This window comes from Phyllobates terribilis, unplaced genomic scaffold (genome assembly GCF_046119375.1).
Source record: "Phyllobates terribilis strain yellow unplaced genomic scaffold, ASM4611937v1 Scaffold_5__5_contigs__length_657084704, whole genome shotgun sequence".
Lineage (NCBI taxonomy): Eukaryota > Metazoa > Chordata > Amphibia > Anura > Dendrobatidae > Phyllobates > Phyllobates terribilis.
Genome location: NW_027362765.1, coordinates 105,545,173 through 105,833,530, shown reverse-complemented (window position 1 = coordinate 105,833,530; position 288,358 = coordinate 105,545,173). Strand labels below are relative to the sequence as shown.

Below are 288,358 nucleotides of genomic sequence, written 5' to 3'. Positions count from 1 at the left end.
TCAGAATGCTATAGATGGACATACCATTGGTGCAACCTGTCTAGCCGCACACGGGCCCAAGAGGTAATGGGGCAACTTCTACCTCCAAAGGAGCCAGCAGCTTCTGTCACTGACACAAAAAGGGGTCCATGTACTGTTCTTGCACAGGGGTCCTCTTCAGTCTGTGTCCGACACTGGGGCAACAGGTCCTGGATCCAGAGTATATATGATACACAATACACATAGGCTCTCCAGGACAGAGCTGACAGGAGCTCTCACACGAAGAGCCTGTCCCTGCCGACATTCACAGACACACAACTGACAAGCCTTTCATTCAGGATACAGAGGAAAGATGGGTGAGATGTTGTAGTCAACCAATCTAGTGAACAGACCAAGGACATATGGACGATTTCCTTGTAACTGCTTCACATATTCTGTATTTTCCTACAATAATACTCTTTTAACACAATCCAATAAATTGCTATATTTTTTTTGCTGGTGTATCATATCTGGTAAGAAGTCCAGGAATAAATACAGTATACTGTATTTTTCAGACTATAAGACGCACCCCAAATTTTGGGGTGGAAAATAGGACAAAAATATTTTTTATAAGATGGGGGTCCGTCTTATAGTCTGAATACATACGGCATATAGGTATCTTACCTAGGGGGCGGTGGAGCGGGGGTCACAGGAGGCATGGTCCCTCAGGAAGCTGGCGGAAGTGGAGGAATGCTGTGGTCCCGGGGTGCTCCAGCAGCAGGGAGTTGCGGTGGTGGTGGAGCAGGATCGTAGGAAGCAGGGTCCTCTGTTCCCTCCCTCAGGTACCTGGTGGAGGCAGAAGAGGTGAGATGCTGTGGGGCCGGTGTCTTGCTGTCGGCAGTGAGGCAGAGCGGAGTGCGCTTCTTTGCAGTGGCCGCGGCCATCTTCCTGAAGCCGTTATCTACAGGAAAATGGCCGCCCGAGCCGGTGCATGCACAGACTGGGATCTCAGCGGCCATTCTCCTGTAGATCACAGCTGCAAGAAGATGGCCGCGGCCACCAGAAAGCAGCGCACGCCGCTCTGCCTCACCGCTGACAGCCAGACACAGGCCCCGCAGCATCTTACCTCATCTGCTGCTGCCACCGGGTACCTGAGGGAGGGAACGGAGGGTCTTGCTTCCTACTATCCTGCTCCACCACCACCTCAACTCCTGGTACATTCGGACCACAAGATGCATCCCCTATTTTCCTCCTAAATTTGGTGGAAAAAAAGTGCGTCTTGTGGTCCTAAAAAAAAAGGGTATATATATATATATATATATATATATATATATATATATACACACACGCACACACAATATATATATTTAACATATATATATATATATATATATATATATATATATGTATATTTAACCCTGCAGTAAATCTGAACCCATTAGGTAAATTAGTTTACTTGAGATTTTTTTCATTGCGTTTTTTAGTGTGTTTCTTCATGGGCTTTATTGCGTTTTTGATGCTGTTTTTGTTTCTTTTTGGTAAGTCATGTTTTAAATAAAGCTGCTTTGTTTTTGATACTTCCTGGTATTTGGCTTTGACTTCCAACCAGAAAACAGGTGTGTACAGGTGCTTACTAAGAGTAGCCATCTCCATATATAACTAACACATAAAATTGCACTCTGTAACGCTACAGCATGCAAACATGAAACATATGAAATTGGAATTGCATTACTGCTCCAGAAAATAGAAAAAAACAAAGATACTTAGAGCATAAATTGGCCAATTCATTTGTGCCCAGTAGCCACGACAAGGTGATTCTCTTTGCTGGAAGCCTAACCTAATGTGATTCTTCTCCTTGGCTGATAGCCTACATTTGTATGGGTAGGTAATATCCTGCTGTGATTAAAGCCGCCATACGCTGATGGGTGGAATGCTCGGTTAGAGAGCCTGTGTGTGCAAATATCAAAGACTGACCATCACTTCCAAACTGAGAATAGGTGTGTACAGGTGCTTACTAAGAGTAGCCATCTCCATATATAACTAACAAATAAAGTTGCATTCTGTAGCGCTAAAGCATGCAAACATGAAATATATGAAATTGGAAGAAACTAAAACATTTAGCGCATAAATTGGCCAATTTGTGTGTGCCCAGCAACCATGACAATGCGATCTTCTTTGCTGGGAACCTAATCTATGTGTGGATTACATGCGCTTTTAGCGCGTTTTTGCAGCAGAAACACACATGTGTTTTTTTATCTGCGGATTTTCCGCATCTAATGCAGATCTATGGGGAAAATCTCTACATAAATCTCAGGGTACCCGCAAGAGAAATTGACATGTCGCTGATTTGAAACTCGGACCGAAGGTCAGTTTATGCTGTATAAAAAAGAAGCACAGAGGACAGGCGATTTCTATAATTCTCATCTACTTTGCTGGAACTGTAAGACGCTGCGTTTTTCTTACAGCGAAAATACGCATTGTGAAAAACTCACCAAAAACTCATGGTGGGAACACAGCCTAACTGACGTAAAACCAGAAGATGTCGCATTTCAGAGAAAGAGGCAGCAGGGAGGGCTGTGGTGTCACGCACTGATCTGTATGCAAGCCGTGTTAGGTAATAGACCTGACTGCACACGTGTCCATGTTAGTATCTTCATAACACTGACATCATCCGCAGGATTGTGACTGATTTATAAACAAATAATAGGAATGATTGTGATATCTGCACAGCGGATGTGGGAAGCGACAGTGCGGCTACGTCAGATGGCTTCTCCACAAGGATCATAAACCTCTGAGCGTAGCATCACTCCTACAGCCTAATAATACCAGGGGTAATGAGCTCAGGATCCTTCTGATCAGACAGACACGAGAATATCCACATCTGATCTCTGTCATGACTACAATAAAGCTGGGTGAATGACGAGGACAAGGGAAGTGTCTATATGAGGAATAGCTGAAGTTGGCGTAATGGGAATTATTCCCCTATTCCCATTTTAGCAAAATGTCTCTCTGCCTAAAAAACAAAAAGCGCAGACCGGCATCCCATAAATTATAGCGATCCATGGTGTAGCTATAGAGGATTGAGTCAGTAGTCACACCCCATCCCTTGAGGGGGTCTTAGGCTTTTCTGCCACAAGACAAGTATAAAGGCCCTTTTATGCATTAAAGGTTGTCTGACACCCGCCATTTTCAGTGGATAGTCGACCATCTAATGTGTTTGGGGTCTCCTGATTCTCCCCTGACTGATGATTGGAATTTCAACGTTCTATACTTTTGTTTGGCGCTGAGATAAGCCGCCGGCAGATTAATTTGGCAACGACTCTGTGATAGAGAACACACGAGCGCTCGGCAGAACCGTTCAGACGACAGCTAACCAATGTGTATGGGGGTCTTCAGGTTAAGATAAGATGAACTTATCATCGGTTTTTCATTCGGGGGAAAAGAAGACGAGTTTTCATCCATCTTGTGTTGTATGACATCCGTTTTTTTACATTCACATAAAAAAGTGATAACATTCCTCATTTATTTTCCTTATTTTCCTTAGTAATCTCTGCAATGAATCTGTTAAAAACGGATGACATGTGGTTGGTGTCCATTTTTTTTAAACGCGCCCATTAAATTCATTAGCCGAGTCTCATCCGAAAAATGGATGAAAATAGTGCAATCTGCAATTTCTTTTTCTGTGCATTATCAGTGTGATTAACCTTGGTCTCTGTGCTGTTCAGTATTTAGACGGCCAGGACATGGACATAAAAAATGCTCATGCGACCATAACCTTATAAATAATACCCAGAAGGTGATTGGGTTTTCTCAGAATAAAAACTTATGACAGAACAATTAACTGAAAATCTTGAATGTCTAAATTATAGGACCCATATTAAAAGCCTCATACACATTAGACTAGTGTTGACCAAACCCCCAAACGTTGGCAGGATCGTCCCACAGTCGTGTATGTATGGGGGCCCCTGACTTTCCCGATTTTGGACTGCTGATCCTTCTTTTCTCACTGAAGTAAGCCCTTTCCAGACTCCTCTTCTCTCATGGAGAACACAGGAGCAGGGGAAGGTGGTAGAAATAGCTGTCAGCTGAATGTTGATCAGTCATCTGTTGTGTATGGGGGCTCCACTGCAAGAACAAGGTTACTTCTTTTCCCATTAAGGGGTCACATTCCCCTACAGCCAATATGACATATAGAAAACTGATAAACGTCTTTTGAGGTCATAAAAGTTCACATTTTTGTGGGGTGAAGGGTCTTAGAACCAAGATCTCCATATTCTAGAACCAAAAGGCTCCTTGTCTCTACCAATATATGCCGTGGCATCCTCAAGTGATTTCAGTTGGTGTAGCGTCCCATCTGGTAACCTCATTACTTTTTCTGCCTTATCTGAATATATCCCTATTGTCCCCGCATACTGCACAATTGATAATCAATATGTTTATCAGTAGATACATCATACCATCATGAAATATACAGAAAAGTACAATGTCACATCCCTATATCTCACGGCCATATTGCACAGCGCTGTAGGGCTCTTATATGGGAAGCAAATGAATCTCGCCATGTATCTGAAGGGGGCACGCACAATCCTCCTCCTCTTCTCATTCATGGAGGCATGTGGGGAATTTGACTGCTAATGTCGTGTTTTCATTATAATACTAATGTTCTGGAGCTTGGGAAACTGTGGAAGGAGGAGAGTTAGGCCGAGCGAATCCATCCCTCACCCTCCCGGGTATCTCGTACATGACATAAATCATATCTGTCCGTGTGGATGGAGTATGTAATGCGCTTTGCATGTGAGCGCTTGCTTTCCTTACTACCATAATTTAAATGTATTTATTTGATAGTGGAATTAGTAAGAGATACAGTAATAAAATGTGTCTAAATAATTCTCAATAACTGATAACAGAGAGCAAAAGAGGATGAGACAGAAACTAAATGTAACTTATTTAAAGGGAATGTGCATCTGATCAATGCTGCCCGAACCACGTCATCAGACACCAGCTGCGATATTGCAGTCATGTATGTTTTACTCTGCGGTGTATCAGAAAGCCGGCTTGGGACTATAGGTCTGGGATGACTAGTCCGAGGCTGGTCCCTGGCTGGCTTCTCCCCGCTCCGCTCCCCTTGACTGACAGCTCTCCACCTATGTGTGTACAGACCTGCATCAGCCATGAGGAGGGGGGTGAGGAGAAGCCACACAGTACTTGTCTCAGGCTAGTAAAGCATAGACTGCAGCAATCGTGATGCCCATAGTTCAGGCAGCATGAATTCAATGAGGGGTTTCCTTTAAGAATCTATAGGGGAGGAATTTACTAAGACTGGTACTTCATACGCCAGCTCTGAACAGCCGTGCGCTGGAATAAGATGTGTCAAATTTATTACATTAATTTGGCCCAACTTTATAATTTTCCCTCAAAATGAAATTTTTGTTAGCTATGTGCAAGAATAGATTTCTCTGTCGGTTAGCGAGAAGCCTGTTCTCCTAAACCTCACCCACCCTATTTTAAAAAGTGGTGAGAAGAGAAACACAAATTAGCTAAGAGTGGCAAATTACTGCCGAAATATGGCTGATAATAAATTTCCCCCTCTTTGTCCCTCTTCTGCAGAAAATTTACAGAAAGTGTATATATAGCACATGTATAGCAGCAAGGAATGCCGGAGATTTACTAATTTCTAGGACACCGACATGCAGAGCTGTGAGGGATGAAAGAAGTCTGTGATACCATTATACTACATGCAAATCTGTTACTGTGTGGGTGGCAAGCGTTAAAGGATAAGGGAAGGAAACATTTGCAAATATTACCGGCTGTGCTCTCCTGGTGGTGGAGGGAGGCTCTGGGATGATTTTATATGGTATGTACAGTGAGGTGGTTGGACACTTTAGGAGCTGTCATTCTTTGGCTGTCATTCTTTGGGGACAATTTTTTTTACTTAAATGAATGTATTTGGGACTAGAAATCATTTTTACAATTCGGTTTCATTAAAAATTTTGCAATGTTTAGTTTTTACAGGCTTTTTGCTTTTCTGCGCATTCAACTTTAGTGTAATCTGTGGCCATAAATCAGCTGAGAGGAGCTCAGAAAGTACAGAGAAAAGATTTTCAACCTCCCGTCAGACCGTAATAGCGGGCCTACTTCACATACTTTCAGTTAAAGTGGACCTTTCACCAGTTTGAACATGTTAACATATCATGGAATAGCGACTGCAAAGCTGAATAACAAGTTTTTATTTTTTAATTTCTCCTCTCCATTGCAGAAACATTAGCTTGTAAAGTTTAGTTTATAATTTATTTTGAAATTCAAGGGAGCGTTACCAGAGATTTTTTACTGGGGGTGTGTACTTCTTCCCCTGAATGAAATTGACCAATCATTAACAGGCAGAAATATACAGGGGAAAAAAGAACATGCCTCCACAATAGGTTCAGGCTTTTTCCTTGAGACTTGTAATGACAGACAGTCTTCTCTCTTCGCTGATCTCACTACAGAGCTGTGTGTGATTACAAGTGCCATGAATAAAGTAGAGATGAGTGTGATTACAAACACCTTTCAGCTTTCATCTCACAGCAGTCAGTGTAGGGGGAGAGGCAGTACAGCAGAGCTGAGCTTTGTCTCAACGTAAACACGCTCTGCAGCTACAGCTCACCTTTCACAGCGTTGTTAGCTCAGCTGTATTTTCCTCCCCTTACACCGCTTTAAAATGAAAGCTGAAAGTCTTAGTAATGTCTGCTCTACTCTGGCAGTTTGAAATCACAGCTTTGCAGTGAGACCATAGAGGAGAGAAAGACTGTATTGTAGGGGTGTTTTCTTTTCCCCCCTGTATACTGCTGCCTTCTTCTGATTAGTCAATGTCAAACAGGGGAAGGAGTACACACCCACAGAGACAAATCTCTGGTAATGCCCCTTCTGATTTAATATCTCTGTAACATAGAGGAGAAATTAGAAAAGAAAGACTACATTTTGATCATCTCTGCAGCCGCTATTCCATGATGTGGCCAGTTTAATATGCTCAACCTGGTGAAAGGTCTTTTTTAACTTATTCTGCAGCCAGCAATAGACAATGCAACACACTGGCTGTAGAGATCAAACGGTACAAAATTTTTAACAAAACCCAATTGCAAAAATTATTTTTGCAGGATTGTTTTTATACCGTCACAGAGAACTATTCTTTCATTCAGGGTAATCCTATGATGCGTTGTCACTAGTGATGGGTGAGCACTAAAATGCTTGGGTGCTCGATGCTCAGGTCGAGCAAATCGGAATGCTTGGGTGCTCAACCCAAGCAACAATCCCAATGTAAGTCTATGGGAAACTCAAGTATTTTTCAGGTGGCGCCCCCCGGCGGTCTGCAGAGGGCCTAAAAATTGCCCAAATCGATGGGACCAGTGCTCAAATGACATGGGAACAGCATAGGGAAGACCCCTGGAAGCATTTTTGACTCCCAGGTCACTGCTGTCAACAACATTGTCAGAGGCATTACGCCACTTTTACAGACACATAATAAAACATACAAAAAAGAAACCAAAATGGATTTTCCTGGGAAATATGTTAAGGAACATCCTTTCCAGGGTAATGACTTGTATATAAGGCAAAATAAATATAAAAAAAACAAAAATGCTCCTCCACACCTTGGGCTATGCTCACACATAGTGTTTTTGATGCGTTCTTGCACTTTTGCATTGCTTTCATCCAAGACAAATGCATTCACTGGGAAATGTCATTTTAACATTTTACAACCTTATATGGCCATGTGGTGTGTGACACATCATCAGACACATGCATACAGTGCTGAAAAGACATGGGAACAGCATGGGGAAGACCCCTGGAAGCATCTCTGACTCCCAGGTCACTGCCTAAAAGTGTGCCCATCATAAGTGATCCTTGGCGAATGTTAAGATGCCTCCCGCCATGCACCTGTCATTGCAGACTTGCAACAATCACCGTCCACGTCCTTATGCCAGTGCAGCGTTCAGTTGTCCCTACCTCATTCCTTGGAATGCAAGCGCAAGTATGCAGCCAGCCACCCACCCACAGGCTGCGGTTCTATACTGCTAAATTTTTGACAGCTGCTTGCACTTGAAATGTGGCCTTTTAGGCTCATGGAGGTGGAAGCTGTCCACAACCTCATGCCGACAGCAGCCGGGTGTCCATACTCGGTTCCCAGCTGCACTACTTGTCCCAGTGTCATCTCAGCCTTCCACAAGCACGGGTCCCACAACATTACCCGTGCCCTCCCCAGTGCACTCACTGGGAATGACCGCCTAACCACAAACATGTGGTCAAGTGAATGTGACCAGGGATGGTACTTAGCCAATCCACAGCTTGTCGGTGAGTTTTATTTCACCACAGCCATATTCTTTAGCTTGGTGAAAGGACTTGGGAAACCGTATCTACTCCAGCTGTCATTTCTCCCAGGAAGTCCTCTAAAGCTGCTTGCATTTGAAATGTGGCCTTTTAGGCTCGTGCAGGTGGAAGCTGTCCACAACCTCATGCCGACGGCCCCATTTTCTCCCGGTATCGTCTCCTTCTTCCACAAGCAAGGGTCCCTGAACATTACTGCTGGTACTTTTCTGTGGGAATCTGCTTGCCTCCTACCAGCCTGTAGTATTTCCAGTGAACTATGGTATGACGCCATGGTATTAGCACTGCCCCGAGTACCAGTAGCGAAGCCATCCCCAATTTCTTTCTCAGGAATTTTATTTGGTAGACTGAGTGGCTGCCCAAACACATTAGTTTCTTACAAAGGAGCTGAAGATAGAGTGGCAGTAGGTGCAAGTTTCTCCAGCCTGTTAGATATTAGAGGGTGAACGGCAGCACATTGGCTCAGTGGTTAGCACTGAAGCCTTGCAGCGCTGGGATCCCGGGTTAAAATCCCAGCAAGGACAACATCTGCAAGGATTTTGTATAATCTCCCCGTGTTTGCGTGGGTTTCCACCTCAGTAAAACAGGAGCCATAGAGTGTCCGGAAACCTTCCTACACACTTTTCTTAGGCAGGACTGCTTCTCGGCAGGGTTGGACAGTTCCACCAGAGAGTCCTCGGGTGGGCCCTGGCTTCTCCATCAGGAGAGTTCATGAAAGCGCAAACTTTGCAGCTGCTATGGGGCTCTTGAGCGGGGGAGAAAGGTGAGCCCTCAGAATCAAATCCTCTGGTGGGCTCAATGTTTTCAGTTTGAAACAGCTTCTCAGTGGGAGTTGTATTTCACCACAGCCATATTCTTTAGCTGGGTGAAAGGACTGGCATAGAGGGAAACCGTATCTACCCCGGCTGTCATTTCTCCATTACCAGGTTCCGCCCATTGTCACACACGACCATGCCTGGCTGTATGTTCAGCGGTGAGAGCCACAGATCAGGCTGCTATGTTACAGCTGTCAACAACTCTGCAGCGCTGGGCGGTTTGTCACCTAAGCATTAAGCATGTGGTCATTTCGGAGATGGAGGAGGAGGTGCAGGAGCTGAACAGTGGGATTACATTGAGGTTACATTGGTGACTCTGTTTTTTATACTAAAGAAAGATCCTACTGTATTTTTTTTTTTACGTTATTTTTTAAGACAAATGCATTCACCGGGAAATGTCATTTTAACATTTTACAACCTAATCTGGCCATGTGGTGTGTGACACATCATCAGACACATCCTGTTCCATTTATGATGGAGGGACTCTGAAAGTCACAAAGCCTATTTTTATAGGGCCATCAGGCGGCCCTTACTATTTTTAAAGGGCCAGCAGTAGGCCCTCGCTATTGTTAGAGAGCCATCAGCCAGCTATGCTTTGTTGTTCCCATTATTAACGAGTGGGTCTCCTATACTTTTATTGCGTATGCAGTGACTGCAAGGCCTGCCAAAAATTCGGACGCAACCCAATACCCCTTTGAAGAGACATAGAGGAGGGTCTCAGCAAAAAAAATGTTCCCATTATAAAGGAGCGGGTCTCCTATAGTGGTAATACCCATGCTGTGACTGCAAGGGCTGCCAAAATTTAGGAAAAACCCCACTAACAATTTAAAGACACAGAGCAGGGCCACAGTAACAACAAATTCCCATTAGAAAGGAGAGGGTCTCCCATACTGTTTGCCTATGCAGTGAAGCAACGGCTGCCAAAAATTTGGAGGAACTCCAATGCCCCTTGCAAGAGATGTAGAGGTCGGAGAGCCTCCTAAAAACAATGTTCCCATTATTAAGAAGGGGGTCTCCCATAGTGTTTGCCTATGCAGTGAATGCATAAGCTGCCAAAAATTTGGAGGCACTCCAATTCCCCTTGGAAGGGACATAGAGGTCGGAGAGCCTCCTAAAAACAATGTTTTCATTATTAGGAAGTGGGTCTACCATACTGTTTGCCTATGCAGTGAAGCAACGGCTGCCAAAAATTTGGAGGAACTCCAATGCCTCTTGCAAGAGACGTAGAAGTCGGAGAGCCTTCTAAAAACAATGTTCCCATTATTAGGAAGTGGGTCTCCCATAGTGTTTGCCTATGCAGTGAATGCATAAGCTGCCAAAAATTTGGAGGCACTCCAATTCCCTTTGGAAGAGACGTAGAGGTCGGAGAGCTTCCTAAAAACAATGTTCCCATTATTAGGAAGTGGGTCTCCCATAGTGTTGGCCTATGCAGTGAATGCAAGGGCTGCCAAAAATTGGGAGGCACTCCAATGCCCCTTGGAAGAGACGTGGAGGAGGGCCTCATAAAAAAATGTTCCCATTAGAAAGGAGCGGGTCTCCAATATGATGTGCCCCCTGGGCCATGGGGTACTCGGTGCCGGGCCGGTCGGTGCAGGGAATGTCACAGTGGCAGTGACCCGGTCCGTGACCCAGGGCGGTCAATAAAAGGGGGATTATAGTTTTTATAGTTTAATGTTCGTGACGCCACCTGTGGTATGCGGCTATATGGAGCTGCCTGTGCGGTGCAGATCCTTTTGAGCTGATGGTGACGCAGCAGAGTTGGTTGAGCTCTCCACAGGTAGAGCTAAGCTCCAGGGCGGTGCAGTGATGATTAATGAGGTAGATGTTGCTGTGCAGTGTAGTGCAGGGGATGGCGCAGATAATAACTCTAGGACACAGTGGGGTGCAGTCTTCAAGGTTTACTCACAGTTGTCAGACTCCAGGTCACCAGTACCAGGGTGACCGCCCATGCCGTCCTGCGTTCACCAAGGAAGGGGTTCAGCAATCCCTCAGGTAATTCAAGAGTACTTAACGGGACACCATTCTGTGTATCTTCCTCGGTCGTCTTCCTGCGATGGCTCTCACCCTCCTGCCCTGTGCCTCGCAACCAGTGTCCCAAGTCGGTAACCTCAGATTTTGGCGGGCAACCTGCAGTCCCCTGAATCCTATATGCTACCTTTTTAGCGATTTAGTTGCGGTTGTAAGCAACTGCACCCTGAAAGTACAGAAGCCTCCGGTCTCTAGCTGAGCCTTGTTGTTCTCCACTAGTTAGGGGCCAGTCCCCTTTGCGGCCTGATTCCTCCACGTTCCTGCAGATTTGGGCACACGGGCGGCATCCGCACTTCCTGTGCCCCTAGGATCCCTTCTGTTCCTCTTGGAGCCTTCCCTCTGCAACCGTCCTCTTCCAGCCTGTCCTCCTGGGCCTCTCCGTCTAGGTCAGCTCCTATGAGCAGAGCTCCTACAGAGCTTTTGCTCCCAACACTCTCTCCTCAGACTGATCTGACTCCTTCAAGATGGTACCCTTTTTATACTCCTACTGAAGTGCTCCCCTAAACTACTTCCTCCACCCACACCCACTACATGGTTCCACCCTCCAGCTAGGGACCAGGGACCGTGCTCTCCCTTAGGAGCAATCTTGCCCTTCCCTCTGAAGTGGAGTGTAACGGATGCAAGTGCGTGGGTCCCGGGCAGTACTCCCTCCTTACCTGAGAGTGGGGTACCACACCTCTGGGTGAGATGCAGTACCTCTGTGGCGACTGAACCCGCAGGGGTGCCACATATACTTGTAATGCCCATGCTCTAAGTGTATGGGCTGACAAACATTTATCCCTGCGGGGTATACATGAACATACTGTATAAAAATTTTTTTTAAGGGCATCATAAACACCCTTTAAAAAATTATGTGGGTGTTGCATCACGGACCACGGTCACCCTGGTGATATGGTTGTGGAGGATGAGGAGAAGGAGGCAGACAAGAGCAAATAGCCAAAATCAGGAAGCGTATACCCATGTGTGGGTGTGAAAAGGTGCATGGGAATACACCTCCCAAAAAAAAGACACTGGATTTGAGTTTATGTCACGCTGCTATCATTCGGTGGTGTTGAGAAGTCTGGCCCAATCCAGCCCTTGTTCATTTTTATAAGAGTCAGCCTGTCAGCATTTTCAGTTGACAGGTGGATGCGCTTATCAGTTATAATTCCACCAGCTACCTGAGGAAGATAGCTTCTGCTATCGAAAAGCGTCGTGGCATTAGAGAGCGTATTAAACAATAAAAGGTTTGTGTTTTATAACCTTAATTCCCTGTCTAGTTGTTCTAGCACTTCCCTAACACCGCACAATTTTTTCCTTCTTGATAATTCCACCAGCGGCACTAAAAACCAGCTCTGATATAACGCTAGCGACAGGGCAGGCCAGGACCTCCAAGGCATAGAGAGCCAGTTCATCCACGTGTCCAGCTTGGATACCAAATAATTATAAGGCACAGAGGAATCACGGAGGACGTTGGTACTGTCGGCAAGGTACTCCCTCAGCATCTTCCCAAACTTTGCACTCCTTGTGAGAGTGCCCTGCGCCTCAGGGCCTGTGTGATGGGAGGGGTGAGAAAATTCTCCCAGAACTTTGACAGTCTACCCCTGCTTCTGCAGGATTGAAGTTGTGTCTCTCTCGCCTGTAGTCCTTGGTTGTCCAACGAACTGTGACCTCTGCCGCCAGCGTTTTCAGATGGGAATTTTTTTCCAAGTTCCACAACAAGGGCTTTCTGGTACTGCACCATTTTTGTAGACCTGTCCCCCTCAGGAATAAGAGATATAAAGTTCTCCTTTTAGCATGGGTCTACAAGTGTCACCAACCAGTAATGACTGTCACCCAAAATTATGAGAAGGCGAAGGTCATGGGAAAGGCAGCGTAACATAAACTCAACCATGCGTGCCAGACTGCTAACAGGCAAGACTTCCGTGTCCTCACCAAGAGGACGAGTGACCATGCTCTCCTCCTCCTCCTCCTCTCTGTCCTCAGGCCATCCACGCTGAAAAGACAGTATGACAGTTGTGCAGGTAGTACCGTCTATAGTGCATGAAACTAGCTCCTGTTCTTTCTCCTCCTCTTCCTCATTGTCACCCAATCCACGTTGGGATGAGATGAGGCTTGGCTGTGTGTAATCAACCCTGTATGGTTCCTTGCTCCATCTCATCGCTCTCCGCCTGCAATGCATCCTCTTTGATTGTGAGCAGAGAGCGTTTCAGAAGACAGAGAAGCGGGATGGTGACGCTAATTATGGCATCATCGCCGCTCACCATCTTGGTGGAGTCCTCAAAGTTTTGGAGGATGGTACATATGTCTGACATCCATGTCCACTCCTGAGGTCTTATGTGTGGAGTCTGAACTGAATACCAATGGCCTTGTTGATGCTGGTACTCAACAACTGCCCTCTACTGCTCACAAATCCTTCCCAACATCTGCAGTGTAGAGTTCCAATGCGTGGGGACATCACACACCAGTCTGTGAGCCAGAAGCTGCAAACGCTGCTGAAACACGGCAAGGGCGGAGGACTCACAGGCGGCATACTTTAACAAGCAGATCCAGCAGCTTCGGGTCGGATTCAAGAAACTGCTGAACCACGAGGTTAAGCACATGGGCCAGGCATGGTACGTATGTGAGCTCACACACGACCATGCCTGGCTGTCGGTTCAGCGGTGTGAGCCACAGATCTGCCTGCTCTTTCAGAGCTGTCCACAACTCTTCAGCATTGTGCGGTTTGTCACCTAAGCATATTAGCTTCAGCACAGCCTGTTGCCGCATGGCCGAGGCAGTGCTGCAGTGCTTCCAGCTTGTGACTGATGTGGTCATTTTGGAGATGGAGGCTGAAGAGGGGGAGGAGGCTGAGGAGGATGAAGTGTGTTACGGATCCGGGTGGTGGAACCTCTGTGCTGCGGTGCAAGGAGGGACCCAGAGGGGCGTAACTAAGTATCAACTCGGACCGACCCAGGTCGTACGGCGGCTAACGACTCCGTGACCAGGGAGGGACCGAGCAGAGGGACCAGGTGCTACTCTGGGGACGACCTTGTAAGGGAGCAGGTGACTCCCACGGGTTAGATGGCTGAGACTGACCGATACTGCAGATGGGCACAGCAGGCAGGCTGACGAGAGATCCGGGTAGATGAACTGGCCGAGACAGCAGGCGAAAGGTGGAAGCCTCTAGGTAGGCTGTCAGGTGGTCACGGCAAGTGATGGGCAGGAGCCTCCAGGTAGGCTGACAGGTGGTCACGGCAAGTGACAGGCAGGAGCCTCTAGGTAGGCTGTCAGGTGGTCACGGCAAGTGACGGGCAGGAGCCTCCAGGTAGGCTGACAGGTAACAGGCAGGTGCTTCCAGGTAAGCAGGCGGGTGAGGCCCATAGACAGACTGGCGGGCTGAAAGGAAGACAGACTGTCGGGCTGGAGAGTAGTCAGGCTGGCGGACTGGACTGATAGTCAGGCTGTCGGGCAGGACTAGTAGTCAGGCAAGCAGCAGGACCTGAGGGCTGAAGCAGAGGTTAGAACACTGTGCATCAACTATTGCTCGGGCACCTCCATTTTGGAGGAGGTGCCTTATATATGGGAGGACCTCCGGCAATTGGCCGGGGACTCCTTAGGGCGGAGCGCACGGCCTCTTCAAGAGGGAGGGAGCGCGCGCGCCCTAAGCACAGTACCCGGGAAGCTGCGCGCGCCGGCAGCAGAAGCAGGAAGAGGAGCGCTGGAGGACGCCGGGCAGGGAGCGCGGCGGTGAGAGGGACGGAGTCTCTGCCTGGCAGGGGGCAGAGATGCCGATGCTACAAAGTGCAGGAGCAGTAGACTGTGGGGGCAAACCCTGATTGACCTAGGGCCTGCAATCCTTGGCCTCGGGAGGACGTGTTCCGTCCCAAGGTCTGACTGGGTCCCGGCTTCCACTATGTTAACCCAGTGTGCTGTCAGCGAGATGTCCCGTCCCTGCCCACAAGCACTTGTCCACGTGTCCGTGGTTAGGTGGACTTTCCTGGTAACTGCGTTGTTGAGGGCACGGCTAATGTTTTGGGACATGTGCTTGTGTAATGCGGGGACGGCACACCAGGAGAAATAGTGGCGGCTGGGGACCAAGTACCGAGGGACGGCCGCTGTCATCAGGTTGCGGAATGCTTCCATCTCCACGAGCCTAAAAGGCAACATTTCGAGCGCAAGCAGTTGCGAAATGTGGGAATTTGGTACTGTGGCCTGTGGGGCGTTGGCTGCGTATTTGCGCTTGCGTTCCGAAGACTGGGGTATTTACAACTGAACGCTGCGCTGGGACAAGGACGTGCTTCCTGATGCTGCTACTTGAGAGTGTGTAATTACAGGTGCAGGGCAGGAGGCATCTTCACATGCACCATGGACAGGGGATTGGCTTGCATGCACAACAGAGGAAGAAGCAGTGGTGCCACCCGCAGACACTGTTCCTGGACCCTGGGGTTCGGCCCACAAAGTCGGGTGCTTTGCTGCCATATGCCTGATCATGCTGGTGGTGGTCAGGCTGGTAGTTTTTTCACCCCTGCTGATGCAGGCCTGGCAGGTGGTGTAAATGGCCTTTTTGGGGTTATCGCCAGAGTCTTTAAAAAACAACCAGACTCGGGAAGACCTAACAGTTGTACGTTCTTCGTGTTGGTGTTACGAGGAACGGTTGCCTGCCTTCTGTTTACGGCCACCACACTGCTTCTTCCTGCCTGTTGGTGTGCTCTGCCTCCCTCCCCCTGTGTGCTGCTGTCCTCGCTCTGCATGTCCTCCTGCCAGGTTGGATCAGTTACTATATTATCCACCACCTTGTCTTCCACTTCCGCACCCTGGTCCTCCTCCTGACTTTGTGGCAATTGTGTCTCCTCATCATCCACCTCTTGAGACAGTTTCCCACCGTCGTCTTCGTGTGACCGTGGCTGCTCAAATATTTGGGCATCGCTACATGCGATCTCCTCTTGCTCTGCTTCAAGTGGACGGGGCGAGAGGCCCAAATCTATAAATGGAAAAGTGAACAACTCTTCGGAGTGTCCAAGTTTGGGATCAATTGTCTCTGTGCACTTGGCATGGTGGGAGGAAGGAGGTTCAGGGTGAGAAATATGCGGTCCAGATTTACGGCTGCTGAGACTTGGCTGGTGGTGGTGGCTAAGTGACTGGAAGCATTATCTGCTATCCAACCAATAACCTTTTCACACTGCTCCGTGTTCAATAGCGGTGTTCTGCGGTCCCCTATTATTTGGGACAGGAAGGTCGAGCGAGAAGATGTAGGTGTTTGTTGTGGCACAATTACAGCTTGCCCACGGCCTCGGCCTCTGCATGCATCATCACCATCACATCCAGTTCCCCGTCCCTTGCCACGTGCCTTGCCCATTTTAAATGGAGGACAATATCTTCCACGCTCACTACAAATGGCTGAATTTGGAGCAAACTTATATGTAATCGGTGTGACGGACAAACCACAGTTTTAAATAGCTGGATTTTTAGTGCTGTAATATGGAAAGGACCTGGCTGTATTCTGCAGTGCCAACAAGCAAATGGCGCAGAAAAACTGTTCTCTGGATTGCTTTTTAAGCAAATAATGAGGATTAAGATTAGTGTTGAGCGAGTATGTTTTGTCCGAGCATGCTCGGGCCGAGCTCCGAGTATTTGCAGCTGCTCGGTGATATGGTTGAATCGCTCCCGTGTGCATGATTTGCAACTGTTTGACAGTTTTATTACATGTGAGGAATGTCTATTTCTTACACATTCCTCTCATGTAATAAAACTGTCAAACAGTTGCAAATCACGCACAGGGGAGCGATTCAACCATATCACCGAGCAGCTATAAATACTCGGAGCTCGGCCCGAGCATACTCTGTGAAAGGGTTAATAGAACATACTCGCTCAACACTAATTAAGATGCAAAAAAAAAAATATTCCTGGCCCCTGAGACCTGCGCCTATGTCTAGAAATATCTAACAGCAGCAGCAGCAGACAAAACTGGAATGGAGCCTGTGGTGCTATATGCACTGCAGTCTGCTATATACACTGCTTTCCTGATATCTCTGCAGATGGATTAGTCCTCAGAAGGACTGTTTGTTGATAGATATAATATAGTCTAGTATACCTACACTAACTAGAAGCAAGCAAATCTCTCCCTAGCTCAGCAGCACCTCTCCCTACACTGTCTGATCCGGAGTGACTGTGACGAGCATGGTGGCACCCGGTCTGATATAGACCTGATGACGCTGTGCGGCCAGCCAATCACTGTAATGCCACAAACAACATGGCTGCGGCATTACAGTGCATGGCAGGCAGAGGCAGTCCCTGCATGCTCATTGGCTCTGTAAAGAGCGCCAAACATGCAGGGAGGGGACCCGAGCTCCCGCCGAGCAACCCCGGAAAACTCAGCGAGTGCCGAGTATTTCGAGCAGTGAGATGCTCCGGCAAGCACCGAGCAGTAGTGAGCATGCTCGCTAATCACTAGTCGCTAATGTTTATAATATGAGCAGCTGAATGTGGGTGGGACTACAGGGTGATTGACAGCTCTGCTCCCTTTGCTGTGAGATCAGTGCACCACCCTATAATCTGTGTTATACAGTCCTGTAAAATGACATATATGGTGAAGAAGTCTATGTATGTGTATAATAATCGCAGATGTGAGCTGCCCCATAGTTTAACATTGGGCCGAGTGTAATCTGATTTTTTATCGGATTGCACTCGTTTGATTAATTTGCAAGTGAGAGCGAGCCCTTGTGGTTGCTGCTGCCCCGTGGCTAGTGATGTACTCTACCAAGACGCTTGAAGGAAAAGACAATTCACGGTTTTGAGCTGCGCTAACTGAAATGAAGATCCTTGATCCAATAATAAAAGGAAGTTTTTATTCCACTACACGTTTTCATGCCGGACTGACGTCTTTCTCAAGTGGAAATGTGGCGCCCCTGAGGGTTCAGTCGTCACAGGGGTACTGCACCTCAGACAGAGGTGTGGTATCTCCTCTTTCAGGTAAGGATGGAGCATCTCTTGGGACCCTACTTCATCACTCAACACTACACCACTCCTGTCCTGTAGGGGGCCTAAATGCACCAGGTGCTGCCCCGGCCCGGGATAGAGGAGATGGGGGGAACCAAAGATAGGGGGAACCATGTAGTGGGTGAGGGTGGAGGACACACTTTTAGGAAGCACTTATTGATTCATATTTAATCTACGGCCATTTTAGGTTCAAGGTCTTTGATTGAGGGTCTTCTGTCAGGGTCCAGCAAGAGGATGTAGCTGACTGAAGATTCGCGGTCCTCGTGCTCTGGCCTTGAGACGAGGAGCGGGTCAGAGTTAACCACTGTCTCTACCCGGTCAAGGTCCTGACCTAAGAAGGCCTAGGAGGGGAGCAGAGGAGATAGGCTCCACAGGCAAAAGGATCCCAGGGGGATACGGACGGAGTGGCCTACGCCACTTGTATTCTTTTTTCTGGCCTAGTCAGAGGGATTCCTGCTGCAGAAGGGGTAACCGGCCCCCGATATCTGACTTTATTACTTCACGTCTCAGTCAGAAAAGCCCGGAGGCTTAGTGGATCCCAGGGGGATACGGACGGAGCGGAGTCGCCACCTGTATCTCTCACACTGCGTTTATCCAGTGGGACCCGGCCTTACACCACGTTCATTCCACACAGTCAGGAGAAGGCTCAGTGGGAGAACTTACAAAGGAGAGGAACACACCAGCGAGGTCTTGGCCGGTGCTCCTGATCTACCTGGAAGTGCTGAACCCCCTTCCCGGTGGCCGCAGTACGCCGTGTGTAGCAGAGAGAAGCTTTGCGGCTGAAAGTTCATCTAAAGTGAGTAAAGACCCAGATGACTTCATTCACCGCCTCCGCTTGGTCATTCCTGCGCGGTACTGCACCCACCATCCTTTCTCACACTGCCCTGAGGCCTGCTCCGCCTGTGGGGAGCCGTCCCATCTTAGCTGCCTGTAACACCAGCCTCAGTGGACTGAAGCAGCGCTGGTGTCCATCACCAGGAACCGCAGGTGGCGTAGTCGAATAACCACTCATCCTTGAAAGCCCAATATTTTTATGTGACAGCCCTGGGCACGGAACGGGTCGAGGCCACGACTGCATCCCCCGCAACCCCTAAACTGACCCGTTCCGAGTAACCCCACCGCTCAGGGAGGGCGAGGCGTCACAGAAACACAGTTGGTTTTTACACTTGACAAAGATGCCAGTCCGGCGTGGAAATGCATGGTGGATAAAAACTTCTTTTTATCATTGGATCAAGGATCTTCATTTCAGTTAGCGCAGCTCAAAACCGTGAATTGTCCTTTCCTTCAAATTTTTCTATTGTGGCAAATATGTGTTTACCTGTTTTTTTTCTGCTTGTTGTGGACAGGGGTTTTGTTTTTCTACATGTTTGCGGCTGATTCATCAATTGTGACTTTTTAAAAAAGTCACAACATTTTTCCTCAAAGTACTCCAGTCCCCCTACCAAAGTGATTTTTTTTTGTACAAAATACTTACGCAAATATTAGAGTTGCATATGACTTTTTACTCTGAAAAGGCGCAAAAAAAAGGTTAAAGAAAAAAATAAAGAGAATTTTTTATTAGACATAAAATTCATTAACCCGTTGCGCCATTTTGACGCATTTGGCACAAAAACCATAATCGAATAGCACAAGACAAAAAAAAGAAGATTAATTAAAAAAAAAAAACGCAAAATGATGGATCTGGCACTATATGTGCTGCTATCCTGATCAGATGCTGGAGCACACTAAATATATCCACAGAAGAAATACATTTACTGTCACTTAGAGCAGCACTTGTTGACATGGCTTCTGACTCACTGTGATCAGAGTAGATTCCATAGCTAACAAAGGTGACATTCTCTGAACTTGTCCTGCCAGATTCCATTGTGTTGTAAGGTGGGAACCTTCATGGGAGCGCCTTCTGTTAAAGCTAACCTGCCCCCTAGTGGCAGACAAATTCATTGCAGGCAGTGTTTTCTTTTGAGCAATGGTGTGAATAATTACAGAGAATTTCTAATCCCACTTCATCATACTGTCACATGATTTGGAATTAGGATGAGTGCATGTTCCTGATAAAGCCAATATGATACTGAGAAACGGTCATGGAGCTTTCAGGCCTAATTGCCATGTAATAAGCGTTAATACATACTTCCACGAGAGCCTTGTAGCACAAATACTGAACCCAGGGAATGAAGTACAAGACCATTAGACACTTGTGTCTGTAGCACAAAAAGCTGGACACCAAGTACCCCAGGGAAATTAGCACTGAACCACAAACCACTAAACAGATGAGATTGCAGCACTGAAAAAAACCTCAATACCATGTACTGCAGCACTAAAAAAATGGAAACTGGAAACCAGGGACTGCAGCACTAAACCACTGGACACCAAGGACTGCAGCACTAAACCACCGGACACCAAGGACTGCAGCACTAAACCACCGGACACCAAGGACTGCAGCACTAAACCACCGGACACTTAAAACCAGTACCGGCAATATCTGTGGCCTTGTGTCTGTGTGTACCTGTGTGGCAACCATGTGCCGCATCAGAATCACACATACCGGCGCCTGGGAATCAGCGGTACAGTTAGCGCTGTTCCCAAGCGCCAAATGCTGAAGGAATCTCTCATTATTGTCCCCTGCCGGCACTGTTATCAGGACAAGCAAGGGACAATGTTGAGAGTGATACTCTGCTGCCGATCTCTCCAAAAACTGTAAAAATAAGAATAAAATAAAAAAAATCATTATACTCACCTGGCTTGAGGTGAGCGCACTCGCTGAGGAGCAGAGGACAATGACTCGCTACAGTTAGCGGGCCCCTGACCTGCGCTGAGCTCACTGAGTGACAGGACACCGCTCACTGCAGCGAGTCATTCTCCTCTGCTCCTCAGCGTATGCGGTCGCCTCAAGCCAGGTGAGTATAATGAGTTTTTTTATTTTATTCTTATTGGAGACAGTGGCAGCAGAATACTACTCTCAACACTGTCCCTTGCTTGCTCTGATCGCAGCCCAAGCAGGGGACAATGATGAGAGATTTCTTCAGCTGTGCAAACTGTACCGCTGATTCCCAGGCACCGATGCGTGTCACGCAGATGACACACAGATGTCATCTGTGTGTCATCAGTATGCATGTGCGTGGCACGCATTCTTTCCGTGCTGCGCAAAAAAAACTGACACCGTGTGTCCGTGTGAAAAACCTGTGTGCAGACCCATTTAATACAATGGGAGTGCATATGTCCGTATTTGTGGCCCTTTAAAAACGGGCTGCATACGGACATACAAAACGGACGTGTGAAGGGGGCCTTAGATAGTGAATAGGAAGGTCGCAACCTGGGTTTACCTGACTAGTCCTGACTTGAGGCCTGAAAGTGTTTAACCTGCAGCCTGGAAAGATAGGATTTCCTCAGTGAAGTGTTTAACAATCTATTGTAATACATGGTGGACCTTTATCTATTTACCTACCAAGCAGTGCCACTAAAAAGAGGCTTCAGGGGTTTACAGGGGCTAAACCATGTGTTATCTCCGATGTATACAATCTAAGAAAACACCACAAAACCAGTGTTCTTTGGTCATGTCTGCAGCTAGCAGTATAAGATTAATAAATTGAAAGGACTTTTTGGAAATTCAAAGAATACTCAAACTCAATTTTTTCAGAAAATAAAAGGTTAATAAATATACATGTTACAAGACACAAATGATTTCCATCATTTACAAAACAGAGTTCTTTGATGTAAAATAATTACTATGTGCATCAAAAAATGCAAGAGCTAAAATAGGTCAAGAGTAAAAAAAACTACTTTGGGTCCTCAAGATCAAAGTTGGCTGTGTCTTTAATTAAAGGGGTTATCTCAACTGCCTTTCTTCTAGATACCCAGCTTACTGCTTTACCAGGGGCCGCTGAAGATTGACAGTTCAAATCAGTTGCGAAAATCGGTCCAAAATGTGTGCTCTCCAAGGCGGGTATTAGAAGCATGGAAGCTTCTGCAGTATGGGAGAAGTGCAGGGGCACGGAGGATGGTGGGATCCAGGAATCCGCCCAGCTTCAGAGTGGCGCAAGCAGGCGGCAGTAAAGCAATGCGTTCCTTACGGCCACTCTTAAGCTATGTTCACACGTTGCGTTTTTGCTGCGTTTTTTTCCACAGGCAAAACCTCCACTCTCGGCAGTAAAGAAGCAGCTTCAAAAAAATAGGTTTTGCGGAGTCTTGTGCATGCTGATAAAGTTTAGTGCCCACCCCAAAAAAAGATGATGCAACTTCCTTAAGGTTTTGGCACCAAAAACGCAGCAAAACCAGATACCAGCATTTTTTGCTGCTTTTTTTGCACTAACCCATTGATTTCTATAGGTGAAAAAACGCTTCAAAAACACTAAAAGAAGTGACATGATGCAGTTTGCAAAAGCACAGCAGTTTTCCAAATCAGTCAGGAAAAAAAAAACAATGTGTGTGCATGAGATTTCTGCTGGTACTGTCAAACGCAGCTTAAAATTTGCATAAAAAAACAGCCAAAAAGCCAGAAAAAATTCAACGTGTCAACATAGCATTAGACTGGTGGTCTGTACCCAAGACAAGAAGTGGTGCATTATAGAGTTAAAATTCCCTCCGTTCTTGAGACCATAGAGGATATTTAATAAGCACTTTGCAATTTTTACCACATAAGGATTTGAGACAACCCCTTTAAGGCTATGTGCAGACAAAGTTTTTTTGAGGTCTTCAAAAATAACGAGTTTTCATGTGGAAACCACTTCAGAAAACGCTTCTTTTTTTGGGGATATTCTCCTGCAGCGTTTCATGGAGTGGTTTTGAAGAGTTTTTGTTTCTTTTTGGAGAGTTTTCTTTGCAGCCTTTTGATTGGACAGCGCCTAGTTTGGAGCAGATTCCATTAGAATTCGCTTCACAGAAGTTACATGCACTTTTCTTTTTTTTCACCTGACAGTTTTTATTGGTCGTTTCATGAGTGGTTTTCGGAAGTTTTTTTTTCAGCCAGTGTTTTTTTTGGAGGGTTTTCCTGTGGTTTGTGTGACATCTTTTTTAGTGTAATTTTCCTGTCTTTTTTTTCACTCCATTGAATAGTTTTGTTTTTTTTTTAACATGGCGATGGCAAAATGCTCCAAAAAGTTGAGCTTTACATTGACTTATATTATAAAGTATAGAGCGACTTCCAAGCGGAAAACGCCAGAACAATGGATGTGTCGTTACTTTTAACAGATTGGTATTTTTAGAAACCTGAATTGGTTAAAAGACGATCAATATCCTGAACATATGCCGTTTTTACATAGAAATGAGAATGTTCATTCTTTTGAGCATTTTCTGTAAAAATTTTCAGGTGGTTTCTGTTGCGGAATCTGCATGAAAAGGGCTTTGTGTGCACATAACCTAAATGCTGCTAAAGCTAACACAACCATCAAAGTCCCTGACAACTCTGCCCTCTGCAGGCTATTGTGGGAAACTGCAGCTATTTCCTGACAGTCTCCAGTAATGGGAATTAGACCCTGGAATGTATTCTTTTTTTGGCAATTTCCATTTAGCTTTTCCAGAATTAATAAGTGCATAAAATGTAGCTGAAAATATTTAGCCTCCAACTGAAGGGTAAATCTGAACACAGCAAGGACTGCAGGAAATGTGGCGAATAGTAAAGTATAAAATGCTCTTTGTTTTCTTTTATATGCTCTATAACCTTCAGTTATATTTCTAAATATGTGTAGTCTCCACTCCACGGGGCCAGGTCCATGCACACAATGCAGCATTATTACAATATACTCTTTTAAAATGAATTCTTGGAATGAGAATATAGTGCCCCCAAACACAAACGTTCAGAAACTTTGATATATAATGGATTAGAAGATCCTAGCTGAAATAGTTGCTCCAATGCTCAGATCGACCAGTAGTGGTACATTATTTTGCAACCTCCATAAGTGGCGGATGTGGATGAGCAGAGAATTTAAGTATCGTCCACTTTACTAGAGTTTTGCAACTAAATCTATCTGGGGAAAATCGGATCATCACCGGGGGTCCAAGGTCCTCACCAATAGAGATGAGCGTTGTTCTACTCGAACTGTTCGCCAATCTCAAATTCGAGCTGTTTTGGGCGGTGTTCGAGCCGTTCGGCGAACACGAACAATTTGAGAAAAATTCGGCTGTTCGAGGTTATGTTCGATAACTGTTCGTGCACCAAAATCATAACTGGATTTTTTCTCAGTAATGATGAAAATTAATGTTAATACGCAGTTTGAGTGTACAGCGGGGTGGGGGGAGGGGCAGGGGATGGATCTCTGCAGGAACAATGAAGATCTCCATTTTTTTTTCTCTTTCCCGCATTTGCAGTGGGGAGGTGCAATCTGTCAGCCTATCAGCAGCGCACACACGGAGCGAAGTGCTTTTTTTCACACAAGCAAGGGCATGTGTGATTGGCAGTGTATGTCACATGTCCTTGCCCTATAAGACCAAGCCATTTTCCCCGTCGCCACCATTTTCTCACTGCTGCAGCTGCGTGTTAGACGGCACCGCTGTTGCTGTGTGCGCTATACCTTGTTAATTTCAAGCCAATTTTCGCACAAATATACAGATAGCTTGGGAGTAGGGAATAGTTGTGATTGCAGTCCTTTTAAGGACTAGGTTACAGCATTTCCTACGACTTTTATCAGGGAGGTCTGTGCTCTTAAATAGATAGATTGTGGGAGTAAAGACTAATTGTAATTGGAGTCCTTTTCAGGACTAGGTTACATCAGTTCCTATCAGTTTTTGCCAGGCAGGTCTGTGCCAGTGCTGTGCAAGTTTTTTTCACAGCATTTGGCTGAATCTAGCAAAGCTAATCCTTTTTGGCCTATTGCAGAGTGTGTTAGTCAGTGGAGTAGCCTATCTGTGTTGCAAGATATAACACCTGTGTATAGAATACCAATTTTTTTACTGCACCTAGTGAAGTAAAATCTTTTGGGCATAGCATCATTCTATTAGTCCATCTATACTGACCTCCATCAGGTTGCAAATTAAAAATAATTTTTTTCTGCATCTAGCTCTGCAAAAATATTTGGGCTTCTAGCAGTGTGTGGGACTTGGTCTATTAGTCCATCTATACTGACCTCCATCAGGTTGCAAATTAAAAATAATTTTTTCTTCATTTATCTCTGAAAAAATATTTGGGCTTCTAGCAGCGTGTGGGACTTGTTCTATTAGTCCATCTATACTGACCTCCAGCAGGTTGCAAATTAAAAATAATTTTTTTCTGCATCTAGCTCTGAAAAACTATTTGGGCTTCTAGCGGTGTGTGGGACTTGGTCTATTAGTCCATCTATACTGACCTCCATCAGGTTGCAAATTAAAAATATTTTTTTTCTTCATTTAGCTCTGAAAAAATATTTGGGCTTCTAGCGGTGTGTGGGACTTGTTCTATTAGTCCATCTATACTGACCTCCATCAGGTTGCAAATTAAAAATAATTTTTTTCTGCATCTAGCTCTGAAAAAATATTTGGGCTTCTAGCGGTGTGTGGGACTTGGTCTATTAGTCCATCTATACTGACCTCCATCAGGTTGCAAATTAAAAATAATTTTTTTCTGCATCTAGCTCTGAAAAAATATTTGGGCTTCTAGCAGTGTGTGGGACTTGGTCTATTAGTCCATCTATACTGACCTCCATCAGGTTGCAAATTAAAAATAATTTTTTTCTTCATTTAGCTCTGAAAAAATATTTGGGCTTCTAGCGGTGTGTGGGACTTGGTCTATTAGTCCATCTATACTGACCTCCATCAGGTTGCAAATTAAAAATATTTTTTTTCTGCATCTAGCTCTGAAAAAATATTTGGGCTTCTAGCAGTGTGTGGGACTTGGTCTATTAGTCCATCTATACTGACCTCCATCAGGTTGCAAATTAAAAATAATTTTTTTCTGCATCTAGCTCTGAAAAAATATTTGGGCTTCTAGCAGTGTGTGGGACTTGGTCTATTAGTCCATCTATACTGACCTCCATCAGGTTGCAAATTAAAAATAATTTTTTTCTTCATTTAGCTCTGAAAAAATATTTGGGCTTCTAGCGGTGTGTGGGACTTGGTCTATTAGTCCATCTATACTGACCTCCATCAGGTTGCAAATTAAAAATAATTTTTTTCTGCATCTAGCTCTGAAAAAATATTTGGCCTTCTAGCAGTGTGTGGGACTTGGTCTATTAGTCCATCTATACTGACCTCCATCAGGTTGCAAATTAAAAATAATTTTTTTCTTCATTTAGCTCTGAAAAAATATTTGGGCTTCTAGCAGTGTGTGGGACTTGGTCTATTAGTCCATCTATACTGACCTCCAGCAGGTTGCAAATTAAAAATAATTTTTATCTGCATCTACAGTACCTCTGAAAAAATATTTGGGCTTCTAGTAGTGTGTCGGACTTTCTCTATTAGTCCATCTATACTGACCTCCATCAGGTTGCAAATTAAAAATAATTTTTATCTGCATCTACAGTACCTCTGAAAAAATATTTGGGCTTCTAGCAGTGTGTGGGACTATTTGTATTAGTCCATCTATACTGACCTCCATCAGGTTGCAAATTAAAAATAATTTTTTTCTTCATTTAGCTCTGAAAAAATATTTGGGCTTCTAGCGGTGTGTGGGACTTGGTCTATTAGTCCATCTATACTGACCTCCATCAGGTTGCAAATTAAAAATAATTTTTTTCTGCATCTAGCTCTGAAAAAATATTTGGGCTTCTAGCAGTGTGTGGGACTTGGTCTATTAGTCCATCTATACTGACCTCCATCAGGTTGCAAATTAAAAATAATTTTTTTCTGCATCTAGCTCTGAAAAAATATTTGGGCTTCTAGCAGTGTGTGGGACTTGGTCTATTAGTCCATCTATACTGACCTCCATCAGGTTGCAAATTAAAAATAATTTTTTTCTTCATTTAGCTCTGAAAAAATATTTGGGCTTCTAGCGGTGTGTGGGACTTGGTCTATTAGTCCATCTATACTGACCTCCATCAGGTTGCAAATTAAAAATAATTTTTTTCTGCATCTAGCTCTGAAAAAATATTTGGGCTTCTAGCAGTGTGTGGGACTTGGTCTATTAGTCCATCTATACTGACCTCCATCAGGTTGTAAATTAAAAATAATTTTTTTCTTCATTTAGCTCTGAAAAAATATTTGGGCTTCTAGCGGTGTGTGGGACTTGGTCTATTAGTCCATCTATACTGACCTCCATCAGGTTGCAAATTAAAAATAATTTTTTTCTGCATCTAGCTCTGAAAAAATATTTGGCCTTCTAGCAGTGTGTGGGACTTGGTCTATTAGTCCATCTATACTGACCTCCATCAGGTTGCAAATTAAAAATAATTTTTTTCTTCATTTAGCTCTGAAAAAATATTTGGGCTTCTAGCAGTGTGTGGGACTTGTTGTATTAGTCCATCTATACTGACCTCCATCAGGTTGCAAATTCAAAATAATTTTTTTCTGCATCTAACCCAGCCAATAGTTTTGGCCTAATACCACAGTTTGGCCACTCAGCTCTGCTCGGTTACCATCCATTGTTTTTTTGTGCAAACAACTCCAGAGTTGTGAATTAGTTAACCACCAAAATGAGTGGAAAAAGGCCTGCTGCTGGTGGAAAGGGGAATAGGCGTGTTGGGAAGGGGAAAAAAGGTTGTGTCCGTGGGGTAGGTGTTAAAGCAACAGTAACATCTGCAGAAGAAAGACCATCTTCCAGCCAAACTAAAATGTCTACTTCTTTTAGCGGACAATGTGATAAGATCCCTTTCTTACGGCCACGCCAATCGCTACAAATTCCAGATGAGGCACAAAAACAGCAGGTGCTTCAACGGATATCAAGTGCTCCTTTAAGTGGGCTCTCCTCCACATCAACTTCAACATCACAAATACTCCAGTCCTCAAAGGTGTCACCCAAATCGCACTTGCTTCCTCACAGCTCCCAAATCTCCAGCTGCCCGTCTGAGTATGAGGTAGAACAGATGGTTGAGTCTGCAGAGCTGTTTACTCATACTATAGCCTGGGAATCAGAGGTCGACTCCAGCGCTTCTGTGAATCCAGACGAGGAAATGATCTGCACTGATGCCCAGAATCTTTATGAGTCGGATCCAGGACCAGACGCAGAAGGTTCTGACCATAATGTAGACCCTCATTCCCAAACTGTAACTCCTGTTGGTGGAGACAATGAGGAAGACGATGATAAGACTCAAATACCTGATTGGAGCGACAACTTTAGTTTTTTGTCAGGGCAGGAACAGGTTGGCTCTGAGGACGACGGGTGTGATAACGCACAGGGTGATGATGATGAGGTCGGAGATCCCACTTACTGTCAACCCACAGTCAGCCAAGAGATGAGGTCAGCAGAGGAGGTGGAGGAAGATGCTAGTGACGACGAGGTCAGGTTGCGCCTTCCTGGACAGAGACGTAGTACTGGAAGCACGTCAACAACTGCATCCTCAAACACAACTCTGCCTCTGACCACAAGTCGTGGTGGCTCTTCAGGTCGCATGGGTGCTAAGCCTTGCATAGCCTGGGCATTTTTTCAGATCGATAAAGATGACCCAACTCGTGTTATCTGTAACATTTGTCAGCAAAAGCTAAGTAGAGGCCAAAAAATACATAGTTTGAGTACTTCATGCATGAACCGGCACATGGACATGAAGCATAAGTTGCAGTGGGAAGCTCAGTGTGCTACAATGCGGCCTAGCCGGCCGGGCCAACCACCGTCTGCCATATCTTGTGCATCCGCGGCCTCTTCATCCTCTGTGACTGGGGGGACAGCAGTCACACCTGTTTTGGGGCGCAGACCTGCCACCTCTTTACCCGCAACAGCCAGCGTGATTGGCAGGTCATCATTTTCTTTGGAGGTGGTAACACCAGCTGGTGTTGAGCGCTGTCCGACATCGATTGCACCACCTTTGGATCAAGGCAACCTAACACGTCCGCCTGCATCTTCCTCACAGACCGGCAGTTTGCCGGGGACACCCTTATCAACCCCGTCTAAGCACAATAGCCAGCCCTCGGTCCCTCAGATGTGGACAAGTAAAAGACCATTTCCTCCTAGCCATGAGAAAGCTAAGAGGTTGAATTTCACCATCTGCAAGCTCTTGGCTACAGAAATGCTGCCTTTCCGCCTGGTGGACACAGAGGATTTTCGAGACCTTATGTCCGTCGCAGTGCCCCAGTACCAGATGCCCAGTCGGCACTACTTCTCAAAGAATGGTGTGCCTGCGCTCCACCAGCATGTCGCACACAACATCACCGCTTCTTTGAGAAACTCTGTGTGTGACAGGGTGCATTTCACCACAGACACTTGGACGAGTAGGCATGGACAGGGGCGTTACATGTCGCTGACTGGGCACTGGGTAACTATGGTGACAGCAGGACAAGGGGCTGCTGTCCAAGTCTTGCCGTCCCCACGAGTTGTGCGTCAATCCTCTTTATGTCAAAGTTCCTCCACTGCTTCTGCCTCCTCAACCTCCTCTCGGTCTTCCACCTGCACCCAAAGCCTGTCTGGTCATGCCACAAGCTTTCTAACTGCGCAGAAGGGATCCTGCACACCTCCTTACTATGCTGGCAGTAGGGCTCAATGTCATCAGGCGGTTTTTACATTGAAATGTCTGGGAAATGTGAGTCACACAGCTGAGGAGTTGTGGTCAGCTCTGGAGAACCAATTTCATGAATGGTTGTCTCCACTGGACCTGAAACCAGGGAAGGCCGTGTGCGACAATGCTGCAAACCTGGGTGCGGCCCTTCGCCGGGGCAATGTCACACACGTGCCTTGTATGGCTCACGTGTTGAACCTGGTTGTCCAGCAATTTTTAGCCCACTATCCCAGACTAGATGGCCTTCTGCAGAGGGCACGGTCGCTGTGTGCTCACTTCCGCCGTTCGCATCCCGCAGCTCAGCGACTTACATCTCTACAGAAGTCGTTGGGCCTGCCACTTCACCGGCTAAAATGCGATGTGCCTACCCGGTGGAATTCAACTCTGCACATGTTGCAGCGACTGTGGTAGCACCGACAAGCCCTGGTGCAATACGTTCTGACGTATAGCCTGGGCCAACGAGATTCAGAGGTGGGGCAAATCATGCTGGAGGAGTGGTCTCAGATCAGGGACCTATGCACCCTTCTGCACAGTTTTGAAATGGCGACGAAGATGTTTAGTGCTGACGATGCCATTATCAGCATGACTATTCCGGTGATTTACATGCTGGAGCACATGTTAAACAGAATTCGGAGTCAGGTGGTGGCACAAGAGGAGGTGGAGGAAGTAGAGGAGGAGGAGTTGTATGCGGAAGGGCTAACATCTGCAAGGTCCAGACGGTCGGCAGCACCAAGGCGGCAGGCATGTGAGGGTGGGGGAGATGGTTTTACCAGGGCGCATGGTAGCAGCCAAACTAGTGAGGAAGGTGCAGGAGCCCAGGAAGAAGTGGAGGACGAACTGATGGAAGACTCATCAGATGAGGGAGACCTTGATCACATTTCTGTTGTGCGAGGTTGGGGGGAGAGGACAGAGGAAGGAAGCATGATTGTTACCTCGCCACCAACACAACAGGGACTTGGTGCTCCTGGATGCGCAACACACATGAGTGCCTTCTTGCTGCACTACCTGCAACATGACCCTCGAATTGTGAGAATTAGAAATAATCCTGACTACTGGGTTGCCACACTGTTAGATCCCCGGTACAAAAGTAAATTTGCAGAAATTATTCCTGCCATAGAAAGGGATGCACGCATGCAGGAGTATCAGCAGAGACTGTTGCAGAATCTTACATGTGCTTTTCCACAAAATACCAGTGGTGCACGTAGTGAATCTCACAGTTCCAACTTGCCAACCGTGGGACCGTCAAGTGTTCAGCACTCAAACCGTAACAGAACCACAGTATCTGCTGGTAACATCAATTTTGCGGAATCATTTCACCACTTTTTTAGCCCATCCTTTGCAAGGCCACAGGAGACAAGAAGTCTGACACATAGTCAACGCCTAGAGACGATGGTACAGGAGTATCTCCAAGTAAACATTGAAGCCACGACTGTGTCACTGGACCCTTGCTCTTTTTGGGCTTCCAATCTGGATAAATGGCCGGAGCTAGCCACTTACGCCTTGGAGATCTTGTCATGCCCCGCAGCCAGCGTTCTGACTGAACGTGTGTTCAGCGCTGCTGGTGGTGTGCTGACAGATAAGCGCACGCGGCTCTCCACTGATAATGTAGACAGACTCACGTTCATAAAGATGAACAAATCATGGATCCGAAACGACTTTTCTACCCCTGTGTCATCCTGGGGAGAGTAAAAGCTTGATGATTGGTTAAAATCACCCTACCAACCGTTTTAAGCTTTCAAATTACTAATCATGTTTATCTGTATCTTGACTGGAAAATAATTTGGGCTTTGTAGCAGTGTGCAGCACTGATCCTATTAGGCCATCTATAATAAGCTTCACCAGATTTAAAATTAAAAATAATTTTTAGCTGCATCTAGCCCGGAAAATAATTTTGGGGCTCCGAGATGCGCAAGGCACATAAGTGCCTTCTTGCTGCACTACCTGCAGCATGACCCTCATATTGTCAGAATTCGAAGTAATCATGACTACTGGGTTGCCACACTCTTAGATCCCCCAAACTTTTCGATCAACCTTTTCATTTTAATAAAGACCAAAAAAATGGTCATTTTTGAAATTATAAGCATTAGCAGGTTGTTAGAAACTGAAATCAAACAGTTTTCAACTCAAAACTTTATTCTAGGTGATGTTACATTTTCACATAGGACCCCTTGTTCGAAAGGAGCTTCTGAACTCTCTCGTCCATTGAATTTGTCAGGTTTTGGATGGTTTCTGCTTCAATTGTTTTGCATGAGGACAGAATACCCTCCCAGAGCTGTTGCTTAGATGTGAACTGCCTCCCGCCATCATAGACACTCCTTTTAATGATGCTCCAAAGGTTCTGAATGGGGTAGAGGTCAGGGGAGCATGGGGGTCACACCATAAGTTTGTCCCCTTTTATGCCCATATCAGCCAGAGATGCAGATGTTTTATGTGCAGCATGAGATGGTGCATTATCATGCAGAAAAATGATCTTGCTGTGAAATACACGGTTCTTCTTCTTGAACCATGGCAGGAAGTGCTGTTTGAGAAAATCCACATACATTATGGAGTTCATCTTTAGCGCCTTCAGGGATCCTAAAGGGGCCGACAATCTCTCTCCCCATGATTCCAGCCCAAAACATTACTCCACCTCCTCCTTGTTGGCGCTGTAGCCGTGTTTGCGTGGGGTGTCCATCAACCAGCCATCCTCCACTCCATCCATCTGGACCATCGAGCGCTGCACGGCACTCATCCGTGAACAAAACAGTTTTGAAATCAGTCTTCATGTAATGTTTGGCCCACTGGAGCCGTTTCTGCTTGTGTGAAGTGGATAGAGGAGGTCGACAGGATGGCGCATGCAAAGCTGCAAACCTCTGAAGGACCCTGCATCTTGTTGTTCGGGGGACGTTGGAGGCACAAGCAGCTTCAAAAACTTGTCTGCTGCTATGACAAGGCTTTTTTGCCGCTGCTCTTTCAACCTGACGTAATTGCCTGTAGGAAAGAGTCCTCAATTTGCCCTTATCAGCACGCACACGTGTGTACTGTGAATCAGCTACATACTTCTTGATTGCCAAGACACTTCATCCTGATCATCGCACAATGTTGATTGTAGTCATGCCTTGACCTAAACACTCCACAATTTGTTGCTTCTCAGCAGCCGACACATCCTTTTTCTTTCCCATTTTGGCAGAAAATGTAGGCTGCTTAATAATGTGAGAGAGCCTTCTTAAGTAGTCTTGCCTTTCATTGGACACACCTGCCAAACTAATTAGCACAGGTGTCTGCAATTGCTTACAGTGATATAAAGAGCCCTGACACACATCACCATCAATGAGTTTAACTGACAAACAAACAAATTCTTCCCTTATCACTCCTAAACACTTTTTGTATAATAATTTGGAACGCAGTGTACATGTGCTTTTCCACAAAACACCAGTGGTTCACGTAGTGAATCTTACAGTTCCAACTTGCCAACCGTAGTCTGTATGGAGTTGTTCAATAAAGGGCCCAAAATTAAGATAACATAGATGGGAGAGGTCTCTATGAATAGGAATTCCTAAGTATTTGATACCCTGTGAGGGCCAGGCAAAGGGAAAGTTGGACTGGATGGAATCCTATATGGATTTGGGGAGGGAGACATCGAGGGCCTCAGACTTCGCTGCATTGATTTTAAAATTTTACCATGTAACAAAGTGATCTATTTCAGCCATAACAGCAGGGATGGATATATGTGATTGAGTGATATATACTAGGACATCATCAGCAAATAGAGAGCACTTGTACTCGGTGCCTCCCACCTCAATCCACCTAATATTGGGGTTATGGCGAATTGATGAGAGCAGGTGCTCCGTCACTAGGATGTATAAGAGAGGGGACAGAGGACATCACTGCCTTGTCCCATTGGTGATTGTGAAAGGTGATGAAAATGTTCTGACGCACCCCCTGGGCCTTGGGACACCCGGAGCCGGACCCTTTTTGGTGGATGCTGGTGGTTGTAGTCTTCGTGGCGGCGACCCAGTTCCGTGGCTCAGGGCGGTCAAACCAGTGGCGGAACTATTTATGTGGTTTTCATGTTTAAATGTCCGACTACGCCACCCGTGGATTGCGGTCAGAGTGAACCGCCGCTACAGGGCAGACCACTGAGGCTGGTGTTGTGGGTGCAGCAGAGCGTAGCATAACTCCCCACGGGAGGAGTATAGCCTCAGGGCAGTGTATGCGGAGGATGGGGGTGATGGTGCAGGGCAGCAGCAGTAACGACACGGAGTCAGTGATGCAGTTCAGGGCCTTTACTCACAGTTCTTATTATCCAGACCACGTCTGCAGGTAACGGCTGCCCACGTCGTACTTTGCTCACCAGGTGAGGGGCTCAGACAACTCCCAGATAACTTTGGAGCACTTCACAGGACCCCCTTTGTGTGTCCTTTGTCTGGCCTTTCTTACCAACACTTCTGTCCGGCTGCCTCGGGCCTCCTCTTGGTATACTTGGCGCCAGTTTCCCTGACCCTATGTGGTGCCTTCCTAGCGGGTGTAGCGAGGGGCTGCGCCACATAAAATGTCAGAGCCTCCGGTTTCTAGCTGAGGGTCGTTTCCTGCCTCCACTAGTTCGGGGACCGGTCTCCCCCTTTGGCCTGACCCCTCCACGCAGGTGGATTCGGGCGTGCGGTGGCGACTCGCCCGTCCGCACCCCTGGGATCCCTTCATTCCTCGTTCCTGGAGCCTTCTCCGCTCCTCTTCCTTCCTTCTCCCTCTTCCAGGCCTGGGCCTCTGTTACTAGGCCCGCCTCCGGAGCAGAGCTCATGCAGAGCCCCTGCTCCCTGCCACTTCTGCTCAGACTTCTCTGCACTGAACTAAGATGGTGCCCATCTTTTATACTCCCTTCTCAATGCACCCAGGAACTGCTTCCTCCCTGCTCCTGCACTACAGGGTTCCCCTTCCTCAGTGTTCCCTCCCCCCACTCCAGCCAGGGACAGGGACTGTCGTGCCCATCTCAGGGGCATATTGGTCGCCCTGCCCCACGGCAATGTGGTGTAATGCATGCAGGTGTCGGGTCCTGATCCACACTGCATCCTTACCTGAGAGTGAGATATCACACCTCTGGGTGAGGTGCAATACGTCTGTAGCAACCGAGCCCTCAGGGTGCTACAGTTCCATTTATCTTCAGCCTAGGTGACGTATTGCGATACAGGGCCGTGATTTTGGCTATAAAAGGGTCCCCTAGACCCCTACCCCAAGCTTTTTAAGAGAATCATATATGGCGTGCCAGGAGACTCTATGGAATGCTTTCTCAGCATCCAACGAGAGTATCTAATTACAAATTTTTAACTGCATCTAGCCCAGGAAATACTTTGTGCCTAGTAGCAGTGTCTGCTAGTGAGCGGATTATCCCGGCTGTTAAGCAAGCTGCACCACCTGTAGTTTAGACACTTAATTTTTTCAAAGGAAATGCTTCGGGACCATGGGATACTTAGTGAAGAGCATCAGGAGGCACCCCAAGGCATAGGGGCTGGGACTGGCAGTAGGATGCCTTGCGGTGGACAGCCGAGCTCGATCCTTATAAAAGCTTTTTAACTGCAGCAGCTTTAGTGGACGCTACTGGAGCTGGAATTACCGCGGCTGCTGGCATGAGACTTGCCCTCCAATAGATCCTTGTAAATGGATTTAAAGTGTATTCATTCAAATTAGAGGGACAATTTAAATTAAAAAGCTTAGAGCTGCCTCCACCACAGGGGGGCTCGCTCGACCCACCAGCGGACAGGCACCAGTATTGGGAGAGGGGGGCTGGCCGTCAGGGTTCACCGCGGCTCTGGCACAAACCCGGCGACACGGAGGTGGCACGGGCAGGAGCGGACTGGCCGTGTCGGCTTCTCACTTTTTGGATTTTAGAAGGGCATGACATGCCTATATCTGTGTCTCCCCCTCCTTTTACTCCTCCACCTCTTTTATTTTCGCATGACTATATGTACTTGTCACTTTTCCATGTGTTAGTTATGTCTTCTGAGCAGTTTGTCAGCTTTTGGACACCTTTGAAGGTGTTTTCTATGTGTTTCTATGTGTTTTTGTTTGCCTGCCATTGGTTTTAACGGTGTTCGACGAACAGTTCGGCGAACACACGGGTGTTCGACGAACCGAACCGAACTCGAACACTACGGGGGTGGCTCAACACTACTCACCAATTAAGAGACCAAGGGTTCCAGTGTCCTGTGTGTCATTGAAGCAGTAGTGAGCTTGTGTAACCACTGCTTCATTCACTTCTATGGGATTGTCCAGTTTTATTCCAAAATACTGCAGTCACTATGTGCATACTTATGGCCACCTTCCGACTAGACGTGAGGAGCCTCACTCAATACAAATGAAACGAGTGAGGTTGCACACGTCTAGTCGGAATGTGGCCGAGATTACGCATATTGCATACTTGAGGTTTCATTATCAGATAATCCTCACTGTGCACGATATGAAGATTCACAAGTCTGCAGTCACAGAGTGACTGCAGACTTTCGTGATAAAGCTGGACAACCCCTTTAATGGCCATCTCCCTCAGTACTATAGTTCTACTATAGTAGCGACTTGTAGTAGGGCTTAAACATGCGCTTTATTTACATAGGAAATGTTGGGATCCCTGTTTTTTAGATCTGTGGGGGTTCTAGCCGTCTGATTCCCATCAATCATACATTTACCATCTATCCTGTGGATAGGTAATGAATGGATTTAATTGAATGACCCCCTTTTAGTTTTAGTTACATTGAACCACAAACTCCCTCTTGCTTGATTCTGTATGCTGCCTTAGGCCACGGCCCCACTATCAGTATTTGGTCAGTATTCGGTCAGTATTTTTCTCAGGAGTGGGAGCTAAAACCAGGAGTAGGTGATAAATGCAGAATTAATGACTTGTTTCTATTATACCTTTTCTCTGATTGTTCCTCACCTGTTTTTTTCTCCCACTCCTGAGAAAAAATACTGACCGAATACTGACCAAATACTGAAAGTGGTGCCGTGGCCTAAAGGCTCATTCAAACGTCAGTTTTTCATGAATAAAACTCATACCTATTATTTATTTTTATATGTATGTTTATTTATATATTTAAACATAACAATTGGATACATAAACACACAAAAAGATAATAAAATGATACAATTATCATCCCTCCCTTTCTGGTGCTCCTACCCATTATAGTCTGGTGCTGTTCACGTGTCCATTTATTTTTGCGGATTGAGTGGTCCGCACCACAACATGGTGACACCTCCTCTTTTGATCTGTTTTATATATGAGGGGCAGCTACTAGGACTGACCCCAGGAATTAGTAGTCGTCTCTTGTGCCCAGTCCGGACATTTCTCCCCGGGGTAATGCAGCCCTGGAATTTCCTGCTCATCCCAAAAAAATATAGGAAACAAGTAACTGCATGGTTCCCCAGCGGGGTCTGCCTGTGTTCTTCCCACACGATCTCTAGAAAGACACAAATAACAAGGGCGACTGATATCTTCTTCTAATCACATGGGCCAAAATCGACATTGTTCTAATCTTTGCTCAGTGATAAGCATCGGCCTTCATGTTCAAGACACAATGCAGATATTATATATGAAAACATCTTAGATAACTGGATGACTAAGGCTATGTGCCCACGTTGCATTTATGAAGCAGAAAATTTCTGCAAGTCCTCTCCCGGAAAAACGCATGCGGAATTCCGCACGCGTTTATCGCGCATTTTTCGCGCGTTTATCACGCGTTTTCCACATGCGGAATTGCCTTGCGTTTTTTATGCATTGGACAAAGCTAATTCTGCTTGCGGAAACGCAAAATTAAATGACATGCTGCGGATTTTTGAACGCAGCATAAACGCTGCGGAAAAATCCGCAGCATGGGCATTGACATTGCGGAATGCCATTGGGGACCATGGGGTGCGGATATACATGCGTTTTTCAAGCGTTTACGCTGCGGAAATTCCGCAGCATATACGCTTGAAAAACGCTACGTGGGCACACAGCCTAAGTGTTACATCAACTAAAAATAATCACCATTGTTATGTAACCTGAGAAACTTCTAAATTCTGGAGCATCCCGTTCATCGCCAGGGACAGAGTCAGACTAGCAGAATTTACAGACTACTGGAAGTGGGATGAAAATACATTAAAAACTGTAACCTCCCTAAGGGCTTATTCACACTTCTGTTTTTCACGTACGAGTGCTATCCGGGTTTTTTTCACTACTATCACTCATACCTATGACAGTCTATGGGGCTGTTCACGTCAGATTTTTTTCTGCGGACCAAGTGGTCCGTGCAAAATGTGTATTCAGATGCTTTTTCACGGATATGACGCGCCCCTGGGCCTGTGTCGCGCTGCGTTGCGCATGCGGGAGCCTACCCGGAGCCGGATCAGTGGAGGGTTGTAGTCTCGTGGCGGTGACCCGGTCCGTGCCCAGGGAGTCAAACTAGACGGCAGTCTATTAGTAGTAAATAGTTGATGACTACGCCACCCGTTGAGTGCAGCCAGGGAGCTGCTGCTGCAGGGCAGACCGCTGAGGCCGGTGGTAGGATTGTGCAGCGTGATAGTATAACCCCCAACGGGAGGGGTATGGCCTCAGGGCAGCCGACGTGGATGATGGGGGTAGCAGGAACCACTCAGAGACGGTACGGTGTAGTTCAGGGTCTTTACTGGTAACAACGATAGACCCTCCCGGAGTACTTGCTAGCAAACGGGGCCTGGTCAGTCTTTGAGCAGATGGGATCTCCCCTGGCCAGGCGTAGTTGTAGGCCTCACAAACTGACTGTACTCTTCTGGCTACCTTGCTAGAAGCTGATGTAAGTAGCCCACGTCCCTGAGTGTACCGTGTGGTGCTCACCCGTATGGCCGGTGACTCGGGGCCTTCTAATGGCTTCCGCTCCACGATGGCGGTGCTGGTCCCACGCGTGTGACCGTGCCTTCGGGCTTCTGGGCCAGAGGACCTGAAATCCCCTGCCTGACGGATTCTGCTGCTGGGTAGAAGTTAGTCCCCACAGCCTCGGACTCCGGGTCCGGTAAAGAATCTTCTTAGTCAGGGCGAGCGCTGCAGCTGCCAGCCCCTGACTCCTTGGAACTCTCCTGTTTCCTATGCTGCTTCTTGTCTCCACTCTCCTTGTCTGACTCACCCTGCCTCAGCCCCGGGTTTATACAGGGGAAGTTCTTCCCCTCCCAAGACTGGGCAGGAGGTGTGGCATGCACAGGATCCCTGACCAAAGGACCTCCCACCTGCTCTCAGACATAACATTACATTACTGTGGAAAACCAGACCCCTGGGGTGCCACATTCCCCCCTAGTGAAATTTAGTACTCCGGGACTAAACACATTTAGAAAAACATAACAAAGTATAACAATAGCAACACAATAAGAAAAACACATAAGATGGTTGCGGCGTGTCCGCAACCGGGTGCAGTCTTTGAAGAAAAGCAAAGGTGTCCATTTCACCAACACAGGGAGACGTAACCAGGTAGGGGTCTGTCCTACCCCGAGTCCTTAACAGTCTCTAGTCCATCCTGGGTTACGCTCCAACTATATACAAGGATTCCCGGTAAATCCACCAAGGTTTCCTAAAAACAACTGGAAACACAAAATTATTCACAAGCAACAATACACAGAAAAACATAAATAAAACAATTTATACACTTTAAATTCTCCAGCGTGCGGGTAACTGGCCTCTAGTGGCCCGAGTGGACCTACGGAGCTGACTGTCTGGCCCTGAACTACAGGGTGTAGGAGCTGTCAAGGGTAAACTGGGCAGCTGTCTACCGGCTCTTTGTCTCACTAGGGGTACGGCAGGCTCACTATAAGCAGAGGGTTGATTCTCCTGTTCTGCTTATGTGGAGTCTTCTGCCTCCTGGACCGGCTGTTCTTCCAGCTCTACCCGTTGCTCCGTAGGTTCTTGGGATGATGGTTGGAGGAAGGTGAGTACGGGTACCACAACTGCACCATTGACTTGAGTCCAAGACTGAGGGAAGTCCCCGAGCACGGTACTAACCATATCTTCCCTTTCTTCCACGGGTCGATGGTCTTCTTGTTCCTCTTCAGGGTTCCTCAGTTGTTCGGGACACTTCTTCAGGTGGTCCCGGGATACAATGGCTGTGGTTTCCCCTCCGTCTTTACTGATGGTACAGACCTTCGGGTTCTCGTGGCTTGAGGGCAGTACGGTGTACGGGTCCTCCTCCCACTGGTCATCCAACTTGTGGAGCCGTCTTTTCCTCTTCAAGACCTGCTCTCCGGGTACCAGGGGAACAGCGGGAGCATACTGGTTGTAAGTCTTCTCTTGTCTTTCCCTAGCCTGACAGAGACTTCGCTCCACGCTCTCTTGTACTCTCCGGTACTGCTGCTGCCTCTCTGTGTCCCAGTCTGTTTCTGGTGAAGTGTCCTCAGGTGTCAGGACTCCCATTTCCAGGTCAACAGGTAACTTACCAGGTCTCGCCCTCATTAGGTAAGCCGGGGTACAGTTGGTGGAACCTACCGGGATGTGGTTGTATAGGTCCACCAGATCGGGCAACTTCTCAGGCCACAAACTGCGTTCTTCCAGGGGCAATGTTTTTAGCAGATCCATTACCACCTGGTTCATTTTTTTCACAAAGTCCATTAGTTTGCGGATGGTAGGGTGTCGTCCTTATCTTCCGGCAGCCATACAGATTGCAGAATTCCTGGAAGACCTCCGCTTCAAAGGCAGGTCCCTGGTCCGTCAGCACTTGGTCCGGGTACCCGTGTGGACGGCAGAAGTGCTGCTGGAAGGCTCTAGCTGCTGTTTGAGCCGTTAAGTCCTTGACGGGGACGACAACCAAGAACCGGGAGTAATGATCCACGATGGTTAACGCGTAGACGTAGCCACTTCTGCTTGGGGTCAGTTTTACATGATCCAAGGCTACCAGTTCCAACGGTTGCCGGGTGACGATGGACTGCAGGGGAGTCTTCTGGCTGGCCCGGTCCTTCCTTCTCAGATTGCACGGGCCACAGTCTCTGCACCACTTCTCGATGGTTCCCCTCATGCCTACCCAGTGGAACCGCTCGCGCAGCAGGAACTCCAGCTTTTTCCACCCGAAGTGTCCAGCTCCGTCGTGGTATGCCTCCATCACCATGGCTGCGTCTCTTCGTGGCACCACTACTTGCCAGAGTAGTTCATGCGTCCGGGAGTTGACCATTCTGCGGCACAACTTCCCCTTGTAAAGGAATAGTCGACTCTTCTCCGCCCATAGTTGTTTGGCTTCCTCCGGAGCGTCTGGTTCAAGTCGAGCCTCCGGCCGAGTCAGCATCTCCTTCACCAGTCGGACGGCAGGGTCGCTGTCTTGCGTTTCCGCCCAGTTGTAGTGGGGTAAGGGGTTCAACGTAGCAGCCTGTTTACCCCTTACCCGGTGGGAATACTGGATAGTCCCATGACGGTGGAACGCAGGGAGTTCAACTTCTTCCAGTCCCTCCGGATCTTCTCCTTCGTCCGGCAGGTTGGGCATCCTGGACAGGGCATCCGCGTTAGTATTGGAGCGTCCTGCCCGGTATTTGATTGTGAACTCGTAGTTGGACAGACGGGCCATCCACCTCTGCTCCAGGGCACCGAGTCTTGCCGTGTCCAGGTGTATCAACGGGTTGTTATCCGTGTATACGGTGAACCGGGAAGAAGCGAGGTAATGCCTAAAGCGCTCGGTGACTGCCCATACCACGGCCAGGAACTCTAGCTTAAATGAGCTGTAATTCTCGGGGTTCCTTTCGGTGGGTCGCAGTTTTCGGCTGGCATAGGAGATCACTCGTTCTCTCCCCTGCTGAATCTGGGACAGTACGGCTCCTAGCCCGATGTTACTGGCGTCGGTGTAGAGGATGAAGGGCTGGCTATAGTCTGGGTACGCCAAGATTTCATCCCCCGTGAGGGCCATCTTCAGCTGGCGGAAGGACTCTTCTTCTAGCTCTTCCCATTTGAAGGGCGGCTTCTGGTTCTTGGCCTTCCGGGACTGGCCTATCAGGAGGTCCTGCATAGGCGCTGCCTTTTTGGTGAAACCGGGAATAAACCTTCGGTAGTAGCCTACCAACCCTAGGAACTGCCGCACTTCTTTTACGCTGGAGGGGCTTGGCCATCCCTTAATTGCGGTGATCTTATCGGGGTCGGGAGCCACTCCGTCAGCGCTCACCACGTGTCCCAGGTATTGCACCTTTGGTTTCAGGAGGTGACACTTGGAGGGTTTCACCTTTAGGCCGTAACTCGCCAGAGCTTCGAACACCTCCGCCAGGTGTTTCAGGTGGTCCTCATAAGTTTTGGAGTATACGATGACATCGTCCAGGTACAAAAGGACCGTCTCGAAGTTTCTGTGGCCCAGACAGCACTCCATTAATCGTTGGAAGGTTCCTGGGGCGTTGCAGAGTCCGAACGGCATGCAGGTGAACTCACTAAGTCCCATCGGGGTGGTGAATGCGGTCTTCTCCCGGTCCGCCTCTGCTACAGGAACCTGTCAGTACCCGCTAGTGAGATCCAAGGTAGAGAAGAAGTTAGCAGATCTTAAAGCAGCCAATGACTCCTCTATCCTTGGTAAGGGGTACGCATCCTTGTGTGTGATACGGTTGATTTTCCGGTAATCTACACACATCCTCATGGTGTTGTCTTTCTTTTTGACTAAAACTAGTGGGGCTGCCCAGGGGCTACAGCTATCCCGGATTACCCCAGCCTCCTTCATGTCTCTAAGCATCCCCTTGGCGTGTTGGTAATGTGCAGGGGGTACGGGTCGATACCTCTCTTTTATGGGAGGATGATCTCCCGTGGGGATGCGGTGTTCTACCCCCTTGACTCGCCCGAAGTCTAACGGGTGTTTACTAAACACTCTCTCATACTCTTGAACCACCCGATAGACTCCTTGTTTCTGATGTGAGGGAGTGGAATCAGTACCCAAATGTAGTTGCTGACACCAGTCCTCCATGTCTTTCTTAGAGCCGTTACCTTCCTCCGGGTGAGATGGAGGCAAGGGTTCCACAGATTGTATAGAATTTTGATTAGTGGTATATAATTTGGCTAGCGTGGCATACCGGGGCAGGTACACTTCCCTCTCCCCGATATTTATTATGCGAATGGGCACCCTCCCATGGCGTACATTGACCACCCCCCGTGCTGTCAAACTGGTGGGCCTACTGTCTGAGTAAACTGGTTCTACCATTGCCTGGTAATCTCTTCCTCTCAGACCAATAGCTGCCCGGCACCAAATCATCATTTCACTTTTTGGGGAAATGGCAATAGGAAAAGGGTCACACATTCTTACGCTACCAATCTCACCGCCGGAGAGTTCCACTTGTTGCCGTTGCATCAGTGCCCGGATCTCTTTCTGGAGCACCCGCTGCTCGCCGGAGCTGGCGTTCTTGGCAACCTGCTGTAAAAGGAAAATCACCTCTGCAAGACAATTTTCAATTACGTTAGTTCCTAGAGTTATTTTTGGGTGACTCTCATGTTTATCAATATCTACAATGATCAGTCCCTGTGCGGCCAGTTCGACTCTACCGATTTTGAGGGCCACCTCCTTAAATCCGATCTGTGGCACGGGCTGGCCATTGCTGGCGATGATACTCAAGTCGTCGTCAGGGTAGTGGGTAATATCCGAGTCATTCCAGTACTGCTTGAAGAGCACGTACGGGATGGTGGTGACCTGTGACCCGGTATCCAGTAGGGCACTCATGGGAATGCCATCCAGTACCACAGGCAAGACTGGACGTCCTCCCACATATCTGTCGCGCCAGTTCGATGGGCCTGGTGATCTTTTTCCTGGGGGTTGGCCCTCTACCCCAGGTTGTGCCCGTTTAAAGAACAGTACCTTTCCATATGTCCGGGTTGATTGCAGCGGCGGCAGATGGGTCGTCCGTCCTCGCTGTATCGGTCACTGGGTCTTCCTCTGGCCGGTGGGGTCCTCCTTGGTCGACGCCACGGGATGTCCTCCGGTCCGGATGCCAGCTGGATCTTCCCTGGGGTGGAAACCTGTAAAGACTGCACAGTTCGGGTTAGCGCAGCAACGCTCTTAGCTAGCTCTTGGACCTGATGGTGTAGGTCTGGAGCCGGGTCATTGTCCAAAGCCTGCGCATCAGCTCCCACAGGCCCTGCTGACAAGGGCGCCGCCTCCTGGTAGTAAGTGGTAGTGGGGCGTCTGTGGGTCACAACGCCACCTGGTGCCGGTTCTCGGAGCACCCGGATGGCTCTGTCCTTGAACTGTGCAAAGTCCAGATGGGGATCCTGTAAGGCCATTGCCCGCAACTGGGTTCGGTGGGCATTGCAATATAAACCCTCTATAAATTGTTCAGTCAACAGCCTGTCCTCGTTTCCCACCCCATCAGGGTCGGTCTGCTTTATGGCCCTCAGGGCCTCTTGTAGGTTTAGTGCATAGTCCCTTATACTCTCATGCGCTCGCTGCTTGCACCCGTAGAATCTAAGCTTAATCTCGGCTGAGGTGCGGGTATCAAAGGTGTCCTTCAGCCGGGTTAGTATCCCTGCGACAGTCTTCCTCCCAGGTGGCCAGGATTTTACTTCCCTTTTGGCTGCCCCGGTTAGTTGGGCCACCAGGATGCTCACTTTTTGCTCTTCTGTGAGGGGGTACACCTGGAAGAGGCTATCCAGCTTTTCTCTAAAGTCATGCAGGGTATGTGACTCCCCTGAGTACTGGGATAGCCAAGCTGCTCCCGGGATATAGGGCATGGTGAAGGGCATAACTGCAGCAGCGGTAGCGCTGGCGGGGGTTGGGGCAGTGAAGCTCTCCTCCGTATCCGACATCTTCCTCCCCCCTAGTGGACCGTGGCCTACCTTGCGATGATCCTCTTCCGTAGGCCGCGGCTCCGCAGTGGATCGTCAGGGTTGAGGACCTTCCGTCGCGCTCCTGTGACGTCGGCGTCTGCTGGGCTCCTTCCAGGACCTTACGCAACATCCGGACGTGAGGCGGGGCTTCAGTTCTCGCGCGCTTTCGGAGTCCACGCCCCTCTTCTTCCCGCGCGGCGTCCTCAAGATGGCGTCCAATGGCGGGAAAACTCCACGGATGGCGGGAAGAAGGCAGAAGATGGCGCCGGATGGCGGGAAACCTCCACGGATAGCGGGAATCTTCACCACTGGTAAGTTTGAACAGTCTTTGCTTTTCAGGCACGCAGTACCCGGTGGTTGCGGGCACGAAATCCTGCCGACTACGCCAAAGTTGACGCGCCCCTGGGCCTGTGTCGCGCTGCGTTGCGCATGCGGGAGCCTACCCGGAGCCGGATCAGTGGAGGGTTGTAGTCTCGTGGCGGTGACCCGGTCCGTGCCCAGGGAGTCAAACTAGACGGCAGTCTATTAGTAGTAAATAGTTGATGACTACGCCACCCGTTGAGTGCAGCCAGGGAGCTGCTGCTGCAGGGCAGACCGCTGAGGCCGGTGGTAGGATTGTGCAGCGTGATAGTATAACCCCCAACGGGAGGGGTATGGCCTCAGGGCAGCCGACGTGGATGATGGGGGTAGCAGGAACCACTCAGAGACGGTACGGTGTAGTTCAGGGTCTTTACTGGTAACAACGATAGACCCTCCCGGAGTACTTGCTAGCAAACGGGGCCTGGTCAGTCTTTGAGCAGATGGGATCTCCCCTGGCCAGGCGTAGTTGTAGGCCTCACAAACTGACTGTACTCTTCTGGCTACCTTGCTAGAAGCTGATGTAAGTAGCCCACGTCCCTGAGTGTACCGTGTGGTGCTCACCCGTATGGCCGGTGACTCGGGGCCTTCTAATGGCTTCCGCTCCACGATGGCGGTGCTGGTCCCACGCGTGTGACCGTGCCTTCGGGCTTCTGGGCCAGAGGACCTGAAATCCCCTGCCTGACGGATTCTGCTGCTGGGTAGAAGTTAGTCCCCACAGCCTCGGACTCCGGGTCCGGTAAAGAATCTTCTTAGTCAGGGCGAGCGCTGCAGCTGCCAGCCCCTGACTCCTTGGAACTCTCCTGTTTCCTATGCTGCTTCTTGTCTCCACTCTCCTTGTCTGACTCACCCTGCCTCAGCCCTGGGTTTATACAGGGGAAGTTCTTCCCCTCCCAAGACTGGGCAGGAGGTGTGGCATGCACAGGATCCCTGACCAAAGGACCTCCCACCTGCTCTCAGACATAACATTACATTACTGTGGAAAACCAGACCCCTGGGGTGCCACAGATAGATAGGAGAAGGTAGAGAAACATTTTTTTTTTCTTTTCTTGTCGCATCAGTGAAAAAAAAAACTCTGATCAAACGCTGATAAATATAACTGTGACACCCCAGGGGTCTGGTTGTCACAGTGATAGAGATATTACGTCTGAGAGCAGGTGGGAGGTCCTTTGGTCAGGGATCCTGTGCATGCCACACCTCCTGCCCAGCCTTGGGAGGGGAAGAACTTCCCCTGTATAAACCCGGGGCTGAGGCAGGGTTAGTGAGTCCAGGAAGAGTAGAGACAAGAGCAGCATAGGAAGCAGCAGAGTCACAAGGAGTCAGGGGCTGGCAGCTAAAGAGCTCGCCCTGACTAAGAAGATTCTTTACCGGACCCGGAGTCCGAGGCTGTGGGGACTAACTTCTACCCAGCAGCAGAATCCGTCAGGCAGGGGATTTCAGGTCCCCTGGCCCAGAAGCCCGAAGGCCCGGTCACACGCGTGGGACCAGCACCGCCATCGTGGAGCGGAAGCCATTAGAAGGCCCCGAGTCACCGGCCATACGGGTGAGCACCACACGGTACACTCAGGGACGTGGGCTACTTACATCAGCTTCTAGCAAGGTAGCCAGAAGAGTACAGTCAGCTTGGGAGGCCTACAACTACGCCTGGCCAGGGGAGATCCCATCTGCTCAAGGACTGACCAGGCCCCGTTCGCTAGCAAGTACTCCGGGAGGGTCTATCGTTGTTACCAGTAAAGACCCTGAACGCTACCATACCGTCTCTGAGTGGTTCCTGCTACCCCCATCATCCACGTCGGCTGCCCTGAGGCCATACCCCTCCCGTTGGGGGTTATACTATCACGCTGCACCATCCTTCCACCGGCCTCAGCGGTCTGCCCTGCAGCAGCAGCCCCCTGGCTGCATTCAACGGGTGGCGTAGTCATCAACCATTTTCTACCGCTAACAGACTGCCGTCCAGTTTGACTCCCTGGGCACGGACCGGGTCACCGCCACGAGACTACAACCCTAAACAGATCCGGCTCCGGGTAAGCTCCCGCGTGCGCAACGCAGCGCGACACAGGCCCAGGGGCGCGTCAACTTTGGCGTAGTCGGCAGGATCACGTGCCCGCAACCACCGGGTACTGCGTGCCTGAAAAGCAAAGACTGTTCAAACTTACCAGTGGTGAAGATTCCCGCCATCGGTGAAGATTCCCGCCATCCGGCGCCATCTTCAGCCTTCTTCCCGCCATCGGTGAAGTTTCCCGCCATCCGGCGCCATCTTCAGCCTTCTTCCCGCCATCCGTGGAGTTTTCCCGCCAATGGACGCCATCTTGAGGACGCCGCGCGGGAAGAAGAGGGGCGTGGACTCCGAAAGCGCGCGAGAACTGAAGCCCCGCCTCACGTCCGGAAGTTGCGTAAGGTCCTGGAAGGAGCCCAGCAGACGCCGACGTCACAGGAGCGCGACGGAAGGTCCTCAACCCTGACGATCCACTGCGGAGCCGCGGCCTACGGAACAGGATCATCGCAAGGTAGGCCACGGTCCACTAGGGGGGAGGAAGATGTCGGATACGGAGGAGAGCTCCACTGCCTCAACCCCCGCCAGCGCTACCGCTGTTGCAGTTATGCCCTTCACCATGCCCTATATCCCGGGAGCAGCTTGGCTACCCCAGTACTCAGGGGAGTCACATACCCTGCATGACTTTAGAGAAAAGCTGGATAGCCTCTTCCAGGTGTACCCCCTCACAGAAGAGCAAAAAGTGAGCATCCTGGTGGCCCAACTAACTGGGGCAGCCAAAAGGGAAGTAAAATCCTGGCCACCTGGGAGGAAGACTGTCGCAGGGATACTAACCCGGCTGAAGGACACCTTTGATACCCGCACCTCAGCCGAGATTAAGCTTAGATTCTACGGGTGCAAGCAGCGAGCGCATGAGAGTATAAGGGACTATGCACTCAACCTACAAGAGGCCCTGAGGGCCATTAAGCAGACCGACCCTAATGGAGTGGGAAACGAGGACAGGCTGTTGACCGAACAATTTATAGAGGGTTTATATTGCAATGCCCACCGCACCCAGTTGTGGGCAATGGCCTTACAGGACCCTCATCTAGAATTTGCACAGTTCAAGGACAGAGCCATCCGGGTGCTCCGAGAACCGGCACCAGGTGGCGTTGTGACCCACAGACGCCCCACTACCACTTACTACCAGGAGGCGGCGCCCTTGTCAGCAGGGCCTGTGGGAGCTGATGCGTAGGCTTTGGACAATGACCCGGCTCCAGACCTACACCATCAGGTCCAAGAGCTAGCTAAAAGCGTTGCTGCGCTAACCCGAACTGTGCAGTCTTTACAGGTTTCCACTCCAGGGAAGATCCAGCTGGCATCCGGACCGGAGGACATCCCGTGGCGTCGACCAAGGAGGACCCCACCGGCCAGAGGAAGACCCAGTGACCGATACAGCGAGGACGGACGACCCATCTGCCGCCGCTGCAATCAACCCGGACATATGGAAAGGTACTGTTCTTTAAACGGGCACAACCTGGGGTAGAGGGCCAACCCCCAGGAAAAAGATCACCAGGCCCATCGAACTGGCGCGACAGATATGTGGGAGGACGTCCAGTCTTGCCTGTGGTACTGGATGGCATTCCCATGAGTGCCCTACTGGACACCGGGTCACAGGTCACCACCATCCCGTACGTGCTCTTCAAGCAGTACTGGAATGACTCGGATATTACCCGCTACCCTGACGACGACTTGAGTATCATCGCCAGCAATGGTCAGCCCGTGCCACAGATCGGATTTAAAGAGGTGACCATCAAAATTGGTAGAGTCGAACTGGCCGCACAGGGACTGATCATTGTAGATATTGACAAACATGAGAGTCACCCAAAAATAACTCTAGGAACTAATGTAATTGAAAATTGTCTTGCAGAGGTGATTTTCCTTTTACAGCAGGTTGCCAAGAATGCCAGCTCCGGCGAGCAGCGGGTGCTCCAGAAAGAGATCCGGGCACTGATGCAACGGCAACAAGTGGAACTCTCCGGCGGTGAGATTGGTAGCGTAAGAATGTGTGACCCTTTTCCTATTGCCATGCCCCCAAAAAGTGAAATGATGATTTGGTGCCGGGCAGCTATTGGTCTGAGAGGTAGAGATTACCAGGCAATGGTAGAACCAGTTTACTCAGACAGTAGGCCCACCATTTTGACAGCACGGGGGGTGGTCAATGTACGCCATGGGAGGGTGCCCGTTCGCATAATAAATATCGGGGAGAGGGAAGTGTACCTGCCCCGGTATGCCACGCTAGCCAAATTATATACCACTAATCAAAATTCTATACAATCTGTGGAACCCTTGCCTCCATCTCACCCGGAGGAAGGTAACGGCTCTAAGAAAGACATGGAGGACTGGTGTCAGCAACTACATCTGGGTACTGACTTCACTCCCTCACACCAGAAACAAGGAGTCTATCGGGTGGTTCAAGAGTATGAGAGAGTGTTTAGTAAACACCCGTTAGACTTCGGGCGAGTCAAGGGGGTAGAACACCGCATCCCCACGGGAGATCATCCTCCCATAAAAGAGAGGTATCGACCCGTACCCCCTGCACATTACCAACACGCCAAGGGGATGCTTAGAGACATGAAGGAGGCTGGGGTAATCCGGGATAGCTGTAGCCCCTGGGCAGCCTCACTAGTTTTAGTCAAAAAGAAAGACAACACCATGAGGATGTGTGTAGATTACCGGAAAATCAACCGTATCACACACAAGGATGCGTACCCCTTACCAAGGATAGAGGAGTCATTGGCTGCTTTAAGATCTGCTAACTTCTTCTCTACCTTGGATCTCACTAGCGGGTACTGGCAGGTTCCTGTAGCAGAGGCGGACCGGGAGAAGACCGCATTCACCACCCCGATGGGACTTAGCGAGTTCACCTGCATGCCGTTCGGACTCTGCAACGCCCCAGGAACCTTCCAACGATTAATGGAGTGCTGTCTGGGCCACAGAAACTTCGAGACGGTCCTGTTGTACCTGGACGATGTCATCGTATACTCCAAAACTTATGAGGACCACCTGAAACACCTGGCGGAGGTGTTCGAAGCTCTGGCGAGTTACGGCCTAAAGGTGAAACCCTCCAAGTGTCACCTCCTGAAACCAAAGGTGCAATACCTGGGACACGTGGTGAGCGCTGACGGAGTGGCTCCCGACCCCGATAAGATCACCGCAATCAAAGGATGGCCAAGCCCTTCCAGCGTAAAAGAAGTGCGGCAGTTCCTAGGGTTGGTAGGCTACTACCGAAGGTTTATTCCCGGTTTCACCAAAAAGGCGGCGCCTATGCAGGACCTCCTGATAGGCCAGTCCCGGAAGGCCAAGAACCAGAAGCCGCCCTTCAAATGGGAAGAGCTAGAGGAAGAGTCCTTCCGCCAGCTGAAGATGGCCCTCACGGGGGATGAAATCTTGGCGTATCCGGACTATAGCCAGCCCTTCATCCTCTACACCGACGCCAGTAGCGTCGGGCTAGGAGCCGTACTGTCCCAGATTCAGCAGGGGAAAGAGCGAGTAATCGCCTATGCCAGCCGAAAACTGCGACCCACCGAAAGGAATCCCGAGAATTATAGCTCATTTAAGCTAGAGTTCCTGGCCGTGGTATGGGCAGTCACTGAGCGCTTTAAGCATTACCTCGCTTCTTCCCGGTTCACCGTATACACGGATAACAACCCGCTGACACACCTGGACACGGCAAGACTCGGTGCCCTGGAGCAGAGGTGGATGGCCCGTCTGTCCAACTACGAGTTCACAATTAAATACCGGGCAGGGCGCTCCAATACCAACGCGGACGCCCTGTCCAGGATGCCCAACCTGCCGGACGGAGGAGAAGATCCGGAGGGACTGGAAGAAGTTGAACTCCCTGCGTTCCACCGTCATGGGACTATCCAGTATTCCCACCGGGTAAGGAGTAAGCAGGCTGCTACGTTGAACCCCTTACCTCACTACAACTGGGCGGAAACGCAAGACAGCGACCCTGCCGTCCGACTGGTGAAGGAGATGCTGACTCGCCCGGAGGCTAGCCTGGAATCAGACGCTCCAGAGGAAGCCAAACAACTATGGGCAGAGAAGAGTCGACTGTTCCTTTACAAGGGGAAGTTGTGCCGCAGAATGGTTAACTCCAGGACGCATGAACTACTCTGGCAAGTAGTGGTGCCACGAAGAGACGCAGCCATGGTGATGGAGGCATACCACGACGGAGCTGGACACTTCGGGTGGAAAAAGCTGGAGTTCCTGCTGCGCGAGCGGTTCCACTGGGTAGGCATGAGGGGAACCATCGAGAAGTGGTGCAGAGACTGTGGCCCGTGCAATCTGAGAAGGAAGGACCGGGCCAGCCAGAAGACTCCCCTGCAGTCCATCGTCACCCGGCAACCGTTGGAACTGGTAGCCTTGGATCATGTAAAACTGACCCCCAGCAGAAGTGGCTACGTCTACGCGTTAACCATCGTGGATCATTACTCCCGGTTTCTGGTTGTCGTCCCCGTCAAGGACTTAACGGCTCGAACAGCAGCTAGAGCCTTCCAGCAGCACTTTTGCCGTCCACACGGGTACCCGGACCAAGTGCTGACGGACCCTGGACCTACCTTTGAAGCGGAGGTCTTCCAGGAATTCTGCAATCTGTATGGCTGCCGGAAGATAAGGACGACACCCTACCATCCGCAAACTAATGGACTTTGTGAGAAAATGAACCAGGTGGTAATGGATCTTCTAAAAACGTTGCCCCTGGAAGAACGCAGTCTGTGGCCTGAGAAGTTGCCCGATCTGGTGGACCTATACAACCACATCCCGGTAGGTTCCACCAACTGTACCCCGGCTTACCTAATGAGGGCAAGACCTGGTAAGTTACCTGTTGACCTGGAAATGGGAGTCCTGACGCCCGAGGACACTTCACCAGAAACAGACTGGGACACAGAGAGGCAGCAGCAGTACCGGAAAGTACAGGAGAGCGTGGAGCGAAGTCTCTGTCAGGCTAGGGAAAGACAAGAGAAGACTTACAACCAGTATGCTCCCGCTGTTCCCCTGGTACCCGGAGAGCAGGTCTTGAAGAGGAAGAGACGGCTCCACAAGTTGGACGACCAGTGGGAGAAGGACCCGTACACCGTACTGCCCTCAAGCCACGAGAACCCGAAGGTCTGTACCATCAGTAAAGACGGAGGGGAAACCACAGCCATTGTATCCCGGGACCACCTGAAGAAGTGCCCCGAACAACTGAGGAACCCTGAGGAGGAACAGGAAGACCATCGACCCGTGGAAGAAAGGGAAGATATGGTTAGTACCGTGCTCGGGGACTTCCCTCGGTCTTGGACTCAAGTCAATGGTGCAGTTGTGGTACCCGTACTCACCTTCCTCCAACCATCATCCCAAGAACCTACGGAGCAACGGGTAGAGCTGGAAGAGCAGCCGGTCCAGGAGGCAGAAGACTCCACCCAAGCGGAACAGGAGAATCCACCCTCTGCTTATAGTGAGCCTGCCGTACCCCTAGTGAGACAAAGAGCCGGTAGACAGCTGCCCAGTTTACCCTTGACAGCTCCTACACCCTGTAGTTCAGGGCCAGACAGTCAGCTCCGTAGGTCCACTAGGGCCACTAGAGGCCAGTTACCCGCACGTTGGAGGATCTAAATGTTTAAGTTGTTTTACAATGTTTACCTGTTTATTGTTGCTTGTGTGTAATTTTGTGTTTCCAGTTGTTTTTAGGAAACCTTGGTGGATTTACCGGGAATCCTTGTATATAGTTGGAGCGTAACCCAGGATGGACTAGAGACTGTTAAGGACTCGGGGTAGGACAGACCCCTACCTGGTTACGTCTCCCTGTGTTGGTGAAATGGACACCTTTGCTTTTCTTCAAAGACTGCACCCGGTTGCGGACATCCGTGACCATCTTATTGTGTTTCCTTATTGTATTTTATTGTTCTTTGATATACCTTGTTATATTTTTCTAAAAAGTGTTTAGTCCCGGAGTACTAAATTTCACTAGGGGGGAGTGTGACACCCCAGGGGTCTGGTTGTCACAGTGATAGAGATATTACGTCTGAGAGCAGGTGGGAGGTCCTTTGGTCAGGGATCCTGTGCATGCCACACCTCCTGCCCAGCCTTGGGAGGGGAAGAACTTCCCCTGTATAAACCCGGGGCTGAGGCAGGGTTAGTGAGTCCAGGAAGAGTAGAGACAAGAGCAGCATAGGAAGCAGCAGAGTCACAAGGAGTCAGGGGCTGGCAGCTAAAGAGCTCGCCCTGACTAAGAAGATTCTTTACCGGACCCGGAGTCCGAGGCTGTGGGGACTAACTTCTACCCAGCAGCAGAATCCGTCAGGCAGGGGATTTCAGGTCCCCTGGCCCAGAAGCCCGAAGGCCCGGTCACACGCGTGGGACCAGCACCGCCATCGTGGAGCGGAAGCCATTAGAAGGCCCCGAGTCACCGGCCATACGGGTGAGCACCACACGGTACACTCAGGGACGTGGGCTACTTACATCAGCTTCTAGCAAGGTAGCCAGAAGAGTACAGTCAGCTTGGGAGGCCTACAACTACGCCTGGCCAGGGGAGATCCCATCTGCTCAAGGACTGACCAGGCCCCGTTCGCTAGCAAGTACTCCGGGAGGGTCTATCGTTGTTACCAGTAAAGACCCTGAACGCTACCATACCGTCTCTGAGTGGTTCCTGCTACCCCCATCATCCACGTCGGCTGCCCTGAGGCCATACCCCTCCCGTTGGGGGTTATACTATCACGCTGCACCATCCTTCCACCGGCCTCAGCGGTCTGCCCTGCAGCAGCAGACCCCTGGCTGCATTCAACGGGTGGCGTAGTCATCAACCATTTTCTACCGCTAACAGACTGCCGTCCAGTTTGACTCCCTGGGCACGGACCGGGTCACCGCCACGAGACTACAACCCTAAACAGATCCGGCTCCGGGTAAGCTCCCGCGTGCGCAACGCAGCGCGACACAGGCCCAGGGGCGCGTCATAACTGATGAAACTCGGACCGTTTTTCTCTTATATTAAAAAAACTAATGTCTGAATGAGGCCCGAATCTGCTCCAGAGACTTTTTACTTCCTTCACTACAACTTTATAAAACACTTTCGATTGATTTATCATTTGCGCTTTTTTTTTTTAAAGTCACTTTTCAGTTTTTTTGCCTTGTGGTATTCTTTGATCTTTTTTGCGCCAAATTCTTCAGAAAAGCATATGCGGTTCATGAATTTTGTGCAAAAACAAAAATGCTCTTTATTTTTGTCTTTTACCTTTATTGCCACATTTTAGAACAAACAATAAAATGTCACAAAATTAGCACAAAAAAAATTCAGGCGTACATAGGAGGGGACTAGAGTGCATCTGTGCAAAAATTTTGCAACATTCTTAAGAATTGACGAATCGGCTTCAAACATTTGGAAAGCAGAAGGCGTGCTCACATTGGCGAACATAAAAAAAGGCAAACACATAAAACAGACTTGAAAAAATTGCGCAAGTTTAAAGGAGAATAAGGAGCTAATCAGAGACAGGATAAAAATACCCAAAACTAAGCAAGGAAAAGGCGCAAATGCAATAATGAATCGGACTCTTTGTTTTCTTATTTCTCAGCATTTTTAAGATCACATTTGTAAGTTCATTAAAACATTCTCACAAATATACTGTGGCTAAAAATACAAATCCAATACTTGTCACTGCTGAGTGTTTTGCATCCAGTCTAGATATTCTGAGCTAAATACAGCACAATTCTCTCCTTGGCCTTGACGGTTTGTTACAATAAAAAATTGGAGGCTGATTGTAGCAGTTATACAAGCCAAAAATCAGGAATGAGTGAACAAAACACTTATTAGATCAGACAATTTGACTCCCTTTGCGAGAGCTGATATACTACGGTATATGACGCGCCCCCTGGGCCGTGGGGGGTACTCGGCAGCCGGGCCTATGGATGCTGGGGGGGGGGGGGGGGATATCACGGTGGCTGGCCCGGTCCGTGACCCAGGGCGGTCAATAAAAAGTGGGTTTTCTATTTATAAGGGTTTTAAAAAGTTCGTGACGCCACCTGTGGATTGCGGCTAAAGGGAGCCGCCGCTGCGGAGCAGTCCTCTGGAGCTGGTGTTACGGCAGCAGGAATGGTGTGGCTCTCCACAGGAAGAGCTAGCTCCAGGGCAGTGTAGATATTGTTGGTTGCGCTGGGCGTTGTAGTGCAGGGGGAAAGATGGGTCAGCTGAAATAATGGACGGAGGCAGTGCGGTGCAGTCATCCGAGTCTTCACTCACAGTTCTCATGTACGTTCCACTGATACACTGCGCGGGTGCCAGCCTCCCACGTCGTGCTGCGTTTACCAGACCGGGGGTTCAGCTCTTCCTCAGGTAGGTTAGGAGCACCTGACAGAACCCCGCTTTCTTATGTTCATCTCTAGACCGACTTCACGCTGGGTCTTCTCCCTCCTGCCCTGCGCTTCCCCACTCACAGTCCCGCTCGGGTGCTCTGAAGTCCTTCCTGTCTATCTGGAGTTCCCGGACCTGCTTGACCCTCACGGTGACTAGAATGAGGCTTTGGCAACTGAACTATAAAAGCCAGAAACCTCCGGTTTTTCCAGCCGAGACCTGAAGTAACCGGTCCCCTTCTTGCGGCCTGATCCCTCTGTCTTCTGACAGATTCGGGGCGTACGCGTGCTGCCTGCACTTGCCGTACCCCCTGGGATCCCTTCAACAGAACGGAGCTTTCCTCCTCTGCTCCTCTCCTGGGCCTCTAGCACTAGGCCCCAACTTGTGGGGCAGAGCTCCTACTGAGACTCTGCTCCCGGACTGTCCTCACTCTCTCCTCTCACTGGCTGAACTCTCCTGCCACCCTAAGATGGCTTCCCTTTATATACCTCCTTCTATGGTGCTCCCCTAAACTGCTTCCTCCACCCAGGGCCGGCTCCAGGTTTTTCTGGGCCCCTGGCGAAAGAGTCTCAGTGGACCCTTTTAACACATACACGATTCATGATGCACAGATACGGCGGAGAAATATATATATATATATATATATATATATATAGTACACAGGGCCCAGCCTGCCACCTCATCCTTCACATATGCAGACACATGCACGCACACACGGTACGCAGACATGCACACACGGTACGCAGACACGCGCACGCACACGGTACGCAGACACGCGCACGCACACGGTACGCAGACACGCGCACGCACACGGTACGCAGACATGCGCACGCACACGGTACGCAGACATGTACACATACAGACAAACACATTTTTACACAAATTCTTAAAGACATATATAAAACAGACAAATATGTATACACAGTCATACACACTGACATTCACATACATGCACTCACACAGACCCATTACAAGTATTTTTAATATGGGGATTGGGGAAGCCCCACTCACCTGTCCCCGGTCCAGTGTCCTGTCCAGCAGCTCCTCAGGTATGGGGCAGTGCAGGGCCCCGGCGTGTCACAGACTTCATGGCCCTGGACCATCAGAGGGGCCCACTTGCGGTCGGGTCCGGGCCGCTCCCGCCCCCATCTGTTCAGGACCTCCGCTCCGACGGTGTTTGATGGCACTCCCCCAGACATGGCTGCGCGCTGTGCGACTGAGTCTGCTAGTAATGACGCGGCAGGGGCGACACACAAGCAAAATTAAAGGTGCAGTGCCGTCGACCCTTCCGTGTCATTACTAGCAGACACAGCCTGACAGCGCGCGGCCATTTCTGGGACTGGGGGAGTGCCGGCAATCAAGCAGCGCCTGCGTCACTGAACAGGTGCCGAAGATGCGGCCATGGCCCCGACAGTGAGTGGGCGGGTGGGTGTGTGGGCCCGGCCCCGACAGTGAGTGGGCGGGTGGGTGTGTGGGCCCGGCCCCGACAGTGAGTGAGTGGGCGGGTGTGTGGGCCCGGCCCCGACAGTGAGTGAGTGGGCGGGCGGGCGGGTGTTTGGGCCGGGCCCCGATAGTGAGTGAGTGGGCGGCTGGGCCCCTCTGATTTTCCAGGGCCCCGGCACTTGCCCGGGTACACCGGGTGCTGACGCCGGCCCTGGGTGACGTGAATAATCCAGAAATTCTGATTAGCCACAACTGGTTGCCAATGCAAAACTGCAATATAATGTGGGATTTCACCCAGGAGCGCAATTATGGTGGGTCAGGGGTTGAAGTTGCCCCCAGGGCTTTGGTCCCTTTGGCCCACAGGAGAAGATAGTTGGTGGCCCTGTTGGAGATTTTTCAGTAAATGTGAAATGGGGCTAACACAGTATACAACAAAAATATTTGCAATAGTGGATTAGCCAGAAGCTGTATGATCATCTGGTTCTGGACTTTTTTTTAAATCAACAGCTGCTGACTAAGCATGGAGTGTACACTGCCTATGCTAACATTTCCAATCAAATAGCATCACAGCAACCATGAAATGTGTTAGATGATCCGAAATTCAGTATTTTAGGCATTATTTTGATGATTGCTCCAGTGCTTCATTCAGAAAACTTTTGGCTGTACAGTATCTAGTTACCAGTAGAGGGCAACATCTCCCCATATTCAATTAGTTTTTGCCTAATTGCTGGAATTGCAGAATTTTGGCACAATTTCCTGACAATTGGGGTATGATTGTAACGTAACCTTACTGTTTTCAGGAATGTGAAAAGATCATGTAGAATTTATGCAAAGGTAAAATTACCTCATGTGGGATTACTTGTTTCCTTGAGTCTGTTGAAAGGACCCGTGTGTACTCTGCAGAAATATACATCCTCCATTACTCTGTAGCTGGAGGCTGACCATCCAGATGGACATCAACAGCATTTACCCCCTTAAATAAGAACTGTCAGTCCTGTGGTCGTCTTCTCCTGTGAAATCTTTTTTTCTATATCTTGGAAAAACCATTATTGTCTCCACTGCTATTCACACAACTTTCCCAGACACCTGAATTATATATTGAGGACAGGATATCTATGTCGAATTAGGGGACAACCCCTTTAATACCACATTTGTGCTATATAGTTATCACCTGACTATTTCTACTTTAGGGCAACGCAAGGGGATATATAATGGGTACATTTATTAAATGACAACACAATCTTTAAAGGGAACCTGTCACATGCAAAAATGCTATTAACCTGAAGATATGGGGTTAATCTGCAGGTTAATAGCTTTCTGAACCTGCCCGGCACCTGCACTGCCTGAAGGAAATATAATTTATTCAGGTTCTTTGTTTGGGTCTCAGTCCCGGGGGCAACACAAGCGTGGGTTCTCCCAGCAACTTTTGTGGAGCTGGGCGAAAATGGTGTGAGAATGCCAAAAGTCGCATAATTTTAGTGCAGCCTCCAGTTGCGTCAAAGTTATACAACTTTTCAAAGCTTATTATGCCAGAATACTAACGTAAAAGCTTTGATAAATTGGGCCCTATGTTTTTTTGTAGGAGTTCAAAATTCATGAGTTTTTAAGCAAAAAACACTTCAGGAAACTCTCCCTATTCTTTTTAGTAGGGTAAAGAGTTTTTCTCTTCCTGAAGCAGTTTGGCTATGCACACTTGGAGTATTTTGCTGTGTTTTTGGAGCAGAAACTGATCAGAAACACACAATATGATGTTCCCACAGTACATCCCCCCACACACAGTATGATGTCGCCCACAAATGACATTCCCCCACACAGTATGATGCCTGTCATACACCACATTTCCCCACAAGCTATGATGTTTCCACCCTTCCCCGCACACTATGATGCCCCATCAGTACATTCCCCCATACAGTGTGATGCCCCCACAGCGCTCATACGTAGTATGATGCCCCCACACGTAGTATGATGCCCCCACAGCCCTCACACAGTATGATGCCCCCACAGCCCTCACACACAGTATGATGCCCCATCAGTACATTCCCTCATACACAGTATGACGTGTCTTGAGCGGGACAAGGAGTGGCCACACCTGTCCTTCAAGTTCATTATAAGTTACGGTGATAAATTGGCAAAACTTACTCCAAAAATGAACCCTAGCCCCGGCTGGCATACATTACTGGCGACGGCGCATGCTGGGTACCAGAAGCGCATGATTCATTAAGCGGCGTATGCTGCTCAATGAATTAGGTCAGTGTACTCCAGCGAGCACTTCATTAAGACTGACATGCGCTACGCCAAGCTTAATGATTCACTCCCAAAGTCTTCAAAAGAATGAAGATATGCATTTCTATGTAAACACGACTCGCTGCTCATATGTTCAAGCTTGTGAACGTCTATTAACCACTTCAGGTTTCTAAAAACGCCAAGCAGTTAAAAAAAGTACATGTCCATTCTTCTGGCATTTTCCACTCGGAAGCCGCTCTGTACTTTGCAATACAAGTCAATGGGAAGGCTCGTCTTTTGGAGCATTTTGCCACAATTTTTACTTTTATAAACTGCTAGCGGTTTCTTCATTATACAATGGAGTGATAAAAAACGACTGGAAAATAGACCTCACATATACTATGGGAAAGCCCTCCAAGAAAAAGCATGCGGTCAAAGCCTTCAAAAAAAACGCTCAGGAAACAACTCAAAAGACACGTCAGGAAAAAAAAAATCCTGCGTTTTCTGAAGCGTCTACTGCTTGAAAAAACTCAGCGGGTTCACTTGGGCTTAAAAGATGTCATGTCCATATAGCCTTTCGGAGGAGTTTTTTCCTGCAGCATTCTTTGCAGTCTTCTGGTTGGACACTGCCAAGTTTAGAGAGGTTTCCTTAGAGGGGTGGTTTAGAACAAAAGTCTGCAGTCAATCTATGTGACTACAGACTTGTGAATCCTCACATCACACACAGGATTCTCAGGTGCTGACGGCGAGACCGGACGGTCTTGTGACCGCAAGTATGCGATATGCGTATTTCCAGCCACATTCCTGTTAGATGTGCGCAGTCTCAGTCAGTTCACTTGCATTGATAGAGGCTGAGCATGTCTAGTTGGGATGTGGCCTGGAGTATACTTGCGGTTACATGACCGCCCGCTCCCGGCGCCGGCACCGGATAATCCTGACAGAGTGCACTGTGCACGATGTGAGGATTCGCAAGTCTAATCACATAGAGTGATTGCAGACTTTCGTGTCAAACCTGGACAACCCCTTTAAGGATCAAAGGAGCTTCAAAGAAGTGACATGTGCTTTTTTTCCCCAGGAGTTTTTCAAAACCTCTTCAGAAAAAAACCCTCACATGCACAGAAAAGTGTCTTTCCCATAGAAATGCATTGGAATTATGAGGAACAACGGAAAATGACTGCCGGAGTCTTCGCCTGGGGAAATATGTGTTTAAGGCCACTGCCCCACTATCAGTATTTGGTCAGTATTCGGTCAGTATTTTTCTCAGGAGTGGGAGCCAAAACCAGGAGTGGGTGATAAATGCAGAATTGGTGACTTGTTTCTATTATACCTTTTCTCTGATTGTTCCTCACCTGGTTTTGGCTCCCACTCCTGAGAAATAATACTGACCAAATACTGACTAAATACTGATAGTGGGGCCGTGGCTTTAAATGGAGGATCTGAAAAAGCAGCATCCATTACCCGTAGACATCAATATTAAAAATAAAACGTATCTGTGTAACTAATTTTGTGATATGCTAACGTTAGACTTTTTTTAGTCTCTGTTTAGCAGCACAGCCCTGTGTGGACATGTTAACGTTTTGGAGTTTTCTTGGCATACAATGTAAACATAGGGCAAAACCATTGATGTAAGTACGCTGCTTGGGTAATTGGCATCCAGCTGATACACAGAACTGGGAACAATTCAGCTCTGCTGCTCTGTGCTTCCTCTACTGCCATTTTGAGAGTGTGTGCAAAGTCAGCTCTGCTACACCAGATCCTCATTGCTGAATGAACTCTGCTACATCTCTGTGCCAGATGTGGTACATTGAGCCTCTCTGCAAACTCAGCTCTTATACTCCGGTTCCTCTTTGCAGGCCCTCATAACACCCTTCACTCTGCCACCATCTTGGCCCTAGGGTCTTGTCAGATCTTCACACGTTTCCTCACAAGCTCCCTGAGGAGACTGCAGAGCCGCCATTACAGCCTTCAAGAGTCCACACCCAAACCCACTTTTACATGTGTTTCAGCAGGATGACGCAGAGACCGATAAAACTGTGACGACACCGTGGGCCAGGTCTTGTTGGTAATGGCTGCCAGAGAGGCAATGTACAGGGGAAGCTGGACACTGGTATTGGCGGTGGTGAGGGGCACCGCTGGGTGATTGGGCTATTGATATATTTAGGACCAATATTTTTCTCATTTCATTTGCATCTATACAGGGGCCACAGTCAGTGAGGTCGGGCCCGGCTCTAGATCTATGCAGGCCCTTGGGCGATAGTCACAGTGGTCACATCTCCGATTTTTTCCTCCTCATCTGCCGAGAGCCATAATTTTTCTAGTTTCATTCTATAGAATTGTATGAGGCCATGTTTTTTGTGATATGAGCTGTTATTACCATTTAGCAAGGAGGTGACGCAAGAATGGTGGTCCCCGAAGAGCCGATCTAAAAATGGTGGCCATGCAGTGACAGCTTAAATGTGTCCGTCTCTAAATACAAGAACTTTCCCTGGGGGACAGGTCATGTTGAAAGGAAAAAAAATGAGAAACATTAAAGGGTTATTTCCATCTTATGAAGTGATAACATATCGCTAGGATAAGCCATTAACTGTAAAAATCAGGGGAAGATCTGACCTCTTGGACCCCTATGATCCTAAAACTGAAGGCTTTGAAAAAGCTCTGCTTCTACATTTTTCCTGCATAGTGGCGCTACAGACCGTGCAGGGATCGGCGGCGCTGTGTTCACTTGAATGGGGCAAAGCTTCATTTCAGCTCCTAACCTTGCGGAAGACCGGGAGCACTGCTCTGCAGTGAGAAATAGTAAGGCTACATTCCCACAACGAGCTTTTGGTAAGTTTTTGATGCTGCATATTTTTGAGAAAATGCAAGGAACCTATTTTACTTAATGGGTGCAGAAAATCTGCAAAATCAAACACGCACCAAAAGCTCATTGTGGGACATAGTCTAAGGGTGCGTTCCTATGTTCAGGATTTGCTGCGGTTTTGACGTTGCTTGTTTATGCAGCATAAAAACCGCAGCAGCCAGATGTTACAGCATAGTGGATGGAATATCTAGAAATCCCATGTCCACTATGCGTCTCTGTACACCTGCGGATCACCTGCGGAAATTGACATGCGATGTGTCTTTCCATTAGTATTTGGTACTATTGCCCTTAAACTGAATGACTTGGGTGAAACGTTTGGAATATCCTTCCACAAGCTTCTCACAATAGTTGGTTGGAATTTGGGCTCATTCCTCCTTACAAAACTGGTGTAACTGATCCAGGTTTGTAGGTCGCCTTGCTCGCACCTGCCTTTTCAGCTTTACCCATAAGTTTTCAATAGGATTGAGATCAGGGCTTTGTGATGGCCACTCCAAAACATTGACTTTGTTATCCTTAAGCCACTTTGTTACCATTTTGATAGTATGCTTCGGGTCATTATCCATTTGGAAGACCCATTTCCGCCCAAGCTTTAACTTTCTGGCTGATGTCTTGAGATGTTGCTTCAGTATTGCCACATAATCTTCTTTTCTCATGGTGCCATCTATTTTGTGAAGTGCACCAGTCCCTCCTGCATCAAAACAACCCCACAACATGATGCTGTCACCCCCCGTGTTTCACAGTTGGGATGGTGTTCTCAGGCTTCCAAGCTTCTCCCTTTTCCTCCAAACGTAACGATGGTCATTATGCCCAAAAAGTTAAATTTTAGTTTCATCAGACCACAGGACGTGTCTCCAAATATTAAGGTCTTTGTTCTTGTGTGCATTTGCAAACATTAATCTGCCTTTTTTATGTTTCTTTTGGAGTAATGACTTCTTCCTGGCAGAGTGGCCTTTCAGCCCATGCTGATACAGTACTCATTTCACTGTGGTTATTGACACAATCTTGCCAGCTTCTGCCATCATCTGCACAAGGTATTTTGCTTTTGTCCTTGGGTTGATATGCACATATTAGACCAAAGCACGTTCATCTCTGGAACACAGAACCCGTCACCTTCCTGAGCGGCATGATGGCTGGACATTCCCATCTTGTTTGTACTTGCGTATAATTGTTTGTACAGATAAACGAGGCACCTTCAGGTATCTTGAAATTGTACCCAAGGATGAGCCAGTCGTGTGCAAGTCCACAATTCTCTTCCTGCTATCTTGAATGATTTATTTAGACTTTCCCATGATGCTACACAAAGAAGCAGTGTGTTTCAGGTGTGCATTAAAATACATCTACAGGTGTGTCTCTAATGAACTCAAATGAACTCAGATGTTGCCAAAAAACAGAAGCTTCTAAACACATGACATCATCATATGGGCAGTCCAGAATTGTTTAAAGGCATAGTAATCTTAGTGTATGTACATTTTTGACTTTACAGTAAGTAATAAAAATGCCTTAAAACATTCTCTCTCTCATTATTCTGGCATTTGGCAAATATTAATAATTATGGTAATCCTAACTGACTTAAAACGGGAAAGGTTTTATTATGATTTTAAGTCAGATATTGAGAAAAACATGCATATGTGTCTTTTTATATAGTGCATGTAAACTTCTGGTTTCAACTGTATATATAAGTATTTTTTTCTGCTTAGATCTGAATCTAAAAAAAACCCATTTTATTTACAAAGGATTGGAAAACCCCTTTATGATTGTCATCCTGCAACCTAGGGGAATCCCTGGAATAATTGATACTCGTTACCTCTGTCTTATTCTCTCTTTTTCCCCCTACAGATCACTTAATTATCATGTACGGCTGCAGGCGAGCACCTCCGCCGCCCCCCCGTTGGCCTTTGAGGTGAGCTCCATTATGGTCTGTGCAGAATTAATACTGGTGAATGACCGGCTTCCTGGACAGCCCCTGGTAAGTAGTTGCACTTGCATTATGAATGTGACCCTGGCAATGAAAGGGTTTACTAGTGCAGAATAAAATTCTTTATAAGGATCCGGTTAGGAGAAGGAGGGGGCTTGTGTATTTTTTACAATTTTTTTCCCCCTAGCTCGTCTGTTTGTGATTAAGCATTGTGCAAAACCCAAGTAAATAAAGAAAAAAAAATAATCATCGTCTGCCGTCTACTCGCCAGCGAACACCATAGGCAAAAGCCGGCCTCATATGGTGCGTGATTGATAGCAGAGGGCTGCTGACATGGTTACAAGTTCTGCATGTCCTTCCAATTAGCTGCACTTTCCCAGTCGCCATGCCAGGTTTAGGGGGGTAGTGACGGGGAGGGATCCACAGAGGGGGTGCCTGTTACTCCCATCAGTGTGACAGAGGTACAGAGTGAGCACCCTCCTCCCTCCTCCTCTTCCATCCTCCTCTCCCCCTCCTAGTTTTTCCCTACACTATGTACATTTTCATAGAAGTGCTGCCTGCTTTTGACATGTGCTGAGCTGGCTTTCATGATAAGGCTGTTATCTGCGCATTGCATGTATGACAACGCCAAATAAGCAGCGCTCCGCTGGAGGCCAAATACTGCCCAAATCGGACACGCGTACAGGCTGAAGCCCAGGAGATCGATCGGTAAGTGCCACACACTGTCCTTCTATCCCCGAGAGTTGTATGGGATAAGACGTAAGAGACTTAGTTCTGGGGGTCCTAAATTAGTATGATCAGTGAGTAACACTGGGCGCTCATGACCCAATTAATCACAGATGCACTCGTGGTGGAGGAGGACGCAGAACTGAAAAGCGTAGCCGAAAAGTTTTAACACTTGGAAGGCAATGATCCTGTATTTGCTTGAAGAAGTTGAAAAGTTCTGAAACTTTTATTCTACTTTTGTCTTGGTCGCTTTCCATTTCCAGTATAGTCAGCAAATGGAACATTGTTTACAACAAAAAGTTAATTAAAGAGGTTCTGCAGCGTTTCTCATTGGGCGTTGAGAGACCTCCAACGTAGACTGTAGGATGGATTTTTTAGACTAGAACACATGCACGATTTGTGCCGGGCGTCTGACAGTTGCTTTGGCACGTGAGGTTGCACAAACCCTTTAAGGCTAGAGCTATATATGTTGTGTTACATTGAGCTCGTGATGTTACATTGCATCTAGTGATTTCCTTTGGTGTCGCAGTGTGACCTGTGAGCTATCATGGCCATGACACAGAATCGCAAATTATTCCAGCCGTATAGGATTTTCTGTCCCTGATCGCAAGTCACACACAACTCACTTGCCATAGACTTCAGAGCATGTCACATATGACTGCGATTTGCATGCAACTTGTCCATTTTTTTAAAAGCAAAATTGCAGCTCTAAAATAGTTGTTTAAAAAGGTGTGGTCGCACATAGCGGTTGCCGCGAGGCCACTTCATCACACCTGCTTTCCAATGGATTATAAGAAATTGATTGTAAATTGATTGATTATTGTTAATGGCCATGCAGTTGAGAAAATTGCCGAGACTCTTAGGTCGTATTCACACAATGGATTTTGTTGTTTTTTTTGCTGTGATTTTCCAAAAATATGATAAAAATGACCTGATTTTTACCACAGTTTCGGACAATCGCTGCAAAAAAAGCCCGCATTATGTGAATACAGCCCCAGGGTACAGTCAGATGGTGCACTGAAACAGAACTGTGCGCCAATTGGCTATCGTTATGGGCTCAATCTCAAACGCAAGAGGGCAACAACATAATCTAGCTATACCCATGAGTGGCAACTGCTACGCGGGACCCGACCTGTACACGGTGAGGAACCATACACCTGTGTGAGGAGGCAGTCTCTGAATGCAGTCAATCATTTCACTGATACATTGTAGCAAACTATCAGGACATTAGAAGTATTTGGTCTATTGACAGTGGCGTAACTTGAAGCTCGTGGTTCCCAATGCAAAAGCTCCAACGAGGCCCTCAATTATTGCAAATATTTAATTGTGGTCTTTTAATATGGGCCAAACTTTTGGGCCCCCTAGGCTTCAGGGCCCAGGTGCAGTTGCAACCCCTGCACCTATTATAGTTACGCCTCTGTTTATTGAGCATTGTCCAGACTTGATACCATTGTAGCAAACCCTGATCTGTGAGAAGTCTTCTTCTGTTGCTCCCCTTCGTTTTCCACCAGCAGAGATGACAAAAATGTTAAGTAATTGAAGTATGAAAAATCTGGAAAACCCCTGGAATGTTTTACTTTGCTACTGAGGACGATGCCAAATGCACAAACGTTAGAAAAATTAAGTTGTGCAATAGGAATTTTGGTCACATTGTGTGTTTGAGACAAAGTCTTGAAGTTTGTGAATGCAGCGATTGCCCCCTTATAACGAGGGTGGTGGTTGTGAACACGTCGGGGCAGCATGGGCAGTGGGAGGACCCGTTATTATGTGCTAGTACGGAGGAGGAGCTGGGGATGACGTAGGTGTCACAGGTGCTCGGATTTACGCTGGATATCAGGCGAGGGCGCCAAGAACCCGTCTATTGCTACATGTGTTTTACCGATCACCAATTTCTTAAAGGAGCATTTCTAGGAAATTTTCTTGATAACGAAAATGTCGTACTTTATGTAAAAACTGTGCAAAGTGAAGTCAATGGGCAAAGACTACAAGGGGTGGGAAAAGATAAAGAGAAGGGGGTTTGGGCGCATTCATAAGGGAACGAGCTCATGATCCGGAGTAGCAGAGGTTTGGACACAGCTCACCTGTGCAGCGTCTAATCCGCTGGGTTGTACAGTAGAAGCACAGTGGATAGGATTTATGGAAATCTCACGCCCATTGTGCTTCTATTTGACGCCGCGTGCAGTCACCGGCAGCGCGGCTTTAGGAGCCGCAGCATGTCAATTTCTGTTGTAGCCTTATGCATTTGTATTGGTGTATTCTCTGCAGATTTGTCTGTAGCCGTAGTGTTGTTACACTCAGTTGCTACAAGTTACTGAGGTTTTGCAATGGACAGTGTAGTGTCCATGGGTGTACAGATACATAAGAGTATACACCGCGTGCAGAATTATTAGGCAAATGAGTATTTTGATCACATGATACTTTTTATAGATGTTGTCCTACTCCAAGCTGCATAGGCTTGAGAGCCAACTACCAATTAAGTAAATCTGGTGATGTGCATCTCTGTAATGAGGAGGGGTGTTGACTAATGACATCAACACCCTATATAAGGTGTGCTTACTTATTAGGCAACTTCCTTTCCTTTGGCAAAATGGGTCAGAAGAGAGATTTGACGGGCTCTGAAAAGTCCAAAATTGTGAGATGTCTTGCAGAGGGTTGCAGCAGTCTTGAAATTTCCAAACTTTTGAAGCGTGATCACCGAACAATCAAGCGTTTCATGGCAAATAGACAACAGGGTCGCAAGAAGCTTGTTGGCCAAAAAAGGCGCAAAATAACTGCCCATGAATTGAGGAAAATCACGCGTGAAGCTGCCAAGATGCCATTCGCCACCAGTTTTGCCATATTTCAGAGCTGCAACATTACTGGAGTATCAAAAAGCACAAGGTGTGCAATACTCAGGGACATGGCCAAGGTAAGGAAGGCTGAAAAACGACCACCTTTGAATAAGAAACATAAGATAAAACGTCAAGAATGGGCCAAGAAATATCTTAAGACTGACTTTTCAAAGGTTTTATGGACTGATGAAATGAGAGTGACTCTTGATGGGCCAGCAGGATGGGCCAGAGGCTGGATCAGTAAAGGGCAGAGAGCTCCACTCCGACTCAGACGCCAGCAAGGTGGAGGTGGGGTACTGGTATGGTCTGGTATCATCAAAGATGAACTTGTGGGACCTTTTCGGGTTGAGGATGGACTGAAGCTCAACTCCCAGACCTACTGCCAGTTTCTGGAAGACAACTTCTTCAAGCAGTGGTACAGGAAGAAGTCGGTATCATTCAAGAAAAACATGATTTTCATGCAGGACAATGCTCCATCACATGCCTACTACTCCACAGCGTGGCTGGCCAGTAAAGGTCTTAAAGAAGAAAAAATAATGACGTGGCCCTCTTGTTCACCTGATCTGAACCCCATAGAGAACCTGTGGTCCATCATAAAATGTGAGCTCTACAGGGAGGGAAAACAGTACACCTGTCGGAACAGTGTCTGGGAGGCTGTGGTGACTGCTGCACGCAATGTTGGTCGAAAACAGATCAAGCAACTGACAGAATCTATGGATGGAAGGCTGTTGAGTGTCATCGTAAAGAAAGGTGGCTATATTCATCACTAATTTTTTTTGTTTTTGTTTTTGCATGTCAGAAATGTTTATTTCTAAATTTTGTGCGCTGACATTGGTTTACCTGGTGAAAATAAACAAGTGAGATGGGATTATATTTGGTTTTTATTAAGTTGCCTAATAATTCTGCACAGTAATAGTTACCTGCACAAACAGATATCCTCCTAAGATAGCCAAATCTAAAAAAAAAACCACTCCAACCTCCAAAAATATTAAGCTTGGATATTTATGAGTCTTTTCGGTTGATTGAGAACATAGTTGTTGATCAATAATAAAAATAATCCTCTAAAATACAACTTGCCTAATAATTCTGCACACAGTGTATAGACTTGGGAGTTTATCTGTTGGAACAGCATTAACAAAACAGACACAGTACTATTGTATCGGTTTCACAGTCTTAATAAGGTTCACCTATATTTGCTGCAAAACCGCATATAGTGTGACAAGAACCGTAGCTTAACTGCAAAGCGGTGATATTCCCTTAAAGGCCTCGCTCACACTGGCTTATATTCTCTCATACAAGAAAATTGGGCCGATTATGCGTTTGATCCGAGTGTCATCTGAGTGTGATCCCATCGCATAAGAGAATCGCAGCACAGGTGCGGAGAAGACGGAGAACGTAATTTCTCCATCGACTTTGTGCAAGTGAAACATCGGACTGCACTCGGATGACATCTCTCGGACTGCATTCGGATGGCATCCAAGTGCAGTCTGATGTTTCACTCGCACCCATAGACATGAATGAGTGAGGGGGATCCAATTATCAGAGCCACTTGCAGCATGTTGTGACTATCTTCCCATGCTGAATCGGCATGAAAAAACAATTGCAGATCTTCTATAGTATAACATTGGACCGAGTGCTATCCAATACAACAATGGATAGCACTTGGCCGTGTTATACAGCAGTGTGAGCATACCCTAATATTGCTTGGCTTAGGATAGGTCATCAATATTAGATGGGGGGGGGGGTGTTGCAATCAGCTCACTCACGGCTGGATGTGCTTTAGTTGCAAAGCAGAACAGCACAGCTCCGTCAACTGCATAGTGGCCGCAGTGGGATACTGCAGATCCACCACTATTTATTCAAATTGGAGCGAATTTGCAATATTCAGCCGCTGCCGCTATGCAGGTGATGGAGCTGTGCTGTGCAGCTCCGCAGCTGATAACATTATCCCTGCATCCGGAACATCTGATCGGTAGAGGTGCTAGGTATTGCACCCCCAACAATCTGGTATTAATGATCTATCCTATCCAGGGATTCGCCAACCGTCCAAAATTGCTTTATCCTTAAAAAACATTTAAGGTGTCTGTGACTATTTTGAAGCTGAAGAAACTTATACAAATTATTTTGACTGTAATTATCATCATTTTACAGGATGCAGCAAATGTCTTTCTACCAGAATTATGGGCTGTAGACATGGATCACTTATAATCATAGCGATTTATTATGGTTTTACAATGTGTCCGTAAAAAATATTGTCTGTCCGTGATTTTTTGGGAAGCTGTCCCAAAAAAATAAAAGGTCAAGTTGCCAATCCTGATCTTATCCAGCTATATTAAAGTACCAGACAACCCCTTTAATGTTGTAATCTTGGTAAGTGCATTAGATGGTCCAGTTTTCCCCCCAAAAAACAACCCCCATAAATGTTGTAATTTCTCAAACCTAAGCTGACACTTTTGACATTTAAGGTGCAAGTACGGATAATGATATCCAGACCGGCCATTGGTCTCCTGAATTGAACTCAACAGCCTCATATATGCCTTCTCCACCTGTGCAGACATCGTGGTCCATGCACGGACCGTGACTGTCGGTCGGACATGTGAAACAAGCCTAAGGCCACGGCCCCACTATCAGTATTTGGTCATTATTTTTTCTCAGGAGTGGGAGCCAAAACCAGGTGAGGAACAATCAGAGAAAAGGTAGAATAGAAACAAGTCACCAATTCTGCATTTATCACCCACTCCTGGTTTTGGCTCCCACTCCTGAGAAAAAATACTGACCAAATACTGATAGAGGGGCTGTGGCCCAAGACCTCATTCAGACCTTAGTGTTTTTTCTTGTACACAAAAAAATAACAGATTTTCATCAGTCTTTTGGATCCGCTTTTGACAGTTTGATTTGCATGTTTGAATGAGCCCTAAGGGCTGTTGGAATCGTGAGGTCTGAGAAAGTGATGTTCTCCTGGATCCTCAGCACAATCCCACAGTCTCTACTTCTTACATGCTACAGCACTGTCCCCTTCCTGTAGAACTTCCTAATCTTGAACATTGCATCCCTATGGAAATATGCTAATGGTTGGAGATTACCAAGTCTGGAGAGTGTTCAAGTGTTCAAAGGATGTGTAACCTGCTAGGCAATTTGGTGTATTTTCAATACATTCAGTGTTTTATGAGCAGGAGATTATCACTACAGGACTAGGTGTCATGTGCCAGTCAGTCCAGCTAATCTATGTAACCCCGCCCCCACCAATGATTGGCAGCTTGCAGACAGTACACAGGAAGCAGCCAATCAGTGGTGTGGGCGGGGTTATACACGGCTCAGCATTCTGAGCACTGCTCCATCTACAGCAGAGAAAACAGGGATATTAGAAAAACTGCACCAAGCAGTCCAGTAAGTGATACTGCCCTGGAATCAGGCTCTCAGCCCCTACATCATGCTGCCCTCAGATTTTACAGCAAAAACCTGCTGATGATTCCCTTTAAACTGAAATCTGCCTCCCTGATGCAAATGTAAAATACATTGCGGATATCGATAATCTAGTTTCTGGGTGCCCACTCTATGATGTGATCACTGGTTGCTTCCGCGCTACTTTTGCACAATTAGAAAACTTCCGTACCCCTGTAATGGACAATGGTAAATGTTACAGGATAATTACTATTAATTTCTGCCGCAGCACATCTGATGGTGGTCAAAGCTGCACAATCTTCAGCGCAGTGGTGGTAACGGCCTCTCTTGGTTACATATTCTTCTTAGAATAGATTATGTGACAGACTGTCAGTGACACCTCATTTATTATAGTAACATAGTAACATAGTTTGTAAAGCCGAATAAAGACTTGCGTCCATCAAGTTCGACCTGTTAGTTCTGTAATTGCTAAAGTTGATCCAGAGGAGGGCAAAAACCCCAAATGATTTGGCCAATCTTCACCTGAGGAAAAATTCCCTCCCGACTCTGAAACCAGCAGTCAGAATAAATCCCTGTATCAACCTACTATTTTATTTTATTTTTAAGTATATGCTGAAATCTGCCTGGTATCTAGAAATGCATCCAGTCCCCGCTTGAACTGGTGTAGTGAATCCGACATTACCGTCTCCTCACTCAGTGAATTCCATATTCTCACTGCTCTTACCGTAAAGAACCCCTTCCTATGCTGGTGCTGAAACCTTTTCTCTTCCAGTCTTAGTGAATGCCCTCTTGTTACCGTAATATCCCTCCTTTTGAACAAATCCCGGGCAAGATCTCTATACTGTCCCCTAACATATTTGTACACATTTATTATGTCCCCCCTCAACCTTCTCTTTTCCAGGCTGAATAGTCCTAGTTTTGCCAACCTCTCTGGGTATTGCAGTCCCTCCATTCCCTTTATTAATTTTGTTGCCCTCCTTTGTACCTTTTCAAGCTCATTTATATCCTTTCTATATATTGGGGCCCATAACTGAGCACAGTATTCCAAGTGTGGTCTGACCAGTGCTTTGTATAGTGGAAGAACAATGTTCTCATCCTTTGCAGCTATACCTCTTCTGATACATCCCATTACCCTGTTTGCCCTTACAGCAGCGGCCTGACTTTGGGCACTCCAATTTAGTTTGCTATCAATCAAGATGCCCAAGTCCTTCTCCATCTCTGAATTCCCCAATGATTTCCCATTCAGTGAGTACTGGTGACTTCCATTTTTCCTTCCCATATGTATGACCTTACATTTCTCCTCATTAAACCTCATTTGCCATTTAATGCTCCACCTACCCAGCTTATCCAAATCCCTCTGTAGGTCTTCACTGTCCTCTTTTGTATTAATTGTTTTACATAACTTTATGTCATCTGCAAATATAGATATTTTACTATTTATCCCGTTGACTATGTCGTTAATAAAGATATTAAATAACATTGGGCCTAGTACAGACCCCTGTGGTACCCCACTAGTGACGCTTACCCAATCTGAGTATATTCCATTTATAACCACCCTCTGCCTTCTATCCTTTAGCCAGTTAGCTACCCACTTGCAGACATTTTCCCCCAGCCCCATCATTCTCATTTTGTATACCAACCTATTATGTGGCACGCTATCGAACGCTTTTGAGAAGTCGAGATACACGACATCCACTGGTTCCCCCTGATCTACTCGAGAGCTAACCTCCTCGTAGAAGTCAATCAGGTTTGTTTGGCAGGAGCGATTCCTCATGAATCCATGTTGGTTCGGGATTAAAAGATTATTAGCATCAAGATGCTCCGTAATTGCCTCTTTAATGAAGCTTTCAAAAATTTTGCCCACAACGGACGTCAGACTCACCGGCCGATAGTTTCCGGCGTTACTTTTTGCTCCCTTTTTGAATATTGGCACTACATTCGCCTGTCGCCAATCAAGTGGCACAGACCCAGTCTCAACAGAGTCCTTAAATATAAGATATAACGGTCTGTCTATCACATTACTTAGTTCCCTTAGTACCCGTGGGTGTATGCCATCAGGTCCTGGTGATTTGTTTATTTTAATGTTACTGAGGCGTTTCTGTACCCCAGCTTGGGTTAGATTAGTCATACTTAGTGGAGGATTAAGTTTGTCACTTCTCATTTCTCCTGTTAGTTCGATTTCCTTTGTGAAAGTTGTCGAAAAAAAATGATTTAATAGATTAGCTTTATCCTCATCTTTCTCTATGATTTTGCCTTCCTCACTTTTTATCGGTCCAATATTATCCGATTTAATCCTTTTACTATTTATATACGTAAAGAACAGTTTGGGATTTGATCTACTTTCCCTAGCAATACGTCTCTCTATTTCCTCCTTCGCTATTTTTATTTGTTTTTTACAGGTTCTCGTTTTTTCCTTGTAACACATTAGTGCCTCCTTACTGTTTTCCTGTTTTAATCTCTTGAATGCCTCTTTTTTGCTATTTAACGTCCCTTTTACGTTCTTGTTCAGCCATATTGGTTTCCTCTTATTTCTGGCCCTTTTATTCCCATACGGTATATACCTCTCGCACTGAGTATTCAGAATTCTTTTGAAGGTTTCCCATTTACTATTCGTATTCCTTTGATTAAGTACTTTGTCCCAGTCAATAAGTTGAAGGTTTTCTATCAGCTGACTTGTTTGCTTGAGGAATCTCACTGAAATGATGAAGTTTAAGCAATTTAGGAAACAGAGTGAGCGTCTGTCACTAGAACTGGTCCTGTGGGCGAAAAAGATTGTTTTGCTAATAGGTATAAACTATCTATATATTTTTAAGTTGTGTTCAAGCCGACTTGATGAGTGCCGTCCTGGTGTCCGTATTTTTGATAGGAAAAATAATGCTGTATACAGTGCTGTTCTTCAATTCCCAACAGAACTTCTAATACATATGTGAACAGAGCCCTAGTATTTATATCAGAGGGACAGGCTTCATTTAGGAATGATATGACCTGTGCTTTATCGCATTATATGGAGAGTGCAGTCTGATCGTGATACATATATTTCTATATTATTGTGTATAAGGAGCAGTATTAAAGTGCCTATATTCTTCTATACATGGAGCAGTATTGTAATAGGTATATTCTTGTACATAGGAGGTAATATTATAGTAGTTATATTCTTGTACATAGGGGGCAGTATTATAGTAGTTATAAACTTGTACATAGGGACAGTATTATAGTAGTAATATTCTTGTACATAGGGGACAGTATTATAGTAGTTATATTCTTGTATATAGGGGCAGTATTATAGTAGTTATATTCTTGTACATAGGGGGGCAGTTTTTTAGTAGTTATATCCTTTTACATAGGGGGCAGTTATTAATATTTGTGGATTTTAATGGACTTTAAATAACGAAGAATATTTTATTGGACCCTTTGCTGAATTTACATGTTTTCTTCATGGTGGAACCTTGCAATACTACAAGATTGTCCGTGCAATAGGGATACATTTATCCATGGGTGAGCTGATTTTCTGTGGACCCTGACAGGTCTCACTCTACTTTCGCAGTATTATAGTAGTTATATTCTTGTACATAGGGGGCAGTATTATAGTAGTTATAGTCTTGTACATAGGGGGCAGTATTATAGTAGTTATATTCTTGTACATAGGGGGCAGAATTATAGTAGTTATATTCTTGTACATAGGGGACAGTACTATAGTCGTTATAGTTTTGTACATAGGGGCAGTATTATAGTAATTCTATTCTTATACATGGGGGGAGTATTATAGTAGTTATATTCTTGTACATAGGGACAGTATTATAGTAGTAATATTGTACATAAGGAACAGTATTATAGTAGTAATATTCTTGTACATAAGGGACAGTATTATAGCAGTTATATTGGACATAGGGACAGTATTATAGTAGTAATATTCTTGTACATAGGGGACAGTATTATAGTAGTTATATTGTTGTACAGTACAGACCAAAAGTTTGGACACACCTTCTCATTTAAAGATTTTTCTGTATTTTCATGACTTTGAAACTCGTACATTCACACTGAAGGCATCAAAACTATGAATTAACACATGTGGAATCATATACTTAACAAAAAAGTGTGAAACAACTGAAAATATGTCTTATATTCTAGGTTCTTCAAAGTAGCCACCTTTTGCTTTGATGACTGCTTTGCACACTCTTTGCATTCTCTTGATGAGCTTCAAGACGTAGTCACCGAAAATGGTCTTCCAACAATCTTGAAGGAGTTCCCAGAGATGCTTAGCACTTGTTGGCCCTTTTGCCTTTACTCTGCGGTCCAGCTCACCCCAAACCATCTCGATTGGGTTCAGGTCTGGTGACTGTGGAGGCCAGGTCACCCCATCACTTTCCTTCTTGGTCAAATAGCCCTTACACAGCCTGAAGGTGTGTTTGGGGTCATTGTCAATAAATGATGGTCCAACTAAACGCAAACCAGATGGAATAGCATGCCGCTGCAAGATGCTGTGGTAGCCATGCTGGTTCAGTATGCCTTCAATTTTGAATAAATCCCCAACAGTGTCACCAGCAAAGCACCCCCACACTATCACACCTCCTCCTCCATGCTTCACGATGGGAACCAGGCATGTAGAGTCCATCCGGTTACCTTTTCTGCGTCGCACAAAGACACGGTGGTTGGAACCAAAGATCTCAAATTTGGACTCATCAGACCAAAGCACAGATTTCCACTGGTCTAATGTCCATTCCTTGTGTTCTTTAGCCCAAACAAGTCTCTTCTGCTTGTTGCCTGTCCTTAGCAGTGGTTTCCTAGTAGCTATTTTACCATGAAGGCCTGCTGCACAAAGTCTCCTCTTAACAGTTGTTGTAGAGATGTGTCTGCTGCTAGAACTCTGTGTGGCATTGACCTGGTCTCTAATCTGAGCTGTTGTTAACCTGCGATTTCTGAGGCAGGTGACTCGGATAAACTTATCCTCGGAAGCAGAGGTGACTCTTGGTCTTCCTTTCCTGGGGCGGTCCTCATGTGAGCCAGTTTCTTTGTAGCGCTTGATGGTTTTTGCAACTGCACTTGGGGACACATTCAAAGTTTGCCCAATTTTTCAGACTGACTGACCTTCATTTCTTAAAGTAATGATGGCCACTCGTTTTTCTTTACTTAGCTGCTTTTTTCTTGCCATACTACAAATTCTAACAGTCAATTCAGTAGGACTATCAGCTGTGTATCCACCTGACTTCTGTACTGCACAACTGATGGTCCCAACCTCATTTATAAGGCAAGAAATCCCAGTTATTAAACCTGACAGGGCACACCTGTGAAGTGAAAACCATTTCCGGTGACTACCTCTTGACGCTCATCAAGAGAATGCCAAGAGTGTGCAAAGCAGTCATCAAAGCAAAAGGTGGCTACTTTGAAGAACCTAGAATATAAGACATATTTTCAGTTGTTTCACACTTTTTTGTTAAGTGTATAATTCCACATGTGTTAATTCATAGTTTTGATGCCTTCAGTGTGAATGTACAATTTTCAAAGTCATGAAAATACAGAAAAATCTTTAAATGAGGTGTGTCCAAACTTTTGGTCTGTACTGTACATAGGGAGAGTATTATACTAGTAATATTCTTGTACATAGGGGACAATTTACATAGGGAGAGTATTATAGTAGTTATATTCTTGTACATAGGGACAGTATTATAGTAGTAATATTCTTGTACATAGGGGACAGTATTATAGTAGTTATATTCTTGCATACAGGGGGGCAGTATTATAGTAGTTATACTCCTGTACATAGAGGGCAGTATTATAGTGGTTATATTCTTGTACATAGGGGGCAGTAAAATAGTAGTTATATTCTTGCACATAGGGGGGTAGTATTATAGTAGTTATATTCTTGTACATAGGAAGACAGTATTATACTGGTTATACTCTTATACATAGGGAGCAGTATTATAGTAGGTATATCCTTGTACATGGGGGCAGTATTATAGTAGTTATATTCTTGTTAATAGGGGTGCAGTATTATAGTAGTTATACTCTTGTACATTAGGGGGGCAGTATTATAGTAGTTATACTCTTGCTCATAGGGAGGCAGTATTATAGTAGTTATATTCTTGTACATAGGGGGGCAGTATTATAGTAGTTATATTCTTGTACATAGGGGTGCAGTATTATAGTAGTTATACTCTTGTACATTAGGGGGACAGTATTATAATAGTTATATTCTTGTACATAGGGGTAGTATTATAGTAGTTATATTTTTGTACAAAGTGGGGAGTATTCTAGTACTGTGCAGAGAAAAGTAGACGAAGAAGAAAATACTAGTTTGCTTACTATATATTGTATGTTTGTAACATGAATTACATTGAGTACTGTATCAGTAATGCTCACAAATAATGGTGTTTGGTCTTTAATCTCCAATTACCTGACCCCTCTGTGTAGCACACTTTTGGCTTCTTAGAAACCCAATAATAAGGGCGCTCTATAGGCTTCTCCTTCACTTTATAAAGTAAACTGTACAACACAATGCTGTTGAGGATATATTTGTCTGTTTTGGGTTAGCGAATCTTGTTTGTTACATCCTCCCCCTGGAGCATTCATGATTAATGAGAGCTGAATACAGAGATTGGCATTATTTATCCTATTCAAGTTAACACAGTGCTTGCCAATGAGCTCAGTAAATGCTAGTATTGGATAAATCCAACCTGATTTGTTTGCAAAAATTAGAGCCAGGAAAAGTTTTTGCTGGCTGGAAGCTGCCCACCAAGTGTCACTTATCCGCCACAGCTTTCTGCAATGTGTGCCAGACCTCCCGGACCTTCTCTAGACTTTCTGTGCTGTTCTCCACTTTTCAACATAAGGCATTCGAAGACAAGTGAATCCCGAGGGTACAGGAACAATGCATTCTTTTTTGCACTCACCCTGCCTGCATTCAGCAGTTGTATCCATGTCATCTATATTAAGAAATGGATTTCCTTAGGCAAACAGAAGTACTGCAGGATGGGACCATGTAAAACCTTTCCAGAGTTACTTGTTTCTTCAGGATCTGGTGCTCCCTAGCTCTGAAATTCATGTTTTATTCATATGCAAATTAGCCCCGCAAGTGCACGGGAGGGATTACCCGTGCACTTGCAGTCCTCGGTTCTTCTTCTCTTCTCCATTCTGTTACTGGCTTTGCTTAATGACAGTGGAGACAGAGGCTCTGCTGCATATTGTCACCTCTGCTCTATGCTATCAATCAAGAAGTGGTGCTACTAAACTAAGTTCCCTGAGCCTAGTCTTACACTTACCAGCCACCATCTTCAACTCTTCCCGGTGCCACTGCGGTCCAGCGGCACCATCTTGTGATCATATCTTCCGACTGACTGTAAGTCAGAGGTAATGGTCACAAGGTCTCTCTATATAAGTCTATGAGAGCCTCGTTCTGGCCTCGTTCGGGCTCTCATAGACTTACATGAGTTGTGACGTCCAGATCGCTCAGCAAACACCTGAGCGATCCGGCGGGTCATAAACTGCTGGAGACAGACTGGAGTGGCGCTAATAACCACCAGCACCACTTGATGTTGATGTTGCAGTATACATTGCCTTAGGGTATGTTCACACATGGAGGTTTAGCAGTGTTTTATTGCTGCATTTTTTTTCTGCAGCAAAAATGCTGTGTTTTACAGTATCAGCAAAGTGAATGAGTTTTTTTTTAAATCTCATGCACACACTTGTTTTCTTCCTTGTGTTTTTTGATCTGCTGGACAGTATTTGAAATCTGCCGCATGTCAATTCTTTCAGCATTTGTGCAGCGTTTTTACCCATTCTAATTAAGTAAAAACGCATTCAAAAACATGCCAATATGTGCGTATTGTACACAGCGTTTTTCAAGCCAACACTCCGAAAAAAACGCTCTAAAAACACCTCTGTGTGAACATACCCTTAAAGATGGGTATTCAGGGGAGCAGTGGGAATAAAATTAGTGCAAAAAGTTGTCCACTTTTTGGTGACAGCTCAATGTTAAGACTACAACTCCAGTCATCGCCTTTACAAGTGATTTCAGAGTCAGGTTTTATAATCATTTATGCGGCAAGCTGCAAATTATTTACTCCGAAGATGCTTGGTTTTGCAAAATAGTGAAATGTAAGCCCACATTATTTGGATATTTGGAGCCAAGTGCAATGTGTTTCCTTTTCTGACATGTAATCACACACCGGGCAGAGACCACTGTATACGTTATGCTGCACACATGAGACAAAACACACAGCGGACTGGAGTTTATTTGTGGGTGCTGGTGTTGTATACTTTTACTTGATTTTGTTTCTGTCATATGTTATTCCCTTCACATTCTTTGTGTGCCTATATACAGTGCTGCTCTGCCAGACTTACCAGTCAGCCTATCTGTGGACCACACATGACATCCGTACATATCACAATGATATTGCTCCAGGGTCACAAATATATATTCCTCAATAAAATATGATATCACCGCATCTGTCTACATCTGTTTTTTCAGACCAGATCAGGTCTCCAGTCTTCCGGCATAGAGTTCCTAGAGTGCACTACATTTGTATATGCTGAAGATACAAAAGTTCCTCTGAGCCTGGGTGCTGTTCTTCTTGCCGATCCTTCAGGGTGCAGTGATTGACAAACGTTGGCATACGATATCATCAAATATGCTTCTCCTCTCCGTAGAGGATGTCTAGGTCTAAGATTAACACCAGAAGGTATAATCATGTAAGTTTTCAGACTGGCACTTCCCTTAGCTCTCATGGGGTAATTGGTAGTCACACACCTAGCCAACATTTCCTACTACTATTATTGAGGTATGTTTATTTCATTCTCTTGGACATACGGGCTGAGATACAGCTGATGATCCCCTAACATTTTAAAAAAGTAACCCACCAACTGGAGAGTTGGTACACTTCCATCCAGAAGTGACCCGAGGAAACGCAAGAATACATCAGTAAGGCAGGAAGTAGCTAACTTCTCTACCTACATGGATATCAATGGAAAACAGTACAACTGCAACCTTGGACATACAGTGACTGTAGAAAGTCTGTCTATATACTTTATACCTGTGGTTCGACTGTTACACACCTGTCTCCGATTCGGGCTTTGCTTCCCTGACCCCGGTCAGCTAAACTCTGTTGTACTCCATGACAGGCTTTGCAGATGGCATGGCGTGATCCCATATGATCATCTGCCTGGCCCTATTTAAGGCTCACCAAGACACACACCTGTGTCTTGGTATTAAGACTTTTGTGTTAATGTCTCCTGTCTGCCTGGGCCTTCAGTATCTCTGCAAAGTGTCTGCTGTCTCCAAGAAGTCTGCTTGCTGCCTGCGGCTTCCAGTCCCTCAGTCTCCTGTCCACCTGCGGTCTCCAGTACCTCTGCTATCTGTCTCCCGCGTGCCTCACCTGCCTGCTGCACCGACGCCAGTGGCCTATGTGCCAACCCGAACCTTGAGCTTGGAGGATATCCACTTCACCAGGTGAGCCTAACATCGACAGCTCTTTCTCCCAACTTCCCCATACCCATGACCATTCTGCTTGGTCAAGTGTTTGTGTTTTCAGTCAGATGAGGGGGGAAAACACAGATACCAGATACCTCTGACAACTACTTACTGTATCTCTCGTGAGACCAAAAGGGTCATGCCTTTGAATTCAAGCTGCCAGATCCTTCTCTCTTCTGATACCATTTGTCCGAGGAGAGTTGGGAGGCCCACATAAACGTCAGATCAGGAGTCAGCAACTCTTCAGGGCATGTTGGGAGTTAGGCTGACTTCACAAGTCAAACTTTTAGGGTTTATGCATAGACAGCAGTTTCCATACCATCTGCAGGTCTCCTGACCCAAGCTGAACAGCTCCATGTGCATTCATCAGGCTGAAGAGCTGGGGTCAAGAGACTTGGGGCTGGTCTGGAAATTGCAGTGTATACACATCATGAAACTGCCTCTGATGTCAGGCGCCTCTGTATTCACCCTGCGAGTCTTGCTGGGGATAGAGGAGACATCAAGTTATATATTATTGGGTGTTGCAGGACACTGGTGTGGTTGGGACCTGTGGTGCAGTCCAGATAGGCAGAATGGGTATATGTGCTGTCCAGCAGCTCAGCAACAGTAATCGGCTCCCTACTGTGGCCAATGGGACAATACCACATCGGTCCTGTCAAAATATATTGACAGCTCCTATTCATATGATCTGTTCTGCAGTACCCAGGAGCAGCCACTAAACATTGAATAGAGCTCTGTGCATCGCTGCTCCATTTCATATGTTTAGTTTACATCTGTCCGCCACGGGCGCTTGTAACAGCTGATCGCCGGGGGGTATCGACTATCAGACCCCCACTGATCTAATACTGATTACTTATTGTTTGGATAGGCTATCAATATATTTAGACAAGACAACCCATTTAAACTTCCTAAACACGGCTTGGGGTTCCCAGTTATTGTACTTGGATTTATCCCTGTACTGGGGTGCTGTTACCTATTGCGTTTATCCTTATTTTGATCCAGTTTGTATCGTAATGACATCGGTCTCTGTAATCTCTCCTGACTTTTTACCCGAGCTTGGCTAACTTTTTGATCTCCTGATATCAGACCGCGACCATTCTTTTGATTGTGGTATTGTTTTCTAATTCTGTTGCTAGTTCCGTCCCACCTGATTCTGACCCGGTTTGTTTGACCATCCTTGCCACCAACTCCCTCCTTTGGCCAGCTGCCACTCCATGGATGCAACCCAGGGGGCCCAGTTGTAAATCAAGGTCTCTGTGTAGTGGCTAAAGGGTGAAGACCAGAGTTTCTCTGGGACTTGCTTGACAGAGTGGCTAGTGCCAAGTCTGCCCAAATAGCCTTTTTGAGCTGATGCCCGCTGACAGACTTAACACCAGCCTAACCATTTCACAACAGCTGGTTTTTGATCCTTGAATTAGATGATCAGCAAAATTGGTGAGTTCATTCAGTTTTATTCTAATGTGTATGGGATTGGTTGCAAACACCCAGAGACACAGACATTGATATTTTTCCCCCAAAATAGCGCCTGTCTTTCCCATGGGCTCTGTCTGGTTTTGCAAATCTTCCTTATTCACGTGAGAGAGACCAAGTAGCGATACCAAGCCTATTGAAAAGAATGGCACAAATTCAGGAGGAAAAAAGCAGATCCGTTTTTTTTTTTTTTCAAATTCTATCCAACTTTAACATTTAAAGGGGTCTCCCACCTTATACATTACTGCCATGTCACATGCCATCAACCCTAAATTCCTTCTAAAATTATTAACGTGTGAAAATAGAAAATGAGATCTTTTCCCGTTGCTGTAATCTTCTAGAGACTTTTTTTGGCTGGATCTAAAAGCTACCCTGTGCATGGGTGACTGGTGTGAGAGATGACGCCTGTGGATTATATATAATTCTGTAATTTATTCTCTGGCAGGGACAGGCGTCTGAGTCCCTGTACACTTCTGCTGCTCCCGTCTACAGTCCCAGCATTGCTCTGTGCCTGTTAGTCTCAGTCACTTTGTTGATTGAGCTGATTTTCTCATTGTTTATTGTTGTAATGGGAGACTTGTGGACCTGAAGGTTTGTTTTCTCTGGGGACATGGAACATATTTCTTGTGGCAATTACTTGTCTAGATTAATAATGACATGATGAACTTTGTGTTTAGGAATTTGCAGACGCGCTGTTTTTTTTTTTTGCAAAATTGGGATGCACAAGTATGAACCCTTAAAAGGGGAACTGCTGCAGCCTGGCACACGTGTCTGTAATTGGTCCCACTTGGGGCACATTTGCTTTTAACGTTTTTCACATTTGCTTGAAAAGGAACCATTCATACCGGACCATGGATAACAACCAACGTGTTCTCCATTTTTCTCAAATGTATTGATCAGAAACCTTTCGTCTAGTGAAAGTTGCCGCAGTGTGTGTAGAGATTTGAATATGAGATTTTAGGGACAATACATGGTATAGAGCAAATTGTAATTTGATCATAAGATTAGATCGTGAGCTCCTGGGGTCAGTGATGATAGGAATGATACATTGTAAAGGAGATTAGATTGTAAGATTGCGGGGCCTACGTAGATCTTCTGCTGTTGGAGGCAAAAACTGAAGTGGCGCTCCCACCCCCGACTCCTTCCCATTCAAAAAAAAGCATCAAGCAATTTATACCGTACACAGGTGTCATTTATCGGCATGAAGAAACCATATACATAAGTATATACCACCATCCAGCAATTTATATGCCATACACACTAATATACAGTCATGGCCAAAAGTGTTGGCATCCTTGAAATTGTTCCAGAAAATGAAGTATTTCTCCCAGAAAATTATTACAATTACACATATTTTGTTATACACATGTTTATTTCCTTTATGTGTACTGGAACAACACAAAAAAACTGAGGGGAAAAAAGGCAAATTGGACATCATTTCTCTCAAAGCCCTAAAAATGGGCCAGACACCCATACAGTAATAATGTCTCCCCTTCTGATCCGCATAGAGTAATCATTAAACAAGAAGAAAAACCAGCTCACCCACGGAATCCACAGGACCAGGTGTGAATGCAATGAAGAAAAAATGTAGTGATCCAGTTTCTTGGAACTTGCAAAATGTATTAGAAAAATTAATAAAAATATGGACTGATAAAGAACGCTACGTGCATTTGAAACGCTTTGCTGCTATGCTGTCCTTAAAAATAGCATGTCCATATTTTTATTAATTTTTCAATAAATTTTGCAAAGTTCAAAGAAGCTAGATCGCTACATTTTTTCTTCATAGAGTAATAATATCCCCCATTCTGGTTCTCATACGCTATTAATGTCCCCCATTCTGGTCCTCACAAAATGATAATGTCTCCCATTCTGGCCCCCATACACTGATAATGTCCCACTCTGTGGCCCCCCAACAGTATAATGTCCCCCATTCTGGCCCCATACACTGATTTATTCCCCATTCTGGCCCCATACACTAATAATGTCTCCTCTGTGGCCTCGTTCAGTATAATGTCCCCTTCTGTGCCACTCTTTTCATAACATGTGAAAAAAACAACCGTACCTCTCACCTATCCCTGCTCCCAAGCTGAGCAGCTCCTTCTTCCTCCTCCATCGCCCAGCACAGGCAGCGCACTGCAGTGATGTCATTGTGCTACCTGCAGCGGGATGGGTGATGTCACCTATTGGTGCTGTCCTCTGATAGCCTGGTGGCATACATTGGTATTGCAGGGCCGTTTGCCAGTGGCTCTCTGATAAGCAATAGTTTTCAATTGGATGTGCCCCCGAGGACACACATACAGCTGAAAATAGCACTGGCACTGGCAGGTCTTCCTCCACCCCAGACCTGCCAGGGTGATACCCGAGTCTGAGACACACCGTATTTGGTGTTAAGTGCATGGACCTGGGATATTTTTTTCCTTATTTTGGGACCAATTTATGATGTAAACCTTTAATTTCCCAGAGATTTACCAATTCCTGCCTAAGTGATGATTCTATTTTCTGGTAGCTGCAATACTTTACCTGGAGCGCTAAAACTTAAAATGACATCAGCAGAATAAAATCTGTAGAAACACGACAAAGCCGCCTTGTCTCCATAGTTGCCATAGACTGCTATAGGGAAAGTCTGGAAAAGAGAGGTCGACTGTAAAAAATCTGTAATAATGGAGAAGTGGGTAGTCTGCCGAGCGAAGAGATATAATACTGTAATGACTTGGAAAAACATCTGCACGTAGCAAAGTCCTGTTCTCGCTGCTGCCAAGTCTGGACTTCCATGGCTGGAGGTGCGTGAATAACACAGCTGAAAATGAACGTGTCGGGGGAGGCACTGATGACTGGTGACGGGCAGTAATGATACAGAAGGCTTTATGAAAAAGCTGTCAAATCCCTTTAAATGTTTCCCAGTTACACTTCCTCCATTAACTCCAGTTCCTCCATTTACTTGTACATATTTATTGACCGGCTGCCTTGACTTTTGCGTAGTTGTCGTTTTTTACTAATCCAGAAAATGATCATTTTTGCTTCAGTTTTCGAGGATAAATTCCTTTTTTAATCTTCAGGAGGTCGCTCTGCGGGTGCTTGTTCTGTCGGCTGTGAGCTCGTTGCAGGAATTTGGGCTTTAATTGAATGCGACTTGTCACCAGCAGAGCAGGATGTGACCGCTCGGCCGCCGGGCCCTACTTTATTTGGGTTATTCTTCCTGGTGTTTATGTTCTCTGCTGTACAGCACCGGTTATAAATGACAGTTTTGAGATGCGGCAGACTCGGCAGAAGTTCCTGATGGTTATCGTGCTCTGTATATAGAACCCTCCATAGATTTGTTCACAATCCCGGGACTTTTTAATAGTTCTGGGAGGGGGTAAGATATGTAGACATGCATGGCAAAAGTTATTATAGGACTGGTTTCCATTCTGTGTGCAGAAGAGAAATGGAAAGAACTTCTGTAGAAGTTTATTACTGCTTATTTTACCCCCCCACCCCTTTAGTTACATAATAAATGGGCCTGGGAAAGCTTGACACTGAATTGTAATAGGATATTAAAGCCAAAGCCAGTGTTGACCTCTGTTGGAATAATAGAGGTACTTCACGCAGAATATGCTATAAATGTGTAAGATGGGAAAACCCCTTTAAGAGGGTCAGCTCCACACCTGTCTACTGGTGGCATCTGGTATTGCAGTTCAGTTCCATTGAAATGAATGGAAACCCTTTAATTGAAGAGATATTCCCATATTGTACATTTATGGAATATCCAAAGGAGCCGTGCCCAGGAATGGAGAGGAGACAGTGCTCACTATTCTCTATTCTTTATTCTCTAGTGATTTGTATCCAAATCACTTTGTGATGTTCCAAAAATTTTCGAGTGAGCATGCTTATCAAACATAATTAAAGAGAGTGTTCCTCTCTGACAGCCATGCATGACGAGGCCCCGTTCTCCAACAGTGGGAGCTACGGTATATCTATCGTGTATTTATGGCTGATAAAATGCCATAAATATTCTGGATTGGAATAATTCCTGAAATTCTGTACAGGCTCTGGGAAAACAAGAGATCTTAGCTTTTAATATGAAAAATTGTAAAGCCATCTATTGCTCCGATTATAAAGGTGACTGTAAGTCAGGATCAGTAATGTAATGTATGTACACAGTGACTGCACCAGCAGAATAGTGAGTGCAGCTCTGGAGTATATTACAGGATGTAACTCAGGATCAGTACAGGATAAGTAATGTAATGTATGTACACAGTGACTGCACCAGCACAATAGTGAGTCCAGCTCTGGAGTATAATACAGGATGTAACTCAGGATCAGTGCAGGATAAGTAATGTAATGGATGTACACAGTGACTACACCAGCAGAATAGTGAGTGCAGCTCTGGAGTATAATACAGGATGTAACTCAGGATCAGTACAGGATAAGTAATGTATATACACAGTGACTCCACCAGCAGAATAGTGAGTGCAGCTCTGGAGTATTATACAGGATGTAACTCAGGATCAGTACAGGATAAGTAATGTAATGTATGTACACAGTGACTCCACCAGCAGAATAGTGAGTGCAGCTCTGGAGTATAATACAGGATGTAACTCAGGATCAGTACAGGATAAGTAATGTAATGTATGTACACAGTGACTCCACCAGCAGAATAGTGAGTGCAGCTGTGGAGTATAATACAGGATGTAACTCAGGATCAGTACAGGATAAGTAATGTAATGTATGTACACAGTGACTCAGGGTTGGTGCCATCAACCGGCGCATCAGGGCAAATGGAGGGACCCACTTGCTGTCAGGGACACCTGCACCCTATTGGGCCTGTGAGTGGGGCTCCCCCCCGCATTGTACTTTAAACTGTTAGAAATACTTACCTCTTCCTGTTCCCCCGCAGCTTCTGTCTCCTCAGCGTCTTCTAACCCTCTGTGATGTCTCAATGCAGAGGGCGCGATGACGTCACTACAGCGCGCCTTCAGTGTAGAGCAGGGCAGAGAGTCAAATAATCAAATATACATCTCTTCCTGTTTCTCCGGAGCAGCGGAGAAACAGGAAGAGATGTATATTTGATTATTTATTTTTTATGTATGAAGCATTATATGCGGCCCATTATTCTGTATGGAGAAATATATGGGGCCCATTATTCTGTATGGAGCATTATACGGGGTCCATTATACTATATGGACCACTATTTGGGGCCCATAATACTGAATGGAGCAATATATGGGGCCCATAATACTGTATGGAGGACTATGTGGTTCTCATAATACTGTATGGAGGACTATATGGGGCCCATAATACTTTATGGAGGACTAATAGGGCCCACTAAGACTCTTTCGCCTAGGGCGCACGAAAACCTGGAGCCGGCCCTGCAGTGACTGCACCAGCAGAATAGTGAGTGCAGCTCTGGAGTATAATACAGAATGTAATTCAGGATTGGTACAAGATAGGTTCAGGATATGCACAGAGTGAATGGATTACAATAAAGATCCCATTTTAGCCATTGGAGTCACCCAACAGTAACTTTGCAGTGAATTTTACTCCCATTGAATTCTTTCTTATCAATAGTTGGCTCACAGGCTGCTTTACAAAAGTGTGCGGTTTGGAGGTTAACCATGTACAACAGATGTAAGTTACTTATGGATCTTCTGGTGAAGATTATGGGAGTTGCAATCAGTCAATAATGGAATACTCCAACATTTCGGAACTCACCTGTTTGGAGTACCAGTAAGTAGTGGGCACCACTCTCTAGAGAATACATTTCTTCTAGTATCAGAATGATACATAGTATGTGTCCATGTATTAATTAGTAATGAATACCTTGGATCGGAGTGACAACCCATCCCCCCACCCCTTTTACCTATTTCTAATCTGGGGCTGAATAATAAAGCAGAAAGCTTACAACATTTATAATAAGGATTTCTGTTCGTGTAAATCACTCCGCTTTTTTGATAAACGGGCCAGATGCCAGGACAATGCATGCCGAGCTGGACAGAGGACTGCGCTGTACAAGATCCAGATGACTCGCCTTCTCCGCGAGCTCTAAATCACTGCACATTTTCTCTTCTAATAAACATACAAACACTCCAGGCCATTGTTCAAAATGTAAATCTTTTGTTATTCCTGGTGTTTTCTATTATAATAGCCTGCAATGCATTCACATATGTTTCCACAGTCCGTGCTCATCAAATGGACTGAATTCTTTAGGGGGAGGAAAGAGACTGTTTATCTCTATGGGATGTTGTTGCCGTTTTGATCCTGCAGAACTCCAGTGTGACAGAGTGGTGTCATATTAAGTTTTGGTGAGACATATGACCCCATACATACATCGATTGTGTGCCCAGTTCTATCTTGGATATAACTATGAACTAGGGTGTGGAGGGTTAATAATCCTATAGTATTGAGCGTCGCTGTATGTTCTATATGAAGTAATATATTTCTTCTGCTCCTAACAGCAGGGGTGGACATAACATTGGTCTGATCTGTGCAGTCGCACAGGGGCCCAATAAGTAAGGGGGCCACTTCTACCTCCAAAGCAAGTGGCATTGTGCATTATGATGAGCTATTGGACTAGAAAGGGCCCATATATTGTTCTTGCACGGGGGCCCTCTTCTGTCTGTGTCCGCCACTGCTTAAGGCTGCGTGCACACGATGCGTTTTTCATGCGTTTCCGCTGCGGAATTTCCGCAGCGGAAACGCATCAAAAACGCATGGTAATCCGCACCCCATGGTCCCCAATGGCATTCCACAATGTCAATGCACATGCTGTGGATTTTTCCGCAGCGTTTCTGCAGCGCAAATAAATCCGCAGCATGTTCATTAATTTTGCGGAAGCGCCGCCATTGACTTGCATTGAGACACATAGAATCCGTGTCTGTACATTTGTACAAGCGGATAATATGCGTTTCAATGTGCGGATGGTACCCAGTTCTGGAGGAGAGGAGACTCTTATCCAGACCTCGGTACCATTGTACCTGTAAAAAAAGAATAAAATAATAAATAAAGTTTATATTCACCTGTCCGGCGGCCCCTGCAGCGCTTCTCCTTCCAGGACCTGAGATGACGTCGAGGTGTTAATGATGGCTTATGTTTAGCTTTTCTGTATGTAAATCCCATTTCCTTTAGGCGGTTTCTTACAGTTCGGTCACAGACATTGACTCCAGTTTCCTCCCATTCGTTCCTCATTTGTTTTGTTGTGCATTTCCTGTTTTGGAGACATATTGCTTTAAGTTTCCGGTCTGGACGCTTTGATGTCTTCCTTGGTCTACCAGTATGTTTGCCTTTAACAACCTTCCCATGTTGTTTGTATTTGGTTCAGATTTTAGACACAGCTGACTGTGAACAACCAACATCTTTTGTAACATTGCGTGATGATTTACCTTCTTTTAAGAGTTAGATAATCCTCTCCTTTGTTTCAATTGACATCTCTCGTGTTGGAGCCATGATTCATGTCAGTCCACTTGGTGCAACAGTTCTCCAAGGAGTGATCACTCCTTTTTAGATGCAGACTAACGAGCAGATCTAATTTGATGCAGGTGTTAGTTTTGGAAATTAAAATTTACAGGGTGATTCCATAATTTTTTCCTCAGAATTGAGTGATTCCATAATTTTTTCCCTCTGCTTGGTCTGAAAAAAATTACCCTTACTGAGTACCACATTTTTAATCTTGATTTCTTTTAGTGTTTCTTAAAGCCCTAAAGTTGCCATTTGAAATGACTTTAGTTTTGTGCTATGTCTGTGATCTGCTTTTTTTCAACAACATTAAACAACTGAATGAACATCGTCCGAGCCCGGTGATTCCATAATTTTTGCCAGGGGTTGTACATGCGCAATGGACCGTCATGGGTTGGGTCTAATGACAAGAGCAAGAACGCATGCGCTAAAGTACTGATCATCATTGGCTGTCTCCCCCCATTTCATTTAATGACATGAGTCTTTTACAATGTATGGAGCCATTGGCCAATATTTGAGAGAAAGCTGGCGGGAGGGGGGGACAAAAAAGTGCAATAGGGCACCATCCAGACACCAGTATTATATGGTGATGCTTCAGTGCTCACCTGGTGTTGTTGAGAGAAAGCACGACACTTTATAAGCTCGATATATAAATCCAGCTGCAGTTCCACAGGTTGGGGGGTCCAACATCATGTGTAGATGTGGGTGTACTGTGCTGCTGGTCGGTATAAATATAAAAGATATCCAAAGATTCCAGGGTATAATTAGATGATAGTGGTTTTATTCTCAACACCTTTCGAAGCATCTATAAGTTCTTCATCAGGATTACCAAAGAAACCAATAATTACTTTAATGCATGGATAACAACTGTTCTCCAAAGTTTTCTGTGGTTTCTCCTGATTGAAGAAGTTATAGATGCTTTGAAATGTGCATCTATAATAAAAAAGGTCCAAAAACGCTTCATCTACTTTATGCACTATGTGCTCCGCTTGTGTGGGCATCCTTTCAGATTTTGCTGTCTTCCTATTATAGACTGCAAAAGGTGGCTGCTACAATAAAAAGCATATTATCAGGTGAAGGTCAAAAACATAAATGCCAGCCCCCTCCAGCTGTGCAAGTCGTTTGGATGGACCGCTGCACGTGTCACCGTTCAGGCTGCTGCGCCAGCAGGGGTCACAACCTCACAAAGGACCCCTGCTATATCTGCCTACCAGGGGGCAGCCTTGACAATCAGTTACACTGACCATTCAAGTACTCAGCTCTGCATAGAAGCTAAGCCATTCATCGTAGGATGGTAAGGAAGGACGTGCGTCGGCATGGCAGGAGGTGCACGGATGCATGCCCAAAGAGGTGGACTTTTAAGGATGGCAGGAGAGCCACCGTTGATGTCAGTAGATCTTACTGTCTGTGCCTTGGCTTTCTGGATTAGGCCAGCTAATTCTTTCTGCCATTGGCATTTCCAACCCTGTTGCTTCAACTGCACCCAGCACCACTCGCCAGCCACTGGAGGAGTGTGACAAGATCTGAACTCCATCCTCTTCTAGTCCTTCCCCCAAAGTTCTCCCTGAAGCGGTTTCCCAGCTCTCAGCTCTTTCTCTGTCCTACACAAGTTCTGTGTCTGTAAGTACAATGACGAAAGGGTGAAATATCACAAAAATGATTAAATGTGGCTTCCAACGTACTTTTTGTTTAGCCTGATTTTACTTCACAATTTGCCAAGTTTATTTTTTTCTGAACTATTGGACATCAATTTCAAATAGAGAACTGGTGAGCAAAGGAACAAGTGAAAAAAAAAAGAAAATCGAAAAACTACTAAAATATTTATTTTGTGGACTTTTCTAAAGAACAAAAGTGATCGCCTTTAAAGGCCACAGACTGGATGACATCAAAGATACATCATTCCCAGCACGAGCCTTCAGAGACAACAGGACCTTCTGCTCACCAGGGGGATCTTTGGCTTTTTGTCAAGATCTTTGGTCAATAACCTTATTCCATCTGAACTAACACTATAAAATAATAAGATGGTGGGAAGCGTCGTGCTCACCCTCTTGGCTGTCCTTTTCACAAACTCTCCTCACACTGACTCTTGGATATGTTGTTTCCTGATTCCCTCCATGTTGTTCCAGTAATAGGAATCGTACTCGTGGTTACACCGGCTCCGCCAGAAGCCCTGCAATATGTTCAAGGGCTTACTGACAGAGTGGAGTGGTTTAATCTCCGTATTAAGCATCTGTCAACACAAGTGCCACTGCGGTCTGATACTGCGGGCTGGGTGGATCTTGAGTCCTAAAAAACCAACATTCTCTTATAACGACTCATAACTCAGTGTCTGAACGTCATGAATCCTGACCCGTCAGGGATCTGTTCCCGGTATTTACATTTTTCAAATATTATTATTTAATAGTATGAAATAAAATATGCAATGGAATATGACCAGCTACAAATGATGCTTCTATTTCCCTTTTACAAAGAATCAATCCACCCTTAAAAAGCAGGTTCACACAGTGCAGATTTTAATGATTTTTTTCCCCTAAAGTCAAGCATGTATTTGGCTACCTCCATCAATCCCACAGACCTTTAATAGAGCGGCAGCACCCATGCTTGACCGCCACTTGATTTCAGCTCCTTCTCACTATGGTCATACTATGGGGAGGAACAGTGGACAAAGTACCCTAGTTTTTATGATCTGTGGTGGTCCCAGTTGTGAGGCCATCGGCAATTTAGACATTTTTCAAGGAAAAATGCCTTTAATGCATGAATCATGCCTGTTCTCCAGTTATTTCTTGAAGAAACATGATTTAGAACCCCTCCCCAATGTAACGTCCACCACTAGAAAGCTAACATAGGACACATCAAGGGTTGTTGTTGACCAGGGACAGATGGTCCAATCAGAGGAGTTGTCCAAGATGAGTTGTGTCTGCTATGGCAGCTCAACTCCTTTTGTAGTGAGTGGGACTGAGCTGCAATACCATACGCAGCCTCTGGACATATATGGCGCTGTTCTTAGAAGAAATCACTCATGTTTTTCTAATTCTGCCCAACCCTTTTAAGTCCATTTCCACCAGCCTCTCAGTGATTAACTACCTGCAGATTCTTCACATATCTAAATATTTGTTTATTGGCATAAAGACCCGACTTCCCACTAAGATCAATAACCGCATTGTAATGCACACGCCCGGGCTGAGCGGCGTGTGCGTGTGATTCCACTGGACCGTGCCGGAGAGTGAATGCCTGGAGGGGCGTAACTAGATATTCACCCGATCCGACCAGGGTCGCACGACGGCATACGATGCCAGTGCACCAAGGAGGAACCGAGCAGAGGGACCAGGTGCTACTCCAGGACAGACCCCGGACACGGCTGTTGACCCACACAGGGGAATACAGGAACAGGCTGGTTAGGCTGGCGCACAGACTGGTGGGTATAGGCAGGCACGACTGGTATGCAGGCAGGCGGGTATGCAGGCAGGGGGGTACAGGCAAGCACAGCTAGAGTGCAGACAGGGAGGCACTAGCAGGTAGGAACACAGGCGGGATAGGACCCAGTACACACTGGGACTCAGGAACAATACAGGCAGAGGGGTACAGGCAAGCACAGCTAGAGTGCAGACAGGGAGGCACTAGCAGGTAGGAACACTGGCGGGATAGGACCCAGTACACACTGGGACTCAGGAACAGAACCACAGATGTGGCGGACAAACACAGCAGAGTGAGGCCGCCCAGAGAGGTGAGCGAGAACAGGGCAGGACAAGACCGCCTGGAGCGGTGAGCAAGAGTAGAGCAGGACAAGGCCGCCAGGAGCGGTGAGCAAAGGGTAAGAGCTGAGCGAGACTGCCGGAGCAGCGAGCAAAGGAGTCAGAGCAGGCTAGAACCGCCGGAGCGGTAAGCAAAGGAGTCAGAGCAGGCTAGAACCGCCGGAGCAGCGAGCAAAGGAGTCAGAGCAGGCTAGAACCGCCGGAGCAGCGAGCAAAGGAGTCAGAGCAGGCTAGAACCGCCGGAGCGGTGAGCAAAGGAGTCAGAGCAGGCTAGAACCGCCGGAGCGGTGAGCAAAGGAGTCAGAGCAGGCTAGAACCGCCGGAGCGGTGAGCAAAGGAGTCAGAGCAGGCTAGAACCGCCGGAGCGGTGAGCAAAGGAGTCAGAGCAGGCTAGAACCGCCGGAGCGGTGAGCAAAGGAGTCAGAGCAGGCTAGAACCGCCGGAGCGGTGAGCAAAGGAGTCAGAGCAGGCTAGAACCGCCGGAGCGGTGAGCAAGGCAGAGCAGGGGGGACAGGGCTCTGTTCACACGGAACAGACAGGAAGAGAAAGGCAGAGCCAGATACCCACAGGGTACTTGCAGTGAAGTAGCGAGTGGACCACAAACTTACAAATGGGAGTACAGAGACAACAAGCAGGAGTTAGGTGCGAGTTCAGACTCTGCAGAAAAAGGAAGGGAACGGACATAGAGGCAAAACAGGTAAAAGATAGGAGAGAGTTCAGACTGGAACTGAGTGTACGGAGGAGACCGACACTGCAGAGGGATACAGGAGCGGGTCTGGGAATACGGCCCCCAGAGAGGCGGGACGAACAGGCAAGGAGCGTGTTCAGACAGGACAGACAAGATACAGGAGCGGGTCTAGGTAATCGGCCCCTAGAAGGCGGGAGGAACAGGCTAGGAGCGTGTTCAGACAGGACAGACAAGATACAGGAGCGGGTCTAGGTAATCGGCCCCTAGAAGGCGAGAGGAACAGGCTAGGAGCGTGTTCAGACAGGCCTGGAAAAACAGCCTCCAGGATAGGCAGACAAGAGAACACAGAACGGGACCTGGCACCTTCAGAGTGCAAGCACACACTGAATGAAACACTATGCTCAGGCAGGGATTGATTGGAGCAGCTGAGCTATATACCAGGTGACAGACAGCAATAGGCTGAGGACGCACAAGGGGTGTGACCCACAGCAGGTACAAAAAGCAGGAAGTGATCGGGCGCCGCCCTTAAGCAGCAGAAACAAACACAGACAGACAGCATGGGGGGAAGCCAGAGAGACATTCTGGACTGGAGATCAAGTGCGCGCTCTTGCACAGTGGGAGATGGACCACTATGCAAGGACGCCGCCAGGTATGTTACACGCATCCACAGACTCGGAGGAGCCGGCGTTCTATATGGACAGTATGGAAAGCAGCTCCGTCTGTCAGATCTCTGAAGACCAACCAAAGTTTTCGCATCTTACAAGCTTGTGTATAGGCATTGTATTCAAATGAGAAAAATCTGTCTGGAAGGTATATTACTATGGAGTTACAAGAGCAGAGATTTCTTACAGACAGAAAAAAAAAATCTTTCCACAAGGACACAATTTATGTGTTTTTTTTTTTCCAGCGCACAAGCCAAAATAATTAAAGAGCACTAACTAATATTGCAATGCCAAATCTCCTTCCATCAGCTACAAACGCCATTGACTCCCCACCAACACCTTTATAAGGCGTCCTCTCGGCTTTTTATTGGCAACTAATCAATTAGAGGAAAGTGAAAAAAAACCCTTTAAAGGTATCTGCACTTCATTTAATGGGTTTGGCAGGAGGTAGGCTCCATACCAGACGGCCATTTGTAAGGGTGAGAGAAAGTTTGGGGGAGGGGGGTTTCGTTTTGCCTTGAAGATGTTTTTTGATATGTTTTCAAACTGGCAAAGTGGCTGCAGTCTAAAGCCTCAACAAAGCGGCAGTCAGACCTGTTCTCTTGAGCCGGCTCCAGCAACGTCCCTTGATTTGTGATGCCGTGTAACATGCAGCCGGATACAGTTACAAGTTGGGATCGGTTATATGTGCGATGAAATACTTGCTTTAGGAGTGGTGATTCCGCTCGGTTTTCTGATAGAATGCTATAAGATTTCTAACCATCAGACAGCGTCTCCACCACAGTTATTACTAACAGCACTTTTTAAAATAAAAGGAAAGTCTATGGTAAACTGTTTTCAGATCTGAGGGACTCTGAAAGCAAATATTGCCAGGATAAATGCCCCAATACTAATGTCGGGTGAACACCCCTATTTCAAAGAGTTCGTCCATTGCGCTAATGTGTATGGAGACGCCAGCCGACTGATCGTCAGGACAGATGTCGATTGTGCATGTCCAATCTTGGACTGCCGATCACATTGTTGTCCCTGACATAAGCCGCCGGTCGACATGTCTGCCAGTGGCTTTCTCATACAGAACACAGCAGCCAGCGCTCCTTTGTATAAGAGTTTCGGCTGAGAAGGCCGTCAGCCGAACGATTGGCTGAGGCATCGTTGGTCACCAGCCATTTAATGTGGAAGCCCAGTTTAAGCCATTTATATGAATGATCATCAATGAAATACAAGTAGAAAGTCTGGAGAAAAAATAGCGCAATAGGGTCTTATCCGACAGACATTAAAATTAAAAATAGCAGATTTTGCTAACCTGATCCTTAGAATTATGCGTTATGTAATGTTGTTCAGCTGCTGCAGATCCATGGGTCGTCAGACCGATTGCAATTAAGACCAGGAAAATTTGTGGAATTGTTCGCGCTGCTGAGTATTGAAGACGCCAATTTCCAGAAAATTAATAGAAATGCGTTTTTATTTGACGCTTTTCGAAGTATAATACACTTCTTCCTCAGGAAAAACCATACATGAACAAAAGACATATGGACTAATTTAATTCTTATAGCTGATTAAGTTTTATCCGGATTATTGAATCTAATATATATTGTTAATTATATTGTTAATTGTGGTTCTTCGTATGTGTTGTATTTAGCAGATAATGTGTTATAAATTTTATATGTGACGGATGAAGCTATTAGATTCAATAATCCTGATAAAACTTAATCTGCTATAAGAATTAAATTCATCCGTAAATCATGAACATGAGTTCATGTATGGTTTTTCCCGAGGAAGAAGTGTATTATACTTCGAAACGCGTAGAAAAAAAGTGAATGTGTATTCATTTTCTGGAAATTGGCATCTTCAACAATCGGCAGCATGAACAATTCCACAAATTTTCCTTGTCATAACTGTAATACAGGGACAGATTGAGTCTAAGACCATGTTCACATTAAAGGGAATCTGTCACCACTTTGGAGTTATCAGACATCTACTATGGGCATGCAGGGTATAGAAAAGTAAATCTATACATACCTGTATGGCCCATGGTAGAGGTCTGAATGCAGAGAAATGTAGTTTTATCTCCTTGGTTTTTCACAGGCTTGGTGTCCCCAGGACGCCAAGCTATCCCTGCCCATCTGCTTATTATTCCACAAATTCCCCACCTATGTCCACGTTTACCATAGTTCCCCCCCTCCCCGCACATCACAGGTCCCTGTGACGTGCGCATTCTTCCCTCACCTCCCGGCGCATGCGCAAAGCGTGGTTCACAGGGAGCGCGCTTTGTTTCCTCCCGGGCTCATTTGGCTGAGCACAGTGCTCTACTGCGCAGGCGCCGGGGAGTCCACAGTGACTCCCCGGCGCCTGCGCAATAGAGCACTGTGGCACTGTGCTCAGCCATACAGGCCCAGGAGGAAACAAAGCGAGCTCCCTGTGAGCCGCGCTTTGCGCATGCGCCGGGAGGTGAGGGAAAAAAGCGCACGTCACAGGGACCTGTGATGTGCGGGGAGGGCGGGGAATATGGTAAACGTGGACATAGGAAACGTGGACATTGGTGGAATAATAAGCAGATGGATGGGGATAGTTTGGCATCCGGGGGACGCCAAGCCTGTGAAAAACCAAGGAGATAAATCTACATTTCTCTGCAATCAGACCTCTACCATGGGCCATACAGGTATGTATAGATTTACTTTTCTATACCCTGTATGCCCATAGTAAAGGTTTGATAACTCCGAAGTGGTGACAGATTCCCTTTAAGTTTTTTAGCGATTTTTTTTTTTTTTTTTTTTATACTTTTGAATTCCTGTTCCTATTCATTTCTATGGAAAATCTACTTTGCTGTTTTTTTTCTTGAAGAAGTTTTGAAAAATGCTGTTAGAAAAAAAAAGTACATGTCTATTCTTTGAAGCGGATTCTGTGATACTCACCTATCCCAGCTCCATTGCTGGGCTTTGCTTCCTTTCCCTATTTCCAGCTCCTTTTTTGTTATTCTGCACCTTGTTTTCACCCTAGGACTTTTAGGGCCAGCTCAGGCAGCATTGCACTGCCTGAGTATTGAGGTAATCTAGTACTCTGCCAACACATGTTTGTTAGGAGTTTACAATAATAATAATCTTTTTATTTATATAGCGCCAACATATTCTGCAGCGCTTTACAATTCAGACAATTTACAGACATTATGGGCACTGTCCCCATTGGGGCTCAGAGTCTACATTTTTTAGCTTTACCTTCTACTTGGCTTAGCCCCAGCCAGGTGTCTATCTTCTCGACTTCTCCTGATTTCTATACAGCTACCAGCATGTTCTACCAAGCTCAGACAGTTTCTGTGTTTTCCACACCCCTGCTGCAAAATGCCAATTTGCCTATATGACGTGCCCCCTGGGCCGTGGGGTGCTCGGTAGCCGGGCCGGTCGGTGCTGGGGGATGTCACAGTGGCAGTGACCCGGTCCGTGACCCAGGGCGGTCAAGAAAAGGAGATTATAGTTTTTATATGTTTAATGTTCGTGACGCCACCTGTGGTATGCGGCTATATGGAGCCGCCACTGCGGTGCAGATCCTCTGGAGCTGATGGTGACACAGCAAAGTTTGTTCAGCTCTCCACAGGTAGAGCTAAGCTCCAGGGCGGTGCAGTGATGATTAATGAGGTAGATGTTGCTTGCAGTGTAGTGCAGGAGATGGCACAGATAATAATGCTAGGACACAGTGGGGTGCAGCCTTCAAGGTTTACTCACAGTTGTTGAATTCCAGGCTACCAGGACCAGGGTAACCTCCCACGCCGTCCTGTGTTCACCAAGGAAGGGGTTCAGCAATCTCTCAAGTAACTTAGGAGTACTTAAACGGGACCCCATTCTGTGTGTCTTCCTCGGTCGTCTTCCTGCACTGGCTCTCACCCTCCTGCCCTGCGCCTCACAATCAGTGTCCCAAACCTGTAGCCTCGGATCTTGTCGGGCGACCTGCAGTCCCCTGGACTCTCTGTGGCCACCTTTTCGGCGATATAATTATGGTGGTTGGCAGCTGCACCCTGAAAGTACAGAAGCCTCCGGTTTCTAGCTGAGCCTTGTAGTTCTTCACTAGTTTAGGGGCCGGTCCCCTCTGCGGCCTGATCCCTCCAAGCTCCTGCAGATTCGGGCGCACAGGTGGCATCCGCACTTCCCGTGCCCCTGGGATCCCCTCACTCCTGGAGCCTTCCTCTGCTCCCTTTCTCGTCCTGCCAGTCCTCCTGGGCCTCTCAATCTAGGCCCACTCCTCTGAGCAGAGCTCCTACAGAGCTCCTGCTCCCACTCCTTCTCCTCAGACTGTCTTCTCTGACTCTCTCCCAAGATGGTTCCCTCTTTATATACTCCTACTGAAGTGCTCCCCTGTACTTCTTCCTCCACCCACACCCACTACATGGTTCCACCCTCCAGCTAGGGACCAGGGACTGTGCTCTCCCTTAGGAGCAATCTCGCCCTGCTCTCTGAAGTGGAGTGTAATGGATGCAAGTGTGTGGGTCCCGGGCAGTACTCCATCCTTACCTGAGAGTGGGGTACCACACCTCTGGGTGAGATACAGTACCTCCGTGGCGACTGAACCCGCAGGGGCGCCACATATACATCTCTGTTATTCCTGTGTGTAACCACACTCATGCTGCAAGATGCCAGTTTGCCTATACATCTTTGTTATTCCTGTGTGTAACCACACTCATGCTGTAAGATGCCTGTTTACCTATACATCTGTTATTCCAGTGTGTAACCACACTCATGCTGTAAGATGCCAGTTTGCCTATACATCTTTGTTATTCCTGTGTGTAACCACACTCATGCTGTAAGATGCCAGTTTGCCTATACATCTGTTATTCCTGTGTAACCACTCTCATGCTGCAAGATGCCAGTTTGCCTATACATCTTTGTTATTCCTGTGTGTAACTGACGCGCCCCCTGGGCCTGTGCTGTGCAGGGGGATACCCGGAGCCGGATCGCTGGGAGGATGCTGGGGGTTGTAGTCTCCATGTGGCGGCGACCCGGTCCGTGCCCAGGGTGGTCAAACCAGTGGCCGTCTTAAGGTAATAGCAAATGTCCGACTACGCCACCCGTGGATTGCGGTCAGTGGGGACCGCCGCTGCGCTGCCGACCGCTGAGGCTGATGTTGTTTGTGCAGCTGAGTATGGGATAACTCCCCACGGGAGAAGTATTGCCTCAGGGCAGCTAGTGTGGATGTTGGGAGTGATGGTGTGAGTGTCCCAGTACTGATGGTGCTGGTGCGGCGATGAAACACAGAGACTTGTGATTGCAGTTTCCAAAGCTTTACTCACGGTTGTTATTCTGGTCACTTGTGCACATGAGGGACCGCCTGAGCCGTGCTGCGTTCACCAGGCAAGGGACTCGACCAACTCCCAGGCAATTCCAGAGCGTGGCACAGGGCTCCCTTCCTTTCCTTTCTCTGGCCGTCCCCACCAGTGACCCACCTTTGTCCAGCTCCCTCGGGCCTTCTCTGGGCACGCTGATCTCTGCGTCCCTGACCCTATATGGTATGCCTTCCTGGTGGATGTAGTGAGGGGTCGCACCAAGATGTGGTAACAACCTCCGGTCTTTGGCTGAGGAATCTGTTGCCTCCACCAATTTGGGTTCCGGTACCCTGTTCTGCCAACCCTTCACCCTGTATCTCCTGGGCATATGGGGTTCCTTCTGTCCTCGTGTCTCTGGGCCTTTCTCTGTGTTCCTTGCTTCCTTTCTCCTCTGTTCCAGTTCCTTTCTTACTTTCCTTTCCGTTCCTTCTCCTCTCTCCTTCTGCTGTTTCTGGCCTCCACTCCAGGCCTGCCTCTGGAGCTGGGACCAGACTGAGCCACAGCTCCCTGTCAGCCCTCTCTGGCTGAACTCCTGTCTTCTTCTCCTCCTCCCTGAACTGGCTCCTGTCCTAAGATGGTGCCCACCTTTTATACCTCCTTCTAACATCCGAGCCCAGGTGACTAGCAACCAATGGGCTCCTGCCTATGCCCAGAGACCCACCCCTATCTGCTCCTACACCACTGGGTATACTTTCCCCTCCCCACTCCAGTCAGGGACAGAAGCTGTCGTGCCTGCACTTCTATCTTGTGGGAGCACCGTTGAGCTGTCCCTCGGAAATGGGGTGTGTGTGGTGCATGCAGCTACCGAGTCCTGGTCCACACTCCATCCTTACCCGGGAGTGGAATATCACACCTCTGGTTTGAGGTGCAATACCCCTGTAGCAGCCGAGTCCTCGGGGTGCTACATAACCACACTCATGCTGTAAGATGCCTGTTTACCTATACATCTTTGTTATTCCTGTGTGTAACCACTCTCATGCTGTAAGATGTCTGTTTACCTATACATCTGTTATTCCTGTGTGTAACCACACTCATGCTGCAAGATCCCAGTTTACCTATACATCTTTGTTATTCCTGTGTGTAACCACTCTCATGCTGCAAGATGCCAGTTTGCCTATACATCTGTTATTCCTGTGTGTAACCACACTCATGCTGCAAGATCCCAGTTTGCCTATACATCTTTGTTATTCCTGTGTGTAACCACACTCATGCTGTAAGATGTCTGTTTACCTATACATCTGTTATTCCTGTGTGTAACCACTCTCATGCTGCAAGATCCCAGTTTACCTATACATCTTTGTTATTCCTGTGTGTAACCACACTCATGCTGTAAGATGTCTGTTTACCTATACATCTGTTATTCCTGTGTGTAACCACTCTCATGCTGCAAGATCCCAGTTTACCTATACATCTTTGTTATTCCTGTGTGTAACCACACTCATGCTGTAAGATGTCTGTTTACCTATACATCTGTTATTCCTGTGTGTAACCACTCTCATGCTGCAAGATGCCAGTTTGCCTATACATCTGTTATTCCTGTGTGTAACCACTCTCATTCTGTAAGATGCCAGTTTGCCTATAAATCTCGGTTGTACCTGTATAATTCGCTGCACAACTAACTCAGCTGCATCTAGTGCTTACAACTTTGCTTACCCATCTGCGGTCCTGCATACTCTGCTGTCCTGATCCTCACTGATCGACCATGTCATCTGGCAAGTCCAGCTCAACTGCGTCATCTGCTGAGGTCTGTGCTGCTCACCCTGACCTATGGCTTATGTGATCCACCTCACCAGGTGAGTCCTTAACACTCTGATAGAATCCACTCCAACGCAAGCACTGTCCAATCATAAGGCTGCAACAAATGTTTTGGGTAAAGAAAAAAACTCACCAAAATAGGAGCATTTCCCAAAGTGGTTTTCATTTGAACTCCTCAAAAACTTTGTGCAAACATAGCCTCACACTCTTGCTGTCGATCCATTCTTGCTAATAGCAGGGGATTGAGCAGGGAATCCCATGTATGACATATGCATGCATACCCTCATAGAGTATATGGTCACATGCTATCACTATTAATACTCCCTTCAAAACTCCAAAGCAGCCATTTCTCAAAAATATTGGTTTCTGGGGAAGTTGACTTTTCAACCCAGTGCCATGATTTAGAGGCAACACCAGTGGCCTACCACCAATGTCGGCAGGCCACGTGGCTGCTATGGGGCCTGTGAGCTGGGAGGGCCCAGTGCCAGTGCCCGTCATTGCAGGTTCAACTGTATCAGCATCCTGGATGCCGATACAGTTGAAAGTAATGATGAGAGAGGGAGTGTCAGATGACGCTTCCTCCTTCATTATTCTTCCTTGGTGTCTGATGTCTCAACTCAATGGGCACGATTACATCACTACATGGCACCTGCTGCGTTCCTGGAGAGTGAGGAGGAGAGGTGAGTATTGTATTTTTTATTTTAAAATCAGTTAGTACAGTGTGGTGGCCATAATACTGTATGGAGGACTATGGGGAGTGCGTTATATTATATGGAGGACTATGGGGTGCATTATATTGTATGGAGGACTATGTGGTGCATTATATTGTATGGAGGACTATGCGGTGCATTATACTGTATGGAGGACTATAGGGTGCATTATACTGTATGGAGAACTATGGGGAGTGTATTTTTACTGTATGGAGGACTATGGGGAGTGCATTATACAGTATCAAGGACTATGAGAGTGCAGTATACTGTATGGAGGACTATAAGGTGCATTATACTATATGGAGGACTATGGGGAGTGTATTATACTATATGGAGATATGGAGGACTATGGGGTGCACAATACTATATGGAAGATTATTGGGTGCAGTATAGTATATGGAGGACTATGAGGCCCATTATAATTGGAGGGCTATTTAGGAGCCTTTATACCTTATAGAGGGCTATTTGGGTGCCATTATACTGTATGCAAGCAATTATACAGTGTGAAGGTTTGTGTGGGGTTCATCATACTGTGTGGAGGCTGTATGGGGCCCTTATACAGTGTGGTGAGGTGTAGGCCCATTATACTGCATGGATGGCTGTGTTGGGGTCACCATACTTTGCCTGGGGATTTGAGGTGGGGTACAGTAGAGTCATCATACTGTGTGGAGGGTACTGTGGAGGAATCCACTGTGTGGTACTTTTGTTGCCATCTGTGCAATGAAAATACATTTTTGTGAAAATTACTTTGTAAAGGCTGCAAAGTTGTGAAATATGCCGAATATATAGATATTTTGGGGGGGGCAATTAAAACTTGTGCTATGGGGCCCCATGATTTCTATGTATGCCCCTGGGCCATACTCTACATGTTTTAAAAAATGTATATAACTGGAATACCCTTTTAAGTAGATAGATTTAGCACTGAAGGTGCCTATTAAGTTTTATATAGACCTGCTACTATTTTCTAAAGTCTTTAAATGGATTATCCAGCACCTCTAATTTTCTCATCCAGTCTAAAATGTAGCCAGTATAAATGTAGGTGTGCTAAATTTATCACAGTGGCTCAAGAAGTTCTCATGGCAATTCAAGGCTGGCTTACTTTACACCATTATTTTGCTTCCAAAATTGGCCATTAGTACTTTAGTATTTAGCCCCAGATTTTGGAGCAATTTGAACTAGAATTCTGCCTCATTTGAATGAGTAATTAGATGATTAAATCATCTGCCCTTATTTCTGCAATGTGTGATGTTTTCTCTGGACCATGGTGTGTGAGCCGTCATGCACAAGACAGAACTTTGGCTCACCTTAGACCTTGCAGTGTGTTGTTTGTCCACTTGTAGCCATCTTGGCTCAGAAATTGACTATTGAACTTTACAGAGAAGCAATCCTGAGGTTATCAAAATGTTCAGTGTTAGTTACATAAGTCTCTGAAAAGTCAAAGTAACAGATGTTCAATAACATTGTATATATGTACAGACCGGCTGAGAACTGCTTTGTTATTAAAGGGGTTGTCCAGGACTTTTACATTAATGGCCTATCCTAAGAATAGGTCATCAATATCTGATCGGTGGGGGTGCGACTCCCAGCACCCCTGCTGTTCCCAGTGCTGGTGGCGAGCAGAAGTGCTCAGTTGCGGAGCTGCACAGCGCAGCTCTGTTAGCTGTATGGTGGCTGCAGTTGGGTACTGCATATGGACCCCCTTTTCGAATCAACAGCTGATTGGCAAGGGTGATGGGTGTTGCAACCCCATCAATCAGATATTGATGACCTACCCTAAGGATAAAAGATCAATGTAAAAGGCCTGTACAACCCCTTAAAGTAGGACCTGTCTCCAGATCAAAAGTGGCCAGTTTGCTTATTTTATTCCCGCTACTCCCTTGAGTATTCCATTTTTTTTCTTTTTTTAAATCCGTCATATGGTTCCAGAGATATGGCCTCTTTATTTAGTGCTAATTTTTATGTTTTTTTACCAAGGGGGCGGTGTGTCTTCAGGCTGCTCTGCATTGTTACCCTTTAGGCACCGCCAACTGGAAAATGACCATGAAAATTAGCACTAAAAAAGACCCATATCTCTGCAACCATTTGGCGGATTTAAAAAAACAAAAAGTGTATTAGTCAGGGGAGCACAAGGAAAAAACAAGAGCAAACATTGACACCTTTTGACCTGGTGACAGGTCCTCTTTGAAAAGTTTTTTTATTCCATTTATCTTTCCCGATGGTATATCCTGTCCATCCATTTGTTAATTTTATCTCTCCAAGGAAAGCAGGATGATAAAGTGAATTTTTACAACTCCTACAGGTGGTTATACCCAGTTTTCCTTAACCTCACATTCAGGGTTGCCAACAATCCAGAAATTCCAGGACAGTCCGTAAAAATCGGGCACTTTTTTACACTGTTCTTAAAAATAATTTAAGGCGTCCGTGATTTATTTTAAGCTAAAGCAACTTATACAGATTATTATGACTTAATTATCATCATTGCACAGTTTACAGTGAATGTAGATGATGACGTCATATCAAAATTATGGGCTGTAGACATGGATCACATATAATCATAATGGTTTATTATGGTTCTCCCATGTGTCCGTAAAAAATATTGTCTGTCTGTGATTTTTTGATAAGCTGTCCAGAAAAGAATAAAAAGTCAAAATGGAACCCTGCTCATATTGGCATATCTGTATATGGTGTGTAAAGAATAAAAGAATAACATAAGCCATAATTGACCTGGTTGTATACTTTAATGCCAGATATCCTATTGTACGTAGGGTAAGACACCGTAGGATCCTTGCTCTTTGACAGCCCTAGAGGATAAATATTAGAAAGGGTTGTCCCATACACATCACCTATTCACGTGATAAATGGTACCCCCAAGGTCTCCTGTGTAAATGGAGCAGTAGTGAGCATGTCCGACCACTACTCCTATAGACAACAAGGGTTGCACATGTTCAGTGCTGCTCTACTCATACAGGGGACTTTAACTTTGCAACCCCTGCTCTTGGTGGTCCCAATGGTAGGACGTCCAGTGATCATATTAGTAGATAGAGCAATGCAAATCCATACACACATGTGATTGCTCCTTGCTTTACTAATAGTTGTCCTAATTGTGGGACCGCCCTCTACTACTGTACTTTGCAATGCAAAAGGTATATCTACTATCTTCTATAAGGGCTCTTTCACATGTTAGTATCTCCGGTACGTGTGGTTACAGTTTCCACATGTACTGGAGGCACTGACACATGCAGACCCATTCAAATCTATGGGTCTGCGCACATGTCAGTGTGTTTCCACGGACCGTGTGTCCATCTGCTCCACATGTAGACATGTCCGTTTTTTACACGCTGAACACACACAGATGACATCCGTGTGTCATCAGTGTGACATTTACCGGCGCCTGGGAATCAGCAGTATAGTTGGCATTGTTCCCAAGAGGGCAGCATTCCCAAGCTAAACACTGCCCTCATCATTGTTCCTTGCTTGCCTTGCTTGTGCTGTGATCAGCACGAGCAAGCGACAATGTTGGAAGTAGTATTCTGCTCCCGCAGTGTCCATCTGTAAAAATAAGAATAAGATTTAAAAAATCCTTATACTCGCCTGTCCGGAGATGTCCCCCGCTGTAATCCTCTGACCGCTGACGCCGGGGAGAATGAGCCGCTCCAGCGAGCAGGGCCCTGCACTGAGCAGAGCTTATTGAGTGACAGGACACCGCTCCTGAGCTCAGCACAGCTCCGAGGCCTGCTTGCTGCAGCGAGTCATTCTCCCCGGCTCCTCAGCATCAGCGGTCAGAGGATTACAGCTGGGGACATCTCTGGACAGTATAAGGATTTTATTATTTGATTCTTATTTTTACACAACATTGTCCCTGCTGGTGCTGATCACAGCGCAAGCAAGGAGCAATGATGAGGGCAGCATTCAGCACCCGGCGTTTGGGAACAGCGCTAACTGTACCGCTGATTCCCAAACACCGGTACGTGTGCTTCTGATGTGGCACATGGGTGGCACACGTGTGCCACACAGGTGCACACGGACACGGATATCTCCGGTACGGATATTTCCATTTTGGTACTTTTTTTTGACCATACTTAGTTTTATTTATGTATGTGTAGGTTTTGCAATAAGCCGCTATGTGCTATCAATTAAATCAGGATTGTAGCCGTAATTAACCTTCAAGAAAATATTTATTTTTTTAATCTTTGGGATTTTCCAAAGCATTTGTCCATGGCTTGCACAACATACTTAGCAATCACTGCTGACTCCTAAACTGCTTGTATTTTTTTTTAATAGTTCCCAAGGAATGCGCACAGGGAACAATCCATCTGCTTCAGATAAAACATTAATTTGCTGTAAAGCTATGAAATGCCATCACATTGCGCTCTGACATATCTGTGCAGAGACGGAACCCCAAGCCAAAAATCTGCGCCCTTTTTGTATTGCACATAGACAGGCTCGAGCCAGTCAGAGCGGCAACCGGTCTGCATCTTACAAGCATCGCGCACCTCGCCATTATTACTAGCAAAAAGTCATGGTGACATTACGCAATGCTTTTTGAGTAGACTTGAAGGTTATTGAGCAGAAGTTGAAACCTGTCTTTTATAGAGTGGAGAAGAAAATATTTGTGTGATTTTATAATTATATATATATATATATATATATATATATATATAATATATAAAATATATATATACACATACATCATGTCACGTTGCACCACAGACTGTCCTGGAGTTGGCGAAAGCTTTAGTCCAGGTCTGGGAGGAGATCCCACAGGAGACCATCCGCAACCTCATCAGGAGCATGCCCAGGCGTTGTAGGGAGGTCATACAGGCACGTGGAGGCCACACACCATACTGAGCCTCATTTTGACTTGTTTTAAGGACATTACATCAAAGTTGGATCAGCCTGTAGTGTGTTTTTCCACTTTAATTTTGGGGGTGACTCCAAATCCAGGCCTCCATTGGTTAATAAATTTGATTTCCATTGATGATTTTTGTGTGATTTTGTTGCCAGCACATTCAACTTTGTACAGAACAAAGGATTCAATGAGAATATTTCATTCATTCAGATCTAGGATGTGTTATTTGAGTGTTCCCTTTATTTTTTTGAGCAGTATATACAATACAGACCAAAAGTTTGGACACACCTTCTAATTTAAAGATTTTTCTGTATTTTCATGACTTTGAAAATTGTACATTCACACTGAAGGCATCAAAACTATGATTTAACACATGTGGAATTATATACTTAACAAAAAAGTGTGAAACAACTGAAAATGTGTCTTATATTCTAGGTTCTTCAAAGTAGCCACCTTTTGCTTTGATGACTGCTTTGCACACTCTTGGCATTCTCTTGATGAGCTTCAAGAGGTAGTCACCGAAAATGGTTTTCACTTCACAGGTGTGCCCTGTCAGGTTTAATAAGTGGGATTTCTTGCCTTATAAATGGGGTTGGGACCATCAGTTGTGTTGTGCAGAAGACAGGTGGATACACAGCTGATAATCCTGCTGAATAGACTGTTAGAATTTGTATTATGGCAAGAAAAAAGCAGCTAAGTAAAGAAAAACGAGTGGCCATCATTACTTTAAGAAATGAAGGTCAGTCAGTCCGAAAAATTGGGCAAACTTTGAATGTGTCCCCAAGTGCAGTTGCAAAAACCATCAAGCGCTACAAAGAAACTGGCTTACATGAGGACCACCCCAGGAAAGGAAGACCAAGAGTCACCTCTGCTTCTGAGGATAAGTTTATCCGAGTCACCAGCCTCAGAAATCGCAGGTTAACAGCAGCTCAGATTAGAGACCAGGTCAATGCCACACAGAGTTCTAGCAGCAGACACATCTCTACAACAACTGTTAAGAGGAGACTTTGTGCAGCAGGCCTTCATGGTAAAATAGCTGCTAGGAAACCACTGCTAAGGACAGGCAACAAGCAGAAGAGATTTGTTTGGGCTAAAGAACACAAGGAATGGACATTAGACCAGTGGAAATCTGTGCTTTGGTCTGATGAGTCCAAATTTGAGATCTTTGGTTCCAACCACCGTGTCTTTGTGCGACGCAGAAAAGGTGAACGGATGGACTCTACATGCCTGGTTCCCACCGTGAAGCATGGAGGAGGAGGTGTGATGGTGTGGGGGTACTTTGCTGGTGACACTGTTGGGGATTTATTCAAAATTGAAGGCATACTGAACCAGCATGGCTACCACAGCATCTTACAGCGGCATGCTATTTCATCCGGTTTGCGTTTAGTTGGACCATCATTTATTTTTCAAAAGGACAATGACCCCAAACACACCTCCAGGCTGTATAAGGGCTATTTGACCAAGAGGGAGAGTGATGGGGTGCTACGCCAGATGACCTGGCCTCCACAGTCACCAGACCTTAACCCAATCGAGATGGTTTGGGGTGAGCTGGACCGCAGAGTGAAGGCAAAAGGGCCAACAAGTGCTAAGCATCTCTGGGAACTCCTTCAAGATTGTTGGAAGAACATTTCCGGTGACTACGTCTTGAAGCTCATCAAGAGAATGCCAAGAGTGTATAAAGCAGTCATCAAAGCAAAAGGTGGCTACTTTGAAGAACCTAGAATATAAGACATATTTTCAGTTGTTTCACACTTTTTTGTTAAGTATATAATTCCACATGTGTTAATCCATAGTTTTGATGCCTTCAGTGTGAATGTACAATTTTCAAAGTCATGAAAATACAGACAAATCTTTAAATGAGAAGGTGTGTCCAAACTTTTGGTCTGTACTGTGTATATATATATATATATATATATATATATATATATATATATATATATATATATATATATATATATAAAATATTACATACAATTGTGTAGCTATGAAACCATGATAAAAAACGCCATTTTTTATACTACAGGCCGAGAGACCTGGAAAATACAACAAATCAAAGTTTATATTTCAACATGACTGTATATTTGTAAAAAATAGAAAAAGCGTCAATTCATCTCACCACTCTTGTGTTAGGGTTGGTGGACATGACCGTTTACTCTCCACCTCCAAGAAAAAAGGTCCGATTATTCTCATCAGACCCTGATCAGAGCAGCATCAGTTTTTCTCAGAGGTGAAGAGAAAAATAAAAACAACCTCCCTCAGCCATCTCCATTCTCCGTGAAAATCGGACATCCGAGAGTTGTCCGATATTTTATTTATTTATTTTTTTCTTCACAGACCCATACACTTGCATTGCTAATTTTGATTTGACACTCGGATTAAAATCAGACATGTCTCAGATTTTTTCCGACGACCAATCGGTATGAAAGAAATATCTGACATGTGCACGACCCCATAGAATATCATAGATACAAGTGCAATCTGTGAAAACCACGCATAGAACTTGTATGAGAAAATTGGTAAAGTGCACCAGACCTTAGAGATAAGTATCCCAATTAAACTTCCAGGGTAGACAGTCTGTGGTCTGGGTGTGGTGCACAGGGTATGCTGTGGTCTGGGTGTAGTGCACGGGGCATGCTTTGGTCTGGGTGTAGTGCACGGGGCATGCTTTGGTCTGGGTGTGGTGCACGGGGCATGCTGTGGTCTGGGTGTAGTGCACGGGGCTTGCTGTGGTCTGGGTGTGGTGCACGGGGCTTGCTGTGGTCTGGGTGTGCTGCACGGGGGAATACTGTGGTCTGGGTGTGGTGCACGGGGGAATACTGTGGTCTGGGTGTGCTGCACGGGGGAATACTGTGGTCTGGGTGTGGTGCACGGGCATGCTGTGGTCTGGGTGTGGTGCACGGGGTATGCTGTGGTCTGGGTGTGGTGCACGGGGTATGCTGTGGTCTGGGTGTAGTGCACGGGGGTGTGGTCTGGGTGTGGTGCACGGGGTATGCTGTGGTCTGGGTGTGGTGCACGGTGTATGCTGTGGTCTGGGTGTGGTGCACGGGGGTGTGGTCTGTGTGTGGTGCACGGGGTATGCTGTGGTCTGGCATCCATGCCAAATGGCTCTCAATGGTCCAAAAGGCCATGGTCTCCAGTATCTAAGGAAAGTAGTTAAAAATTAGCCTTTAATCATATAGGGTAAAAAAATTGCAGAATGTGAACATCTTAAAAAAAACAAAACTAAATGCTTACGTGTTTTGGGTAGAAAAACCCTTAATCATAGTGCTGAACAACATCACCTTTTCAGACCATTGAGTGTATATATTTGTGATGGAGGCTCCATACCAGAAATAATATCGACATTCATCTCATAAAATGACGGACACTATGATGGAGTGGAAAAGTGAGCCCAGCTCACCCGCATGCACTGTTTGAAGATCCGGAGCAGAGGAAGCATCCTTGCCTTGGATGTGAATGATTGCAAAGAAAGAAAAATCCAGCTCCACTAAAATCTGAAATGCCATGGTAACAGATAAAACAATTAGTTTCAGGAACATGATTAAGGGTTTCACTACCTGAAATTCGTTGTTTTATCTACTACCAAGGCATTTTAAATTCATTGACTGGAGTGTTTTCCATTCACACCAATAAAGAAAAGTTTTTTTGATTTTCGTGGACCTGGAATTTTCTTTCTTTACTATGATGGAATCCCAAATGATCTCATTATTGTCAATGGAGTCCGTCAGGTGTAGCTGGTTTCCGTCAAGTGACAGATCTGGCACTGCTATTAATTTTGTTAGTTTGCAGATATGACACAGCAACTATTGTACGTAGGGTGAGACACCATAGGATTCTAATTCTTTGATGGCCCCATAGTCTAAATATTAAAAAGGGTTGGCTCCTAAACATCAGCTATCCACAGTTTAAATGGTGGGAGTGGGGCAAATTCTCTTGTGTAAATGGAGCAGTAGCACATCCAACCACTACTCTCATAGACAGTAGTTGGTGCAATGGTCGCACATGCTCAGTATTACTCTACTCACACTGGGGATTTTGGAAACCCCACCCTCGAGATCAGTGGCAGTGCCAGTGGTAGGACCTCCACTGATCATATTAATAGACAGTGCAATGCTAATCCATGCAGAGATGTGATTGCTCCTTGCTTTCCTAATCGTTGTCCTAATTGGGGGACCCCTCTCCATTTCTATTATTTGCAGTAGGGCAAATGCAAAGGGTATATCATATATAATATAACAGAATTAAGAAAAGCAGAGGCGACCTGAACCTTATATATGAAAAGGTTTGGTTTTTTTTTTGCTTAAATGCATTTATTTGCAGCTAAAAATCATATTTGCAATAGTGTTTCAATGCAAATTTTGCACCATTTGCATTTGCCCTTAATATCCTTTGTTTTGCTGTCTGCAGAATGGGTTAAATGAGAATCCATCAGTTGGTTCACTTGTCTGTGTTATTTTTCTGAGCTCCTCTCAGCTGATTTATGACCACAGACCACATCAGAGTTGAATGTACAGGGAAACAAAAAGCCTGTAAAAGCCAAACGGTGCAAAATTTTTACTGAAATTGGATAGCAAAAATTAATTTTAGCCCCAAATACATTCATTTAAGTAAAAAAAATGTTCCAACCCCTTTAAGACTCCCTCTTTATTATTGCTTTTCCAAAAGTGGGGAGCACAAAATGGTTTGAAAGTTGTCTGTGCGCAGCAGATAATTATTATGTGGCTTCATCCTCTTATCGCTAAATAAACTGCATTTGTTGTAACTGGTCTGTAACTTTCACTGTTGTCCTTGATTATCTCCGTTTGGCGAAACTTCCTGCAGGGAACGTCATGTAACCACTTGAGAGATGTGGGATTATTATTAGCTTTTATATTCCTGTGTCATTTCCTATCTGTCACAGTAAGGAAAATACGTTCTTCGTAAAATGTTGGCAGGAACAGCTTTATGCACTCGATGAGAATACTAAACCTAATCTTTTGTGCCAAATGTGTGACTCTGCTTTGTAAGCCATAGGAGGGTCTATAAAGGTAAGAGTGTAATGGATGTGAGTTGACAAAGGGTGTGGTGTGGATATAGGCAGATAGATAAATCAGGGTGCGACTTAGGCTGTGTGCCCACGATGCATTTTTTAAGCATTTCCGCAGCGGCAAAAACGCTGCAGAAATGCTTAAATAACGCATGGTAGAAGGTCTGCCATGTTCCCCAATGATAATCTGCATGTGCTGTGCACATGCTGCGGAAATTTCCGCTGCGGATTATCATTGCGGAAAAAACGCAGCACTACCAATTATTTTGCGGAAGCGCTGCGTTTTCGCCGCCATTGACTTGCATTAGAACGCATGTGACGCGCCCCCTGGGCCGTGTGTGTAGGGGAAATACCCGGAGCCGGGTCTCTGTATAATGCTGAGGGTTGTAGTCTCCGTGGCGGTGACCCGATCCCGTGGCTCAGGGTGGTCAAACCAGTGGCAGTCTATTTATGTGGTTTTTATGATTAAATGTCCGACTGTGCCACCCGTGGATTGCGGTCACTGAGAACCGCCGCTGCGGGGAAGACCGCTGAGGCTGATATTGTGTGCGCAGCAGAGGGTAGTATAACTCCCCATAGGAGGAGTATAGCCTCAGGGCAGCGTCTGTAGATGGTGAGGGTTGTGGTGCATAGGCGCAGCAGAAATGACTGAGTCCGTGCAGTGCAGTTCAGGGTCTTTACTGTTGGTAATGAAGAAGGCCCTGCCGGGAGTACTGGCTAACATTAGAGGCCTGGTCAGTCTGTGAGCGAACAAGAGTCCCCCTGGCCAAGTGGAGGTGTAGGCCTTCCCGTCTGACTGCACTCTTCCTGACTACCCTGCTGTAGTCATGTAGTAGCCCACGTCCCTGAGTGTACCGTGTGGTGCTCACCCGTATGGCTGGTGACTTGGGGCCTTTGGTGCCTTCCGCTCCTCGATGGCGGTGCCGGTCCCTTGCGTGTGACTGAGTCTCCGGGCTTTCTATGGCCAGAGGACCTGAAATCCCCTGCCAGGTGGTTTCTGCTGCTGGATATAGATATCCCCACAGCCTCGGACTCCGGTGTCCGGTTCTCTGCGTCTTCGGCCAGGACGAGCTCTGCTCCAGTCCCTGGTCTTCAGCTCTTGGCTCCTACAGAGCTCCTTGCTGCTGCTCTGTCCCTTTTCCTGGAACTAGACTTCTCAGCTAACCCCGCCCCAGATCCAGTTTATAAAGGGCAGGTTCCTCCCCTCCCTGGACGGGGGCAGGAGGTGTGGCATGCAATAATGCTCCTGACCAGGAAAACCCATGCTCGCTCTCAGACATGGTATTTCTACCACTGTGGCAACCAGACCCCTGGGGTGCCACACATGGATTTCGCATCACTGGATCTGCACATGCGGAATCCAAGCGTTCCAATGTACAGATGGTACCCGGGTCTGGAGAAGAGAAGACTGTCCTCCGGACCCGGGTACCATAGAACCTGTGAAAAAAAGAATAAAATAAAAAATAAATATTATACTTACCTTCTGATGGCCCGCGGTGCGTTCGCCTTCGCTTGCTGGCAGCTCGCGGTGGACTGAAGGACCTGCGCTGACGTCATTTAGTCATGTGACGGCAGGTCCTTCAGTGTAGTGTACCGCGAGCTGCCGGCAAGCCTGGACGGAGCGAAGCAAGACTCCGGGGACCATCGGAAGGTAAGTATAGATTTATTTTTTTATTTTTTGACATTCTTTGGGGTCACACTATAGAAATCCATGCCGTTTGCATGGATTTATATAGTGTGACCAAGCTGACAAGCACTTTCCAAGTGATGCTAAAATTGCTTGGAAAGCGCTTGTCAACCCGCTTGCGGAAATGCATGTGAAGAACGCTTCACATCCGCATGTCCCTGGCAGGAAAAACACATGTACAATCCGCATGCGTTTTTTCTGCCAGGGAGATGCAGAAATGCTCAGGAAAAAATCCGGAGCATTTCTGCATCGTGGGCACATAGCCTAAAGACTGCTAGAGGTTACCATCTGGACCAGAGGCATACTTAGGGTTTTAGTTCAGGGTGGGCAAAACTTCTCAGAGGGCCCCTAACCAGCTTACCCTGATTACAACTATGGTGGCGCACCCAGATAGTGGATATAGGAGAACCTCAGCAGATGACAGCGCTGTTACTGAATATAATCTCTATACAAAGACCAGCACTGATATTACCGCCATATGGTGACATATATTGATAGATGCCAGTACTGCAGAACATATAAGAGATCACAGCACAGTTATATATATATATATAGTGACTTACAGCTGACATTCTTTCTGATTAAATTGTTCACTTTTCCCGTTTTTTCCATCTGGCCCAGACCGACATGACAACTTCTCCAGTCAGGACTCATCTACAGAGATCACAACATAGACACATTTGACTCCTTACATTTCAGGCACCGTCCCCATCTATTCCCAACTTGCACAAACCCCTCATCCTGCTGATGCCCCAATACTGAACCTCTGCTGCTGCTCTGTGCAAAGACCCCACATTATCTCCCACACTGTATGACCACAACTGTAATCCCCACACTGTATATATAGCCTACATATAGTATAATGCACCAGATAGGCATCGATATAGTATAATGCACCCCCATAGGCTTCCATATAGTATAATGTACCTCCATATAGCATAATGCACACCATAGGCAGTCTATAGTATAATGTACCCCTATAGGCAGTCTGTAGTATAATGCACCCCTATAGGCAGTCTATAGTATAATTCACCCCATAGGCAGACTATTGTATAATGCACCCCTATAGGCAGTCTATATAGTATAATGCACCCCATAGACAGTCTATAGTATAATGCATCCCATAGGCAACTATAGTATAATGAACTCCATAGGCAGACTATAGTACAATGCACCCCATAGGCAGACTATAGTATAATGCACCCCATAGGCAGACTATTGTATAATGCACCCCATAGGCAGTTTATAGTATAATGCACCCCATAGGCAGACTATAGTATAATGCACCTCATAGGCAGACTATTGTATAATGCACCCCTATAGGCAGTCTATATAGTATAATGCACCCCATAGGCAGTCTATAGTATAATGCACCCCATAGGCAGACTATAGTATAATGCACCCCATAGGCAGACTATAGTATAATGCACCCCATAGGCAGACTATAGTATAATGCACCCCATAGACAGACTATAGTATAATGCACCACATAGGCAGTCTATAGTATAATGCACCCCATAGGCAGTCTATAGTATAATGCACCCCATAGGCAGTCTATAGTATAATGCACCCCATAGGCAGACTATAGTATAATGTACCCCATAGGCAGACTATAGTATAATGCACCCCATAGGCAGACTATAGTATAATGCACCCCATAGGTAGTCTATAGTATAATGCACCCCATAGGCAGTCTCTAGTATAATGCACCCCATAGGCAGACTATAGTATAATGCATCCCATAGGCAGACTATAGTGTAATGCTTCCCATAGGCAGACTATAGTGTAATGCACCCCCATAAACAATCTATAGTATGAAGCACCATTCTGAACATTAGGAGTCCAATCCCCTGGGATACCTATAAGTCCTGAGAAGGTAAGGTCTTATCCTGTACTGATCATGAGTTCCATCCTGTATTATACTCCAGAGCTGCACTCACTATTCTGCTGGTACAGTCATTGTGTACATACATTACATAACTTATCCTGTACTGATCCTGAGTTACATCCTGTATTACACTCCAGAGCTGCACTCACTATTCTGCTGGTGGAGTCACTGTGTACATACATTACATTACTTATCGTGTACTGATCCTGAGTTACATCCTGTATTATACTCCAGAGCTGCACTCACTATCCTGCTGCTGCAGTCACTGTGTACATACATTACATTACTTATCCTGTACTGATCCTGAGTTACATCCTGTATTATACTCCAGAGCTGCACTCGCTATTCTGCTGGTGCAGTCACTGTGTACATACATTACATTACTTATCCTGTACTGATCCTGAGTTACATCCTGTATTATACTCCAGAGCTGCAGTCACGATTCTGCTGGTGCAGTCACTGTGTACATACATTACATTACTTATCCTGTACTGATCCTGAGTTACATCCTGTATTATACTCCAGAGCTGTGCTCACTATTCTGCTGGTGGAGTCACTGTGTACATACATTACATTACTTATCCTGTACTGACCCTGAGTTACATCCTGTATTATACTCCAGAGCTGCACTCACTATTCTGCTGGTGGAGTCACTGTGTACATACATTACATTACTTATCCTGTACTGATCCTGAGTTACATCCTGTATTATACTCCAGAGCTGCACTCGCTATTCTGCTGGTGGAGTCACTGTGTACATACATTATATTACTTATCCTGTACTGATCTTGAGTTACATCCTGTATTATACTCCAGAGCTGCACTCACTATTCTGCTAGTGGAGTCACTGTGTACATACATTACATTACTTATCCTGTACTGACCCTGAGTTACATCCTGTATTATACCCCAGAGCTGCACTCACTATTCTGCTGGTGCAGTCACTGTGTACATACATTACATGACTTATCCTTCATTATATTCATTTGCTGGTGAAGTCACCAATTGCAGCAGCTGCCACAAAATATGTTCAGAGAGGGAGAATCTGGTTTGTTTATGACTATTTTTCTGTTTTTGTCATTTTGTGGAAATAAATCCTCCAATACTAGCAGGAATTAGCTTGTGTAATGCTCTGTGGATTTTGCAACCTGCGCTTCAGTATCTTATTGTGCAACCGCTAACAATTTTGACTGATTTTGTTTTGTTGTTTTGACTTCTTTTTATTGAACCAGTTTGTTTTCTTGGATAAACATGTGCACTTCATTCTCAGGTCCCATCGCTCCTTCTTGTACTATCTATTACTCCAGGGTGTTTTTTCTCTGACCTCTTTAAGCATCTGAAGTGCCAAGTTGGGCATGGCCTGTAATCACTCAGTAGTGGCAGCTGACATGTTTGTACCTGGGTGGCAAGTTTCATCACTTCACCCATGATATATAGAGCAGCTGTACAGAGTTCTGCTCTGCAGTACACCAGGCAGTCGAATACATTGAGCTTACATTGGGTTAAATAACAACATCCAATAAAAATGTTTTGTTTTTTTAATCCTTTAATAGGGTTGTCCACTTTTGGGGACATTTTTTTTTTATTTACGTGCATGTATTGTAGGCAAAATTTGCAATTAAGTTCATTAAAAGTTTTGCATTGTTTGCCTTTTATAGCCTTTGTGTTGCACTGCCTATATTGCCAGTATGTCACTCAGCCCGATATGATGGTGAAGGAGAATGCCAGCAGAATAGTGAGTGCAGCTCTGGAGTATAATACAGGATGTAGTTCAGGATCAGTACAGGATAAGTAATGTAATGTATGTACACAGTGACTCCACTAGCAGAATAGTGAGTGCAGCTCTTGAGTATAATACAGGATGTAACTCGGGACCAGTACAGGATAAGTAATGTAATGTATGTACACAGTGACTGCACCAGCAGAATAGTGAAATAGTGAGTGCAGCTCTGGAATATAATACAGGATGTAACTCAGGATCAGTAAAGGATAAGTAATGTACACAGTGACTCCACCAGCAGAATAGTGAGTGCAGCTCTGGAGTATAATACAGGATGTAACTCAGGATCAGTACAGGATAAGTAATGTAATGTATGTACACAGTGACTGCACCAGCAGAATAGTGAGTGCAGTTCTGGAGTATAATACAGGATGTAACTCAGGATCAGTACAGGATAAGTAATGTAATGTATGTACACAGTGACTGCACCAGCATAATAGTGAGTGCAGCTCTGGAGTATAATACAGGATGTAACTCAGGATCAGTACAGGATAAGTAATGTAATATATGTACACAATGACTGCACCAGCAGAATAGTGAGTGCAGCTCTGGAGTATAATACAGGATGTAACTCAGGATCAGTACAGGATAAGTAATGAGTAAAAAAGTGAGTACATCTCTGGAGTATAATACAGGATGTAGTTCAGGATCAGTACAGGTAGATAATGTAATGTATGTACACAGTGACTGCACAAGCAGAATAGTGAGTGCAGCTCTGGAGTATAATACAGGATGTAACTCAGGATCAGTACAGGATAAGTAATGTATGTGCACAGTGACTGCAGCAGCAGAATAGTGAGTGCAGCTCTGGAATATAATACAGGATGTAGTTCAGGATCAGTACAGGTAGATAATGTAATGTATGTACACAGTGACTGCACCAGCAGAATAGTGAGTGCAGCTCTGGAGTATAATACAGGGTGTAACTCAGGATCAGTACAGGATAAGTAATATAATGTATGTACACAGTGACTCCACCAGCAGAATAGTGAGTGCAGCTGTGGAGTATAATGCAGGATAAACTCGGAATCCATATACGGATCTCAGATGATGGCAAGGCCACATGAATACAACCCTACTTAAAGGAAATTACATTTATGGTTCTTACATGAAAACCATAGTGTTATATGGCTCCTTAAACCACTTATTGTATAGGTTATCTGCTGGTTAGTGGTTAGCTGATCTCACACCCAGTACTTTTTCATACTCTTGAGTTGACCCTCGCTTCTTGAGACCTTATCCGTCTGTAGGATTTATTAATCATCTTTCATTCATTGTTTGACATCATTGTACTGGGAATGAAGGATTTATGATTTTTCCTTGGAAGTATAAGTTTCTGTATTGAAAAATGTGCAGGATTGAGAAACATTTGAGCTGATGGATGATAACTTTCAAAATGTCACATATTTCTCATTGCTTATTGTGATTTTCCATCTTTTATGAGATTGGGATGAGACACGCAGTATTCCCAGGTCACCAGTTCCTGGAGGAATGCCCTTACTTAGCGGCTGAAGTATGCAGATGGATTGTGCTGCATGCAGGACCAGCTCATGTCCTACATACCTTCTCCAGGCCCAATAAATAAAGCACAGACCTGGACAGGACCATACACAGCATGTGACCTCTGTTTCCCACATATGCCGCAGAGAACAGATGTGTAGGGTCAGCTTCTGCCATCATCTGCTGCCTGGTATAGCAAACCAAGACAGATGTGATACAGGGGTGACAGTGCGGCGCTGATCCCATTATTGCCATCAGGTTCTGCACGTCCTCTGTACAACTAGGATCGAATTGGCTTTATTGTCATTCTGTAAAATGAGAACTTGACTATTAAAACGTGCCCACTCTATATTATTTATTGTTTGGCATCCCTTCATTCATAAGTTGTTCGCAATTAGTCACCAAGATAATTGACAATCATTATTTAAAGGGGTTGTCCACCTTTCAGGATTTTTTTTTGTACCTAAATCTATGGATTTGTGGCTAAAAATCATGTTTGCAATTGGATTTCATTAAAACTTTTGCACCTTTTGCCTTCTGTAGCCTCAGGGTTACCCTTTCTGTTGCTGGCTGCAGAATGAGTTGACTGAAAATCCATCAGTTAGCTTGTTTTTACAGTAAGATGGGAGAATTTGAAACTCTTTTTTTTTTTAATTTTTTTAGTTCTTTTAAGCTGATTTATGACCACAAACCACATATAAGCTCTACCGTCAGACCATACAAATTAGTTCACTGAAGGGTTCTCAGTTAACTCATGCTACAGCCTAGTAATAGGCAGTGCAACACAGAGGCTATACAGTTCTGGTCAAAGGTTTGAGACAGACACAAAATTTGGTTTTCACAAAGTTTGCTTCTTCAGTTTTTATAGTTGCAATTTGCATTCTCTCTAGATTATTATGAAGAATAATCAGATAAAATGTATAAAATTGCAAAGTCATTCCTTGCCATGGAAATTAACTTAATCACAAAAACTCAAATTCCACTTCATTTCAGCCCATGACACAAAATGATCTACTTATATACACTGTTCAAAAAAATAAAGGGAACACTTAAACAACAGAATATAACTCCAAGTAAATCAAACTGCTGTGAAATCAAACTGTCCACTTAGGAAGCAACACTGATTGACAATCAATTTCACATGCTGTTGTGCAAATGGAATAGACAATAGATGGAAATTATTGGCAATTATCAAGACACCTTCGATAAAGGAGTGGTTCTGCAGGTGGGGCCACAGACCACATCTCAGTACCAATGCTTTCTGGCTGATGTTTTGGTCACTTTTGAATGTTGGTTGTGCTTTCACACTCGTGGTAGCATGAGACGGACTCTACAACCCACAGAAGTTGCTCAGGTAGTGCAGCTCATCCAGGATGGTACATCAATGCGAGCTGTGGCAAGAAGGTTTGCTGTGTCTGTCAGCGTAGTGTCCAGAGGCTGGAGGCGCTACCAGGAGACAGACCAGTACACCAGGAGACGTGGAGGGGGCCGTAGAAGGGCAACTCCCCAGCAGCAGGACCGCTACCTCCGCCTTTGTGCAAGGAGGAACAGGAGGAGCACTGCTAGAGGCCTGAAAAATGACCTCCAGCAGGCCACAAATGTGCATGTGTCCTGCAGAAACGGTTAGAAACCGACTCCATGAGGATGGTATGAGGGCCTGATGTCCACAGATGGGGGTTGTGCTCACAGCCCAACACCGTGCAGGACGTTTGGCATTTGCCACAGAACACCAGGATTGGCAAAGTCGCTACTGGTGCCCTGTGCTCTTCACAAATGAAAGCAGGTTCACACTGAGCACATGTGACAGACGTGACAGAGTCTGGAGACGCCGTGGAGAGCGATCTACTGCCTGCAACATCCTTCAACATGACCGATTTGGCAGTTGGTCAGTAATGGTGTGGGGTGGCATTTCTTTGGAGGGCCGCACAACCCTCCATGTGCTCGCCAGAGGTAGCCTGACTGCCATTGGGTACCGAGATGAGATCCTCAGACCCCTTGTGAGACCATATGCTGGTGTGGTTGGCCCTGGGTTCCTCCTAATGCAATGTCTCGCTCCATCCACCAACGTTCGTTACACCACAGACTGTACAGGAGTTGGCGGATGCTTTAGTCCAGGTCTGTGAGGAGATCCCACACGAGACCATCCACAACCTCATCAGGAGCATGCCCAGGCGTTGTAGGGAGGTCATACAGGCCCGTGGAGGCCACACACAATACTGAGCCTCATTTTGACTTGTTTTAAGGACATTACATCAAAGTTGGATCAGCCTGTAGTGTGTTTTTCCACTTTAATTTTGGGGGTGACTCCAAATCCAGGCCTCCATTGGTTAATAAATTTGATTTCCATTGATGATTTTTGTGTGATTTTGTTGTCAGCACATTCAACTTTGTACAGAACAAAGTATTCAATGAGAATATTTCATTCATTCAGATCTAGGATGTGTTATTTGAGTGTTCCCTTTATTTTTTTGAGCAGTGTAATTTCAGTGATCTTCTCGTTGGCTCAGGAGAAAGTGTTAACGAGGACAAATTTTTTAATGGATATGCAATAAATGTCAAGTTTTACTTTCATAATCAACGTTGGAGAATTTTCTTCCATATTTTGGCAACAGGTTCCCTTTAAACAAAGCTCCAGACCCTAGAATGTTTTCTTCTTGAAAAATAAGACACATAATTTTAAATATTGAGTCTTTGCAGAAACTTGATGTATTTGTCAATAAAAGTATCAAACCTTATGAAATGCAGATACATGTACTTCAGTAACCAGATAAACATCCAACTAAAAGATCTAAATACACTGAATTAATAAACTTTGTGAAAATTAAAATTTGTGACAGTCTCGAAACTTTAGGCCACGACTATAAAAGGCACATGGTGCAAATTTTTTAATAAAAAAAATTGCAAAAAAATGTGCTTAGTTCTAAATACATTCATTTAAGTAAAAAGAATGCCCCCAAAGGTGGAGATTGCCTTAAATAGACTGTTATTTAGCAGTACAGTCTTTGCCCCTCTACCTTCCAGTCTTTGTCTCTCAAATGTCTTCTCATCATCTTATGTCCAGTCAGCATCTGTTAGCCATCTTACCAAGGCTTGGGATCTCTCCATCTGCCTGCTGTTTCTTCCTTTTACCAGTCATTATCGCCATACCCTCTGTACACCTCGTGTCATGTTTCCTTCATCGTATGCCTCTTGCCCCCCAACCCACACATTCCCTTCATACCTCAAAAACATCTGTCTCCTTTATGATATCCAATAACATAGCGTTACACTTGTACACAGGAAAGCATAAGTTGGAATATAAATGCGAAGATGAGCCACGTCAATAGAAATGGGGTCTTCTGTTCAGGATCCTCATTTCGTGGCCATAGCGGAGAGCTGTTGCAAGGAACGTCTCCCACTCTGGAGGACCTATCTTGCCCTACAATAGGGAACCCATTGATTGGAATGGGCATAGTGCATTCTTCTTATTTATTTAGCTTACATATATAGTGCCATTAATCCCACAGCGCTGTACAGACACCAACATCATCATCATCATCCCCATTGGGGCTCACAATCTCCATTCCCTATCAGTATGTCTTTGGAATGAGGGAGGAAACCAGAGAACTCGGAGGAAACCCAGGCAAACACAGAGATAACATACAAACTCCTTTCAGATGTTGTCCTTGGTGGGATTTGAAAAAAAGACCCCAGTGCTGCAAGACTGCAGTACTAACCACTGAGCTACTGTGCTGGATCCATAATCGTGTACAAAAAAATAAAATAAAAATAAATTAATGAAAAAGAATATTTATCAATATCTGGTTCTGATTAGTGAAAAAAAATATATAGGTGACATTAAGTCTGATTGATGTCACATTGATTTTCTTCTGTAAGTGGACTGGAATCTCATCTGAAAACTTTACTATTGTTGAATGAAGGGGGAAGCGTTTAAGCCCCCTCCCTGCTTGTAAATAAACACTGGTGAAATGCGTAGTGTCAGGTTGTGAAATGCAGAGGTTGTCTGTGACATATGCGAAACATGGACAGATAGCTGGCACCAGAAGAAGCCAATGACTAGGGCTGGCTATACTATCTACGATAGTAGGTAAACCAATTTATACGTCAGTACAATAGAATATTTGTTATTTCTTACATCAAATTCGTTCTTCCTCTTTTTCATATGAGTCTAAGTTACATAGCACCTCTTCATGCTGCATCCTTAAAGAATCTCTCCAATCAAAGTTTTTATCCTCTTAATATATTGAGTCACCACGTTATATAACAATGTGTACTTACAATTGCTCATTTTGCCTTTCTACCCAGTTATTTCTTCTCTTTTCCATTAGGTCTATGACATGACGTGATTAAAAACAGAGTAGCTGAATCCTTCTAAGCTCTAAGTAGGAGGTCAATTTTCTCTGCATAAGTCATGGATCGCTGCAAAAGTCCCTGGCAAGGGGGAGGAGGAGCAGTTGGGTCAGGAGTTGAAGAGGGGGATGATTTATACAATGACAAGAAACTTCCTATTTCTACATAGAGCAGAGAAAAGAGAAGAATTTACTAGAAGGGCAAAAATGAAAAGGGTAAAATAAAATGAGCAATTGTAAGTACACAGTGCCATATAATATGATGACTGTAATATATTAAGAGGATAAAAACTTTGATGGGAGTGCTTCTTTAACTCCCTCAACACACTAGACTTTTGTCTCAACCCGTAGATATTGGCATATTCTGCCAATGTTAGTCTAATGTATATGTGGGCCTATAGGTCACTAACAGTACGTAGCGCACCCTTAGATTAGTAAACAAAGATGAGGGAAGACGGTGCAGCAGTGTGGAGAGCTTCGAAGATGTCTTTCAAGTAAATGGGCATCCAGTGTAGTGATTGTCACCATATAGTGCCATCGATATAGCTGTAATTCAGGAGGAAAAAGGAAAAAGAAGGGGGCGGATATGTTCCAGGCGCTGCGATGGGGAAACCAGCCTATTCACAAGATTAGACATTAATGTCATTACGCGTTTCAGGGACAGTCCGTAACCCTTCACCAGATGTAAAAGTATTCTCGGAGTGATACCTTTATTGGCTAACCAGAAAAAAAAACAAAAAAAAAACATATATATATATATATATATATATATATATATATATTAAGCTTTCAGAGCACAGAGGCTCCTTCCAGAGGCTCCTTCTTCAGGCATGTGCCTGAAGAAGGAGCCTCTGTGCTCTGAAAGCTGGCATATATATATTTTTTTTCTGGTTAGCCAATAAAGGTATCACTCCGAGAATACTTTTGTCATTTTTTGGCATAAAAGTATTTACATTGATTTTTTTTGGCTAACACAGTTCCACGATATAACTTTGTATTGTACAGCATAAGAATTTGGGAAAGTTAGGAAATGTTCTATTCCTGATCTAAGGATTTAGGCTTTTAGCTGAGATGAATCTGTGCTGCACTTTATGTACATACTCAGCAGTAAGGCAGTGCTGTGGAGTCGGAGTTATGGAGTCGGAGTTGGAGTCAGAAGTCAGGGAAATTGAGGAGTCGGAGTCAGAATCGGTGGTTTGCCTTACCGACTCCACAGCCCTGCTTAACCGACTTTGCACTGTCCACAAGTAGAAATATTAGTCCTTAGATCCCAGTCAGTAGCCTATCACCCAGCCAAACCAGTCCTCATGCTTTGCACTGATGAAGGGCAAACACACTGAAACATATGTCTGTAAATGGAGTGTCTGGTTTGTTGTCTTAATCTAAGTCATGTGGCAAAGGGTCAAAATAGACTTTTAGGATTGCTGTACAGTTTTTCCATTTTTCTGTCATGGGCTGATATATCAGACACATTCTTTGTACAACACAAAGGAATGTAATGGGGACTGGGAAAATGCTTTTTCTTCTATGGGACCTATTAGCCCAAATTCAGCTGTGTCTCCTCCTTGCTAACAGCTTTGTGGAAGGGAAGGATGAGAGAAACATTTTAATGCTGTTCTTACCCGTTGCTATATTTAGGTCTTTCTTTCATGAGGAACAAAATCGCACGTTACACCCTCATAATGGCGTTACACTAGTGAGCCAATTCTCGTTGGCCTCGGCCAGAGCACCAAGAGTAGCCCGACCCTGGTAGAAAAGGAAGAGTGTATTGTTAGAGCGGGATTACTGGACAGGCCCTGGATGGCTATGAAAGAGCGGCCTGCGAATATGTCAGACGAGAGATTTTCTTCTCACTTTTACGGTCTATTTTGATTAGTCTCTGCTGTATTCTATAATTCACCGCAGACTAGAAATGTGCGAGAGATTAATTCAGCAGTGTGATACTATACAGACCTACTGGAAGGCTGAATTGCATTTACATAATACTTAACTCTATCAATGCTGGACATAATCTGGTCTCTTTATCTTACCAAATTTTTGTTTCCCAGGAGAAGTAGAGGGGAGCGGGTGTTTCAGGCTGTAAAATTTTCATATCACCCGAATGAGCAGAGACTTTTCTCGGAAATCAGAAAGTGTTCCCTTCCATGATACATTTTTAGATTCTTCCGTTGCCCTGGAGGTTAACGCCTTTTAATAATCTGTCATTATCATAAACTCTTTATATGCCCAGAGAATAAACAAAATTCCGAGCCTAATTCCGTATGTGCTTTAGTGGAGAAAAACCTTTGGCCCCAAGTGCTGAACTGCATAGACAAACAAGGAGAGATAGCACAGAAGAAGCGTGGGAACCTCAGGAATTCAAGAAACTGTTACTTTTGGAAATCTCCAGAATAGAGCAATAAAGGAAGCTGTTACTTTGTTTCTTTTATCACGACATTACATGTCCTGAAATGTGTGAGCACAGAAATGGATCTTCCACTTCTGGAATGTGACGTCTTCAGATAACCACTGATCTCTTCTGGTGTAAGAATTTGTGATGTTACCATTACTTCTGTAGGTAATCTTTACATTTGTACTAACCTAGGGCAGGATATAGATGTGCGGGTATTATAATCCACCCCTAAAACGTCATAGGCGACAAGGTAGATCAACTATGCAAATTGGACCTAAAGAAATGCTAGGACATTTTTGGCACATGGTTCAAAACACTAAAATTAATTTTAATGCTACATACAGTTGCTTCTGACAAAATTAGAATATCATCAAAAAGTTAATTTATTTCAGTTCTTCAATACAAAAAGTGAAACTCATATATTACATAGTCATTACAAACAGAGTGATCTATTTCAAGTGTTTATTTCTGTTAATCTTGATGATTATGGCTTACAGCCAATGAAAACATAAAAGTCATTATCTCAGTAAATTAGAATACTTTATAACAACAGCTTGAAAAATTATTTTAAAATCTGAAATGTTGGCCTACTGAAATGTATATTCAGTAAATGCACTCAGTACTTGGTCGGGGCTCCTTTTGCATCAATTACTGCATCAATGCGGCGTGGCATGGAGGCGATCAGCCTGTGGCACTGCTGAGGTGTTATGGAAGCCCAGGTTGCTTTGATAGCAGCCTTCAGCTCATCTGCATTGTTGGGTCTGGTGTCTCTCATCTTCCTCTTGACAATACCCCATAGATTCTCTATGGGGTTAAGGTCAGGTGAGTTTGCTGGCCAATCAAGCACAGTGATACTGTTGTTTGTAAACCAGGTATTGGTACTTTTGGCAGTGTGGACAGGGGCCAAGTCCTGCTGGAGAATGAAATTTCCATCTCCAAAAAGCTTGTCGGCAGAGGGAAGCATGAAGTGCTCTAAAATTTCCTGGTAGACATCTGCGCTGACTTTGGTCTTGATATAACACAGTGGACCTACAGATGTCATCCGAGTGCAGTCTAATGTTTTCCACAAACTCATTGACTTCCATGGCTGAGTGCAATCTGATAATTGGATCCAACTCGCGCATGTTGCGATTTTTTTCTTCAGACCAGTTCGGTCCAAGGAAAAAATCGGACCTGTGCACGGCCCCATAGAATAATATTGGTCCAAATGCGATCCTATGTTTTGTCGGATCACACTCAGACCAAAAATACGGTGATGTCCATGAGTCCTTACAGTGATTAATGACAGGAACAAGAAATGATGATTTTTATGTCTTTCATGGTCAGGGGAAAGCTGGGTGACCACCACTCTATGCGTTTGCAGCTATTTGAAGCCATTTTAGGATATTGGTTCCCTGTTCAGTCCATAAATCATCATTAGTGCTAATATTTAGTGATCTGCTTATGCACTTCCACTATACAAATAGCAGAAAATAGGAGAAAATAAAGGCAGGAATGTTTCCTAGATGTCACGCAGAGCAATGATTGGGTCGTATTTGCAGGGTCTTCTAGAGGCCAGCACCACAGGCATAAATAGGAGGCCCGGCCATTAGCACAGCTATGGAGAATGCTCTGGACACAGCTGCAGATGCGTGACATTTGCGCTTTTCCTGTTGTTCATACGCCTGATAATATAAACGATCAGTAGCGCTCGATGATGCATCGGTTTACAGCTCAGATTCTCAACACTGCAAATATTTATATGGTTTCTGACCGATTTACAACTTATCACATGGAAGTGTCTGCAAGAAAAACCAGGAGAACACGTCATGGTCATCTGCGGGAGCTTTTCCCTAATTAACTCCCAACATAGTGAATGGGGTCAGTCTGCTTTTCATTGAAGCAAAAGGAGATTCTTTTTTCTCACAAACAGCGCCACTTTTGTTGATGGACTTTGCCTGGTATTGCAGCTTATCTTTATTCCAAGTCAGGAGTGGCGCAGTTTCTGGACGAAATGCTGATCTTTTTTTGGGGACATAGGTCTACCTATTGGATGACATTTTTTATATACAATACATAATCTAGTTACATAAAAAGTTGAGCCACTTTGTACAGATCTTGCTACGGTGACTGCATTCACAATTCTGCAAGCTTAGGAGTCAAAATACCCTGCTTGTTCATTCACTGTTTTTGCTCAGGAGACCCTCATAAACAACATCCAATGAAAGAAAAACAATTTTTTTAAGTGCATAAAAACTGCATCTCGGCTACACAGTCTGGTTTTACCCAAAGTAATGTATGTGCACAGTGACACCACCAGCAGAATAGTGAGTGCAGCTCTGGAGTATAATACAGGATATAACTCAGGATCAGTACAGGATAAATAATGTAATGTATGTACACAGTGACTGCACCAGCAGAATAGTGAGTGCAGCTCTAGAGTATAATACAGGATGTAACTCAGGATCAGTACAGGATAAGTAATGTAATGTATGTACACAGTGACTGCACCAGCAGAATAGTGAGTGCAGCTCTAGAGTATAATACAGGATGTAACTCAGGATCAGTACAGGATAAGTAATGTAATGTATGTACACAGTGACTGCACCAGCAGAATAGTGAGTGCAGCTCTGGAGTATAATACAGGATATAACTCAGGATCAGTACAGGATAAGTAATGTAATGTATGTACACAGTGACTGCACCAGCAGAATAGTGAGTGCAGCTCTGGAGTATAATACAGGATGTAACTCAGGATCAGTACAGGATAAGTAATGTAATGTATATACACAGTGACTCCACCAGCAGAATAGTGAGTGCAGCTCTGGAGTATAATACAGGATGTAACTCAGGATCAGTACAGGATAAGTAATGTAATGTATGTACACAGTGACTGCACCAGCAGAATAGCGAGTGCAGCTCTGGAGTACAATACAGGATATAACTCAGGATCAGTACAGGATAAGTAATGTATTGTATGTACACAGTGACTCCTCCAGCAGAATAGCGAGTGCAGCTCTGGAGTACAATACAGGATATAACTCAGGATCAGTACAGGATAAGTAATGTATTGTATGTACACAGTGACTCCACCAGCAGAATAGCGAGTGCAGCTCTGGAGTACAATACAGGATATAACTCAGGATCAGTACAGGATAAGTAATGTATTGTATGTACACAGTGACTCCTCCAGCAGAATAGTGAGTGCAGCTCTGGAGTATAATACAGGATGTAACTCAGGATCAGTACAGGATAAGTAATGTAATGTATGTACACAGTGACTGCACCAGCAGAATAGTGAGTGCAGCTCTGGAGTATAATACAGGATGTAACTCAGGATCAGTACAGGATAAGTAATGTAATATATGTACACAGTGACTGCACCAGCAGAATAGTGAGTGCAGCTCTGGAGTATAATACAGGATGTAACTCAGGATCAGTACAGGATAAGTAATGTAATGTATGTACACACTGACTCCACCAGCAGAATAGTGAGTGCAGCTCTGGAGTATAATACAGGATGTAACTCAGGATCAGTACAGGATCAGTAATGTAATGTATATACACAGTGACTCCACCAGTAGAATAGTGAGTGCAGCTCTGGAGTATAATACAGGATATAACTCAGGATCAGTACAGGATAAGTAATGTAATGTATGTACACAGTGACTGCACCAGCAGAATAGTGAGTGCAGCTCTGGAGTATAATACTGGATGTAACTCAGGATAAGTACAGGATAAGTAATGTAATGTATGTACACAGTGACTCCACCAGCAGAATAGTGAGTGCAGCTCTGGAGTATAATACTGGATGTAACTCAGGATAAGTAATGTAATGTATGTACATGGCTTTTAAATGTTTACAATGCAGGAAAAGAAGTGTTGCCACGTGACCCATTGGTCCATCCATCTGGCGTTTAGTTTCCATCTCACGTCTGTTATTCATTATAGACATAAAAAATGATGGGTCAAGTAGAGACACATAGCTGTACTCTCCAGTTCTGCTCGGTGAGGCATGGTAATGGAGGCAGGGAAATGTCCAGCTGCCAGGCACCTCTGCTGTCACTTATGTCAAAGTGAGAATATAGCCTGTGAGTTGTGGTCTCTGGAAGATCTGAGCCCCCATGGTCACTGCATTGTCAGTGGATCCACCAGCAGTTATATAACGTGCGGCTTTAGTTTGTGTCAGGTTCTGTATAATGCACACCTTCCCGTGTCCAGAGAAGTATCCAGTCACCTGTCACTGTGTGGATTTATGCTGCATTTATTACTGAGGAGGAGAGTTAAGTGGTAATAAGTTTGCAGATAGACACCAATAAGGGAAACCGTCCATGGAAAGTGAGAGCTTCTGCCAGGTCTTTTGCAACATCCAAGTCTTTGCTTCATCTGAAATGAATGTGGGTTTTATCCAAACTTCATAATAGTGGACAGTTCCAGTTGTCTGCCCGACTGATTCTTCATAAATATACCTGGGGCCAGCCAAGACCTGCTAACCTAGTGTTCCCTAAAATATTAACCCTTCCTGCTGTATGATTGATTGAATTAATATAACATTCCTTATCTGGTGCTGATCCCACGGTTCTCGTATCTGAGGCCGGGTCATTACTTTCCATATACCTTTTCACAGCATAGTTGACAGCTCACATCGGTCTTTATCTTGTGGCTCCATCTTGATAGATGGTGACCCTTCTTTCTTCATTCGGATGTCCCTTCCAGCTCTTGTATCTACCCATTAAGATTATGTTTACAATGATTTTTTAAGGCGTTTTTCTTTCAGTAGAAACATTTTTGAGGAGGATTTGGAAAGTTTCTGCTCCAACAACTGTTAAAAAAAATCAGTGAACAAGAGGTTTTCTAGGATTTTACAAAAAATTTTAAGACGTTGACGTTTGCATTCATGGCATGTGACCACATGGTACATGATCGGTGCAGAACCAATGAAAGCCACGTGAACAATGCAGCAGTCAATAGGTGAATGATGGGGTCTTTAAATTTATTTTATAACATGCCGTGCTCTAAATTATCAAAATCCTGGAAACCCTCGTAAATGTAATAATCCTAAACCAGTTTCACAAGTCCAACATTTACTGTCTATATAAAATGGCTTGGCAATCGGATCACCGGACTTGAACTCCGCAGTAAAGATGAGCGAACCTGAACTTAAAAGTTTGGGGTTCATACCGGACAGTCAGGGTCCGGTGCTAAACGCCGAGCATGGACTTCTGCCAGAAGTCCGTTTCAATGTTCGGAGTTCCGGGGATAGTCCGTTGCAGAGAGTTTTTTTTTCCAGATCTAAAGTTCAGGTCTCCATTGTTTTCAATGGGGTTCTGGTTCAAGTTTGGCTACAGTTCTGGTACCCAAGTTTCGGGTCGGATACCAGAACCTGAACTTCTACGGGTCCACTCATCCCTACTTAGCAGCATTGAATTCAGGTCAGGACACCCGCGGCCGGTCCATACTCATACTGTGAGTGTCAGACACATGAAAGCTGCTTTATAGAATCACTCTTCTGTACTTCTAGCCTATATACACAAATCATAAGTCAACTGCCCCACTATCAGTATTTGGTCAGTATTCGGTCAGTATTTTTTCTCAGGAGTGGGAGCCAAAACCAGGAGTGGGTGATAAATGCAGAATTGGTGACTTGTTTCCATTATACCTTTTCTCTGATTGTTCCTCACCTGGTTTTGGCTCCCACTCCTGAGAAAAAATACTGACCAAATACTGATAGTGGGGCCGTGGCCTATACTGCGGCAGCATTCTAGTTTGCACTTTTAATGAAGTGCAAAAGTGGTCTTTGGAACGTAAACCTTCTGTTCTTCAGAGAATGTCATTGCAATAAAAGATTTCTAGTAACACTAAATTCAATTGCACCCTATAAATTAAGTCTTGTTCAGACATACAGGGTTCTTTTCATATGAAAAAACAGACTATTTTTCAGAAGTACGCTGGATCCGATTTTCATCCAGTTTTGGTCCGGGGTACATTTTTTATGTTTTTACTATCTTTTTTTTTTTCTCAAATGCAAAATATAAAAATAATGTTTCCAAGGTGCTCCCACCATTTAAAAAATAGCCACAAAGTGTGATAAGAATACATGGTTCACTCTATTCCACACCATTCAAGGGGAGATGACTAGATGGATAATTTCTCTTGTCATTTCTCCGAGGTCTACATGTAAGTTGAGTTGTACCTCATATCTGCATCAGCTTTATAGCAAAAAAATTGCACCTTTTTCAGCCCTCCAGCAAGAGGGATGTTCATCCTCTAGTTACCAACAGTGAATTCACTGACAACAATCAGTGATAAGGAAAGGTTTTTAAAGAATTAATATAAAAAGTTCATTTATAAAGTTGAAGAAGTTTTCACTATAAAATTATTAAGGTTTATTTAAATTAAAGAGGTATTCCATTGTGTACAAGTTATCTTTTAGTCACTGGATAGGTGATAACTGTTATATCGGTGCGAGTCCTATTATTGGGACCCCTGACGATCACAACCAGGTGGAGTTGAATAAAGCAAAGGTCAGACATGTATCCTTCCATATCATTCAAAGACTATAGCACTAAGTTAGCTGAGTATAGTAGATTGGAATACCCCTTTAAATTGAATCTGTCAGCAGGTTTTGTTATGCAATTTGAGAGCAGCATTATGTAGTTGAAGAGACCCTGATTCCAGAGATGTGTCACTTACTAAGCTGTGGTTTGCTGTTTCAATACAATCAGTGTTTTATCAGCAACAGATTATCACTACAGGACTAGGAATCTCGTGTTTTCAGATCCAGCCACGCCCCCAGCACTGATTAGCAGCTTTTTGTAAATATACAGTATACACAGAACCTGACAATCAGTGGTGTGGGCGGGGTTATACACAGCTCAGCATTCTGAGCTCTGCTAGATCTGCAGCAGTGAAAACTGTGCTTCTATCACAACTGCTGCATCCAGGAAGCTAAGTGATACATCGCTGGAATCACTTCTTCACTACTTCAGGCTGCTGTCAGATTACATAACAAAACCTGCTGACAGATTCCCTTTAAACCAAAGTGAGCGGCTATAGTCGCAGCTTCCATTTTTTGCATTTGTGTGCAAAGTAACTGATTTTACCATATATATTCCTTATATAACTTGAAAAAAAAAGTTACATTTTAGGAAAACTTCGAATTTGGCCCCCGACAATGTTGTTCAGTTTGCATTTTCTTAAATCAAAAACAAATGTCCTCCTGGCCGTGTCGCAGCAACCTGTCCAATGTAGAGCAGCCAAGAGTCGCCCCGCGCTTCACGTCTCCCCTGCTTAATAATGCAGCAACGTCTATACAGCACTTGGCATGGAGACCCGTCTCTCCAAATCTTTCATCTCTTCTGGATGTCTTTACAAGCTGTGCACTTGCGGGAGAGTTAAAGCCCTGGCAGCCTGACAGCAGCAACAAGCCCGGACATCAAACTGTAAAATAATTGTTACTGCGATAGGACAAATGGTTTAATCACTGGGGTCCTTTCCTGCGTCCTGGGGGAAGTAAGTGGGATGAATGTCTGTGCAGAAAAAAAGGTACAAAACCAGACAAAACTGTAGACGTTGGACGGAAGCAAATTTTTTTATATTATTTTCATTGTCTTTTATTTTCAACTTTGTAGCAAAAAGTTCTGTTGCCAGATATAGAAAAAATAAATAAATTAATTTTGTGCATCTGCTTCTTTCTTGTCCTCCATAGAAACCCTTCTGTGGGGTACACCTGGCTGGATCTGTAATTGGCTGGCATATAGTGATTAGGCACATTTATTTAGGCTAAGTTCCCACAATCAGTTTTTGATAGTGTATTTTGGATGAACAAAAAAAGCAGCATCTTACAGAAGCTGCACAGTGGATAGGATTTATAGAAATCTCATGCTTGCGGTGCGTTTTTGAAATCCGCAACACATGTAAATATGTGTTTATGGGGAAAATTTGCACATAACACTTGAATGAGATAAGGAAAATTAACATGCATGCATGCATGCTCATGTACAGTCATGGCCAAAAGTATTGAGAATGAGACAAATAGTAATTTTTCCAAAGTTTACTGCTTAATTTTTTGTAATGGCAATTTGCATATACTCCTGAATGTCAAAGAGTGATCAGCTTAACAGCAATTACTGTACTTGCAAAGTCAATATTTGCCCAGAAAATGAACTTTAACCCCCAAAACACATTTCAACATCATTGCAGTCCTGCCTTAAAAGGAGCAGCTAACATCGTTTTAGTGATTGATCCATTAACACAGGTGTGGGTGTTGATGAGGACAGGGCTGGCGATCAATCAGTCATGATTAAGTAAGAATGACATCACTGGACACTTTAAAAGGAGGCTGGTTCTTGGTATCATTGTTTCTCTTCAGTTAACCATGGTTATCTCTAAAGAAACACGTGCAGCCATCATTGCACTGCACAAAAATGGCCTAACAGGGAAGAGTATCGCAGCTACAAAGATTGCACCTCAGTCAACAATCTATTGCATCATCAAGAACTTCAAGGAGAGAGCTTCCATTGTTGTCAAAAAGGCTCCAGGGTGCCCAAGAAAGACCAGCAAGCGCCAGGACCGTATCTTAAAACTGTTTCAGCTGCGGGATCGGACAACCAGCAGTGCCGAGCTTGCTCAGGAATGGCAGCAGGCTGGTGTGAGTGCTTCTGCACGCACTGTGAGGCGGAGACTCTTTGAGCAAGGGCCGGTTTCAAGGAGGGCAGCAAAGAAGCCACTTCTCTCCAGAAAAAACATCAGGGACCGACTGATATTCTGCAAAAGGTACAGGGAGTGGACTGCTGAGGACTGGGGCAAAGTCATTTTCTCTGATGAATTCCCTTTTCGATTGTTTGGGACATCTGGAAAACAGCTTATTCGGAGAAGAAGAGGTGAGCGCTACCACCAGTCTTGTCTCATGCCAACTGTAAAGCATCCTGAAACCATTCATGTGTGGGGTTGCTTCTCAGCCAAGGGAATCGGCTCACTCACAGTCTTGCCTAAAAACACAGCCATGAATAAAGAATGGTACCAGAATGTCCTCCAAGAGCAACTTCTCCCAACCGTCCAAGAGCAGTTTGGCGCCCAACAATGCCTTTTCCAGCATGATGGAGCACCTTGCCATAAAGCAAAGGTGATAACTAAATGGCTCATGGAACAAAACATAGAGATTTTGGCTCCATGGCCTGGAAACTCCCCAGATCTTAATCCCATTGAGAACTTGTGGTCAATCATCAAGAGACGAGTGGACAAACAAAAACCAACAAATTCTGGCAAAATGCAAGCATTGATTATGCAAGAATGGACTGCTATCAGTCAGGATTTGGTCCAAAAGTTGATTGAGAGCATGCCAGGGAGAATTACAGAGGTCTTGAAGAAGAAGGGGCAACACTGCAAATATTGACTTGCTGCATTAGCTCATTCTAACTGTCAATATAACCTATTGGTACTCATAATATGATTGCAATTATATTTCTGTATGTGATATAAACATCAGACAAACACTAATAAAAACCAGAGGCCAGCAGATCATGTGAAAATATAATTTTGGTGTCATTCTCAAAACTTTTGGCCATGACTGTACAACCGGCATGGATTTATATAGTGTGACCAAGTAATAGTTAAAAAAAAAGAATAAGAATGGTTAAAAATAAAAATTATACTTACCTTCAGATGTCCCCCGGTATTTTCTCTGCTGCGTCCGGTCTGTTGTATCGGTCACGGTGGTGTGAAGGACCTGCGATTACGTCATTGACTCATGTGACAGGTCACGCGACCGCCGACGTCAGCGGTCGCGTGACCTGTCACATGACTAAATGACGTCATGGCAGGTCCTCACACCACCGCAAGCTGTACAAAAGACCAGACGCATCGCTGAGGAGACTGGGGGCCATCGGAAGTTAAGTATAATCTTTAATTTTTATTTTAAATTCTTTTTTTTTTTAACAGGTTCTATGGTACCCGGGCCTGGAGGAGAGTCTCCTCTTCTCCAGACCCGGGTACCATCTGCACATAGAAACGCATATTATCCGTGTGTGCAAATGTACTGACACGGATAATATGCGTTTCAATGCAAGTCAATGGCGGCAATTACGTTGCGTGTCCGCAAAATTAATGGACATGCTGCATATTTTTCCGCAATGATAATCCGCAGCGGAAATTTCCACAGCATGTGCACAGCACATGCAGATTATCATTGGGGACCATGGGGCACGTATTACCAAGCATTTTTCAAGCGTTTTCGCTGTGGAAATTCCGCGGCAAAAACGCTTGAAAAACGCATAGTGGGCACGCAGCCTAATTAATCAGAAAATCTGCAACATCAAAAACTCACCAAAAGCTCTTGTGACATAGAATAGGAGGTTAAAACCCTGTCCTTCTTAAATACTATAGTCCCCCTTGTAAAATAAACATAACCTGTACTCAACTCCTGCATTGTCGCTGTTCCAGCAATGTCGGTGCTTGGTTTCCCAAGGTTCGACGGACATTGTCTGTGCTGTCACTTCCTTCGGACGAATTTCAGACATCCGGGGGAGGTGTGGGCACTGCAGCCAATTGGTGTCTGCTGAATGGTTTCAGGGCTCACGTGGCATAACAATGTCACACAAGCCTCGGGCGATCCAGCACCAACATCGCTAGAACAGCGCCGATGCGGGAGGAGAGTATAGGGTATTTATACTTTACATTAGGGAATACAGTATTTAAGAAAGAAGGTGTTGTATGAGTAGTGGACAGCCCCTTTAAGAATGTTTAAATTCACTGTCAGCAGACAGCGATCTTGAAAATTATGAAGAGGTGCAGTGCTAAGTATATAAGAAAGCAGTACTTTGTTAAAATTGTTAAGATTTTAGTTACACAAAACAAGAAAATACTATTTAAAATAGGTAATTGACGGAGTTGGGAGCTTCTGGAAAATGTACACTTTGGCATCATTAGTATCATTCAGTAAGCAAATAGCCGCTTTATAAGGGAAGAGGATGAGGTCGCTAGTGCCACCTACAGTTTAACCGCGACTAGTATTGCCAGTGTTAGTTTTATAGTGTCTGGTTCTGGAGTTGGAGATGTTGGTTGTTTGAGGAGGCTTTTGGAGTGTTGTTCTAAAGACTGTTGCTTGGTGTTTATAATATACCACAAAAAGAACCAGACTTTGATATAAATCATGCTAACTCCATTATAAAGCATTTTACTTAGAAAAACAGACTAATCACACATTCAGCAATTTTTGTGAAAAAGTATAAATCCATTTATTTTACATATATGCTGACAAACAATTAAAAACAGTTATTTAGCAGACAGTAAGCCATAGTAAATGATGAACCGATCAATTGGGGTGGTTTGCAAGTATATATCCTGAGTGGCATTAACATCAATCAAATCACATTGCAGTAAACAGTTTAACACCAGTCTTTTTAGTAATCAGAAGGGCTTTATCTTCCCCTCTCCACGGGAGGTAGCAAACAGCAGGCAGAGAAAACACAAGCCACAGTTTAACAGCACACCATTATATATATATCTCAGTCTATGCCTCAAGTGCAATCATAAATGCAGGCTGCAAACTATCAGTGCTCATGTACCCAGTGCACAGTTACCCTGTGCTGAAATCTCAAACCCCAGTTAGTGTCACCTCACTGAGGGGAAGATAAAGCCCTTCTGATTACTAAAAAGACTGGTGTTAAACTGTTTACTGCAATGTGATTTGATTGATGTTAATGCCACTCAGGATATATACTTGTAAACCTGCAAACCACCCCAATTGATCGGTTCATCATTTACTATGGCTTACTGTCTGCTAAATAACTGTTTTTAATTGTTTGTCAGCATATATGTAAAATAAATGGATTTATACTTTTTCACAAAAATTGCCGCATGTGTAATTACTCTGTTTTTCTAAGTAAAATGTTGCTTAGTGTTTGTCTGTGTGCATATCCTCATTCTCTCCTAATTGTTTTTTCCTCCCATTTACTTCCTGGTGTTCCACTCTGTTGTTTGTATGTGCAGATTTGTATGATTGGCATTTTAATTTATCCCTGTACTCCTTCCCTTGTTTGTCTGGTTTGTGTATTCTTATACATGACTACTTCCCACTTCCCTGAGTGGAGGAGGGGACAGATATGGGCTGACTTAGGAGCTCAGCAAAGCACGTGCCCCCGGCGTCTTCACCAATAGAAGTAATCTGGGGAGCAGGGATAGCTAGGGCACCCCTAGCTTTAGGGATAGGGAAGGAGCCCCGAGCCCCAGGATATCAGACAACAGTCTTGTGACAGTAGGTAGCTATTCTAGAAGTCACATATAAGAAAATAGAAAAGCGGCACTCACCAAATAAAAAATTAGCACCTGGACCCGTAGAAGTGTTGTTTCATTCCCCCCCCTCCCTCCTGCATTCCTCTGCCTCCCTGCATACCCAGACCATGTTCCGAAGAATAGAATAAAGGACTTTTAATTTTTTTACAGAATTGGTGAATGCCGCTTTTCTTTTTTCTTATGTATGATTCCATACTGTTCAGCAGAGCACCAAAACCAATTGCGATACCACATAGCTCGTAGGACTACGAAGCGAATGGCATGATTTTGAATGTTGTGCAGAAATACTCCTCTGAATAGCCATTCTAGAAGTCAATATGAACCCCTTACAAATCTTTGCAAAATGACTCAGGCTATGTTCATATTGTGCTTTATCATATGTTCAGTGGCTCAGTCAGGGCTTATGCCTGAAGACCTGGAAAAATGGATTTGGACATATGCGCTGATGGGGCCATTGACTGTAATGACGGAGTCACTGTGTGCTCTGTTGAACATCAGTTTCTGCCTTATATGCCTAGTTGAGCTGGGCACCATCACGTAGTCGACTATGTTTTGGAGCCCACTTCAGGTAGACATATACAACCGAAAATAATGTCCGACAGAGCACACAGTGACTCAGTCATTACAGTCAATAGCCCCGTAAGCGCATATGTCCAAATCCATTTTTCCAGGGTTTCAGACATAAGCCCCAATAGAGCCACTGGACATGGGATAAAACGGGATGAAAACAAAGCCTAAAGGTATAAAGCCATGCCACAATCTTCTCCAAAAAGATCTTCATGTGCATATAGCTGTTTTGGGGTTGCTGTAAGTCATCAGTGCAAAATAGGAGAATGGTTGGCTGGTTGAGAGACCTTCAATGGATGATCAAAGGAGTAACAATTCTCCTTAGAGGGGTTGTAAAAAGTTTGGAACTTATCACCTATCAATAGGATAGGGGATAACCTCCCAACTGCTGGGACCACCACCAAACCCTAGAACTGGGGTTCAGAATAGGTGGGGGTCTCAGTGGAGGGAAACGATTAGGAAAGTTATCCCCTGTTAACCCCTTCAAGGTGACCACCAAGTAGAATGCAGTTCAGTTTTGCTACCTTTGCCCCCATTGGCACATCAGATTTGAATGGGTAGGGGGTGTTGGGCAGTTTGGCATTCACTAGATAGATCATTTAGGTTGCCTAATGTTCAGGGATCTACATTGGGAAGCAGGACTTATGAATTGTTACCAATGATTATTTTGTTTCTTCTCTTTATTTTTTTTAGCCAATATGTCGGTGAAATTGAAGTTCAGTTCTCCCAGTGATGGTCTCGCCGCGGTCGGTAGGAGCCGATCCTTTGCTGGATTTAGTACATTACAAGTCCGAAAGACCTCGTAAGTAATGAAATGTGAATTGCAGCCTAGGAAGCCTTCCTCTGTAATAGTAATGTCAATACAACAGTCTGGAACCCATTAGAGCTCGTGTAATGGGTTTATGGGGCCAGTAGACCTGATCTTCCTATAACTTGCCCTGATTGATGAAGCTTCAGCCCTGTAAAGTCTCCTTTTGCAGATTGTTTTCCTAGTTCCAGACACTTCTGATTGACACGGAGATCACCTTTTACAAGGTATTTTAAATCCCCTCTCTGCCCAGGTGTTCGCAGGAGACCTCAGCGCAGTATTATCCCAGGCCACCTGGGGATACAGTGCAGCAGTATTATGGCTACGGCTCTCGCAGAAATCAGTGCCGATATATCCTCTAATTTAGTGTAAGTGCAATAGATACTGAAATATGGCATCGGACTCCGTGCAGGAAGCCTGTAAAATCAATACGTCTGCCGTCTAGCAAACGTTTAGGAAATGATGTACGAGAAGGTCCCTGGAAGCTGCAGTAAGGAATAATGTAACTGAATCTTCAGGCTGGATAACAGATGTCATTGCAAACTTCAGGTGACTGTGAGTGAGATAGAAACCAGATCACCTTCCACATAGTCTGCGAGGCTACCGGGAGACGGCTGATGGATTCATGTGCGGAAAATATACATTTTGTTTTTTTGGAATTCACTTTACTTAACACATTAAAAAGATTTTCCCTATAATAGAAAGATCTTCCTCTTCTGTCTAGATGCCTTGATGCCATTAATATCGGCTTCAGGCTCACAAACATTGTCCAATTTTCATCCATATAAAACATTTTTTCGTCCATATGGCATCTGTTTTTATACATCAGCAGAGAATAAAATTTATAAGATCAAAAACAGTTTCCTAAAAATCAGATGTTGTTATACGGTTGATCCGTATGGGATCCGCTTTTTTTTGCGCATCCATAGACATGAATAGTGGAGTCTAATCAAAAATACGGAAAATAATACTGCACGCTGCAATTTTTTTCACGCAGACATTGGGTCCATGTAATGAAAACGGCCATCTGTATAGCCCCTTTGAATAACATTGCTCCAAGCAGGGCCGGCTCCAGGTTTTCGTGGGCCCCGGTCGACAAAGTTTCAGTGGGCCCCTTTAACACATACCACGATTCATGATGGCCATATAGTGCTCCATACAGTATAATGGCTTCCATATATTCCTCCATTCAGTATACTGGGCCACATATATTTCTCCATTCAGTATAATGGCCCCCATATATTTCTCCATTCAATATAATGGGCCCCATATATTACTCCATACAGTATAATGGCTCCCATATATTCCTCCATTCAGCATAATGGGCCCCATATATTACTCCATACAGTATAATGACCCTCATATATTCCTCCATACAATATAATTAGCCCCATATATTGCTCCATTCAGCATAATGGGCCCCATATATTACTCCATACTGTATAATGGCCCTCATATATTCCCCCATTCAGTATAATGGGCCCCATATATTGCTCCATTCAGTATAATGGCCCCCATATATTGCTCCATTGAGTATAATGGCCCCCATATATTACTCCATACAGTATAATGGCCCCCATATATTGCTCCATTCAGTATAATGGGCCTAATATATTACTCCATACAGTATAGTGGCCCCCATATATTGCTCCATTCAGTATAATGGCCCCCATACATTACACCATACAGTATAAAGGCCCCCATATATTCCTCCATTCAGTATAATAGGCCCCATATATTCCTCCATTCAGTATAATGGGCCCCATATATTGCTCCATTCAGTATAATGGGCCCCCTATATTGCTCCATTCAGTATAATGGGCCCCATATATTGCTCCATTTAGTATAATGGGTCGTATTTAGTGCTCCATACTGTATAATGGGCCCCATATATTGCTCCATTCAGTATAATGAGCCCCCATATATTGCTCCATTCAGTATAACGAGCCCCCATATATTGCTCCATTCAGTATAACGAGCCCCATATATTCCTCCATTCAGTATAATGGGCCCCCTATATTGCTCCATTCAGTATAATGGGCCCCCTATATTGCTCCATTCAGTATAATGGGCCCCCTATATTGCTCCATTCAGTATAATGGGCCCCATATATTGCTCCATTCAGTATTACGGGCCCCATATATTCCTCCATTCAGTATAATGGGCCCCATATAGTGTTCCATACATTAGAAATAAATAAAAATACGGAAAATAATACTGCACGCTGCAATTTTTTTCACACAGACATTGGGTCCATGTAATGAAAGCGACCATCTGTATAGCCCCTTTGAATAACATTGCTCCAAGCAGGGCCGGCTCCAGGTTTTCGTGGGCCCCGGTCGACAAAGTTTCAGTGGGCCCCTTTAACACATACCACGATTCATGATGGCCATATAGTGCTCCATACAGTATAATGGCTCCCATATATTCCTCCATTCAGTATACTGGGCCACATATATTTCTCCATTCAGTATAATGGCCCCCATATATTTCTCCATTCAATATAATGGGCCCCATATATTACTCCATACAGTATAATGGCCCCCATATATTCCTCTGTTCAGTATACTGGGCCCCATATATTGCTCCATTCAGCATAATGGGCCCCATATATTCCTCCATTCAGCATAATGGGCCCCATATATTACTCCATACAGTATAATGACCCTCATATATTCCTCCATACAATATAATTAGCCCCATATATTGCTCCATTCAGCATAATGGGCCCCATATATTACTCCATACTGTATAATGGCCCTCATATATTCCTCCATTCAGTATAATGGGCCCCATATATTGCTCCATTCAGTATAATGGCCCCCATATATTGCTCCATTGAGTATAATGGACCCCATATATTACTCCATACAGTATAATGGCCCCCATATATTACTCCATACTGTATAATGGCCATTATATATTCCTCCATTCAGTATAATGGGCCCCATATATTGCTCTATACTGTATAATGGGCCCCATATATTACTCCATACAGTATAATGGCCCCCATATATTACTCCATACAGTATAATGGCCCCCATATATTGCTCCATTCAGTATAATGGGCCCCATATATTACTCCATACAGTATAGTGGCCCCCATATATTGCTCCATTCAGTATAACGGGCCCCATATATTCCTCCATTCAGTATAATAGGCCCCATATATTCCTCCATTCAGTATAATGGGCCCCATATATTGCTCCATTCAGTATAATGGGCCCCCTATATTGCTCCATTCAGTATAATGGGCCCCATATATTGCTCCATTCAGTATAATGGGTCGTATTTAGTGCTCCATACTGTATAATGGGCCCCATATATTGCTCCATTCAGTATAATGAGCCCCCATATATTGCTCCATTCAGTATAACGAGCCTCATATATTACTCCATACAGTATAATGGGCCCCATATAGTGTTCCATACATTAGAAATAAATAAACAGATAATCACCTCTCCCCGTTCCCCCACTGCTCCAGTCTCTGTAGTCTCCGGTCTTCTGACTCTCTGTATTTCTCGGTACAGAGGGCGCCCTGTAGTGCCGTCATCGCACCGTCTGCACTGAGCCATCACAGAGCTCAGATGCAGAGGGGGAATGATGGTAGAGGGAGCATCAGTGGATGCTTCCTCTCCCATCATTGTTTTCAACTGTATCGGCATCCAGGATGATGAAACAGTTGAAAGTACTATGGGGGTGGGGGGACTTGGTGCAGGCACCAGGCCCCTTGGACACATAGTATGTGGTCTGCCAACATTGGCGGTACGCCACTGAGTGGGCTCCCCCATTTGTCCAGGGCTCTGACACTTGCCCGGGTGCGCCGAGTGGTGACACCGGCCCTGGTGCTGTCCAAAAATACTGTCATGGGAAGATATAAAAAAAATTTGTCACCCAACTTTTTTGAGGCTATCATACTGATTAGAAAAAGAAGTGGGGCTGCTGGAAAACCTAGCAGCCCCAAAGTACCACAATACATTCTTTTTACTAAATCGGGAATACAGAAAAAGACAAGGGTGTTTAAATTTTGATTTCTATGTCTTCCACAGAGGCATAACTACAATAGGTGCAGGGGTTGCTATCGCACCCGGGCCCTGAAGCCTAGGGGGCCCCAAAAGCCCCTTTTGTTTATATAAAAAGACCAATACTTTTAAAGAATTGCAATAACTGGGGGCCCCATTGGAGCTTTTGCATTAGGGCCCACGAGCTTGAAGTTACGCCACTGTTCTACCACATACTTTAATGAAGAGTGATCACCCCGTTGTTTGGACTGATGGGGTTCTAGTGGTTGAACCTTCACTTATGACTTTTATCTAAATGTGGTTGACAATCTCTGTACTATAATGTCAACTATATTGGTTGTCACCTAACTATTCCAGAAAAAAAATTGAAGGGCCTGAATTATCAATTGCTGTTTTTTTTAAGTCACTTTTCTTTTTTTGTCTCGTATTCGTTGACGTTTCTTTTTTTCTCCAAAATGGTGCACACAGTTAACGAACTTTGCGCAAAAACAAAAATGATCTTTATTTTTGTCTTCAAACCTGTTTTGAGACTATTTAGCGCAAAAAGTTCCCATGTTCTGCTAAAATATGGCAAAATTTGTGATTCTGTGTATGGAAATTCAGGTATACATAAAACCACTTGGGGCTGGAGTATATTTCTACAATATGAAGCTACATTATAAAAAGTTGCAATACATGAATCAGCCGAAAACCTCTGAAAACCCCAAAACCCGTCCGCAATGACAAACATAAAAAAACCCCAGCTGAACACATTTAAAATATACAATAAAAAGGGCACAAATAAAAAGAAGAATAAGGCACAAATGAAAGACAGGCGAAAAACACAAAAAATAGAAAAACTGAAAAAATCAATAATGAATCAGGCCCAAAATATGCAAAATAAAATATTTCAGGTAGATGAGGATATTTATAGTGGTGGAGCAGGCCTGCTTTACTCAACTCTTCTGGTGTTGTCTTTTCTGCATTTTCCAGGCAGTCCCTTCGGAAAAACTCTGTAAAATCGAAGATGTCTCTACGATCTGAGAAATTATACCCATCACTGAGGAAAGGATCTATCAGGTTGGACCCTCATCCTCACCAAGTCAAGAAGATATTTGAAGCTTTAAGGAAAGGATTAAAGTATGTATGTGATATCACTATATATTGCCTTTTGTCGTGAAGTAAATTCTTCTTTAAAAGCTGATTTACATAAAATGTAAATCTTCATAAAATGTTAGGGCAATATCTGCGCACATTACAGTACATTACTTATATTGTACTGATCCTGAGTTACATCCTGTATTATACTCCAGAGCTGCACTCACTATTCTGCTGGTGGAGTCACTGTGTACATACATTACATTACTTATCCTGTACTGATCCTGAGTTACATCCTGTATTATACTCCAGAGCTGCACTCACTATTCTGCTGGTGGAGTCACTGTGTACGTACATTACATTACTTATCCTGTACTGATCCTGAGTTACATCCTGTATTATACTCCAGAGCTGCACTCACTATTCTGCTGGTGGAGTCACTGTGTACATACATTACATTACTTATCCTGTACTGATCCTGAGTTACATCCTGTATTATACTCCAGAGCTGCACTCACTATTCTGCTGGTGGAGTCACTGTGTACATACATTACATTACTTATCCTGTACTGATCCTGAGTTACATCCTGTATTATACTCCAGAGCTGCACTTACTATTCTGCTGGTGGAGTCACTGAGTACATACATTACATTCCTTATCCTGTACTGATCCTGGGTTACATCCTGTATTATACTCCAGAGCTGTGCTCACTATTCTGCTGGTGGAGTCACTGTGTACATACATTACATTACTTATCCTGTACTGATCCTGAGTTACATCCTGTATTATACTCCAGAGCTGCACTCACTATTCTGCTGGTGGTAATGTATGTACAGTGACTGCACCAGCAGAATAGTGAGTGCAGCTCTGGAGTATAATACAGGATGTAACTCAGGATCAGTACAGGATAAGTAATGTAATGTATGTGTACAGTGACTCCACCAGCACAATACTGAGCGCAGCTCTGGGGTATAATACAGGATGTAACCCAGGATCAGTACAGGATAAGGAATGTAATGTATGTACTCAGTGACTCCACCAGCAGAATACTGAGCGCAGCTCTGGGGTATAATACAGGATGTAACCCAGGATCAGTACAGGATAAGTAATGTAATGTATGTACACAGTGACTCCACCAGCAGAATAGTGAGTGCAGCTCTAGAGTATAATACAGGATGTAACTCAGGATCAGTACAGGATAAGTAATGTAATGTAATGTATGTACACAGTGACTCCACCAGCAGAATAGTGAGTGCAGCTCTGGAGTATAATACAAGATGTAACTCAGGATCAGTACAGGATAAGTAATGTAATGTATGTACACAGTGAGTGCAGCTCTGGAGTACATTTCTTCCAGTACATATCTTTGGTTTCCTCCAGTGGGTGTAAATGCTGGGTACCCTTTGAGTGGCTGCGTTCTGTAACCTATAAACACCTGGGTGTTAGGTGTCGCCATATTATTGCTTTTTACATATGTTGACCTCCCAGGTCCGCTTCCACATGGCGCTGATCTGCAAGGTCACACAGGAAATGATCAGGCCTCTGATTTTAGGCGTTCTAGGACTCGGAGGTTCGAGCTGTTCTCCATGTGGCTTAAAGAAGAAATGTTCTCAGAGATTACAATCTGAAAACATGTTCATTAAGCTCAGCTGTTTCCTTAAAGAGAGCTGTGACCTGTGTTGTGGTTTGCATAAAAATAATTGGCATACCCTTGGCTAATTTTGCAGCGAGTACCTTGAAGAACATCAAACGCAGCTGGATTTCCTGGCCGGCCAACAGAAAGACATAAAAAGAAACTCCAGACTGGTAAGGACTCTCAGCAGCACATTTATCCAGAGCGCTGCCTCCATCCAAAGCCTTTACACCATTATTACCTGTTATTTTGTCCTTGCTGCAGCTCAGATGTGATTACCTGAGAACTAAGAGTCTTCCGTCTATCGCACAAGTTTCCTACCGCACATTACACTCCAGTCATCTATGTTAGGTGCCCCTTAGATCTCCAAAATAACAGTACCACACTATGCCCTCTAAATCCCACCATAGCATGCACATATATTACCGCCATGTGGTTCCCAAATAATACCACCGTAAAATGGCCACATTATATAAGTGGTACAAGACTTGGAAAAATGGTCTGCCTTTTTTTTAGGAACAGTACCACTCTTGTTCTTGGGCTGGGTCTAGTTTTTATGAGGATGAGCTGCAAAAGCAGAATCAGGCCACAAACAGGACAATTTGTTTCTCGTTTTAGTCAGTCTTTTGGTGCTTGAATGATACTGCTATAAAGTGACCAAATAATACTAGACAGTATCTAAATAATACTACTGCAAAGTATCCAAAGAATGCCATCCCATAGTTGCTAAATAACAGTGGCAAGGATGTGAATACGTCTGAGAGGAGACCCCTAAATGACGTTGGCGTAATTGGCATTATACCCTTTTTGGCCAATCTATATTCTAGATATGGATGTATTTAGCTGGCAAAATAAATACCCCTCCACCCAATGTTTCTGTGATCGTTCGCCTGGCAGCTATCTCGCCCAACTCTCCAACACAGGAACGCTCGTTCAGCCGAACGCTCTTGTGTTATCTATGAGAAAGCCACCATCAGACATCTCTGGCAGTGGTGTATCTCTTAGAGCAGGGTTCCCCAACTCCAGTCCTCAAGGCCCACCAACAGGTCATGTTTTCAGGATTTCCTTAGTATTGCACAGGTGATGGAATTATTGCCTGTGCAGGTGATGCAATTATCACCTGTGTAATACTAAGGAAATCCTGAAAACATGACCTGTTGGTGGGCCTTGAGGACTGGAGTTGGGGAACCCTGTCTTAGAGCATAGAAGGATCGGCAGTCCGAAATCAGACAAGACAATTCCTTAACTCCCTCTACGATCATCTATCGGGGGAATTCATACCCATTAGACCATCAGCCGATCCCGTCGATATCATTGGGTTTGGCCACCATTAGTCTAATGTGTATGGAGGCCTTTAGCATGTCCTACCATGTTATCCATAAAGCTACGTATCTTCTATGGTTACATGAGGATTATTCAGTAACTATCTATTAGACCACCTACATGAGTAAAGGAGCTGGTCCACCATAAGACCTTATCTTAGATCCATACTGAAAGTTTGGACCACCACCCATCCTAAGAACTCGGCTCCGAAGTCCCGTTTAAGCTATGATTGAGCATGTGTACCACCACTCCATTTACTGCCTAAAAAACTGATGATCATGCTCGACTATCTCTGTCAGTCCCACTGGCAATCAGTGAATAGGTGGTCCCCATATTTAGCCATCGCGCCATTCGAAGGGAACTCCAGATCGGTGTTCTCGTTATCGATATGGGTCCCATCATTCGGCAACTTATTAGTTCTTATGGTGGGCCTACCACTTTAACTTGTGCATTGCCATTGAAAGAGACTACACGGAGACTTATTTTACTGTTATATGATTAATATTTCATTATTTTTTCAACTGCTTGTTATTTTTTTGGCTTTTTTTAAACTCTTTACATGCACAGATTTTTGTTTTTGCCACTTATGTGTCAAATCTTGGTCACAATGTAAAAAAACATTTTACATGCAGTATCACAAGCTTTCCAGGTATTTTGTAGAACTAGACTCAAAAATGTTGTAGAAATATGTGAAGAAAACCTAATAATTGTATAATAAAAGCTTCTGCTACTCTCTAATAAACAGAAGTCAGAACCCATGTGAACTGCAAGCTTTTAGGACAAGTTTTTCATCCTCCCATTGTGAGCAAAACTATTTTCATTCTCAAGCAGGAACTTGAGACTTGTGAGGAATTGAGACACAAAACTTCTTCTGATACAATGATTAACTATGCAAAAAGTGTTAAATGTCATTAAAAACAATATGTTAAACAAGTGAAATGAAGATACTCACTGCCCGTCCTTTATTACAGGGTTACATCTATGACCTGGACAAGGTAAGTTCTAACTAGCTACAATGAGTCCCGTGAAGCTTTGTTCACACACTGTTTTTTCTTTACAGCATGTTTTTCCACATGAAAAAAAGCTGAATTTTATCAGGAAAAAAAGCTGTGTACAATATGCCCAATTTTTGATGCGCTTTTCATGCACTTAATTGAAAGGGTAAAAAAAAATCAGGCAAAACGCTGAAAGAATTGACATGCTGCGGATCTAAAAAAAAAAACTGCGACGCATCTCAAAACACGAAGGAAAAAATTGCACCATGTGAATGAGATTTTAGAAATCTCATTTATTTTGTTTATACTGCCACACAGAAAAAATACATCAAAGTCGTTATTTGTGATCTTGGTCTTATAACTAATAACTTGTATGGTTGCGGTGTCCTTATCACCTTATTATCTCCATCCTCTTTCTTTGCTTCCAGTTTCTGCATATTACCATAAGACTAGGGATGAGCGGACCCATGGAAGTTTGGGTTCTGATTCCCTACCCAAACTTAATTCCAAAGTTCAGTTCTGAACTGTACCCGAACTTGAACCAGAACCTGAACCCCATTGAAAATAATGGGGACCCAAACTTTTGAGCTGGGAAATTCTCTCTCTGCAACAGACTTCCCCCGGAACTCAGAACATTGCAGCGGACTCCCGGGAGAAGTCCTTGTCCGGCGTTAAGCACCAGACACTAACTTTCCGGTATGAACCCCGAACTTTTAAGTTGGGTTCGCTCATCTCTACATAAGACATCAAGGGTCAGTGAACCCGTATATTCCTTAGTTTCATCATTCATATACTGTATGAGGAATGCTCAATAAAATCATTAGGCCATGTTCCCACAATGAGTTTTTTGGTGAGTTTTTGATGTTGCAGCATTTCTTCAATTGTGTATTTTTTCAAAAATATGTAGCATCAAAAACTCAACAAAAACTCATCGTGGGAACGTAGCCTAATACTCTGCATCTTCGATACAGCAAAAATACTCAGCGTCAAAAACTCACTAAAAACTCATTGTGGGAACGTAGCCTTATAAACAGACATACAACCATCCTGCAGATACAACTTGGGCTTTTTCTGTCCTATTCGTGATTTAGTGTTCTCATTGTTCATGCCATGTTCAGTAGAAATACATCAAGTTCACACTACCACGTTGTGGAGAATATCTCCCCTTTAATGACCTTTGATGAATATTTTTGTCACAGGTAGGATCCAAGTGTATGGAACAGGCTCAGGAGGCCAAGGGCTGGGCTTCATAGGAGATTGTTATTTTTAGGATATTATGCCGTATTACAGTATATATAATACAAGTGATCCAACAATTGCAAATGCAAATTCCCTGGGGAGACTAAAAAATAAGTCTAATGTAATAAAAAAATAAAAATAAAAAATAAATAAATAAGAAAGTTTGAATTAACCACTTTTTTATTCAAAAATAAAGTTTGTTTATAGAAAAAATATTATATAAACCATTTAAAACCTAAACTTATCTGGATTATAGGTATAAGGCCACAGCCCCACTATCAGTATTCGGTCAGTATTTTTTCTTAGGAGTGGGAGCCAAAACCAGGAGTGGGTGATAAATGCAGAATTGGTGACTTGTTTCTATTATACCTTTTCTCTGATTGTTCCTCACCTGGTTTTGGCTCCCACTCCTGAGAAAAAATACTGACCGAATACTGACCAAATACTGATAGTGGGACCATGGCCTAATTGTACTGACCTGGAGAATCATGTCTCCAAGTAATTTTTACGGCACAATAAATGTTGTTAAAACTAAACCCAATAAACAACAATGGAATTGCATTTTTTTTGCACATTTTCAGATACATTTTCTTTTCAGTACTTTATATGGTAAAGTGGTGAATGGTGTCAACCAAAGCTACAACTCGTCCCCCAAGCTCTCATACTTTAACATTGACAGAAAAAAAACAAAAATAAAAGTTATGACTCTTGGCAGAAGGGGAGGAAAAAAATCTAAGCATTAAAATGAAAAAAAAAAAATGTCCGGGTCCTTAATATGGAAAACCATCCATAGGGTGCTTTATCACAGGACAACTCCTTTAATACAGAATCTGGGACTTGGCAATTTTTTCACTTTACAGCAAATCTTGGATTATTGGATGATTATAGTAAGGGCTCATTCACACTTCCAATTTTCACCTATGTGTGCTATCCGTAGTTTTCACGGATATTCTATCAGAGTGTCGGATCAAAATCAGCAATGCAAGTCAATGGGTCCGTGAAAAAAATCGGACTGCACTCAGATGACATCCGAGTGCAGTTTGATTTTCACAGACTACCAGAATGGAGAAGATGGTGATTTTTTTTTTCTCCACCTTCGAGAAAAACGGATGACACTCGGATTGGACCACACTCTGAAAAAACTCTAATCAAAGTCTGATCTAGATAATCAGAACTCTTTTTTTCTCGTACGTGTGAATGAGACATAAATTACAATTAGAAATCTTTGGCGGGATCAACGTTTTCTAGTCTAACTTCTAAAAATCTGACACATATCACATCTGCCAGGACTTACTTAATCGAGTTGTATCTGTGCAAACTGATTGAGCTAATCTTCCGTTCTTCACTTTTTAAGGAAATTCGGTTAATTGAAAGACACATTAGGAAGTTGGAGTTTCACATTAGTAAGGTAAGTGTTTTTATTATTTTACATATTTTTAGGTGACGGGGCTCAGCCTCATCGCGCATGATCCGGCGTCATAATTTTTCCACATCTGGGGGACACATGTCATCGCCGCCGCTGCACACATTCTTCAGATACACGTCCTATTATGACACATAGATTCCTGCCACATTGTCTTCTATTTTTGCAGTTCTTACTCAGTTTGCTGAGAGGCTGCAGACTGTAAGCTGGTGAAACTCTGAACCCCAAGGGCCCAGTAGTCATCATTTGTGATTTATTAAAGTCACTTTATCTTTTTTTTGCCTTATGGTATTTGCTGATGGTTTTTGCAGCACTTTCTTCAACATGGTTCATGAATTTGGCGCAAAATCAAAATTTGTTTTTTTTTTTTTTTTTTGCTTCAACCAATTTTTGTGACTTTTTAGCACCAAAAATTGCAAATCCTTTAAAAAAAATTGCAGATATGCACCAAATTGAAAACTCCTCTAGAAACCTTACTCCAGCATGGACTGGAGTGAGATGAGCCTCAAAAATGTGACATTTGGCATTTTGAATTTTTTCGCATTTCATGAATCTGTCTTAAAAGATGTAGATAAGCAAAGTTGTCGAGGAAAACTAAAAAAAAGACTTAAAAAAGAATGACCATTAAAAAGTGGCGCAAAACTGATAGAGAATAAGGTGCAAATGCTAAAGCCACTGAAAAAGGAGCAAATTTATTCCAGAAAAGTGGAGAAACAGCAATTGTTCATAAATGTCCTAGATCCCATTTTCATTCACTTTTGGTCTGTGTGTCCGTTTTTACCATCAGTGTGATATCCGTTTTTTCCCAAGCCACCTTGAGACAGCACAAATGACACGCAGGTGGCATTCGTGTGCTGTCCTTTTTTTATCACGAACCCATTTATTGAAGAGGTGATATTACATCAAAATCAAACGTCTTTGTTTTTTTTTTTTATGAGGATATTGGTCCACAATAAAACTGTCATGTGAACATGTCCATAGACTGTAATGGATACGTGATCCATTCAAGAAAAACACAGATGGAACACATACTTCAAAGACGAACATCTAAATGAGGCTGAAAGACAAGAGGTTCATTGAACGCATCAATATTTTAGCATCAGTTTTTACCACTATAAAAGTGATAGTAAGGGCATGTTCACATGTTGCGTTTTTGCCTCGGAATAATGCAGCGTTTTACAATACCAGCAAAGTGAAAGATCTCTGAAATATCATACATGTCTTATTTCCTTGAACCGTAAGGCTGTGTGCCCACGATGAGTTTTTGACGCTGCATATTTTCCTGTCTATTACCGACCCAGCAAAGTGGATGGATTTATAGCAATCTCCTGCCCTCTGTGCTTCTTTTTTACTCAGTGTAAACTGACCTGCGGTGCGAGTTTCAAATCTGCAACCAGTGTCAGACTGAAGAACATTGGGCCCCCCCAGAGGATTTGATTCTGAGGGACCACCTTTCTCCCCCACTCAAGAGCCCCATAGCAGCTGCAAGGTTTGCACTATGAACTCTCCTGAAGGAGAAGCCAGGGCCCACCTGAGGATTCTCCAGTTCTCTGGTGGGCCAGTCCAACCCTGTCTGCAACCTGTCAATTTCTCTTGCGGGTACAATGTAAATTCCATCCACTTTGATAGAAATGTAAGACGCTGCGTTTTTTTTCCGCTGCAAAAACTCGTGTGAACAAGCCCTAATAGTCATAAAATGTTTGCAGTTTTTCCTCTTACAAACCGGAGCCTATGGGGATTAGAGAAGGCTTCTGAATTAGTCATTTCCAATTCTCCTTCGGAAAGTCCGGCGCTGTGACCTTGATTGACAGTAGCTCTTTTATCTCGGTCATTTGTTGCAGCCCTATCTGCTGGCTTTCCTCTCCAGTAAACTGTCATTTAGGAAAGTCCTTGTCACCCGATGGCCGGTGTGGAATGTGCAACATTTTGCAGGAAATAGCTCTGCGTTACCCTGTAATTTGGAGGTCGCCAGTATAGATAATATTCTCTCCGCTGCCGGATTCCGGAACACGACCATTATAAAATACATTGTTCTGGATGATACGTTCCAGGACTCTGCTGCGGTGCTACAGTCGATCATGTTACATAATGAGGATTATGTCCTTTCTCATGCGGTGCTGGCCTCACCTATGGAGCTGACTCTGTGCAGAGCTTGTCATCTCTAGGTGTACTGATGAGAACCAGACATGGGAGACCAGCTCTGTTTACTCCGTACCTGCTGAAAATCAGCTTCATGTCATTATTTTTTTATTTATTTTATTTTTGCTTTTTTTTTTAAGATGGTTTATTGGTGAATGCAGCTTAACAACTGGCCGCACCTGATAGAGCGTTATTCTGTAAAGAAAAGCTTCCCCAGTCATGGAAGCTCCTGTATTCTCCAGAGGAGTAGCTTAGCGTGCTCTCCCTGGATGACCCAGAGCATTCATCATTTAGTGACCTGATGTACTTGTAAGGGTATGTACATACAGAGGTTTTTTTTTCCAGGATGTATAGATATGTCATAGATTGTTTCTCTCCCTTTCATGCGGGCTCGGGCGCTGAGCCTGCATCTTTCCTGGCACATGACAGCTGGTGTCGTTCAAAAGTACAACTCGTCCTGCAAAAAACAAACCCTCACATAGCCATAATGACGGAATAATAAAAAAAAGTTAAGGTTCAGGGAAGAAGGGGAGAAAAAAAGCGAAAACGCAAAAACATAAAATTGCAAGGTTGTGAAGGGGTTAAGTGAATCCTCTCCAAAACCCTCCTCAAAAACTGCTTCAAAAACGCTTGGAAAATTTTTTCAATTTATTTCTATGGCAAATCCACTTTGTTGTTCATATGAGAAGTTTTTTTAGCTTTTTTTCTGAAAACTCTTGGGGAAAAAAAAGAAAGTGCTGTCACTTCTTTCAAGCGGCTCTTGAAGGAATTCACTCCATACTAGGCACTGTCAAACCAAAAGGCTGCAAAAAACTCTTCACAACCGCTGCAGGGAATCAAAAACTCCACAAAAACTCCTCAAAGAAGGAAAAACACTAAGATATTGGTTTCTACTAGAAAGTTTGTTGTTTTTGACCACCTAAAAAAAAAACCTTAGTGTGTACATAGCCTAAGGGTATGGTCACATCACATATATTTAGGGCAGATCTGAAGCGGGTCTGCTCCAAAAACCTCGTGAAAATGTGCCCAGAAAACGATCAAAAGAATGAACATATGAACTTCTAGGTAACCACGACTCTCTGTGCACGTGTTCGGTCTTTTGAGATTCTTCTAACCTTTTGACACTCTGCTTCACAGCAGCAGCTAGAAAAAAAATAGTACATTCATTTTATGTGTGAAGTAACGAGAATCTGGACTAATATAATGAATAAGTTAATTTTTCCCAGATTGAAGAGCTGTATGAAACCTACTGCATACAATGGCGGCTACGAGTTGGGACGTGCAACATGAAACATGCATTTTCCTTATCTCCATCGACAAAAGCATCCAGGGAAAGTCTCATAGAGCTGAGCAAGAACTTCCAGGAGTGCACTGAGGTGGGATATGTTTTGATGTTGTGACACCATTCAGAAAGCACTTATTTCCTGAAATACTCTGTACTGCTAAAATACCCTGTTCCTTGTTACCTGTTACCTGATCTCACATGCAGTCCTGTCCTCACCAACGTCATGACCCTATGGGGTTTATACAGTTTTCCTTTCCTGCTTTCTTTGCTATGTAATTTGGTGTAACCTGTGCGGTTGGGGGCCCACTTCGACCTCCAAAGCAGCTTTTGTCACAGATATTGCTATATTTTCCCAAAATAATGGCAAAAACTGCAATGTGTGAACACAACCCAAGAGGACAAACACACAGGTTTGTGCACAATATGATTGACTTTATCTTTTTCTCCTCCCTGTACACTCCAGCATTAGGTACATGTTGGATATGGCTTCTTAAAGGTGTTGTCCGGTCTTAGGCTTCATGTCTGTAGTCACTCTATGTGACTGCAGACTTGTGAATCCTCACATTGCGCACACTGCTTGCCATGAAGATTCTCAAGTGCTGACACCAGTAGCGGGCGGTCATGTGACCGCATACTTCCAGCCACATTCTGACTAGACGTGTCCATCCACGCACGTCTAGTCGGCACATGACCGCATGTATGCAAATCACGTGTCGGCACCGGAGAATCCTCACAGCACGCAGTATGTGCGATGTGAGGATTTACAAGTCTGTAGCCTAAGGCCGGACAACCCCTTTAAGCCTAATACCCTTGGTTTCATTTATTTTTAGAAAGCCCCTTCCATGGGACCTGCTTGTATACAGCTTTATAAATGGGTTTTGTCACATTTACTGTTTATTACAATTTTCAGCTGTTTTTGACATATTAACATTTTTCTTCCCCTTTGTTTACAGCTCGTTACCTTAGAGACCGACCGCCGCTGCTAGACAGCAGAACATGACCATTACTTACAAGCTTTTTCTGTTATTTTCTGTTTCTGTCCTTCTTTTGAAGCTGGCCCTGGATTGCAGGAATACGCCGTTACCTCCTATGCCTGGCCAGTTTCAGCTGTGTTCACAAGCTAGTTAACAGTAGTGGTCGGTCTCCTAGTAAACGAGCTGTAACCATAAGAAAAGTATTAATATTTCAAAAGCCGCTGCAAATTTTAATAAACAGTAAATTGCAAAAGTGCTTGTTTTTACAAGTCTTTGTGATTTTTTGTTTCCACGCTACGTTTCCTAACTTCCGCATTACCCATCTTATATGGTAATTTAGTTCTGTTTCATTAGGAACCAAACCTAGAATTAAAGGCGCCTCAATATATTCCGAAGCCGTATCTGCAGGGGACAAGGAGCCTGGGCTGATAATGATGACAATGTCTTCACTACTCAATAATATATCTGTATGTAAAGAGGCTCGGCTGACATTCATGAGTCCCTTATATATCTTGTCTTACCCAGGAGTGCAGCAGACATCTGCCTTACATTAGTGCAACAGGCTGAAAATGTCCATAAACAGTCAGGACATGCCAGATACACGTGTGCAGAGTGAGGGAGGACAGATGTTATTTGTCTCTATATGTACGGCCGATTCTGATGGAAATGAGCCGAGAGACCCCAGCAGCTGGGATATTAATAGGATCGGCCGTCTGGCCTTTTTCATTCCCAATGTGGTGACATCTCTGCATAAACCTTGTGACTTCACTGTACTAAACACGACCTCTGTATCTTTCTATTAAAGGGCAGAAATTTTTTTTAAAAAAACCTTTTATATAAAATAACCAAATATTAGAATAATATGGACAAAGTTTACTTGGATCTACAAACCTGCAATAATTTCCAATATATTACTGATGACTTGGGAAGTATTTTTCGGGTCCACCGGAAAATCCTTGGTTGTCTTATGTATTATAAACGTTTTCATTAAAGGGAACCTATCAGCAAAACTGCTGATGAGAGTAGACACAGGTTAAAGGGTTATTCCCGTCTTCATAAATTGGGATAGTCGGATAGAGCTTGTAAATAAAAGCAAATTTGCAATTTACTGCTTCTTAAAATTTTCAGCCGTTCTGGATATATTAACACTTTTCTTTTGTTTCTAGCTTGTTGCCTAGGAGACCGACCACCGCTGCTAAACAGCAGAACATGAACAGTGCTTTTAAGGTCTTTGCTAATTATTTTGAAGCTATCCAGGATCGCTGGAGCGTGGTGCTGCCTCCTAATCCCGGCTAGTTTCTGAGCAGTGCTTACAAGCTAGACAGCAGCAGTGGTCGGTCTCCCAGGCAACAAGCTGTAAATAAAAGAAAAGTGTTAATATCTCAAGGATGGCTGAACATTTTAATCAAAACTTGTTTTTCTCGGTTATGCAAGTGGCATGACAATCACCCCTGGTATGTGTAAACTGCGCCATCCCACGCGTTTTCTCCTGTGTATCCTTCTTTAACGGGAGATTGACAGTTCATTTTCTCCTTCTGCTTAGGTAAAGGGGCCATCTAGTGTAGAAAACTAATTTTCTTTTGTTACTGGAAGGTACTGTAATTATGAGTTAATAGAGGGGATCATGTATTTTCAGTTTACAAAGAGCGTCTCATGTTTTGGAGGTTTGGTCCCATTCCACATTATACAGGCATCACAATGATTTAAAAGGACATTGTGTAATGCTTCATTTCCCCTGTGGTGGTGCTGAAGGGAAATTGAACACTTGCTGGCAGATTTCATTCCAGATTATCACTGATTTCTGGATAATCTGATTTCTGGATAATCTGATTTCTAGAGTCCCACTTTTAGTTGTTTTTACGGTCCTCCTGGCATTTATTAAAAGTGACAAAGAAAGTGGGCAGTGTTTAGAAGAGGAGGCCAGGAGTCTGCGGACGAATTGATGTGCTAAATTTTGTGCAAAATCAGACCAGGTAGAGATTTAAATTTTTTAGCTCAGACAGCCCAAGAAGCTCCAAAATTCCAAAGGAGTATGCATTTGGTGTCTCTTAAGCCAAGTTTAAGACTGAGGTATGAAACACCAGTCCTATTAAATTCCCCTACATCTGATAGAAAGTTACTTCTCCATCTGTGTTTGTGACCTGAAAGCTTTGGATAATAAATTCTTGAGGCTGAGTAATATTGAGCGCGCAGTCAGGATGTCACAGCACCGGCTCCAGACAAATGTGACCTTATATTTCTTCTATCTCATTGTAGGATATGTGTATGATTGAGGGAGCGCTGGAAGTCCATCTGGGAGAATTCCTCATTAAGATGAAAGGTAAATCCCATATATGAGGGTAAAACATAAAGTGGTACCATCTCTATAGAAATGTGACGTTAAAGAGTAACTACACTTTAAGCATGCTTTTCATATTTGACAGGTACTTTTATTGTTTGCAATTTGGATGGGGGGCCAGGTCCTGATATCCCCCCGAACACTGCGCAGCTCCGCTGAGCGAAGCATGGATTCAATAGATAGCTTTATTCTCTGATGCCCCCAACCGATCTGCTAATTTTGGAAAAAAACATGTGCAAAGCTTAAATATTCTTTAAAGGGGTTGTTGACCACTGAACAACCCTCTGCGTAATAAATTCAGGACCCCAATTAAAATGAAAACAATCTATAATCCCCTCCTGCACCAGCGTTCCGGCGATATCAGCGCAGCTGTTCCCAAAGAGTGACATGACTTGTTGTGTCACGTGTAGGCTGCAACCAACGAGCTCATCAGTTTTCCATCAGGACAGATGTCTGCTGTGATGAAGGAATAAAGGCTGCAGCTGATGAGCGGCCGCTGATTGGCTGCAGCCTGCATGTGACACAAGCCGCATCACTCTCCGAAAACAGCGGTGCTGACATCACTGGAACAGAAATGCTGCAGAAGTATAGATTGTTTCTATTTTAATTAGGGTCCTGAATTAATTAAGCTGCAGAGAACTACTTTAAAGAGTAATTAAATGTTGTATTTGTTTATATATATACTCCGTTTTCAGTAATAAAATGTGTATTCAGTAAAGACATATTTCCTGTTAATGAGATAGGAGATGACAGTTTGTGCTTATAAAGCTCTATGAAGAGGGGAGGAACTAGAGGCAGAGACTGACATTCTGCTGCAAGTTCTCCTGAAACAACAGTTATACTTTGAACTTTTTTTTTAAATGTAACTGTCAGGAGAACTTGCAGCAGAATGTCTGTGTCTGCATATAGCTCCTCCCCCCTCTTCAAAGAACCTTATAAACACTAACTGTCATCTCCTATCTCATTAATGTTAAAATCTATGTTGACTTAAGACAGATTATACAGGTTTTACCCTTGAATTGAGAGTGAAAGATCAGTCCAGGAAGAGAAATAAGCAGATTTCTCTGATAAGATATATTACAAAATTCCTTATTTTCATGTGTGATATAGATTTATGAAATTAAAATAAAAATTAAAACCACAGTCAGTCTTTAAGAGATTTTACACCGTCAAGACTATCTTGAAAATGAACCAAATTGTACAAAAATATTTGCTAGATATCCTGATTATTTCTTTGGTAAGGATGGTCACCCCAACTCTACCGTGTTTATGGGGTATCATCGTGGGTGGACATACTCTTATGAAGAGGTTATGAAGAGGCCTTTTGACCTCTATTAGGGCCATAAATCTCATGTATCTCATCAAATTTGTAAATAATGATCTTTTATTGTCTGATAAACAATACAATATTCTAATATATCATGGGGTTTCATCAAAGGTTTTACTGCAGTTTTCTAACTTAAAAAAAGATGCATCTTTTGCGCACCCAACAGTTATGTAAAAATAAATGAATCTTTTTGCGATTTTCAGCTGACTCTGTTTGGCGTCTTTAAAACGGCAGGTGAGGCTTAGGGTGAGGGATGGGGCCAACCACAGTGTATAGCGCACCAGAAGACATCTGTAAGAAGATGGAAGTGTTGCCCACGTTTCCCCTGAAAGACACGTTGTTGCAATGTATTTTATGTGCGATATGGTTTTATGTGCGATATGTTCAGAAATGTGTATTGTGACATGCGTTATTAGTGACAGTGTTGTATTTTGCCCAACAGTAAGGAACCTTAGGATTAATGATTGGGACTAGCCCAGAGTGGGAGGGGATAAAAAGGGAAGGGATAGAGACAGTTTCCTGTCAGGAGGTCAGATATGGCCCAGCCTGCAGCAGAAGCAGACCTATGGTCTGATAAGTAAGCAGAGTCGCATGACGTGAGTGCCCCTTAAGTGAGTGGAGACCCAGGAAACGGATAACGAGATCCAAGAACGAGGAAAGAGAAAGTGACAGAAGGTATGACCGTGTGAGTGATTCTCTGGAGACAGGATCTGGGGCAGAAGACCTAGCAATACATTACTGAACTTGAAAGTCCAGAAGGTAACGGCACGGATCAGACCAGGGAGCGTGAGACGAGAGAAAACGTTTTCTTAAACCAAAACATCACTTTGTGCTCACCCAAAGAGCACCATTAACTTATCATTGCTGTGCACTGTCTTCAATAAACTGTTTTACTTGCATCAGCTGAGTGTGCAGTGGATATTCCTCTTAGTACTTGACTAACTACACAGATGGTTTGAGAATGGTCACTTTCTCCAAAAGTTTGAGTATTTGTGACATTTCCCTTGTCCTGCCTTAGGTCTGGTGGGTTACGCTCGGCTCTGCCCTGGGGACCATTATGAGGTACAGTAACTATTCAGAGAAAATATTGTTTTTAAACTGCTATTGTTGGTAAAACAGAACGAGGTCATAGTCCATAAAAGTGAGAATTACGACCCAACCATCAGCTCACTTTCAGTGACCATGGACGGGGGAACAGTGAGTTCTCTTCATTGCTGCTACATGCTTTATGAGCACATGTTATGGGAACTGCACATAGCTGTGGGATCATAGACAATGTGTCAATTTTTGCTGTCTGTCAAAAAATAAACCTGAACTTGGACTAAGGCTACATGGAGACTTTTTGCATCGTCTCGTGTAAACAGGGCTCACACTGCCGAAAAACATGGCAACCTATACGCACTGAGCGATCTGGTATTTTTCTTATTCATTGGGTGATCTGTGCCTGTTTAATTCCACAATTATTGGAAAATAAGCCTTCCTAGTTCATGACAATCCGTCAGTGTAAATGCACTCTGATTGACTTTTATGGTCGTCATTATGGATGTTGAATTACCTTAGAAATCCACTGGATGAATTTGGCAAAGAATTTGCACCTATTTTATACCAGTATTATGTCTATACAGCATTGGTGATGTTGGTATTGGTAACTTCTTTGCAATTTCTTTTACCAACAAAAACTGTTGGTTTAACTACTCATTCTCATAGATGATTATCATCCGGGTGGTCCGCTTTCTACTCTGCAGTGATGTTCTGCACAACTGTGCAGCTGTGGAAATGGGGAGCTGGCTGTCAAACACAGTCGAGCTCCCCATAAAAAGGCAAACATTTTATTACCTAAATAGTTTATTATACTTGTCTTCCCCATAGTTGTATATACAATTCTGAACAAGTGATTGTTGTGTCTAGTGAGAGAACTAGGAGAACCAGTCAGCTCTGCTATGCAGCCAGGAGGATACATTTCCTCTGTAACTGGGGCTAATAAGCCAGCCACATTTACAGGGGAAATCAACTTGGAAAAAAAGTATATCAGTTTTGAAAATGCCCCCCAAACGTTTTATGACCTTATGGAGGGCACAATAAGTGAGATAAATGAAAAATAAACAAATAAAAGTAAGTAAAAAATAAATGAAAAAAGTCGCTGCCAATCCAAATCATTGTTACTAGCCACACCACCGTAAAAATAAAAAACGCGTCCAACATATAAAAATTATTGTTATAGAAGGATAAATACATTTTAAAATGTATTTAAGTAGTACTTGGTGGTAAAAAAAAAGTGAAAAACAGACACATATTTCCTTTATTTTCCCATCAATTTGGCTTGATATTGGCAAAAAAAAAGCATTGTATGAAAATAACATATAAATTAAGCCCCATGTATCATGAAAAAAGATGCAAAAATTATTTGAACATCCAAATGAGAAAAACTTTGCAGCTCTTTTACATATGTATGAAAATACAAGAAAATGTACCTGGTCAAAAACAAGGGTAAATTGCCAGGTCGTGAACTGGTTAATATTTGTACTCTCTTATTGTCTCTTAAAAAGGTTTCCCACTAAATAATTTTATTACCTCTAAACGAGATTGGCGGGACTACCACCAATCCCAAAGATAAGGTCCAAAAGTTGCCTTTGCGAATAGAGCAGTAGTGTGCATGTGTGCACACTGCTCTATTGACTTCTATGGGACGGACATAATGGCTATCTTCTGGATATAATGGCAAAAATGGAAGCTGTTATGTTTAGGCGGGCTGCGCTGCGTGAGTGAAGAGCCTTGGGATTCCGGAACGTTTTTTTTTTTAATACCAACGCGTTTTTGTGCGGGACTAGCGCCTTTCTCAAGGTACAAAAACCAAGTCAATCTCTCCTGGATATCGGGCGTTTTTCGAGTTTTCACACTACCACTCCATTGACACAGGAGACTTTGGGACCCCAGTTCTCAGGATCAATTCAACCCCCCCCAGGTTGAACCTTCAGCAATGCTTTACAGTTATGGCCTTTCCTATGGATAGGTGATAATGTATTTAGTGGGAAAATTCCTTTAAGTCTTCATTATGTCATAGAAATTGATTGCAATAACTTAGTGCTCAATTTAGGTTTCATCCTTATTTATGTGTTATTTGTACTCGCAAAGTCCTAAGCAGCAAAGCGAGTTCCCATAGTTTTACTGCACAGTTTTACCAATAAAAGTTCCTGGTCACTGACGGGAGAAGGTCACAAGTCACCATCCCGCAGGGACATTTAACCTCACAAGCCCACAGTCTTCAGCCCTCTCAGTCCACACATGGGGGAGCGATTTTCTGCCATAGTCCGGCTGTAAATACCCAGATCCCTCATACTATCTGTATCCCCCCCCCTTGTTCATCTTATTCCGTGCTGTTCTCTAGGTGTTGATACGTTTGGGCCGCCAGAGGTGGAGGTTAAAAGGCAAGATCGAAACTGATGACAGCCAAATGTGGGACGAGGAGGAGAGAATATTTATACCGAATCTCTGCGAGAATTTTGAAATCAAGGTAAAGGATTTTTAGTCATTGGACCTGGTCATTGAATTCCCTTTTATTTGTGTGCTTATGATAGTCATTGCGACGATGAGAAGACTATAGAGTTGTGGTCTTATACTGGTTGCAAAAAAAAACAGGTTAAAAACTACTGCTCTTTAGGGATCTAAGGGGTAACATCTTTCCTTGTGGAGAGTGACATGCCCGACATGCCAGTGTAAGGATGGAGAGTAACATGCCCGACATGCCAGTGTAAGGAGACTTATAGGCCATGCAACTGTTTGGGATATTAAATTTGCAAATTGTCTCTTCAGAGAGGAAGAGGACTTGAACTCTAGCTCCACCTATTGGACGTAGCAATCCTATAAGTCAATATCTACCCTTTTTACAAGCATTATTGACATTGCAATGTACTATTAACTTTTTGTAGCGATTGTCCTTGGTATTGAGCCGTGGCACTTGAATAAAACTTTTTTTTAAGTTTGTTATAGACACAAAGGTTACCCTTCGATCGGACAGGCACTCCATGCAAATTGAATCAAATGATCCAAACATTTTTAACCATTGAGCTTCCACACAGCATTTCACAAAGCATTAAGGCAGACACGATGGGCAGCAAGGGTTAATAAGAGTAGCAGTATAATAGGGGTTTAGCTTAGGTGGTGTGGGATTATATTAAATTTCAGGTTTTAGCCACAGGTAATGTTCCCATGACTGCTCTTTTCCTGAATCCTTCTTGCTGGCATCTGTATCAGTCTGTAGCAATCTGCTCTGATTGTTGCTTTTTTTTTGGGACCTTTTGACTTTTGACATATTGTGTATGTTTGACATAGCTTTTTCATGCATTTTTTTGTGCAATTCCACACATAAAACCACCAAAGCGATTTAACACCCATTCTTTCAGACCTCTCATAAAAGTCTGAAGATATATTGAAACACTGTATTTTTTTTTTTTTGCAGGAAAAACTCATTCAGTTGATAGGAGACAATAGATTGCCAATCCTGCATTAAAATTTGCATGTTTTTTGTGTGTTTTTATGCAATTTGCTGCTTAGCTTCATTGATCTCAATAGGAAAAAAAAATGCTGAAATACTTGACATGTTGTTTTTGAAAAACTGAACACAGTCTTCTCCTGGAAGTCATTTTTACAGTTTGGGAGTCTGGGGAGGAGAGAGAGTGTCAGAATCCCTGTTGTCCTTTTACAGTTTGACCACTAGTGGTTGCTATTGTTCACCTTAATAATTGTGCTGCAATCCCACTCCTTACCAATGGAGTCTGCTGTTGTGTTCTGCAGTTGCCCTTGACTAAGATGGCAGATTCTGAACCTGTGGTATCCATATTGTTTCCTGTTTGGGCCTACTTAAAGCCGCATGGATCTCTCACTCATTGCTTGAGTATTGTGTCTAGCTGTTAGCCTAGTTCCAGTCTCCAGCTCCTGAACATTCTTACCCAGACTGTTCTCTCCTATATACGGATTGTTTCCTACAACTCCTTTGCTAACTCCAAGAACTTCTACTATCGCTTGCTGTTCCTGCTCATTCTCCTTTGGCCACTGGTTTCCAACAGTACTACGCCAGTATTGTGACAGAGAGAGAGAGTCAGTTTAACAGTTTGGGAGTCCAGGGAAGAGAAGGAGGGAAAGAGAGAGAGATATTTTTTTTCTTAGCTTTAAAGTCCAGCTCCACATTGATTTCAATGGGGTTCAGGTTCAAGTTCGGGGAAAGTTCTGGTACCCAAACCGAACTTTGGACTAAAGTTTGGTCGGGTACCAGAACCTGAACTTCCATGGGTTCCCTCATCCCTAGTCAGGGACCTCAGATTAGAAGCAGCATTCCAGCGCTGAAATAAAAAAAACACTGGAGTGGTGCTTGAAATGCAGCATATTTCTGCCAAAAAAATTGCAACGGGAAAAGCAGTGTTTGCACTACGTGGGATCATGACCATAGGGGTTATATCTGTTCCATCAGATAAGCCATTTGCCATCAGTCGATATGGAATTTAATTGAAATTGACCGTCATAGTTTACACTCAAATCGTTAGTAATTGTCCTGTATTTCTACTGTACAGTCACACAACAGCAGCCGAGTAGTTACACTAATAATTCCCATATGTCCAGAAACATATGGAACCTTTAAAGAGAATTTATGACATCTGGCTGCCCTCCAAGACACCCCTCAGTGTTAAAGGTCTGTAGGGTAAAAAGGTATGCATACCTTACATTATATATGTGCACTCGATGCATAGACGGCTTAGCATGGCGCACAGTGGCTGTCCGAGTGTAACCAGCAGCACTCGAATAAATCTGCACGGGAAGCCCGGACAGATGTGCAGCCGTCAGAGACTTTACTGTAATTCCTGGAATGAATCAGGGACTTTATTTAGATTCCTCTTCATGGGCCACAAATCAGGTGGCTTGTAAATTGCCCCGAACTAATATCTCCTCCAGTAAATGGATCATCCGGCTGACATGAGTATTGCAGTTCATGCAACCCATAGAGGAAACCATCAATAGGGCAGTGATCCTGCAGCCCCCTGGTATTTATAGGCTCTTATTAAAGAGAATCTTTCTTTGGATTTTTTAAATGAAACTGAGCACCTCTTACAATTGGCACTGCTCCACTGATTCTGGAACAGTTTTTTTCTTTTTTTTCTGTGCCCCTCCATTCCACAGGTATGCCCCCCGGAAAAGGATGCACATTTTCCCTTCAACCAACTGGGCGTATACAACAGAACTTCTCTTTGGGCGTTTACGTGTTCTCCTCTGACACTGGCCAATCAAAACATGGCCGCGCCCACAGAGAAGTTCTGTTGTATACACCCAGTTGGTTGAAGGGAATATTTGCACCATTATTACCGGGGAGCATAACTTTGGAACAGAGGGTCACAGAAGAAAAAGAAAAGCTGTTCCAGAATCACTGGATGAGGTATTACTCAGTTTAAATGAAAAAAAAAATGCAGTGAAAGATCTCCTTTAAGAATCCATTCTCTTTATTTTCTGCATTTTTCAGGTCGTAGAGCTACGGGGCTTGACCACTATCTCCGTCGGGGTTGTGACTTGTGACAGCGCTGACTTTTTTACCACTCGGCCGAGAATCATCATTGTGGACATCACCGAGCTGGGCACCATTAAGCTGCAGCTGGAGGTTACATGGAAGTAAGTGGATTTTATTGGGTACAGCCCTGCTGGGATATCATAGTATTACCAAATAAAACAGGGCTGACGTTGTCAATGCCATTCACTCAATTTTGGCAGGAGGATCTCCAGGTTCCCCCATTAAAATATAATGTTTATATACAGAAGCCAAGCTCAGGAAGCAAAGCTGCGGTGTAAAGTATCAAAGCACCACAAGCCAGCAGGCTGGGAACCTGATGAGTCTGTAAATCGATTTCAGGAGTCAGTTATCATAATTGTCCCCTGGGGCAGAACAGTAAGACGTTTGTTGGAAACAGGATCCTTGCAGTACATCCATGGCTGTCACAGGGGGCATATCTACTGCAGGAAAGTTCCATACATGAATGGGGCAAGTAGAACTTCTTGTTCATACTGTATAGACAACCCCATCCAGGTGTATGGAATGGATATTCATTTGCTCATTTTTAATTTCGGATTTGTTGTATTATTGTACACTCATTGAGGGGCATTTATCAAAATTGTCTAAAGGAAAAATTGTCTTAGTTGCCCATAGCAGCCAATCACAGTACACCGTTCATGTCAAATTCTGTTCTTGAGAAATAAAAGCTGCGCTGTGATTGGTTGCTCTGGGCAACAAAGGCAATTGTTCTTTTAGACTGTTTTGATAAATCTGCTTTAATACATGCATGTATTAAAAAAGACACATATACAGTTTTATAGATTTCCAAGGCCATCCAGTCCAGAGGTCAACAACCCTTGTCATGTGTACCAGAGCCAACACATTGGTCATGTTTGCCTGGCACATTGGGTTGAAGGTATACAAATTGTGCACCCATTGATGCAACTGCAGGCAGGCAGGGATATAGCTACTAGTACAGCCAGAATTTCCTAACTTTAAATGGGCCATTTTTAATTTTTGTGTTCTTTTTGTTTCTTCCTTACCTTCTTCCAAGAGCCATAACTTTTTCTTAATTTCCTGTACATATAGCCATGTGCGAGGTTGATTTTTTTTTTGTGTGTGAAACGAGTTGTAGTTTTGACTTTTTTCACTTTTCCATATAATGTGCTGAAAAACGGGAAAAAGATTCCAAGTGCAGTGAATTGATGTAAAAAAAAAAACAACATTTCCGCCATTGAGTTTTTGGCTTCCTTTTTATGACGTTTACCGTGCAGAAAAATGACCTGTGACCACATGATTCTTTAGGACAATAACATACTTACATAGTGTTTTATTATTTTAGTGTTTTAATAAACCTTGATTTGTGTGGCCATTTTCTGAGAGCCATAACTTTTATTTTCCCGTTGATGGACATTGTCGTTTTTTCCTGTGCCGAGCTGTAGTTTTTTTTAATGTAATTTAGGAGTATTTATGATGTTTTGATCAATTTTTGTTTCTTTTTAGAATGGACTTTTTCTTTTATATTGGGAAAAGTGGGGGATTTTTAACTTTTTTTATTTTATATTTTGTCTCCCTATGGGGACTTGAACCTCTGGTCACTTTTAGTTCCGCTCAGGGGCTTGAACCTACTAGAGAATAGAAGTATGTAGTGAAATTTACGATCTCATACGAAGCTCAGTTATAGGATAGGCTTCGTAGGAAAACCAAGATGAATGCAATGGGAGCCATGAGCAGACCTCTGCCTGCCGTCGGCACCCCACAATCATGTCACATAGAGGCTGATGGGTACCAGTACATGCAAGTACTAGTGAGTGAATTATTTCATTGCCACTGTCAGTGATTGACAGCAGCATTTAAATGGTTAGACAGCCGCAGAGGGTGTCTAACACTAAAGAGTTAAAAAACAACACAGTCCAGCTGTCATTGTGGCCAAAATCCTACCCCATATGCAGACAGTGCACAAGGATGACAACCTGTATCGATAAGATAACCAGGTGGGTATAATATCAGGGTGGCACAGTGCATAATGCTCATGCTCGGCTGGTAGAGCATGCACAGCTGTGACAACCACTATTAGGGTGGTAATAGCTCTCTAAAATTAGGACTCAAGGACTTAGGTTTATTTTTGTTTTTGCTCTTTAATACAAGCTGGTACTTGGTGCTGCCATTTATAACGTTCCCGGATATATCATACATGTCACATTTTCCCAACCTTGGCAGAAATGGAGATCTGTCACCGTGAATTAATCTTTGCTGTGCCGCTAAGTATAGTCTATTGTTATGTTATCAGACCCTTCCAGCTGGTGAGAACGGCAACTTTGATGGGTCATTTTGTCACACAGGAAAATCGCGATCGTACACGCTTGTTTTTCTGCAATATTTTAGAATCTTTTTTTGCAAAAAAATAACTGTTGCCCTTTTTACGTGGATTCTGGAAGTCTTCACAATAGGGCTATTGTGTTTATCTGGTCCATCATTGATACTAAGGTGATGAAGCGTATGTGACGCGCCCCCTGGGACATATTCCTTTTTGAGGGGAATACCCGGCACCGGATCAGATGGGGGGGGTTGTAGTCTCCGAGCGGCTGTGACCCGGTCCCGTGCCCAGGGCGTCAAGCTCAGTGTGATGTGGCAGTTCTACAGATGTTACTAAAGTTCTTTTGTGTCGACTACGCCACCCGTTGTGATGCGGTCACTGTGGCCGCCGCTGCAGCAGGGTCCGCTGAGGCTGATGGTGGGTGCGCAGCTTGGTGAGATAACCCCCAACGGGAGGGGTATAGCCTCAGAGGGGACAGGCGCAGAGGATGGGGGTCGTGGTGGTGTAGTGCAGACGGCAGTGAAGACAGAGTCGGGTTGTGCAGTTAAGGGTGTTTACTTACTGCAGATGTTGTACTGGTCACTCCAGCTGCTAGTGACCACCCGAGCCGTGCTGCGTCCACCAGGTCCTGGATCCAGCCAACCCCCAAACAAGTCCGGAGCGTGGCCCTGAGCTCTCCCTCTGTCCTTTCTTCAGCCGTCCCCACCAGTGATCCACCTAGGTCCAGCTCCCTCGGGCCTTCTGTTGGGACACCCTTGGCCCTGGGTTCCCTGACCCTTCATGTGGTGTGCCTTCGGGGTGAATGTGGTGGGTGACCGTGACAGACACTGCCCACGGTCTCCGGTCTCTGGCTGGGGATTGTTTTTACCCCCACCAGCTTGGGTTCCGGTACCCTGTGCCGACTCCTCACCCGGTGCTTTAATTTGGGTTCTTGGGTCCTCTCTGTTTTCCCCTCTGGGTACTCCTTCTCTGCTCCTCTCTCACTCACTCCAGGGCTGCTGTTTTCTTCTCTCTGTATCTGACTTGTTCTCTGCATCAGACAGGCTCCTCTCCAACTGACTGACTCTCTGCATCTGACTCTCTGCGTCTGACCCTGATCCTAGTTGGTGCCCACCTTATATAACCCTCTATGTGTGAGCTCAGGTGACCAGCACCCAATGAGCTCCTATCACTACCCAGACTGCTCCCCCTATCTGCCCCTACACTACATGGGATGTTCCACCCCCCTCCCACTCCAGCCAGGAACAGACTCGGTCGTACCTGCACATTTCTAAGTGGGAGTACCGTCGGTCTGCTCCTCGGAAATGGGATGTATGTAGTGCATGCAGCTAACCGAGCTCAGTTCCACACTCCATCCTTACCCGGGAGTGGAATACCACACCTCTGGGTTGAGGTGCAATACTCCTGTAGCAGCCGAATCCTCAGGGTGCTACATTTGCATCATGGCTGCCGATTCACTGTAATATGCTGCTTTCTGTTGTACATGTGTCTAGGGGTTGTCTATCTTTGGAGACCATTTTTTATTATTTTTTTTACTTTAATGCATGCATTTCGGACAGAAAATCATTTTTGCAACTGGATTTCATTAAAAATGTTGCATTTTTTGGCTTTTACAGACACTTTGTTTTTTTTTCTGTACATTTAACTTTGATGTCATCTGTAGTCATAAATCAGCAGAGAGTAGCTCAGAAATGGATGGATAAAAGAGTTATAATCTCTCCTGTCGGAGCTCACTGACAGATTCGTCGGCGCTCACTGACAGATTCTCAGTTAACTTCATTCTGCAACCAGTAGTGCAACACAGAGACCATAGGAAAAAAAAGAACAAAATTTGTAAAGAAACCCAATTGAAAAGTATTTTTTAGCTTTTAGCCCCAAATACATCCATTTCTTAAAAGAAAAAAAAATTGACCTCAAAGTCCAGGTGTAAAAATGACATCCTTATGATGCAAGACTACGGATCTCACCCTGTATACATGTATTTAGTATATAAACCCATCACCTGTAAGCAGGACCAGATCTGTGCTGGTTTTCAGTTTCTGGATGTAAGCAAATTGTCTCTTCCAAGGAGAAACGTTACCCCTTGGATGTTAAGCATGTCAAGGTGAGGAGACACACTTTGCAATGACGAGGGGCAGTACCCCGAAACACAGTGTCTGCAAATTGAGATTTTGGTTTTGGCTATTATCCTAAGTCATATGACAAGGCTCGTTAAAGGGTTGATATTGGCTTTTAGTACTGCTATAGGTGGCACTAGAGTCCTAGTTCTCTTCCTCTCTGAAGAGACAATTTGCATACTTCCCGGAGGAGCATTGCGGCTTAAAAGTCTTCTCACCTTGACATGCTTAACATGTCACTCTTCACAAGGAGAAACGTTACCCCTTGAATGCAAGTAGGAATGTTTCCATGCATTGAAGGCAAGCAGAGATCTTGAAAACAATGAGGAATTTTAGCTCACACTCTGGTATAAAGTTGTAAATCTTAGAAATTTGAAAAATATTTTACTGTCGAATTATTAAGTAGCAGGATTTGATTTTCTCCATAACAGTAATTAATCATGAAAGTATTATCATAGAACAGAAGGTGGGCAGCGCACAAGAAGTGGCGGGTGTTTGTCTTGGGACGTATCGACATGATGACATTTGCATCTCTCTTTTCGTCATGCTCTGGCACTGTAATATAATTAACGGCTCAGTCAGCACCAGCATTAGGGAATTGTCCTGGCAGGGTGCGCCCGACTTACCGTACAGTGCCCTCATCATTTCCCAGCACTGGTGTTGTTGGAAGGATTTAGGTTTTTTTTTTTAAATTTTTTCTGTACTAATCGTTGGGAACGTTCAGCCCAATTCTCTGCAGGTGGAACACAGAGAAAAACTTTTTTGTAGACCCTGCCCGTGGAGAGATGATAAATTATACATTCTGTGCGATGCATGCCGCTGACATAAAATCCAATGCAAACAGTGCAATGTGTCCTGCAGCGTCAGGAAACAACATTTGCAGATCCAACATGCTACCTGCTGGCTTTAACTCTGCCATGTCACAGACAGATGCCTTCTTGGTAAGAGGTAATGTCCTTACTCCAATAAAGTCCTCTAGGATCTGCAATAGCCCACTGTATTTTATGTTGGGCATTTGACATTTATTGTTTTTTATTTATAAATAGAGTAACTTTTTAAATACATTGCTTGTGTTATCTTAGGGTATGTTCACACTGTGCCTTTTTCCGGCGGTCAAAAACATCCGGTTTACCAGCGGAAGACGCTTCAGGAAATTCTACTTTTTTTTCTGGTAGAACACTTTTTGTTAGTGTTTTTTCCTGAAGCGCTTTATTGACTTTTTTTTCCCACTGGATATTTTTTGTGCACTTTTTTTTAGCATATTTATTTACTTATTTTACTTGATTATTCCTTGGTGGGATTTGAACTCAAGACCCCAGGGTTGCAAAACAACAGAGGTAACCACTGAGCCACTGTGCTGTTTTTCGGACATATAAAGCAATAAAAAATAACACTAGCAGAAATACTCTGAAAAAAACCTGCAAAAAAACCCTGAGTATCTTCGGGTGTTTTTTTTTAGCCATTCCATTGACTGGTATTGTAAAGAATGGAGCATCTTCCTAGCAGAACCCACCTGCGGAATGGAGGTTACTTCTTCTAAACGCTTGGTGGTTTTAAAATATGCTGAAAAGTCTGAACATTTGAATAGAAAGTAATTTTTGCACACAAATCAATTGAAACATTCTTACCAGTGTTTTTTTCCTGCGTTTTTATGATCAGATCTGATCCGAAAATCAGGCAATGTGAACATATCCTTATGCTCCGGTCACATCCAGAGCTGCACGGATACTTCTGATGCCTTTGCTGTATTCTGTGACTAAACTGTGCCATGTGATTAATTTTCTGCATTTCATAATCTTGTGTGTAAAGGGATCTGGGGAAGCTAATTCCTCTATAAATTAAGCATGCAGTTTAGGGTGTAGTTCACTGGAAGGAGATAAATGCTACTAATTATTTGTACTCTCTCATTAGCCCCGTCTGGCATTTCCTTCCAATGATTCAGTTCTCCCATACTCCATCCTTCTTGCTTCTGTTGTCAGATTGGTGTCGCTGCTGGTAATTTTTCTGTACTCTTATCCTTTTATAGTAGAATTTTTTATGCATCGTTTCAGATATTCTGGACCATGATTAAGGTATGTTCACACTGCGTCTACTCAAAAAAATGGCAGAAAACACAAACAAAATTATCAAAAGAATAATCCTATTAATATGTATGAGAAAACAACATTCCTTTCCATATATTCAGGCATTTGAACGTCTTTTAACCACTTAACGACAGCCGGCGTTCATCCGGAGCAGAAGCCTGGAGCAGGCTCAGGAGTCAAAATCAAGCCCTCATATAGCTATGTGGGTGAAAAAATAAGAAAGTTATGGCTTTTGGAAGAAGGGGTGGAAAAAAATTAGAACTCAAAAATGAAAAATCACCCTTTCTTAACAGGTTAAGCACTTCACACTTTCAAAATTACCAAGTGTTTAAAAGAAGTGACATTCTTGAGGCCGTTTCCACTCAGTATTTTACAATATGGTCACGGCCCCATTATCGGTATTTGGTCAGTATTCGGTCAATATTTTTTTTCTCAGGAGTGGGAGCCAAAACCAGGAGTGGGTGATAAATGAAGAATTGATGACTTGTTTCTATTATACCTTTTCTCTGATTGTTTCTCACCTGGTTTTGGCTCCCACTCCAGAGAAAAAATACTGACCGAATACTGACCAAATACTGATAGTGGGGCCATGGCCTATAAGTCAATGTAGGTGTTTTTGCTACAAAAGATGGTAGCATGTTCTTCATTGTTTAATGGCATGAAAATAAAAATGACCAGAAAACAGCAGTAAAAAGAGCCCCAAAATACCACTGAAATAATACTCAAAGGACAAGTTCCACTTTGGTTCCACCAAAGAAGCATGAACACAGGTCACCAATGCAAGACATATGTGAAACCATATTAACCAGAATTTCAAATGTATAGTGGGGGAGGTGAATTGTTCAGGAATAGTTTACCTAAGACACTGGCAGTACATTGAGTTTGTATGACACTATTTACTTTCACACTATGGGGTCTGCCATTGAGTTGCTCAGTCATTGTTCAATTTCACACCTGTCTGGATCGCAGGCATTGTTCAATTTCACAAGTAGCTCAGCCAATGTTTAAACTGTACACATCACTAATTTAATTACACTGTACTGATACAAACTACCATCTCAGTGACCAAGACAAGATGGTAAAATCACAAAAATAAAAGCATTTCACATACTGCTGTACTTGCATGTTTTCACTAAAAACGCAGCAAAACCTGTTAGCTATGTTCACAATAGGCATTTTTTCATTACCCATTATTTCTAATGGGTGAAAAACACTGAAAAAACGCTGAAAGAAGTGACATGCTCTATTTTGCAAAAAAAACATGCAAGGCACAAAATCCTGAACAAAAAAAAAACATGATGTGTGAACAGAGAATTCTGGAATCTCATAGACTTTGCTGGTACTCCAAAAAGCAACTGAAAATTTGCATAAAAAAAGCATAAAAAAACGCTGAAAAAACCATGATGTGTGAACATAGCCTAAAAAGAAAAAGCGCACAGAAACAGTAAAAAAAAAAGCCCGCTTGAAAAAGCACAAAAGAAACGCAAGAAAGAATGATCATCTTCTATGCAATGTAATAACTTTGTAATTTAATTCTTTCTTTATCCATACAGGAAAAAACATTGATGACACTGATGGCAAAAACAGATACACAGACAACACACTGATGAAAAACACTGATGGCACCACATATACATGTGTAAACATGGACAAGTGAACAAGGCCTTACCATAAGGGCTCTTTCACACGTCCCTGTTTCCAGTACGTGTGGTGACAGTTTCCACACGTACCGGAGACACTGACACATGCAGGCCCATTCAAATCTGTGGGTCTGCGCACACGTCAGTGTGTTTCCACAGACCATGCGTCCGTGTGCTCCACGCGCTGACATGTCTGTTTTTTTTGCTGATTCACGGTCTGCAAAAGTGTCTCACGCTGAACACACACGGATGACATCCGTTTGTCATCAGTGTGACACATACCGGCGCCTGGAAATCATTTTACAGTTAGCGCTGTTCCCAAGTGCCGGGAGATGAACACTACCCTCTTCATGGTTCCCTGCCGGCGCCGTGATCAGCACCAGCAGGGACAATGATGAGGGTAGTAGTGTCTGCTCCCGCAGTGTCCACCTGTAAAAATAAGAATAAAATGAAAAATTTCCCGCTGTAATCCATGCAACCGATCAGAAGAGGAGCCGGGAAAAATCATCTGCTGCAGCGAGAGGCCCCAGAGCTGCACCCAGTGAGTGACAGGACACCGTTTCTGAGCTCAGCAGAGATCCCAGCGCCCGGTCGCTGCAGCGGCTCATTCTCCACGGCTCCTCTGCTGATCGCATGGGTTACAGCGGGGAACACAGGTGAGTATATGGATTTTTTTTTATTCTTATTTTTACAGGTGGACACTGCGGAAGAAGACTACTACTACCCTCATAATTGTCCCTGCTGGTGCTGATCACAGCGCCGGCAAGGAACCATGATGAGGGCAGCGTTCAGCACCCGGCGCTTAGGAACAGCGCTAACTGTAGCGCTGATTCCCAAGCGACGGTACATGTGATCCTGATGCGGCACACGGGCCACCCACGGTTGCCACACGTGTGACATACATGGACACACGGGACATGGATATTTCCGGTACCGGAAATATACGGACGTGTGAAACCGGCCTAAAGTGAATAATGGTGCAATAGTCCACGAGTGCATACGGTAACATGATGATTGCGTTGATGCATTTTAACATTAATTAATTCAAATTCAACCTTTTGTCCTGTAGACATCAATGTAGATCACAGGCAACTTGCGTCTTGTATACAAACTGTTTCCAATTTGATAGAAACAAGTCACATAAATATTTTTAGTTGTTGTTTGACAGCTAGTGTCACATTGTATCCCTAGCCTTAGAATCTTCAGTGGGATCGGAGGAGTTAACATCTTCCTCGCATTGTGGTCTGGATGTCATCTCGTCGGTGTTCTCATGATTGGGCTTGTAGTTGTTTATTTATGATGTGTGCGTGCTGGAGGGTCAGGCGTTAATACACTGTCTTGTATGTTTGTGTTATCGTACGGTCCATGTGGAATGTAATCCGTTTCCATGTGTACGGCATAGCGCCCTTGCTTCTTAAGGAATCGCTACATCTTATGCAATTGAGCAAATGGAGTAGATCTGCAAGTCCTAACAAAATGAAGTACAGGTGCAGGTTATTGTGCCTGTTATGCGAAAGCAAACACAAAAATATGGAGCAGCACTCTGAGCCTGCTAACATATATGCAAACATTGAATATTTGATCAAATTGTGTAAGCCCATCTGCCAACCACAAAGCAGAGTGGACCCTTTAGTTATAGCCATTTGGAGAGATCGATAGGCAAGAAACAAGCGACCATAGGATTGCTCATTACTGATTATCCATGAGTCTAAGGCTATGTGCCCACGTTGCGGAAATGAAGCAGAAAATTTCTGCTTCATTTCCGCATGTCCTCTCCCGGAAAAACGCATGCGGAATTCCGCACGCGTTTATTGCTCGTTTATCGCGCGTTTTCCACATGCGGAATTGCCTTGCGTTTTTAATGCATTGCACAAGGCAATTCCGCATGCGGAAACGCAAAATTAATGGACATGCTGCGGATTTTTGAAAGCAGCATAAGGCTATGTGCCCACGTTGCGGAAATGAAGCAGAAAATTTCTGCTTCATTTCCGCATGTCCTCTCCCGGAAAAACGCATGCGGAATTCCGCACGCGTTTATTGCGCGCTTATCGCGCGTTTACCACATGCGGAATTGACTTGCGTTTTTAATGTATTGCACAAGGCAATTCCGCTTGCGGAAACGCAAAATTAATGAACATGCTGCGGATTTTTGTACGCAGCATAAACGCTGCGGAAAAATCCGCAGCGTGGGCATAGAACTTGCGGAATCCCCTTGGGGACCATGGGGAGCGGATTACCTAGCGTTTAACAAGCGTTTACGCTGCGGAAATTCCGCAGCGTAAACGCTTGAAAAACGCTACGTGGGCACGCAGCCTAAACGCTGCGGAAAAATCCGCAGCATGGGCATAGAACTTGCGGATTCTCATTGGGGACAATGGGATGCGGATTACCAAGCGTTTTACAAGCGTTTCCGCTGCGGAAAATCCGCAGCAAAAACGCTTGTAATCCGCAACGTGGGCACGCAGCCTAAACAGGCTAGCAAACAGCTGACAAATGAGCAAAATGCTCTTTTAGAAACATAGAATGTTAGAGTTGGAATGGACCTCCATGGTTATCGTATCCAACCCCCTGCTCAATGCAGGATTCACTAAACCCTCTCAGACAGATGTCTGTCCAGTCTGTTTGAAGACTTCTATTGAAGGAGAACTCAGTCACCACCTCTCGTGGCCGCCTGTTCCACTCATTGATCACCCCCAAAAAGTTTTTTCTAATATCTAATCTGTATCTTCTCCCTTTCAGTTTCCTTCCATTGCTTCTCCTGTTTCCATATGCAAATGAGAATAAGAATGATCCCTCTATACTGTGACATCCCTTCAGATATTTGTAGACAGCTATTAAGGCTATGTGCCCACGATGCTGAAATGCTGCATATTTTTTACGCTTCTCCCTGGCAGGAAAAACGCATGCGGATTTTACATGCGTTTTTCCCGCCAGGTAGAAGCGTTTGTCAAGCGTTTTTGCATGCATTTCTGCATGCGGGTTATCAAGCGCTTTTCCAAGCGATTTTTGCATCACTTGGAAAAGTGCTTGACAACTTGTTCACACTATATAAATCCATGCAACCAGCATGGATTTATAGTAGTGTGACCAAGTTAGTTAAAAAAAAAGAATAAGAATGGTAAAAAATAAAAAATAAAGATTATACTTACCTTCCGATGTCCTCCCGGTGTTTTTTCCGCTGCGTCCGGTGTCTTGGGCGGCTCGTGGTGTTGTGAAGGACCTGCGGTGACGACATTGAGTCATGTCGTTCACAACACCGCGACCCATACAGCAGACCAGACGGAGCGGAGAAAACACCGGGAGGACATCAGAAGGTAAGTATAATCTTTATTTTTTATTTTAAATTCTTTTTTTAACAGGTTCTATGGTACCTGGGTCTGGAGGAGAGTCTCATCTTCTCCAAACCCGGGTACCATCCGCACATTGAATCGCATAATATCCGTGTGTACAAATGTGCTGACAGATATTAAGCATTTCAATGCAAGTCAATGGCGGCAATTACGCTGCTTGTCCGCAAAATTAATGGACATGCTGCGTATTTTTCCGCAATGATAATCTGCAGCGGAAATTTCCACAGCATGTGCACATGCGGATTATCATTGGGGACCATGGGGCACGTATTACCAAGCGTTTTTTAAGCGTTTTCGCTGCGGAAATTCCGCGGCAAAAACGCTTGAAAAACGCATAGTGGGCACACAGCCTCAGTCTCCTCTTAGCCTTCTTTTTTGCAAGCTAAACATTCCCAGATCCTTTAACCGTTCCTTGTATGACATAGTTTGCAGTCCGCTCACCATCCTAGTAGCTCTTCTCTGAACTTGTGTCAGTTTTTTTATGTCTTTTTTAAAATGTGGTGCCCAGAACTGGACACATTATTCCAGATGAGGTCTGACCAAGGAGGAGTAGAAGAGGATAATTACTTCACATGATCTACACTCTATGCTTCTCTTAATACATCCCAGAACTGTGTTTGCCTTTTTTGCTGCTGCATCACACTGCTGACTCATGTGCAATCTGTGATCTATTAGTATACCCAAGTCTTTTTCACACGTGCTGTTGCTTAGTTCTAATCCTCCCATTCTGTAGATGTAATTTTCGTTTTTCTTGGCCAGATGTAGAATCTTGCATTTCTCCCTATTAAATACCTTTCTATTAGTCTATGCCCATTGTTCAAGCTTATCTAGATCCTTTTGAATCCTTTCTCTGTCTTCTTTAGTTCTAGCTATCCCTCCTAGCTTTTCATCATCTGCAAATTTGATTAATTTTTACTTTTGTTTGGTGTGATAATTTTATTCAAGTGTTCTCGGCCAGTCTAAACAGGTCACTTGGCTTGCAGTTAGCTGCAATCGTGCCTTGTAAAACTGGCATTACTTACAGCTTTAACTGCCATTAAAGAAACCTGCGTGGTGCTCTATGGCGTTAACATTCTTTAGGTTTCACAGCCTTTAATTTACTTTGTAATGGGGTAGCCACGTTATGCAACTTTCATATAAAAAAAACAAAACTATCAAATGTTCAAAAAAATGAACTTATGCGCTTCTATGGAAAAACAAATTGCTGTTCATATATTCAGGCTTTTGAATATCTTTTAAAAGCACTACTCTAGCAATTTTGTTATTTAAGCACTGGAGTGGTGCTACTAACGTAACCTCCCTACACCTAATATCATACTCACCACCCGCTGTCTAGAGCTCTTCCCGGTGCCCCTCTGGTCCCTTGCCACTGTGAGGGCTGAGGGTCACTTCCGAGTCTGTGGACACTACAGAAAAATGGGGATCCTGGATGGGTGTGCTGTTACCTTTAAAATAAACTGCTGCAGAAGGAGGAATTTCATGGGGACACTTGGAGGTTCATTTCTAGTGTTGCATGTGCACTAAACAAGCAAACTCTCATGGGAGCCTCCATCTTCCCTTATAAGGCCCACTCTGGTCAAGGTGGGTCACCACTGCTCCTCTCAGCTTTTCTCAGCTTCAAATTTATATAGGCCACAGTCTATGCCCCTTGGTGTGCCACATGAGCTTCATACCTATTCACATTTGTTGTAGGAGAGCATGTGTCCAGCCTGGCTAATCTTCTCTATGACTCTCAGGTCTGGCTACACATTCACATCTTATTAGTATAGATGACGCTTACTGTAGGCCCCCACTTCCCTTAGATAAAGAATCCTTCAGCCTCTTGATACTTGTTTATTTCAGAACGGGCTACCTGAGTGTGGTGTCTCGTCTTCACACACAACACCCTTCTCAATGCAGGTCTGCTGACCATAGGTCCTTCTCCTTTCTGTACTTTCCACTAACTGCCTGACAAACAGGAACTCTTCCCACCTTTGTCTGGCCCCAATAGTTAACCCTGTCCACTGGTTAATTAAGTGCTGCAGGCCACAAAATAGATAAAACAACTTATGGTGACCTATTGCATTGCCATGTTTTAGAAGTTCTTCAGGAGGGGTGTCGACAGCTTCTCCACTCCTTTACACCACCATGCTGTGCCCTCAACTTCTGACTGACCAAACGCTCAATGCAAATCTATGAGAGCCAGAACAAGGCCGGTCACAAACTGCTGGAGGTGGACCGGAGCGGAGCGGATAAAAGATGAAGACAGCGGCTGGTAAGTATGAGAATAGGGGCAGATCATTTACATTACTAGCACCACTCCAGTGTTGCAATAAAAAAAATGTTGGAGTGGTGCTTTCATAGCTTTAGGTTTCTAATAAAACCAAGAGGTTAAAATGAGTGACCTGTCCATTCTTCTGGTGCTGTCTGCTCTGAAGATGCTCTGTACTTTACAATACAAGTCAATTTGAAAGCTCAAAAGACAACCGGACATTTTTTGGAGTGTTTTTCCATCGTTTTCATTTAAAGAAAAAAGGCTAGCGTTTTTTTCGTTATTCAATGGAGTGAAAAAAAATGACCAGAAAACAATAGTAAAAAGACTTCACAAAAACCACGACAAAACCCTAAAAAAACCTGCATCAGAAAAAAACTCCAAAAATCGCCCAGGAAAACATCTGAAGATAAAATACACAAGACGCTTCAGTAAAAAGTTTCCCCAAGAGTCTTCTGCTTGAAAAGCTCGTCGGGTTCCCCTGAGTTTAAAGACATTATGTGGACATAGACACTTTCTGCTCTAAAAACTCCTAAAAAAAACTCTTTGTGAACGTTATCCTTTATGCTGGAATCACACAGGAAGCCAAAACAAGTTGTGGATTTAGAAATAATTGTTAAATATGAAGGAAGGACTTATACTTCTTCCTCCTGGTGGATCCATTTCTAGCTTTGGTTCAGAAACTTGAATCAAAAACTTCATGTGTGTTTCCAGTTTGAGAGCAGGACATTTTCCTCTTGCCCTTTATTTTCAGTGACCTGCACAGAGGTGGACAGCCCACTCTCACAGTGATCGGTGACCCAGGCCCCTCAGCTGGTGGACGGAGCAGGACTTCAGCGATCTTGAGCAGTTGTTTGTTACACGCTCAGCTCGCTCACAGCTGTGCAGGAAACCTGATGATGAAAGCGTTTGGAAAGATCCAACTTTGTTGTATAATTCTTTAAGAAAGCTCATAGGCCAGATGGATTAGGGACCAGACACTTGGATACTGGCTCTGGAGTATGTAACACCATAGTCTGTGTAATCTCTGAGATATGAGACATTTGACAGGAAAGATGCAATGTATCATGGCCTACCTAACAACTTCATGGGGATTATCACTTCGCTTTCCACACATCTAGAGTGGCATCTAAATGTGTTGACATCCTCTTCTCTTACAGCCCAGCCAATGTAAGGCTACGTTCACCTTATTGTATGTTCGATCCGAGTGCTGTAATAACCTGCACATGATCCGTTTTTTGTTTTGCACCCACTGATTTATAACAGGCAAGACTAAACCAAAATACTGATCAAAGTAGTACATGCTGCGGTTTGTTACACCTGGACCATCGGTCTGTGTGTAAAAATGTTCATGTGAATGGCCACATTGACTTGCTGTGGTCATTATGCTGTCTGTATGCGATCAGTTTTGCTTATGGACAGCACACGAATGTTTTAAAATATTCATCTGAATGAGCCCTAAATCTGATATTCCATTCATGAAGTCCACGATGACTGTGGTTACAAATATCAAAGACTAACCGTCACTTCCAAGAGAACAGGTGTGAACAGGTGCATGCTAAGAGTAGCCATCTCCATATATAACTATCAAATAAAGCTGCACTCTGTAACGCTATAGCATGCAAACATGAAATATATGAAACTGGAATTGCATTACTGCTCTAGAAAAGAGGAAAAAACAAAGATACTTAGCACATAAATTGGCCAATTCATGAGTGACTAGCAGCCAAAGTCAAGACGATCCTCTATGCTGGGAACGTAACTTAATGTCAGAATTCCTGTTGTCCTTCTACAGTTTGACCGCTAGTGGCTGCTATTGTTCACCTTAATAATTGTGCTGCTATCCCACTCCTTGCCACTGGAGGCTGCTGTTGAGTTCTGCAATTGCCCTTTACTAAGATGGCAGATTCTGAACCTGTGGGATCCATCTTGTTTCCTGTTTGGGCCTACTTAAAGCCGCATGGATCTCTCACTCATTGCTTGAGTATTGTGTCTAGCTGTTAGCCTAGTTTCAGTCTCCAGCCCCTGAACATTCTTACCCAGACTATTCTCACCTATCTACAGATTGTTTCCTACAACTCCTTTTGCTAACTCCAAGAACTTCTACTATCGCTTGCTGTTCCTGCTCATGCTTCTTCGGCCACTGGTTTGCAGCAGTACTACACCAGAATCGTAACAGCTAATGTGATTCCTCTCCTGGGCTTATAGCCTACATGTATAGACACCTGTTCTCTGTTTGGAAGTAACGTTCAATCTTTGATATTTGTATACATAGGCTTTCTGACCGAGCACTCCACTCATCAGCTGATGGCGGTTTTAATCACAGCTGGATCCGACCTACCCATATAAATGTAGGCTATCAACTCAGGAGAGGAATCACATTAGGTTAGGTTCCCAGCAAAGAGGATCGCCTTTATGTTGTCTGCTGGACATGCATAAATTGGCCAATTTATGCGCTAAGTATCTTCGTTTTTTCCTATTTTCTAGAACAGTAATGCTGTTCCATATTTCATGTTTGTGTGCTATAGCATTACAAAGTGCAGCTTTACTTGTTAGACTGTGGTTACAGTCCCCAATGCCAAAATAACTGTATAGAGCAAGAAGTTGGATCACTAGATGCCCTTTTTTCATTGGGCACAATCATAAATTCCCTTTTTGGTCAGTTTTATGTGTAGATGAACCTCTGCCTCCCTCTTCTTCTTTTTTTACTTTTTTGTGTATTTTCATATGCAGCTTTTTGTTCCTTTATTCAGTTTTGTGCTGTTTTTACTTAGGCTGTTGTGCGCCTGCTGCTGCTGCTGTGTCTTTCGGTGACTTCAAACAATAGATCAGATATCAACACAGATCTGGACTGGATTTCACGGTTCTCACATATTTTGTCTGAAAAAAAGGTTGAATGAATGAAACATAAGCGGGGGAAAGGGTTTATAAACCAAGACCAGACATGGGTGATCTGTGGCACTCCGGACATCCGTGCTGCAGATTTTAGAACAATATAAGGAGGAGAGGCTTTAGGTTTCGAATTCTGGAGGCAAAAGGCCCGCAAAGATGCAAAACGGAGAGCGAGTCCCTTTACACAGGCCAAAAATTGGGAATAAGCGTTCTTACGAATGCTAGTTTGGGCTGATCATTGACTTGTGTAAAGATGGCCATGATCAGCCAGTGAACCAAGGAAACCCTCCCCATTCACAGGAAAGCTCAGTTCGTCCGAGCTCTCATTTGTTTTCAATAGGAAGCATCTAGCTGCGTCAGATCCACAAGGAAAACAAAAGGATCAGGCGATTAAATTCAACAGGTCCGATCCTTCTCAGATCACACATTATGTCAGGGCAGACATAACGTTTTGTAATGTGTTTGGATCCCTTATTCCTACCGAGTTTATCACTGATATATTGCATTTCATAATTATAAATCTGTTTATACAGGTATGTTCACACGATACAATCACGCTATGTTTTGATGCTATGATTTTCCGGATTTTTTTTAGTGATATTTCGGAAAATCGCACAAAAAAAAAAGAATCACACCCCCAAGGGTATGTTTACATTGACATATTTTTCCTGAAAAATCCACATAAAGAACTCCATGCATTTATCAGATTTGATGCAATTTTAAAGAGATTTTTCAAGTGTTTTTATTTCCGTATCATTTTTTTTACAGCCTTTGGACTTAACAGTGTCAGGTTTGGTACGGATTCACAAAGAATCAACAACAAAGAAGTGACGTGTCACTTCATTTGTTCTCTGCAGGGAGGTTTTCAAAACGTCATTGGGAAAAAAACTTGCAAAAATTCACGGTATGAACAGCAATGTGGATTTCTTAATTAAATCAATAGGAAGCGTATTTAAAGGGGACCTTTCCCTGGATTTTTTCATTTAAACGGAGATCCTCCTGCAATTGGTGCTGCTCCAGTGATCCCAGAACAGTTTTTCTTTTTCTTCTGTGCCCCTCCATTCCAAAGTTATGCCCCCCTGTAATGAAGGTGCAAAACTTCCTTTCAACCAACTGGGCGTATACCACAGAACATCTCTGTGGGTGTTTGCTTTCCTCTTCTGATACTGGCCAATCAAAACATGGCCACGTCCACAGAGAAGTTGTGTGGTACATGCCCAGTTCGTTGAAGAGAAAATTTGCACCAATATTAAGATAGGCATAACTTGGGAACGGAGAGGCACAGAAGAAAAAGAAAAACTGTTCCAGAATCAGTGGATCAGTGGCAATTGGAGGAGCTATTCATTTTAAATTTAAAAAATCCAGAGAAAGTCCACTTTAAAACAGTTTTCATGTAGATACTGAATTGAATCTTTTAAAGCCATGTCAAAAACTCAGTGTGAGCGTGCCATTAGACCAGCAGCTTTCAGGATTTCAGTTCTTGTTTTGGTGCCAGTGCATTTGTTGATCTCGAAGTGTATGCACATGAATGTTGTTTCACTGTTGGATATAAAGCCTATAATTTATTATTTTCCCTCTGCTTGCAGTCAATGAGTGAAGTCTCACATCAGAGACTGAAATCTGCTCCAGTCCTACATTACGGTGCATTATCGGTCAATCCTTTCTTGTGCGCTCATTGGATCATCACTAGCGGCTTCTTGGAATAGGTCCAAGTACCTCTCTGATGGCATGTGCAGATTAGTGAGGACCTGGGGCTTTGTGCTCAGGGGTGGTGGTGCTGACCGTTGTCCTGGATCCGATTTCCTCATCACATATTCATAGCGGCTCATTGTAATTCTAACAAGCCCAGAATATTAATACAGTGAGCGATGGCATGCTCTCCTGCACCTTTGATGTCAGATCCCCTTGGAATCTGACATGACAAGATCTATTTTATTCCCAACTGCTGGGAGACCTTGGTTTATTAGAGCAACTCAATATATTGTTAAAGCCAAGAATAACAGCAGCATGACCAGAGAGGAGTTGAGACATCCTCCTCCCTGGTCATCGGCAGCATATTGTGTGACTATGTATAGATGCAATGTTATGTAAAATCTACTGAAAAATAATAGGGCCAATATGTAGCTCCATTAAAGAGCCAGACTTACCACTTAAAGAATAACTGTCCAGCATGGATAGTTATGAAACTTTGCAAATCACTTTATTAGAGGATTTGTCTTCATTTCTGTAAAAAAAATGCATTTAAGTGACTTGTGAACCTCTGTTTATCCCCAGTCTATTTGCCAGACTTCTGCTGCATTGATATCAGAACGTACTCATTTGGAGTACAGATGATGGCAGTGATGGGTCAGCCCCTGTGTCTCTCTGACTCTGGGGTAAGCTGCTGCAGGAGATTGTTCTGAGAAGTAGAACACCCAGAGGAGACAGGAGCTGACCCATCACTACCATCATCTGTACTCCAAATGAGTACATGAAATTTTTATCTTAGGAATGAAGACAAATCCCACAATAAAATGATTTGTAAAGTTTCATAACTTTCCTGGCTGGACAATATTTAGAAAAAATAAATGAAAAATTAAAGTTTAGATACTCAATGAACTTTAATTTTCTGATACAGTTTATCTTTTAATTCTTCATTTTTAAGATGTCTGCTTACTGCCACTGAATGGAAAATGATGGTCATGAAATAATCTGGCTAAAATAAAGTCAAGGCTCAGGCTTAACATGAGCGTCAATGTAATCTTTGTAAATGTTAGTGTAGTGTCAGTGCGCTAATGTACTCACCTACCGCCGACTTCTCCGGTGTCCAGCACTGTACCGCTCCTTTTATGAGTCACGTGATGGTGATGCCATCCGAGTGCTGTACGTGATTTACCCGGAGCCATAGACTTGTACTGGTCCTTGTCATCCGTTCTGCTGGAAAATAACCGTCATGTCTCTGTGGTTTACACAGACACAAGGAGTTTTCCCACTGAAGATATTTATTACTGATCCGCAGAATAGGTGGCAAATGTGATCAACAGTAGTCCAACTGGTGGGACCCCACTGACCTCGAGAATGGGGGGCAAAGTCTCCTGTGTGAATGGAGTCGTGCTGCTCATGCTTGACCACTCCTCTGTTTACTTCTGTTCACACTTTGCTGACACTGTAAAAATACTACAGATTGCAAATTTGATGGGGATTCGCCCCGCACATTTTCCTAAGTGGATAAGTTTTAACTTAACGTCATCCACATGCCCCTTATTTTTCTGGTGTAGTATCCACACTAAAATTGGCTTTGTTTTTTTTTTAGAAATCTGCATGTGAAATTCTCTTGCTGAAATTAACCTTTCTGGGGTGACTTTTACCCATTCATTTCCCTGGGGACCCTAAATCTGCAGGTTAAACGGCTGGCCTGGCATTGTTTTGTTGCACTTTTTTAAATTTTTGTTTCCACAATAAGAAAAATGCACAAAAAATACATGAATAAGTGCGGAAAATACGAGCAGATTTTTGATGCAGAAATGCTGCGGATTTCACTTTAAAAAATCTGCGCTCAAAATCCGCGACGTGTGAACCTGATCTTAATGAGCGGCGCACTTGTATATGCACTCAGAGCTGGATGAGGATTTATTTTTTAGCCCCGGACATAAAGCAGACAGACATAAAATGGATTTAATGTAACTGTGACCCCATTAAATTGCAGAACGTACACAAGGATAGAGATTGGTTTCTATAAAAACGGACAATTCTGCAGATTTCTGCCTAGAGCTGGTGCATTCAGTGGAGATTTTTGCACTTCACCCCTTGGAAATGTTCATTTGTGAAGGGTGAACATGTAAATTCTGGACTTTGTATATTAATTAGAGGGAGGGTAATGCAGACGTACCAATGTAACAGTAAGACGGATGCGCTCTGCGTGTGGCACGCTTGTCACGATCTGCCACAGGATGCAGCAAAGCTGAGAGTGTCCGCAGGGAGTCCTTGTTTTCCTACTTGGCTCGAGCATTTAGATGGAATGATGCGATAGTCTGTACCAAGAACACATATTTCCGCGCTGAGATAATCCCTACAGAAAGCTTAATCTGCCACAAGCATTTCTCGCAGGTTTTTCCCATTTGTCATCTAATGTTTGAGGTATGTTATTATAGTAGCGGGAGAATACAGACCCCGGACAGTGACAGCGTGCAGCCACCAAAGCAAAACTTTGTTGCGGAGCTCAGCAATTTGACTTGTACCCCCCACCCCTACATCGGAGGATGCAAAAATACATGTCTCAGCATGGAGAATACACATAGTGGCTCTCACTCTCTCTTTTTTTTTTTTAATGAGGGTATGTGCACAGTTTTTTAAGGAGTTAAAAAAAAAGTTTCAAGCAGAAATGGCTTTAGAGAACTCTGCTTTTTTACTTTTTGGAGGAGTTTTTCTTTTCCTCCAGCAGTATTGAACATTTTTCGGAAGAGTTTTTCTTTCTTGAAGTTTTTTTCAGCCTTCTTTGTTTGGAGAGGTTTCCTTCAAGATCCTTTTCAGAAAAGTGACATGCACTTTCTTTTTTTCCATTTAGGCGTTTTTCAAAACCTTTTCAGGGAAAAAAAAAGCTAAAAAAACAAAAACCCTCTTCATATAAACAATAAAATGAATTACCCACTGGACTATGTGCACACGACGTCTTTTAAAATCAGGAGAACCCAACAAGTTTTTCAAAGAGAAGACGCTTCTGGAGTTTTTTTTCCTGAAGCGTCTTTTTTTTTTGGGGTGTTTTTAGATTGTTTCCTGTGCTTTTTTCTGACGATTTTAACCGTTGAAGGCTTTTTGGAGGGTTTTCCCATTGTTTTTGTGACGTGTTTTTTTTAGTTGCTTTACAGTCATTTTTTTTCACTTAAAAAATGCTAGCATTTTCTTAAAGCACAAACAATGGTAAAACACTCCAAAAAACATCCAGTCGTCTTCTTTTGAGCTTTCCCTTTGTCCTTTATTGTAAAGTGCAGAGCATCTTCCGAGCAGAAAACGCCAGAAGGATGGACATGTCAATCCTTTTAACTTTTGGTGTTTTTAGAAACATGAAGTGGTTTAAAAGTCTGAATATATCCAGTGAGTCATTTTTACAAAGAAACGCTTATGTTCATTTTTTTTGAACGTTTTGGAGAGAATCCTCTACAAAAAAAACTAGAAAAACTCAGTGAACATACCCTTAGGCCACAACTGAATATCCGGTGAGTATTTTTCCTCAGTATTTGTAAGCTAAAACCAGGAGTGGGTGATAAATACAGAAGTGGTGACGTGTTTCTATTATACTTTTCCTCTGATTGTTCCACTCCTGGTTTTGGCTTCTAAATACTGATGTAAAATACTGAACGTGTGCATGTGGCCTTAGGGTATGTGCACAGAACATTTTTTTTCAGATGTTTGAACCCGCCAAGTTTTTCAAGAGAAAGACACTTCAGGAAATAGTGTTTTTTTTTTCCTGAAGCATCTTTCTTAGGCTATGTTCCCACGATGAGTTTCTGTGAGCTGAATATTTTAACCCCTTTATGTTGGGGGTCGCCTTCCCCTGTTTGACACGGGCTCTGGCGATGATCTTTTTCGGCACATGACAGCTGATATTTAGCCCAGAGTATTACCTATAAAAATGTACTTTAGCTTCTGGAGACTAAGGGGCAACATTTCTTCTTGTGAAGAGTGACATGGCTGACTTACCAGTGTAAGGAGACTTATAGGCCATGCAATTCTGCTCTGGCCAATTAAATATGCAAAGGTAGAGGCAATTTGAATTCTAGTGCCACCTATTGGAAGTCGTAATCCTAAAAGTCAATATTAACCCTTTAATGAACCTTGCCATATGACTTAGGTTAAAAGCCAAACCAGAATCTTAATTTGCAGACACATGTTTCGGGGTGTTGCCCCTACTCAGTGCAAAGCAAGAGATCTGATTTGGCTGTATGAGAGACCTCTTACTGGCATCTAAGAGGTAACGTCTCTTCTTGTGGAGAGTGACATATCTGACATGTCTGTGTAAAGAGACTTATAGGCCATGCAATGCTCCTCTGGAAAATTAAATATGCAAATTGCCTCTTCAGAAAGGAAGAGGCAATTTGAATTCTAGTGCCACCTATTGGAAGTAGCAATCTTAAAAGTCACTATCAACCTTTAAATGAACCTTGTCATATGACTTAGGGTAAAAGCCAAACCAGAATCTCAATTTGCAGACACATGTTTCGGGGTGTTGACCCTCATCAGTGCAAAGCAAGAGATCTGATTTGGCTAGGTGAGAGGCGTCTGACTGGGGTCTAAGGGGAAACATCTCTTCTTGTGTAGAGTGACACACCTGAAAAGCCAATGTAAAGAGACTTCTAGGCATCTTCTGGAGATCAAGAGTAAATATTCTCATTCACTGACAGCAAGCAGAAACATTTTACATGCACAGTGATGAGGTTTTCATATAATTAGTATCCTTATGGGCTCTTTTTTGTACCGTGAAGTTATTTGTAGTGCTAGTCTTGCATTAGCCACGAGCCACATTACACCATCACACGTAGCCAAAGCCTGATATGTTTTGATTTATAACATGAGTGAAGCAAAAAAATATGACCTTGTTCCCCGTCCGTCATACTAATTTATTTAGTTATTTGGATGACATTAGGGGCCGGTTATGAATGAAGAGCCGGGGTGATGAAGCGCAGGTTCTGTTTCTAATCTTGTATGACCGTGTTCAGCAAGGGACAACTTCCAGCTGTTCGCTCTTGTGATCGATTGGCTCGAGCTGCCGGAATATTGTAATAATTGTGTCGCCTGCCTCATTCCAAGGTCGGGTAAAAAACCTCTATGGAAGGGATTTGCAATATTATTGGATTGTCTGTATCAATTATTATTGACGTTGCTGTAACAGAAGTAGGGGTATGTTCACACACCGCTTTTTTTCTGCATGGGAAAAACTCAGGCAATGGACAGAAAACCGCAGCCTTAATTATGCATTTTTTCACATGTTTTTAGATGTTAAGCCATTTTTATCCCAATGAGAAAAAACTGCAATTAAAATTCTGAAACAATTGACATGTTGCATTTTTTAAAAAAAAAACTAACTACAGGTCAAAAAAATGCAAAAAAAATAAAAAAGTATTTAAAAATCTCTTTAATTTTGTTGTTACTGTAAAAGGCTGCATTTTTCTTGCATGAATAGCGAAGAAAGATGCATCTGAAATGCTACATGTGAACAAGCACTTACATGAATCTCAGTATTCGGGAACAGATGTGACATTCCTGTATGCTTGTGGCAATTTGCCTTATAGATCAGTCCCCACACATACAATGATATTTTTTTTGCTGTCTGCCTCTTCCTTCACAGCCCGTTCGATAACAGCAAGATTTTGTGTACACCTGGAATTACCAACAAGTTTTCATCAAGTGTCCGGAAAATGTCCTTATATCATTGGACACCCCCCAACACCCCGAGCTTCCGGGACAAGTTTTACCTGGTGAGTATAACTAGTTGCACTCCATAGTAGTGGGGAACCGTTGTGAGTGCTCAAACAACCATAGATGACTATGTCAGTAACTCTTAAATGGGTTGTGCAGGCTTGCGGTGTAAGTCTGCAGTCACTGGGCGCGCTGTCAGAATTTGCCAGCGCCGGACGCAGGGGATCATGTGACCACAAGTATGAGATTTTCATACGTTTGGCCACATTCCGACTAGACGTGCGAGTGTATTGAGCGAGGCTGTGCACGTCTAGTCGGTATGTGACTGCATGTATGCAAATCGCCAGAGAATCCTGACAGTGCACACTGTGAGGATTCCCAAGTCTGCAGTCACATAGAGTGACTGAAGACTTGTACCCCAAGTCTGGACAACCCCTTTAAATATTGTAGAATAAAAACTTCTAAAAACGTTCTAATTATATTTCATTTCGGTTCCTCGTCTTTTAAAAATGTCTTATTGCGTGTCTGTGAGCAAAAACATGATTGAGACTGATAGCGAGTCATGTCAGCAGATTTGGTCCTCAGGAGATTTAGGCTATGTGCCCACGTTGCATTTATGAAGCAGAAAATTTCTGCTGCATAAATGCAAGTCCTCTCCCGGAAAAACGCATGCGGAATTCCGCACGTGTTTATCGCGCATTTTTCGCGCGTTTATCACGCGTTTTCCACATGCGGAATTGCCTTGCGTTTTTTATGCATTGGACAAAGGCAATTCCGCTTGCGGAAACGCAAAATTAAATGACATGCTGCGGATTTTTGAACGCGGCATAAACGCTGTGGAAAAATCCGCAGCATGTGCATAGAACTTGCGGAATCCCATTGGGGACCATGGGGTGCGGATATACATGCGTTTTTCAAGCGTTTACGCTGCGGAAATTCCGCAGCATATACGCTTGAAAAATGCTACGTGGGCACACAGCCTTAGGGTATGTGCACTCTGTGTCTTTTTGTTGAGTTTTTGGAGCAGAAACTCCAAGGGCTCAATTCATCTAAGCTTTTACGCCAGTATTCTGTTACAAAAAGCTTTGAAAAGTTGCAAAATTTTGGCAACTTTTGGCTTTATCATACCATTTTCGACCAGCTCTGAAAAAAATGAGCAGAGCTGGGGTGAGATGGGGTGTGGTGACCACCACTTGTTGAATTCTTGTAGGGACTGGAGTAGGATTTGTGGCACACGCAGAGGTGTACGCCACTCATTTGATGCTCCTGATTCATTAAGAGGAGTACGCCTCTTCGTGAAGGAGGAGCATCTGACTCCAGACCATCTTTTCATCAAGGCTGGAGTAAGCAACACCGATCTCGATGTAACAGGTTTGAAGTTTTTGAGGAGTTTTGAGTTGTTGGAAAAGATTTGAAGACTTTCCAGCCAGTTTCTACTCTAAAAACTCCTAAAAAAAAACCCACTGATTGCTAAAATAAAGGGCAGAAACTTTCATTTGAGCACGCTTTCCTTGCTAGCCAAAATCTCCAAGGAGAGCAGCACTCGGCTGTCAGTGAGAGTCATACAACCGACTCCCTCATACACAGGAATGATTAACTTGGATGAGTATTTTTGTGTTCTCCCTGGGGGAGTTGGAGGCCTGCAAGAATTAACATATATGCCGGCAGAAAAAAAACCATAAGGTGATTGAATTCTAACAGCCTGATCCTTATTCCCCCTGACATATCCTAGGAAAGTCGGAAGACCATCAGATGGTTGGGTGATCCCACTGAAATTGGTGGTTTCAGATGACTTTTATCTAATGTGTATGGGGCCCTTTAGGCTGTGTGCCCACTATGCGTTTTTCAAGCGTTTTTGCTGCGGAATTTCCGTAGCATAAACGCATGCAAAATGCTTGGTAATCCGTGCCCCATGATCCCCAATGAAAATCTGCATGTTCTGTGCCCATGTTGCGGAATTTTCCCCAGCGGATTTTCCTTGCGGAAAAATCCGCAGCATGTCCATTATTTGTGCATTTCCGCATGCGGATTTGAGGTCCCAATGCATTTGAAAAACACAAGTCAAATCCGCATGTAAAAACGCTGCAAAAATGCGTGTAAAATCCGCAAGCATTTTTATTGCCAAGAACATGCAGAAACGCTGCAGAAATTTTCTGCTTCATTTCTGCATCGTGGGCACATACCCTTAAACTGTAGTGTATGTACATTGTATTATTATCATTATTATTATTTTGTTTTTTATTTTATACTTTCCTTTTTTTGCTGCAGAATGATCTAGACAGCACATATCCATCCTTGGAAAAAGACATCCAGACCCCATATATCCTGAGCTACCTGGCCAACAGCGGCTTTGTTAGAGACCGCCGGAGTCTAGCACATAGCCTGGAACTGAACAGCATAGACAGTCTGAGAAATCTGGAAGAGATCGGAGATGAAGCTGCTCCCAGTCCGCCATCCTCCTGTGGGGAGACCCTACCCTATTCTTCACAAGAGCTGACCAAAGACGAGCAGCCCCCAAGTCATGAAACTCTGGATATTCTCAGAGAGACACCCAACAACTACAACTCCCAGAACAACCTGAAACCATCCAGGCTGGATTTTGACAATAAAACAAGCATCGAGCTCACTGAGGAGGGCAGGACCCCCACCTTAACTCTGGAGGAAAGCACCAAAGGCAATGATACCACTGGAGAGAGACGATCACTACCGCGGCAGCTGGATGACGTTCTGGACCTGCTGAGGTCAGAGGATGCTACAAGGTGGAAGATGACGGAGATGGAGCAGTCAGTGCTAAACTTCAGAGAGAGAGTCTTGGTACGTGGTGGGTGTGATTGAAGAGGTCGTCCACCTTTTGGGGCCATTTATTCCTTTTTTTTTTTTTACTTAAATGCATGTAAGTTGGGCTTATAAATAATTTTTGCTTTTTTTTTTAATTTTACACCATTTTCCTTCTATAACCTTTGTGCTTCATTGTATAATGCTGGCTACAGAATGCGTTAACTGGAAATCTGTCAGTGAGCTTTTTCTGACAGTCCAATGGGAGAATCTGTGACTCTGTTATCTGTCATTTTCTGAGCTCCTCTCAGTTGATTTATGACCACAGACCACATCAAAGTTGAATGTGCAAAGAAATAGAGTTTTTAATAAACAAATGATGCTAAATATTTAATGAAACCCAATTGCAAAGATGATTTTTTTGCCCCAAGGACATACATTTAAATGAAAAAGTCCCCAAAGGTGGGAAACCCCTGTCACGGGGGAATTCTAGTGTAGCTTGAATATGAGTACATGTGATTTATTGTAGGGGGATCAGTGTACACACATGCACTGAATATTGTGGGGTGTTCATTATAAACCTTTTCCACCATTATTTCTTCACCTGGTAAAGTCTAGCTCATGGGTGCTCTAATCTGGGGATTGTACAAACCCTAAAATTCAGCACCCCCCACCCTACCCGCTGATTGCGTGATCAGGCGTCTCCAGTAATTGTTGACATTACCGCATAGGCCGCTGCTTTCATTACATTAGAATGAATTCCAGCCCGGAGTATGCAAGTCTATGTTCAATTAGGAATGATGAGAGCCATTTAACCCCATCTCTGCCATCAGACATTGTTAGAATGTAAAGATAATAATGGGTGGAGGTGCAGCTTGCTGGGATTTGTGGTGCTTCTGGCTATTTTATCACTGAACTGTCAGCCATCATTTTTTTCATTTCTCCTCTGCAGAGGTCAAGTGATCCCGTGCCGGAGCTTCCCTCCATGGACAGCCTGATGGTGGAGACGGCACTGGAAAGTTTCGACTTTCTGAACACAGATTTCAGCACAGATGACATGTCTCTGTTTGGCAGCGTCCGCACTCACAGCAAGAGGTAAAATACACATCGTCTCCAACTATTCCCAGCATTTCCTGTGTGATGTGCTGGGAACAAGTCAGCGCACTTATGTGAATGGAAATTAAGAGGTCTGCAACCTTTCCTGCTAGCAGGAGACTACAACTCCCAGCATGCTGGAGGGGACGCTGGGAGTTGGGGTTTGCTACCAGCTGGGTATCCACAGATTGTAAACTTTCTTTGTAGCTTGACGCAGCCTGAAAAATCACTTTTGATGTGTTCAAAGACACCTTGTTGGATGACTTCATAAAACGGCATGAACATTCGACCCTAAAATCATGAAATTCGCAGTAAACAATCATCCTATGGGCACATTCAGGTGACTGTACAAATCAGTCCGATATCGGACTGCAGCGCACGGACTGGCCATGGGTCTCCCGACCCAAGCGTGACAGCTTCATAGAAATATAGACTCACGCTCGGGTCAGAAGATCTGCGGCCAGTTCCTGCATTGCAGTCCCATCTCAGACCGATTTTCAGGGACATCTGAATGCGCCCTATTGCTGGAGTTACATGGCCACTTTGGCTGCAACATGGGTCGCTCTGCTAAAGATTGATATATGCCTCTGCTACATCATAGCATAGTGCAGGTCAATGGGGGTCTCTTTGCATCTCGCAAGGTGCCATGCTTACAGTAAGCAAATTACAAAAAATTCAAGTAGTTCCCACTTTTTGCAATTTGCTTGTTTTGGTCGCGGTTCACAATGCGACCCTATTCACTTGTACTAGGCTGCAATGTAGCAGCGACATACACTAACCTTTGGCTGTAAATCTTGTGTCATGGTCAAAGTCACTGTGTAGTCCAAGCCGTAAAGGGAATCTGTCACCAGGTTTTCGCCACCTAATCTGAGAGCAGAATAATGTATGCAAGGGTAGAGATCCTGATTCCAGTGAAGTGTCACTTACTGGGCTGCTTGGTTTAGTTTTGGTAAAATCACTGTTTTAACAAGAGATTATCACTAGCGGACTAGTAAACCTGCTGCCGTGTAATCCTCCATATTCATTAGCCCTGTATAACCCTGCTCCCACCACTGTTTAGCATCTTTCTGCCTATGCACAGTGTACACAGAAAAGATTATACAGAGCTCAGCATTCAGAGAACTGGTGAATTTGCTGCAGATTAAACACTGATTTTATCAAAACTTCAGTAAGCAGCCCAGTAGGTAACATTGATGGAATCAGGATCTCTGCCCCCACATCATGATCCTATAATGAGAATAAAAAAGCCGGGCGCCCCACAGTGCAGAAATCCTTAGTAAAGTGGAGAGGCTGAGGGCTGACAGAGCATATGGTAGTGCACTTTTTTGTCCATTTAAACCCTGTCTGCTGTACTGTTAACATACATGCCTGGTGCTGAGGAAGACATCTGTCCGATGTTGAAATGCGCAGCTATTATTCTTTTAATAAATTCTTACCAGCCCGTCTGTCGCACTCAGCAGCGCTTTGATCACTCCCTTTTTTACTACATTATGATGGGGTAGCAAAAAACTGGTGATAGATTCCCTTTAAATGTTATTTCAGCAGCCTATTCTAATGGATTTTTTAGATCTAAAATTGTTCAAAAGCCTGTCATTACTGTATAGATACACCAGCCTCTGCTCCTGTAGGACTGCTGCTCTCCCCATGTGTCGTCATTGCAGTGTTAGGTATATTAGTGGACACGTAGGCACAGTGTTACATACAGGGGTGATGTATGACTGGGTAGATATAAGTGCAGGCGTTATATTATAACCGCAACTGATTAGTAGGTGGAATGTTTGTGTTTCAGTAATGGGACGATCACCCCGTCAGTCGCGCAGACAATCAGCTGTCATAGTGAATTGGAGCAGGATGGACTAAGCACTGGACATGAAGATCTGGACACGCTCCTGTCCGTCCATCTGGATATCTGTAAAGCACTGTTAAAGGTGAGGCACAGCTGCCTGGTACCCTTGGAGAAAATCATGTCGGCTGTCGATGTGTTGAGCTGACCGCTATCCTGTATTTTCATGCACTTTTAGCTCAGCCTAAAGATATATTCATACATGGCGTTGTGCAGCCTTTTTTCTGCAACAAAAACCAGTGTTGGCAGTGTTGGAGCTCAAAAAATGCCCAGGAGCTCAAAAAACACAAGGAAAAAACTAAGCGTGTGCTTGAGAGAATTGAAGTCATTCATTTGCTGGTACTGTAAAATGCTGCATTTTGGACGCAGAAAAAATTGCTGCTACAAGCTTGATATTTCCATAGACTAAAGAATAAATTGCTGTCAGACATGTTTGTTGCAACTTATCTCCAGAAGATACAAGTTCTAGGCAGTTTGGATACTTGGAAGTAGCAGGAGATGCAGATGTTGATCCTATCTGTATTAGGCTGTCGGCTCCATAAAACTGAGATATACTAACCGACTCAGAACATTATATTACAGAAACTGACCTCCCCGAACACGGCCAGGATTATACAGCATCATCTCCTGGAGGAATTGTCCTGGCAGAGGGAGGTTCTGGAGGATCTGTCCATTATTTATATCCAAAAAGCACAAGAAAAGGCCACCATTGAGGACAGTACGTATTCGCCTGCTTTATTCATTGATTCATGGTAGGTCTCATGCAGATGACTGTAAACATCAGACGAATGTTATCTATTGTTTTGACTGGTAGCACTCAGACCAATGTTCTTCTATGGGGTTGTGCACATATCTGATTTCCTCCTCGGACCGAGTCGGTCCAAGAAAAAAATTGCAGCATGCCCAAGTTGCATCCAATTGATCGCACTCAGCCATTCAGGTCTATGGGTCAGTGGAAAAAATCGGATCGCACTTGGATGACATCAGCGTGCAGTCCAATTTTCACGGACTGACAGGATGGAGACATATTTTTTTTCCTTCTCCACATCTGAGAAAATCGGTTCACACTATTAGCACACTCTCATCAGAGTGGGATTAGCATAATCATGAGAGAAAATCGGTCTTGTGACCCTAGGTTGACCCTGGAATGCCCTGCTGAGGATGGATAGATAGATAGATAGATTGAAAATAAACGATTAAGACTTTCTAAAAGCCCACATTTGCCTAAAATTTTTGCACAGTATTTTCTAAGTGCAAAGTGAGTGAACAAATGATAAATCTTTGCCTTCATCACTTCTAGATATTTGTACACAGTTTTTGAAGGAACTCGGCAGGGAGGTTTTTCCAAACATCTTGGAGAATTAACCACAGATCTTCACAGATCTGTGAAAGTCACTTGTGCAAATCTTTCTATCTCTTCATATATCGTATTTTTCGAACTATAAGACACACTTTTTTCCTCCAAAATTTTGGAGGAAATTGGTGGGTGCGTCTTATAGTCCGATATACATAAATACTGTGGCTGTGGGTGGTGGGGGATGTGGGGGAAGCGACAGTGGCGGAGTAGCGGAGCACAGGAGGCAGCAGCCGCCTGCTGCAGCCTACACTGTGCCCGCTACTAAAGAAAATGAATATTCACTGCTCCCCCCACCCATGGGCGTGGGGAGCAGTGAATATTAATTTTCCTTAATAACCGGCACACTGTGCCTGCAGCGCGGTTCCTGGTATGTATGACACCCTTCATCCCTATATGTATGGCCCCCTCATCCTGGTATGCTTCCCACCCCCTGATGCCCGTCATTCTGCACAGAAAAAAAAGAAACAATCATACTCACCTCCTCTCTCCTCCAGCGCTGTGTTCCGCTCTGTGCTGGAATAGTCACTGCTCCCCACGCTGGGACTGCGTGCGTGGGGAGCAGTGACCATTCATTCTCCCTAATAGCGCGCACGCTGTAGCCGCAGCGCGGCTCCTGCTGCGCTCGGCTGTCAGTGTGCCCACTATTAAAGGCCATGAATATTCACCACTTCCATGGGTGTGGTGAATATTCATGGCCTTTAATAGTGGACACGCTGACCACCGAGCGCAGCAGGAGCCGCGCTGAAGCTAAAATATGCACGCTATTAGGGAGAATGAAAGGTCACTGCTCCCCACACACACAGTCCCGGCGTGGGGAGCAGTGACTATTCCGGCACAGAGCGGAACACAGCGCTGGAGGAGAGAGGAGGTGAGTATGATTGTTTATTTTTTTTTCTGTGCAGCCTGACTGGGATCAGGGGGTGCCAAGCATACCAGGATGAGGGGGGGCCATACATACAAGGATGAGGGGGGCCATACATACAGGGATGAGGCATGAGGGGGGCCATACATACAGAGATTAATGAGGCTATACATACAGGGATGAAGGGGGCCATACATACAGGGATGAAGAGTGCCATACATACCAGGAAGAGGAATGAAGGTACCATGCATACCAGGATGGGTGTGAGGGGGGCCATACATAGCAGGATGAAGGGTGTCATACATACCAGGAAGAGGGATGAGGGGGCCATGCATACCAAGATGGGGGATTGGGGTGCCATGCATATGAGGATGGGAATGAGGGCCACGTATAACAGGAAGGAGGGGGCCATAGATACCAGGATGGGGGATATTAACAGAATTGGGGGATATTACCCCTATAACAGTGTCAGCAGCAGACCCCCTCCCCCTTAACCGGGAATCATGACCACATTTTTTGCTTACATTTTTTTCCTATTTTCCTCCTCTAAAAGGTGCGTCTTATGGTCCGAAAATATGGTAATCCCAGAAGAACTCAGTGATATTGAAATCAGGACTTTTATTTCTGGAAGCATTTTTTGCCAGCACTCTTTCCACATCTGTCTAAATCTTTTTCACAGTAGTTATACAGTCATTGTTACATTATTTCTTATTTGTTTTTCTATACAGTTTTCCCAAAGACCAAAAAGATCCGACATTTCCTTAAGTTGTGGGAAAGCTGCATCCAGCCGGAGTGTCCATGGTTCTGCACTTCAGATGTTTTCTTCAATCAGCTCAAGAAAATGTTTGTGCTGAAGATCAAAGCCAAATACCCAGGACAGCTGGAGGCAGGTGAGGAGAGAGTCTATAGCCTGTGGTCTGCACCTGTAAATTGTTATACCTCCTCCATTTGTCGCTGCTCCACTGATTCTGGAACACACTTTCTTTTTCTTCTGTGCCCCTCCATTCCAAAGTTATGTCCCCGGTAAAAAACGTACAAATTTTCCCTGCAACCAACTGGGTGTATACCACAGAACTTCTCTGTAGGCGTTTGCTTTTTCTCTTGTTATGCTGGCCAATCAAAATGCAGCCACACCCAGAGAGAAGCTCTGTGGTTCACGCCCCATTGATTGAAGGGAAAATTTCCACCTTTATTACCGGGGACATAACTTTGGAACGGAGGGGCACAGAAGAAAAAGAAAGTGTGTTCCAGAATCAGTGGAGCAGCACCAAGTGGAGGAGGTTCTCAGCTTAAATTAAAAAATCCAGTGACAGGTCCCCTTTAAGACATGTCTATAGAACACGAGTCGTCCTTAGAGGGTGTAAGAGGTTTTCTTTTTCTAAAGCAGTTTTGGCTGGGATATTAATGAGGTCTGCAGACAAAACAGGAGCTACATGTGATGGGAGACCACAAGAGGAAATGACACGTCCTGCAGCCTCCTCCATGCACCAGGGATCATGTTACCCCTGTGTATGTACCTGTCTCCGTCTATTCCTCTGACACAGGAAATCTGGAGGAATAACTTGTGGCTACCCCCGCTGTGAGCGACCTCCGCAGGGGATGTGGGACGTGCACCTGTCAGGACACCATGAGGAGTCTGCAGGACACATTAGGAACCTTCCTCATATTCATTGGGTTTCTTGGTGCCCTTCCCCCACAAGTGCTAAACCCATTACCCTCGGTTAGACCATGGAGCAGGATGTTGTGCTAGAAGGTAAATGAAATCTGCTCTGGAAATCACGTTTATCCACTGCGGGATCAAATCAATCATGGAGAGAATAAATCCGCCACAGATGCGAGGACGCAATGTACAGACCCGCACTGCGACTTCAGTACGGGGGCATTAGGGCAGCGCTGGGGTTTCAATATGTCATTAAATGATAAGGAAGGGGCAATGGAAAACCTCATATACTAATAGTTACATTGATGGTTTATAAAACATGGCTGTACAGTCAGCTCCTGTGTGAGAAGACTTCCTGATCATATTTAGATGGAATTTGTCATGTGAGCTGACGATCTACTTTGTTCCTCACAGTGTTTAGAAGAACACTAGAGCAGATATTTGGATTTGGTGGGGTAATGGCAGCGAATGAGATCCCCGGATCCATTATCTCCATCTTCCTATTTTATGGCTACCTGCGGAGATACCATGTGGTCGATCTGGAAAAACACTTTGCAGCACTTACCAGAGAAGGTGAGTAATGTGATGGGGAAGATCAGAGGGAGTGACTGCTCCTTGGCGCTTGCAGCACTGTCCTCCATAATAGATAAATTATATGTATAGTACAGACCAAAAGTTTGGACACACCTTCTCATTTAAAGATTTTTCTGTTTTTCAATACTATGAAAATTGTACATTCACACTGAAGGCATCAAAACTATGAATTAACACATGTGGAATTATATACTTAACAAAAAAGAGTGAAACAACTGAAAATATGTCTTATATTCTAGGTTCTTCAAAGTAGCCACCTTTTGCTTTGATGACTGCTTTGCACACTCTTGGCATTCTCTTGATGACCTTCAAGAGGTAGTCACCGGAAATGGTTTTCACTTCACAGGTGTGCCCTGTCAGGTTTAATAAGTGGGATTTCTTGCCTTATAAATGGGGTTGGGACCATCAGTTGTGTTGTGCAGAAGACAGGTGGATACACAGCTGATAGTCCTACTGAATAGACTGTTAGAATTTGTATTATGGCAAGAAAAAAGCAGCTAAGTAAAGAAAACCGAGTGGCCATCATTACTTTAAGAAATGAAGGTCAGTCAGTCCAAAAAATTGGGAAAATTTGAATGTTTCCCCAAGTGCAGTTGCAAAAACCATGAAGCGCTACAAAGAAACTGGCTCACATGAGGACCGCCCCAGGAAAGGAAGACCAAGAGTCACCTCTACTTCTGAGGATAAGTTTATCCGAGTCACCAGCCTCAGAAATTGCAGGTTAACAGCAGCTCAGATTAGAGACCAGGTCAATGCCACACAGAGTTCTAGCAGCAGACACATCTCTACAACAACTGTTAAGAGGAGACTTTGTGCAGCAGGCCTTCATGGTAAAATAGCTGCTAGGAAACCACTGCTAAGGACAGGCAACAAGCAGAAGAGACTTGTTTGGGATAAAGAACACAAGGAATGGACATTAGACCAGTGGAAATCTGTGCTTTGGTCTGCGGAGTCCAAATTTGAGATCTTTGGTTCCAACCACCGTGTCTTTGTGCGACGCAGAAAAGGTGAACGGATGGACTCTACGAGCCTGGTTCCCACCGTGAAGCATGGAGGAGGAGGTGTGATGGTGTGGGGGTGCTTTGCTGGTGACACTGTTGGGGATTTTTTCAAAATTGAAGGCATACTGAACCAGCGTGGCTACCACAGCATCTTCCAGCGGCATGCTATTCCATCCGGTTTGCGTTTAGTTGGACCATCATTTATTTTTCAACAGGACAATGACCCCAAACACACCTCCAGGCTGTGTAAGGGATATTTGACCAAGAAGGAGAGTGATGGGGTGCTACGCCAGATGACCTGGCCTCCACAGTCACCAGACCTGAACCCAATCGAGATGGTTTGGGGTGAGCTGGACCGCAGAGTGAAGGCAAAGGGGCCAACAAGTGCTAAGCATCTCTGGGAACTCCTTCAAGATTGTTGGAAGACCATTTCCGGCGACTACCTCTTGAAGCTCATCAAGAGAATGCCAAGAGTGTGCAAAGCAATCATCAAAGCCAAAGGTGGCTACTTTGAAGAACCTAGAATATAAGACATATTTTCAGTTGTTTCACACTTTTTTGTTAGTATATAATTCCACATGTGTTAATTCATAGTTTTGATGCCTTCAGTGTGAATGTACAATTTTCATAGTCAAGAAAATGCAGAAAAATCTTTAAATGAGAAGGTGTGTCCAAACTTTTGGTCTATACTGTGTGTGTATATATTTATAATATACAGGGTGGTCCAAAAGTAGGTGGACAGAAAATAATAACATTTATTTTGATTTATATATAAAATTATATTTACTAACACAAGCATAACATTGACAATTAAATTTTATTCTGAACAATAATACAAAAGCCCTTAAATTTTATCAACGCAGGTGCTCAAACTGTTTTCCATTACAATTTGCACAGCTTTGAAGTCTGCCTCTTATGCTTCGACAAACTTTTTTGCACAAGTCTCTTTGGGTATTAATTTCTTGAAATGCATCTCTTATGTAGTTTTTCAAATCACTGACACTTTTTGGTTTTCAACTATAAACTTTGTCCTTGAGTACTCCCCAAAAGAAAAAATCCATTGGGGTCAAGTCTAGTGAACGTGCCGGCCAATCAAGTGGGCCTCTACGGCCAATCCACTTATTAGGAAATGTTTCATCAAGATACTCGCGGACTACTCTTGAATAATGTGGAGTTCCATAACCTTCATAACCTTATTACACTTTTGGACCACCCTGTGTATATATGTGTATGTAGTGTATGTATGTATATATGTATGTGTGTATATATATACAGTACAGACCAAAAGTTTGGACACACCTTCTCACTTAAAGATTTTTCTGTATTTTCATGACTTTGAAAATTGTACATTCACACTGAAGACATCAAAACTATGAATTAACACATGTGGAATTATATACTTAACAAAAAAGTGTGAAACAACTGAAAATATGTTTTATATTCTAGGTTCTTCAAAGTAGCCACCTTTTGCTTTGATGACTGCTTTGCACACTCTTGGCATTCTCTTGATGAGCTTCAAGAGGTAGTCACCGGAAATGGTTTTCACTTCACAGGTGTGCCCTGTCAGGTTTAAAAAGTGGGATTTCTTGCCTTATAAATGGGGTTGAGACCATCAGTTGTGTTGTGCAGAAGTCAGGTGGATACACAACTGATAGTCCTACTGAATAGACTGTTAGAATTTGTATTATGGCAAGAGAAAATCAGCTAAGTAAAGAAAAACGAATGGCCATCATTACTTTAAGAAATGAAGGTCAGTCAGTCCGAAAAATTGGGCAAACTTTGAAAGTGTCCCCAAGTGCAGTTGCAAAAACCATCAAGCGCTACAAAGAAACTGATTCACATGAGGACCGCTCCAGGAAAGGAAGACCAAGAGTCACCTCTGCTTCTGAGGATAAGTTTATCCGAGTCACCAGCCTCAGAAATCACAAGTTAACTGCAGCTCAGATTAGAGACCAGGTCAATGCCACACAGAGTTCTAGCAGCAGACACAACTCTTCAACAACTGTTAAGAGGAGACTTTGTGCAGCAGGCCTTCATGGTAAAATATCTGCTAGGAAACCACTGCTAAGGACAGGCAACAAGCAGAAGAGACTTGTTTGGGCTAAAGAACACAAGGAATGGACATTAGACCAGTGGAAATCAGTGCTTTGGTCTGATGAGTCCAAATTTGAGATCTTTGGTTTCAACCACCGTGTCTTTGTGCGACGCAGAAAAGGTGAAAGGATGGACTCTACATTCCTGTTTCCCACCGTGAAGCATGGAGGAGGAGGTGTGATGGTGTGGGGGTGCTTTGCTGGTGACACTGTTGGGGATTTATTCAAAATTGAAGGCATACTGAACCAGCATGGTTACCACAGCATCTTGCAGCAGCATGCTATTCCATCCGGTTTGCGTTTAGTTGGACCATCATTTATTTTTCAACAGGACAATGACCCCAAACACACTTCCAGGCTATGTAAGGGCTATTTGACCAAGGCGGAGAGTAATGGGGTGCTACGCCAGATGACCTGGCCTCCGCAGTCACCAGACCTGAACCAAGTCGAGATGGTTTGGGGTGAGCTGGACCGCAGAGTGAAGGCAAAAGGGCCAACAAGTGCTAAACATCTCTGGGAACTCCTTCAAGATTGTTGGAAGACCATTTCCGGTGACTACCTCTTGAAGCTCATCAAGAGAATGCCAAGAGTGTGCAAAGCAGTCATCAAAGCAAAAGGTGGCTACTTTGAAGAACCTAGAATATAAGACATATTTTCAGTTGTTTCACACTTTTTTGTTAAGTATATAATTCCACATGTGTTAATTCATAGTTTTGATGCCTTCAGTGTGAATGTACAATTTTCAAAGTCATGAAAATACAGAAAAATCTTTAAATGAGAAGGTGTGTCCAAACTTTTGGTCTGTACTGTATATATATATATATATATGTATGTATGAATGTGTGTATATATATATATATATATATATATATATATATATATACAGTACAGACCAAAAGTTTGGACACACCTTCTCATTTAAAGATTTTTCTGTATTTTCATGACTATGAAAATTGTACATTCACACTGAAGGCATCAAAACTATGAATTAACACATGTGGAATTATATACTTAACAAAAAAGTGTGAAACAGCTGAAAATATGTCTTATATTCTAGGTTCATCAAAGTAGCCACCTTTTGCTTTGATGACTGCTTTGCACACTCTTGGCATTCTCTTGATGAGCTTCAAGAGGTAGTCACCAGAAATGGTCTTCCAACAATCTTGAAGGAGTTCCCAGAGATGCTTAGTGCTTTTTGGCCCTTTTGCCTCCACTCTGCGGTCCAGCTCACTCCAAATCATCTCCATTGGGTTCAGGTCTGGTGACTGTGGAGGCCAGGTCATCTGGCGTAGCACCCCATCACTCTCCTTCTTAGTCAAATAGCCCTTACACAGCCTGGAGGTGTGTTTGGGGTCATTGTCCTGTTGAAAAATAAATGATGGTCCAACTAAACGCAAACCGGATGGAATAGCATGCCGCTGCAAGATGCTGTGGTAGCCATGCTGGTTCAGTATGCCTTCAATTTTTAATAAATCCCCAACAGTGTCACCAGCAAAGCACCCCCACACCATCACACCTCCTCCTCCATGCTTCACGGTGGGAGCCAGGCATGTAGAGTCCATCCGTTCACTTTTTCTGCGTCGCACAAAGACACGGTGGTTGGAACCCAAGATCTCAAATTTGGACTCATCAGACCAAAGCACAGATTTCCACTGGTCTAATGTCCATTCCTTGTGTTCTTTAGCCCAAACAAGTCTCTTCTGCTTGTTGCCAATCCTTAGCAGTGGTTTCCTAGCAGCTATTTTACCATGAAGGCCTGCTGCACAAAGTCTCCTCTTAACAGTTGTTGAAGAGATGTGTCTGCTGCTAGAACTCTGTGTGGCATTGACCTGGTCTCTAATCTGAGCTGCTGTTAACCTGCGATTTCTGAGGCTGGTGACTCGGATAAACTTATCCTCAGAAGCAGAGGTGACTCTTGGTCTTCCTTCCCTGGAGTAGTTCTCTTGTGAACCAGTTTCTTTATAGCGCTTGATGGTTTTTGCAACTGCACTTGGGGACACTTTCAAAGTTTTCCCAATTTTTCAGACTGACTGACCTTCATTTCTTAAAGTAATGATGGCCACTCATTTTTCTTTACTTAGCTGCTTTTTTCTTGCCATAATACAAATTCTAACAGTCTATTCAGTAGGACTATCAGCTGTGTATCCACCTGACTTCTGCACAAAACAACTGATGGTCCCAACCCCATTTATAAGGCAAGAAATCCCACTTATTAAACCTGACAGGGCACACCTGTGAAGTGAAAACCATTTCCGGTGACTACCTCTTGACGCTCATCAAGAGAATGCCAAGAGTGTGCAAAGCAGTCATCAAAGCAAAAGGTGGCTACTTTGAAGAACCTAAAATATAAGACATATTTTCAGTTGTTTCACACTTTTTTGTTAAGTATATAATTCCACATGTGTTAATTCATAGTTTTGATGCCTTCAGTGTGAATGTACAATTTTCATAGTCATGAAAATACAGAAAAATCTTTAAATGAGAAGGTGTGTCCAAACTTTTGATCTGTACTGTGTGTGTATATGTATATATATATATATATATATATATAAATTTTTATTTTCTTTTTCATTTTGCTATTTTTTTGCGTCAAATTCTTCAAAATGGCGCATACAGTTCATGAATTTTGCACAAAGTCAAAAATGATCTTTATTTTTGTTTTTAAAGGGATTGTGCACTGCCTGGCCAATACCTTTTTCAGTGAAGTAGTGCCCCTTGTACAATAAAAATAGCAGATACTAACCTCTCGCACCTGCGCCATTCCAGCAATGTTGGCACCGGGTCTGCCGGGATTCGCGCAGCATTATTCGCAATTGGGCTGCTGCGCTCTCACTTCTTCCATTTATCCGACATTCACCTAAGGAAATTAAGAGTTCAGCAGCCCAATAGCACCCACTGATTACCTGCAGCGCTCACACGGCATGACAATGGCACATGAACCCCAATGGACCCAGTGCTGACATTGCTGGAACGGTGCTGGTGTGAGAAGTATCTGTTATTTTTATTTTACAAATGAGACTATTAAATTTTAAAAGAAGTTGTCCAAATGGTGGGTGAGCCCTTTGATCTTTTTCTGTGGTCGAGTGATCCACAAAATGTCATAAAATTTGTGCAAAATTTTCAAGCATGCAAAATTCACAGCAGGGGAGACTGGAGTACATTTAGTCCGATTCATCAAATGCCACTTTTTAAAAAGTTTCAAAATTTTTGCACAAAACTTTTGGAAAATCCACATTGCTGTAAAGAAGGCACAAATCCTTTAATGAATTTGTCGCAAAATCAAAAAGTCACTAATTGAGAGTAATTCATGCCAAAATCTTTCAGAAAGGCAATGATGAATCGATCCCTATGTACATGTACTATACTTTGGCTGCGGCTCCCATCGCTGCTACATCGCAGCACTATGCAAGTGAATGGGTTCACATTAAGACCCCAAGGGCACTGCAAGCGCAACAAGCAATTTGGAAGAAGTCCAACCATGTTGGATTTTTGAGACTTGCTTGGCGCGGTGTCCTTGGGGTTGCAATGTGACCCCATTCACTTGTACTATGCTGCGATGTAGCAGTGATACTTCACTAAAGTCGCTAAAGCCGCTGTGTAGCCGCAGGCTAAGTCACTCCACCGACTAAAATGGCTGCACAACACGAGACTATGCAGAGCCGGTATAGTATCTCTTATTATCACTGCAGTATTACCAACATTTTGGGTGAATGACTCTCCTAAAAATTTGGTTCTGCACTTCTCACAAACATGCCGGAGACCACCGAGCATTGTACAAGTGACATCAGAATCACGTGTCTCTCTCCCACCGTGCAGTCACTCTCATTGGAGACCTGCAGCTTCCCGGACGCCTGAAGAAGATCAAAAAGCTGAAAGCAAAGCGAATCTCACGGCTCCAGCCCCTGCCACAGTTCCTGAAGCTCGTGGCCACGTTCCAGATAGATCAGAACATGAAACTCTGCAAAGCAGCCGCGTGCTTCCTCAGTAGAGCATCTGTGAACAAGCACTTCAAGCAGAAGGTGGGTAGCACTGCCCAGATGAGCAGAACATCCATGACCCCTGGCTGAGGCCGGTATTGGTCCTGAAAAGAAGAGAAAAAAAAAATTCATGTTTAATCCCGGTGTCTGGATGAGATATTTTAGTCCAGTTTCTACATACAGTAATTTGTATGCATCAGATCAAACTTTGCAAATGCTGAAAGTGAGATCAAAATTCATCTACATTGTTCACATGCAGCTGTCATTCTGCGGCTTTTGACCTTGCTGTGGTCCTTTTATGGTTTTCCCAGCAAAATCACATAATTTTTGCAGGCTGTTTCAGCTGCAAGACAGCACAGCCGATCGTACCGGCCACATGGTTTTGCAGGTGAAATGACTTTCACTGCAATATTAAAGGGAACCTGTCTCCTTGGAAAATTTTATTTACTATTTTCCTATAGATATAGGGTTAATCTGCAGGTAAATAGTGGTAAAATGTTGCCCGGTTACCATACTGGGAGAAAATTAACTTATTTCCTCCAGGGAGCCACCGGCTTTCAGTCATAGGGGCGGTGCAGGGAGTGATAACAATCAGCACTCAGTATACTGTCAGCAGCAGCTCTAGTCACGCCCTGGCACCTGGATTGACAGCCAGCTTTGCACAGAAGCGCTGCAGAATGAGCTGTCAATCAAAATGCCATGGAGTGCATATAGTGAACAGTGACTGTATCTACGCCTTTAATGCAACCATGACTGAAAGCCGGCGGCTCCTGGGAGGAAATGGGTTAATTTTCTCCCAGTAGCCGCACTTTTTGTAAGACCCTATATCTGCAGATAAATAGTATTTTCCAAGGTTACCTGTTTCCTTTAAGTGATTTATTGAGGGACACAGTAAGGGTGCTTTCACATTGCGTCTGGGTATCCATCTACAGAAGGCGTATACGCCCGAAAATGATGCACGGCAGAGCGCACAGTCCCTCTGCCACCATTATAGTCTATGGCCCCGTTGGCATATACATCCGAATCCCGTTTTGTGGGGGGTGTTTGGACCAAGCATGTAACTAAACGCAATGTGAAGGCACCTTTTAAAAGACTGCGGGGACACAGGAAGGCTACGGCTAAAAGCCTTATATTCCTTGGGAGGCAAAGACACGGACAAGCACTCATTTACTTTATGTACCTATTAGGCCATGTTCACTCACACTAGAGAAATTCTCTTTATAACCAAAAACAGGATTTTGATGTCCCTCCCCCCTTATGAATTATCTATTTATATAATTGAATTAAACAGAGTCCAGAGGTTGAACATCTGGTTTCCATTAGAATTCCTTTCGATCATCCTTTACACTTTTGTGTCCTGATTAATTCGTTTTTGTTACATTGTTAGGATACATTAACCTTGTGTCCACTAGATGGCAGCACAGTCTGCCCAGTTACTACACTGTGTGCAGAATTATTAGGCAAATGAGTATTTTGATCACATGATACTTTTTGTACATGTTGTCCTACTCCAAGCTGCATAGGCTTGAGAGCCAACTACCAATTAAGTAAATCTGGTGATGTGCATCTCTGTAATGAGGAGGGGTGTTGACTAATGACATCAACACCCTATATAAGGTGTGCTTAATTATTAGGCAACTTCCTTTCCTTTGGCAAAATGGGTCAGAAGAGAGATTTGACGGGCTCTTTAAAGTCCAAAATTGTGAGATGTCTTGCAGAGGGTTGCAGCAGTCTTGAAATTTCCAAACTTTTGAAGCGTGATCACCGAACAATCAAGCGTTTCATGGCAAATAGCCAACAGGGTCGCAAGAAGCGTGTTGGCCAAAAAAGGCACAAAATAACTGCCCATGAATTGAGGAAAATCACGCGTGAAGCTGCCAAGATGCCATTCGCCACCAGTTTTGCCATATTTCAGAGCTGCAACGTTACTGGAGTATCAAAAAGCACAAGGTGTGCGATACTCAGGGACCTTTGAACAGGAAACCTAAGATAAAACGTCAAGAATGGGCCAAGAAATATCTAAGACTGATTTTTCAAAGGTTTTATGGACTGATGAAATGAGAGTGGCTCTTGATGGGCCAGATGGATGGGCCAGAGGCTGGATCAGTAAAGGGCAGAGAGCGCCACTCCGACTCAGACGCCAGCAAGGTGGAGGTGGGGTACTGGTATGGGCTGGTATCATCAAAGATGAACTTGTGGGACCTTTTAGGGTTGAGGATGGAGTGAAGCTCAACTCCAAGACCTACTGCCAGTTTCTGGAAGACAACTTCTTCAAGCAGTGGTACAGGAAGAAGTCGGTATCGTTCAAGAAAAACATGATTTTCATGCAGGACAATGCTCCATCACATGCATCCAACTACTCCACAGCTTGGCTGGCCAGTAAAGGTCTAAAAGAAGAAAAAATAATGACATGGCCCCCTTGTTCACCTGATCTGAACCCCATAGAGAACCTGTGGCCCATCATAAAATGTGAGATCTACAGGGAGGGAAAACAGTACACCTCTCGGAACAGTGTCTGGGAGGCTGTGGTGGCTGCTGCACGCAATGTTGATCGAAAACAGATCAAGCAACTGACAGAATCTATGGATGGAAGGCTGTTGAGTGTCATCGTAAAGAAAGGTGGCTATATTCATCACTAATTTTTTTTTGTTTTTGCATGTCAGAAATGTTTATTTCTAAATTTTGTGCACTGATATTGGTTTACCTGGTGAAAATCAACAAGTGAGATGGGATAATATTTGGTTTTTATTAAGTTTCCTAATAATTCTGCACAGTAATAGTTACCTGCATAAACAGATATCCTCCTAAGATAGCCAAATCTAAAAAAAAACCACTCCAACTTCCAAAAATATTAAGCTTGGATATTTATGAGTCTTTTGGGTTGATTGAGAACATAGATGTTGATCAATAATAAAAATAATCCTCTAAAATACAACTTGCCTAATAATTCTGCACACAGTGTAATACACTGAGCTCATTGACATTTTCTAGCCCCTGGAACCGATTTGTACAAATCAGAAATCATTGAATTGTTCCCATGAACAAAGCCTCATTACTGATTCCATCGGATTTTTCAGTGTCTATAGCTGCAGTATCTGTGAATACGTGATATAAGACGTTAATGCATTACATAAAATGAGCAACATAAGATATCTGATACCCCGACAAGCAGCAAACTGGAGGGGTCCAGTGTCTGTGCTCCGCCAGTCGTGGACGTTCCTGCCGTTGTGCATTAGTTTAGGGCTCGGGTGACGCAGCTATTTGTTCCCACGTTCTTTTCTTTATCTTTTTCTGGGATATTTATTTTCTTTTTATGCTCCATTTAGTTGACCGCAGACTGGAGACTGGTAAGCAGAATCCATGTGGGGCAAATCAGGATTCCCACGGGACCGGCTGAGGAATGTTTAGACGGAAAGCAGGACAATGTCTGAAATTTCCCTGTTTTTGATTCGCAGTCTCCAGTATCAAAATTACAGAGAAAGCTCATATTCCTCCGATCTTCAGCCAAGTGTAGCACTCTTTCTGGAAAAAAGTAGATTTTTTTCCCTCTCAATTCCAGCCCACCCCTTTAATTCTCATTATCAGTGCAGTCACTAAAAGCTATACAGTAGACAGCTGTCTGCCAGGCATTCACCAGCAGACTGCGATTTCTCGTAATTCCCCCCACATACATAATCCTGAATTACATCCTGTATTATACTCCAGAGCTGCACTCACTATTCTGCTGGTGGAGTCACTGTGTACATGCATTACATTACTTATCCTGTACTGATCCTGAGTTACATCCTGTATTATACTCCAGAGCTGCACTTACTATTCTGCTTGTGCAGTCACTGTGTACATACATTACATTACTTATCCTGTACTGATCCTGAATTACATCCTGTATTATACTCTAGAGCTGCACTCACTATTCTGCCGGTGGAGTCCATGTGTACATACATTACATTACTTATCCTGTACTGATCCTGAGTTACATCCTGTATTATACTCCAGAGCTGCATTCACTATTCTGCTGGTGGAGTCACTGTGTAGATACATTAATACTGGATGTAACTCAGGATCAGTACAGGATAAGTAATGTAATGTATGTACACAGTGACTCCACCAGCAGAATAGTGAGTGCAGCTCTAGAGTATAATACAGGATGTAATTCAGGATCAGTACAGGATAAGTAATGTAATGTATGTACACAGTGACTCCTCCAGCAGAATAGTGAGTGCAGCTCTGGAGTATAATACAGGATGTAACTCAGGATCAGTACAGGATAAGTAATGTAATGCATGTACACAGTGACTCCACCAGCAGAATAGTGAGTGCAGCTCTAGAGTATAATACAGGATGTAATTCAGGATCAGTACAGGATAAGTAATGTAATGTATGTACACAGTGACTCCACCAGCAGAATAGTGAGTGCAGCTCTGGAGTATAATACAGGATGTAATTCAGGATCAGTACAGGATAAGTAATGTATACTCCAGAGCTGCACTCACTATTCTGCTGGTGGAGACACTGTGTACATACAGTTAGGTCCATATATATTTGGACAGAGACAACATTTTTCTAATTTTGGTTCTAGACATTACCACAATGAATTTTAAACAAAACAATTCAGATGCAGTTGAAGTTCAGACTTTCAGCTTTCATTTGAGGGTATCTACATTAAAATTGGATGAAGGGTTTAGGAGTTTCAGCTCCTTAACTTGTGCCACCCTGTTTTTAAAGGAACCAAAAGTAATTGGACAATTGACTCCAAGGCTATTTCATGGACAGGTGTGGACAATCCCTTGGTAATGTCATTCTCAATTAAGCAGATAAAAGGCCTGGAGTTGATTTGAGGTATGGTGCTTGCATTTGTAAGGTTTTGCTGTGAATTAAACATGCGGTCAAAGGAGCTCTCCATGCAGGTGAAACAAGCCATCCTTAAACTGCGAAAACAGAAAAAAAACATCTGAAAAATTGCTACAATATTAGGAGTGGCAAAATCTACAATTTGGTACATCCTGAGAAAGAAAGAAAGCACTGGTGAACTCATCAATGCAAAAAGACCTGGGCGCCCACGGAAGACAACAGTGGTGGATGATCGCAGAATAATCTCCATGGTGAAGAGAAACCCCTTCACAACAGCCAACCAAGTGAACAACACTCTCCAGGAGGTAGGCGTATCAATATCCAAATCTACCATAAAGAGAAGACTGCATGAAAGTAAATACAGAGGGTTCACTGCACGGTGCAAGCCACTCATAAGCATCAAGAATAAAAAGCCTAGACTGGACTTAGCTAAAAAACATCTAAAAAAGTCAGCACAGTTCTGGAAGAACATTCTTTGGACAGATGAAACCAAGATCAACCTCTATCAGAATGATGGAAAGAGAAAAGTATGGCGAAGGCGTGGTACAGCTCATGATCCAAAGCATACCACATCTTCTGTAAAACACGGCGGAGGCAGTGTGATGGCTTGGGCATGCATGGCTGCCAGTGGCACTGGGTCACTAGTGTTTATTGATGATGTGACACAGGACAGAAGCAGCCAAATGACTTCTGATGTATTCAGAGCCATACTGTGTGCCCAGATCCAGCCAAATGCAGCCAAACGGATTGTCCATCTGTAGTATGAAACGACGACCAATGACCCAAAACATAAAACCAAAGCAACCCAGGAGTTTATTAAAGCAAAGAAGTGGAATATTCTTGAATGGCCAAGTCAGTCACCTGATCTCAACCCAATTGAGCACGCATTTCACTTGTTAAAGACTAAACTTCAGACAGAAAGGCCCACAAACAAACAGAAACTGAAAACCACCGCAGTGAAGGCCTGGCAGAGCATCAAAAAGGAGGAAACACAGCGTCTGGTGATGTCCATGAGTTCAAGACTTCAGGCAGTCATTGCCAACAAAGGGTTTTCAACCAAGTACTAGAAATGAACATTTTATTTACTATTATTTAATCTGTCCTATTACTTTTGGTCCCTTTAAAAACAGGGTGGCACAAGTTAAGGAGCTGAAACTCCTAAACCCTTCATCCAATTTTAATGTAGATACCCTCAAATGAAAGCTGAAAGTCTGAACTTCAACTGCATCTGAATTGTTTTGTTTAAAATTCATTGTGGTAATGTCTAGAACCAAAATTACAAAAATGTTGTCTGTGTCCAAATATATATGGACCTAACTGTACATTACATTACTTATCCTGTACTGATCCTGAGTTACATCCTGTATTATACTCCAGAGCTGCACTCACTATTCTGCTGGTGCAGTCACTGTGTACATACATTACTTATCCTGTACTGATCCTGAGTTACATCCTGTATTTTACTGCAGAGCTGCACTCACTATTCTGCTGGTGCAGTCACTGTGTACATACATTACTTATCCTGTACTGATCCTGAGTTACATCCTGTATTATACTCCAGAGCTGCACTCACTATTCTGCTGGTGGAGTCACTGTGTACATACATTACATTACTTATCCTGTACTGATCCTGAGTTACATCCTGTATTTTACTGCAGAGCTGCACTCACTATTCTGCTGGTGGAGACACTGTGTACATACATTACATTACTTATCCTGTACTGATCCTGAGTTACATCCTGTATTTTACTGCAGAGCTGCACTCACTATTCTGCTGGTGGAGACACTGTGTACATACATTACATTACTTATCATGTACTGATCCTGAGTTATATCCTGTATTATATTCCAGAGCTGCCCTCACTATTCTGCTGGTGGAGTCACTGTGTACATACATTACATTACTTATCATGTACTGATCCTGAGTTACATCCTGTATTATATTCCAGAGCTGCCCTCACTATTCTGCTGGTGGAGTCACTGTGTACATACATTACATTACTTATCATGTACTGATCCTGAGTTACATCCTGTATTATACTGCAGAGCTGCACTCACTATTCTGCTGGTGGAGTCACTGTTTACATATATTACTTATCCTAAGCTATATCCTAGCGCAGCACTCTCTGTTCTACAGGTTTCAGAGCTGAAATCTCCCAGCATTCCCTGCTTGTTCCGGCGCTGTGCAGAGCAATTTACACTACAGCTGTATGTATGTACTCTAGCGCTCATTGATCTCCTTTCTCTACAGGCAGTGCTCTATTACACTGAGCTCCTCTCCGATCAGGATGTGAAACTGCAGCGATCTGCGTGCTTAGCCCTGAAACATCTAAAAGTAAGTGCACCCCTGCCAGGAACACGTGTAATGCTCTTTGCAATATGGAAAAGTGCTCACCATACAGGTTATAAATCTGTACAGAAAACTTTTCATTTTATATTGAAAAGTTCTGCAAGTAGAAGCAGGCCATCATTATGACGTAGCAACTGGGGACAGGGAGCTGGTTTAGTCCTGTGTCTTTTTGTAACAGGACCTGGGTGGGCCTCTCCGGGAAAGATTGGAGGGCTCCGGCCCAGGTATGAGGAGTGGTGGTGGTGGTGGATGCCAGCGCCAGAAAGGAGGCTCCATATTTTGTCTGGCTATGGAGCGCCCTCCCATTCTCCGCTCTCGTCTTAGACGGTCCTGTAATACGTCACACATTTACATTACATTGTTTTATGCAACAAGTGCCAGCATTGTACAAGAAGAAATTCTGCAACTTTGTTACCAGTGGCGAGGAACTAAAATACCAGGTAAGATCTCTGCTTGCTATTAGAAAATACTATATATTATGTGTCCAGACTGATACATTGTAAACAGAACGGAGATTTGGGCTGTTGATGTATTTAGACATGGAGGATTGTGTAGACTTGATACTACTGTAACAAACCCCCAGCTCTGAGAAATATTACTATGTAAAGTGTTACTGGCAGCAAGCAGAGATCTTACATTCTGACAAACTCTGCTAGAACATTTCATTATGGGATAGTGTTTCATTGACCCTGTATCCACGTGCACTGGTTGTGTGAATGAGTAACCGGCGTCTTCTCCTACCAACAGGGCACTGCCAGCATTGACCAGATAGCAGGACTGTGCCAGTCAGAGGTGGAGGACATGAGGATCACAGCCAGGGAGACTATTGTGTCGTTCGGTGAGTATACAGGGAATCGTGTGTATATCCACAATGAATACAGGCTAGAGCGGACTTAACGTCCGTGTGGTGGGACTATGTAAAACGGACAGGGCGCTCGCCAATGGGGTCGTTCACAGGAGCGTTACTCCTTTTTGGAGGATTTAGTAACCAGGTATCAAATATTTTAAAGAGGATTTTCTATGTTAGGTCAGAAAGGTCGACACACGTTTGGAAAGACGGACAAGATCTGCAGGGAGCTCCAGGAAACGCTGACGCTGGACGGCGAGATCGAGATCACCGTATTCTGATGTGAAACGATAAAGCCGCTTATCAGCAACCGGTGTCCACATACCAAAGAGTCCCAATTCTTACTGATCAGAAAATCAGTGACCAAAATGTAATATATCCTCCTCGCTCGGTGCCCATTAGAGGAGAGACCCTCTAAGGAGGTCCTGCCATCACTCTGTGACCCCTCAGAATGACTCATTATAACATAGCCACGAGGAGATGGATCCTATGTATAATATGGAAGGCGTAGGGTAAGGGGGGGTGGTTGTAAAGCACTGATTAGGGTCTGAAAGGGTTAAAGAAATGTACATATATCTGTATAATAAATCCTAATACATTTTGTTTTGTATATTTAACTGGAGTTCACAAATATGCAATAAAGTTGGTTTAATGAAACCAGAGTCCCTGTGATCGGCATCCATAGTGGGGGCGGGGGAGCAAAATGGCACACGGTCACCAAATAAAACCACATAGGTGAGGATGAAAAAGTGTGTGCAGCATCAGGTTTCACCACAAGGTGGCAGCACAACCTCTAAGAACCAATTGCTGGAAATGAAAATACATAAACATTTAACCCCGGGAGAAGACAGCGCTAAAGAAGAAAGGATAAAGATGGCAGCTGAAGGCAGAACAGATAATAAATCACAGGAAGGACGTGACAGAGTACAAGGCACAATATAATGAGATTTACAAAGCAAAAACTGCGCGATTATAGATCTCTGAAACACGAATACATTGGACACATGCAGAATTCTGCTTCACTTGGGTATTGAAAATAGAAGTTATTTTTGGAACAAAAAAAGTGGCCAAGAGTCATAAGAAAAGGAAATGTTCCACCTGCCTAGCAAGGTGACCACTTTGGTGCAGTTTCGGCCCTCGTGGTCCATCTCAGGGCTCATTCAGACATTAGTTGTTCTGTCCGATCTTTATCTCAGACTGGTTCACACAAAATAACGAAGACAAGTCCGATTTTTATTCAAGTGTTGGATCAAACTTGCTAATGCAAATCTATGGGTCTGTGAAAAAAACCGTAGCAAAGTTCATATTTCCATTTGTCCGTTCTAGGGGGGCGCTATTGATTGTTATAGGGTCCGTCTAGGTTGGGTTGTGCGTAACTTTTTAGAACAGAAGAAACTGTTTTGCACGATGAGCCTTTTCTAAAAACTGAAAACAAAAAAGCTCAGATGGATCCCATAATTCTTCCAGGGGGCCCCCACTGATTGACAGACTGTGCAAAGGGGAATGTGAACTAAGCCTTAGATGGAGCAGGCAGGAATTAACTCTGCAAGCTGAAATGTGAACTTTGGTGTCATTTGTTTGTTCCAGAGGGTCTTGCATTTATGATTTGGGGTCCATCAGGGTTCCGTTTTGTGTCCGCTTTTAGAATGAAAGTTCTGCATGCTGCGCTTTTTCTTCCGTTCTAAAATCCAACAAAAAGGAAGCCAGGAGGACCCTGTAATAAGCAGCGCGTTCCCTCCATTTCTGTTAGCATCAATAATGCAACGGAGCCACCATATTCCACATGAATGCCGTTTTGTCTGTTCCTGAAATTAGGACAGTGATTATAAGTCTCCTGCGCTGTGATTACAGGTCAAGTAAATGATTTACAAAGCGACATGGAAGCGGAAAAAGGTGCAACTTAAAAAAGGTGCTAGTTACGGGCAAATATTCTTAGTATTTTACCTACCGTACATTCAGATCAGACACAAAGCGCCATGTGGATCTACATTCATGACACTGTACCCCAGGAATAGACGCTACTCATCAGTATACAGACCGCTCAGGGGCAACACGGTACACGGGTGGACACAATGCAGATCTGCACGCACAGCCCATAGTCTCTGCTCCATATTACACCCTACTCTATACACACTGCGCGGATATGCTGGGAGTTGTGGTTTATCCAGATCACTGCTACAGGGGGGGAGATCGACCCATCAGCCCTCCAGACAAGGCACCACTGAACATACAAGACAGAGGGCAGGATTGTTGCTTCATGTACCAAAGGAAAATAATTTAGGAATTCTTATTAATATATTATGAGCCATTAGTAAACTACTCCCCTTCTCCCAAACCTCCCCCCTGACTCCCCCCCCAAAAAACCAAACCCCCATACCATCCGAGCTGCCTGTAGATTGCGGGAGTGTACAGGAGACTGGACTACTGCTTTATTAATCATCGCTCAGTGAGCTCCCCCTAGTGGTAACTGCAGGAAGTTAAAAATAGAAAGCTATATTACAGAAGCTGAAGACCTTCGTACTTCGTAATCTCTCCGCCACACTATTCAGCAGATTGGTTGTTCTAATGTATCAGTAGCCGCTAATATGGACTCAGGTGCTCAGTTCACAGTGGTATTGCCTCTGTATTGACAAAAGGAGCAGTCACCCCAGACCAGTTCTCATATCAAACTGCTTTTTTAGGGCTTTTTCACACTGCGTCTTTTTACGTTGTTTTTTGTGCTGAAAACATTGTAAAAAACCCTGAAATAAATATTATATAAAATATTCATTTTTATGCCAAAATGACTGTTTACATATATCCGGCTCTTCAGCTTTTTAGGGTCTAAGCGTTAACGTTTTTCCTTGTGGAGAGTGACATGCCAGTGTAAGGAGACTTATAGGCCATGCAATGCTCCTCTAGGAAATTAAATATGCAAATTGCCTCTTCAGAGAGGAAGAGGACTTGAACTCTAGTGTCACCTATTAGTCAAATCAGATTTCACGCATTGCACTAAGGAGGGGCAACACCCCAAAACATGTGTCTGCAAATTATGATTCTAGTTGGGCTTTTATCCTAAGTCATGTGGCAAGGCTCATTAAAGGATCAATACTGACTTATAGGATTGCTACTTCCAATAGGTAGCTCTAGTCCTCTTTGTCTCTGAAGAAGCAATTTTCTGTTTTTTTTTTTTTTAAAACATTCAGGCTTTCAAAACAGACCTGACCGTTTTCCTTTTCCTTTTTGTGTATTTTTTTTTTTTTAAACGTTTCTGCCACATATCAGTACATTGTAATAGCGAATACATGATAAAGACCCAGGAAGGGTGGAAACATCAAAAATTATTTGTCAACATCACTATATACAAACACTGCCTATTTTTGTATCTTTCCTCAATAAATAATTTGCATTCTATAACCAGGAGAGTGTGGTACATTTTTCTATGGTTAACATTGCGGGGACATCACCCCGATCAACCAGAACCGCCCGCTCCTTTATTACTGAGTGCACCCCACTCTTCTCCACTCGCTTAATGGAGTTCAAAAAAGCAAAAAAAAAATTGGTGTAAGTAGGCTCAAAAGTGGGAAAGAAAAAACTTTTCAAAGTTTACAAAACTCCAGAGAATAGTTTTTTGAATGGTGGGCTTCAAAAACAGTAGTGTTTAAATGTCAGAAAAAGGCACAGTATGAACACACTCCTAAGCTAGGGGTCATCCAAGCATGTGAAAAACTAGATTTTCATTTAAAAAACTATGGACAATTTTGATCAGTGTGTCCATATTTTACATCCGTGCGACATCCGCTACGATTTTCTGTTTTACACTGAAGCTTGGTGTCGCCTGAGCACATTGGTCCTTGCGTTATCGATTTTTTTTCTGATACGCTCGTTTGAACAAACCTTTGATCAGATTGATCTACATTAGGAGCACAAATACTGCAACAGATCAGCCACAAACCACACGGGGGGCACGGACAGATGGAAAGGGGGGATATAACTTTATTGAATCAGCACATAAATCCATAACACATTCGAGTGTCACAAGTGCATTTCTGTATTGCGTTAGGTCTAAACAGTATTGTAAAGTTCACTAAACATCAACCCCCCCATCTCCCATCTCCTCCCCTTCCAAATGGTGTTGGTTACACAACCCAACACATTGTACTGTGTATAAATGTAAAAGGCAAGGGAAAAAAAAAAAAGAAGCTTATACAGATGAATGACAACAGCCAAAGAGCGGACCGACAGACCTTCGGACACTACTGTGGTGACAAGTGAAGCTCCGTGCACACGGCTCAGTCCCAGCAAAGTGGTTTATTACTCCCCGAGCACCGATGGTGAGATCTAAGAACAGTCATGACCCGAAAGTCGGCTCTGCCGGCGTAGAGACATTCTTTATCGTCAGCCGGTGAAACGCGTGGGAGGGCGGGGGGGTAAAGAGACGGACTAGCACTCCGGTTCTGAGGCACCGTACGGTTGAAATGCTGGTATATCTATCGTGTTGTAAGAGGAACGTGTGCATCAGTCAGGCCGACCGGAGAGTGTGACCAATGTAAGTCCAACGTGATACAAAAGGGGGCAAGAAAAAAAAAAAAAAAAAAAAAGAAAAAAAATTTTGGCCTACCCTGAGCAAAAAAAAAAAAAAAAGAAGAACAAAGTTGCTTCTCCTACAAAAGCAAAACATGGAAATGACATTGAAGCTTTTTGTAACAGATACATCGAGGATAAGTGTCAGGCACAGCCCACAACAATATAACAAAAAAAGAAAGAAGACAGTCTATACAATGTCTTAGCTTCCCCCCCTCCCCCCCAGATAGTCAAAATTCCTATTAAATACAAATGACGACTTCCCCTTCGAAAGAAAATAAAAAAAAGTACATTCCTCCGACGTGTTCTTCTTTTCAGATTGCAGGGGGGAGACTGGGGAAGGGGCTTTTTGAGGGACGTTGAATATAAAGAAATCAACTGGTTCCAAACACAAAAAAAATATTAGAAGCTGTATCCAAATTGCTTGTGGTTCCGGTAAAATGGTGCAGAAAAAAAATAAAATACGTAACTCCTTAAAAAAAAAAAAAAAAAAAAAAAAACACGGGAAAGAGAAAAAGAAAAAAAACCTGGCCAAAAAGAAACAACAATGTGTTGTCATGATTTTATTTCAAAAAGAAAAAAAATATATAATATATATATAGAGATATATTTGGCATTATCTGTGTTTACTCCTGAATAGATGTAGAAATGCCCTGAGATGTGAGGAATCTCTCCGTGGGGCGTCAGGGCTCGGAGACACCATTAGTGCATTGTGACTGCAGCTGTAAAAGCTTCGCTCAGCTCCTCGTCCTCCTCATTTGGTTCCAAATACGTCTCACTTGCACCTGGGTGATGAAGTCGGATGCGGCCCGGGCAGAGCGTTCGTTAATGGTACCACACCCTGTAGCAAAGGATCGCCCCCACGGTCAGCACTGTGAATACGCACATGTTTATTGCCCACGACTTCCATTCCTGGCTGCCGTTTCTGTCGTCTGTGTTGTCTGGTTTGGTCGTCTCATCGGGGTTGGATGAAGAAGGGATGGTGTCGCCCAAGTTTCTCCTTCTTAGCTCAGTGTTGTGACTAAGGCTGCAAGAGACAGACCAGAGAAAAATATGAGTAAAATGATTAACCCCTTCACCCCCCCAAGGTGGTTTGCACGTTAATGACCGGGCCAATTTTTACAACTCTGACCACTGTCACTTTATGAGGTAATAACTCTGGAACGCTTCAACGGATCCCACTGATTCTGAGAATGTTTTTTCGTGACATATTGTACTTCATGATTGTGGTAAAATTTCTTCGATATCACTTGCGTTTATTTGTGAAAAAAAATAAAAATTTGGCGAAAATTTAGCAATTTTCAAAATTGGAATTTTTATGCCCTTAAATCAGAGAGATATGTCACACAAAATATTAATAAATAACATTTCCCACATGTCTGCGTTACATCAGCACAATTTTAGAATTTTTTTTTTTTGCTAGGAAGTTAAGGGTTAAAAGATGACCAGCGATTTCTTATTTTTGCAACAAAATATATACATTTTTTTTATTTTTTAGGGACCACATCACATTTGAAGCGACTTTGCGGGGTCTAGATGACAAAAAATACTCAAAAGTGACTCCATTCTAAAAACTGCACCCCTCAAGATGCTAAAAAACACATTAACCCTTCAGGCGCTTCACAGTAATTTTTGGAATGTGGAAAAAAAAAATGAACATTTAACTTTTTTTCACAAAAATTTTACTTTAGACCCATTTTTTTTTTTTACTTTTGCAAGGGTAACAGGAAAAAATTGACCCCAAAATTTGTTGTGCAATTTCTCCTGAGCATGAAGATACAACCATATGTGGGGGAAAACCACTGTTTGGGCGCACGGCAGGGCTCGGAAAGGAAGGAGTGACGTTTTCTAATGCAGACTCTGATGGATTGGTCTCCAGATGTCATGTTGCGTTTGAAGGTCCCCTGATTTGCCTAAACAGTGGAAAACCTAGACAAGTGACCCCATTTTGGAAACTAGACCCCTCAAGGAATTTATCTAGACAAGTTGGGTGCAGTTTGAACCCCCCAGGTGCTTCCCAGAACTTTACAACTTTGATCTATGAAAATGAAAAAAATATATATTTTTCCCACAAAAATGTTGTTTTAGCCCCAAATTTTTTCAATTTTCAATTTCACAGTGATAGCAATTTCACAACAAATTTTGGTGTCCTTTTTCTCCTCCTGAGTACCTGAGCATTAACACCCCCCATATGTGGTAGAAAAATTCTTTTGAGGCAAAGTGCAAAGCTCAGAAGAGAAGAAGTGCTATATTGGAAGTCAGATTTTGCTGGAATGATTTGAAGGGCCATGTCACATTGGCAGTGCCCCTGAGTTGCGAGAACAACAGAAGCCAACCCATATGTGACCTCATTTTACAAACTACACCCCCAATGAATTCATCTAGGGGAGCAGTGGTCATATTGACACCACAAGTGCCTCAGAATTTTATACCATTGGGCGGTGAAGAAAGAATAAATTACATTTTTACCACCAAAATGTTGTTTTAGCCTTACGTTTTTAATTTTTCTAAGGGCTAATAGGAGAATTTTTTTCATTTTTTCCCCTGAGTGAAAATACTTTTCAGGCACAGTGCAAAGCTCAGAAGGGAAAGAGTGCCATATTATAGTGCAGATTTTACTGTTATGGTTTGCGGGTGCCATGACCCACTGTGAGATCCCCTGAGGTGCCAGAACAGCAGAATCCACCATAAGTGACCCCATTTTACAAATTACACCTCTCAAAGAATTCATCTAGGGGTACAGTGATAATATTGCCACTACGGGTGTGTCACAGAATTTTATACCATTGGGCAGTGAAGAAAAAATAATTACATTTTTACTGCCAAAATTTAGTTTTAACCCCAGATTTTACATTTTCACACTAGGAAATGGGTAAAAATGGCACCAAAATTTGTCCCACAATTTCTGCTGAATGTAGAAATACCCCATATGTGGCTGTACAGTACTGCTTAGCCACACGGCGAGCCTAGAGAGGGACGGAGTGCCATTTGCCTCTCGGAGCGCAGATTTTTCTAGAATAATTTGCAGACTCCATATATAGATATATAGAGCCCTGAAGTGCTTGAAAAGCAGAATTCCCCTTCAAGTGACCCTATTTTGGAAATTATACCCCTTTGGGAATTTATCTACAGGTGTAGTGATGATTCTGACTCCATGGGTGTTTTCCAGAAAAAAGCAGCAGTGGATGTTGCCGAGTGAAAATTTCAAACTGCCGTTGTGGTCACCAGTACGTTGTAGTGACCAGTACGTTATGCCCAGCTCGTGCTTCTGGAGGCATGCACACGTAAATTAGGCTGGCTCTCATCCCTACAGAAATGGCAAACATGTGGACGCTAACTGCGGTGTAGGCACACTGGGGCTCATGAGGAAGGGGGGCATGTGGATTTGGGAGTGCAGAATTAACTGAATTTCTTTTGGAGTGCAAGGAGCCATAGCGCTTTTCCAGAGCCTTTGTACTACCAGAAACATGGAAGCCCCCTATATTTCCATTGACAGATGACGGACCCGAGTGAGACCCGTTTATGCACGTCTAAAAATACAGACACCGCCGGATCATAGGCCAGACGACGTCCAAAGTGCCTCCATCTGCCTCATTACAGGGAATCTTCTGCCAGGGCTTAAGTCTGAATCACGTATTTCAGAGATTTGTACGGAAACCCCGCTATAAGAACTCAGCGTAAAGCGCAGGATAAATGGGAGCAGAGCCTTACTGTGATCTTTGGTAGGCAAAATTAACAATTCAACAGCAGGTGAAGAATTGGTTTTATTTCTATTTTACGCCGTTCCTCATGCGGTGTAAGTGATTAGACTACTTTATTCTTCGGGTCGGTGCGATTACAGAGATATAAGATTTATAGCGGATTTTTATGATTGCCATATTTTGAGAGCTATAATTATTCCATGACATCCGACAGAATCATGAGGGCTTGTTTTTTTGCGGGACGAGTTGATGTTTTTATTGGTACCATTTTCAGGCACGTGACATTTTTTTGATAGTTTTACATTCCAATTTTTGTGAGGCAGAATAAACAAAAACCAACAATTCAGGAATTATTTTTTTGTTTATGCCGTTCCGCGTGTGGTAAAATGAATAAGGAAGCTTTATTCTTCAGGTCGGTGCGATTACAGCGATACTACATTTATATAGTTTTTTTATGTTTTGTCACTTTTACACAAAAACTATTTTATAGAAAAAATAAACTATTTCTGCATTGCTTTATTCTGAGAGCTGTAACTTTTTTATTTTTCAGCTGATGGAGCTGTATGGCAGCTTTGAGGGACAAGATGACGTTTTCAGTTGTACCATTTTTATTTACATTCGTCTTTTTGATTACATTTTATTCCACTTTTTGTCCGGCGGTATGATGATATAGCATAGTTTTTTAACTCGTTTTTTTTTTTACGGTGTTCACTAAGGGGGTTAACTAGCGCGATAGTTTTATAGGTCGGGTCATTCCGGACACGGCAATACCAAATATGTGTACTGTTTTTGTGTGTGTATATTATATATATATATATATATATATATACATATATACACACATTTTTTTTTTTTTATAAAAATATTTAATTTATGGGTACAATATATTTTTATTATTTTTTTAAATATTTTTACACATTTTTTTTTTCACTTGCCTTTTTACTTTGTCCCACTGTGGGACTTTCACTTTTATCAGGCTGATCGCTTGTATAGTATAGGAATGCAGCAGCTGTCAGCGCTGCACTGAAAGGCAAACTTGTTAGATCATGCACGGCGCATGATATACCAAGTTTGCTAGCTCTGGTGACCAGTGGTAAAAAACTCCACAGAGACCCATGCATTCACTTTGAGGGTTACTGACCCTTTAAGACTATCCACAGCTTAGGAATAGAAAACCGTACTGCACTTTTCTGATTTGGCTCATTGATTCAATTTTCAGGTGCAGGTCAGGAGATCGTGAGCCAAAAATCCACCTTAAAAAGGTCGTCGCATTGTGTCTGATTGTTACCCACTTATTGGACAGTCACCAACCTATCTGCGGGGGACTGAGAGCTCAGATGAGCTCTGTCATTGGGAATGCTCTCCTCCACCGCGCTCACTGCTCGTTTTATAACCTCTTCCACAACCTGCTGGGAGAAGAACTCTTGCTGGTCATGCATCCGTCCATTCAGGGTCTCAGACGTGCGTTTGGGGGGTCTGGGTGGAGGTGGGGTGTGCTCTGGAGGAGGGTCCATGTCTTCATTAGACAATTCTTTCCATTGTTCCTGCAGCAGAAACAGAAGCCATTACCAACAGGAATGACACAAAATTAGCCACCATTTACATAACACCCCACTATACCTAGGTATGGAAACAATAAGACAGCAGTTGCTGAGATCCTGGGTTACATCCTGTATCATACTTCAGAGCTGCACTCACTATTCTGCTGGTGGAGTCACTGTGTACATACATTACATTACTTATCCTGTACTGATCCTAATTTACATCCAGTATTATACACCAGAGCTGCACTCACTATTCTGCTGGTGGAGTCACTGTGTACATACATTACATTACTTATCCTGTACTGATCCTGAGTTACATCCAGTATTATACACCAGAGCTGCACTCACTATTCTGCTGGTGGAGTCACTGTGTACATACATTACATTACTTATCCTGTACTGATCCTGAGTTACATCCTGTATTATACTCCAGAGCTGCACTCACTATTCTGCTGGTGGAGTCACTGTGTACATACATTACATTACTTATCCTGTACTGATCCTGATTTACATCCAGTATTATACTCGAGAGCTGCACTCACTATTCTGCTGGTGGAGTCACTGTGTACATACATTACATTACTTATCCTGTACTGATCCTGAGTTACATCCTGTATTATATTCCAGAGCTGCACTCACTATTCTGCTGGTGCAGTCACTGTGTACATACATTACATTACTTATCCTGTACTGATCCTGAGTTACATCCTGTATTATACTCCAGAGCTGCACTCACTATTCTGCTGGTGGAGTCAAGTGTATACACATTACATTACTTATCCTGTACTGATCCTGAGTTACATCCTGTATTATACTCCAGAGCTGCACTTACTATTATGCTGGTGCAGTCACTGTGTACATACATTACATTACTTATCCTGTACTGATCCTGAGTTACATCCTGTATTATACTCTAGAGCTGCACTCACTTTTCTGCTGGTAGTTTCAAAACAGTCAGCAAGCTTGTGGGATGAGCACTTAGAAAGCAAGGAGAGGGGATGTTGCAGTTCAATTTTTTAGAGCAATGTTTCTGGTGTGAAGAGGACACTTTCTAGATTGTGAATGGCTAGAGTAAGTGAAGTGCAGATAATGATCAAGCAGCAATCGCAGGGTTACTCCAGCTCTGCTCACTCCTGCTCCAGAGAGGAAAGCGGTGCCGATGACTTCACGTCTACCTATAGATGCTGTGTGTACAATCAGTGGGTATCTTGCGTCTATTATAATGAACAGGTGCTTGATACCTGATGATCGCACACAGGTCCTGGGTGGACCGGTCACACTTGCCTCACACAACAGCAGCAATCAGAGCTGGAATCACCCTGCGAGGTGGTGTGCAGCACAGGAATGGGGGCAGCGCTGGATTCCATCATCTCCATCCTACAGAGAATGAATGGCACAGAGGTTCACCATACACACTGCCACTACATGCATACAGGGGACAGCAGCCCCTCTTTTTGGCGATCGGTGGGGTCTCAGCAGTGATCACCTATACTGTGGATCAGTGATAACGTAGTATTGCAGTAGGGGGAGGTAATTGCATGTATTTAAGGGATGTACAAGTTACATATAGATGCAATCTCATATCTATACAGAAGTGTGCGGTAATCAGCTGCCCCAATTATTATCCGTATTCACAGCGACTCCTGACCTGCACAGACGAGTCCCCCATGATGAACTTGGCCCCCTCAATCACCGCCAGGTAGGAGAACCGCAGCTGATCAGCCGTTTGGATGAGACCCATCCTGTACTTTCTCATTTCCAGTAAGACCTGTTTAATGTCCACCGAGGACGGATCTTTCCTCTTGTCCATCTACGAGTTAAGAAAACAATAAGTCAGATAGTTCGGGGTCTGTCCCTCCAGCAGACATTATATCATAATAGGCCACGATGGGTGCCCCCGATACCAGAGCAGAAATAAGTGGGGTCATCCATTACCAATCACGGCTCAGAAATCCCTGGGGTGTTACCTTCTTAAACTCGGACTTCTTGTCTCATCTTTCATGTTCCTTTTAGATCACGTTTTTACTCACCAGCAGCAAACAGGTGTCCGCCAGACAGAAAGTGCCGGAGCGTCCGATGCCAGCGCTGCAGTGCACCACAATGGGCCCGTGCTCGGGGTTCAGGGATCCTGACTCCCGCACTTTAAACAAGAAGTTGAGGAATGACGCTGGAGACTCTGGGACCCCGAAGTCCGGCCACGTGGTATAATGAAAGTGCAGGATCTCCCTGGTCTCCTGTGTCTGCAAAACAAAAAAAAGTGTCATGGGTGAGCGGAGTGGAACAGGAGTCTAGAAGGCGGAGACAGCAGAGGGCAACCTATCAGATCACAGCTGTCAGAAAAGCAGACGCCTGATTGGCTGCAATTTGCATTCTGCACCAGGGGTTCTACATGAGGAAACATTCTGTACGTTTAGGGTTCAATCCGTCACAATTTCCAAGATCTCTGGACTGGACAAACCCTTTAAATGCATGCAAGAGTTGGTGGACAGCTCCTGCATACATAATACAGGACGATTTTGCAGGCTCTGACTTCGTCCACTCAGTAAGGGGGAAGGGAAACAACTCGATCATTGTCATTTTTGGCCTTGATCCTGCTTTCCATAGAACTCCGAATACAAAAACCTGGAAAGCGGGTAGTACTTGTGCCCTCTACTTACACCGAGGTTCTCCAGCTGTAGCACTCGGATTGTGTAATAGGATTTGATGTCTTCGGAAAGTAGGGTTAATTTCAAGTTTGTGTCATCAAATAACATAGGGCTGTCCTCCTTCTTCGGCCAGTACTGCGCACACTTTATCTGAGGGGAGAAGGGAAAAAAGCAATACAGACGCCTGCAGAGCAGATGAAGACCCCCACTGGTAAACATATCATAACTCTTATTCCATCTCTGCATGGAACAAAATATATTAGGAAAATGTTGGCTAAACGTAATGATTTTGGTGAGACCAGAAGAACATCAAATGTGAATGGGGCCCTATAGACCCTGCCTTACAGATGTTGGGTGGGGTTTTGGGGGTGTGTGGAAATTAGGCACGATGAATTTATACGCCAGGTCCTTTTATTTGTCCTGGAGGTTGGAGGTATCTGTTGGCAGCTTACTCCCCTCTCCCATTTGACTCCAGGTCCACCTGGGCGTGCATATGTATAGGGAGGGGGTCTTTAGAGATAGTGTCCGAAAGAGAGCTGTCTAAAGTGTATGGGAGCTGTCACTGCCACTCTGGTTTGGCACAAGTCTAGTCTAACGTTGGTGGGTAGTTGGCTGGGGGTGGTGGGGGCAGCTCTGCATGGTGTAAGAGGTGTAATGGCGGCCAAATTGGTTGTCATCTAGTTTCCCCAGAGAGTTGGTCACATCATTAGGGAAGATTCCTGCACTTCCATTTGCCAGGATTCCCCCTTTGAGAAGCTCGGATGGGTGTAATATCTACAGCTGTCTTATGACCATGGACTGCAGTCATCATACCCTCTGGTCAATGCGCCCCCTGTAACACCTCTGCATTTATAAGGGCTTAGATCCAGACTTGGTATTAGACTGGGGCTGAGCTGCACCTATAGACCTGGGGCGTGGAGTGTAGTGACGCTCACCGAACCCTTCTCGATCACTCGGTTCAGCATGACGACCCCGCTGCTCTTCTGCTCCCAAACCATCTCCCAGAAATGTCCGCAGGTGTTGGGTAAAGGTCCCTAAAAAAGACAAGCAGGCGTTAATAGTTAATATTCCGCATGGAGCAAACAGTCGCAGTACTGAAGTTGGGGCAGAACCAGTGACCTGTATGGGGCGATCATCATGTAGCGCCCGTTATGGCCCATGCAGAGGATAGGGCTCACGTCCACTTTTGCTTTGTGACTCTCCTCCACCATCGCACACATAAGATGCAGGTATAGTGGCCGCAGGCAGCGCTCACCTGAGTGAGGATGTAGCTCCTCTGTGCCTCCTCCATCTTGATTAGACTGGCGTTAATATAATCATTGTCTTCTCGGTGCAGCTTTATCCGGCTATGATCAACTGCAAGAGAAATCCGTAAGTAAGAATATGTCTGAGAATCTCACCAATGGCGTCTTGCCGGGCACGTGCAGCCCCTCGGGAGCCAAATAAAGGGAGATTACTTCTATGGGAAACGTTATCTAACTCTGCTAAGATACATTCTGCAAGGTAAGACGTCTATGTATCCAAGTCTGCTGAATATCTGTAAATGTCAAAATACAAAGCTGTAAAAGGTATGTCGCTAAAAAGCTTAGATACATATTGCAGAGTTGGATACAGAGTCAAACTCAGATACATTTTCATAGTTAGATACAGACTCAATAAATGTATCAGATCAGACTCAGAAAGCTGGAAAAGACAATTTAGAAGAAAAGTTGGACATCCCGGATACACTCATATGGTTAGACACAGACTATTTTGATGTGCAAGTTGGTTTGGATACCGGTCTGCAGAAAGTATCTAAACAGATCCACACAGAGTAGAGCATAAAAAACATATATACTGTCAGTATACAACCATGCAAATGTATCCAAGATGTCTCACTCTATTCCCCAAGTACAACATTAGATTCTGTAACAGGTACCTAAGCCGTCAAGAGTCAGATTCAATAATTGTATCTGTTTCCATCTGTATCCAACCATGGAAACGTATCTAACATTTTTGACTCTTCTGTATCCAATTCTGCAACTTGTATCAAAGCTGGATACAACTTTCTGCAGAAAGCATCTAACTTCCATCCTGCATCTGGGCTGAGTACTTTGTATGTGAATTGTCTGAAAAATGTATTCAAGTCGAATGTTCTGGGTTAGATACAGACTAGATACCTTCTGCAGATCAAGATTACATTAAAGCAATGGGTTACAATATAAAATGTGTATTTTCCGCAGCAGAAATTGTAGGCGCCCTGAGGATTTCCGGTTTGCGCCATCACGGGTCAGTACAAGCTAAAAAACAGGGCAGGATCCACAGGAAATATTTCCACAGCGGCACCAAAAGTCTGCGCTAAAACTCTCCAATGCGCATTGAACGGGGTTTCAATCCGTGGTGGAATCTGCCCCAAAATAACATCTTTCGGGATCGGATACAAGTTGCAGAACTAAACACAAATGCATTTAAATAAAGAGTCCGAGATCTTGGATACAGTCACGCAATTAAATACGGAGCTTATAAATGTATCTAAGCCTGGGGGCTTTCATTTCACTCCATTATATATATTTTGCCAGGACTTGCAGAAGTTGTCAGTTTTTAATCTTAATTATTTTCATCGCTGCACATAACCGAAGCCAGGAAATCTGCAGAATGTGGTTAATAACATTTCCACAGAAATCTCCACTGGTAAATGTCACCACAGCCCTGGTGTGAAGCAATAATCAGCCCGAGATCAGCGGATCTGCTGCTCCGGGGGCACCGAGCAAATCACTGGTTTACTTACAGGGGCAGAATTATTTACCGGATTATGTAAAAACTCATTGTACCAGTGCAGCTGTGGGACTACAACTGCCAACATGTCCAAAATGAGAGATTATTCAACACAGATCAGTGCGGAGAAGACTCCGCGTCATCTCCGGTAATCTCACACTTGGGGCAGTCACTAATCGCCTCTCCATGTCTTTATAACTTCACCCCAGCCCTGTTTTCACAGCTGAGGCTTTGTTACAATGCATCTGTGCAGGTGAGAATCATCCAGAATAGAAGAGGTGTATTGTCTACGCTGATAACAAGTAAGGAGTCTTAACAAGACAAGGCCAGGAAGAAGGAAGGTTTCCATTCAATGACTGCAAGCAGAGAAGAAAAAGTGAAACTTTGCAGAACTTTTCTATAGTGTTATCGGTCATCTACAACCCTGCCGCCTTTTCTGTAAGGTACAGAATCCCGATCATGCCAATCAAGAGGCTGCGCACCCCACAAATCAAGAGGCTGCGCACCCCACAAATCAAGAGGCAGCGCACCCCACAAATCAAGAGGCAGCGCACCCCACAAATCAAGAGACTGCGCACCCCACAAATCAAGAGACTGCGCACCCCACAAATCAAGAGGCTGCGCACCCCACAAATCAAGAGGCTGCACACCCCACAAATCAGAGGCTGCACACCCCACAAATCAGAGGCTGCGCACCCCACAAATCAAGAGGCTGCGCACCCCACAAATCAAGAGGCTGCGCACGCCACAAATCAAGAGGCTGCGCACGCCACAAATCAAGAGGCTGCGTACAACATGCAGGGTCGTGTCAGTCTGGTCAGATGTGTTGGATTATATGGTCAGTGGGTGTTAATGGCTGACACTAGATGGACCCTGTGGTGGGCAGAGCAGTGTTGAGTGGAAGAAGAACTGCGATTCACCATTAATAGACTGGAGCGGACGGTTGTCAGGACAAGGAAGGAGTGATGTGAGGAGTACATCCGCATGGGATGTAAACTGAGCAACCGCTGAAAAATCTTAATGAGTAACAGCAAATTCTTCATGGTTTCTGCTGCAGATCTAAGTGATAATATCCACACCAAAAGTCATATTTCCTGCGGATTTCATGCAATGTGTCATAATTTTTGCTAGAAAGTAATACAATAAGGAAAAATCAACAAATGGTAAATTAGCTGCTTTTCTGCCTGGTGTGAACTTTGTCCAAAGCTCCGGCTCAGCTCGGACATCCTCTAGCACCGCCGCAGAGACAGGTTTACACTTTGCCCCCGATTCATCAAGACTGGCATTTTCCATAAAGGTTGCGCTAGAGTAAGATGCGCCTAGTCGTTATGTGCGCCACTGCAAGAAATATACCCCAGCTGGGGAAAGGAGTACACTTCTGTTGTCATTTTTTTGTGGCGTAAAAAGCCAGCAAAGATGGCCAGGATTGGAGTAAAAACTACGCGTTACACAAAACAATAGTGACATTTCAAACAGTTTTTGCACCAAAACTCTGGCAAAAGCTGTTTGATGAATCTCGGCCTATTTCTTCTTGTTTTGGAACTGATCAAGTATGTTATGAAAGGCTCATCCGTTATTAATAAAGCTCTATCTTTGGATAATGAACATTTCCCATCAATTTTTGCTTAATGTTGATGGATAGAAACTTTTACTGCTTACATCCAGGGGCTGCAGAACCCTTATAGACCAGAGTTGGATTTATGTTGGCCGACTATGGTTCCTAGGAACACTTAGGTCCCGCAGTGTAAACAGGCTAGTGATCACTCAAAAAACATTTTAAAAATCATTGCTCTCAGCAGTATATCAAGTCATGTGCTGCCGAAACAATAGAAGCCTATGGGCACAGAACACTATCACTGATGTTCTCTGCAAATAGGAAATGTGATCTGCCGGTCGAAACAGAAATGACCACCGATCAGCAAGTATTCCTGCGAGTCATCTGGTGTGGAGAGGCTCTTGGTCCTGGTCACTGTACAATGTATTCAGACTGGGCAATCACCCGAAGTAGACACACTGCACTCCACACTCATACATTTAGACGGAAGTGATGTAAGGCTGCGTTCAAATGTCCAGTAGTAATTTATGCTTTTTTTGCATCCACTAGTGGCTTACAACAATGGAAATAAAATGATACCGTACTGGATCCATCTACTGTTTGATTAAAATCCAGCAGCAATCCTTATTTTGTTTTTAGCTGGAATGAAAAGTATAGCAACTTTTCATCTGGCTAAAAAAAACAAACAGATAGTAACAGTTAAAGGATCCGTTTTCTATTTCCACTGCGCATATCCAGAACAGTGCACTTGTGCAGCTGGACCTATATTCTGCACACAACAGTCAGTTAAAAAATATTATTAAATTTGATTCGTTAAATTTGTACTTGCAACAAAAATTTTCATTTGGTTAGCATGGGAGTAAGCCTGCACTTAAATCTATACATGTAAATGCAAGGTATATATGAAAAATGCATGCACTATGTATATGTAGTTTGCAGTGCATTGTGACAGTATTTGGCCCCCTTGAACTTTTCTACCTTTTGCCACATTTCTGGCTTCAAACATAAAGATATAAAATTCTAATTTTTTTGGGAAGAATCAACAACAAGTGGGACACAATCGTGAAGTGGAACGAAATTTATTGGATATTTTAAACTTTTTTAACTAATTAAAAACTGAAAAGTGGGGCGTGCAATATTATTCGGCCCCTTTACTTTCAATGCAGAAGTTCAGTGAGGATCTCTGAATGATCCAATGTTGTCCTAAATGACTGGTAATGAGAAATAGAATCCACTTGTGTGTAATCAAGTCTCTGTATAAATGCACCTGCTCTGTGATAGTCTCAGGGTTCTGTTTCAAGTGCAGAGAGCATCATGAAGACCAAGGAACACACCAGGCAGGTCCGAGATACTATTGTGGTGAAGTTTAAAGCTGGATTTGGATACAAAAAGATTTCCCAAGTTTTAAACATCTCAAGGAGCACTGTGCAAGCGATCATATTGAAATGGAAGGAGTATCAGACCTCTGCAAATCTACCAAGACCCGGCCGTCCCTCTAAACTTTCATCTTGAAAAAGGAGGAGACTGATCAGAGATGCAGCCAAAAGGCCCCTGATCACTCTGGATGAACTGCAGAGATCTACATCTGAGGTGGGAGAGTCTGTCCATAGGACAACAATCAGTCGTACACTGCACAAATCTGGTCTTTATGGAAGAGTGGCAAGAAGAAAGCCATTTCTCAAAGATATCCATAAAAAGTCTCGTTTGAAGTTTGACACAAGCCACCTGAGAGACACACCAAACATGTGGAATAAGGTGCTCTGGTCAGATGAAACCAAAATCTAACTTTTTGGCCACAATCCAAAACAATATGTTTGTCGTAAATGCAACACAGCTCATCACCCTCAAAACACCATCCCACCTGTCAAACATGGTGGTGGCAGCATCATGGTTTGGGCCTGCTTTTCTTCAGCAGGGACAGGGAAGATGGTTAAAATTGATGGGAATTGATGGGAAGATGGACGGAGCCAAATACAGGACCATTCTGGAAGAAAACCTGTTGGAGTCTGCAAAAAGACCTGAGACTGGGACGGAGATTTATCTTCCAACAAGACAATGATCCCAAACATAAAGCAAAATCTACAAAGGAATGGTTCAAAAATAAAAGTATCCAGGTGTTAGAATGGCCAAGTCAAAGTTCAGACCTGAATCCAATCGAGAATCTGTTGAAAGAGCTGAAAACTGCTGTTCACAAACGCCCTCCATCCAACCTCAATGAGCTTGAGCTGTTTTGCAAGGAAGAATGGGCAAGAATTTCCGCCTCTTGATGTGCAAAACTGATAGAGACATACCCCAAGCGACTTGCAGCTGTAATCTCAGCAAAAGGTGGCGCTACAAAGTATTAACTCAAGCCGGCCGAATAATATTGCATGCCCCACTTTTCAGTTTTTAATTTGTTAAAAAAGTTTAATATCTCCATTAAATTTCGTTGCACTTCACGATTGTGTCCCACTTGTTGATTCTTCCCCAAAAAAATAGAATTTTATATCTTCATGTTTGAAGCCAGAAATCTGGCAAAAGGTAGAAAAGTTCAAGAGGACCAAATACTTTCACAATGCACTGTATATTACACACACATATGTATGTAGATAGAATATGTGTGCGGGTGTATAGAGAGTGTGTGCAATAAATATGTCCACTTTGATGAAAAGATTGGTTTGCTTTTTGTGTATAGAATATTTGTCTGTAGAGTGGATGTGTGTATATAGAAAGTGTGTATATAAAGAGTGTATGAGTGTGTGTGTGTAACATGTACTTTGATATAAACGTTGGTTTGCCTTTTGTGTAAAGAGTGTGCGTGTTTGTACATTGACAAAAAGGTAGGTGTGCTTTTAGTTTACAGAATATGTGCGTGTTTATATAAAGTGTATGAGCGTGTGTGTAACTTGTGTATTGATGATGTTGGTGTGCTTTTACGGTATAGAAAAAATAAATATATCTATACATACTGTACATACAGATTGTGTACGGAATATGTGATATGTGTGAGTGTATGCATTTATGACAAGATTGGTGTACTTTTAGCGTAAAGAGATAGAGAAGAAAATAAATAAATATATAGATTTATATATGCTCAAAAAAATAAAGGGAACACTTAAAGAACACAATGTAACTCCAAGTCAATAACACTTCTGTGAAATCTACCTGTTCAGTTATGAAGCAACACTGATTGTGAATCAATTTCTCCTGCTGTTGTGGAACAGACAACTGGTAGAAATGATCGGCAATTAGCAAGATAGCCCCTATAAAGGAGCGGTTCTGCAGGTGGTGACCACAGTCCATTTCTCTGTTCTCATCCTTTTTGGCTGTTGTTTTGGTCACTTTTTCATTTTGCCATTGCTCTCACCCCTAGAGGTACAGTAGCATGAGGCGGTGTCTACAGTACAACCCACAGAAGTTGCTCAGGTAGTTCAGTTCATCCAGGATGGCACATCAGTGCGAGCTGTGGCAAGAAGGGTAGCTTGGAGAAGATACCAGGAGATGTGGAGGGAGCTATAGGAGGGCAACAACCCAACAGCAGGAATGTTACCTCCTCCTTTGTGCAAGGAGGAACAGGAGGAGCACTGCCAGAGCCCTGCAAAATGATCTCCAGCAGGCCACAAATGTGCATGTGTCTGCAGAAATGGTTAGAAACCAACTCCATGAGGGTGGTATGAGGGTCCGACGTTCACAGATGGGGGTTGTGCTCACAGCCCAACACCGTGCAGGACGCTTGGCATTTGCCACAGAACACCAGGATTGGCAAAGTCACCACTGGCGCCCTGTGCTCTTCACAGATGAAAGCAGGTTCACACGGAGCACATGTGACAGACGTGACAGAGTCTGGAGACACCGTGGAGAGCGATCTGCTGCCTGCAACATCCTTCAGAATGACCAGTTTGGCAGTGGGTCAGTAATGGTGTGGGGTGGCATTTCTTTGGAGGGCCACACAGCCCTCCATCTGCTCGCCAGAGGTAGCCTGACTGCCATTAGGTACCGAGATGAGATCCTCAGACCCCTTGTGAGACCATAAGCTGGTGCGGTTGGCACTGAGTTCATCCTAATGCAGGACAATGCCAGACCTCATGTGGCTGCAGTGTGTCAGCAGTTCCTGCAAGATGAAGGCATTGAAGTTATGGACTGGCCCGCCCGTTCCTCAGACCTGAATCCAATTGAGCACATCTTGGACATCATGTCTCGCTTCATCCACCAACGTCACGTTGCACCACAGACTGTCCAGGAGTTGGCGGATGCTTTAGTTCAGGTCTGGGAGGAGATCCCACAGGAGACCATCCGCAACCTCATCAGGAGCATGCCCAGGCGTTGTAGGGAGGTCAAACAGGCACGTGGAGGCCACACACAATACTGAGCCTCATTTTGACTTGTTTAAGGCTATGTGCCCACGATGCAGAAATGCTCTGGATTTTTTTTGAGCATTTCTGCATCTACCTGGCAGAAAAAACGCATGCTGATTTTATATGCGTTTTTCCTGCCAGGGACAAGCGGATGTGAAGTGTTCTTCACTTGCATTTCGGCATGCGGGTTGTCAAGCGCTTTCCAAGCGATTTTAGCATCACTTGGAAAGTGCTTGACAACTTGGTCACACTATATAAATCCATGCAAACGGCATGGATTTATATAGTGTGACCATAAAACAATGGTAAAAAATAAAAAATAAATATTATACTTACCTTCTGATGGGCCCCGGTCTCCTTATCCGATCCCTCCTGGCTTGCCGGCAGCTCGCGATAGTCTAAAAGGACCTGCCATGATGTCATTTAGTCATGTGACAGGTCACGCGACTGCTGCTGTCAGCGGTCATGTGATCCGTCACATGACTAAATGACGTCATGGCAGGTTCTTTTAGACTATCGCGAGCTGCCGGCAAGCCGAGACAAGGACAACGGGGGCCATCAGAAGGCAAGTATAATATTTATTTTTTATTTTATTCTTGTTTTTTTTACAGGTACTATGGTACCCGGGTCCGGAGGAGAATCTCCTCTTCTCCAAACCCGTGTACCATCCGCACATTGAACCGTATGTGCATATCTAGTGATGCGGATGTCATGCGGTCCAATGCAAGTCAATGGTGGCGAAAACGCCGCGATTCCGCAAAAATAATTGGTAGTGCTGCGTATTTTTCCGCAATGATAATCCGCAGCTGAAATTTCCGCAGCATGTGCACAGCACATGCGGATCATCATTGGGGAACATGGCAGACCTTCTACCAAGCGTTTTTTAAGCGTTTCTGCAGCGGAATTGCCGCTGCGGAAACGCTTAAAAAACGCATCGTGGGCACACAGCCTTAAGGACATTACATCAAAGTTGGGTCATCCTGTGGTGTGTTTTTCCACTTTAATTTTGAGGGTGACTCCAAATCCAGGCCTCCATTGAATGTTAATAAATTTGATTTCCATTGATGATTTTTGTGTGATTTTGTTGTCAGCACATTCAACTTTGTACAGAACAAAGTATTCAATGAGAATAGCGCACTAACCTTTTCATCAATGTGCACTCTCTGTATACTAACATGCTCTCACATTATATACACATATACAGTACAGACCAAAAGTTTGGACACACCTTCTCATTTAAAGATTTTTCTGTATTTTCATGACTATGAAAATTGTACATTCACACTGAAGGCATCAAAACTATGAATTAACACATGTGGAATTATATACTTAACAAAAAAGTGTGAAACAACTGAAAATATGTCTTATATTCTAGGTTCTTCAAAGTAGCCATCTTTTGCTTTGATCACTGTTTTGCACACTCTTGGCATTCTCTTGATGAGTTTCAAGAGGTAGTCACCGGAAATGTTTTTCTCTTCACAGGTGTGCCCTGTCAGCTTTAATAAGTGGGATTTCTTGCCTTATTAATGGGGTTGGGACCATCAGTTGTGTTGTGCAGAAGTCTGGTGGATACACAGCTGATAGTCCTACTGAATAGACTGTTAGAATTTGTATTATGGCAAGAAAAAAGCAGCTAAGTAAAGAAAAACGAGTGGCCATCATTACTTTAAAAAAATGATGGTCAGTCAGTGCGAAAAATTGGGAAAACTTTGAAAGTGTCCCCAAATGCAGTTGCAAAAACCATCAAGCGCTACAAAGAAACTGGCTCACATGAGGATCGCCCCAGGAAAGGAAGACCAAGAGTCACCTCTGCTTCTGAGGATAAGTTTATCCGAGTCACCAGCCTCAGAAATCGCAGGTTAACAGCAGCTCAGATTAGAGACCAAGTCAATGCCACACAGAGTTCTAGCAGCATACACATCTCTTCAACAACTGTTAAGAGGAGACTTTGTGCAGCAGGCCTTCATGGTAAAATAGCTGCTAGGAAACCACTGCTAAGGACAGGCAACAAGCAGAAGAGACTTGTTTGGGCTAAAGAACACAAGGAATGGACATTAGACCAGTGGAAATCTGTGCTTTGGTCTGATGAGTCCAAATTTGAGATCTTTGGTTCCAACCACCGTGTCTTTGTGCGACGCAGAAAAGGTGAACGGATGGACTCTACATGCCTGGTTCCCACCGTGAAGCATGGAGGAGGAGGTGTGATGGTGTGGGGGTGCTTTGCTGGAGACACTGTTGGGGATTTATTCAAAATTGAAGGCATACTGAACCAGCATGGCTACCACAGCATCTTGCAGCGGCATGCTATTCCATCCGGTTTGCGTTTAGTTGGACCATCATTTATTTTTCAACAGGACAATGACCCTAAACACACCTCCAGGCTGTGTAAGGGCTATTTGACCAAGAAGGAGAGTGATGGGGTGCTACGCCAGATGACCTGGCCTCCACAGTCACCAGACCTGAACCCAATCGAGATGGTTTGGGGTGAGCTGGACCACAGAGTGAAGGCAAAAGGGCCAACAAGTGCTAAGCATCTCTGGGAACTCCTTCAAGATTGTTGGAAGACCATTTCCGGTGACTACCTCTTGAAGCTCATCAAGACAATGCCGAGAGTGTGCAAAGCAGTGATCATAGCAAAAGGTGGCTACTTTCAAGAACCTAGAATATAAGACATATTTTCAGTTGTTTCACACTTTTTTGTTAATTATATAATTCCACATGTGTTAATTCATAGTTTTGATGCCTTCAGTGTGAATGTACAATTTTCATAGTCAAGAAAATACAGAAAAATCTTTAAATGAGAAGGTGTGTCCAAACTTTTGGTCTGTACTGTACATATATAACAGACTGTGTATATATATATAATATGTGAGAGTATGTTTACTTATAGAGAGCTCACATTGATGAAAAGGTTGGTGGGCTTTTTGTTTCTTCATATTATTAAGAGAAAAGAAAAAACATAAAAGTGTCTGTTTTAAAATGGATATGTATTAAAATGAAGAAAAAAAAGGGTTCCGCTCTTAAAGGGTGTCCATTTTTCTACCGTTTTACAAGAATTCTTTTCAATCAGATGCCGCCTGGCCGTGTGAGCACAGATCACAAAGCATTGTAGCATTGTGCAGAATGATGAGAGCGGTCAGGGGATGCTGAGAGTTATAGTTTTCCAACAACCACAGATTACTGGTGTAAGCAGGTTGCGACTGAAGCAAACCCTCAGCTGTGGGAAGTATTCGGACATGCTTTTTCTTAGTAACCAGGTGTAAACAATGAAGGTTTCCATTCACTATGCTGGTCAGGGAGAGCAAACACAGACTCATCCTACTGGACAGTTGCAGAACTTATTAGACAGTGACAATGTGACGGTCTCCGGAGAGGAGCTCCGCAGTGCCGGCATTGGTGCGCTCTGCCTTTATGCCATTTTATCTGTCCATCTTCTGATGAGGAGGTGATGATACAAAATGTCTATTGTTAGGACACTTGTGTGCACAGCCGGGGCGCAGATACCGCAGACAACAGCAAATATCTGACGTTTCCAGATTATTTCCATAGATATTTGGCCTTGGGCTCCGACAGACATCCGCAGACTGACTTACGCTCTCAGAAGAGACATGCGCGGTGCTGTTGGCACTTACATGGGCTGACGTCTCTGTAGCGGTTGCGGGTCTTGTTATCGGGCAGTCGGGCCACCTTACAGGGAAAGTCGCTGGCTTCATTTCGGATTTCCTGCAAGGGAGAAGAGAAATGTTTTAGGTGAACGATGTTGGAGAATCTTTTGGTAAATCGTTACGTACTATGCGGGGTCAAAAATAATCACAGCCTGTAAATACTGTCATCCACAGATCAATGGCCCAGAAAGTACAATAATAGGGTAAGGGTCTGACCCACGGCAAGAGGGCATATGTTCTCCTAAAGGTCTCCAGCTGTTACTAAACTACAACTCCCATCAGACTGGCTGTAGCTCCTCCATATCACCAGTACGAGATGACGTGACCGGACCGGTAAGCTTAGTGCTGCAGGCTCCCGATTTCTTGCATTGCCCTAATGCATCTAAAATGATAAAAATAAGGCAACTTTACAAAAAAATTTGCATAAAAGCCTTTTCCCGTTTTGGATATACAGCACCTGTGCAGAGTTACCAGGATTAACATAATAGAAATAAACCAACCCTGTGCAGGTGAATTTTCAGTCACTCTCCCATTCAAGCATCTCTACATGCAAGACATGGGGTTAAAGATGGTGCGGGAGAAAACAACGTGATGGACCCAACTCCTGCAGCTCAGTTATAAATGCTGCCTGGTGCCCTATAGAAGATGCTGCAAAGAGTGTCACAAGAGTTAATTTGGATGATTTATAGAGGAAGTGTTCGATGCAGCGATCTTCCTCCTCTGGGGCACTAAATGCGTCACTCATGCAAATGACAACATGTATGGGAAATGTAACAGCGATAGATGAACGAAGAGCAGGAAGATTGAGCAAACCGGCATATTCCGCAAAGTGTGGCACGTCCTCCTGTACCAGATCAGAAAGAAAAAGTCCAATCCAAGGAGCCCTGCTGCACAATGAAGATGGTAACCTCTGACAGCGCCCTCATCAGTCACACTGACAACGCCCAGAGTCTATCAGATGAGCTCCGCTGCAAGGGTTGACTGGTGGTCTCTACACCAGAGTTGTGCACGGGCCAGGTATACAGAGGGCACTTTAAAGAGGGAGAACAGTGATGACACTGAAGAAGCAGGAAAAGCTGGGAGATTTCACCTCTGAAGCTGCAGAATAGTGAGTGCAGCTCTGAAGTATAATACAGGATGTAACTCAGGATCAGCACAGGATAAATAATCTAATGTACACAGTGACTCCACCAGCAGAACAGTGAGTGCAGCTCTGAAGTATAATACAGGATGCACTCAGGATCAGTACAGGATAAGTAATGTAATGTATGTACACGGTGACTGCACCAGCAGAATAGTGAGTGCAGCTCTGGAGTATAATACAGGATGTAACTCAGGATCAGTACAGGATAAGTAATGTATGTACACAGTGACTCCACCAGCAGAATAGTGAGTGCAGCTCTGGAGTATAATACAGGATGTAACTCAGGATCAGTACAGGATAAGTAATGTATGTACACAGTGACTCCACCAGCAGAATAGTGAGTGCAGCTCTGGAGTATAATACAGGATGTAACTCAGGATCTGTACAGGATAAGTAATGTATGTACACAGTGACTCCACCAGCAGAATAGTGAGTGCAGCTCTGGAATATAATACAGGACGGAACTCAGGATCAGTACAGGATAAGTAATGTAATGTGTGTACACAGTGACTCCACCAGCAGAATGGTGAGTGCAGCTCTGGAGTATAATACAGGATAAATAATCTAATGTATGTATACAGTGACTGCACCAGCAGAATAGTGAGTGCAGCTCTCGGGTATAATACAGGATGTAACTCAGGATCAGTACAATATAAGTAATGTAACTATGTACACAGTGACTCCACCAGCATAATAGTGAGTGCAGCTCTGGAGTATAATACCGGATGTAACTCAGGATCAGTACAGGATAAGTAATGTAATGTGTGTACACAGTGACTGCACCAGCAGAATAGTGAGTGCAGCTCTGGAATATAATACAGGATGTAATTCAGGATCAGTACAGGATAAGTAATGTAATGTATGTACACAGTGACTCCACCAGCAGAATAGTGAGTGCAGCTCTGGAGTATAATACAGGATGTAACTCAGGATCAGTACAGGATAAGTAATGTAACTATGTACACAGTGACTCCACCAGCAGAATAGTGAGTGCAGCTCTGGAGTATAATACAGGATGTAACTCAGGATCTGTACAGGATAAGTAATGTATGTACACAGTGACTCCACCAGCAGAATAGTGAGTGCAGCTCTGGAATATAATACAGGACGGAACTCAGGATCAGTACAGGATAAGTAATGTAATGTGTGTACACAGTGACTCCACCAGCAGAATGGTGAGTGCAGCTCTGGAGTATAATACAGGATAAATAATCTAATGTATGTATACAGTGACTGCACCAGCAGAATAGTGAGTGCAGCTCTCGGGTATAATACAGGATGTAACTCAGGATCAGTACAATATAAGTAATGTAACTATGTACACAGTGACTCCACCAGCATAATAGTGAGTGCAGCTCTGGAGTATAATACCGGATGTAACTCAGGATCAGTACAGGATAAGTAATGTAATGTGTGTACACAGTGACTGCACCAGCAGAATAGTGAGTGCAGCTCTGGAATATAATACAGGATGTAATTCAGGATCAGTACAGGATAAGTAATGTAATGTATGTACACAGTGACTCCACCAGCAGAATAGTGAGTGCAGCTCTGGAGTATAATACAGGATGTAACTCAGGATCAGTACAGGATAAGTAATGTAACTATGTACACAGGGACTCCACCAGCAGAATAGTGAGTGCAGCTCTGGAGAATAATACAGGCTGCAGATGACTTACAGGATCCCATTACATCTTTGTGACGGAGGAATTTAGAAACGTCTGAGCTTGCATGTACACCTTGTGCATTTTTTTCTTTTTCCACTGAAGTTAAAGAGGAAACAAAATGTCTAAAAAAAAAAAAAAAAAACAGCCAACATGAGGTGAGGAGGGATCAGCAGGGGTTGCATAAGTCAGTGCATGGCGTGAACGAACATACTCTATTCAGTATTGAGGGCGCCTCAATTCAGGGCATTGTTCATTAGAGTCAGAATAACATCACTACAAAGTAGATATAATCCCATCCCCCGTCAGGGTTACTGGCCCTTTAAAAAAGTGAAAATAAAACTAATAGCAGCAGAATCTTGAGAATAAAGGTCGGTTTCCCTTTAAGACTTTCGAGCAGCGAAGTTACTGGAACTTGCTGTAAAACCACAATAAGTCGACTTCTCAGTAGAACATAAAGAAGATCACATTTCTATTCCTGGAAAGTAGATCGGTCAATAAGATTATCATCTATTAAGACCTGTCTCATGACAGCAGGCGTCTTAAGAGGCGTGAACCGGGCACCCGGGCTGTGCACCAAGCACGGCTGCAGAACTTTCCAGAAGACGAAAAATGCTGAAATTATTAATAAACTGCAGTGAGGAAATGCAAAAAGATGTAAAAAAGTGTGCTGTCCGTGTGGGCGGCATAAATGGCAGTGCAGAATGGCGCCATACGCTGCGCATGGGGGCTGTAATGTCCTAAATGGGGGCAAGTTAGAGGCAAAGTTCCCAAGAACAGCTGATTTTGCGGTGATTATGCACATGTGGAAAATTTGCTACATTTTAAAGTGCCTGAGATTTTTTCAGGACATATTGGTCCCCGAGCGCAGATTGGTATGAATAAAAAGAACCGCGCTGTAGTCGCCTCCTCCGGATCCACTGGTGAGTTTCCGCCGCTGCTCTCAGTGTCTGCCAGTATAGAGGGAACATCCAGCTCAGAACCGCTGAGCTCACTGACAGGCTGCTGCACTCTGAACAAGGCAGACACTAGGAGCAGCAGTGGAGACTCATAAGTGGACCTGGGAAGGGTGAGTGAACCCCTTTTGCTTTTTATACCAAACAGAACCAGAGGACCAATAATTATTAAATGAGGACAATCCCTTTTAGAAATCTCATGCACGTACATCAATATAAAATTAGAGGAGTTGCATTTTTTACATCCATGCAAGGGAGCGATGTGTGGCTTCACCGAAGTGGTATAGCGGTATATACCGCTGGGAGTAAGGCTATGTGCCCACGATGCAGACATGCTCCGGATTTTTCCTGAGCGTTTCTGCATCTCCCTGGCAGAAAAAACGCATGCGGATTGTACATGTGTTTTTCCTGCCAGGGACATGCGGAAATGGAGCGAAATTCACATGCATTTCCGCATGCGGGTTGACAAGCGCTTTCCAAGCGATTTTAGCATCACTTGGAAAGTGCTTGACAACTTGGTCACACTATATAAATGCACGCAAACGGCAAACAGCATGGATTTATATACTGTGACCTTAAAAAATGGTTAAAAATAAAAAATAAATATTATACTTACCTTCTGATGGCCCCCCAGAGTCCTTGTCTCGGCTTGCCGGCAGCTCGCGGTAGATTTTTAAGGACTTGCCGACGTCAGCGGTTGCATGACCCGTCACATGACTAAATGACGTCAGCGCAGGTCCTTCAGTCCACCGCGAGCTGCCGGCAAGCCGAGACAAGGACACCGGGGGCCATCAGAACGTAAGTATAATATTTATTTTTTATTTTCTTCTTCTTTTTTTTTTTTTTTTTCACAGGTACTATGGTACCCGGGTCCGGAGGAGAGTCTCCTCTTCTCCAAACCCAGGTACCATCCGCACATTGAAATGCATGGAATCCGCATGTACAGATGCAGTGATGCGTTCCAATGCAAGTCAATGGCGGCAAAAACGCAGTGCTTCAGCAAAATAATTGTTAGTGCTGTGGATTTTTCCGCAATGATAATCCGCAGCGGAAACTTCCGCAGCATGTGCACAGCACATGCGGATTATCATTGGGGAACATGGCAGGTTTTCTACCAAGCGTTTTGTAAGCGTTTCTGCAGCGGAATTACCGCTGCAGAAACGCTTAAAAAACGCATAGCGGGCACACAGCCTAACACTGTAGGACCTCCGATTCTAGAGGTCCGCAGCACATACAGTGGGTACGGAAAGTATTCAGACCCCTTTAAATTTTTCACTCTTTGTTTCATTGCAGCCATTTGGTAAATTCTAAAAAGTTCATTTTTTTTCTCATTAAAGTACACTCTGCACCCCATCTTGACTGAAAAAAACAGAAATGTAGAAATTTTTGCAAATTTATTAAAAAAGAAAAACTGAAATATCACATGGTCCTAAGTATTCAGACCCTTTGCTCAGACACTCATATTTAAGTCACATGCTGTCCATTTCCTTGTGATCCTCCTTGAGATGATTCTATTCCTTCATTGGAGTCCAGCTGTGTTTAATTAAACTGATATGATTTGATTTGGAAAGGCACACACCTGTCTATATAAGACCTTACAGCTCACAGTGCATGTCAGACCAATTGAGAATCATGAGCTCAAAGGAACTGCCCAAGGAGCTCAGAGACAGAATTGTGGCAAGGCACAGATCCGGCCAAGGTTACAAAAGAATTTCTGCATTACTCAAGGTTCCTAAGAGAACAGTGGCCTCCATAATCCTTAAATGGAAGAAGTTTGGGACCACCAGAAGTCTTCCTAGACCTGGCCGTCCAGCCAAACTGAGCAATCGTGGGGAAAAAGCCTTGGTGAGAGAGGTAAAGAAGAACCCCAAGATCACTGTGGCTGAGCTCCAGAGATGCAGTAGGGAGATGGGAGAAAGTTCCACAAAGTCAACTATCACTGCAGCCCTCCACCTGTCGCGCCTTTATGGCAGAGTGGCCCGATGGAAGCCTCTCCTCAGTGCAAGACAAATGAAAGCTCGCATAGAGTTTGCTCAAAAACACATGTAGGACTCCCAGACTATGAGAAATAAGATTCTCTGGTCTGATGAGACGAAGATAGAACTTTTTGGTGATAATTCTAAGATGTATGTGTGGAGAAAACCAGGCACTGCTCATCACCTGCCCAATACAATACCAACAGTGAAACATGGTGGTGGAAGCATCATGCTATGGAGATGTTTTTCATCTGCAAGGACAGGACGACTGGTTGCAATTGAAGGAAACATGAATGCGGCCAAGTACAGAGATATCCTGGATGAAAACCTCTTCCAGAGTGCTCTGGACCTTACACTTGGCCGAAGGTTCACCTTCCAATAAGACAATGACCCCAAGTACACAGCTAAAATAACAAAGGAGTGGCTTCAGAACAACTCTGTGACCATTCTTGACTGGCCCAGCCAGAGCCCTGACCTAAACCAAATTGAGCATCTCTGGAGAGACCCGAAAATGGCTGTTCACCAATGTTCACCATCCAACCTGACAGAACTGGAGAGGATCTGCAAGGAAGAATGGCAGAGGATCCCCAAATCCAGGTGTGAAAAACTTGTTGCATCATTCCCAAGAAGACTCATGGCTGCATTAGCTCAAAAGGGGGCTTCTACTCAATACTGAGCAAAGGGTCTGAATACTTATGACCATGTGATATTTCAGTTTTTCTTTTTTAATAATTTGCAAAAATGTCTACATTTCTGTGTTTTTCAGTCAAGATGGGGTGCAGAGTGTACTTTAATGAGAAAAAAAAAATGAACCTTTCAGAATTTACCAAATGGCTGCAATGAAACAAAGAGTGAAAAATTGAAAGGGGTCTGAATACTTTCTGTACCCACTGTATGTTCTGTGAGAATGTAGCCTATGGGTAGGATTATGGTGCGGTCAGAAACCACATCTCTCCTGTGTCCAAAATCTCGTTGCAGAACCTCAGGAAGTTATCCAAAGTGTGCGCAGTGGGTTTTTTTGCCTGTCACATGAAAGTTCACCCATTCTGATCAGAATGTCAACGTATCATAAAGATTATGAAATCCTGACCTAATACTTGATGCAGCTGAGGGTTTGTTACAGCCAATCCTTAGAGTTTGCTCCAACGTCTCAAGCTGTTTCGGTCACAGACTGTAGTGTGGACTGGATACATTTCGCTCATCCTGCACTTTGTGAGAAGGATAAGGTCAGGAGACGCTTTTCTACCTTTGAAAGAGAACTAAAAAAAAAATAAAAGTTTCTGCTCATTGACCAGAAACAGAGACCTTGAAATGGATGAGTAATTGATGCAAAATGAATGAGTGACAAGAAGAATGACGGGATATGTAGTCATCTGCAGCTTCCAAATAGCTGTATGACCAGTCTGACGTGCCTTTCAGGAGTCTGGGAAAGCTGGGTCATAACACAGAAGCTAAAACTGCAACCATACTGATGACCATCAAGGTCTTATGGAGAGGTCTCAGGAGAAACAAAAGATTTTGGAAGGATGTGTGTCCTAGGATGGCACAAAAAATGAGTCAGAAAATAAGCGGGCACTGTGACTACTTGGCACCAGGAACGTTTCCTGGAGAAAGCAGAGGCCATCACACCACATAGGAGTTCATAGTAATGCCAACTGTCTGTGGACATCTACAGTTAATCACAGAAAACATAAATCATTTATATTCAGTGTCAATGGCAGCTGGACGTCTGGTGACGGATCCTGATATTTTCTGATGAATCTCCCAATAATCTACTATCCGCTACATGTCTACTGCTGTGGGAAACTACATCTAATAAGTGATTCACCTGAACTCTGCGAGATAAGCGGTGCCACGTGTCCGTATCTAACCACTACATCTGCGGAAAACATTGGCATTTAGGAGAGCGAAACGCGTTAATAGGGTGTCAGCACATTTGGCTAGTGTCTGCAGGATCTGTAGACAGTCCGGGGCATTACGAAGCAGGACTTAGAATGATAGGTGGGAGTCAGGACCTTTTTGGGTCAATCACAGGACCACCGACTGCAGTGGCTGCCAACCAGAGGGACAGGGGGAGATCTGTTCTCTGTCCATTGGCTTAGATAGAATGGTAGATCTGCTAGGATTGGAGAAAGCTCTGATCCCGGCTGTGACAGCTGACATCCTCTAGAGAGCCTGCACCACCCCAGCACCGTACGTGTACGCCACTTCATGTTATGGCCCACAAGCCCGTGTCATACATGTATGCTGCGCGATGGGCTTTTAGCACTTGGGTTCAGGCAAAATTGTTCCCATTCATTGACAGCAAGGAGAGCTGCTGAAATGGTGAAGATCTGAAACAACTTATTTCCAGAAGGCAGAACCCGTCCTGTCATGCCGCTTCCTCCATTTACATGTACAGTACAGAACCCATGAATAGCATGAGACACCCAGGCAGTGACAGCCCCTCCTGTCAGATCAAGACCGAATCCGGAAAAAACAGAAGTACTTGTGGTCAGCTGCTGATAACAAGATGGTAACCAGGGAAGTCGCTGCCTGTGCTGTTACGAGGGCGGAAGGAGAAGAATGCTCTATACACCGACTGTCAATCAACTGATCTATAAGGAAGAAGTGCAGGACCTGGTGCCACTCCTTTACTGACATCCTTAAACCATAGCTTAGTCCTATCAGACCATGGGAAAGTTTGGTGAAGACCAGTATGGCTTTCATTACTGGACCAAAACAATGTATTGCCATTCAGGGTTGTGGGAAAGCTGGGTGATATTACTAAGCAATGGCTAACCAAGTATCCGATAGCCCCGGGCCTGCCCGATGTATGAGCCACCTTCTCCTGCTCCCTGCCGAGCCTATGCGATATGCACGGTGCATTCCAGACATGGAGAGGAGCGCGGCACGAATCTGACGGCGCAGGCTGAGACTTGCTTCGCTATGGAAGGAGATCTTGGACTTCTTCCAGTGTTTGTACAAATAAGCAGCACGGAGCAAGAACCTCATCATCTCCAAGGCGAGAACATTCACAAAGAGCTGTCTCTGATGATGGCAATAGCCATAGGAGAGCAATATATATCGGCTAAGAGGGGTCCCGACACATTTCACCACACCAGCCCAGCCACTTAGATAATATCTTTTTACATTAGATGAATCAGGAATGATTGTGGGCAGCCAGAGAGACACTGAACAGGAGACCTGGACATGGGAGGTCATCAATATATCCCCAGGAAATGGGTGGAGGTGAATGGTACCAAGGAGGAAGGGTGGAGCGTCTGGGAAACAGAAGAGGTCGGAGGAGGACGATTAATGGGGAGAGAAAATGATAAATATCAGAATGTAAGGAGTCAGGTCAGGACAGAGAAGCAGCGGCCATCACCCTGCGCTCACTGCAGACAATCGATAAAGCTGCATACATTACATTACACTGCAGGTCAGTCCTGGGGAGGGGACAAAAACAGCAATAAGCAATCAGCCCCTACAGCAATGGTGGAGATAACAATACCGCAGTGCTTCTCTATGGGGTGGGAGGTCACAGGAAATTACAGGCATACAAACATGCTACGTGGACTGTGTGACCTCACTGCATTCACCGTGCGACATTATCATTCATTTACAAACTGACCTGATACTAGACTGTGACCTCACTGTATTCATCAGGTGACATCAAAATCCAATTGCATAATGTCATGCAACACACACTTACATGACCTAGCTTCCCTTATCAGTGACATCACCGTCCAATCACGAACTGGCCTGCAATAAAAACTGCGTGACATTGCATTGTCATCCAATTACAAAGTGACTTTACATTAGACTTTGCGATCTCAATGCACTCTCCTGTGATGTCATCCAATTAGACTGTCCGGCTAAGTAAACTATGAAACCTCATTGCACTGCCCCAGTGACCTCATCATCCAATTACAGACTGACCTCATTGCACTACAGCTGTGACATCATCCAATTACAGACTGACCTCACTGCACTACAGCTGTGACATCATCCAATTACAGACTGACCTCATTGCACTACAGCTGTGACATCATCCAATTACAGACTGATCTCATTGCACTACAGCTGTGACATCATCCAATTACAGACTGATCTCATTGCACTACAGCTGTGACATCAACATTTAATTACAGAGTATCCTCCTACATGAGTAGATGATGTCCCAGGTATAGTGCAATGAGGTCAATCTGTAATTGGATGATTAGTTATCTAGCAGACAGTTACAGGGAGGTCATACAATGTAGCATCAAGTCAAGTCAGTCTGTAATTTGATGATGATGTCACAGAGGTAAAGTATAATGAGGTAAAAAAAATTATAGATTAACCAGATACTAGACTGTGTGACGTCATCCAATCACAGACAAACCGCTACATAATGTGACCCCCACAGCTCTCATCCAGTGACATCACTGTCCAGTCGTGGACTTGACCAGCTGTGTTAGACTTATCCCTTTAAATTGGCTCTTCCAGGAAACCTGCCGTTGCACTAGATCCCTCAGTCTATAAACCAGATCCCATTACACGCAGAGGCATGCCTTCCCTAGCAGAAGCTGTCTGTGACATGTAAAAGGGTGAGGGGACAACGCGATTCATTAGCAGTTAATCTCTTGAGTCCTTGAGACAACCAACATTTACGGAGAACCTCGAAACGTCGGCTTTAACCTTCAGCTGTTCGGGGAAATCAATGATCTTCTCCAAAAAATATGGATTTCACTACAGCAGGGACATAATCAGCAATTGTAGCAGAGGTGGGCGAGCAAAATCCTGGACAAAGCGCTGTCTAATATTATCCCAGCATTTAGGCATCAGATCCTATCAAACGTAAGCAGATGCACAGTGTGGGAATGACACGACCCCGCTGAAGGATTTAAAGGGACACTAACCCCAGGACGCATCATTACCGAGAGGAGCTGGAGATTCTCAACACTGCAGATAAGTGACAAGGGGATTTCTAGCCTCTCTGTCACTCATCCAATTGAAGAATATTACAGTCTGTGGAAAATGGCTGATAACAGGGAACAATAGATTATATTTACTTGTTCCAAAATCTGCAACTTGTTAACGGGGTAAAAGACTATTCACACATCCTACAGTTAGTGTATACCCAGCCATTACAGGGTAGAGGGAGGCTGACTGTACAAAAGGTGAATATGAACTATTGCTGCCTGTTATCAGCTTTTCCAGGCTGTGGAGAGGCTGAGTGGGAGTCTGTAAATAATAGGAGAGCACCCCCCACCATGATCATTACTTTAAGTCACCAGGGCAGAGAACCCATAGGAACCTTTATATCCAGATCTGACTTAATCAGCGGCTCGTTATCATTTTAGGTGTACTGCTCCTTTAAGAAGCTCGGATGTAATGTTTCCGTTCGGATCTTTATAACCACACAATGATGATCAGCAGTAAGCTCAGACAATCTGCTGGTTCAGGGCTCTCTGCTTTAATCTCCATCACAATTCGTAAGAAATTTTTTGGGGAAATCAAAAAATAAGTTTATATTTGTTAAACTATAAAAAAAACACAACAAACAAAGAAACATAGTAATGGGAAATACGAAAATAGATTCAAAACACGCCGAGCTGGAAACATTAGAAGTTTCCGTGTTAGGAAATGAAGGCGAAAATTCCAGGAACTTTCTTGGCCTTACACTTCATCTTCTAGTCAGAATATTGTGGGAATGTTCAGGGGCCCGACCCTGCCAATCTAGGGCCCCGACCCTGCCAATCTAGGGCCCCCCCTTCATGCTCATCAAGTTAAAAGCAGCAAAACAAATTTAAAGGGGTAGTCTCTATTTGGCTCCTAACAACGAGGTTCACATCGAATACTCATGCCCAGTTTAAAGGAGCATTCAAGTTTCAATGCTATCCCCTATAAATGAGATAAGAGATAACATTCCCATTGAGGGGGTCTCACAGAAATCCGGAGAACCAGGACTCTTCATGCGGAGGTCGATCATTCATTCAGCTGAGCGCAGCGAGATCAATGGTAACCCAAGCAGTCAGATCCCATGGATAGGGTATACCGTTCAAACTTATAAATACCCCTTTAAGACAAATAGTAGATTGTGAGCCCCTCTGGGCAAGGTATCTGAGGAGACCCTGGAGCCGCTGAGAAGTTATAATGTATGCACTGTGTGTGACTGCAGAGGTCACCGCTTATCTTAGCTTCTCTTTTACTTTATCCGTCTACATATCTTCTTGTTCTGGGCTTAGGAGTCCAGTGGGAGGTCCTAATCACTGACTGACAGCTCTATGCTCATAAGGAAGGCAGTCAATGACTTGATGGGGCAGCCCACTGGACTCCTAAGCTCAGAACGAGCAATGATCTCAATGGCTAAGTTACACGGAGATCCTCCTGCTTTTTGACATGCTGCCAGGAGAAAATGGATATTTCTTTTATGACAGATTTTCTATAACCCCTTAAAGACTTATAATGTACATTTTCATCACAAATCACGTGCGGAGTGTATAAAGCTGAGCTCCAATCACAGCTGATTAATGGCCCGATTACCAGTACACTGGCTCCAGTCGAACCCACATGGAACGCAATTCTAGGTAGCAGATGGGTTACCATAGCAGTTGGGGGGGGGGGGGGGGTTGCAGAAGGCCCCCATAGCAGCCCTCTTAGGGTTTGTTCACATGTTGCGTTTTGCCACTTTTTATTCCCGAGCATTTTTTTCCGCCGAAAAATGCGGCGTTTTACAGCACTAGAAAAGTGAATGCGATTTTTTTTTTCCCTGCACATGCTGCTTCTTTTTCCCTTGAGGATTTGAACCATTAAAAATGCATGCATTTTAAGCAGCGTTTTTTCTGCCAACACTCTGCAGCAGACCTTTCGGTAGTAAAAAAACAAAATACTCAACGTGTGAACACAACCTTAGTTTTCCTGTGAAGTGCTAGGCTCTATAGAACATCTGTGACATTATACACTGCGATAGTGTAGTATTGCACTATATAGTATATGCGATGAAACGATCGCATGTTCAAGTCTCCTAAGGGACTAAAGCAAAAGTTAGAAGAAAAAAAAATTATCGTAAAAAAGATCTAAAAAGGTTTAAGTGTAAAATAACATTAAAATTCTCTGATAGTAAGCAGAGATTTTAAAAATGGTGACTGCAAAGCTACAGACCTCATCAATACAAGTTTTAATTACAGAAGACCAGAACAGCTCCTGAATAAAAAATATTCAGCATTCATCAATACTTCCAAGTTCATCAACATGACCCACAGTGGAAACAGAAGACTGCTATATAAAGGGTTAATTCCCTTCTACATAGATGGATGTAGTCAGGTAGCGCTTGTAAAAATGAGAATTTTTGCAATTTACAACGGTATTTACAATTTTCTTCTGTTTACAGCTGGTTGCCCTGGAGACCGACCACCACTGCTGTCTAGCTTGAGAGCACATGATTGAAGCTGGCGGGGATCACGCAGCTGCAGCAATTCTAAATGAAAAAGTGCTTATAAAGGTGCTAGAAAACAGCTTGTAAACACGGTGCATGTTCTGTTGTCTAGTAGGTGGTCGGTCTCCAAGGCAATGAGCTGTAAACAAAAGAAAAGTTGCAAGAACTGTAAAAATAAAAACAAACATTACTCACTTGTCAAATTTGTTAGAGGTCAAATGTCGCAGCTCTTTTGGACTCCGCTAGGACAAAGTTATAGATCCCACTTGTCCTACAGTGAGGGCGTCACATAGATCAATCACGACTGCTGCAGCCAATCACGGGCCTCATTAGCCCTGTGCCTGAATATAGGCATCAGTGATTGGCTGCAGTGGTCATAATAACTTTGGACATGACATTGTGACTGCAGGACTGGCAGGGACCACGAGAGTTGTGGAGTATTTTTTTTATTCAATGCTATTTCTTTCCTGGTCTTAGGTAACCTTAAAATTCCGGACAATCAAGGCGTCTACTATCTCACTCCTGTGCCGGCTTAGTTACAAGCTCCCTTGATCCTTTGCCACTCATCTCTTCAAGGCGAATTTGCGTGATCTGCGTTTTTGCCCTTTTGCTCTGCCGCCATCTCTGAGCAGTGAAAGTGCAAGTACCTGGCGGCAGCAGCTTCCTTCCAAACTCACTGGTGACCCCTGCACCAGCAAAGGTCAGAGACTTCTCCGAAGTGCGCTGCAGAACATCCTCTCCCACACACAGCAGATGTACAACTTCTTCCCTTCCTTTCCGGATTTGGCTGCTTCACACGGTCAAACTAAATCAGTTTTGCAGAAATGTAAAAGTGCACAAGTCAAATATTAACCCAAGAGAGAAGAGAGGAGAAGAACCAGCTCCTGCCGCAGGAAGGGGACGACTGTACTGCCAGGGGTCAATGGAGAAGCGCAGACCTAGGCAGCTCCTGCACCACCTCTCAATAGTGAGCTGCTCCACAGTATCACCATGTGCATCAGGCATGCTGAGAGACTCCAAAACCAAACAGTATTATGAATGCTGCACTGGAGTATAAAAGACTGTATATTAGAAATAGTACAGGATAAGTAATGTATGTACAGTACAGACAAAAAGTTTGGACACCTTCTCATTTAAAGATTTTTTTTTTGTATTTTCTTGACTATGAAAATTGTACATTCACACTGAAGGCATCAAAACTATGAATTAACACATGTGGAATTATATACTTAACAAAAAAGTATGAAACCACTGAAAATATGTCTCATATTCTAGGTTCTTCAAAGTAGCCACCTTTTGCTTTGATGACTGCTTTGCACACTCTTGGCATTCTCTTGATGAGCTTCAAGAGGTAGTCACCGGAAATGGTCTTCCAACAATCTTGAAGGAATCCACCAGCAGAATAGTGAGTGCAGCTCTAGGGTATAATACAGGATGTAACTCAGGATCAGTACAAGATAAGTAATGTAATGTATGTACACAGTGACTCCACCAGCAGAATAGTGAGAGCAGCTCTGGAGTATAATACAGGATGTAACTCAGGATCAGTGCAGGATAAGTAATGTAATGTATGTACACAGTGACTCCACCAGCAGAATAGTGAGAGCAGCTCTGGAGTATAAATACGGGATTTAATTTAGGAGAGGTACAAGGTAAATTATTTAATGTATTTATAAAAGAAAACGTACTGCCCCCTCATTAGAATTCCTCTTTTCCTCCGGTCAGTAGGCAGCCATGTTGATTCGTCTCCGGATGCAGTTGTGGTGCACCCCTCTACACTGCTTATGTCAGTTCTATTCATGTATCAGGAGGCTCAGGATGAATCAGCTTTGGGCATTTCCACCGTATGGGAGCACAGACATGAATAGACTTGTGAAAAGATCCAAGTGGTCGTAGAAGGGTCCTCTATTATTATTTGGCAATCCAGCTATCACACCTTTGGGTACATCGAGATCTGGACGCCGTGGATACGAGGCAACACTTAGGACAGGGATGGTGGTGGAAACTGAGGCCGATGGGTCTGGACTTGCTGTGTGCGTAGAGCTGTGCAGGATGGCAGGTCCGGACACAGGCTCCTCACAATACACAATGAATCATGCAGGATGAAAGATTTTAAGGAGCGTCTGCGCACTGTACAACCTCACACACTGTGTAAGGCACTGATGTGGGGCATAGGGGATTTTGGGATGGAACACAAGGAGATGTACGGGAGCTGAGGGCGCAGGAGGACGGAGCACGGGTCCACATGTTACATGGGGCAGAGGGCGCAGGAGGACGGAGCACGGGTCCACATGTTACATGGGGCAGAGGGCGCAGGAGGACAGAGCACGGGTCCACATGTTACATGGGGCAGAGGGCGCAGGAGGACGGAGCACGGGTCCACATGTTACATGGGGCAGAGGGCGCAGGAGGACGGAGCACGGGTCCACATGTTACATGGGGCAGAGGGCGCAGGAGGACGGAGCACGGGTCCACATGTTACATGGGGCAGAGGGCGCAGGAGGACGGAGCACGGGTCCACATGTTACATGGGGCAGAGGGCGCAGGAGGACAGAGCACGGGTCCACATGTTACATGGGGCAGAGGGCGCAGGAGGACAGAGCACGGGTCCACATGTTACATGGGGCAGAGGGCGCAGGAGGACGGAGCACGGGTCCACATGTTACATGGGGCAGAGGGCGCAGGAGGACGGAGCACGGGTCCACATGTTACATGGGGCAGAGGGCGCAGGAGGACGGAGCACGGGTCCACATGTTACATGGGGCAGAGGGCGCAGGAGGACGGAGCACGGGTCCACATGTTACATGGGGCAGAGGGCGCAGGAGGACGGAGCACGGGTCCACATGTTACATGGGGCAGAGGGCGCAGGAGGACGGAGCACGGGTCCACATGTTACATGGGGCAGAGGGCGCAGGAGGACGGAGCACGGGTCCACATGTTACATGGGGCAGAGGGCGCAGGAGGACGGAGCACGGGTCCACATGTTACATGGGGCAGAGGGCGCAGGAGGACGGAGCACGGGTCCACATGTTACATGGGGTAGAGGTTGTAGTAGGACAGAGCACGGGTCCACATGTTACATGGGGTAGAGGTTGTAGTAGGACGGAGCACGGGTCCACATGTTACATGGGGTAGAGGTTGTAGTAGGACGGAGCACGGGTCCACATGTTACATGGAGCAGAGGATGTAGTAGGACAGAGCACGGGTCCACATGTTACATGGAGCAGAGGATGCAGGGAGGATGAGCACGGGTCCACATGTTACATGGGGTAGAGGTTGTAGTAGGACGGAGCACGGGTCCACATGTTACATGGAGCAGAGGATGGAGCACGAGTCCACATGTTAGATGGAGCAGAGGATGCAGGACGACGGAGCACGGGACTACATGTTATATGGGGTAGAGGGTGCAGAGAGGATGAGCACGGGTCCACATGTTACATGGGGTAGAGGTTGTAGTAGGACAGAGCACGGGTCCACATGTTACATGGGGTAGAGGTTGTAGTAGGACGGAGCACGGGTCCACATGTTACATGGGGTAGAGGTTGTAGTAGGACGGAGCACGGGTCCACATGTTACATGGGGTAGAAGTTGTAGTAGGACGGAGCACGGGTCCACATGTTACATGGAGCAGAGGATGTAGTAGGACAGAGCACGGGTCCACATGTTACATGGAGCAGAGGATGTAGTAGGACAGAGCACGGGTCCACATGTTACATGGAGCAGAGGATGTAGTAGGACAGAGCACGGGTCCACATGTTACATGGAGCAGAGGATGCAGGGAGGATGGAGCACGGGTCCACATGTTATATGGGGTAGAGGGTGCAGGGAGGATGAGCACGGGTCCACATGTTACATGGGGTAGAGGTTGTAGTAGGACGGAGCACGGGTCCACATGTTACATGGAGCAGAGGATGCAGGGAGGATGGAGCACGGGTCCACATGTTATATGGGATAGAGGGTGCAGGGAGGATGAGCACGGGTCCACATGTTACATGGGGTAGAGGTTGTAGTAGGACGGAGCATGGGTCCACATGTTACATGGGGTAGAGGTTGTAGTAGGACGGAGCACGGGTCCACATGTTACATGGGGCAGAGGTTGTAGTAGGATGGAGCACGAGTCCACATGTTAGATGGAGCAGAGGATGCAGGACGACGGAGCACGGGACTACATGTTATATGGGGTAGAGGGTGCAGAGAGGATGAGCACGGGTCCACATGTTACATGGGGTAGAGGTTGTAGTAGGACGGAGCACGGGTCCACATGTTACATGGGGTAGAGGTTGTAGCAGGACGGAGCACGGGTCAAATGTTACATGGGGTAGAGGTTTTAGTAGGACGGAGCATGGGTCCACATGTTACATGGAGTAGAGGTTTCAGGACGACGGAGCACGGGTCCACATGTTACATGGAGCAGAGGATGCAGGAGGACGGAGCACGGGTCCACATGTTACATGGAGCAGAGGATGCAGGAGGATGGAGCACGGGTCCACATGTTACATGGGGCAGAGGATTTTGGGATGCACCTCACAGATAATACATAGATTGTAATGATGACACCTGCACAGAATACATCAAAATATTACACCCTGGGGAAACAATCAGAAAGTAGTGATCATAAAATATAGTGACCTGCAACCCACAAAGTGACCACAACCTGAAACACCCCTCTTCCTTCATCTCAGTGGCAGCAGGAGGGGTGACACATGGGAAGCGTTGTGCCATCAGCAGCCATTAGAGTTGCAGGTGATGACAGGCGGCAATGTCTCAGCCTCCTAATGACCCCACAGCGGAGACTGCTGACACCATCACATCCGCGCCTCCTGAAAGCTCAGGCTGAGTGATTTACCAGCACAGCGGGATCATATTGGGAATAGAGGAGGAGAGGATGCAGCTCCGCACCAACCACACCACCTTCATATGAGGCCAAACCAAATGCATGAGGAGGCTGCACTCACATTTAAAGGGACAAACACATACAGATCACAGCAGCTGCTGAGCAACAGCTATTCTTCTTTGTTGTCTGCAGCCTTCTGCAATGCAAAACTGAACTGAAATTTGACATCTATTCAAATGCTTAAAAGGTTGTTTTTTTTTATTTCAGAAAAACTTACTTTCTCCGGGCTGCAGTTTGATAGAAAAAAACAAAAACTTTGCTTTGCTCACATAGGCCTCCAGAATTTAGTCTCTGCCACTGTTCTCAGTGCCCGTTGCTATCTGCAGCGTTGACGACAGCGCTGCAGGCTATATCAGAGCTCAGCAGCTCTGCCCGTGTTGCCAAGCTAAACGATTGGCAGCAGTGCTGACAACTTGACAGTAAGAGTGCAGAGAAAAGAGAAACAAGGAGAGTAGCAGGCAAGACTAGGCTCTGGACCCGGGGAGGATGAGTAAAGCCCGTTTTTTTTTTGTTTGTTTTTAACAGAAAGCTGTACCTGGGGACAGAGGTTCTCCAGAAAAAAAGACAAAAAGAAACTTTAAGCCGTTGAATGGAATAAAAAAAATAATTTGTGATTTTCATTTGCATCGTTTGCCTTATTTTTAATAGTTTTCCTAAAGAGGAACCGTCATTTTTGTTTTTCTATAAGTCAATAGTACACATGAAAATAAAAAAACAAAACACTTTGTAATATATAATTTTACAGAAATCTGCTTCTTTCTCCCCTTGGGCTGATCTTTATCTCATTCATTGGTAAATTGAGTCTTTATTCAATAGAGATTTTCCCATTAGTATGATAGGAGATGACAGTTGGTGCAGTTCTATGGAGAACTGTGTAGTTTCCGCAGAATGTATCTCTGCCTCTAGCCCCTTCATAGAATTTAAAGAGCACCAACTGCCATCTCCTATCTCAGTAATGTAACATGCGGTCTCCACTGAAGATAGATTTTACCCATGAACTGAGAATAGATGATCAGATATATTACAAAGTTGCTTATGTTTACCTGTACTATTGATTTAGGAAATAAAAAAAGAAAACGATGGTTAACATTATGGACACTAGAATATGTGCACTCTGAGGGTTATAGGATAAGATACCATCCTGTGGTGCAGAATTAGGCTGGAGCTACACAGCGACTGAGGCAGCAGCACCTGTCGTGCGTCCAAAGTTTGCTTCGGTGTCACTGCACAATACAGGTGAATGGGATTGCATTGCGACCCCAAGAGTACTGCGACACGATCACGTTGCCCCAGATGTCACACCGGCGACCCCATTCACATGTATTGCGCTGCAATCATAAAGAGTCTGCTTCCTGAACTATCGTCACCATGCGAGGTCCGGAGAGGAACATTGCATCATTAGAAATGTCGAAAACCTGGAACGACGCAGGTTGCAACATTACTAGGTAAGACTGGCGTCAGGGACCATCACTAGTATGTGGATACCGACAGCCTGTCCCATGTAAAAGGGGAAGTCTACAAGTCACGGTCAGGCAGAACTACCCAACGCTCAGTGACAGGATATGGGGCTGCCTGTAAATAAAAGGAGAAATCGTGAATATCAACTTCCTCCTATGACTACTCAAAAACTCCAAATTAAAAAAAATTGGGGAAAAAAAGATTATATATATGTATACACAGTACAGACCAAAAGTTTGGACACACCTTCTCATTTACAGATTTTTCTGTATTTTCATGACTATGAAAATTGTACATTCACACTGAAGGCATCAAAACTATGAATTAACACATGTGGAATTATATACTTAACAAAAAAGTGTGGAACAACTGAAAATATGTCTTATATTCTAGGTTCTTCAAAGTAGCCACCTTTTGCTTTGATGACTGCTTTGCACACTCTTGGCATTCTCTTGATGAGCTTCAAGAGGTAGTCACCAGAAATGGTCTTCCAACAATCTTGAAGGCGTTCCCAGAGATGCTTAGCACTTGTTGGCCCTTTTGCCTTCACTCTGCGGTCCAGCTCACCCCAAACCATCTCGATTGGGTTCAGGTCTGGTGACTGTGGAGGCCAGGTCATCTGGCGTAGCCCCCCATCACTCCCCTTCTTGGTCAAATAGCCCTTACACAGCCTGGAGGTGTGTTTGGGGTCATTGTCCTGTTGAAAAATAAATGATGGTCCAACTAAACGCAAACCGGATGGAATAGCATGCCGCTGCAAGATGCTGTGGTAGCCATGCTGGTTCAGTATGCCTTCAATTTTGAATAAGTCCCCAACAGTGTCACCAGCAAAGCACCCCCACACCATCACACCTCCTCCTCCATGCTCCACGGTGGGAACCAGGCATGTAGAGTCCATCCGTTCACCTTTTCTGCGTCGCACAAAGACACAGTGGTTGGAACCAAAGATCTCAAATTTGGACTCATCAGACCAAAGCACAGATTTCCACTGGTCTAATGTCCATTCCTTGTGTTCTTTAGCCCAAACAAGTCTCTTCTGCTTGTTGCCTGTCCTTAGCAGTGGTTTCCTAGCAGCTATTTTACCATGAAGGCCTGCTGCACAAAGTCTCCTCTTAACAGTTGTTGTAGACATGTGTCTGCTGCTAGAACTCTGTGTGGCATTGACCTGGTCTCTAATCTGAGCTGCTGTTAACCTGCGATTTCTGAGGCTGGTGACTCGGATAAACTTATCCTCAGAAGCAGAGGTGACTCTTGGTCTTCCTTTTCTGGGGCGGTCTTCATGTGAGCCAGTTTCTTTGTAGCGCTTGATGGTTTTTGCAACTGCACTTGGGGACACTTTCAAAGTTTTCCCAATTTTTCGCACTGACTGACCTTAATTTCTTAAAGTAATGATGGCCACTCGTTTTTCTTTACTTAGCTGCTTCTTTCTTGTCATAATACAAATTCTAACCGTCTATTCAGTAGGACTATCAGCTGTGTTTCCACCAGACTTCTGCACAACACAACTGATGGTCCCAACCCCATTTATAAGGCAAGAAACCCCACTTATTAAACCTGACAGGGCACACCTGTGAAGTGAAAACCATTTCTGGTGACTACCTCTTGAAGCTCATCAAGAGAATGCCAAGAGTGTGCAAAGCAGTCATCAAAGCAAAAGGTGGCTACTTTGAAGAACCTAGAATATAAGACATATTTTCAGTTGTTTCACACTTTTTTGTTAAGTATATAATTCCACATGTGTTAATTCATAGTTTTGATGCCTTCAGTGTGAATGTACAATTTTCATAGTCATGAAAATACAGAAAAATCTTTAAATGAGAAGGTGTGTCCAAACTTTTGGTCTGTACTGTGTGTGTATATATATATATATATCTTCTTTTTATTTATTTATTTTTTAATTCCGAGGCTGCTGGTTCTTAAATGGAATTCCAGAAGTAAAGTGACTACCGACACACACAGTAGGATGGTGTAATCTATAGCAATGCAGATTTAGCCATCATTCAGGCTCTGGGCAGCTGTGCCCTGTGGTCACTATAATGGCAGTATAGTCATTATCACCTAGATAACGAAGGAATAAATGAATGCAACATAAATCAGGGGAATTAGTCATTGAAGCACAATCACCAGGAGACCTAAATAGTCTGAGGGAGCAATACTGCGCCTGTTAGCCCCATGACAACATTTCCTGGTACATGAGGGTTATCATAGGGACTCTGGAGCTAATAGCAACACTTCTGAATCCAGCAGAAGGAGAGATCTGCCTGACTGCTGTGGGCATAGAGACGCTATGATAACACTGGTGCAGGAAGTGTTGTCATATACAGTGGTGGCCAAAAGTATTGGCACCATTGCAATTCTGTCAGATAATACTCAGCTTCTTCCTGAAAATGATTGCAATCACAAATTCTTTGGTATTATTATCTTCATTTAATTTGCTTGCAAGGAAAAAACACAAGAGAATGAAGCAAAAATCAAATCATTGATCATTTCACACAAAACTCCAAAAATGGGCCAGACAAAAGTATTGGCACCCTCAGCCTAATACTTGGTTGCACAACCTTTAGCCAAAATAACTGCGAACAACCGCTTCCGGTAACCATCAATGAGTTTCTTACAATGCTCTGCTGGAATTGTAGACCATTCTTCTTTGGCAAACTGCTCCAGGTCCCTGATATTTGAAGGGTGCCTTCTCTAAACTGTCATTTTGAGATCTCTCCACAGGTGTTCTATGGGATTCAGGTCTGGACTCATTGCTGGCCACCTTAGAAGTCTCCAGTGCTTTCTCTCAAACCATGTTATAGTGCTTTTGGAAGTGTGTTTTGGGTCATTGTTCTGCTGGAAGACCCATGACCTCTGAGGGAGACCCAGCTTTCTCACACTGGGCCCTACATTATGCTGCAAAATTTGTTGGTAGTCTTCAGACTTCATAATGCCATGCACACGGTCAAGCAGTCCAGTGCCAGAGGCAGCAAAGCAACCCCAAAATATCAGGGAACCTCCGCCATGTTTGACTGTAGGGACCGTGTTCTTTTCTTTGAATGCTTCTTTTTTTTTCCTGTACACTCTATGTTGATGTTTTTTCCCAAAAAGCTCTACTTTTGTCTCATCTGACCAGAGAACATTCTTCCAAAACGTTTTTGGCTTTCTCAGGTAAGTTTTGGCAAACTCCAGCCTGGCTTTTTTATGTCTCGGGGTAAGAAGTGGGGTCTTCCTGGGTATCCTACCATACAGCCCCTTTCCATTCAGACGCCGACGGATAGTACGGGTTGACACTGTTGTACCCTCGGACTGCAGGGCAGCTTGAACTTGTTTGGATGTTAGTCGAGGTTCTTTATCCACCATCCGCACAATCTTGCGTTGAAATCTCTCGGCAATTTTTCTTTTCCGTCCACATCTAGGGAGGTTAGCCACAGTGCCATGGGCTTTAAACTTCTTGATGACACTGCGCACGGAAGACACAGGAACATTCAGGTCTTTGGAGATGGACTTGTAGCCTTGAGATTGCTCATGCTTCCTCACAATTTGGTTTCTCAAGCCCTCAGACAGTTCTTTGGGCTTCTTTCTTTTCTCCATGCTCAATGTGGTACACACAAGGACACAGGACAGAGGTTGAGTCAACTTTAATCCATGTTAACTGGCTGCAAGTGTGATTTAGTTATTGCCAACACCTGTTAGGTGCCACAGGTAAGTTACAGGTGCTGTTAATTACACGAATTAGAGAAGCATCACATGATTTTTCAAACAGTGCCAATACTTTTGTCCACCCCCTTTTTTAGGTTTGGTGTGGAATTATATCCAATTTGGCTTTAGGACAATTCTTTTTGTGTTTTTTCATTGAAGACAAATTAAATGAAGATAATAATACCAAAGAATTTGTGATTGCAATCATTTTCAGGAAGAAACTGAGTATTATCTGACAGAATTGCAGGGGTGCCAATACTTTTGGCCACCACTGTAGATATAGGGACAAAGCAGCTCATCATGGCGTCCCCTTCTAAGAGCCCCTATAAATATAAGACGCCGGGGATAAGGCTGCAGTGCCGAGGCAGCTGACCATGGCCAAATCCGCCATTGATTGCTCACGTCACGGTACAGGACTTGGCACTATCTCAGCTGAACATCCCCAGCAGAAGAGAGGGAAGACCTCAATGAAAGCGGCTGTAACTCAGTCGACCGGAATCGCTGTCACAGCCACGGCCAAAACGCTGCGCCCCGTCCATTAAAGAAAATCAATGTCACAGAAATAAGGGGGGGAAAGCGCCAGCACAGGACACGAGGGCGATCAATGAGCGTCTCATCAGTGACTGATCCCACCCCACGTACAATGACTGTGAGATCCCTGACATGAGACAACATTCCCCCACAGCGAAACACTGCGGTTGCACGATATTTTAGGGTGAGCCAAGCAAGTCACACGCCAGGTGGTCATGAGTGGGGGATAAGGCGACAGCAGAAGGCCCCATATCTAATCTGCACCCCTACTATTAGCAGACTGAGAACGTGCCACCCCAAGGCTGTCACCAATTAAAAAAATGGCACCAAGATAAATTTGGTGCAATCGCTGTAAGCCCTTTAACCTATAGACATGATGACGAGGTCTCCACAGACACTACAACTCCCAGCACATCCTGACTGCCTCTAACTAATTTTAGGATGTGTGCCTGTACTAGGGTCTGCTGGTCACGGGTTTATGTACTGGTCACCTGTCATTACACAATACATGGAGTCGGCCGGATGCTTTTCATTGGTGGCAACAAGATCTGCGTCATGAACAGACAGTCAGGTGAGACGATGAACGGAGCAACTGATGACGGACACCCAGAAACATCACAGGCCGGCGCTCCCATCCTACAATACACAGATAGGAGCAATGGATTACCCAGAGCACACACACTGCTATGCGGCCTTTACTGGAGCCTAATAAAGTAAGGTATAAAACCAGAATTCATACATGAAGAAAGAAAAGGTGGCACACCGATGTAATAAAATCTTCTTTTATTCCATTTCCATTAAAAATGCAGGGAAGCGGCACCTTTTGCGGACTGTATAAAACCGCTCTGTGCCACAATAAATCCACAACATGTCTCTATAATGATGAGAGTAACATTACTGACCACTCACAGAGAGGGACTTGGCAAAACTATGAGACGCTCAGCCTAGGTGGGATGGTGGGTAGGGAGGGGGAAAATAATACACTTTCAGCAGGGCTGTGTGTAATGTAATAGGACTATTATATAGTCAGGACGAGTTGTCATAACATTATTAAATCTGCAGGACTAGGTGAGAAAGTTATTCTACACCGTGGACAGCGCGACGGAACGACAGCACTCAGGGCTGTGGAGTCGGAGTAAAATGGACCGACTCCGAAAATATATAATAAGTTGTGTACAGCAGTTCAATGCAGTTTGTGGGGAATATTTTTTCATAAGAATTTGGGAAAGTTATGAAATGTCCTATAAATGTCTGTCTTATTCTGATCTAAGGGTCTAGACTTTTAGCTGAGATGAATCTGTGCTACAGTAAATTTATCACTTAAACATGAGCCATGTATGAGGGAGTCGGAGTCGAACGTTTGGCTTACCAACTGCACAACCCTGGGCACTATATATACTGTGGACAGTGCGACGGAATGACGGCACTAAACAGCGAGGACAGTGCGATGGAATAATAGTATTATGCACCCAGGACAGTATGACGGAATAACGGTACTATACACCGAAGACAGAGTAATGGAATAATGTTATTATACACCGAGGACAGTGTGACGTAATAACATTATACTCTCAGCACAGTGTGACGTAATAACAGTATTATACACCCAGGACCGTGACGCAGTAACGATATACTGTACACTCAGGACAGAGTGACGCAATAATATAATACACTTGTGTGACGCAATCGTTCTCTATTCTCCATCAGATTCTGCTATGAAGAATTTGTGGGGATCCAATTATTTTCCTCTGTTCCCGCAGAGCCCCTTATTTGCCCACACATTCGCCACCATTCAGGCGGGACATAGACACTGATGGGATGGGAGACATATTCCAGGACAACGGGGGCGACCTCTAAATATATATATTTTTTCCTAAAATACAAAGGGAATGTGTCATCTTTAGGCCTGTTAGAAATCATTTAATCTTTAACTTGCTTAACTGTTCACAATAATAGTAATTTTGACCAGAGGTGCCCAAACTTTTACATGCCGCTGTAACAGTCACGTCGGTACATGTGATATTACAGTATAGTGTGTGATTATGATGTGCAATATTACGGTACAGAGTGTTATGATACAAAGTGTGATGTTGCAGTAGTGTGCAATATAATGGTACAGTGTGTGATATAACAGTACAGAGTGCGATGTTACAGTAGTGCACGATATTACTGTACAGGGTGTGATATTACAGTAGTGTGCAATATAACGGTACAGTGTGTTATTGTATAGTATGTGATATTACGGCAAAGTACGGTATTACGGTACAGTGTGATGTATTATTACGGTACAGCGTGATATTACAGCACACGGTGTGATATATTATTACGGTACAGTGTGATATATTATTACGGCACAGCGTGATATTACAGCACACGATGTGATATATTATTACGGTACAGTGTGATATATTATTACGGCACAGCGTGATATTACAGCACACGGTGTGATATATTATTACGGTACAATGTGATATATTATTTCGGTACAGCGTGATATTACAGCACACGGTGTGATATATTATTACGGTACAGAGTGATATATTATTACGGCACAGCGTGATATTACAGCACACGGTGTGATATATTATTACGGTACAGTGTGATATATTATTACGGCACAGCGTGATATTACAGCACACGATGTGATATATTATTACGGTACAGTGTGATATATTATTACGGCACAGCGTGATATTACAGCACACGGTGTGATATATTATTACGGTACAGTGTGATATATTATTTCGGTACAGCGTGATATTACAGCACACGGTGTGATATATTATTACGGTACAGTGTGATATATTGTTACGGTACAGCGTGATATTACAGCACACGGTGTGATATATTATTACGGTACAGTGTGATATATTATTACGGTACAGCGTGATATTACAGCACACGGTGTGATATTATTACGGTACAGCGTGATATATTGTTACGGTACAGCGTGATATTACAGCACAGGGTGTGATATATTATTACGGTACAGCGTGATATTATAGCACAGGGTGTGATATATTAATACGTTACAGCGTGATATATGGTTACGGTACAGCGTGATATATGGTTACGGTACAGCGTGATATATGGTTACGGTACAGCATGATATATTATTACGGTACAGCGTGATATTACAGCACACGATGTGATATATTATTACGGTACATTGTGATATATTATTACGGTACAGCGTGATATTACAGCACACGGTTTGATATATTATTACGGTACAGCATGATATATTATTACGGTACAGTGTGATATTACAGCACACGATGTGATATATTATTACGGTACAGTGTGATACATTATTACGGTACAGAATGATATTACAGCACAGGGTGTGATATATTATTACGGTACAGCGTGAAATTACAGCACAGGGTGTGATATATTATTACGGTACAGCGTGTGATATATGGTTACGGCACAGCGTGATATTACAGCACAGGGTGTGATATATTATTACGGTACAGCGTGAAATTACAGCACAGGGTGTGATATATTATTACGGTGCAGCGTGATATATGGTTAAGGCACAGTGTGATATTACAGTACAGGGTTTGATATATTATTACGGTACAGCGTGATATATGGTTACGGTACAGCGTGATATTACAGCACAAGGTTTGATATATTATTACGGTACAGTGTGATATATGGTTACGGTACAGTGTGATATATTATTACGGTACAGTGTGATATATTATTACGGTACAGTGTGATATATTATTACGGTACAGTGTGATATATTATTACGGTACAGCGTGATATTACAGCACACGGTGTGATATATTATTACGGTACAGCGTGATATATTATTACGGTACAGCGTGATATATTATTACGGTACAGCGTGATATATTATTACGGTACAGCGTGATATATTATTACGGTACAGCGTGATATATTATTACGGTACAGCGTGATATATTATTACGGTACAGCGTGATATATTATTACGGTACAGCGTGATATATTATTACGGTACAGCGTGATATATTATTACGGTACAGCGTGATATTACAGCACACGGTGAGATATATTATTACGGTACAGTGTGATATATTATTACGGCACAGCGTGATATTACAGCACACGATGTGATATATTATTACGGTACAGTGTGATATATTATTACGGCACAGCGTGATATTACAGCACACGGTGTGATATATTATTACGGTACAGCGTATGATATATGGTTACGGTACAGCGTGATATTACAGCACACGGTTTGATATATTATTACGGTACAGCATGATATATTATTACGGTACAGCGTGATATTACAGCACAGGGTGTGATATATTATTACGGTACAGCGTGATATATGGTTACGGTACAGCGTGATATTACAGCACAGGGTGTGATATATTATTACGGTACCGTGTGATATATGGTTACGGTACAGCGTGATATTACAGCACAGGGTGTGATATATTATTACGGTACAGTGTGATATATGGTTACGGTACAGCGTGATATTACAGCACACGGTGTGATATATTATTACGGTACAGTGTGATATTACAGCACACGGTGTGATATATTATTACGGTACAGCGTGATATTACAGCACACGATGTGATATATTATTACGGTACAGCGTGATATTACAGCACACGATGTGATATATTATTACGGTACAGCGTGATATATGGTTACGGTACAGCGTGATATTACAGCACAGGGTGTGATATATTATTACGGTACAGTGTGATATATGGTTACGGTACAGCGTGATATTACAGCACACGGTGTGATATATTATTACGGTACAGCGTGATATTACAGCACAGGGTGTGATATATTATTACGGTACAGCGTGTGATATATGGTTATGGTACAGCGTGATATTACAGCACAGGGTGTGATATATTATTACGGTACAGCGTGTGATATGGTTACGGTACAGCGTGATATTACAGCACACGGTGTGATATATTATTACGGTACAGTGTGATATTACAGCACAGGGTGTGATATCTTATTACGGTACAGCGTGATATTACAGCACACGGTGTGATATATTATTACGGTACAGTGTGATATTACAGCACAGCGTGTGATATATGGTTACGGTACAGCGTGTGATATATGGCTACGGTACAGCGTGTGATATATGGCTACGGTACAGCGTGTGATATATGGTTACGGTACAGTGTGATATTACAGCACAGGGTGTGATATCTTATTACGGTACAGCGTGTGATATATGGTTACGGTACAGCGTGATATTACAGCACTGGGTGTGATATAACATGATATGAATGAGCCGGTCTTCCACACAGTCACCTGTATGTAGCGGGGCCGAAGTGTAACTATACTGGGCAGATACACATGTACCGGGGACCCCAGGATGCGACACGGGGGCCGGGAAGTGCAGACTCTGCAGCAGCCGGGTGATTGACAGCTGTCAGTCATTAACCCTTTCCCGTCAGCGCAGGAATGTGTGAGGTCGCGGGCGCAGTGTGACGTCACGGGCGCTGCCGCCTCCTCACCTGGTAGATGGAGTTCCAGCTGTTGTTCCTGTCCGCCTCCCGGAACTCCCGCTCTATGTCCATGTCTGGCCGCTGTGTGTCCGCTCCGGCCGCCGCCTGACACCACTGCACGCAGCCGGAAGCGTGCACTCCCACCTCCCCGGTCCCTTCTACGTCACTTCCGGTCCGGGAAAGACCAATCAGAGCGCACCGCGGGGGGCGCTACGTACCCGGATGTGAGAGCACCGTGATGGCTGCTCGGTAACTGCCCGGAGGAGGCCAATAGTAGTGATAATCCAACATGTGTGTACTGGAGCACAAGCTCTGCGACACATTGCCCTGCAGGGGCGTTTATCACCTCTCATTCTACCGCCATAGAATTTAAAGGGGCTGTCCTGGCAGAAAGTGAAGATGAAGACCCTCACTGATAAATACCGGCTGGGTGGTCTGCGCTGACACAGGAAGAGACGTCACTTTACTACCAGCAGCAGGACTGCTGACGCCTGTGTTTGGCTGCAGCGGTCTGGTGTGACCTTAGCAGGATGCTTGCTGATGATTGGCTGCTCAAGTCACCTGACCACTGCAGCCTATCACAGGTGTCAGTAGTCCAGCTCCTGAGGAACCTCTTGAATATGGAGTACCTTTAGGTCATGGGTCTCAAACGCTGCTGGGTATATGGGCCCCACACGGGAAAAAAATTCAATTTGGGGGGCCGCATTCTTAGCAGGACAAAGTGACATTTTTAGTGATACCATTTTATTTTCTACACAGCTTTTCAACATTTTCCCGTGTTTATTTTATTTTTTATAGCTTGGGTCGTTCTGGATGTGCCGATAACAAATGTGCACTTTTTATTTACATTTGTTTATATATAAAACAGCAGTTTTAGTGGCAAAATATTTTTTCATGCTTTATTTTGAATTTTTATTCACATACAGTAATATTGTCTGACAATTAGCACCATATACAGGTGCATCTCACAAAATTAGAATATCATCAAAAAGTTATTTTCAGTTCTTCAATACAAAAAGTGAAACTCATATATTATATAGAGTCATTACAAACAGAGTGATCTATTTCAAGTGTTTATTTCTGTTAATGTTGATGATTATGGCTTACAGCCAATGAAAACACAAAAGTCATTATCTCAGTAAATTAGAATACTTTATAACAACAGCTTGAAAAATGATTTTAAAATCTGAAATGTTGGCCTACTGAAATGTATATTCAGTAAATGCACTCAATACTTGGTCGCGGCTCCTTTTGCATCAATTACTGCATCAATGCGGCGTGGCATGGAGGCGATCAGCCTGTGCACTGCTGAGGTGTTATGGAAGCCCAGGTTGCTTTGATAGCAGCCTTCAGCTCGTCTGCATTGTTGGGTCTGGTGTCTCTCATCTTCCTCTTGACAAGATCCCATAGATTCTCTATGGGGTTAAGGTCAGGTGAGTTTGCTGGCCAATCAAGCACAGTGATACTGTTGTTTTTAACCCCTTACTGGCCTGGGGTGTATTAGTACGCCCCAGGCCATCACCCCCAGTTCTGTGAGGGCTCCGGCGCTGAGCCGCACTGCATTGGGCACATGTCAGCTGATTCTTACAGCTGACATGTGCCCACAACGGCCGCAGGTGAAATCGCTATCCACCTGCGGCTGTTAATCAGTTAAATGCCGCTGTCGATCTCTGACAGCGTCATTTAACATCGCCGCATCGGAAGCACGGCATTAGCCCTGCCCATCGGTGACCGGGATCGCGGGTCACCGATGCGTGGGCATGACAACCTGGGGTCTGCAGTAGACCCCTGTGGTTTGCATGTTTCGCTTGCTATGACCGCCACCTAGTGGTCGGCGCTCATAGCACGTGAGCATTTCTGCTACACAGAGGCGATCAGCTCGTCGCCTCTGTGTAACAGAACCCGATCAGATAACTGCGGCTTCCAGTCTCCTTTGGAGACTATTGAAGCATGCAGAAAGTGAAAAAAAAAACGTTTTTAAAAATATGAAAAAAATTAAAAATATATAAAAGTTTAAATCACCCCCCTTTCGCCCCATTCAAAATAAAATGATAAAAAAAACAACCCACATACACATATTTGGTATTGCCGCGTTCAGAATTGCCAGATCTATCAATATAAAAAAAGAATTAATCCGATCGGTAAACGGCGTAACGAGAAAAAAATTCTAAACACCAGAATGCCGTTTTTTTTGGTTATAGCAACATTGAAATAAAATGCAATAACGAGCGATCAAAACATCAGATCTACGCCAAAATGGTGTCAATAAAAACGTCAGCTCGGCACGCAAAAAATAAGCCCTTACTTGGCCCCAGATCCTGAAAAATGGAGACGCTACGGGTCTCGGAAAATGGCGCCATTTTTTTTTTTTTAAGCAAACTTTGGAATTTTTTTCACCACTTAAAAAAGAACCTATACATGTTTGGTGTCTACGAACTCGTAATGACCTGGAGCATAATAATGGCAGGTCAGTTTTAGCATTCAGTGAACGTGGTAAACAAAAAACAACTGTGGAATTGCATTTTTTTTGCAATTTCACCACACTTGGAATTTTTTCCCGTTTTCCAGTACATGATATGGTAAAACCAGTGATGGCGTTTAAAAGTACAACTTGTCCTGCAAAAAATAAGCCCTCACATGGCCATATTGACCAAAAAATAAAAAGGCTATGGCTCTGGGAAGAAGGGGAGCAAAAAATGAAAACGCAAAAACTGAAAATGCTCCCGTCATTAAGGGGTTAAACCAGGTATTGGTACTTTTGGTAGTGTGGACAGGTGCCAAGTCCTGCTGTGTAATGAAATTTCCGTCTCCAAAAACCTTGTTGGCAGAGGGAAGCATGAAATGCTCTATAATTTCCTGGTAGACGGCTGCGCTGACTTTGGTCTTGATAAAACACAGTGGACCTACACCAGCTGATGACATGGCTCCCCAAACCATCACTGATTGTGGAAACTTCACACTAGACCTCAAGCAGCTTGGATTGTGTGCCTCTCCACTCTTCCTCCAGACTCTGGGACCTTGATTTCCAAATGAAAATTGGAACTCTTTAACCTTGTGGAGTGTGTCAATGACTGCCTTCTGGACATCTGTCAAGTCATCAGTCTTCCCCATGATTGTGGAGCCTACTGAAACAGACTAAGGGACCTTTTTAAACGCTTAGGAAGCCTTTGCAGGTGTTTTTTGTTAATTATTTTAATTTACTAAGATAATGACTTTTGTGTTTTCATTGGCTGTAAGCCATAATCATCAACATTAACAGAAATAAACACTTGAAATAGATCACTCTGTTTGTAATGACTCTATATAATATATGAGTTTCACTTTTTGTATTGAAGAACTGAAATAAATTAACTTTTTGATGTTATTCTAATTTAGTGAGATGCATCTGTAGTAATTCTGGATAACATCTTGTAGTAATGCCCCATCCTGGTCCTCATCTTGTAGTAATGTCCCCCATGCTGGTCCCCATCTTGTAGTAATGCCTCATCCTGGTCCCCATCTTGTAGTAATAAGCCCATCCTGATCCTCATCTTGTAGTAATGCCCCATCCTGGTCCCCATCTTGTAGTAATGCCCCATCCTGGTCCTCATCTTGTAGTAATGTCCCCCATCCTGGTCCCCATGTTGTAGTAATGCCCCATCCTGGTCCTCATCTTGTAGTAATGTCCCTCATCCTGGTCCCCATCTTGTAATAATGTCCCATCCTGATCCTCATCTTGTAGTAATGCCCCATTCGGGTCCTCATCTTGTAGTAATGTCCCCATCCTGGCCTCCATCTTGTAGTAATGCCCCATCCTGATCCTCATCTTGTAGTAATGTCACATCCTGACCCTTATCTTGTAGCAATGTCACATCCTGATCCTTATCTTGTAATAATGCCCCATACTGATCCTCATCTAGTAGTAATGCCCCATCCTAGTCCTCATCTTGTAGTAATGTCACATCCTGACCCTCATCTTGTAGTATTGTCACATCCTGATCCTCATCTTGTAATAATGCCCCATACTGATCCTCATCTAGTAGTAATGTCCCATCCTGGTCCCCATCTTGTAGTATTGCCCCATCCTGATCCTCATCTTGTAGTAATGCCCCAACCTGGTCCTCATCTTGCAGTAATGTCCCATTCTGATCCTCATCTTGTAGTAATGCTCTATCCTGGTCTCCATCTTGTAGCAATGCCCCATCCTGGTCCTCATCTTGTAGTAATGCCCCATCCTGGTCCCCATCTTGTAGTAATGTCACATTCTGACCCTCATCTTGTAGTAATGTCCCATACTGATCCTCATCTTGTAGTAATGTCCCATCCTGATCCTCATCTTGTAGTAATGCCCCATCCTGGTCCCCATCTTGTAGTAATGTCCCATCCTGGTCCTCATCTTGTAGTAATGCCACATCCTGGTCCCCATCTTGTAGTAATGTCCCATCTTGGTCCTCATCTTGTAGTAATGCCCCATCCTGGTCCCCATCTTGTAGTAATGTCCCATCCTGGTCCTCATCTTGTAGTAATGTCCCATCCTTGTCCTCATCTTGTATTAATGTCCCATTCTGGTCGCCATCTTGTAGTAATGTTCCCCATCCTGGTCCTCATCTTGTAGTAATGTCCCATCCTGATCCTTATCTTCTAGTAATGCCCCATCCTGGTCCCCATCTTCTAGTAATGCCCCATCCCCAATCTTACCTACTGTATCCTCACCCATCCCTTGTAGATTGTGAACCCTTGCGGGCAGCTGAGTAGATGTCTCCCAGGAATGTAGGCTGGATGTGAGCTGAGTGGATCTCTCCCAGGAATGTAGGCTGGATGTGAGCTGAGTGGATCTCTCCCTGGAATGTAGGGCTGGATGTGAGCTGAGTGGATCTCTCCCAGGAATGTAGGGCTGGATGTGAGTTGAGTGGATCTCTCCCTGGAATGTAGACTGGATGCGAGCTGAGTGGATCTCTCCCAGGAATGTAGGCTGGATGTGAGCTGAGTAGATCTCTCCCAGGAATGTAGGCTCAATGTGTGCACGTGGCCTTAGGTAAATTAGGTTATGTGCATTTTTTCATTGTGTTTTTGAATGTGTTTTTTTACATGTGTTTTTATCACTGCGTTTTTGTCTCTTGTTGGTCTCTCATGTTATAAGTAAGGTTGCTTTATTTTTGATACTTCCTGGTATTTGGCTTTGACAAAACGTTATTGATGCAGTCATGTGCAGATCACATGTACTCTTGACACTTTCCACCGTGGAAACATTCTAAAAACACGTGCGTTTTTTACCTGTGGATTTTCCGCATATAATGTAAGCCTATTGGGAACGTCCGCACATAACACTCAGCGTACCCGCAAGAGAGATTGACATGTTGCAGATTTGAAACTCGCACCGCAGGTCAGTTTACACTGAGTAAAAAAGAAGCACAGAGGGCAGGAGATTGCTATAAATCCATCCACTTTGTTAGAATTGTAAAACGTTGCATTTTTGACACAGCAAAAAAATGGAGCATCATAAACCCACCAAAAACTCATTGTGGGCACACAGTCTTTGGCCTCATTTACACGTCCCTGTTTAACCTTTTAAGGACCAAGCTACTTTGTACGTTAATGATCAAGCTTTCATTTTTAAATCTGACCAGTGTCACTTTATCAGGTAATTACTCTGGAACGCTTCAATGGATCCCAGTGATTCTGAGACTGTTTTTTCGTGACATTGTACTTCATGATAGTGCTAAAATTTGTTCAATATAACTTGCATTTATTTGTGAAATTATCAGAAATTTGGCAAAAATTTTGAACATTTCACAATTTTCAAACTTTTAATTTTCATGCCCTTTTTGTGTGTTAGGTCACACAAAATAATTAATAAATAAATTTACCACATGTCTACTTTACATCAGCACAATTTTTGAACCATAATTTTTTTTGTTAGGAGGTTAGAAGGGTTAAAAGTTGACAAGCGATTTTTCATTTTTCCAACAAAATTTAGAAAATCATTTTTTTAGGGACCACACTACATTGGAAATGACTTTGGAGACCCTATATGACAGAAAATATCCAGAAGTGACAACATTCTAAAACGTTCTAAAAACTGCACCCCTCAAAGTCCTCAAAACCACATTCAAGAAGTTTATTAACCCTTCAGGTGTTTCACAGGTTTTAATGCAATGTGGAAAGAAAAATTAACATTTTACTTTTCACAAAAATTTTGATTTAGCCCCAATTTTTTTATTTTCACAAGGGTAACAGAAGAAAATGAACCTCAAAATTTGTTGATTTTTGAACCCAAAAATGGCTGCAATCTAGAGCGGACGCCATGTCACGTTTAGAGATCCCCTGATGTGCCTAAACAGTGGAAACCCTCCACAAGTGACCCCATTTTGGAAACTAGACCCCACAAGGAATGTATTTAGATGTGTGGTGTGCACCTTGGACCCCCAGGTGCTTCATAGAAGTTTATAACGTAGAGCAGTGAAAATAAAAAATCACATTTTTCCCACAAAAAATGTTCTTTTAGCCACAAATTTTTTATTTTCACAGGGGTAACAGGAGAAAATGAAACCATCACATTTTTTTGTGCAATTTCTCCTGAGTACACTGATACCCCATATGTGATGAAAACTACTTTTGAGGCACAGTGCATAGCTCAGAAGGGAAGAAGCGACATGGAGTTCAGATTTTGGTGGAATGGTTTGAGGGTGCCATGTCACATTGACAGAGCCCCTGAGGTGCCAGAACTGCAGAAACCCCCCATAAGTGACATCATTTTACAAACTACACCCCCCCAATGAATACATCTAGGGGTGCAGTGAGCATGTTGACACCACACGTGCCTCACAGAAATTTATACCATTGGGCAGTGAAGAAAGAATAATTACATTTTTACCTCTAAAATGTTGTTTTATCCCCAAATTTTTTATATTTATAAGGGTTAATAAAAAAAATGGACCTCACTGTTTGTTGTGCAATTTCTCCTGAGTGCGCCAATACCCTACATGTAATCAGGAACTAGTTTTCAGGCATAGTGCAAACCTCAGAAGGGAAGGAGATATTATAGTGCAGATTTTTCTGTTATGGTTTGCAGGTGCCTTGACCCACTGGGAGAGCCCCTGAGGTGCCAGAACAGCAGAACCCCTCCATAAGTGACCCCATTTTACAAACTACACCTCTCAATGAATTCATCTAAGGATACAAAGATCAGATTGACACCACGGGTGTGTCACAGAATTTTATCACATTGCGCAGTGAAGAAAAAATAATTACATTTTTAAATTGGACAAATGGTTAAAATTTGGACCAAAATTTGTTCCACAATTTCTGCTGTACGTGGCAATACCCCATATGTGGCTGTACCGTACTGCTTAGCCACACGTCGAGACTCGGGAAGGACGGAGAGCTATTTGCCTCCTGGAGCACAGATTTTACTAGAATAGTTTGCGGACTCCATATACAGAGCCACTAAGTGCTAGAAGAGCAGAATCCCTCCTCAAGTGACCCCATTTTGGAAGTTATACTCCTGCCAAACATGTGGACACTAACTGCGGTTTAGGCACACTGGAGCTCAGAAGGGAGGGGGGCATTTGGATTCTGGAGTGCAGAATTTTTTGGATTTCTTTTGAGAGGCGATGGGCAATGGCGCTTTTCCAGAGCCTTTGTGCTACTGTGGCACCCCTGAGGGTTCGGTCGCCACAGGGGTACTGCATCTCTTTAATGAGGTGTGGTATCTCTCCTTCGAGGTAAGGATGGTGCAGCTGGCAGGACCCCACCTATCCATCCAACACTACACCTCTCCCACCTGTAGGGGGGCTCATATGCACCAGGGTGCTGCCCCAGCCGGGATAAGAGGAGATGGGGGAACCAAAGTTATCAGGAACCATGTAGTGGGTGAGGGTGGAGGACGCACTTTTAGGTTACACTTAATAATTCATATTTAATAAACAGCCATCTTAGGTTCAAGGTCTTTGATTGTGATCTTCATCACTGAACGTGGCTTTCTGTGTGAACCTGCAGTTGATGGGGACACGGTCCTCGTACTCTGGCCTTGAGTCGAGGATCAGGCAAGAGTTAACGGCTGTCTCTACCCGGTCAAGGTCCCTACCTAAGAAGGCCTGGAGGGGAGCAGAGGAGACAAGCTCCACAGGCAAAAGGATCCCAGGGGGATGCAGACGGAGCGGCATACGCCACCTGTCCTCACTATTCTGGCCTAGCCAGAGGGACTTCTGCTCTGCTGCGAAAGGGGTACCGGCCCCCGATATCTGACTCTGCCACTTCAAGTCTTAGTCAGAGAAGACCGGAGGCTCAGTGGATCCCACCGGGTAACGGATGGAGCGGAGTCGCCACCCATACCCTTGTTCTGTGCATAGACCAGAGGGAGACTCGGCCTTACCACATGTAGTACACCCGGACAGGAGAGGACTTACTGAGAATTCTAGGAACACTCTGGTGCGGGGTCCTGACCAAAGCACCTGAACTACCCGAAGGTTGTCGGACCCCCGGTCCTGGTAGCCGCAGAGCGCCGTGAGGAGCAGGGAGAAGCCTTGCAGCTGCATGCCCTACCGTGAGTAAAACCTGGAAGACTACCCCTATGGCCTCCGGTCCTTTATTCCCGCGTCGCACCGCACTACACCAGAATTCACTACTACTCCCTCCGTCCGCGTCTCTGCCCTGAGGCCCTGCTCCGCTAGTGAGGAGTAGCACCATCCAAAGCTGCCACTACATCCCGCCTCAGAGGACTGCCGCAGCGCTGGTGGCCATCACCAGACACCACAGGTGGCGTAGTCTTTCACACCACTCGAATCACTGTCACCGTCCCTCCTAGCCTTAACTTTTTAATGTGACAACCCTGGGCACGGACCGGGCCTAGGCCGCGACTACATCCACCTTGCGCAGAGGCCCGGCTCCGGGTACCCCAACTCTCAGGGTGGGCTAGCGAGCGAGGAAGGAGAGGCGTCCCCTAATCCAACCAACTCGGACGTATTACTATCATCTTCTCTGTAGCATCGGCGTCCCTGCCCTCTGCTAGGCAGGGACGCCATCCCTCTCACCTCCGCGCTCCTCACATGGGTCCCTCCAGCACTCCGGTCTCTGTCGGCGCAGCGGCATCTCTGCCCCATGTCAGACAGGGACACTGTCTCTCCCGCCCCCCGGCTCCTGGCGCGGCTTCTCCCTGCGCTCCGTTCCCTGCTGTGGCTGGCGCGCGTTCCTCCTCCAGCAGAGTGCTTAGGGCGCGCGCGCGCACACTCCCCCCCCTCTTAAAGGGACGGCGCGCGTCTTCCTAAAAAGTCCCCGGCCAATGGCCAGAGGACTTCCCACATTTAAGGCACCTCCTCCAAAATGGAGGTGCCCGAGCAACAGTTGTCGCACTGTGTCTTCACCTCTGCTTCAGCCCTCAGGTCCCTCTGCTAGCCTGAGTAGTCCAGCCTGATTCCTGCCTGTCACCTGTCTGCTACCTGGAAGCACCTGCCAGCAACCACTGAGTCTATCTACCTGCTTATCCGGAAGCGCCCGCCAGCACCTGCCGCGGCTATTTACCTGCTTATCCGGAAGCGCCCGCCAGCACCTGCCGCGGCTACCCTCCTGCTTACCCGGAAGCACCTGCCAGTACCTGCCATGTTTATCTGCCCGCTGGGTTGAAGGTACCTGCCGTCTACCCAGAGACTGTCCCCGTCACTTGCCGTGACCGCCTGCCTGCTTACCCAGAGACTGTACCCGTCACTTGCCGTGACCGCCTGCCTGGCTACCCAGAGACTGTCCCCGTCACTTGCCGTGACCACCTGCCTGGCTACCCAGAGACTGTCCCCGTCACTTGCCGTGACCACCTGCCTGTCTACCCAGAGACTGTCCCCGTCACTTGCTGTGACTACCTGCTTGCCTTCCCTGGGAGTCACCCGCTTCCTTACAAGGACTTCCCCTTTGTATTGCTGCTCAGAGTTTCCACCTCCCTGACCCGTTACAGTTTGCTTGGGCCATGGAACCCGGTGGCACCCAAGCTCCCTCGCTCTCGGACCTATGCCATGAACTATCCCGTCAGAGGTCCCAACAGGAGTCCATCCTGAGCCACCTGCGTAATGTTAACTCCCGCCTGGACACACTGACTGCCTCATCGGGACCTGCTTCCAGTCACACGACTCTTACCCCAGCAGCGTCGCTGCCCATCAATACCATGGCATCCCTTCCCGGTCCCCGCCTATCCGCCCCGCCTCATTTTGGTGGAGACCCCGGTCTGGCACGAGGCTTCATTAACCAGTGCACCCTGCACTTCGAACATTTGGCACACCAATTCACCTCCGACCGGGCCAAAGTGGCCTTCATCATGTCCCATCTCACTGGGGAGGCACTGGCTTGGCTAAATCCCCTATGGGAGAGAGGAGACCCCCTGGTGTCCAACCTGCCAGCCTTTCTCACGGCTTTCCGGAAAGTCTTCGACGAACCTGGACGAAAGACCTCATCCGCCTCCTCTCTGCTACGCCTCCGCCAGGGGAGTCTCACCATGGGCCAATATGCCATACGGTTCCGTACCCTTGCTTCCGAGCTTACCTGGGATAACGAGGCCCTGGTGTCCATCTTCTGGGAAGGCCTATCCGGCCGGATTAAAGATGAACTCGCCGGTCGGGACATTCCTACCTCCCTGGATGACTTAGTAACAACTGCCACCTGGATTGACATCCGGTTCCAGGAGCGTACCAAAGAGGTCACCCGTGAGAGGAGGTTTCCCCGCCTTGCTCCCACTTTCCAGAGACCCGTCTCTTCCTCTGTAACTCCCCGGGCGCACTCGCCAGAGCTCATGCAGGTCGACCAGACCAAGATGGTCAAGACCAGTCAAGAGTCACGCCGTGCCGAGGGGAGCTGTTTCTACTGTGGCAGTAAGGAGCACCGGATCCGTTCCTGCCCGGAGAGGCCGGGAAACGCCAGTGTCTAGGATCGCTCGGAGAGGTCGTCCTAGACAAAAGTAAACCCCCTCCATCTCTGATGCTGTCGGTCTCTATCATCTGCGGGGAGAACCGCTACTTTGATCTAGCTCAACTCGATTCTGGAACTGCCGGAAACCTCATTTCCCAGTCCCTGGTAGAGAAATACAGCATTCCCACTAAACCTTTGGCTGAACCCTTATCTGTCGCCTCCGTGGATGGAGGGCTCTTATTACTAACCATTCAACTCATCACCGAACCCATAACTCTGCAGGTGGGAATGCTGCACTCTGAGAGGATCTTCTTCCATGTTCTACCTGGACTCTCTCACGCCTTTTTGTTAGGCCTTCCTTGGCTCCGGAGACATGCACCCGTGCTGAATTGGCAGACCGGAGAAGTCCTTCGCTGGGGGCAGGACTGTCATAAGACTTGTTTAGTTCCTGTTCGTCCTGCTCGTCCTTCTCCTACTCCAGCCAATCTACCCGGCCTACCGGTTCCTTATTGGTCTTATGCTGATGTTTTCAACAAGAAAGAAGCAGAGACATTACCCCCCCATAGACCATACGATTGCCCAATCGACCTGGTACCCGGCGCTACTCCACCCCGTGGGCGTATTTACCCGTTGTCCGCTGCCGAGACCCGGGCCATGTCTGAATATATCGAGGAAAATCTGGCCCGGGGATTTATCCGGAAATCTACTTCCCCGGTGGGAGCAGGCTTCTTCTTCGTTAAAAAGAAGGATGGCTCACTCCGTCCCTGTATAGACTATAGAGGTCTTAACCAGATCACAGTGAAGAATAAATACCCCCTTCCGCTCAATCCTGAATTATTTGACCGTCTGAGGGGTGCCAGAATCTTCACCAAGCTGGATCTCCGTGGGGCGTATAACTTGGTCCGCATCCGCCGGGGGGATGAATGGAAGACGGCATTCAACACCCGGGATGGCCACTATGAATACCTCGTAATGCCCTTCGGCCTCTGTAATGCTCCCGCCGTCTTTCAAGAGTTGGTCAATGACATCTTCCGTGACCTTCTCTACTCCTGCGTGGTGGTGTACCTGGACGACATCTTGATCTTCTCTCCGGATCTTCCCACACACCGGAGGGACGTTCGTCAGGTCCTGCTCAGGCTCAGGCAGAACCACCTCTACGCAAAATTTGAGAAGTGCCTCTTTGAGCAGTCCTCGCTTCCATTTCTGGGCTACGTCATCTCCCAGACCGGCCTACGAATGGACCCTGAGAAACTTTCTGCCATCCTGAAGTGGCCCCGACCGGAGGGGTTGAAGGCTATTCAGCGGTTCCTGGGCTTCGCCAATTACTACCGCCTCTTCATTCCGCACTTCTCTTCCCGGACTGCCCTTATCTCCGCGCTCACCCGTAAGTGCGCTTGTCCCAAAGAATGGCCGCCCGAGGCTGAAGAGGCCTTCCTTTCTTTGAAACAAGCTTTCTCCTCCGCTTCTGTGCTGCACCGTCCGGACTGCAACAAACAATTCTTCTTAGAAGTAGATGCTTCCTCCTCCGGAGCCAGAGCGGTGCTCACCCAAAAGTCGCCATCCGGGAGAATGGTAACCTGTGGCTTCTTCTCCAAACTCTTCTCCTCGTCTGAGCGCAATTATTCTATAGGAGACCGAGAATTGTTAGCCGTTAAATTGGCACTGGAGGAGTGGCGTTACCTGCTCGAGGGGGCTCTTCACCCGGTAATAATTTATACGGACCACAAAAACTTGGCTTACCTCCAGAGTGCCCAAAGACTTAACCCGCGCCAGGCCCGGTGGTCCTTGTTTTTCGCCCGCTTTGATTTCATTCTTCATTTCCGCCCGGCAGACAAAAATATCAAAGCTGATGCCTTGTCCCGATCCTTTCTGTTCTCCGATCTAGAGGAGGAGCCTAAGCACATCATCGACCCCGCCAAGGTAATGCAAGTGGCTCCCTTGGATCTGAATCGTCTTCCACCTGGTAAGACGTTCGTGACAGTACCTGATCGAGAGAAGGTTCTGCACTGGGGACATTCATCTAAGCTAGCCGGCCATGCTGGCCAAAAGAAGACCCTCCAGCTTATTGCCCGGCATTACTGGTGGCCTACCCTGCGCAAGGAGGTAATAGACTTTGTCTCGGCCTGTGCGTCCTGCGCCCGCAACAAGGTTCCTAGACATCTGCCAGCCGGCCGCCTTCTGCCTCTTCCCGTACTTGCTGCCCCGTGGCAGCATATAGCCATGGACTTTATAACGGATCTCCCTGTCTCTGCTGGTTATAAGGTCATTTGGGTGGTCGCTGATCACTTCTCTAAAATGGCCCACTTCATTCCCCTGCCGGGTCTTCCGTCTGCATCTGAGTTGGCTAAGGACTTTATTCATCATATTTTCCGTCTCCATGGTCTTCCTCTCCACATCGTGTCCGATCGAGGGGTTCAGTTAACCTCTCGCTTCTGGAGAGCCACGTGTAAACTGCTGGGGGTCACCTTGGACTTCTCTTCTGCTTATCACCCACAGTCCAATGGTCAAGTAGAGCGGATCAACCAAATCTTAACCAGTTACCTCCGGCACTTTGTTAATGCCCACCATTCCGATTGGGTGGATCTTTTACCGTGGGACGAATTCTCCTACAATAATCACGAGAGCGAATCCTCTTCCAAATCCCCGTTTTTTACAGTCTACGGCCAACATCCCCGGCTCCCGTTTCCTGTCTCCGCCTCGGTGGACAACCCGGCCGTGGAATCTCTTGTTAGCGAGTTCTCCACCATTTGGGAGAGTACCAGATCCGCACTTCTTCAGTCCTCCAAGTGGATGAAGAGACAGGCTGACAAGAGACGTCTGGATCCGCCCCAATTCCGTCCTGGAGATAAGGTCTTGCTCTCGTCCAAATTTGTCCGACTCAAGATTCCTTCCTACAAGTTAGGGCCCCGATTCATCGGCCCACTGGAAGTTATCAAGCAAATCAACCCGGTGGCCTATAAATTGAAACTCCCGGCCAACTTGCGGATCCCCAACTCCTTCCATGTATCTCTCCTCAAACCCGTGGTACTTAACTCTTTTTCCAAGTCTTCAGGTATGCCTCCTGCTCCGGTTTCCGCTGAAAACGAGTTTGAGGTAGAGAGCATTCTGGCCACCAAGAGGGTAAGAGGAAAGACCTTTTTTCTAGTGGATTGGAAGGGGTTTGGTCCTGAGGAGAGAACGTGGGAGCCCCGGGAGAACATCCATGCCCATCCATGCCCCGCTCATCCTTGATAAATTTATTTCTGGCCTAAAGAGGAGGGGGCGTAAGGGGGGGGGGGACTGTAGCATCGGGGTCCCTGCCCTCTGCAAGGCAGGGACGCCGTCCCTCTCACCTCCGCGCTTCTCACGTGGGTCCCTCCAGCGCTCCTGTCTCTGTCGGCGCAGCGGCGTCTCTGCCCCATGTCAGACAGGGACACCGTCTCTCCTGCCCCCCGGCTCCTGGCGCGGCTTCTCCCTACGCTCCGTTCCCTGCTGTGGCCGGCGCGCGTTCCTCCTCCAGCAGAGTGCTTAGGGCACGCGCGCGCACACTCCCCCCCTCTTAAAGGGACGGCGCGCGTCTTCCTAAAAAGTCCCCGGCCAATGGCCAGAGGACTTCCCACATTTAAGGCACCGCCTCCAAAACGGAGGTGCCCGAGCATCAGTTGTCGCACTGTGTCTTCACCTCTGCTTCAGCCCTCAGGTCCCTCTGCTAGCCTGACTAGTCCAGCCTGATTCCTGCCTGTCACCTGTCTGCTACCTGGAAGCACCTGCCAGCAACCGCTGAGTCTATCTACCTGCTTATCCGGAAGCGCCTGCCAGCACCTGCCGCGGCTACCCTCCTGCTTACCCGGAAGCACCTGCCAGTACCTGCCGTGTCTATCTGCCCGCTGGGTTGAAGGTACCTGCCCTCTACCCAGAGACTGTCCCCGTCACTTGCCGTGACCGCCTGCCTGCTTACCCAGAGACTGTCCCCGTCACTTTCCGTGACCGCCAGCCTGGCTACCCAGAGACTGTCCCCGTCACTTGCCGTGACCACCTGCCTGGCTACCCAGAGACTGTCCCCGTCACTTGCCGTGACCGCCTGCCTGGCTACCCAGAGACTGTCCCCGTCACTTGCCTTGACCACCTGCCTGTCTACCCAGAGACTGTCACCGTCACTTGCTGTGACTACCTGCTTGCCTTCCCTGGGAGTCACCCGCTTCCTTACAAGGACTTCCCCTTTGTATTGCAGCTCAGAGGTTCCACCTCCCGGACCCGTTACATTCTCTCTCCTCCACCCGGGCGTCACACTACCAGTAACGTGGAAGCCCCCTATATTTTCATTGACATGACGGACCTGAGTGGGGACTTTCTTGTGAATGGAGTTGAAGCTTTTATTAGGAACATTTTACATAACATTTTGGATCACATTTATCCTTTGCTCTATGCTGAGCACTTATATCGGGATTTCCATCTAAATCTCTGAGTGACGTGATTCACATGAAACCCCCGACGGATCCATTCACTATAATGAGGCAGCAGAGTTACTCTGGACTTCGTCTGGCCTCTGTTCAGCGCTATCCTTCTTTTCAGAGGTGCACAAAACTGTGGCGGACCGCGTTTTTATACACGCCTAAAAAGACGGACACTGCTGGATCATAGGCCAGACGGTGTTCACGATGCCTCCATCTGCCTCGAGGTAGGGAATCTTACGCCAGGCGTTCGGTCTGAATCACGTATTTTAGAGATTTACATGGAAAACCCAGTGTAAGAGCTCAGTGCAGAGTGCAGGATAAATGTGAGCTGAGCCATATTGCTATCTTAGGGAGACAGAATGAACAAATCAGCAGCAGGTGAAGAATTGATTTATTTATATTTTACACCGTTCCTTGTGCGGTATAAGCGATCAGACAACTTTATTTGCGATTTATATTGGGTTTTTATGTTTCGCTGCTGTCACACATTAAAACATGCTTTTTTTTACATGGCCATATTTGAGAGCTATAATTTTTCCATATTTTGGCCCACAGAGTCATGTAAGGGTTAATTTTTTGCAGGACGAGTTGATGTTTTTATAGGTACCATTTTCGGGCACATTATATTTTTTGATCGCTTTCTATTCCGATTTTTGGAAGGCAGAAAGAACAGAAACCAGCAATTCAGGAATTTTTATTTTTTTTATGCTGCTCCGCGTGTGGTAAGTGTTACGCTCGCGACCGGACTGACTGGCGTGAGCATGATTAGTGATCCCACTGGACCATGAACCCGAGGAGTGCCTGCAGGGGCATAACTTAGTATCAACTCGGTCCGACCAAGGTCACACGGCGGCTCAGTCGACTCCGTGAACCAGGGAGGAACCGAGCAGAGGGACCAGGTGCTATTCCAGGTCAGACCCCGGTCACAGCTGTTGACCCACACCCGGGAATGCAGAAACAGGCAGGTTAGGCTGGCATACAGACAGGTGGGTACTGGCAGGCACAGCTGGTATGCAGACAGGTGGGTACTGGCAGGCATGGCTGGTATGCAGACAGGTGGGCACTGGCAGGCATGGCTGGTATGCAGACAGGTGGGCACTGGCAGGCACAGCTGGCATGCAGACAGGTGGGCACTGGCAGGCACGGCTAGCATGCAGACAGGCGGGCACTGGCAGGTAGGAACGCAGGCAGGATAGGGACCAGTACAGACTGGGACACAGGAACGGAGCCGCAGGTGCGGTAGACAAGCAGAGCAGAGCAAAACCCGCAGATACGGTAGTCAAGCAGAGCAGAGCAAAACCCGCAGGTGCGGTAGACAAGCAGAACAGAGCAAAACCCGGAGGTGTGGTAGACAAGCAGAGCAGAGCAAAACCCACAGGTGCGGTAGACAAGCAGAGCAGAGCAAAACCCGCAGATGCGGTAGACAAGCAGAGCAGAGCAAAACCCGCAGATGCGGTAAACAAGCAGAGCAGAGCAAAGCCCGTAGGTGCGGTAAACAAGCAGAGCAGAGCAAAGCCCGCAGGTGCGGTAAACAAGCAGAGCAGAGCAAAACCCGCAGGTGCGGTAGACAAGCAGAGCAGAGCAAAACCCGCAGGTGCGGTAGACAAGCAGAGCAGAGCAAAACCCGCAGGTGCGGTGAACAAGCAGAGCAGAGCGAAACCGCCAGTGCGGTGAACAAGCAGAGCAGAGCGAAACCGCCGCTGCGGTGAACAAGCAGAGCAGAGCGAAACCGCCGGTGCGGTGAACAAGCAGAGCGAAATCACCGGTGCGGTGGGCAAGCAGAGCAGAGCAAAACCGCAGGTGCGGTGAACAAGCAGAGCAGAGCGAAACCGCAGGTGCGGTGGACAAGCAGAGCAGAGCAAAACCCGCAGATGCGGTAGACAAGCAGAGCAGAGCAAAACCCGCAGATACGGTAGACAAGCAGGGTAGAGCAAAACCCGCAGGTGCGGTAAACAAGCAGAGCAGAGCAAAACCCGCAGGTGCGGTAAACAAGCAGAGCAGAGCAAAGCCCGCAGGTGCGCTAAACAAGCAGAGCAGAGCAAAGCCCGCAGGTGCAGTAAACAAGCAGAGCAGAGCAAAACCCGCAGGTGCGGTAGACAAGCAGAGCAGAGCAAAACCCACAGGTGCGGTAAACAAGCAGACCAGAGCAAAACCCGCAGGTGCGGTGAAGAAGCAGAGCAGAGCGAAACCGCCGGTGCGGTGAACAAGCAGAGCAGAGCAAAACCGCCGGTGTGCTGAACAAGCAGAGCAGAGCGAAACTGCAGGTGCGGTGAACAAGCAGAGCGGAGCAGAGCGAAATTGCCGGTGCGGTGGACAAGCAGAGCAGAGGAAAACCGCAGGTGCGGTGAACAAGCAGAGCAGAGCGAAACCACAGGTGCGGTGAACAATCAGAGCAGAGCGAAACCGCAGGTGCGGTGAACAAGCAGAGCAGAGCGAAACCGCAGGTGCGGTGAACAAGCAGAGCAGAGCGAAACCGACCAAGGTCACACGGCGGCTCAGTCGACTCCGTGAACCAGGGAGGAACCGAGCAGAGGGACCAGGTGCTACTCCAGGTCAGACCCCGGTCACAGCTGTTGACCCACACCGGGGAATGCAGGAACAGGCAGGTTAGGCTGGCATACAGACAGGTGGGTACTGGCAGGCACGGCTGGTATGCAGACAGGTGGGTATTAGCAGGCACGGCTGGTATGCAGACAGGTGGGCACTGGCAGGCACGGCTGTCATGCAGACAGGTGGGCACTGGCAGGCACGGCTGGCATGCAGACAGACGGGCACTGGCAGGTAGGAACGCAAGCAGGATAGGGACCAGTACAGACTGGGACACAGGAACGGAGCCGCAGGTGCGGTAGACAACAGAGCAGGGCAAAACCCGCAGATGCGGTAGTCAAACAGAGCAGAGCAAAACCAGCAGGTGCGGTAGACAAGCAGAACAGAGCAAAACCCGCAGGTACGGTAGACAAGCAGAGCAGAGAAAAACCCGCAGGTGCGGTAGACAAGCAGAGCAGAGCAAAACCCGCAGGTGCGGTAGACAAGCAGAACAGAGCAAAACCCGCAGGTCCGGTAGACAAGCAGAGCAGAGCAAAGCCCGCAGGTGCGGTAGACAAGCAGAGCAGAGCAAAACCCGCAGGTGCGGTAGACAAGCAGAGCAGAGCAAAACCCACAGGTGCGGTAGACCAGCAGAGCAGAGCAAAACCTGCAGATGCGGTAGACAAGCAGAGCAGAGCAAAACCCGCAGATGCGGTAGACAAAGAGAGCAGAGCAAAGCCCGCAGGTGCGGTAAACAAGCAGAGCAGAGCAAAACCCGCAGGTGCGGTAAACAAGCAGAGCAGAGCAAAGCCCGCAGGTGTGGTAAACAAGCAGAGCAGAGCAAAACCCGCAGGTTCGGTAAACAAGCAGAGCAGAGCGAAACCGCCGGCACGGTGAACGAGCAGAGTGAAACCACCGGTGTGGTGAACAAGCAGAGCAGAGCGAAACCGCCTATGTGGTAAACAAGCAGAGCAGAGCGAAACCGCCGGTGCGGTGGACAAGCAGAGCGGAGCGAAACCGCATGTGTGGTGAACAAGCAGAGCAGAGCAAAACCGCAGGTGCGGTGAACAAGCAGAGCAAAACCGCAGGTGCGGTGAACAAGCAGAGCAAAACCGCAGGTGCGGTGAACAAGCAGAGCAGAGCGAAACCGCAGGTGCGGTGAACAATCAGAGCAGAGTGAAACCGCAGGTGCGGGGAACAAGCAGAGCAGAGCGAAACCGCAGGTGCTGTGAACAAGCAGAGCAGAGCGAAACCGCAGGTGCGATGAACAAGCAGAACCAGATACACACAAGGTACTTACAATGAAGTAGCGAGTGTACACAAAACTCACAAACAGAAGTTCAGAGACAACAAGTTGGAGTTAGGTGCAGGTTCAGACACTGCAGGAAAAGCGAAGGTTCGGACATAGAGAGAAACAGGTAACGGGCTAGGAAACAGTTCAGACAGGAACTGAACCAGGAATTATATACAGGAACGAGCCTGGGAACTCAACCCCCAGGGTGGCAGAGACAGACTAGAAGTCACAGATACAGGTAACAGGCCTGGGTATACAGCCCCCAGGGGCGGAAACAGACAAGATACAGGACGGGACCTGGCAACTCAGTTGCACAGAACACACTGAAGGAAAGTGTTGCTCAGGCACCCCCTACTGGGTGGAGGGGGTTTAAGTATCCAGTGACTCACAGCAATAGGCTGGGGAGGCATTATGAGTGTGCACACAGTAACTATAAGAATCAGGCAGTAGCCGCACTGCCGTCCTAAGCAATCAGACAAGAGATACAGCAGGTACTGGAGCAAGGTGTGCAGCCTGGATTGATAGGTAAGATGGCGGTCTTGCATGGTGGGAGGTGGTAAGCCATGCTAGCACACCGCCAGGAATGTTACAGTAAGATTGATAAAATAACGTTATTCTTCGGGTCAGTACGTTACCACATTTATGTAATTTTTTTATGTTTTGCCGCTTTTACGCAATAATAACTTTTATAGAAAAAATAATTATTTTTGCATCACTTTATTCTGAGAGCTATAACTTTTTAATTTTTCCACTGATGT

General features: G+C 44.5%; 2 protein-coding genes across 4 annotated transcripts; one reads left to right on the top strand and one right to left on the bottom strand.

Moving 5' to 3' along the window:
- The first annotated feature begins 64,032 nt into the window (after positions 1-64,032).
- RIPOR3 (RIPOR family member 3) lies at positions 64,033-215,156 on the top strand. Of its 2 annotated transcripts, XM_073682709.1 has the most exons (22): positions 64,033-64,257; positions 138,749-138,857; positions 143,858-144,004; positions 145,691-145,769; positions 147,891-147,914; positions 150,508-150,561; positions 153,942-154,091; positions 157,231-157,294; positions 159,658-159,701; positions 162,025-162,150; positions 165,145-165,290; positions 189,141-189,270; positions 191,480-192,025; positions 192,939-193,081; positions 194,871-195,009; positions 195,507-195,642; positions 197,872-198,033; positions 199,218-199,376; positions 206,308-206,510; positions 213,571-213,654; positions 214,417-214,507; positions 214,697-215,156. In XM_073682709.1, exons 2-22 carry the CDS (start codon positions 138,754-138,756, stop codon positions 214,795-214,797), a joined length of 2,832 nt encoding a protein of 943 aa, XP_073538810.1. In that variant the 5' UTR covers positions 64,033-64,257; positions 138,749-138,753; the 3' UTR covers positions 214,798-215,156. The 2 variants fall into 2 exon arrangements, with proteins under 2 accessions (XP_073538810.1, XP_073538811.1); XM_073682710.1 differs by lacking the exons at positions 64,033-64,257; positions 138,749-138,857; positions 145,691-145,769 and having other exon boundaries at positions 143,869-144,004.
- Positions 215,157-218,471: 3,315 nt separating this feature from the next.
- On the bottom strand, positions 218,472-268,677 carry PTPN1 (protein tyrosine phosphatase non-receptor type 1). 2 transcript variants are annotated; one of them, XM_073682706.1, is made up of 9 exons: positions 268,491-268,677; positions 239,245-239,335; positions 228,225-228,325; positions 227,905-228,003; positions 226,982-227,119; positions 226,355-226,564; positions 225,973-226,134; positions 224,092-224,324; positions 218,472-220,106 (listed from the first exon to the last, which is right to left on the bottom strand). In XM_073682706.1, exons 1-9 carry the CDS (start codon positions 268,551-268,553, stop codon positions 219,905-219,907), a joined length of 1,299 nt encoding a protein of 432 aa, XP_073538807.1. In that variant the 5' UTR covers positions 268,554-268,677; the 3' UTR covers positions 218,472-219,904. The 2 variants fall into 2 exon arrangements, with proteins under 2 accessions (XP_073538807.1, XP_073538809.1); XM_073682708.1 differs by lacking the exon at positions 239,245-239,335 and having other exon boundaries at positions 268,491-268,645.
- Between the last annotated feature and the right edge of the window lie 19,681 nt (positions 268,678-288,358).

Excerpts from the sequence above, each read along its gene's own strand:
- PTPN1 (XM_073682706.1), bottom strand. The coding sequence starts at position 268,553 with ATGGACATAGAGCGGGAGTTCCGGGAGGCGGACAGGAACAACAGCTGG. Across the intron at positions 227,120-227,904 it reads GAGTGATCGAGAAGGGTTCG|ATAAAGTGTGCGCAGTACTG; the intron begins GTGAGCGTCACT and ends TTCTCCCCTCAG. Across the intron at positions 220,107-224,091 it reads TCTCAGTCCCCCGCAGATAG|CCTTAGTCACAACACTGAGC; the intron begins GTTGGTGACTGT and ends TGTCTCTTGCAG.
- RIPOR3 (XM_073682709.1), top strand. The coding sequence starts at position 138,754 with ATGTCGGTGAAATTGAAGTTCAGTTCTCCCAGTGATGGTCTCGCCGCG. Across the intron at positions 157,295-159,657 it reads ATTCCTCATTAAGATGAAAG|GTCTGGTGGGTTACGCTCGG; the intron begins GTAAATCCCATA and ends GTCCTGCCTTAG. Across the intron at positions 206,511-213,570 it reads ACAAGCACTTCAAGCAGAAG|GCAGTGCTCTATTACACTGA; the intron begins GTGGGTAGCACT and ends CTTTCTCTACAG.